Source organism: Ambystoma mexicanum, chromosome 5p, assembly GCF_040938575.1.
Source record: "Ambystoma mexicanum isolate Mex_15411 chromosome 5p, UKY_AmexF1_1, whole genome shotgun sequence".
NCBI classification, from domain to species: domain Eukaryota; kingdom Metazoa; phylum Chordata; class Amphibia; order Caudata; family Ambystomatidae; genus Ambystoma; species Ambystoma mexicanum.
The window spans coordinates 1,264,530,738-1,264,819,095 of NC_090930.1; positions in this window are offsets into that span (position 1 = coordinate 1,264,530,738).

Below are 288,358 nucleotides of genomic sequence, written 5' to 3' on the forward strand. Positions count from 1 at the left end.
ATTGGATTTTATTACGGACTTACCTCCTTGTTCAGGATATAAAACTATTCTTGTTATTGTGGATTTATTTTCCAAAATGGCCCACTTCATTCCATTGAAAGGTTTACCTTCAGCTTCATTTCTAGCTAAAGAATTGCTTGAAAATATTGTTCGTTTACATGGATTCCCGTCTGTACTAATCTCAGACCGGGGAAGCCAATTAATTTCCCACTTTTGGCGTAGATGTTGTCAATTGGCACAAATCGATGTAAGATTATCGACTAGTCACCACCCTCAGACCGATGGTCAAACAGAGAGGACGAATCAGACCCTTGAGCAATATTTACGGTGTATGTTGCAGCAATCTGAAAGTAACTGGAAAGACATTCTTTGGATAGCCGAATATGCATATAATTATTCGATACACTCTGGAACTGGGCAAAGTCCTTTTTATACTTTATATGGGCATCACCCTCGAACCTCAGACCTCGACTCGTCTCAAGGCCTTGGAATGCCCGCAGTGGACCATCTGCATTCTACAATTACCCAAGCCTTCATAGAAGCAACTACACATTTACAACAAGCCAAGAGAAAATACAAGAAGAATGCTGACCTGCACCGGAGTGAAGCATCACAGTACCAGATTGGGGACCAAGTATGGCTGGCTACCAGGCACTTATCGCTCAAGGGACCTAGAACTTTTAATCCAAAATATCTGGGGCCTTACTCCATTACGGCCATAATCAATCCAGCGGCCGTTAAACTTGATTTACCAGCTAACATGCGAATTCACCCTGTTTTTCATGTGTCACTTTTGAAACCAGTGCAACCTGGAACCAGACTAATCAGGCCTCCAGAACCCATTCAAATAGATGGAGAACCTGAATTTGAGGTGAAGAACATTTTAGATTCAAAGATGTTAAGGTCAAAACTTTTCTATCTAATCGATTGGAAGGGATACGGGCCTCAGGAGAGGTTGTGGGAACCCAGTGACCATGTACATGACCTCGATTAATTAAGAAATTCCACCGGATCTTCCCAAACAAACCAAAACCTCCGGAGGGAACAATCTTGGGAGGGGCCTTGGGGGAGAGTGCTGTCATGATGCCTACTCCCTGGAAGCCAGTTCAGGACCAGCGTCCCCGAAAGCAGATATCATGTCCCCAGGGAGGGACCCAGCAACCCCTTATAGGGGCTCTTTGGACATTGTCCTGGCGCCTTTGGCGCCAGGCTCATAGAAGGCATCAGTCCTGGCACCAGAGGCGCCAGGCTCATTATGGGAGTGCTTGGATGGACTTACCTGATGCAGACCATGCTGCCGGATCCAGACCTCCTTGAGGTCTGAAAGGGACTATTTTACCTATGGGACTATTTTACCACTCGGGCGTGGCTGAGGAAGAATACTTACCTGGAACTATTTAAACCACGCCCAGACAGCAGCTCACGCTTCGCGTTGTTCTGCATCTAGCAGCTGGATGCTCACCGTGTCTGCTCCTGCATCCTGGCTCCAGCCACGCCCGCCTGCAACCTGGACACCTGAAAAGGAAGGAAAGGAGAGAAAGGTGAATAATTGAACTTAACCTACCTCCATCCGGAGTCCGGAACCATCACTCCGACGATCCTGAGAAAAGACATTATTTTTAGAAGCGCATCGCTCGCTGCAGCGCCGCGTTCCACTCACCTTCACGAGGCGCCCTCGGGCTCTTCAGCGACCATTGGCACCATCCGTCGCCTTTCAGCGTCTAAGGAGAAAAAGAGACAAAACAAAGGTGAGCAAAGGAACAGATTGAGGAAGGCCTGATTCTTCCACCTTAAGACTTACCTGATTATTGTTGGGACAATCTTTCCTCACCTCGGGTCGGTGCCGCTTCTTTGGCACTTCCGTACCCCGGCCCCTAAGGGGAAAAAGACACACGCATTAGTGGGTGAAAGCAAGATCACTAAGGGAACCATCCATCAAAAACACTCACCAGAGTTTACCTTCTGCGAATCCATTCCTCAACGCGGATTCTTCATCCTGCATCTGAAATAGAGAAAAGGACAACGGACAATTAAGGCTTGAACTTTTGCAACTGAATACTTACGGCCTCATATCGGAATGGTCAAGCGGAGTTGAATACTCACCAAACCCGAGATCCAGTGAAGTAACTGGAAATCAACGCGCCACTGCATCGGAAGCAGGATGGAGAGCTCGTCCTTTCAGACTCTAAGGTGAGACTCTACGGGGAATCGCGGAGGGGGTTCGAGGAGTGTGAGAGGGGGAAGGGGAGAATCAAACACATTATCCAGCAGACAGTTAATCCCCTTTTCCATCTACAGAAGGATTCTTCTACGGGCCAGACAGGCGAGGTTTGGGGGTCCGGTCCAGTCCGTCTTCCGAGTCCTGCGCATCACCTTAGAAGAGGTCATAGCAGTCCAGAACAAGTCGGCACCTCCATGGGAATCAGGTGAGCGTTACAGTACCCCTGTGGAGGTGCCATTTGTCAGAGAATGTGTTATTAGTGCGCACTCTGGCCGTTGGGTCTGTGCATATTAGTTTTTTCCCCTTTAGGAAGGCTGGGCCTATCCCCATTTTTGCCATGGCTGTGTATAACCATCACCATCTAACCGAGTCGAAAGTGTTAGTGGCATCCTTAGATGCCACTGTGCATTTCTCGGGTCTGTCCTTGGTGCTATAGATAACCTGGTGTAATCTACGTAGGTTTTCGGTGATGGATCGCCTGGCCACATATGGTCCTGGTGGATCAGGATGGGGATTACCCTACACAACCTTCTAGCAAGTAGAGCCGTTAGGATTTTGTTATCTGAGTTCAACATGGACAGGGGCCTGTATTAGCCGTACTCATTTTCGTCCTTGCCTGGTTTCAATAGGGGAATGATGATGGCTTCCTTCATGGTGTCTGAAAGGACGCCCACTTCGTACGCCGCATTAAACACTCTGGCCAAGAGGGGTGCCAGTATGGCCTCATATGCTTTATAGAACTCTCCGGGAGCCCATCTGTACCTGGGGCTTTCCAGGAGGGTATAGACCTAATAGTGGCTATTATCTCTTCTGGGAAATTGGTTTGTACAAGGCCTCGGCTAAGTGTACGTCCATGCTGTGTAGTTTGATAATGTCTAGTAAGTCGTTGATTTCGACGGCTGGGGGGGATGGGGTGCTGGTGTACAATTCCTGATAAAATCCGGCAAACACTGAGTTTATGCCTAGCTGCGTATGTGCTGTGGTGCCGTCGGGCCCGCAGACTTGGCAGATAGGCGTCCTGGGGGTTTCCCGTTTGTAGAGGCATGCTAATAACTTCCCAGGTTTGTCTCCGAGGGCATGAGTTCTCTCAATGTATTTTGTGTAGCTGAGCTTCCCCAGCATGTCCCAGCATGTTAGGCAGGTCTGTTTGAGCTCAACCATCTTAAGCATGTGGTCTGGCTCCAGGGTGTCCCTTTTTTCTAATTCGGCTAGCTCTTTTCCCGTGTTTGTAAGTGAGGTTAAGATGGATCTCTGGGCCCCGTCTATGTTTGCTAACATTGCACCCCTCATGACAACTTTGTAGGCCTCCCAAACCGTGCCTATATGCTGCACGCTATTTTCATTCACCTGCCAGAAGTCGATCGTGCTGCTCCTGACTTGTTTGCAAAAGGTTGTGTCAAGCAATGCTTCACTTCTTAACCTCCACATAGGCACGGGGGGTCTGGGCGGGAACACCACCCAGTTGGTCACCAGTGGGGAATGGTCAGATAGAACCCTGGCTAGGTAATGAGCATCTTCAAACAGTGCTAGCCTTTCATCGTTGACAAATAGGTAGTCTAACCTAGTATAGACAGAATGGGGAGTGGAATAGTATAAATACTTGTGCTTTCCGGTTTTCTGTTTACGCCAAAGGTCTGCTAGGCCCAGTTGTTGCATCAGGGTTAGTAGTATTTTTGCAGGTGGGGATGGCGTGTGTGTTTGTCGTCCGATCTGTCCATGCGGGGATCTAGGGTGCAATTGTGGTCTCCCCCCCAAATGAGGGTGCAATCTCTATAAGGGCTGAGTCGCTTTTGTAGTGAGCGGAAGAAAGTCGTGGCATCATGGTTGGGTGCATAAGTGTTGATTAGACATGTCTCCCTACCTTCAATGGAACCATGAGCATAAGTGGAGTAAGTGGAGCCTACCAGGGTCCTTCTCCAGGATTTGGCTAATGCTTCTAACTTGCGTGCATCCAAGTGTGTCTCTTGCAGTAGAGCAATTCCGACCTTGCTTCTTTTAATTAAGGCGTGGACACAACGTTGTTTTACAAAGCTGTTCATTCCTCTAACGTTTCATGACATGATTCTAATCTTGTCAGCCATTTGTTATGGGTGTCCAGATGAACGCGGAGGTGGCTTCTCTGGTGTCCTTTCTGCTGACTTTGGTTCTCTTTGGCGTCCTAAGTGGTCTTGTTTGATCCCCTAAAAAAAACTTCCACAACTATAAACTTAACTTTAATCCCATTGTCCATGTTTCCTCCCCCCTGTAACTGCAAACAATCCAAACTGAAGAACAGTACAGCGAGGTTACCCCCGTTATGACTCCCCCGTTTCCACTTCATTCGACCACACATTGGTTTCCTGGTGCCCTATGGGCGGGTATAATACACCCGAAAAAAAAAAGACTATTCAGGGGGTGGAAGGACAGACATACTATCTCTGGTGCTGCTCTATTAGAGAATCGTTCCTGCTGCATTTCAATCTGGTTGTCATTTGCTTCTGTGCATTTGTAGGTTGCTAGTCCGGTGTGTGGTCACTCATGACACGGTTTGGCGCAACCTACACCCTTTGTTCTCTATGTCTGGGATCTGCTCCCTATCCATCCATTCCCGAACCTCCGTTGGGGTGTCAAATAGATATGCTCTATTATTTTGTATTACTTTTAATCTTGCAGGGTATAGGAGCATGTAGCGCAATCCTGCCTTTTTCAATCTGGCTTTGGAGTAAATGAATTGCGCTCTTTTCATTTGTACCTGGAAGGGATAGTCAGGATAAATAGCTATCTTCACCGAATCTCTTTGAATTTGGCCACCCGACCTAGAGAAAGCCAAAATAGTCTCTCTATCCTTGTAATTTAGCACTTTTGCTATCACTGGTCTGGGCGGGGCCCTGGGGGCGGTCGATTGATAAGTGATCGGTGAGCCCCTTCAATTGTGAAGCCCTTCAAGAGCTTCTCCGCTCCAATCTCCTGGATCAAGAGGTTCTCTACGAAGTTTGTGGGGTCCGATCCTTCAACGCCTTCCGGCAGACCTAAGAGTCTGATGTTATTTTGGCGTGCCTGCCCTTCATTTTAGTACCTCAGTCCTGCCGGATATGGAGCGGACGTCTTGCCACAGGAGGCCCACGTCTATGGCCACTGCATCAATTTTGTTTTCCATTTTTGTTTGAAGCGTCATGATGGCTTCAAGGATCTGGGAATTGGCTGGTTCAGCCATCACCTCGGCAGGATCCAGGAGCGCCTCCATCGCACTTTTATTTACAGTGTCAGGTCCCGTGGACCCTCCGGCGGTGTAGGTTTCCATTGTGGTTTGGCGCTGTTTGGCTTTGGCTCCCTTCGTGGACATCTCTCCAGAGCTGCCGGGGGCTTCAGTTAATCGAATGATAACCTGTATTCGCTGTGACTGCTGATCCGTTATGGAGTGGCGGAGTGGTGGCACCGCGTCGCGGGCACTCAGTGTTTTTGGTGCCGTTTATGTATGTGCTCTCCAGAGCGCGTGGGGTGGGAGCGCGGATCTTTTGTTGGGGCGCTGTTAACCCCTAATGGTCCAGTTGTTGTAGTCTGCAGCACTCAACGGAGTGGCTAGGGAGCAGGCAGGTGGTTGCCTTGTAGCATGCAGGTCGAAACCTGCTCCCAGCTGGGTGCAGACTGGCCCAGCAGGGCACTCAGCGTGTCCGGCGGCCAGGGCCGGCAGGCCACCCAACAGCCAGCTTAGGATATACTTCCCCCACCTGGGGATTGGTCTGGGTGTTGTGGGCAGTGCGTTCCACTATGTGCAGGGGGGACAGGAGCCGCAATATAGGGAGCCAGGTGGGTTCACTCTTCCCAACTCCTCACCTCGTGAGACCGCCCGGAGGGGCAGCATCGATCACTGGCTCTAGGCCCCTTCCTTCGCAGCGGCCCCTTCCTTCGCAGCACCAGCTTCCCTACTCCCACGCCTCTCGAATCCTGGCTCGTCTGGGAGGCTCCCAGCCCCCCACAGTGGCAGCTTCATTTCTGGCTGCTCCCGCATCGTGGCTGGCTTCGCTCCATCCAGCCCAGGCGCCATCCTTCGCACTGTTCTCTGGCTCCTTGCTTGCAGCTGTTATGTGGGTGGGTGACTGAGTCCTCTACCTTTGCCCCACGTCTTGTATAGTCTGGGCTAGGCAGCAACGCCTGCAGGCACCGAGTGTACACGCAGCAGTGCCGCCTGCACTTGTCTCACTTCGCATGTCCTCGCCCTGGATGCGGGCCTCCAGCACTCCGAAGCAGCTGGCTCCTCTCAGCATGGCTTGAACGCCAGTGCGCGCCATGTCCAGCTCCACAGGGGAAGCTCTGTTCATGGGGACTCAAGGTCTATGTGTCCATGCCCTCCGGAGTGCTGCTCTCACACACCGAACGCGGCGGCGTCCACTTTGCACAAGCCGTCAACCATGCGTGGGGGTCTCCGGTCTACCCCCTGGTGTCCGTGGTCTGTTTTGGCACAGTCTTCAGCTCAGCGTCAGCGGCCTCTGTGTAGCGCAGGTCTTCAGGCGGCAGCCGGCATTTTGCCCGGCTCTGCGGCGTATGCCACACAGTGTCCCGGTCTCTGCAGAGCTCTCCACGTCGCCAAGCTCTCCCAGGTGGGTCCTTCAGATGTTCCCAGCGTTGGTTTTGGCGGCGCACAAGGGTATTGAGCTTCAAAAACGCATATTTTGCAGCAAATGATGGTCACATCTTGCGGAGCTCACCAGGGATGCGTCCTCTTCACATGGCAGTTAGCCACGTCCCCACGTAAGTAAAACCTTGTGCACAATAATATGGCCGCTGCCTTCCCCGATGCCAAGATCACCACATCGGTTGACCTGGAGACCACAACACAGGCTGACTCGCTGTTGTACACTGCTTTAGCCAATCATGGGAGCCGGCTCCCAACTCCAAGGCCTACTATAAGGCCGTTGTTTGCTGTCTGGCTGTCCGGTCTGGACTGCATACCATGCAGTTCCTCCACCCTCGAACCTACTTCACCTTCAGCCTGCCTCACTTCTGTCCCATCTGCCAACCTTCCCGCCCGCTAATCTCTTCCCGGGCACCCTTCCAGCACTGCAAGCTGCTCCTCTATCTCCCTCTGCCGGCTACATCTACTTTTCCCTCTGCTTCAAATAACCTGCCTGCATCAAAGGCAGTCAAGGACGACCACGAAATGAAGGCGCCTCTACTGCTATTTCGTATATGCAGAGATCGAGCTTTGAATCATTATCTACTCACTTTGGTCTTGAATGTTTTCAGTGCTCACCATTGACTCTTGAATCATGGCGTGTTCTTGCGGGACTTCCTGATTGATGTATGCTTGCCAGTGACTCTTGAATCACGGCGTGTTCTTGCTGGACTTACTGAATCATGTTTGCTTACCACTTACTCTTGAATGATGGCACGTTCTTGCTTGACTTCGCGACATCTGTCTCACTGCGTGCTCTCAGTGGTCTTTTCTGCAGGTCACGCGCATTTCATTTGTTGTTGCTCCTGTTCATTTTACGTCATCGACATTGCATCCTCTCACCATTCCATCTCTGATCCTTTGTCTTCTCTACCTCTCCCTTCCTTTACCCACCCCTCCCATTTTCCCTCCACTTAACTTATGCACTTGCACTACCAGAGTTGCCCCTAGGCCTAGTATGATAGTCACTGTTTTGTTCCTTGCACTGCTCCCCCTGCCTCACAATTTTGTCTAACCCCTGCACTATCAAAAATCTCAGGCCTAGTACAATAAGTCTTTGATTTTTCCCCTTTCCTTACTCCCGTCCCCCCAAACCCCTGCCTGCCCCCAGTCCCCTCTGTACCTCCTTCCTCCACTCTCGCACCTATTGTCTTATCCTTTGCACTTTCAGAAATGTTGTCAGGCCTAGTACAATAAGTCCTTGTTGGACCCTTCCCCCCCTCCCCTCCCACACCTTTTTGTTGTTATGGTGCGTGCTTCAGAACCCCTGGAACTGATGGGCACAGCCCAGTCACTGGCACCTATAAGGGCTTATCAAGCCCCAAATGAGTGTCCTAGAACATCCTGGACTCAGTCCTGGCACCATTGGCGCCAGGCTCATAATATGTGTTGAACGGCTTGAGACTAATTACTCAGCCTAGTGAGGCTGAGTCTTTCTGCATACCCAGGGTGTGGCCAAGGGACAACTTTACCTAAAAGGCTGGGTGTGGTAAAGGGACTACTTTACCTGGAACTACTTGCAAGGCTATTTAAGCCAAATCCTGCAGGAAGAACACGCTTCGCGTTATTCTGCACTCCTGCAACGTAATGCTCACCGTGTCTGCTCAGTCCTCGAACTTCTACAGCCTAGCCTGTTCTGAGATTCCAATCCATCGGTACCTGAGAGAAGAAAGAGAAGAGAATAGAAGTTAGTACAGCAACAAAGGCCCTACTTGCAGTACTTCATCCAATCGGTCACGCCTTCAGCTTATCTCCGAACCGCCGCCCTTGCAGAGAAGAAGGTATCCGCACAATCATCCAATACTCACCCGGGTTCGGCATTCGTCCGGAATACTTTGGAGCGGTTCTTCCCATCGCCGTCCTGGAGACGCGCCGCGCCTGCAAAGAAGAAAAAGAAACAGCAGGTTAGTCGCCCATGAAAAAGAACAGTTATTCAGACATTCAGCGCCATTCACTCGCGCTAATACTCACCTGAAGGAAATCTGCTCAGCATCTTAGGAAGAGTCATTCTTCATCCGAAATCCGCACGAGACCGTGCCTGAAAGAAAAGACAAAACACGTTTAAAACTTGGGCAATAAGGACTTTAAGCACCTATACCAAGCATCTATTGGCATAGAGATTTACCTGCTTAATCCAGCTATTCCAGACTCAGCAACAGCCACACTGGATCAGTGAAATAACTAGGTCCAAGCAAAGACTGTGCTTTCTGCACCCCTGCTAGAGTTTGCAGGACGGAGAGCCTACCTCACAAAACTCCAAGGTGGGACAGAAGAGGAGCATGGCATCAGGAGGTGAAAGGAGGTGGGACCAATCCAGCCCCACTCAGTAGCTAATATCTTGTTTTGACCTTGCAGACAAATGCCTCCTGGGGTGATATCAAGGGAGAAGACACGAGCAAGCATCATCATTCAAGCAGTGCCACGCCACTGCAGACATCATTTGTGCAGCTACGTGCTACGGCCACATGGAGACCAGGTGAGCGTGACAGAACGTGAATGCTTCTACAAATTCTCTACCTGGACGTCATGCAAACCTCTGAGACAGACCAGCTAGCCCAGCTTTTGGGGGAACTCTGGGCCTTAGTACATTTAGCTCGGCAGGAAACCAATGCCTTGAGGAGGGAACTGATTGTGGCCAAGGATCGTAACGATGAGCTAGCTAGACAACTGCTTCAATCACAGGCGGGGCAAACAGCGTTACCAGGATTGGGGTCAACGGTTCAGACTACACCAAGCAATCCAGTTCAGGTGGTCCTTCCAGGTGCCGTACCTTTGGCACCACCAGAATGCTTAGCAAGAGACTGATAAAGGTATGCAGTTTTTATAAATCAGTGCCGACTACATTTCCTATGTAGACCAAGAGCTTTTCCAAATGACCAATCTAAGGTGGCCTTTATGCTTTCGTATCTCAGTGGCAGTGCTGCGAACTGGTCGGTACCACTAGTCAAACAGGATGATCCCATCTTGCAAGACTTCCGAGGTTCCAATTGGACAAGTTGTTTGCCTGCCACTCTCAGGGTCAGGCATTGGATAATGAACTCTTGTCTCTGCGTCAAGGCAACCAAGATCTGTTAACTTACATTGCAACCTTTAATAGACTGGTAGTGGAAACCGATTGGCCAAACGACAAAAGCACAACCCTGTTTTACCGTGGTTTGAGAGGGGAGTTAAAGGATGTTTTAGCTCAAGTGGTCAACCCTCCCAGAGATTGTGCTGAATACATAGACTTGGTGGTTTAGCTTGATCATAGACTACAGAGCCGTAAGGCAGATTGAGCTAGAATGGACACTCGGGTATTTGTGCGCCCAAAGGAAAATGCATCCAAGACCACTGACTTGGCAGAGCCCATGCAGATTGGAGATGCGAGGGCCATTATCCAAGGCTGAAAGAGAAAGGAGAAGACAACAACAGTTGTGTTTGAATTGCGGATCAGCCGGCCATTTCCTCCGAGAGTGCCCAGTAAAACCACCCCAGAAAGCAGTTGGGGTTGCTGGCAAAGTTGAAGCAGAGCCAGAGTCGGAAAACTTCCCCGCCCGACAAGCGTAGAGGTCCACTTGTCGAGCGAAAAGAAGGACTCCTAGACCTCGCACCTAGCCTTGCCAATGATCCTCATAAGTCACCAACAGCCATCTCAAATGCATGCAGTCGGAGCATATATCGATAGCGGAGCCATTAGAAATTTTATGGATCAAGAATTGGGTACAAGAATGAATCTTCCTCTTTGCGAAAAGGCAACAACAGATTTAGTCACCACTGTCGACGGAACTGAGATCGCTTCGGGTCCGGTAATGCACTCAACGACAGAGATGACACTTTTGTGCCAAGACGGACATCGGGCAGCCATTGTGTTCGATATAATCAAGGCTCCACAATTTCAAATAATTCTGTGAATGCCATGGCTAGAATCACACAATCCTTGCATCGACTGGTGTGCTAAGAGGCTGACCTTCTCAGTCGAATGTGCTCATACTTGTTATCAAACAAAAGAAACTTTGGTCAAGGAACTGACAAAAATCATGAGTCTAACTAACCTGCTACCTCCGGTATATCAAGACTATCAGGATGTCTTCCAGAAGGATCAAGCTAACACTCTTCCTCCTCATAGATCGTGCGACTGTCAGATCGACCTCATACCTGGTGGACAGATTCCATGCGGTCGAATCTATGCACTCACCGAACCTCAAAATCTGCATTTAAAAACGTAACTAGACCAGTACCTGGCTAACGGTTTTATCCGCCCATCCAAGTCCCCAGCAGCCTCATCCTTATTCTTCGTGCCTAAGAAGGAAGGAGACTTTAGGACTTGCATCGATTACCGCGCATTGAACCAAGTCACTGTTGAAAACCGTTACCCTTTGCCGCTAATTCCTGAACTATTGTATCAAGTTAAAGATGCCCAAATTTATACCAAGTAAGATCTCAAAGGAGCATACCACCTGGTATGAATTAAGAAAGGGGACGAATGGAAGACCGCCTTCCGCACCAAATATGGGCTTTTGAATACCAAGTGATGCCCTTTGGCCTTTGTAACGCCCCAGCGGCGTTCCAGTATTTCATGAATGACGTCCTGCGAGAATTGATTGATGTGTTTGTCGTAGTATACATCAACGACATTCCGTTATATTCGCCATCTGAACAAGAACATGTGAAACATGTCCGTGCTGTTCTGGACAAACTTCGACAACACAGACTATTTGCAAAACTGGAAAAATGCTTCTTCCATATTACTGAGGTCGAGTTCCTTGGATTTGTCCTAACCCCTTATGGTGTACGCATGGATTTGCGGAAGGTTGATGCCATCCTCAACTGGCCTTCTCCAACCTCAATTAAAGGAGTCCAGAGTATGCTCGGATTCGCAAACTTCTATCGTAGCTTCACTCCAGGCTTTTCACAGCTAGTACATCCCATTACCTCTCTACTGCGAAAGAACAAATGTTTTCAACGGTCAGAGGAGGCAGAGAAAGCTTTCCAGGACTTAAAACAAAAAATAATCTCAGCTCCAATCCTGAAACACCCTCGTCCTGATCTACCATACGTGGTAGAGACCGATGCTTCCAGTTTGGCAATGGGAGCGGTCCTCTCGCAAAATGATCCTAAAACAGGTCAACTTCATCTGGTGGCCTTTTGGTCACGGAAATTCAATGCACCAGAGCTGAATTATGCCATTACGGACAAGGAACTTTTGGCCATCATAGCGGCCTTCAAGGCTTGGCGGCATTATCTTTTAGGAGCAAGGCATACGATCACAGTAATCACTGATCACCACAATCTACAGTACCTGAAGGTGGCAAAGGCTCAATCATCCCGCCAACTCCGATGAGCATTATTTTTTGCTGAATTCGACTTTGTAATTACTTACCGACCTGGTTGTCGAATGGCAAGGCAGATGCCCTATCTCGTATAGGGGTAGACGAGGAATCCACCAACCCTGACCCAGTGCCCATCATCCCCGGAGAAAAAATCTTAGAAATTACAACGTCTCTAACCTTAGATGACATCCACGAGGAAATCACACATCTCATAGATACCAACACTCTGAGGGATTGGCCACCCCAAAGTGCTCACCACTCAGTCTCAAACCAATTACCATATTTTCAGGGACGTCTCTATCCACCCAGCAAAGAACTTTAGGAAAAGGTCACCTCAAATTACCACGAATCATTGATAGAAGGTCATCCTGGGATCGCTAAGACCGAAGCCAAGATCAAGTGACACTTTTGGTGGCCAACATGGCGTAAGGACATCAAGCAGTTTGTTGCTATCCTGTGGCGTGTGTGCACAAAACAAGGCCCAAAAGAAGAGATCACCAGGTCAACTGCAACCACTGGATATTCCGCCTACACCTTGGCATACATTGTCTCTTGATTTTATAACTGACCTTCCTCCCTGTAATGGGTTCAACACAATTTTGGTGGTGGTGGACTTGTTTTCCAAAATGGCCCATTTCATCCCACTGAAGGGCTTACCCTCAGCTTCAATCCTGGCTAAAGAATTCTTAGAACAGATAGTCCGAATACATGGATTCCCTTCCATCCTGATTTCAGATTGTGGCAGCCAATTTTTCTCACGATTTTGGAAAAAGTGTTGCGAGTTAGCTCAAATCGATGTAAGACTTTCCACCAGCCACCATCCCCAAAATGATGGTCAGACTGAGTGGACCAACCAGTCTTTGGAGCAATACCTCAGATGTATGTTACATCAAATGGAAAGCTGTTGGAAAGATATTTTATGGATAACCGAATACGCCTATAATAATTTCCTACACAATAGCATTGGACAGAGCCCTTTCTATACCATTTACGGGATGCATCCACGAACCACTAATCTTGACCCGACTCAACTTCTGGAAATGCCCACAGTAAAAAGTTTGCACACTACTATTACTTAAGCCTTTAAACAAGCAACAGACCATCTGAGACAAGCTAAAGAAAGATACAAGAAATTGGCAGACATGCATAGAAGTGAAGCTCCAAGGTAACAAATTGGAGATGAAGTCTGGTTGGCGTCAAAGCACATACCAATGAAAGGAACCCGCACCTTCAATCCCAGATATGTAGGTCCATACACCATTAAGGCCATCATCAACCTGATAGCTGTGAAATTGGGCTTACCTCCACACATGAGGATTCATCCCGTGTTTCATGTCTCACTTTTGAAACCAGTGCAACCTGGGACCCGAGTACAGAAACCACTGAAACCGATCACGGTCGAAAGGGAACCTGAATTTGAAGTTAAGGATATCCTGGACTCAAAAATTATCAACTCAAAACTATTTGATCTAATAGACTGGAAAGGATATGGGCCACATGAAAGATTGTGGGAACCTAGTGAACACATTTATGCTCTACGGTTGTTGAAAAGGTTTCATCATAATCACCTGAACAAACCGGGACCAATGGGAGAACCCACCGTTAGGGGGGCCTTGGGGGGGAGTGCTGCCATGGTGCGTGCTTCAAAACCCTTGGAACTGATGGGCCCACCCCAGTCACTGGCATCCATAAGGGCTTAACAAGCCCCAAAGAAGTGTCCTAGAACCTCCTGGACCTAGTCCTGGCGCCGTTGGTGCCAGGCTCATAATATGTGTTGAACTGCTTGGGACTACTTACTCAGCCTAGTGAGGCTGAGCCTTTCTGCATACCCAGGGTGTGGCTGAGCGACTACTTTACCTGAAAGGCAGGGTGTAGTAAAGGGACTACTTTACCTGGAACTACTTGCAAGGCTATTTAAGCCACACCCTGCAGGAAGAAAACGATTCGCATTATTCTGTACTCCTGCAGGGTAACGCTCACCGTGTCTGCTCAGTCGTCGAACTTCTACAGCCACGCCTGTGCTAAGATTCCAATCGATCGGTACCTGAGAGAAGAAAGAGAAGAGAATAGAAGTTAATACAGCAACAAAGGCCTTACCTGGAGTACTTCATTCAATCGGTCGCGCCTTTAGCTGATCTCCGAACTGCCACCCTTGCAGAGAAGAAGGTATCCGCACAAGCACCCAATACTCACCCGTGGTCGGCATTCTTCCGAAATACGTTGGAGCGGTTCTTCCCATTGCCGTCCTGGAGACGCGCCGCGCCTGCAAAGAAGAAAAAGAAACAGCAGGTTAGTCGCGCATGAAAAACAACAGTTATTCAGACATTCAGCGCCATTCACTCGCGCTAATACTCACCTGAAGGAAATCTGCTCAGCATCTTAGGAAGAGTCATTCTTCATCCGAAATCCGCACGAGACCGTGCCTGAAAGAAAAGACAAAACACGTTTAAAACTTGGGCAATAAGGACTTTAAGCACCTATACCAAGCATCCATTGGCATAAAGATTTACCTGCTTAATCCAGCTGTTCCAGACTCAGCAACAGCCACACTGTATCAGTGAAGTAACCAGGTACAGGCAAAGACTGTGCTTACTGCGCCCCTGCTAGAGATTGCAGGACGGAGAGCCTACCTCACAAAACTCTGGGGTGAGACAGAAGAGGAGCAGGGCATCAGGAGGTGAAAGGAGGTGTGACCAATCCAGCCCCACTCAGTAGCTAATATCTTGTTTCCACCTTGCAGACTAATGCCTCCTGGGGTGATATCAAGGGAGAAGATGCAAGCAAGCATCATCATTCAAGCAGTGCCACTCCTGTGCAGACATCACTTGTGCAGCTACGTGCTACACCCCCATGGGGACCAGGTGAGCGTGACATTTGTCTTATTCGTGCAGTATCAGAAATATCGTCAGGCCTACTACAGTAAGTTTTTGTTTGCCCCTTTGTTTCCCCATGGCCCCCCTCCCTCCTTTCCCTCGCTTATTGTCAATGATGTTGCACTATCTGAAATGTTGTCAGGCCTACTATGATAGTAAATTACCAATTTTTGTTGTCTCAAGGCCTTAAAGAATGTTATTGTATTGTTCCCTTCCCCCTCCCCTGCCTTGAAGCACTTTGAAATACACTGTGTATAGGCACTATACATATAAACTATCATTCATTTGTGGGATTATGACTGAATGTCTCTAAATCAGAATCCCTCCTAAACTGTAATGGTATGAAGCACTGTGGGGCCTTGGATGGCCAAATATAGCCAGCCTCTGGGCCTATGCATAGAACTGTTTGCCTCAGGCCTTCAGTGTGTATATAAGGGAGAACCTCTCTTGACTGTAGTGCACCACATGTTGTTTGGGAATGTGGTGCATAATCATTTGTGGAAAATCTGATTCTGGGTCACGATTTCGTAAGTAGCAGAGCAGCTACCTTGCTGCGATCTATTGGAAATCACCATCTGAGCCAAAGTTCTGTCAAAAGTGCTACCGCAGAGCCACAAGCATCTCTATCTTTCCTTCAGCTGCGCCATAGGGTGCATGGGGAAGTCCCACCCCCCCTCTTTGCACCTGCGGGGATGTGGGCTGGGCGAGGAGCACTATTCTCCCTTTCCAGGTACACTAGCAGCCCGGACAGGCCTTGGCCTAGCCATGGCTGGACAGCCATGTGGTATGGTATGACCATCGTGGTCCATCAGATCCTTCGACTGGGCCAACTAGCCATCCAACTGTGGCAGTCAGACCAGATGAACCGGAGTCATGGCTTGCCCGACTGTATCCTACATTTGTCTGCAGCTGGTTTCCATAATAGTCAATGGGAAGTGTCTCCCTGTTCAATGGACGTGTATTGCAGGAGCTGGATGGCCTCCTCCACTATCAAACTGGGTACCCACAACAGTTGGGGACCAACAAGCATGGTTGCAGAAGGAGATGCTAAGCAAGCCTGGCAGCTGAAGGCTCAGGTGGGACATGTGGTCCAGTTGGTGTCCCAAGGAAGTGCTACTGGGGCTGGGCCTGGCGGTAATGAGCCCTGGGCCGCTCTGGTGGGCATAGCTCAAAGGTGTCTGAGCCAGAGCCTTGGACATCCAGGGGTGCTGACCCAGCCATTGTGCACCAGCCTCCAATGCAGGGCGCCGGAAACCTAACTTGGCAGTGGTTCTTGCACTGGAGGGCTAATCTCTAAGTCATCAAGGGCAGGGCCATGGACGGCCAGGGGTACCACCCCACCCTTGGGTGTAGCTGGGTAGACCATAGCTGTCAGGTTTCCTTGTTCCATGTAGGACACCTCAAGGCAGCCCTGTTTTATTTTTTTTATTTCATGAACTAGATGTCTTTGCAAGCAGATGGGGTGATTTTGCAAGCCCTAATGAAGATGACAGTCAGGTGAGGCCATTGTTGATGTTGATGCATGCCACTCAGTGGTGCACACAGTGTGGTGATATTGTTCCTGTGGATGTGTTCACTCTTTTCTGAGATGTGTTGGGTGGAGGTGAGCAGGTCCATCAGCAATGGTGTGGAAGGAGACATCATGTAGACAGCAGTCAGGTGAGACCCTTGTTCAAGATGGTGCATGCCACTCAGCAGAGTAAATGGTGTAGTGACATTGTACCTGGGGATACCTTCACTCTGTTTATGATTTTGTGCCTGTGAGAAGGATACTGTTATTTCTACTTGCTATGACTGTCTAGGTGGTTGGTGCACTTGATGTGATGGATGTGGATGGGGTAACATTGTACTGTTCATATTATGGGGCACACACAGTTTGCCTCTTACAGATGCACATTCTCAGGGTGTTGTTATGGGCAAGCTGCATTAGCCCTATTTCATCATTCAAGGGCATCAGGGTGTGGCTTCACTCTGTGTGCTCCACAGAGGCTGAAATTCAAGTGAAGTATATTTGAACATCCTGATTGTGTGTGGCCTGTCCCCTGCCCTTTCCCGCTAAGGGGATGGGTGGCTCCTGTAAATAAGGGTGCTGTCCCTCCTGAACTCTACTACTATGCCATAATGTGTTGCAATATTGTGCAGGACACAACATGCCATGATGATCTTGCATACTGTTGGTGGTGCATATAGCAATACACCACCTGAGTGGTCAAGGGAGTGGAAGCATGCCTTTAGCACGCTGAATGTGCGCTCCACTCTGCCCCTAGTGGACAGGTCTGCTGTGTTGTAGCTTCCTTCACCTAGGGTGGCTGGATTCCCGAATGGTGTCAGCAGGAATGGCTAGAGGGGATAGGCACTGTCCCCTGCGAAGTTGGAAATGGTTGTTAGCATTGCCATTGCTTGTTTTTCTGTGTATTATCTAACTGCCTGCATGTGTACGATAGTGGGTGTCCACCCAGCAGCCAAGAGTTTCCAAAGGTTCCTGATGCAAGGGCCTGGTATATGCCGGAATGGCTTAAAATATAGCTGTCATGCATGCATCCTGGGAAATGTGCACTGACTTGCATGATGTGGCCTTTGGCATCACAGATCAGATGCACATTAGTGGAATGCTTTGATTCCTGTTTCAGAAGATGTGCTCAATCTCTGGGGGGTTGGGGAGGGGGCTGAAGCACTACATGGGTCCAGTTGATGGCTCCCAGGACCTTTGGGATTGTGCTATTGCATATAATTCCTGGCATACTCTCTGCCTTGCCTGCAATGTGCGTGGCATGCGTATGTGCCTATGCACCCTTGCTAGTATGTAGTGTAATACCTGGTGGAGGCACCTGGATTTTGTGGGCTTTCATATGCCACCAACAATGGCTGTGGTGTGCTGGAACGATCAAGTTGCCAGGAAATATAGGGCTAATAGCACCTTCTTCAGGGGTGTTGATGCATGGGAACACATGGTGGGTGATGCCAGGTAATTTTCCCACTCCCGGACCAGGTATAAGATGACATGGGAAGGGCATCAGTATCTGGCATACACTTCCTCATTTTGCATACAAAATAATGTGATTTGTAGATGGAAGATTATGGCCCTCCTCCATCGTCTTCCATGCGTTAGGATCAGTGTTAGTAAAGCATGGTCCGCCATTGTAGAAGTCCTAAAGTCAATAGTGTTGCATTACACTTTTATACTTGAGCTTTCATTGTGCTTTGCACTTTGCAACATGTATAAGGTGGCGGTAAAATCGCAAGATGCATGTTCTCCTTTGGACTGCAGGCAACTGTGCGATTGATTCTATATATTAGGTTTCCGTTGTGCTTGATAGGGTGTGTTTGTTGTTTTCATGGTGCCCATGTTATTCCTCGTTCTTCCTCATTTTGCACGTGCTATGAGGACTTTGCATGTTATGCCCCCTTATTATTACTTTTCACTGGCCCTTCCCACGCTTTGGGCTATGCGTCTCGCAAAACGCTCCAGAAAAGTGGCAAGTAGAGAGGACCAGTACAAAATCGCTTCCATGTATCAGTAAATAGTTTTTAGCATGGCACAAAGTGTACTTTTACGCTTTGAGCCGCGTTAAAACTTTTGTAAATTAGGCCTTGTATGTCAGCAAGGGAAACGCACCCAGTTTAAAGCTGCAGATAGAAACACCTACATTGTTGTGATAGATAATGCATATCGAAGTTTTGTCCAGTCCTATATCCCTGCAAAATCAAATATCTTTCAGTTAAAGACATTCGGCATGAGAATAGCAGTAAAACACAGTGCGCCTGATTTACAAAAGCGTTTTTACAAGAGAATTTCCCCATTGGAAACACTCTTTGAAAATCAGGCCTAGTGTCCGTGCAAGAGGAAACCATTATTCATTTGGGCAGTAAATATTTTAAAAATAATTTTAAATGTAAAGTTACATAGTACCATTGCTGATGAGGACTTGTAAAGTTAACAGTTCATCATGTTTGAAGAACGACATCAGAATAGTAACCAACATAAAATTGACCAACATAAAAACACTATTTGGCGAGGAGTAAACACTTTCGAATATCATATTTTTAGTTGCATTTTCTTCCTTTTTTAACAAACGATGATAAAATACCCACAAATGGGCTCTAAAATGGGAAAGATGGACTGACGCTGTGAGAGTCAAGCTGTGCCCTTGTGCCGTTCATCTCTCCCCCCCACTGGGCACACGATCAGTAAAGATGTTCGCAAAGCCAGGAATCAAAAAACAATACCAAGTAAAAGAGCACTGCAAAGCGAACATTTTGAAGACAAAAATGGGTGATGTTTATGGAGCTGCACTTGGAACCCTTTGTAAAAATGATATGGGGCTCATTACATCTGGTTTAGGGCCTGAATAGTGGTAACAATGCAGGGACGTGATGTCATTTGAATGCTGCATGGGTTGTTCCACAATTGCATCAGAACAGCCTATGCTCATATAATCATGTATGAGCATGAATTGAACATTTATTTATACAATATATATATATATGTATACCAAAGTGCAGCAAGGTACATTATTATGTTATTTTCCAGCGTCTGCCACTCTCAAGGCTTCTTTTCACGTTGGACCCTTCTGGAAAGAATTTCAGGGTTCTGGATGGGATAATGGGAGCATGCTGCTTTTTCAGTGGGCATTATATGTCCCTTGCTTGCAGGCAAGGGTGTGCTGTGCCTTTGTGTGTTGTGCATTTTAGTTGTCATTGGATTCAATATATTGTTGCCAAATGAACGGTATTGAAAAGTACAGAAATGCAAATCATACTTTAGAACATGTTGTAAACTTCTGTACGAAGGAAACATAGGCATCATTTCTGTTGACATGCTCTTCAGAATACATGAATTGGAAATACATATTCAGACCTTCAGCAAAAGGTCACCAAAGTACGTGAAACGATATGAAAGTGCAGCTTTGGTCACTCTTCAAGTTAAAATCACCACTATTAGGGGACTCATGGAAAAGTGTGCAGAGATCCCCCAAGAATGTCTCTGAATGACTCTGCACACAGAAGTCTACCTGTACATTCTGCGTGTTCATGGAATTGTTTGTGCAAAGTAACCATCTATGCAAGTCGCAACCATAAACGCGCTTGACACGCCCCAACACAAAGCAGAAACACGTAGAAGCAGCTACCTTTGCATGGTCCCCATGCGCGGATATATGCACCCTTCAAACATTGCCTTGGGTCCACCGCAAGCAGGCCTGAATGTCAGGGACCCTGCACGCGGTCCCCTGTAACCCTTGCCGGCACCCCGGCAACATGCGTACGATTCATTGTAACTCAAGTAAAACTCTGAACACCTACATGCGAACCCCGTACCCTGCTCCTGCTCCCCACTACACTGCATATGTGCACCCCTATATTCGTTTGGAACTCTGGCTGCGTCCACGCACCCCTAAATCTGACACCCGCTCTTACCTTTGCGTGGTGATTCCCATACACAAGTGAGTATCTGAACGCCTGCCTTCGGGTGGCTGATCAGATGAGGGCTTTGCGTGGCCATTTCCCTGCCTAGAGGGTCACAGTTGGATCCATGAATGTGTATCATTCCGTGCAATAGTGGTCATGCGATGGACAGCCTGTGGGCCATCCCTCATAATACCCACATTTTCCCTTGTTCTTCCTCATTTTACAAGTTCCGGCCCATTCTCTGCCCTCTGCGCAATACATGCCAGCGCTCTGCTGAATGGTGTCTCCCTCAAGGCACTTGGCTACTCACAGAGATGTGCCGAACCTTCCTTGAAGCAAGATACGAAAAAGTGCTGCACAGTCGATTTCATGAATTGACAAACTGGATTTTGCATGCAGTTTGGTGCACACATTCCCCATTTATCAGGCAAATAGTTCCATGAATCAGGCCCTAGGTCTACTTTGATTGGGCTGCAAAAAAGCCTGATGCAAGGAAACATTTGGAGACAAGCACTCTGCATGTTTCTCTGACTCCGGTCATTTTTAGATCATGGTGTATCAGGTAGAGCGGGGAATGGGGTGGAAAGTCTGTTCCATGCATTTCTCTAGTCCATGCAGGGAAACTGAGAGCATCTTCGCCTGAGTCCAATTGTGATGCAGATAGAGAGCGGAGCGTGGGAACACTGGGGATATTGTCTGTTATTTTATGGCAGCAAAAAAGCTAACAGAATCAATAGGGGTCCTTGTAACGTAGGTCAAAATATTTGAACATGACAGCTGCCAATAACGATAATGTGCACACGGCGTGCTTCAACAAGTTCATTTTCCTAGGGTACCACCTTGACTGCTGTAGCATTGGTGTGCATGGTTTGGGCATTTATACAGGATTTGCTGGTGTCTACAAAATTAAGATTTATGTACGCTGGCAGTGTCAAATATGTTATTTAGAATTTAGAATTCTGATCAGAGGAGCACATTCCCAAATTTTTGTGAGAGCATCAATTTTGTATTTCCACTTCTGAAAATATCCCTGAGCAGGCAAATTGAATGGCACTATCTGATCATAGAGGGAGAACAATGGTGCTAGACATGATCTTGCCTGGGATCCACGGCACCAGCATTACCAGCATTTCACACAAAGTATGAGTGCTTGCATTGCAGACAACACTGATTACTCACCTAGAGACATAACAAAAGGATTGGCAGAATGCAAATAAATTAAGTCATTCAGATTACATAATCTACAATTGTATTGCATCATAAAAAGCAGGGATGGACAAGTTATCGATCAATGTCTACAGTACAAAGGGGACCTTGTCATTTTCACCCCTGTGATTCTGATTGTTATTATTCAGATTCTGATTCTCATTCTGATTATTAGAGTGAACACTCTGTTAAGATGTGGGGCAGGCTCTAACCTTAAGTACACAGACCAGCTGTGGAGCCAGGTAGGTTAAACCAGGATGCTTTGTTATACATAAGTACATCTGTACAAACTCCAGTTACTTGCAGGTATGTACATCACAGAATCAGGTAGACAAAACTAGACATTATAGGAACAGACCCACCGGCCATCCTCTCACTTCCAGCTCAGGCCCCCAACTGACGTTCAAGAACACTCACACACCACACTCACTCAACATTCTCCTGAGCTGTCTATCATGCATGCAATAACATTCCATCAGCATGCACTCCTGGCCAGTGATGCATAACAAGACTGACTCACATTACTACACACTCATATCAAACATGTGGAACATGCAAAGATAGTGCCCTTATTCATAAAGAGGAGATGAGGAGCCCTAAAGTGAAGGTATATCTTTGTCGTAGAGATCGCTGTGCAAAGAAAGGTTTCATGGATATTCAGTGATATAATCGCTGGAACAACATGCAGAATTTGACTCGATATTTTTTGGAAGGCACTATCAAACACTTTTCCCAAATATTCTAGGACTGGAGTTTGTTTATATAATTGCCCCAGTCCTAAAATATGTTAGGACGGGTGTTTAGTGCCTTAAAAAAATATGGAGTCACCCTCGATGTTTGTACCAACAATTATATTACATATAACCAGTTTTGTGTTGTGAGTCCATTTTTAAAATCACACAAAAAACAAGATTTGATACCTTTTATTGGAATATCTGAAAATATTATGCTGAGGTGGTGTCATGCATGCTGGCGGGTCATATGACTTGTTTGCATGAAGGAGTCTTGTTCATTATCAACATTAAAATGCATATGTTACACTGAAATGCTGAGATTGCATTGCATTGTATCTCAGAGATATCATAATGTTGGGATGATACAATGGTTTGCCTTGCATGCGTTATATTATATCAACATAATATTCTCTTCAGTCTGTCCAATTAAAGGCAGCACAACTTGGATTTTGTTCAGGAATTGCAATGTAAAGAGATCTGGTAGACTGCTGTGGAACTTAATATATATGTGAGTATGGCAAAGATATTAGCTATTAGGCTACAACAGGTCATAACATCATTAGTACATCCGGACCAATGTGGGTTCATGCCGAATAGATCAACATGTATGAACATACGTAGATTGCACCGAGCACTTGAAAGAACGAATGACTCCCAAGATTCCTCAGCGCTACTGGCAATTGATTTTGAAAAGGCCTTTGATTTAATATATTGGGAGGCACTCTGGGAAATAATGTGATGGATGGGGTTTGGCGATGAATTCATGGGCTGGATGCAACTGCTTTACAGCTCCCCGGAAGCTGAAACCAGAGTAAATGGCTGGCCGTCTGAACCCTTTAAATTAGGCAAGGGAACATGGCAGGGCTGCCCCCTGTCTGTGTTGCTCGTTGCATTAGCAATGGAGCCCTTAGTCAGATTGTTGAGAGAAACGCAGACCTGGAGTGGATTTTCCAGATCAGCAGACTGGGAGGACAGGATCTCCCTATATGCAGATGATCTGCTGGTCTACCTAAAGAACCCGATCATCTTTTGCCCCATAGTAACTGACCTCCTACAAAGGTACGGTACCTTCAGTGGCCTAAAGGTAAACTGGGCCAAATCTATACTGTTCCCAGTCAGAGGGATGGGAAATGCAATTCCGGAGAACTGTCCATATCGAGTTGAGTGTACCCAGTTTAGATACCTAGGCATATTGGTTACTACAAATCTGAATGAATATATAGATAGAAATCTACTACCAGTTGTTGAATGATTCAAACAGGATGCCCGTCATTGGACCTCCTTGCCTCTGACCCTGTTGGGGAGAGTGGCACTGTTTAAAATTATGGTACGGCCCCATTTTCTATATGTCCTACAGAACGCCCAACTCCATATCACGGCGGATATATTCCGCAGAATCGACTGTATACATCAGAAATTTCTATGGGGAATGGACATCCAAGAGTAGCACTCTGTACACTGCAAAGATCTATTTGGGAGGGTGGTATTGGGCTGCCACACCTACACACCTATTACTGGGTACGCCAGATGGCAGTAGTGAATGATATGCAACAGGGAGACACATCACTTCCACATGTAAAGGACTGTACCCGAAAATAAGCACAGCAACTCCTCAACGGATAGTAGCCCAATCAACACTAATCTGGGCAGAAGTCCACAGGTTTATTGGTTGGGATAAGAAAATGACTCCAGTGCAAACACTATGGGAAAACGGGAACCTACCCGAGGTAGGCAAGCTACCTAGATGGCAGAGCTGGGTGTCTAAAGAAATAACAAAAGTGGTGGATGTGGTTGATGAGGGCAAATTACTACCATTTTGAAGAATTTAGTAGAGAAGTTCAACCTTCATGAAACTGAATGCTACCACCACACACAGTTAAAACATGTGTTGAAAAAACATCTTCCAGCTCTATCCAACATGCCAGATTGTTCACCCATGGAGAGAAATATAGATTGAGATTGTATCATTAATAGGGTTACCTCCACCATGTAAAATGTTGTGACTTCCTTTGCTCCACCTGAACTGATGGGATTGAGGGCTAAATGGGAGAGGTTTGTGGGTGACATCCTGCCAGAGGACAGAGTCATGGCCCTGGTGTACCCCCGTGAAACAGCCATCTCGTCTAGGCTCCGGCTCATTCAGTTCAAGATACTGCACAGAGTGTACTTTCCGAGAGTGGCCCCCGTTTGCTGGGGAAAGAGTGCAGATCCAAACTGTTTAAGATGCCGCCACGAGGAGGGGACCTTTTTCCACATATTATGGTAATGCCCACAGGTTCAACAGTCTGTGATGTGCTTACGAGAGTCCTGGGGCGGACAGTTCCTAGAGAGCCCAAATCATTGCTACTGGGAATAGAGGGTGAGGGGGAAATGTCTAGGTATGAGAAAGCACTCATTTCAACTACAACAGCCCTGAGCAAGCGAAACATAGCGAAACTATGGGGATCTGATGTAGCACCGCAAGTTGAACAATGGATTGCAGATGTAGATGTATGTATTGCAATGAAACAGAGGGTATATAAAGCCAAAGGTTGTCCGGAAAAAGCCGGGAAAATCTGGCAAAGATGGGAGGACGCTCAATGATCTGCCTACTCTGTCAAACCTGTCTAATATATAAACCAAAGAAATGCAATATTGAAGCTGCAAGCAATATGTTGTGTGTAATGTGTAAAGTACATGGATCCAATGACCCCTTTTGTATGTTTGCTATGGCCAGACTCTATAAGAGTCTGTTGTTGTAATGTTTATCATGAAATCCAATAAAATGTGTTACAAAAAAGTATATGTGCGTAGATGATGTGCATATAATCTGTTACACTCATGCTGGATTGCTCAAAGGAACTGAACCCACAGAACAATGCTTTAGAATGTGCATTCCTACTCAACACACGAAGAACAGAGACGTTCTACTGGAATTAGGAGTAGAGCATGATCATTAATGGCAGCTACCATATTTCCAGAATCCTTCAAAGCACCTGACAGTAGCCAAGAACAGAATTGGGTACCAGGAGCACATTTTTCAGAGAAGCCAGCTAGCATTTGATGTTACCTTTCATGATTGTGTATCCTTTACATGTACAGTAGTTTCATTGATCCCTTGAGGATTACTACGTGTATTCATTATGTGTGGGTGTTTATCTCCTGTGATAGATGCATGACACATTCACTTCTGCCTTCAATGATAGGCCACTTTCAGGGTATGTCAGGGGGATGGGAGGTATGGCTTACATTAGAGTTTGAAATTGGACAGTTTAAAGTGGTAGCTAGCAGTGGCGTCGCCAGGAATCAAATTCAGGAGGGGCACAGAGGGGGCCAAAGACAAAAGTAGGGGTGGCACAGACAAAAGTAGGGGGAGAACATGGTCACTGCTCGTCTTAGGTAGGGGGGGCATAACGGGGGGCATAGGGTTTCACAGGGGAGGACCCAGCCCCCACAGGTACCCCCCTAGCGACGCCACTGGTAGCTAGACAGATATATGCCTTTCATTTTGATTGATGCAATGTCATTATGCCTAGACAATGAACTATGATAGTCAAGAAAAAATGCATTTTAATATGAGTAACCAGAAAACAGGACCTGACATCAGAGTACAGAAACACACTCGGTGTCATTCCACCGAGCCCTCAGTGTGAACACACGTTGGTGGTGTTGGTGTGGAAAGGGCATGGTGGGTTGGATCCTGCATCTCCCCACGCTCTTAGGAGGGCCTGTGGGAATTCGCTGATGTTGCAACCAGAAGTGATGTGCAGATAGTGGTGCATGGAATGAGTACCGTGTGCCAGGATATAACATTACCAGGCAGAGATGTCTTTGTGCGGGGACCAGCACCAAATCACTACAGGGAAGTCCTGGAAATAAATACACAGACAGTATGCAAAAGGAACAACCTAACGTCACTCCTGTGGCCCGAGAGACTCCTAAGCTCTCATATTGCAAGGTGAATGGGTGGACCACATGCTGACTCAAACCCCATAGCCTTGCTGACATTCAGCCCCCCAGACATGTTAAGAGATATTCTTCCTTTTAACCAGACTTTAAATATATTTGCCTCCTCGTGCATATTAGTTTGTGTTTCTAGGTAAAAAAGTTGCTGTTTTAAAAAAAAATCTCAACTAATAGTTTTCAGAGGGGTAAAACAGGAACACATATTGATATTAACATACCTATTGATGCACGGTATTGGCTCACTAGATGGGTTATACATTGGAGGGTTGTAAGAGGTGTTGTAAGTAGGGTTTAGCTTAAATGATATATTAAGTCTGATTCATGGAATTATCTGCGTGGTAAATAGGGACTTTGGTCACTAAACCGCGTGCACAATCCCATTTGTCGATTCATGGAATCGACTGCGCAGGACTTTTCCGACTCTGCAGGGACTTTGTGCACGATCGCCACGTCTCTGCAAACGGCCGAGTGCCTTGTGTAAGACACCATGCAGAGAATGGCCGTGGCCCATGCATATACCGGAGAAGGAGGCTGAACTCGCAAAATGGGGAAGAACAACAGAAAATGTGGGTGTTCCGAGGGACGGTCCATGCAAGCCCATTGCACGCCCACAAAAGCGTTGGTAATATCGTATTCATGGATCTGACCGTGCAACCTCACATCGAGGAAATGATCAGGCAAAGCTCTTAATGTAACTGCCACCCAAAGGCAGGCTTACATGCACTTGCACATGGGAATCACCACACAGAAGTAAGATTGCATATTTGATTTATGGGTGGGTGCATGCAGTCAGGAGGTTCCGATAGAAGTTAGGGTTGGACGTAAGCAGTGTAGGCAGTGTAGTGGGGGCACAGATGGTTTTCTTGGGTTCACATAAATATTTACCAGGAAATGTTAACTTTTACGATACATGACACACATGTTGATGGGGTGCTTGGAATAGTTACGGGAGACTGTGTGCATTGACACTACAGGGTGCTTGCAGCTACTGCACTGACTTTGGTGGGACCTCCTTTTGACATGCTATGTTTATAATAAAACCATTGACAAACACGATGTTGTACAAATCTAACAACTGGAACAAATAGATGAATATTAAGCATCCATACATGAGCACAGCCATATATTGCACACCCAACACACCCTATTTATTGTTTACATTTATCTTTTTTCCTTTTAGTCAATCATTTTATTTGCATAGCACAATTTGTTATAAAACATATCAACATAAAACATTTTAACAGATATAAAAAACGAACACAAAACATTAGATACAATAGATACAAACAAAACACAATACTTTTATGAAACTACAAATAAATATCTTAATAATCAAGACAAAGGAGGCCCAGGCATAACCTAGGGTGTGGGGAGCGGGGGGCGTGGGCTACAATTTGAAACTTCTGGCATACTCTTAGCCCCAACCTCTTAGAACACCTCAGAGTTGGAAGTGACCTGGCAATGTTACATGTTTTAGCTTTGACATTCCAACCCCTACTGATGTACTTTGTAACTCCAAGACAACTTCCCGGTACAACGTGCTATTTTCCCATCTTAAAGGTATCTGTCCTCCCTTCAAGTTTGCCTTGTTAAGGGTTGATTAAAGCCATCTATTCATTTTAGCCGAGTACATAGGGAACAGGAGCAGAAAAAAACAAAACTGCCTTCTTGGCCAGATCCTCACATACACAGAGTCAGGCATATAAACGCAGCACCTTCTATCGTCCTACCAACATCCTACCAGGCAATATTTCCATTCTGAAACGCACATACATGTTGCACATGGTTTGCATGGTCATAACATCAAGACAAACCTTTGTTCCCTCATGCCCCTTGAAGTAAAAATAGGAACACAGTGATGGATTGCAGGTTGTGTTGTCTATGCCCATTATCTTTTCCGGCTCTCAATACAAATGGCTTCAATACAGCTACATTCATCCTGTTGGACTTCTCAGGATTGGACCAAACCCGGCCCATAGTGCATTTCACAAGCTGGAAGTGGATAGGTTTGATCAAATCACTATTCACTGTCCAAGCCAAGTGTTACATTTCTCCTAGGTGTTTCCTATGCTTAGTATTCCCAGCCATTGCCCAAATGTGAAGCATGCAGAAAAAATGTCCTCAGACTTGCCTGGATCTGATTAGATGTAATCTTGACCTCAAAGTTTTATTCAAGGGGAGATGCTCCCACCCTCCCCCTGGGATGAGCAAAAGTGCTTTTAAAAACACACTTTCACCTGTGATCAGGGTTACCATCATTAATGTCCCCCCAACCTTGTCTCCCAGATATCCCTTTGACATTCATATATAAATTATGCACCACGCTTTCATCTTGATTCAATAGGTGAGTGTGCATGGCCACCCGGGGGCCCTGCGACCCTGAGACAGAAACATGTATATCCTCTGTAATCAAAGGAGGGCACCGTCTACAGCTCCTTGTCACCTACTACCAAGCAGTGCCCTGTGGATTTCTTATGCCCCATGAGCATTACTTGATTACCTCCCTAACATCATCCTCTGGAAATAGCAAAACTTTAACTTTAGAATCCAAAGTAAGTACCTCATTCTCTATAAGGTTTTAGGGTGAAGAACATTTTCTAACCAAAACCTCTGTCATACATTCTTTGAAACTGTAGTCTTCCAGGAATCTACTTTATTATTTGAGCAATGGTACTTTCAAAAACTATGTCACCAGGGACGTCTGGTGACCTCTACCAATCACTTGCGAACTCTGAGGGGGCATGGTCATCGTAGGGGGCGTAGCCACCACAGCAAGCACGGTGCTGTGGGTTCCTCCATTTTGCCTCGCCTTGAGCCGCACACCACATGTTGTGTGCTTCAGCCTTCACACTGCTGGTGCCTGGTTCTCATCGTCTCTTGTGCTGTGTCCCGTGAAAGACGGTAAGACTGGAGTTAGAGAGGGGAGTTGGTAGTGTGCTCTGCTGGGTGGGGTGGCGGGTCCTCCTCTCGTCGTCGGGTGGCGTTGTGCTGCTGGTCACGGGCCGGTACGCCCTGCAGCCCGCAGGGCCACGGCACCGACCGTGGCCACCCAGACAGGACCCACACCAGCCTTACAGCTCTTTAAAGTCGTATGTTTGTTTGATTGTGTTCAGAGTAGACATGCTTAAATAAAGCCGTGGACATGCCAGGCAACAGGCACTGCTTTGAGTCCGTTTGAAGAAGGTGCTACACCGTGCACAAGGTTGACTTCACTGTACAGTGAAGAGTGAAAAGAGTGAGATTTTGGTATAAATAGTTGCCACTAGCACAGTGCAAGTTCTGCCACTATGGCGGCCTCATGGTGAATAGTTCTGCAAGTGTGAGGCGGTGGAGTCAATGGGAGGGGGAGGGCATGGCAAGATCCAAAACCTGGGGTTTTAATGCGTGCAGATCCAAAGAACACACTGTGTGCTAGTGAAGTTCAAGGTGAGTTGGGTTAGAGCAGTGGGCGTTGCGCTGCCAGATGTAAGCACCTGGTCTTGTTGTTATGTTCTATTGTGTGCTAACAAGTTTTGTGCCTGAGCTTGGGTGGGTATGGTGGGGTTATGATGTATGATATGGCATTTATAACGCACCTATACCCAAGTGTTTCAAGGTGCAAAAATAGCCATAAAATAATCGAGTGAAGTAACAGGTACAAGAGGGGAGGGGGTGCTGAATTCGACCCTTCATGTCAGACCTGAGCACATGAGGATGACGGCCTTGGTTACCCATGTCTGTATGTCTTGCACAACTACATGTGCCGAATCGCAGTCCGTGTATGCTATAGAACACCCATCCTATGCTCAGAATGAGTGTACAGTGATTTGGCATATCATGGCATCAGACATTATGTGAGCCTGCACCTTGCATATTATAATGATATCTGTCATATGATGCTTTAAGTTATGTTATTCTATTAGTAGAGTAATAAGACAGTATACAGCCATTTGAGGCTGCACTTGGCATGTCAGGCTGCACTCGCTTTCATGTGAGGATTTAAGTAGAATAATAAGGCAGTGCGTGGGCATGTAAGGCTGCACTCTTTTTCATGTGAGGGTTTAGTAGAATAATAATGCCGTTTGTGGGTGTTTTAGGCTGCACTTGGGCATGTAACGCTGTACCATCTTCTATGTGAGGCTTTAAGTGCAATAATAAGGCAGTACGTGGGCGTTTGAGGCTGCGCTTAGGCATGCACGGCGTTACCATTTTTCATGTGAGGCTTTAAGTCAACTAATATGTAAGTTATCGTGCGCTTGGGGCTACACTTGGGCATGTAAGGCTGTACCATCTTTCATGTGCGGCTTTAAGTAGAATACTATGGCAGTGATAAGGTGCTTGACGCTGCACTTGGGCATGTAAGGCTGTACCATCTTTCATGTGCAGCTTTAAGTAGAATACTATGGCAGTGATAAGGTGCTTGAGGCTGCACTTGGGCATGTAAGGCTGTGCCATCTTTCATATGGGGCTTTAAGTAGAATAATAAGGTAGTGGTTGAGCATTTGGGGCTGCACTTGGGAATGCAAGGGTTTAAAATCTTTGATGTAAGGCTTTAAGTAGAATACTATGGCAGTGATAAGGTGTTTGAAGCTGCACTTAGACATGTAAGGCTGTACAATCTCTCATGTAAGGCTCGAAGTAGTACAATATGGCACTTTTATCCCGGCTTTCCCCTATCCATATACCTGCCTATCCAGCCCTGTCCCCCCAGAATGTGATTTTGTTCTGTAGACTTGTTTAAATAACAGGGCGGATCGACATAAAGAGGGGATTTGGGTTCATACGCTTCCCATGCCAACATGGGCCTTGATGCACTGCTACATATGATGATCCATTCTTGTATGAAATGTCACAATACATTGATATCATAACCATATTTTTCTTAGTGTACTGAGGGACAATGCCTAATGTTGCCACGTCCTGTGATGTCACGTGAGGTGGGCTCAAATGACACCACTTCCTGTGATGTCACTCCCGGGGGCGTGGCATTGTGATGTCACTTCCGCTACCCCTAGCATTTTGGTGAAATGATGTCCCTGTCTGTCACCTGGGCCTAAATCCCTATTTGATATTATTCTGCATAAGTGTCATAAGGTCTCCCAAATCCTTCTCTTTCATGGTATACTTTTTTGCATATCACTAATGGGTGAAAAGTGTGAAGCACTGCCGTCAACCCATGCCTCAGATCGCCCTGCCCATGTCTTGCACGGCTGATTTCCCTAGATAAGGCGCTTTCTCAACATAATGTGTTCTTACATGGTGATATGCATTTGTACAAAAAAGAGAGAGCAATCCGGTAGGGATAGCCGCGTCCCCTGCACACTGTCTAGCAGGCCGAATGGCCTAATGGAGTTGATAATCCGAAGATAATTTTGAATGTTTATGAATTTCTTTATATTCAAAATACAGAAGATTTAGGAAAAACACATTCAATCGACAATTAGTGATCATCAACAGTAAATTCTGTTATTTATTTGTGTTTTCAAGTGCCCAACGCGTTTCGAGTCGAAAAAACTCTTCATCAGGGACGACATATTCATCAAACAATTTCTTGAGTTATGCTTATAACCAGCAAAGACTCAGAGGGTAGTCGATTGTGTATTGTCCACTAGGCTCACGGAATCTAGTTCTTTTAAGTCTGTTCCCAATGGGGACCGAAGGCAGAAGCGATTCTCTCAAGCTTCGATTCACACCAGCAATGTAGGAGGAGTTCAGGAGCCGTGGGAGCCGGCAGTTGAACTCCCACGGCTGCCTTCGGTCCCCATTGGGAACAGACTTAAAAGAACTAGATTCCGTGAGCCTAGTGGACAATACACAATCGACTACCCTCTGAGTCTTTGCTGGTTATAAGCATAACTCAAGAAATTGTTTGATGAATATGTCGCCCCTGATGAAGAGTTTTTTCGACTCGAAACGCGTTGGGCACTTGAAAACACAAATAAATAACAGAATTTACTGTTGATGATCACTAATTGTCTATTGAATGTGTTTTTCCTAAATCTTCTGTATTTTGAATATAAAGAAATTCATAAACATTCAAAATTATCTTCGGATTATCAACTCCATTAGGCCATTCGGCCTGCTAGACAGTGTGCAGGGGACGCGGCTATCCCTACCGGATTGCTCTCTCTTTTTTGCATATGTTCCCAGCCTAGATACCAAGGCTGTGTATTTTCTCCCCTGCACCTTGAACTCTGTAATCATTATTTTGAACAGTCCTCACTTTACAATTTGAATAGTTATCAACTTGGTGTGCAAGTGTATTTACCAGTTTGTGTTCATTGATATGCATTTGTACAGACAGCAAGATGTTGTTACTGGCGCATGACATCTTTACTGGTGTTAAGTCAAATCAAAGATGAGGTCTGTACTTATATGAGGAGGGGCATTTATTGCAGAAAGCAAGAACGTGCTTTTTAGTGTGGCATGAGATGTTTACTGGCATTAAGGGCAAAACCAAAAGGAATATGTTCGTAAGTCGGGGAAACAGCACACATTGGCAGAATCAGTATGTTGTGTTTTCGTATGGTATCACTACTGGCATTAAGGGGAAAACAAACATGATATGCTCTTACCTGGGAATAGTAACATATACTGGTGCATCCAGCTGCTGCCAGCATGGACATGTTTCGGCACCAACAGCATGTAAAGGCTTTTTTACTGGCATATAGTGGGCAAAGGCATCATGAAAATGCTCCTATGCACTATTTGTGAATTTAATGGATTGTTCATGTCCTTCCCTATAAAATGAATTATATACTGTGAGGCTTTTTTACCTAGTTTTTCACATAAGGTGTCCTGTAAAATGCACCATTTAAACCCGTTATTTAAAACATATATGTTTTAACGGAGCCCCCAAAGCATCCTTGATTTTGGTTGGGCTCACACGTATCCACCGGAGAACAAAGCCCCCTCCACCTGGTGCTCTGGCGGGAGCACATATACATTACCTTTTGTCCCCACTTGTCAAACAATAATGGCTACACATCAGAACCTCTCCCTTGCCCACCACAGTACCCCTCACTTGTTTCACATTTACCCTAACCATACCTCCATTGAGGCCGTTGTCTTCCACCTCTATTTCATCACTACTCCTGAAATCCCCACACCCCAACTGGCCCAGATGCATCACTCAACAGAAGAAATTATTGCTCTCGCACTGCAGGACTTCCAACTGAAAACCATTTCAGCTAAGGATGAAAATGGTGATTATTGATAAGTGCAACCACTACCCAGGCTATGTGGTGTGGATACTGTTGAAGCAGTTGGTCACATTTAAAATGTCTCAGCTCACAAATTGGCAGCAACTTCAGTGATCAATAGTTCAGTGATCACCTGTCAAACAGCCATGCCTGATAAGTCACACCCCAAATAATTCATTTTTCATTACTCCTTATGGCCCCCTTGATTGCTGATCCAACTTAAGACACCGTGGGCACGGTTCATGAAATTATTCTGCACAGTAAATAGGGCCTTTGTGCCCCAAACCGTGTGCAAAATCCTGTTTGTCGGTTCATGGAATCGACTACACAGCATTTTTTCAAACTCTGCGAGCGGCCAAGTGCCTTGCGTGAGACACCTCGCAGAGACGTAGGCCTGGCCTGTGAATGGACCGCAACAAATAGCAGGACTCACAAAATGGGGAAGAATAAGGGAAAATGTGGGCGTTCCAAGGGACGGCCCACACAAGGTGATCGCAAGCCCACAACTGCGCAGGTAAAATCGTATTCATGGATCTGACTGCACTACATGACGTCGGGGAAATGACCACGCAAAGCTCTCGATGTAACTGCCACCCGAAGGCAGGTGTTTAGACACTTGCGCATAGGAATCACAGTGCAGTGGTAAGATTGCATGTTGTATTTAGAGGTGCGAGCATGCAGTCAGTGTTCCAATAGAAGTTAGGGGTGCACGTAAGCAGTGTAGCGGGGTGCAGGAATGGTTTACGTGGGTTTGCATGCAGATTTTCCAGAGTTTTACTAGAGTTACAGTAATCTGTATGCATGCTGTCAGGGTGCCAGGAATAGTTGCGGGGCACCCCTCAAAGTGTCCGTGAGGTGCAGACCTGGTTGACAGGGACTGTACGCACTGTTTCAAGGGTGCATGGGTTTGTGCCTGAGTAGCATGCAGAGATAGCTGTATCTGGCTCTTTTTGCCCTGTGTGGGGGCATGTCGGCCGTGACTTGCGTGTATGATCACTTTGAGCGAATAATTCCATGAATACACAGAGCACGCAGAATAACTTCTGTGCGCAGGCTCGCACAGAGGCGTTCTCAGTGTGCTGCCTTTGCAGGATCTCTCTGCAGTTTTCCATGAATCGGGCCCTGTGTATAATAAGTATCACAGATCTACAGCATCTTCAGTGTTGCACACAATTTAATGCAATAACCTTTGGAAAATCTGGAACATTTGCAAATAAAGCACCAGTGTTTACATCGTCTTAACATCACACACGTTATAATGAGACTGTAGTACAGGTACTTGTACAGCACTTTACATCACATAAGAGACAACAGGCCTCATTACGACCCTGGCGGAAGACCATGGTGCTATTAGCACCATAGTCCATGCCGGTAAGTTACCGACTCTGCCATGGAGGAAGGGGGAATTACCGCCCCGCCAACCTTGTAATGGGGTGGTAATTCCCCCTTCCTCCATGGCCCTCCCCCATTCCCATTTTTGCCCCATAGGACTCAATGGGAATGGGGAAGGCGCTAAGTACGGTGCCGCAAATTGCGGCACCGTAATTAGCACCAAGGTCCCTTTGCGGGTCCCTACTTTAACGGCTGGTCTACACCAGCAGTTAAGGTCGGGTCCCGCAAAGGGACCTCATAATTAGACGCTAATAGGTTAACGGCGCCGCAGCCTTTTACGGCACCATTAACCCATTAGCGCCTGGGTCATAATGAGGCCCAACATCTTTAATCCATTTACATGTTTATTGCTCTACCATTCAACTCAAGCACAATGACAACAACCTTCTTGATGTGAAATTCTGAATTCTGAAATTCTGCAAATCCTGTCAATCATTCCTGCCTTATTGGTTGGTGCTTCACCCCATGAAGAAGTAACAATTAAATACATCAAATTAATTAAATAAATGAGAAGAGTTGAAGAAGACCCACTCGCCTGCTTAAAGTTGGTGGCATTGATATTTGTAATTTTGCCTGATACACTGTGTCCACCTTGACACTGAACTTGTTTGTATTGTGTCTTGGTGCTTGATAAGCACAGGGCAAAATGAAAAAAGAAATATCAATATTTGACTATACTGTATACTGAATGGAGAGAATCAGCTTTGCCCAATACCCAATTTTAGAGTATGTGCCACAGTACACTTTCCAGCAAGGAACAGGCATCTCCTATCACTGATACAGAAGGGCATCATTTTATTCTTGTTTTGGTAGTGATCTATAAAGGGCTATATATGGTCTTTCACCCCTGTGGATTGAATACAGTATGTATAGTGTATCTCATTCGCTTCAGGGACCACACGAGGCAGAGTGGAGAGGTGCACACATGTTCGTAGCATGTCAATCGGTAATAGGAAAACAAGAAATAAATCAGCCAGAGGCCACTCAGTGATACAAGGGATCCTGTCCAGGATCAAGGTGTCCAAAGACATGTCAGTTGAAATTACAAATATCGATGGCACCAACTGTATGTTGCCAGAAATTGGATCAATGGCACCTGACATAGAAGTCCCCCCAAGCCAACCATTGAAGTTAGTAAGAGTTAAAAATAGTACTTAACTTCCTTCTGAGGCAAATCGAGGCACAGCCAGCCTTGATCGATATAGTGCAGATAGCGTGGATATTCCAGCTTGAGGCCAAACCTTGATATACACAGACCTAATTGTACAACTCTACAATGGAAAATATAGTCAAACCACAGCCGAGTCAAGCATAGTGATCATGAATGGAATGGCAAGATTGCCATGAATGACAGTAAATGTGCTGTTGTATAATCATGGAAAATAAGTATTTGCTATACAGGAAGAGGATGTGATCATCCATTAGCATAATGCTGGAGGTAATTCCTCCACCTTACTGCCAAAAAACAGCTACATTTCTGTAATTACCACTCTGTGGTAATTCCTGTGAAATTCCCCTGAAGTCCTATGAACTCCAATGAGAGAGAATATTTTGGCCACAGCCATTAACAATAAAATAGATGTGCTATAAATCCATATGATTCAATAACATACAGAACCTGTCTGAACTGATTAAAATAACATTTTACATAGTTACAACTTGCAAAATGTTCCCATTTCTGCATTTGCGCATCATACATATACATTCATTAAACACACAGTAACGTTGCTGGGATTACCAATCAGTGCGTTTATTTAATTGACATTATGCCACGTTGGGTACTAATGAACAATAGGACTTATAGCGGCTGATTCATGGAATTCGTGCACCAAAAAAAGAGGATTTGTGCGCCATTCTGCCCGCACGTTCTTACCTTTAGATTTCCTGTTCATGTTCTTCATCTTCTGAGCACAAGAGGATTCACACTCCCTAGATTAATGTGTGCCTCATACAGACTGAAATCCCATAGCAGACCCATAGTGATGATTTACATTCTTTAGACTGGATATTTTTGCAGTTTTTAGATTATTCCTTAGCGCGACTCTTCATAGTTTTTGAGGATCTTACAATATCTAGATTCTCCTCAGAGTCTGCTGGGCAACATAAATCAGAAGAGGGGTGAGTGAAATGAACCATTTCAATTGAATTGTTAGAAGACACATCCAGTGCAAAGGGTCCAGTAGCAAGGACATACAGAAAAGCCATAACCAGTGCAGTGGGGTTCAAGTTCCCTAGGTGTTGATACATTTCTGTTAAGAAGAGAGAAGGGTATATTACCTGATTAATTGTGCCTACAGTTTTCAAAAGTAAATGGATCTTGGAGTAATTAGCAGAAGCACAAAGTAGGTGAAAGTAGATATATATTGATTATTTGTTGATTTCACAGTAAAAAGTCTATTAGAATTACTCTTATTCTTTAGGGTGCTTAAACTGACTCTTGTTTTTTGGGGTCCTTTGAGGGCCTTAGTATTACTTCATAGTAAGGTCCTTTACGCTTTGTAGTATCCCTTGGTGCTATTTCCCACAAAGGGAGGGAGTCCTTAATATTGTTGTTGTCTTCAATGAACTTAAATGCTACTCCAAGTTTGGGTCCTTGGTTAATTGGTTATGTTAGTTTGCTTAGTATCCAGTAAGTGGCTTGTTGCTTCCTTTTTTGTTGTTTCTGAAAGGTGAAAGCTGATAGTTGCATTTGGTACGGACATTAGTATTGCTTCATACTAATGTCCTGATTAGCTGTTTTTGCTTCCTTTTTTGTTGTTTTCGAATAATGAAAGCTGCTAGTTGCATTTGCTGCAGACATTAATATTACTTCATATTTATGTCTTAATTAACTGTTTTCTTCTTAACATGCTGATTCCCTCAACATGCTAATTCCCTCTACACATGTTGCTCCAATAGTTTTGTATTGGTTCCTCAGAAGGGTATGAAAGATTGTCTTGTAGATATATGTGAAACTTGGTGTGTGGTCCTAATTCTGTAATGCATAGAACGGTTGGTTGCTTAAGCGTTAATGGCGGCAATTTCCTGAGATGGCTTTTTGTCATTTTAAGGACCCTAAAGAATAAGAGTAATTCTAATAGACGTTTACTGTGAAATCAACAAATAATCAATAAATATCTACTTTCACCTACTTTGTGCTTCTGCTAATTATTCCAAGATCCACTTACTTTTGAAACCTGTAAGCGGAATTAATAAGGTAATATACCCCCTCTCTTCATTTCTTCCAAACATTGGGCAACCCCAATGTCATATTACTGTGCAGCCTCAGATACCCTACCCTTAAACTCCAAATAGTTTACACTAGTGAGTTTGCTTTAAGATTGCGAATAGTTTGCAAACTATCCACATAGATACATTTATGTTAAAGTCAAAGTACTTCAGTGAAAATAGTATCGTATCATTTCACTAGTGATGACAAAACAAAGTTGAGTGCCAAGAACTGGTGATGCTGACCTTGACCGCTATATTGAAAAGGACGATGGGATTGGTCCACGTTAATTCCCAAATGGGAGAGCCAGCGGGGAATATGTAGGAAGAGCTACACGAGGCACACATACCTGGTTTAAAAAAAGCACATAGATGGAGTGGGCTGGCCAACTACAGGTCCTGAAGAAGTCAGATAATTATAATGTTTTTAATGGATGTTCCATCAAAACTAGTTATAGGGAAGATGTTTTACTCATTGTTGGGAACCCAGCAGGAATATATGTTGTTGTGTTTGCCCCCACAACACTTTAGTCAACCCTTTTCCCCTACGAATGGTCTGACTTTAAACTTTAGACTGTAATTGGTAGTGTGTGGCCCATCGTGACCTCTGATATTTGTGTTTGTTAGAAATTAGATGCTTAGTTTTGCACATGAAGAATTACTGTATCTGTTTAATGTGAACCTGTATTTTGCACAAAAATAATGTTTACACATCTAGGGTAAAACATGTTTTCCCTTCGTTTAGCACATAGTCTTGTCTTTGTGTGTTTTTTATTATATGGCATGTATGTTGTATTGATTAATAAATTACATTGGAGCGATTTAATGTGATCCTTTATTTATCACCTATTATTTGCTCCCTTTTCTTCTTAGTAGATAATACATTCAAGTTGGTTTATATTTGTCTTTAAAAAAAATGTCCATACTGGCTATTCCCATGAGAGAGCACCTCGTTGTTTTTGATAATATTGACCCCAGGTGTCTATGAGTTATGGGGTATAGCCACCTTCCTTTCTTGTTGATTTGATTTGTTTAGATTTCACAACGATGGACCCTTTATAAGAGCCCATCACTGTGAAATGTCATACAGCAGTGTCGGGCACATGCACCCAACTGTAATGTATGCAAGGGGACTGGCCATCGCACATTTTGTGCAGCTGTACTGCCCCAAGAAATGTGCAGGTCACCATTGTGAATAAGGTGACCTGCACATTTGTTTCACAAGTTAAAAGTGTATTCTCTGCACTTTGGTTACTTACTCCACTTTATGAAAATCTGCACCTTTGTTTTTATTTGTAATAGTTTCATGTATTTGATGTTATGGTTTTATCATGAGTGTTTTGTAATCAGAACTGGGTAAGTATGCGTATGTGTGGTTTTATGGGTATACAACCCAATAACAAACTGGACTTCTACTACTATATTTTGACCAGATACTAATAAAACATTAAAAAAATACTACTAAAAATGATATGAAAATCTACCCCTTTTGAAACTAGGAGAGGACTCTCCCAAGGCCAACAAGTGAGGCATCAGTTTGTGGGATAAAGATTTTGTTAATATATGGTATTATGAGGAGGGATTGACGGCTTCAAGATTGTAGGTGTGTTCAACTTGTTTTTATTCTGTTGATAATCCAGAATCCTACAAGTAGACAAACTTGGGGTGAATCAGTTGATATTGTCTACCTAATCCTAGGAAGGCTTGCATATCTTACATTGACTTGGGGAATGTGCTGCCATTTACATGGTCGGATAGTATGTGTCTTGATTGGCTCACAGCCCTGTCGTAGACTTTGACAAGCGTGGTAAAAATGGCACATATGTGCACTCCAGTAGTTATTACATGTGGTCCTACCATCAGTCAACCTAAACTGCATTCTCCTCATGTATACAATGTTCACTGCAGCCTACGAACCATTCAATAAGCAAGGCATCTAGCTGTTAAATCTTCTAAAGACAGCCCTCTTTGATGCTCTGGCATGTTCTTCTTCCTTTACTCCTTGTTCCCAGACAATGTGGAAGACTGTGTTGCCTCTCAACCTCACTCATGACTTCTTCAAGAGATCTCTATGCTTTCCTCTCACAAATTACTTCCTTCTCCTCTTCACCAACTACTCCATTCACCTGACCCACTCCTCAACATCACATCCTCCTCTGTTCTTAGTTCTTCCCATTTCTACCGCTTCTCTTCCTCCACCTGCACTTCATTCTTCCCTAACCTCTCTGGCTTCCTGACTTCCTTTTGCACCTTTATGGCCAATTATGTCTCCTGCTTCACCACTTCTACTTCATATACCTTCACTTCCCCATACATCACCTGCTATACTACCTTCTCCTCCCTTACCATCAACTTCCCCAACCTCTCCTGCTTTACTGGCATACAATCTCCTTCTCCTGCCCTTTTAACTTCTCCAACCTCTCTTGCTTCAGCTCCTCCTCCACCTGGCCTTCTGTTTGGTCCATTGTCCTGATCAACATCAATACACTGCACCAAATGTCCACTCTTTCTGTTATGACTTTCATACCCACTTGTTCCCTACCTATGTCCTGGATCTCTCCTAAGGACCTCCAGCTGGCTATTGCGATCAAGTCTCTCAGAGCAGTGCTGGCAGACAGCGGTTTATTTAGTGAATGTGTGTTGGTTTCCTCTGTACTGAGCATGTATGCTGTGGATGTAAGTTAGGTAATGTTGGCACAACCGGCAGGATACATTCGCTTTATTTGTCTCTCAGTGTGTAAATCCAGAAAGAAAAGTCATATTTGTGGAGTGTTTAATAATGGTATGTGCTGCACTGGGGCCTAATAAGCCATACTTATGAGTCTCTTGCCCTAAGAATGGCAGATTCACATTCTGCATGGTGAGCTATATTTATTAATCACTGTGTGATGATCCCCAGTCATATTCCTAATGTTGTAGGGGAGAGCAGAGCATCCTTCCCATACCAACCTCATCCTCCAAATCATGTAGTTATAGCTGGGGTATGACCCCTGATTTCTTCCAGCACACACGTTAAGGGACTGTCAGGGGCAATCTTTAATGCCTTCATTGAAGGGCTGGTAGTATTAGCAGTGTTAATACCACCAAACAGATGTTGTGTTACTACTGCTGGCTGCTGTGGTAAATCTGAAACATAGTACGTTTCAGTTATTCTCTATTCAGAAGTTCCCATGGATTTCATTGGGGTATAGAGGAATTGCCACCAGGTTTAAATCGGCTACCAGTAATTCTGTCAGTTTTTCAGGAGTATGATATTATATGATATGATATAATATGATATGATATTATATTTTATTTATATTGTGCTCATACACAAGTGTTTCAGAGCGTTACAAGGCGAGGGAGGTGAACAGGGGAAAACAAAAACAACAATCTTACTAGGCCCAGTGACATTGAGAACGTGCAAGTGCATGGCAAACAGAAAAAGGGACAAGTGCATGGAAGGGGGGAGAAATGGAAAGTGTGGAATAGAGAAAACAGATAAGGAATAACAAATCAAATTAAACAAATAAATAAGGTGAGACACAAACGGTGGTAGTGCAGCCAGCAAATGGCAAGTGCTGGGTTTATACAACAGGGTATATATGATAAGCTGGGGAGGGGGGACTGTATGGGTACAGATACAGACCCCAGTGCAAGGGGTGTCCCAGAGGCAGTGAAGAAAGGTGGCAGGGTGAGCAGGTACCTGGGCCCGGGAGACGGAGGGTGGCCTGGTGCACAATGCTGAAGAGAGAAAACAGATCAGCATAGGAGAAGGGAGGCAAAAGCAGAGGCAAATAGGAAGGTCTTAAGGTGCTTCCATAACCGGAGATGGTTCTCCTCAAGTTTCAGAGTGGCACGGAGACTGTTTCAAAGGGAGGCCCAAGCCGAAGAGAGAGATATACCCCCAGCTCATTTCTTTGAAACGCGAATGACCCAGAGGGAGTTAGAGGTAGAGTAGCGAAGGGCTGGAGATGGGAGGTATTTTCGGAAGGATGGTTGAAGGTATTTTAGACCCAGGCCCCAGAAAGCCTTGTGGACAATGCAGAGGGTTTTACATCTAATCCTTGCATCCACTGGGAGCCAATGACGAGATTTAAGAACTGGAGAGATATGATACCAGGGCTTGAGTCCAAGGACAAGTCTCACAGTCTTTTTCTGGATTAGTTTTAAAGGGCAGAGAGTGGATGCAGGTAGATTTACAAAGAGGCTGTTACAGTAGTCCAGCCTAGGGAGAACCAGAGCTTGGGAGACAGTGAGCTTCTGGGAGAAGGAGAGGAAAGGCAGAGTACCTACGAGGAGGTGCAGTAGGAAGTTTACTTTTTAGGGACATCAGAGATGTGGGAGGAGAAGGAAAGTGTGTAGTCAAAGATGACCCTGAGGATCTTAGCCTCACAGGTAGGGGAAAGAGGGAGGCCAAGGGAGGCCAGATAGAGAGTGAGGGGAAAGGATGATGATGGTGTACCGATGACAAGGATCTCAGTCTTGTTGGCATTTAGACAAAGATCGTTGGTGGCACACCAATCTTGAATGACAGTTAGGCAATCAGAGATGAGAGAAGGAGAGGAGGTGGCCGAGGGAAGCCTGAAAATGAGTTGAGTGTCATCAGCATAGCAGTGGAAATTTGAGCATAAGATGGCAATGCAGTGGGCGAGAGTTGCCAGGTATTGGTTCAAAAGCCAGGGCGAGAGGTTAGACCCCTGTGGAACACCACAGGTACAGAGGGAGATAGATGATAGGAAGGGCCCAAGTTGGACCTGGAAGGGTCGATCAAAGAGGAAAGAGGTCAGCGAGGCCAGAGCCTATTGGTGATACCCAGGTTATTACAGAGACGGTTGAGCAGGGAGATATGGTTGACTGCGTCGAAGGCAGAAGAGAGATCGTAAAGGTTGAGTACGGAGGGAATGCTGGAGTGAAGGTTGGAGAGCAGGCCTTCACGGATGTTCAGGAGAGCAGTTTACATGCTTCTGGCAGCTGTAAAGCCAGAATGGTGGTCATGGAGAGAGCTAACAGAATTGGAGTGAAGGTTAAGCTGGGAGATGGCCAGCTTTTCCAGGAGTTTACCCAAAAAGGGAGTAATGGAATTGGGCGATAGGTAGCCGGACAAGAAGGGTCAGCTGTGGGTTTCTTGAGTAGAGGATGCACAAAGGAGTGCTTCAGGGGGGAGGGGAAGGATCCTGAAGCAAAGGAAAGGTTGCAGAAATTGGCAAGGGCCGGAGCGAGGGTATCAATGAGGTCTTTGATGGTTTAAGAGGAACAGGGATGAACCAGTTTTGATGAGGCTTTAATAGATCGGACTTGTCTAGTGACCTCATCAGGGGAGAAAAGAGGAAAGGATGAGAACATGGTGGGGGTTTATCTGAAGGAGGGCAGCAAGCAGAGACGGGCGAGAAGAGGAGAAGGTGGACAGGATGTCCTGGGTTTTAGAGATAAAGTGTGAAGCAAGGGCATTGCAAAGAGACTGGGAGACAAGAGGAGGGGTAGAGACTGCAGAAGGAGTGGCCAGCTCCTTGCAGATTTAAAGAGTTTTGCCGAGTTGTTAGATGCTGCAGTGGACTCTCTTATTGGTGCTGACAGAGAGTCGGTATTGCCTTTGGAGCAGGCGACAGGCCACTTTGTCACAGGATGAACAAGAAGCCCTCCATTTCCTCTCAGCCACCCCACACTTACGTTTAAAGGTAGCTAGGTCTGAGTCATAACAAGAATTTCACTTTGCTTTGGACTTCAAAAAGATCGTCATGACAGGGGCAAGAGCATCAAGAGTAGCAGAAATAGAGGAGTAGAACAGGGACAGGGCTGTGTCAGGGTGTGAGTCAGCCAGGGGTGGAGGGAGGGAGAGAAGGTGGCAGCGAAAGCCTTGACTGATACATGCTTCATGGGCCGGATGTCCAAAAAGGTAGGTGCCAGGAAGAGAGGGAAAGTTGAGAGGAGAGGAGGTAGTGATCACTCCAGGAGAGAGGAGTGGTCAGAGGAATAGAGACGGGAGGCCAGAAGAGATCAAGACATCAAATGTGTGACCTGCAGAGTTAGTCGAGCTAGAGGGAGGATAAAGTGGGAGAGGGAGTCGCAGAGGTCACAAAAGAGTGCAGATAAGAAACAGGGAGAATAGAGATGGATATTGAGGTCACCAAGGAGGAGGAGTTGAGTGTTTGAGGCCAGGAAGGCGGAGGAGAGGTCAGCCCACTCAGAGAGAAAAGAAGTGATTTGACGAGGGGGCCGGTAGAGTATAGCAACAGTCAGAGAGTGGCTAGGAGAGAGAGAGAGAGTCTGCAGACAAGGAATTCAAAAGAAGAGTAGGTCTGAGTGGGGATGATAGATGCAGGAATCCACTCAGGAAAGATCAGGGCAACACCCCCTCTCGGCAGGGTGGATCTGGGCGAAGAGAGGATCTTGTAGCTATCAGGGAGGAGAGTGTCAAGGCTTGTGACAGAGCTGACTGTAAATCATGTCTCAGTAATAACAAGCACAGCAAGGTCAAGTTCTTCTAAGAGGTGGCAGATGTCAGAGGAGTGTTTGACAGCAGAGCTAGAGTTGAGGGTGTTAAGATGAAGAAGGTTGCCAGCCTTAAAGACCTTCCGAGGAGTGGTACAAATCAGAGATACACCCTGCGGAGGTGTCGGGGAGCCTGAGGTGGGGCAGAGGAGAAGTGAAGAGAGGGCAAGGTAGCCAGGGGAGGAGATGAGGGGACATCCAGAGATGAAAGGAAGTTGATGAGGTGAGGGAACCACCTATCGAAGAGGAGGCAATTGGCCTGAGGGCCTTGGACCATGACAGTGCCATTTCGGTAGACACTTATGATGACTCTGGAGGAGTTGAAGGAATCCATGAGGACTTCCGAGCGGATGCCACCATTAATGGGAGAAGAGGAGACAGACAGAGCACAGAGATAATATGAGGGTCCATAGATCTGGTGAAGTAACAACTAAGAGGATGTCAGTGAGGGTCTGTCTGGAAAAGGCGCTGGAATAGGAATCAGCGATGGGGAGACCTGGGTTGGAGGCCATGATATCCTTTTTAAACTTCTTCTTACCAGGCAAAGTGAGAAGGGAAGGATAGTTGAGAGAGAAGCAGTTGGAGTAGATAGAAGAAACAGATTATGCCACGAATGAGTAGAGAGAGGAGGCAGTGGGAGAAGTATGCAAGTACACCGGTATGGACAGTCACTGGGCAGGCAGGTTACAGTTAATGGCCAAAGATAAATGAAAAACACACCCAAATTTGACTTTCAAAGTTAAATGAAAAACACACCCACATTTAAAAATACACCCAAATTTGACCGTCAAAGTTGAATGAAAAACACACCCAAATTTGACTTTCAAAGTTAAATGAAAAACACACCCAAATTTGACTCTCAAATTTAAATACTATAAGTAAGCAATGCGACCACACCATTGCCACATGGAACTGTAGCGGTTTTAGTCATCTCCGGTCAGCGGAAGGGTCAGCAGAAATCCTAACTGACCACCTATGTATATGTCTGCAGGAAACGTGGTTGGTTTCTCCGGTGATCCTAAATGGCTATATGCTTTATCAGTCCGCTGCCAAGAAGGGACTTAGGGGCAGACCTTTTGGTGGATTAATTGTACGTGTTAGCACTCTGTACATTCTCGCCGAATCACGTTGACCCAACCGGATAACATAGTAGCTGTGGAAATGACTGTCCCCCATGAAATTACCACCGAAAGAATACTACTGGTAACACTATATAATCCTCCAAGCGCACGCTGTAGAGGTGCAATACAGGAGGAAATCCACAACCTACTTAGCGAATGGACTACGATACCGGGGAACAACTCAGTTATTTTCACTGGTGATTTTAACTGCCACATTGAGGGATCGGAGGGCACCTCTCGCAACCCTTTGCTCCAACCAAAAGGGCTACTGCTACACAACACAGAAGATTCTGAAGGCTCAAATTGGCTATATTTTTTCTCTGATTGGGATTTGGAACTCTTTAACGGCAGAATGCAAAGTGATCATACTGGTAACTTTACATGGCATAACGGCTTCACAACCAGCACTCTAGATTACATATTTTTAAGCCCGAATATTGCTGGTAGAGTCAAAGACATGAAGATCACCCCGAATAAATGGAGCGATCACAGTCTTTTAACTTTTGCAGTCGACTGGGTAATCCCGAGTCCAAGACCCATGGGAAATATGACGACGAATCAAGCTGGCTCACATATTCGTTGGCATGCAAAAAATATCGATAATGCGGCTCGCTCAGCACAATCTGTCCTGCTCTACTATATTCAAGCCTTTGCTAAAGTTTCTGCTAATGACATCGAGGAATGGATCACTTCCTTTGCATCATCACATGCTACCATACCAACTAACACGATGATCCAAGAAGGAAGGAAGATCGCACCCTTTGACAAAAGCATCGGAGATGCCAAACGAGCGTTAAGAGCTGCTATTCGATAAGCAAAAACTGCAACTACCACATATGAATCTTTTGCTATCCAGCAGAGAATGCTTAAGAACAAATACCGTGCTTGGATTAAGGCTAAGAGAAGAGCAGAGAAGATAAGTCGTTGGCAACAAATGGTCAAAGTTGTATGTTCAAAAAACAACAGAAACATCTGTAGTGTGTTTAACGAAGTGAGGGGTCCCATCAACTACACAATGGTTAACCCAATAGGTGCCCAGCAATGGATTGAATTCTTATCTGAACGTAATGCTCCATTAGCATTGGGCGACCATTGTAATGGTGAACCGTTCCCCAATCAGAAACCATTTGCGGTGATCAATGAACAACTCCTTGCTAAAATCAAATCTCTCAAATCATCGAGAGCGCCAGGACCTAATGGCCTAGCCAATGCTTTATTGAAGAGTAATCCTGATTTCTGGGCCAGTTTAATCAATATCTTATTCAACAACATACTGGAGACTGGTAACATCCTAGCCTCATGGCAAACTTCTATACTTATTCCAGTCTTTAAGAGAGGAAATTGACTGGAACCAGGGAATTACAGACTACTATCAATGTTGGAGTGTACAGGGAAGCTATTTGCATCGCTGTTGCTGGACAAATTGGAGGTCTGGGCCGACAAAGCTCGAATATTTAACCAGTACCAAAGTGGATTCAGGAAAGGCTACACTACCACCATGAACCTGATGATCATCGATCTGCTGAGAACGAGTGCCAAGACTCGGGGGAAACCCCCTCTCTACGCCCTTTTCATAGATTTCCGAGCGGCCTTTGATACAGTCCCCCGTAATAAACTTTGCCTGAAACTAAAATGATTAGGCTGTCCTAACAAACTCCTCTATTATCTGAGAGCTTTACATTGAAATACTATGGCTAAACTGAAGTTGGACTCTCAAGGCCATATGACCACCCCGATAATTCAGAATAGAGGAGTAAAACAGGGCTGTGTTACAGCTCCTTTCTTGAACAATGCATTTACACATGACCTGCCCATAGCGGTATCTGCTGTACACAACTGCCCTCCACTGATCGGATCTGAGCACTGTCCAGTGCTCGCATATGCTGATGATCTGATCATCATGGATCGTACATTTAGCGGCCTATCCAGATCCGCTTGTGCACTATGGGATTATGCAGCCAACAATGACCTGATCATTAATAGCGAAAAAAACCAATTAATGGTATTTACTGCTAAAACATTCTCTAGACCTAAATTGGTTATACAGGGAACTGAAATAAAATATACACCCACTTATAAATATCTGGGAGTGGAGGTGGATACCACAGGAAATTATTTTACCTGCATACAAACATGAACTACCAGAGCTGCACAATTAACAGCATTAATACACCGTTACACCATGTGGGGTGTGCACCAGCTCTTTCTGCAGACATTGGTTCCCATGGTTACCTATGGTCTTGATGCATTGCTGAATATCAACTTAAGTTGGCTCCAAGTCATAGAAGGCACATTTTGGAGGAGAATATTGGGCCTCCCCAATGCATCCCCATGGCAATCCTTAGATTGGAACTGGGGCTAACATCTTTAAAAGCAACAGTACTCAAAGGAAGAGCTGAGACATATCTGAAGATGACTAATCAACCTCAGAATCGCCTATTAAGATCTTTGCACCAAGAAATCTCTAGAGAAGTGACTACTTACCATCTAAACGTCCAAATGGAAAACTTGTATAAAGAAATTGGAGGGATTCCCACATTGAGGGGCGACTACAACAAATCAAAGAAAGGCCTGTCTAAATGGATAGACCTATGGGACTGGCTGGAGAACTACGATCATCTGAGTAAACTCACAAAATATCAATTTGTACAATATAGACTATATGTATATCTGAAACCACAGCCGTACATGAACTTGAGTCCCTCTTGCAGGCTTAGACGCTTTCTCCTGTTGCGTCTCGATTGTCTCTCGATGTTAGCCAATAAATGGATTGATAACCACATGGATCCACTCGAGAGATACTGTTGTTTGTGTAAAAACATCTCTACTAATGCAACGGCCATACACTTGCTTACAGCTTGTCCGACTTTGGCCAAAACCTACGAACTCTGCTACGGAAATCTGGTTCACAACATGGAGCACATAGAAGAACCTTGGTTTTGGTATCGTAGTTTCAACTCGACCTGTACAAAAACTCAAATAGCTATGTATAGCATATGGTTGAGTGTCAAAAAATCCCTGAGCATTGCCATCTAGTTTATACAACACCGCAATGCTATAATAATTTACTGGGTCAAGAAGGTTGGGCTCCTTATTATAATATGACTTGTAATTAACAACATCTTGGAGCCCTAGCAGTGCACGATGTTAGACCTTGAGATTTCAATCTAAATGAAACTGAAACTTTGTGGTTGGACAATGGGATGGCTGTGACCCTGAGTAATGAAACGAAATATACCTTTGGTTTATGTACTGTATAGAAATTGTTGACGGATTCCTCTGCTTTCCGCTATAATGAATCTGTATTCTCAAGTTCATTTTCTTGTAAAATTCCATGTGCAGAACAATTAGTTTTAAATGAAGTCACTGCCTTCCCTATTTTCTCTAACCTCACCCTGCCTTATTATATCTTATTTTATCTTATCTTTTTAAATCTCATTTTACCTTAACTTAGCTTTTTTTAACTTTCTCTTTTTCTTTTTTCTCTATGTATATATGAAATATGTGTAAAGTTTATACTTAAACTGTATCACATTATTAAATTAAATTAAAAAAAATGCTAAGGCACTATAGGTAAAGAAATGAGGTATAAATAAGAAGTAAGAGGTGAGTGCTAGAACAAGCGCATTAGAGAGCATAACAGGGAGACCTGTTAGAGCAAGCAGAGAAGAGAGAAAAGTTCCCAGAGTGGGTAGGAAAGGGCAAACAGAAGAAGGGAACTAACCCATGAAGAGGGAAGTAAGAGAGTGTTGGTACTCCATTTTCACAGCAGAGTGAGGTAGCAACCTAAGGGAGTGTCTGGTTTTGGCGGTAGTTTCATGCAGCGTCCTGGTAGCGGACAGGGAGCAGACAGGGGCATTAGATGCGAGCCTTTGGAAACAAGGGCCAGATCCCGCCTCCCCGTGATGTTGGTTGGCTGATGTTGGGAGGCCAGCAAATGGGGGCGGAAGCAGGCTCAGGTCACAGAAGAAAGGTGCTGAGAAAACAAGGTGGCCATGCTAGAAGGACCGTTAGGACTGCAGTAACAGAGACTGCAACACGAGGCAGCAAAATAAAGCGCGATTTTCGGAGCAGATAAACAAATCAGCTGCAATCAGCAAATGTGGATATCCAACATTTCAAATATTTGGAGGCACAGTGCCTCGAGGACCAAGATGGGTCTGGAGCCCACACAAGCAGACAAAAAGCCTTACCTGGCCGCTGATACAGGTAACAGATGGCCGGGTGTGCTCAGGACTTGAGCACTAAACAGCTGATCCTCCCACCTCATGCAGATCCGCTGGCTGCAGAATGGGAATACACATACTGAAGGTATTTACTCCTCCTGGACAATAAACTTATAATTAAGTGGGCTGAAAAACATGGTTGGTTATTCTTTTACAGCCCATTTTCCAGTTACGTGTAGAAATTATATAATAGTTTTGGGATTTTGTACTGAAGAACAATGTATTTCTATTCAATGGCAAACTATATCAACAGACAAAGGGCATAGGGCTGGGCACTTGTTTTTCACCACCCATGACTAATTTATTTGTTGAAGAATTTGAAACAAACCATGCATGTAAACATCCAATCTTGTCTCAGAAAATTGTCAAATGGCTACGTTACGTTGATGACATTTTTATTATATGGAATGGCAATGAAATGGAAATGAATCAATTCTGTAAATACCTGAATGACAACCACTTTGGACTACAATTCACTATTGAGATAAGCTGGACTGAGGTGATGATCCCAATTGGGGAATTCACTGCAGTCAGGACAACACATATGTCACTGAATGTAGATATATCCAGGAGAGATTTAGCTCACGAGGATACCCCAAAGAGTGCACACACAGGGCAAAAATCAAAGTGGATAGCAAACAACAGGGAGAATACCTCAAACCCAGGGACAAAAACATAACAAAGGACACTGACACCATAAGGGTGATCACAGAATGCACAAGGGACAACACAACCATACAAAAATCTTTCAAAAGAACTGGAACTTGCTACAATTTGATCCAGACTTAGAGAGACATAGAGAACTACATATCAGACAAACCAAATATACCAAGGCCCCTACTCTACGCACAGTTGAGCCCTAGCTTTAAGAACAAAAACAACCCACAGTACGAAACCAACATCCTGACTGGTAAACCAATCAAGGGATTTTACAAGTGTACACATTGTAACATGTTTAAATATGCATTGAATAACATCCAGAGCTACAAAACTGCAAATGGAAAAATTAAAGAATTCATTATCAGCAGTACTACATTTGTGATATATGTTATAATATGTGTATGTAACAAAACCTATGTTGGAAGTAATATAAGCAAACTGAGAGTAAGAATCAGAGAGCACCTAGGTAACATCTCCATTCCAGGAAACATCTCTGCACTCAGAACACTGGACCAAAGAACATCAAAAAGATAAAAAGGCGGACATAAAAGTCTTTGGAGCCAAACATCTAGACCTAGATTAAAGATTGGGTGATCGAGAAAAAGCCCTACGTTAACATGGATGTAAACTAATCTGTAATTTGAGGTCAATCACTGAGGGTCTGAACACGGGCACTGAAATGCACCACTTTCTCTGAATGAATCAAATCTAGAAATGCAGAGTGGACGGATTAGCCGTGGGTATCTGATACTATATCTGATATCTTTTCAGACAACCATAGACAGGTTATGCCCCAAACCATGTAATGAGGAAACACTGTTAGCTTTAAAATTCCAGTTCCACAATATCCACGTAAATGTAAACATGTGGAAGAACAAACAACTGACTAGCAAGCCACAATACTCTCCAAGTAGAAATCTAGATCACCGACCTCCCATCTATGACCCAAACTAAATTTCGGTTGAGTGTCATTATAATTCATAGATAGAGAAAATAATGAACAAATAAACACAAAATGCCTGAACCACTCGCAATTACCAATAAGGGATACTTCCCATGGGATTGGTTGAACTTCTGCCCACCATATAATCAGAATACTTGGGGATCCGAGTGAATGAAATAATCAATGATTAGCCAAATTAATGGGAACAGGCACTCCCTAAATAGGGACAGGAGTATGTATAAGGAACCCCATAGGTATAAGGATAATGCCAGAACTATGACATCCTACGAGTAGGATTTTACCTTTCACCCTAATGTAAGCATCATCATAATTGACCAATATATTTAACTAATACACATACCTATGTGACATTAATTCATAACTTCATTCCCATTATCTCCAAATTCTGTTTACTGCCTACAGAACCACAATGAACCCGTCCACTCAGCAACATAGAATGTTAAAACATGGAAAGAATGTATATCTAAAATGAATGCTTTTTACACTAAACGGGAAACCTTTAGAACATTTTAAGAAACAATTGTTCATTGTTGAATGAACTGTAATATTTGTGACTTGAAAAAGCCTGAACAAGGGCGAAACATATGCATGTGCCTCCTAGTGGCGTTTGTTGGCACCACTGTATTAACATATAACTACTGAAATGTTTAAATCAACAGATTTTTTGAATTGTGAATAAATCAAGAATAGTCTGAAATAGTATACTGATTTATTCAGTAGATAATAATAATAAAAACAACAAACTAGGCACAAAGGCTCACATAGAACCCACACTACTGACATACGTTCTCATCGACTGGTTGGTGGGTACCAGTCTCTATGCAGCCATGCACCTATGGGCCCCCACCTGGTTGACCAAAAACTAGCACTAAAACTACCAATTTTATAATCCTTAATTGAATAGAGATGGGAAGAGGGCACTGACTAAATAATTAACCATCCCTGACAAACCCATTTTCCAGTTACCACCTATTTGGTTATGAAGGCCAAAACAAATTAAAAGCAAGGACATATTTCCAGAATTAAGATGGTTGGAGATTGGAAAGGTATGAAACATATGTACATGGAATGATACAGAGGGTTCATGTGTTTAGTACAATTGCGAAAAGTGTATGTAAAAAAATGTAAAAGACTAACACAATAGCTACACGTATACATATATGAAGATTGCTTCCTGATATAGTGTGTTAAAACATTTTCATTTGTAAACTGTGGCCATTTCTACACATTTTCCCAAATTTCTTACACAGATACATATTTAAGAGAGAAGATTTTGTTAACATTTGGAAAAATTCAATTTATACAATGCGGGCAAATCTGCTAAGGAAAAAACTGCATGTCAAACAAATATATGTGAAATAATATGATGAAGATTACAATTAATATGGGCACGACGCAAGCAGTTGACTTTATCCACCTCGACCTTCGTGAAGCATGCAACACAACAACACAAGGTAAATTAAAATGAGAAATGGAAAACATCTGCAAAGCGCCAGAAGCAGAACCCATCTCACATAACGTATTCAATTATAACATCAAGCCAAGTAAACAAACACATTCAGGTTAGATATCTTTTTTTTTTATATTAAACATGCTTGCTTGAAAGTGATGAACACTGCTTTCGCATGTCTCTCACAATGTTGCCAAGCCAGGAAGCATTTCAAAATATCCCAGTAACATCATAGCACAGACTACACAAAGAACATCTAAGTTATTTGCTATATTGCAGGTAGAAAAGTACTTGGCGCCCTAATATGCACACACTTTTCACAGTTAATTGGTTGAGGAGGTGTATGCATATTTTTCAAAATATCTTACTTTTATGGGGACGGGCAGGGCTGTGAATTAGATGTGTACATGCTGATGCTTCATGCAGTCCAATTCGGCTCCTTCGTGCAATTAGGTGTGGAGTCTCCAGCAAAAGAGGTGTTGTTTTCTGGAGACAGAACTTCCTCTGTTGGCTCCCTGTGACAGGGGTGTGGGAGGCAAACAAAATCTGGGAGCTGCACGGGGCACATTGGGGACTTCAAAACAGACACAAATCAGTTCAAACTGCTGCATGGGAAGTTGGAGATTTCTCCTCTGTGGTACAATAATTAAAGCTCACTGTAAAAACCTTTTCATCAACACCGTTAAAAATAAAGCATTTGTGCACTGCTAAACCTACTTTCAAATATTTGACCTCTTACAACAGGAATTTTAAGGAAACAAAGTCCTCTTAATGTCTGTGAAGATCTCAACGTAGTTGTAGTGAGGGTGCTTTGAATGTGTTATATTGTTCAACTGATGTGCTGGACGTGAAGGAAGTTTTATAGAGGGCCACAATTATTGTTTTTTTTATGAAAAAAGTGAAAATCAATATTTACATGAGTTTCCTCCAAATGAGGAAATAGAGTTCAGAGATACGTTTCTTCTCTGCTGGACACCTGTACACTGGATGATGGATGGAGAAGCTATGAGGAAATAGAGTTCAGAGATACGTTTCTGCTCTGATGGACACCTGTACACTGGATGATGGACGGAGAAGCTTACAGTTGCCTCCAAAACCTAGTTTAGGTTCAACAAATGCTCCAATAAAAAAACGACTTTGGATAATAATATAAATGACAATGCATTGTTCGTGTAAGCCACACTTCTGGTGTCTTACAGCACTACGGTGGCATAGCCGGAAAGAACTCAAACTCAGTTATTTTTGTTAGATTGGCATGCCACTGCTGGGGAAAGTTCAGAATCCTAAGGCCCCCTAGTGGGAGTCGGGAGAGTGACAGAATGGGGTGCACAGGAGGAGAGTTGTGGTAAGAGAAGATGATCCAGGTGGAGGAGCACTTGAGTGGGGAGGGTCATATATGTGGTGATAAAGACCACAATAAAGGTCACCAGATGCAATAAATCATTTGTCTATTAGCATACATGCTGTCACACTTTAGACTCCACTTAGAACAAACACTGATGAAGCTAACAGTGTTGGCTCATCTATCAGCACTTTATAGGCATTGTCATCATAACTTTGGGTACTAGTGTTAATTACCAGATGTTCCTATCATTAGTCCAGAGAGTACTACAATGTGGCATGCTTGGGTACTCACCATTTGAAGGTTTTCTAATCAAAATCCAAGCTAATCATATAATTACCAGCTATTGCCTTGAATACACTAAGTTCTTGCACAATTACCATTCAATACCCAGTTACTCACTCCATTGTCAAGTCTATGCAAAATTAGAATAGCTGTGCCAGTATCCATGATGCCCAATTAGGAGGCAGTGGCAGATTTTCATGGTCTAGATAGTAAAGATGTGCACAATTCTATTACATCCAATGCAGATATCAATGGAAGGTACCTTTATGTTGATGTATTACTGAAAGGTCAGATATCAATTTGCCAAGTTATCATAAGCAACATATGCCAAGTTAGCAAAGTAAGGCCACATTACAATATTTGTATTTATTACTGTAAAGCAAGATACCAGAAAGCCCAGAATTCAGTATGCCCAGTTAGTATCGTACAGGCATTATTTAGTGGTGTGTGTGTGTGTGTGTGTGTGTGGTGCAGTGGAATGTATATGTGTGGTACTGGGGGCAATGTGAGGGCGCACTGCTGGAGCAGTATGTGTGTTGTGATGAATCCAGAGAATGTGTCCCTCTCATCAAGGGGACGAAGGAGGTTAGACTGAAAAACTTAACACTCTCTACGGGACAGGACAAGTGAGATCCCACTGCGGATGACCCCCCTCCCCGAGAGGATAGTAGGTCCATAAGAAGGGACAACAGTTACCTTCCCTATCCCCAAGATAATACAATTCTACTTTGGTTGGTGTTAGAATGGATTTCTAAACTCTGCTCTAGTGAACAGAGGTTTAGCAAGTCTCCCTGCTTAGTGAAACAGGGAACACTTCTAGTAAAATAGCCAGACCAATTCACGGTAGCTTGGAGAGCAGTCAACGCTAAGTTACAGGGGAAGTGGGTGTGATCTGAGGCATATACTACTGTCTAAGAATTATCCTTAGACAGTAGTATATGAAAATATATGAATGTATTTATTGGATATTTGTAAGGTTACAATAATTAGGACCAAGAATAAACAGAAGTGAATAATGAAATGCCCAGTAAAATCAGCACTCAAACAACACACTTTGTAAAATATGTACAGACATTGATGTCAATGAGGCAAAGTGCTAAATGCTGCCAGAATCTGTAAGAGGATAAGGCAGGCAAATTTTATAACATAAACAGTCTTCAGAGATGGATGACCCTAAATTTATAAATCCATCCCTACAATGAATAGAGCTTTGTGCTCAATTTTCGATGCGTTGTGAAAGCGCTCAGTTGTGCATAAAGTTACAAAGTACAATATCTAAGGAGCTGATAAAGTTAGAGACAGGATTCTGAAGGGTGAAAACAGGTTCCTTGAGTCTGGGGAGGATCTACTGCTATGAACAAAGCTATTCTCAACTTTCAGCGGACTATAGGAAGCAGAGGCTACCCAAGCCAAAGGGAGGAGCACAAGGGATTATCTGTGCATAAAATACAATGGATAAACCAGGGTCCACCGGTAAGTGGTTTCAGTACTCACCACCCTTAGCTCGGTTTGGGTCTTAGCTTGGCAGGTCTGGAGGGGATCACCAGGGGTGCAATTTCTCATCCTTAATTTGGCTTCAAAGTGCACAGGCACTGTAGGTGCAGATGAGGTTCCAGTTCACACCAGGAGCTGTATCTCTCATCTTGGTTGAAGAACAAAGAAAACACTGATGCAGCTGATCTCAGAGCACAAGAAGAAATGAGTTCAAACCACGTTCAGTGACCTTCATTGTCACACAGTGATGCAGGGGCACCCAACTCTTGCAATCTCACAAATGCTTCTCTCTCATGGCCAAAAGCAGCTGGATTGATGTAATTTGACAAAAAGGTGCTTTGAAGTGCATGCTAGGATTCTGTCTCAAGGCAAAACTCGATACGACAACGCTCCTGCATGGGTGCCAAGGTACAAGCTGGACAGTCCACTGTATGGCCCAGGAACACTTCCAAACAAGCTTTTTTGCAGGGCAACCAAGAGGCGTCGAGAGTGAGTGGGGGCTCCACTCCAAAGGTTTGAAGTACCTTCACAGGCCATTGGAGATTGAGTGCAATGCAGGGCTCTACCAGGAAAACTGTGGGCCCAGGGAGCCAACCTTCTTCTGCGTGTTTCAGGATAGTCCTTGGGTCTGCTCAGCTTATCTGGAAACTTGGCTCCATTTACATGTTCAGTTGCACCTGTTGCTGATCTATGGATCTGCATTCAGGACCCCTCCTCATATCCACACGTCTGGTGAGTGCTCGCACCCAGCCTACCAATGAGGAGAACTGCCCCACTCAGGGACCGCTGCCGCTCATATGTCCTCGTGCACGCCAGATATCCTGGCACCAGTAGTGTGGATTGGTACCAGATTGTCACAGCCCAATTTCTGGGTACCCACACAGGTGACCTGCAGTAGGCCGCAAAAGATATGGATTTTGCAGGCAACTGCATGCCCAAATAAGGAACTGCCAGGTCACAAAGATCAGGGGGAAGGACTGTGGACAAAATGGTTAAAGAAGGACAAGACAAAAGACCTTGTGGAACGGCCATGACGGACACTAGCCACATTCATGCGCCAAATGAGGTAAGCACAGTATGGCTTGGTACAAAATTATAAAATTATATGAAAAAACGTTTGCTGCCAACAGTCCACTCCTATGTACATTGTCCAGTCACCAATAAATCCTTAGTGGATGACTAGCGCTAGAAAAAATTAGGACCCCATTGCGCAGTACAGGAATGACCTTTGCACAATGATACAATGTTACCAAAAGTGGCAAAAAGTTGAAAGTCTAAGAGAAACACAGTTTCTCAGTACTGACAGCCTGAAGGATGTGTCAATGTCCCTGTTATTATGAATGAAAGCCTAGTGGAGTGCAGCTAAGTCTGTGCTTCACTGGCAAAAGTCAGATCAGGATGCTGAAACAAAAGCAAAAGGTTTGCGGGGTCAATTGGCTGATTGGGAGGTGAAGTATCTAATGACTGGAAAATACCTGCAAGGATGGTTGGTGTAGTTTCTGACCCTCTGTATGTTCAGAGTCAACTGGTATTGAGCTAGGCATGGGAAAGTCCACCCTCTGACAAGAGCCCATAAAGGAATATAGAGGGGGAGAGAGAGCGAAACAGGTGCACCATCATCCACCTTTTAGGAGTGGTACGAGGAAGAGAGCTCACACCACTGAATATGGCAGGCCAAAGCTAGGCCAGGCCTGCAGAATGCCTACAAGCCAAATAAGCAAAAAGTCAGAAACACCCAGACAGGAGCAGTGTGGGACTTGAGCCAAGAGACCCCAAGTGAACTGATAATAGGTGATTGCTGAGCCCCAAAAAACCTGAGAGAGAGAAACAAGCTCCACCCATTACAGATGCACCCAAGACGCTGAGTAGCTGGAAATGCCTACAACGGACCACAAAGAAGTTAAATGTATGCAGTGACTCACAGGGATGAGTGAGGCAAAGACCAAACATACCCAAGAGTGGGCAAGATTACCCCAGGGTCGAGTGAGAAAAGCCAGAGCTCAACTCTGGATGCATAAAATCGTACCCCAAAGTGGTTGCATGAAAACACGTTGGTGGGGTTCAGAATCCAATCACCATACCAGGGCAAGGGTCAAGGACCTATGGGCCTCATTACAGGTCCGGCGGTAACCCTGCCGGTGCTACCAGCGGGTTGACGCCAGACCCGTAATATGTTACCAGCATCTGACTTACCAGTGCCACCAGGAGATTACAACTCTGGCAGCCCGGGATATGATATGATATGATATGATATGTTAAGGCTTTTGTAACGAGCCTATACACAAGTGTTTCAAGGCGCGAAAATATCAGGTGCTGGTAAATTGTAAGTCCCCATTACCATAAAATCCCACTGGACTCTTTGGGAATGGGGACACGAAAGCAACAGCACCATTGTTAATGGTGCCAGTGCTTCCGTGGCCGGTCTGCCTATTGTGGCCACTGCACCCGGCAGGGTCAGACCTATCAGGCACAGCAGCCATGACATGCAGACTCAGAGGTTGCAGATCTGGAAACCAGGGTGCCGGTGAGCTTACCTGCACCCTTGTTTCCTGACCAGCAAACTCCTAATGAGGCCTTATGTGTATCTTATATTGAGTTATTTTGTTTCTTTGCAATAGTGGTAGGGACATATTAGTTTTGGAGAGAGACATTTTTTGGTTTTGTATTGACATCCTGACAAACACTGTTTTGGACAACTTTTCTTTTCATTGGGATAGAATCTAAGACATAGGGCCTCATTACGACCCTGGCGGTAGTCGTGCCCTTATTGAGGGCACAGCTGCCGCCGGCAATGATTTTTTACCGGCGCCCAGAATAGGGCAATACCCGGGTCATGCCGAGCTTGGCGGACCCGGTAATTGGCCTTTTCTGGGCACCAGTAAAAATGTATCCCCATTCCCATTTGAGCCCCATAGAGGTTTTACCAGATGTCCTCAGCGGGACCCGCTAGCGGACCTCGAAATAGGGCGGCCCGGAATGTACGGTGCCGGTCCCTTACTGGCACGGTACATTCCGTGGACCCCTGGGCCATAATGAGGCCCATAGGCATACTTTGGGATCTTTTGGTTCGGAAGCAAAATGTTCACAATTCCTCTTTGTCTCTTAATTCTGATATACCACAGTGTGCAGTGCAGGGGCAGTGTAGTCACAGTGCTGGGATTCGTGTGTCTGTGTAAAATAAAATGCAGGGCTTGGGACAATGTGTGTGGTGGTGAGGGTGATTTGTGTGTACAATACAATAATGGGGGATGTGTGTGAACATTTGTACAGTACTAGAGGCTGTGTTTCAGGATATGCAATGCTGGAGGCAGTATGTGAAGAGCAGGCTTAGGGCATCATTTTGGTTTAGATTTCAGTTCGTTCCACCATATTTTTGATCAACCTCATTTTTGTGAATTTGCAAGGTGGGCTTCGGGAGCAATGCAAATATACAGGCTCTGCCCGAATTTCCGGCCCGTCCTCAAAAATGAGAGTGCATTGGCACAGCATGGATTGTCATGCTGGTATTAATGCAACACAGTTCTATCCAATCTGCCTCAAATTGCGACCCGGTGAAATCAAGACGATTCCAGAGGAATCCATTGTAAATGCCACCTGCAATCATTAATTGCAGGAGTCATTTACCCTTTTCCACCATGTAATGGAAATGTTAAGTGTAACGTTGTAAATCACCTTTGTTTTCCTCCTCAATTATCTATGATATCAGAAATTAGGCATATTGCATGCATTGGACCATTTTTCTCAAAAGTACAAATGGAGGTGGTCCACTCCATGCAATAAAGGTGGACAACCAAAACCACTCACATTGGGTTCTGTGGTAGAGGACCAGCTGAAGAGAAGCTGCTTCTACGACTGGTCTGGGTTAGCCTCACGGCAGTTTAGATAGTGCTAAAGGAGCAGAGTGAACGTTTGAGCTAGTGAGGTACCATGTTATATTTTCAGTTAGATATGCGGGAGTCTGACAATATGGCCATTTATAAATGAGGTGTATGATTTGCACATGAATGTGAGCAATGTCAAGAATCCAGAGAAGCATGCAGCAGGCTGGCTTGATGTGTTCCTGTGGTAACAAAGTCCCTACCATTACAATGGCTCTGTTTTAGTGTTTATCGTGGGACGGTCTGCTTCTTTGAAATTAATGTGCCCCCTCATTGAATTCTCCTACCACAGTCTGTGACCACTACACTTACTTCGCCACAGTTTTCTCACTTCTAGCTCTTTCGGCTGCCTTAAAACCTGTGAACTATCTCCACATTCTTTAAAGCACTTCCTTCCTTGGCATTCTTGACTCAGTGTCCTCTTCTCTCTCTTTGGCTGCACCTTCCTCATCTCACAGGATTCCTGCAACACCTACCTACATTAAAGCCCTACTTATGGGTTTTTATCAACAATACATTCTAGGCCCACTCCTTGGCACCCTGTACACCTCCTCCATTGGCAAACTAAATTCCTCCTTTGATTTTTCTATCAACACCAACAGCCCGACCACCATCCGATCACTAGATGGCTCTATGTTTACTCATGCTAACTTTTCAAAGGTGGAGGTAATTTTTTCCTGCCTCCAATGCCAACCCTATTGCCCCCTCTTCATTTCTTCCCGCTTACCTCCTCTCTCCATTACCAATGGCTCACAGTTTTGAGTGTTTATTTGACAGTGACCTTAAATTGTACGAGCTCATCATGGGTACTACTACCACTGCCAGACACAGCCATATTAAAATCCGAAAAAATTAACACCAAAAACTCATTCACCATTCAACAAAAAACGTTATATTGATTCTTGTGCCCTGGAAATTGGACTAGTAGGCTAACCTAAATATTTGACTACTTGTCTACTCGTGTTCTTCTCTTAACAAATTCCTAAACTTTGCAACATGCACCCTTTTCATCCAGAACCCTGATCCTTTGGTGGTAACTCTATGCTCCATCCCCATGCTTTTTTTCTTTAAATTCCTTCTACCCATCTATAAATCCATCCGTGGTCTTTCCCCCAAGAACTCAATGAACACATCAAATGTTCTTCTCCCCCATGAACTCTCTGTTCCACTTGTCTTCACAATTTATCAACCCGAAGCCCATACCTCATCCCATTGTCTCTCATATAAAAGCTTGCCAGTCCAGAGCTTGAGCTTGGGGCTGATAATTCATATTTGCGCTAGCCATGCACCGAGGTTGTACTTGCTGGAATGATGGAGTTGTGTATATGCTTGCACAGCTGATTCAATTGGGAGCTAAGCCTGAGGCACAAAGGGGCTCAATATTATCTTCAACGTATTCCTCATCCTCCTTCCCATTCATTAATTTCTCTCCCAACACTGGGTATAGTGTTGTGGTCAGGCTATTCGAGGGAGACAAATTGCACCTTGCTCCACATTCTTGTCCCTTCCTTTGACATTGTAATTTCTTAATCCCATTACTTAGCTTCACATTTTGTGTTTTCAAAACCCCTTAATTTTGATTTCTCAACTCTCTTTAACCATTCCACAGACAAGTTCAAAATGACTTCTCACTTACGGTTTTATCTTTATATCGTTTTCCTCTAAAGTGAGTCAAAAGTGAAAAAGTGTATTTGCCATGGAGCTTTATTTTTCTAAATACCTACTAGTCTGAGGTCAGTACTTGATTTACATAAAGTATGCAGCTGTGCCCCTATGCAGGACCCTAGGATCCTTTGACTCTATCACATTCTCTGTGCAAAGTGATTATTCTTTTTACGTTTAAGCCCCCCTTTGCAAACCATAATATTTAACATTTAGGATTGCTTCTATTCTGTCAATGTAAGGCAGTTTATGAGTGTACAGAATTTAATTTACTGAAAAGGTTTAATCCCTCTGCAGCTTTCCTTCTCTGGCTCTACCACCAGACCTGTTATGCCGGTTTCCTTGCTTACTTACAACCTCAAATCTCATTATTTTTACATAGTGTTTTTTCTCCGCTCTAATGTATTCCAAACTTCCTTTGTTAATTTGCTTTCAACCAATGTATCCTTCCCTACCCATGCTGCTCATTTCATTATATTTCATTGAATATCGCAGGCTTTTTGTGCAGACTTTTTAAAATAATTGTATGTTTTATTTATTTTATTCCAACATTATAGAGTACATTGTGAAGAAGCAATATAACTGGCAATATATGTGACCAAAACATGATCAACAAGACAAATACCTATTCTTTGTGTGCAAACAGGGAACCAAGGGGAAGTGGTTTGCTACTCCTTTTACCATCTCAGCTGAGCATCGTGAATCCGAGATGTGATGGCACCAAATTGTAGAGGCCCAAATTCATCACCAAATAATCCCATACATAACCTCAAGCAGACAAGATAGAGATGAGATTTATTTGCATACATGTCAGCAGACAAGAACAGGGAAACCGGGAAAGAACCATTTCCTCAAAACTGTGCCCCCTGACCACAGACACCTCTGGATTTTATATGGTTTTACACAAGGAACCTTATTTAGAAGAGCCAGTTTGAAATATTTAGCAGGTTACATTAATACTGAACTTTCTAAAAGAGCATCCTCCAACATTTTAGGGCATAGCTTTATAGTACTATTTGAGACCTGTACAGTCCACTTGGCCTACCCACGTGTTACAGCCCACCTCCTTTAGTGGATCCTTCCATTACATATAACAAGACATGATCTGGTGACCCGCATCCCTGTGATCCTTTTTCTGCTTTACAGGTGCATTATCCTGCCTTTATTTGTATATGCAAATGAGTTTCTGGATGTACCCATGCTACAGCCCGAGGCTTATGTCATGTATGCAGGGCCTTATCATCCTTCAAGTGTGCACCAACCATTCAACTCGATTACCTCTCAGCATCCCTAATCATGGTGCAGTCACTGTGTCATTTTCTAGTTACAAATGTAGTTTTGCTCTACTGGTACATCAAATATGTCTGGGGCTCCTCCAAAATAAAATGCTAGTGGCTTTGACACCCCACTCCACTAGAATGGTCTCTCCTGGCCATACAAGCTATCTCTTCATTAAAACCCTTCAACATCATACTCAAACTTCATCAACCAGCAATGGAAGGGACTTCAAACCCACCCTTCTATCCAAACTGGTTAGAGCATTGTCATATTGAATGTCAACCCAAATTTCCTGCTTTCTACCCTCAGGATTACCCAATGAAATTTGTAAATATGTAAATAATGGTGTGGGGTACTAAATGTGAACAGTTTTGTGAGATCCTCCACACCCTTTCTGTCATATCTGGTCCTACTCTTACCCATTCACTGCCCGCTATTTGACATTTAATCTGACAATGCTCTTTTGTAAAAGTGACTTACCCTAGGACTTACCCTATGACTGCTACTGCTGTCTGTATTTGCCTACTGTTCAAAATGACAACCTGATCCTAAATAAAATAGAAATAATATGATCAGGAAAAAAAATGAAAACCTAACTCATTAGTCCCTTACTTATCAAACATCATGTCCTCCCAATCCTCTTTTGTCCCTCCCTTGGCCTCCTCTAATGAGAAATCCTCCTCTTACTTTAACCTGGCTCTCTGCTCTCCCTCTACCATCTTCTATCCCTCACAAGCCTTTTCACCATCTACTCCTCAACTCTAGCCCTTGATCGCCCTTCAGATGTACATCCACAAAACTGATATGAGGTTCCATCTTTTTGGAAAGACCAGACCTACCTCTTCCCTTGCTTATAAGAAAACACCTCTCTTTCACATGGCGCTGGACTCAACCAAAACATTCTACTTAAAAATTCTAATTACCATTCTTTGCTCCCACCCACTCAAACCCTCGTCCACACCACAACCCACGCTAGCTCACCTCATTCTAATGTCATTGCTTTCCCCTTTTCTGGTAATTTTTGTTCCAACTATGTGTCCTACTGATCTCATTATTATCCCTAAAGGCATTGTGCAGCGTTTTTGCTGCCTCATAGCCCATCTTCACACGTAGACACTGTTTGTTTCTGCATTGTCCATCTATGCACTCTTGTCACTGTTTTGCTAAAAATACCTGTGATAATCCATTTTAAGATATTCCCACCATAGGTCACTGAGACAGCCTCCTTCTTAACCTCCATCTCTACTCTCTTTCCCTCTTAGAAATCGCATTAATCTTTTCCTATTATAACATCTACAATATTTTGCATGCTCCTGCCCCTTCCAAACTTCGCCTCACTGCCAATTGTCTTTCCAGGAAAAAATAAATCCCTCTTGGAATTCCATCTGTACTTTGTATTGGTATTCTATTGAATTTGCATAGCGTGTTTGCCAAAGTGCTAAACAGACATTAAGATAAAAATGGTACAATGAATGAAAATAACATGGTTGTGTGACAGCAGGATGATCAAGAATTGGGTAGTAATGAAAGTAGATTTTTTTATTAAATAGATTTCTTTGGAGTGCAGATCTTCATCACTCCTTTCAGGGATCCGGCTGATTTGACAGGTTCTTCCACACTCCAGGTCCTCTCTATCCTGAACTCCTCTCTTCTGCCTGTTGACAGCCTTTCCACTGGTTCCCTTGATCCGTCCTCCAATGTAATACATTCTATCCTCATATCTGCACTTGATTCTCACTATCTTTCTCGCCCTTTTTATCTTCACGACAACCTTAACAACCTCGGTTATCATCAACACCTCTCTTCTAGAGATCATCACTCTGCAACACTGAACTACTTTGGACACAATCTCACTCTCCTACTGATCTTGCTTCCCTCTCCTCTTGCCACTTTTCCATTGATTCCCTTATACCTGAGGCTAAAAAAAACTACTTTTCCACATGGATTACCTTTTTCTCTTAATAATCCCTTGTCTTGTCACACTTCTATCATTTGTCCTAAACTCTCTGATCCCTCTGTATCATCTCAACCTCTAAGCAACTCAGTTTATTGATGTATTCATCTCTAAAATTGCTAGCCTCTGCTCCACATTCCCAGATTTTACCCCTTCTGCTCCATTGCCCCTATCTTTCTCTATAGTTACTCTTTCCTCCTTCCATCTACTTTCTGATTCCAACACAGTTAGCTTCCTGTGCCACACCTATCCTAGCACTCCCCTTTTTGCTCTCCATTCATACTCCATTCATCTCGTTTACACATCCCTTATGTCACCTGTCTTTTCAATCTCCCTCTCTCCTCTGCCCTTGTATCAATCAATCAGACACCACTGAAATCATTATCTTATTGTATGATCACAATCAGGCAGATATAAATGGGCCAACAGCTTCAGGGTTGGTCCAACCAATATTTAACCATTTTCAAACAATATGCTTGAGCTCCACAATGTACTTGAGGAGGAGATGAACAACTCGAAGGTTTTTACGCAGGCCTGGTTTGCTGGCAATGCAACCAACCTCTGCATTGAACCCCTCCGATACATCCCTATATTAGTACAATAATGAGAGTGACATATTATGGGGCTGAGTAGCACAGATAGACCAGCATGCAATCATGTGCAGTCTCATCACAGTGTACATCTTAATCTCTTTCAGGAACACAACCACCCGATGTGCCATTAGTCTGAACACCTCCTTTAACCCATTGTTGGCTTAATAGAAACGTTGTGCCATGCTCTCTCTATCCAAATTACAAAATATAGTCCTGATAGGTAGCTGACCCACGTAACAAGTTAACAACAGAAAGTGTAACTAAACTAGGATTGCTAGCCACACATTGCCCTACCCACTCACATATCCAGTAACACACAATAATGTAATGCTTTCATCTATCGAGAAAACTTCTGACCTGTTTTACTGGCCATGGCCGAAGCCACTCAATCCAAGAGACCTCCCCCCATAGACAAACCTATACCGAGTACTTATTGAAATCTATGTTTCATAACCCCATCATACGTATCCACAATACACACTCAGTCAAACCTTACCCAGTGCAACTGCTCAGGAATATTTGCTCCATGATCTCTATATTCCTCATACGTTTAGGGTAATCCAGATAAATAAACAAAGACAGCAAACAAATTATCCATCAAGTGGTTCAGTCTAAAGTACATGGCCTTTCAAATATGTGTATACATCCTAGAATGACGATATAAATGAACCTTGGATGAAGCAGATTACAACCTCTATGAAACTATTCCAAAAGGATAGCAAATAGTGGTCTGGAGTGGAATATAATATAACAAGGTAACAATGTAGGTAATCCCCAATTAAATCTTCACACAAGGGGGAATAATAATACTTGAAAAAAAAGAAACGTGTGTGAAAAAATGGGCAGTTTGCTGTAAGATGTCAGCCCTTATCAACTTCATTTAAAAGATCTTAATAAGGGCCTCATTACACGGAAGGCGGTAAGGGTTAACGGTCACCGGTAATGGTACCCTTACCGCCTTACTAGGAGGTCTCTTTGCGGGTAGGTACTTTAACACCTGCTGTTTAGAAATCGCAGACCATTTGCACGTTGATGGAGTGGTATAGCTTGCAGCTGTGGTACACTACCTCCATGGCATGTGGGACCACCAATTCCACATGGGTGCAGTCAAGGGCACCAATGCAATTAGGGATGCCTGCCAGTGAATGGAAGCCAACTTTGGTGTTGGAGATCTCCTGGGCAGTCCGTGGTAGGGATATTTGGTCGCTTGTGTGCTTCAGGAGGGCATCGAGCACTTGGTTCAGCTTGCGTGAGAATAATGTTTGTGATATGCCATGCATCTGTCCTACCGTGTGCTGGTAGGAAGTGGAGCACAGACACCACCTTAAGTAGAGGGGGGACGGCCGTACGGATGTCTATGAGGCTGACGCTGTTGTTGTGTATCATGTCCACAATGGTGGTGATGGTGTCCCAGTCCAGAAGGTACAGGGTGTGGATCTGCTCAGGGGTTAGGTGAATGGACTGGCTCTGATTCGAGGGATTGGGGGCTGCCTCAGTGGTACGACTGCCTGCACTGGTGGGGCATGCTGTGCCTGTCTCACCCTCCTTCTCCTCCTGCATCTCCTCTGTGCTGCCTGTTGTTGTTGTTGCTGGTGTTGCAATGCAAGCATGTCCTCCAGCCCCAGTAATGCTACTAGTATTGGAATCATTTTGGTGTGTGAATGGGTGTGGGAAGGGGTGTGGTGTGCTCCTTTTTTGCTGGCCCAGTGTACATTGCCTTCACCTGTGCTGATTTTGTGCACCTGTGGCAGTTGAGAACACTGCACATAGCCATTTACGGGTGGTTCGCGATGCCGGTATTTTCGCCATGCCAGTATTCACTTTTAGCACCTTGTTCATGCCGCTATTTGCATGTCCGCCTGACTTGTGATGTTCTCCTGTTTACGCCATGCCGCTATTGCCGGAATGTAGGGTCGCGTGCCCGTGCCCATGCCTCTATTGGAGGCACCGTTATTTACGGTGCCGCTAATAGCGGGTTGGCGGTTCGTAAAAGCCTGGACCGGTTAACAATGCCGGTAATCCTTTACCAGCATCGTTTTTCCCTTACCTCCTACCTCGTAATGAGGCCCAATGTCATCACTTGCTCTAGTGGTTTTGAACTTGACGGAGCTCCTACATGGAAAACATTCCAACGGTTGTCCTCAGCTACGAAGCTCCCACATCTCCACGGAGAGTGCAGCGGGACCTCATACGGCGCTCTCGTGCCACTTCAGCGTGATCAATAAACAAGCCTTCAAAGACCTGACCACTGATTAACCCACCACGCCACAACCATTTCTTGACTAATTGCACCAATTATGTATCAGTGGATGCAGTTCATACGGTAATATGGAAAGCTACTCCAGAGCTGAACTTCCTTTCATTTATTTCTTGGGCACTGGGCTTGGGCTTTCCCTCCATCTTTCTTCCCCTTATTTTCAGCGCTGGGGCTTGTTTTCCCCCTGCTTACAACGCTAGGGCTTTTCTTCCCTTTCTTATTGCCCTGGGTGCTGCTTCCACCCCTTTGCCTGGGTGCTGCGCTGGGGTTTCTGTTCTCCTTGTATTCACCCTTATTAGTTTCCTCATCGTCAATGAAATAGAGCTGCTTCTGGGGACTCTTCAGTAGTACTTCAGATAAGCTTTATTGTAAGGTACATTAAGCTGTTTCATAAGGAACTCACTGGGTCCCATCACACAGGCTGGCTTGGCTTCAAATGACACTGGGCGGAACCTTCACATACACTGACACACTAACATTCCACATTAGCACAAGAACATTCTCTCAGCTCATGCATACACTGACACGCATGTTACAACATGTCTCCTTCTCTTACAACAAATACACACACGCACACACAAAGCACATTACAACAAATATACAATGTTATGCATGTTAAAATGCTATTCATAATGTGCAGAGTCGTCACGTTATGGTGACTTACCATTAGTAAATACCATCCAAAATCACTAGTGGGATAAACAACCCATTTGCAGTTTTCATGAAACAAGTCAATGGTATCTTTAAAAAGAAAAAGAAAAAACTCTAATAGGTCACGTCTACTGGAAGAGACAACAGTTTTAATATAGTTGTCATCTGATGGGAGCTCGTTAAGGAGGTGTCAGTCTAATAACCTCTCCTCTAGTTTCAACGTTCAGGCTGTAAGTCCCTTGGTTTTAGGACATTCGACCCATAATTCCCAATTAAATGTGTTTTATTGGAGTATATATAGTACTGAATCTGTGTAATTAATCACAGCTCAGGCATTCAACTGGGCCATCTAATAGATTGTCTCAGTCACATGCATGGATGTATCCATCCCGTCCAGGTTTGCACTGTGCATGATACGTGCAACACACCCTTTGCCTTTGTATTCCTTTTCTGGATCTCGGAATACACCTCACGAGAACCAGGACTTATTACAGTCTTTAAATTGAAGTTTGACATGGACTGACTTCTTAAAGCAAACTGGAGAGGAATATAAGTCAACCACCTGCATCAGTCAGAGAGCAAATCAAACCTGTTGACTGTTTAAGATCTATTGTGTTGTGACTAATACAGAACCAATCAATAACCCTTTGACTCTGGAGTAGGCCAGGTGAGAGTAGAGTAGCCCACCCCCAGCCCCACCACAGCGATTGAGCGAGTGAGCGATTGTCGGAAGCGGCCAGCGTGAAACTCACAGAGAGCGGAGAGCAGAGCGGCTCACTGGTGCGGCTTGACAATCCTCTAAGGTTCTTTCCTCTATCAGGAAGTCAGCACCATACTGAGCGGAGCGGAGGTGAGGCAAGCTGCAGGAGCCGGAGGAGCCGGTAGAGCTGAAGCGGCTGGGCATTGTGGCGTGTGCCGGCCGTCGAGCCGGGTGTTGAGCTGTGGGCTGGGCACTGTGAGCTGTGAGACCAGAGTTGTTGGGGAAAAACCTCAGTGCCCCAGTGCCACAGTGCTCCAGTGCTCCAGTGCTCCATTGCCAGCAGCCCCTAAACAACGCCTGCCGGAGCCTCACACTGTTTTACGCTACGCCTGTGAGAGGAGAGGTGAGAGGTGAGAGACGAGAGGCGAGGCAAGGTGTGGCGAGGTGCGGGGGAGGGGTCCCGTGGTAAATTCGCACATGCGGAGTCGAGCGTAGAGTCAGTCTACGGCAGTCGACTATCTTTTTTTTTTTTTCCTTTTCTTTCCTGAGAGGAGCTGCAGCGACGTGGTTGTGCTGCCGCTTGGAGTCCTCCCACACTGTGCCTTTAAGGAACTTGCTGGTGCTGGTGCCGGTGGGCGTACTCTACTTAAACTCACCCCAAGCGCGGAGCGCGCGCGGAGTCGAGCGTAGAGTCAGTCTACGGCAGTCCGCGGCTGGTCAAGGCTGTGAGGCTCCTAACGAACAGCGCGACCGCAATGACGGTGCAATCAGGCACGAGTGGCCTGGCGGTTCCAGGCACTGGCCCCCGCACCCGACGAAAGACAATCCAACAACGTCGGATGCAAAACCCATGGACCGCCCTGAAAGCCGACTCGTCGCTTGAGTCCTCGAAGGTAAGCACAGTGCCACGGAAACGAGTGCCTGAGAACTGCTTGGACTTACGTTCAGCACAAACGGTATCCTGCCACCGTGACAGTCCTTTACCTGTATTAAAGAATAAGCTTTTTGAATGCTTATCAACCGACCTATTTCCTGCCAGTATAGACACCTCTATTGTTGAGAACGGGGCAGAAATTGCAGGCCCATTGAGAGTGACCATCTCTTTAGACAACTCCGATAGTACAACTTGCCTACTATCATCTGGTCACGTTGACCTAAACGAAACTGTAACTGTTGTCGATGAGTGTCTCACTGAAATGAGACCATCGAGCCCGGCAACAGACTTTGCGGCCACAGGCGTGACCGAGCCTGACCCAGTAAACAAGGTCGAAAACCCAATTGCAATCATGGATGTAAACAAAGAAGATGCTTACCTCCCACAAAGACCTTTACTATCCTTACTTGATCTGCCTTTCCTTCAACGAAATGTTGTGTCACCAGCCGTTGTCACTCAAATTCACTCCGATAAAGGAGATGAGTTTTTTACGGCTTTCGACTTGACCGACGCCGAGTTTATGGAAGCTTCGCAAGACGAGGAGGGCACCTTATCACAAACCGATCTGGACGCACCATCTTCAAAACGTTTGAAAGAACCTGCTACTTGCGTCAACGATCATGACGACACCATTCTGGCCGGCGGCACCACAGCAATCAATTCAAACAATAAGGATCACATTGACCCTAAAAACACAGGACAAAGAGCCTCCCCCTGTCGAGAAACTGAAGTAAAATCTCTCAAAAAAACACTCCCTTGTGCCTCCTTTATTTACCCACGGGCTCAACTTTTTGAGACAGACGATGCCACGTCGCGAACGTGTAGTTTCCCGTTCGCTGGCCAGATCCAACGAGTCCAGGAGACTTTGCACGACCAGGCCCACAAGTCAAGTAACGCGCTGCTAAAACCTCCTTGTGATGCGCAAATTGACCTTTCGTCGGGGCTCGCCCCACACTGTGGAAACCTAGTACACAGCCGCAGTAGCTTTGATGATAGAGAAATCCATGCTTTAAGTCGTCGGTCACACAATTCTTGCATCCAGCAGCACAGGATGTCGCCAGTGCATTCTTCAAGACACAGGAGAACGCTTTTAAATCCACCACATGCCCCAAAGGGTGCCGTTATGAATGTAAATGGAGACTCATCTCTAACATCTGATCCCCAGTCTGACTCAGTAAATAGCTCCCATTCAAATACGGCCGACAAAACTAGTGCCGAGTCTAAGCCTAGCCTCTCGTCGGCAGCTGCCATGCAGCTCTACAACAACGTCTTGGCCACCTCGTCAGCCGCACTTCTGCCCTTCTTGAAGATGTATGAATCACTCCACTAGGCCCACAAAGACCAGTCTTCACTCATCATTTCTCTAAAAGAAAAGATGGATAGCTTCAACTCAGTTACAAACTTTCTACAAAGCCAGCTCATCCAGGAAGCTGAGCGAACCTTGCGCTGGCAAGAGCGCTTAAGCGACCTCGCCGCACGCCATCATTGCCAAAACGACTCTCTTGCAGACGGTCTACTTGAGGCAGTGAAGTGGATGCGGCACTCTACTGCTGAGTTAATATCCAGAGTGGACACCCAAACAACTGGATTATCATCAGTAAGCACAGCTGACGCAAGCTCAATTTCTTCATCAGAGTCCTCGAGCCAAGGCTCTAACAAATTAAAAGAGCGGCCATCTCCCAGCTCTACAGCCAACTTAATACCCAAGGCCATCCCCGCAATAGTGTCTCAACTGAATCAAGCTTCGGTTCCAACCAAGCACAAGTCTGATTCAACTGGCAATGCTGCAGCGAACGCTCAACTTACGTGCCAATCACAGCTTGATTCACCAGTGATACACATTGACACAATGCCAATAGTGTCATTTGGAATCTTCCAAGGACCGTCAAAACAACAAGAAGCTCAACCAATAACCACTGAAAGCTTTTTAAAGGGGCCACCGACACAAACACGACCAAGAAAATCGAGGCAGGCAACCAGGAAAGGTGTACCGTCTCTAAACACACGAAACCTGATTCGCAATGTACCTATAGATGCGAACCCAGGCCTTTTTAAGCGTGCTGATACAACTAAACAGGCTGTGGCTAACACCGCAAAAGATCAAGTCAGATCAACACACGCTGCAGGGCCATCGGATGTCCACTCCAGTAAACGTCAAAGAATGGACTCCGATCCTGAAAGCTCTGCAGGGAATATCTCTAAATCCATGATCGATATTTGCGATCTATCCACATATTCTGACGACACGTCGGACGTTCAACCCACCGCCAATCTTGGCGTGGCTTTGGAAGTTCCACAAGTGGGGCGTTTTTCGAATAGAGTGTCAGCATCAAGCAGCAACGTGAAACCTGATAACAAGTCAAAGATGTCTGAGCAAAACAAGGAACAAAAGTCATCTTGCCTGAATCCAAAATACACCAGCTCTCAAGGAAATTAGTCTGCGCGTTACATCTCAAAGGCTTCCACATCATTGAGTTCTCGAACCAATTTTTCAATTTGCAAATTACGATTGCAATATCTCCATCAAGATGAGGATGACTTGAACTTGAATCGGCGTAATGTGATGAAATTATTCACCTGTATTCCATCACTACGAACAATTACATCTGACGACATAAAAATCGTGGAGTATGCAACTGAACGTAGCTGCGATCAAGTTCTCTTACATATCTCGTCTGCCTTAGTCCGCAACACCATCATGAACGCTGCGGACGCATTACTGAGCTATGGATTCGATATTTCTCTCGAACCAACAAGCACCAGTCATGCCAATCTAAAGTTAAGTCCAGAACAGGCCAATCTCAATCAAAAGGACCAAAGACGTTCGGACCCACGGCAGATTGACCACATTACCGACTGCCAAAGATCGCATACTGATCAGACTACTAAAAGCAATACGAGAAATGGCAAAACAGACTGGCATTAGCCATTAATTCCCGGAAACGAATGTCCGCGTGATTTCATCTCTTGGAACACCAGAGGGTTCTCCCATTTATTTAATCATGTTGATGTGGATGTGGGAAAAGCTTTTGTCATATGTTTGCAAGAGACATGGCTAAGTGTGCCTCCAACAAGAGACGGGTTTATGATCTTATTAAATCCTGCAATCAAAAACAAAACAGGGTGTCCTTCATCAGGCCTTCTAATGATGATTAGGATTAATACATGGTGGCAGCTCAAGGATTTATACATCCCCAATCCGTTTGTACAAAGCGCCTTACTACATTCAAATCATCCAAACATAGGCGCGAGGAAGCATTTGCTCATTTTAAATGGGTACTGGAACCCGGGGAAAATCACTACGAAATCCTTCATCGAGTCTATAATCTACATACTTGATGACGTCATATTGAAGTATAAGAATCTCTCAATAATTTGTGCAGGAGACTTGAACTACAATTGGTTCAAGTACGATGAAGGAACCCAGAGTTACAAGCCAGCTCCTGCTAAAGAAATAGCGTTTCTGGGTCGTCAATGGAGTCAAGCACTCCACATGAGGAATTGCCAAATGGTCAACGGGCATGTAACAGGCGACCGCCCTCCACAGCAAACGTGGTCAAACAATAAGGTTCATTCAATCATTGATTATTTCTGGGTATTGCAAAACCTGTTTGAAAAAGAATTGTCATTAACAATCGTACCCATGACCAACAGTGACCAAAATCTTATGCGGCTCACCTGTCCGGTGGAATGGCCAACAAAAAATCGACGCTACGACATTCCTATCTCAGTGAATGCAGGTGGCAACCGTCTAAGGATCGACAAAGCAAAAATTCAAAAGATCAGCCAAAACTTCAGCAACGAAGAAGCAACAGCGGTCGATTATCTCCCCTTGCTCTCCGATTTCGTAACTGTTCGAGTGGCAAATTCTACCATGGGGCATAAACACAAACATATATCATCGTCAATTCTGACGCAAGCCAAAAAAACGATGCGACATGACGTGAGGAAGCTGAAGAAGTTGCTCAAGATTACCAACGATACGAGCTCCATCATCTCTGCAATCCATAGACGACGTAAAGTATATCGTAACTGGTTAAAATCTCAGAAAATAATAATAGAGCAGGACAACGCTGAGCTACTAATGAAACAACTAGTCCAGAAAAACTCACGGGAAATATGGGCAATCCTCAATTCTGGGAATACCAAACATCAGCCCACGGCGTCAAATGAAATTGACTCAGCGCAATGGATGCGTCACTACGCAAACATTTTCAGTAATCCACAACATGAAGTCGCAAGCGGCTCTAAGCAAAATCCGTCTTCATGGGACTTGCGTATTTCAGCCGAAGACATAAAACTCGCAATTCGGTCTTTGAAGAACTCTAACGCCGCTGGTCCGGACCTCATAACGAATGTAATGTTAAAAAACAATGTGGCGGAATGGGCTATCTTCATAGAATCCCTATTTGCTAGAATATCTTCAACGAAGAAAATAACTGTTTCTTGGCGGGATGCTATAATAGTTCCCATCCATAAGAAGGGCAATCGGGCAGATCCTTCCAACTATCGCCCGATTGCCCTCTCGGACACCATTGGAAAAATGTTTGCCTCTTTTCTACGTCAGCAGCTTTCTCAATGGTCAGTCGTGGAACAAATCCGAGACATGCGACAAACAGGATTCACAAAAGGAGTCGGCGTTGAAGTGAACTTGCTGCTAATGACCATCTTAAAACTTGAAAGTATAAGGGCTAAAACACATCTGTATGTCGCATTTATCGATCTACGTGGCACCTTTGATAGTATCAATCGCTCTAAGCTATGGCAAAAATTGGAAAACTGGAAATGTCCAAGTAACTTGATCGATCCAATAAAAGCGCTTCATTCTGACACAGCCATCAGCATACGCTTAAACAATAAAGGCGCCTTATCTGATCAAATACCTACGAACATGGGCGTGAAACAAGGCTGCCCACTAGCTGTCGAGCTGTTCAAACTCTTCATTGCCGACATCCCAGCCCATCGTACAAATGTGAGATGTTTTCCACCAATTCTAAATAACACCGAAATTGGATGTCTCATTTACGCGGATGACGTGGTCCTTTTAGATAAGACCCAGATAGGCCTACAACGGCAATTGATAAACTTACACGAATATTTCATCAAAAACGATCTGGAGATAAACACTGACAAGACCAAGATCGTTGTCATTGGTAGACCAAACCTTAAAAGACAAAGGGCCTTCACTTGGTACATCGATAAGAATCCGCTTGATGTAGTGGACTCAATAAGATACCTAGGAATCTCTTTTAATAATTCCCTTTGTGAACATCACTGGAAAACCGACCTAATAGCTCGAATGACTCAATTCAGCATACAAGCACAGCTCTTGAACAAATTACATGGGAAATTCACTCTTACACCCATATTGACATTTTATTCTCAAAAAGTAGTTCCGGCCATTACTTTTGGCTCGGAAGCAGGCTGGTGCATAGACGTGGCTTTTTGGCAGAAACTCGAGGGAACTTTTTGGCGGCGAGTCCTGAAGCTACCAACATACATTTCAATGACTCAGCTAAGACATGAGCTTTCTTTAAACTCGTTACACACTACTGTCTTGTGGAAATCTTTAATGGCATTCCGGAAAATGATTGCATCGCCCATGTCTTCTGCTTATCAGATTTTTTCCAAGAGTGCTGGACCTGGTCACTCCAATTTACTTGAAGAATGGAAACAACGTTCGACACAGTTATTAACTGGTGCCGATTTAAATACCGACGAACTAATAATGAGACCACAATCTGCGAAAAAAAAGTTTGAGACTGTGAAGTGGATTCAGAATAACGAACAAAGGAGAAAGATGGCCTCAACATTAGATGCTGGAATAGGTGAACTTAAGCAGGGAGTTCCATGTAACTATCTGACGAACTGCCCGTCGAGACACCATCGTGAGCAGTTCCTGCGAATACGGCTGAACGCCATTGACACAAGAGCCATGTTGTGGCTTCGGCATTCCAAAGAAGTAACTGATGACATATGCCGATTTTGCTTGAAGGAGCCCGAAACCCTTGAACACTTAATAACTAAATGCACGTCAATTACGGCAAAACGTATCCTACATCTTGGGAACTTTTGTCCTGCGAGCCCAGATTCTCGAGATTGGTGGTCTCATGCAATGGCAGGCAATTCGGTGAAACTATGCTGTGCGATAGTTGATTTCATCGCCTCTCTCAATTTGAAGGCTGTGGGTCAATTAACTCAGACTGTGCCGCCCTAATCACGAAGCTAGATGGCACTTGCACGGTGGCTTCGGTTGCTCCTGTGTGTTCTCTTTGCACATATTTTAATTGCATTTTTCTCTCTCGGTTTGATCTAATGGTAGCGTTTTTGGAGGAACACGCAAAAAAAAATGTTTGTAATAAAAGTCTGATGTCACAGTGTTACGCTGAGACATATTAGACTGATGTTGCAAAAAAAAAAAAAAAATAACCCTTTGCATGCCATGAGAAAATACTGCAAACAACTCCATTCATGTGTTAGGTTAAGTGCACAATTAAGAAAATCCCCACCTCAGTCTAGGGCACACCTTTGAAATCATGCTTCACAAACCTTCTCATAACCTGCAGGCCTCTTTAAAGTCCTGTTCGCTAAAGCCCTGCTTAAATGTCATTGTTTGTCCAAATGTTTGAAACAGCCAACCTGCAGATGCAATCAATCTCCACCATATTCAAAGACTGCATGAACGCTCCGTCTCAAACATCGAGGCAACTCAAAAGGACTCTACCAAATAGACACACATTCTAAGGGATCAGAAACACGTGTCCTTATAACACTTTTACTAAAAGCCTCCAAGCAGATCACAAGGAATTTGAAAGAAAATCTTACAATTAATCACTGAGTCATGGTCCTGTAAAGCGGAGGATACCTCGGAAATTTAAATCCATGCGGAAACTAACCACATGTTCCCACTCACCCCAGAGCAGTAACAAAAGAGCTGTTGCTGAGGCTTTGGCTTACTGTGAATCAGTTCCACTGTCATTAACAAAAAACAACATGTCTTAGTGGATCGTGCAGTCTCATCGACCAACACCATATTCTGCAGTATCCTGCAATCTGTCTTTAAGTGGAGATACCACTTACAATATACATGTGAGCACTAGTGCAAGTAATATCACACCACAACCAACAATCACTGGAATCACTCATGGCAACCTTGCATGTCATCATTTTTTTTTGGCCTGTCGGTAAAATTACAGAAGTGGACCAGTCATATTCAAATTAGTTTTGGTCTTGCCATCGCTGGATGCAGCCAGGTCCAAAGCTGATACGTCAGATACCCTCTGCATAGTTACACAAGCAACATAAAGCATGTTTCACTGTGTTGGCCCTCAACATTGAGGTAAAGCTTGGTTCCCTATGTTGCAACACGCAAGGGACCCACGTAGGGGCATACTTATCCCAACATAGGGAGACAAATATAAGCTGAGGAATAGACGGTTTTAATTATCTATAACGACTGGTACTGCTCTGGTTAAACATCCAAGCCATTTATTCTATCACAGAAGTGGACCAGATCTATGTACACTAATCTGGTTCTTTCCACAATTGGCATGAAATCGCAAGTAATATAGGCACGGTTGAGACTTTTTGGGCTTTATTAGTGACATGCAGCTTGTTTATTTACAGAGCTGTAAGCAAGGACCTTCTGACATTCGTCAGGTTAACCTCCCATACCATCTGTGTCTAGTCTGGCTTTGCTCTTTGGTTATCTTGCATGCTATTTTTTAAGGACTGAGTTTGCAAGTTAGATGTTCTTAGAGCACTTTCATTTTAACGCCTGCTGTCATTTTCTTTTTTCTTTTCAGGAAATAGAACGTTTTTTTTTTTTTTTTTTTTGACTTATGCAAACTGAAGCCAGAACCTACTATTTCTCCATACCCCCGACATTTTAAGGCCTACATCAATACAAAACAGGTTACTTCAAACTGCACGTTTGCGGTCAGTGGGGGTTCGTTCAAGGAAAATGTTTTCAATACATCACTTTACCACGGGAAATAATGTGCATACTTAAAACGTGATACTCTGAATTATGCGTATGCAATTCACAGGTCTTTGCTTATCGTGCAATTAAGATAATACAACACAGCGAAATTATGGCATGGGTTCTCACACAGAGTTCACTCCCCCCTCGCCTTGGCAAGAACATGTAGTCGACTCTTGCTTGCATTAGGTACCGTACATTAATTTAAGACCACAATATAATTTTTATGATAAAAAATATACTCAATAAAAAGACAGATTTTATATGCACCTATTGCAGAAACATCGTGATATTGGAAAGGGTATTTTTAAAGTAAAAAACAACTGACAGTTGCTGGATCAATAGCTAGGGAAATACGATCTGGAATCAGGATGCACGCAGATAATTCGGATAAGATAAAAATGTGCCCAGCACACATGATCACACCAGTGTATCTTGTTTGGTGTTCCTTTACACGTCTGTCGCCCCCTGACCTTCAACTGTGTGCTTCCCTTTCTCCAAGGTTTGAATGCGAGGCAACCATGTACATTTCAAGGTCATACAGAGATAATGAGGGAGTGCAAAACATGTTGTATTCTCTGTGATTTTGATACATTGGGCACTGGAAAACTGCTACACATTTATGTGGACAGACACGTGGACGCTGACTGTTTCCAATCAACCTTCCATGTATTTGGCTAAAAATCAGCACTGCACTCTTGGCAGTCACTGATGACATCCGGGCCATGTTAGCCCAGCGAAAGTGTGCACCACTGATATTGTTATTGTTGTAAGCTGAATTGGGCACAGTGGGCATCAAAATATTGCTATGCAACCTCCTCCGGTGGCCATCACAGCAAATCATGAAAATGCATTGGTTCAGTCTTTTTTTGGAGTACTGTTCGTTTGCACTCCCCGCCCTATTTTTGTGAGTTATATGCAGTCACAATGTGGAGTACAGAAAGCCTTTGGTGTGAGATTGAGGTGTTCGCCGATAGTACATAACTGTACTTGACGGCTGTCCTGTCACATGAAAGATAGTCAATCCAGTTTCCCAAGGATATTCAAAAATGGATAAATGAAAGCAATGTATTTATTTATTTTGTCAGTTGTAGAGCGCACAAACCCGGGGGATTAGGCACTGGTTACAGAAATCACAATTGAGTTAAACTTAAGGCACAGTTGATGTTAATATAGTTATAGTAGCAAGTTACACAAACCCAACTAGGCGCTGGTTACAGGGGAGCAGTTGATTTATTGTAAATAAGAGCAGTTTTAGTACAGTTAGATTTATCATTACTTAAAATACGTCAACTAGGTCTACATTGACAAGGCTGAATAGAGGCGGGAGTGGCGTTATGTATCCGGAGAGAAGAGACCGGTTCCGAGGCCTTTATGGAAGGACCACAGTGAGGTTTCAGATCTTAAGTGAAATGGTAGGGCGTTCCAATATTTGGAGGCCACCACTGGGAATCTGCGGCCTCTGGATTTTTGGAGTGTACATCTAGGTATGGATAGACACTGCGAGTGGGAAACTCTGGTTGGTCTGTTAGATTGAGATTTGATGATTTTATTGTACAGGTATTTCGGGGCAGCGTGAGACAGACATTTATGTGTTAGGCTGAGAGTTTTGAATTGAATTCAATCCGTGATGGGGAGCCAGTGAGCATTTTTTCTAGCAGTGGAGATAGGATCTCTTTTTGGGATGTACAGTGCTGCTCTAAGGGCATTATTTTGAATAACCTATACTTTTTTTTTAATATTGCCTATAGTGGTTCCAACGAAGATTAAATTGCAATAGTCTAATCTAGAGACACTGAGGGCCCTGACTAGGGTGAGGCAGCTGTTAGCAGAGAGGAAGGGTCTGCCTGCATTGATGATCCGAGTTGTCTAGGCCGCGGAAAAGCCTATGGCATTGACCTGTCTAGTTAGCATGCAGGTAGAGTCAAGATAGACTACCAATGTTTTGACTTCTTTAGAGACTGTGATGGAGTTGCCGTCGATAGTGAAAGAGGAGTATGTCAAGTGTATTTAGGAGCTTTTGGGATACGATGAGCAACAGCTCAGATTTTTCGTCATTCGGGCATAAGGAGTGCATGGCCATCCAAGCTTGGACGTTCAGTATTCAATAAATTGGAGTTAGTGTCATAATTGCCTGATAAGGCAGGAGTATCTGGGTATCATTCTCGTAGTTGTGACGATATTGAAAAGCATGGGTGAAACACAGGAACTTTGGGGGACTCCGCATATGACTGGGAATGGTGGGGCTGAGGCCGTAGGTGATAAGACCCTCATGGTTCTCTTGGTGAGGAAGGATTCAACCCAGATTATGGCTTTTGGGGAGTAGTGGGCTGTGGAGGCATGTCGATGACAAAGGATTTTGTGATCCACCAGGTCGAAGTCTGCCGAAAGATCGAGCAGCAAGAGGAGGGCTAATTTTCCATGGTCTTTAGTTTCGTACATCTGAATTTTGAGGTTGAGGAGAGCAGATTCCGTTCTGTGGTCTGGACGGAAGCCTGATTTGTGTAATTCTTGAAGCTTATAGGTTTCTAGATGTTTTGGATATGTAAGTACGCTGCTCTATCCAGGTTTTTGAGGACAAAAGGGACGGTAGTGATAGGGCGATTGTTGATATGGTTGCACAGTTCGAGTGTTGGTTTCTTAAGGAGCGGGAGGACCTAGGCATCTTTAAAGTTGGTGGGTACCGTACCAGTGGTAAATGATTTATTGATCAATGAAGCGATGAAGTGGGATAATTTGTTGGTGTAGTCTTTAATGACAGTGGCTGGACAAATGTAACCTTGGAACCTGGATGGTTTTAGACCTCTGATGATTGTAACTATTTTTACATTGGAATTCGAATGGGGGGTGGTATGGTCATGGGGCACTGGTGTTAGTTCTGGGGGTATTCCATTGTTGATGACTTTGGCGTTTTTATTCTAGGATTTTTCTTTGGAGTAATGAGATTTTGTTTAATACTGAGTGTTGGATATTGGCACAGCAGTCGTCTTTTATGTAGGTGGCGGGAGGGGCAAATGGTGAATCGAGTTCATGCAGTATGGCAAATAACTCTCTGGTTCCGGATTGAGCTTTCGAGATCCTCTCATTATAGGTGGCCTTTTTTGTTTCAAGTATATAGCCTGTTTGTATGTTATTGCTGAGTTGGTGTAGAGGGCTTTTTTGAAGTCTGAAGGATATGTTTTCCAATTTGTTTCCGCATCACGTTTGGTGGCACAAATAGATGTAAATTGGCCCAATTGACAAAGAAACATGAAACCATGCACAAAATGCATGCTGCAGAAGGGTGGAGTGAATTGCAAAAAATGTGGTTGAGACAAAAGTAAGGGTTTGCAGACAAGTTCATTGAAAATCACACAAATAATGCAGACACAGTTCTGCGAGTTGGAGTATGAGTGAAGTGTATCTGCTGAAAAAATACAAAACAAACATTGGCAATACCAACAGCTCGGGCTTTCGTGCCGGCAAAGGAAAGGCACTTGCCAGGTTTGGCCATAGTGGTATTAACTGGCCATTGATGGTAGCAGGTGCAAAATGGTGCAAGTACCTGGGTATTTAATAGTTGTGCCTGGCATATGCCTAATACTTATGCACAAGCCAGAATTGTTGGATTTGCCAATGCTTGTTTTTAACAGGACATCATTGAAGGACACTCATAGTGCTTATACATTGGGTGTCTGAAGGCAGACCCGGTTATGTCATGTTTATTACACCAGTAGAGGATTTACAGACTTAATAAAGTCATAAACTCAAAGAAGCGTTGGAAAAACACTGGCAGGCACTTCACGTGCAAGGTTTGATGGTAAGGCTTGATTAAAGAGAGCACAAGGAGTTCCCATGAGGAGGTGCCTTGGGTGGGGAAGGGTGGGGAGGGGTGGAAACTGAGGGTTTGTTTGTAGGAGTGTCTGCGAATGAGTGACAGCCTGGAAACCTGACTGGATTGTACTATTTTCTGGGTCAAGACGCCCAGCCATATCCAATACAGCTTTGCTCCTGAAATGTCAGAATGGGGCCTTGATAAGAATATTTTTGATTAATTGATTACCAATGAAACATAATCTAAAGTGATAGTGCACAACTGATATCCATGCACAACATATGTATGCAGTGAAAGGGACAGGAAAAAAGATTGACAATTATCTGGATGTACGAGCAATTCTTTTTCCTGGCTGGATATCTTTAGTTTGACCCTTCACACAGTTAAAGCCATTCGTACAAAAAAAGGGCACACGGGCAAGTGTGAGCACAATGGTGTGCTAATTTCACTGAGTAAACACCTAATGACTGCATCAAGACTGTCAGCAGGGAAAGGTGATTTCCAAGTGTTTTGTTGGTGACCAGGATAAAAGGAACACACCTTTAATTCAAAATATGCATGCATTCACGGAATACAACAACATGAACAAAAAATAGAGAAGGCAATACATTTGCGGGAAAGAGCAATTATTGCAATCCAGAATATGATCATAAGACTGCATTAAAATATGTTAATCAGAACTTTATCAGAAAACCTGGTGAAAAAGCAATTTAGCACATTTAGGAAAGCCCATTTATCGTATTTAGTGAAGAACATTTAGCACATTTATTAAATCATACATTAGCATTTCTCATACACCAAGACAAGAACACGCTGCAAATTCAACAAAAAACACGTGACACATAATGTCCAGTTATTATAAAGAGCAAGAAACAAAAATAGCAGTTTCGCTGGTAACATTGTTAACTTTAGTCTATGCTCTGGACCTTGGAAAAAGTGGGATTTTGGAAGCAGCTATGATAATTACTCTTTAATCTTAATTTCCGTAAACCTGGGAAGTTTTAGAACTGTACAACGTTCTGCGCATATGTCTTGTGTCTGAAGGGAAAATTATAGTAAAGTGTGTGGCACTGAGGTTCTGTTATGAGTCACATCCTGGAATTTTTTTTAATCATTTCTGTGAACATGCAAAGAAGCACTGTATTCTGACTATGTGCGAGTCAAGCAGAAATTGTTTAATTGGATGTTATTTGATAACATTTCATTTTATTTTGGAGTTTTGCAAATAACAGAATGCATCATTGTTCTTGCTTCAGTGTGCCATGTGTAAAACATTTTGATAGGACCAGTAGCATGTTTGCAACTCCAATTAAATCATTAACTCTCAGAAGACTGCTTAGAAAAAACCCTGGCTGGCAGTTTGAGTGCAAAGTCTGATGGTAACGCTTGATTAAAGCCAGCTCAAAGAGTTCCCACGAGGAGGTGTTTTGGGAAGGGACAGGTCGGAATGGGTGGAAATTGCCATAGGGTTAGCATGGCCAAGGGCAGTCAATGGGTGGGCAGATAACCTAACAAAACCTAAAGACGTAATGTCCCTCCTCAAGTTTCATTCCTCTGTTTCCCTCCTTATATGCCATTCCTCACTATCTGCACTCTATTGTAATAGTTTAGTCTTACCCAATATTTTCAGTGGGGTGTCAATTCATTACATTTGTCTATAATTGGCCTGGCCTCCGTGCCTCTTCTCTTGGCAAGAGGAACAATTTCAGCCACCTTCCATATCTTAAACTCGAAACATATGTCCAGAATTTGGATATAACCTTTGATACCCCAAGATACCAATTGCAAAAATAAACATAAAACTGATGCAGAAGGATTTTTTTTTCTGAATAACATAACAATCAAACCATTTAAACAAATGGTTTGTCTTGGGTGAGCCAGTACTAGACAGGGTGTCAGGGAGAATTCTCAGAAATGTGCTAATTCCCTCTACCTTAGAGCACGCCAGCAAGACTGCTGGATTTTGAGGACTTGATTTTTTAACTTAGAGAGAGTGAGACCCTTTTTCCCACTTTCTGGTGTATTTCTGTATGATTGTGTACACTATACTTCTCTTGGTTATGGAATCTGACAAACTCCATAGGCATCATCTCTTACATTGTGTCACACAGCACCTTCAGTGCTGTGACACAGGGAAGTCTCCTAGATTTCCCAAAGCTTTAAATACCATCTCTGGGATAAACTACCATTTCTCAGAGCAGTAAAGTGAAATTGACTTTACTCACATTTGTAACTTTCTAGACCCAGCACACATGCACAACACTATCTTACAACAGGGTGCTGGAGGGGTTACTTAGTATGCCTTTTGTCTAGCTTCTCATGTAACAATTGTATGTTACCCTTTCTTCACTGAATGGCTGGTGGCAGTGGTTTACTTTTTACTACCATTATGGGATTTTAAAGCGGGCTGCATTCGCAGCCACGGTAAAGCACTCATGGGTGCCATTTTTGACAAAATGACCCGGTCTTCTTTTTTCACCATTTCTTTGTCTAAAGGTCCTTCGTGAGATTTACTCTGCATGCCAAACCAGGTTTGGTCCCATTATTAATTTTGCCTTTGGCGGGATTCACGAGTGAAGCCCGCCTCTGGCTCCAGAGAGTCTGGCAGGTGAAGGAAGTAAGGAAGGTGCCAGAAACTCCCTGTGCTTAGTCTCCTAGGAGACAGGAATGCACTCTTAGGTGATTGGCCAGCTGGCTGTCCCACAAGGACAGCCACCCTTCTCGGTGACTGACAGCTGACCTAGAATGAATGGGAGCAAGCTGCATAAAAGGCGAGGCTTTTTGGCTTGGAAGGCAGAGCTGACCATTGAAAAAAGGAATCCGAAGAAGAACTTGAAGTGGACGCCTGCTGCAAATCCTGGACCGTTGGTTTGCCCGTTGAAGCCCTGCTGCTGTGCTGAAATTCCAAATGTGTATCGACAGAGTAGCCCCTGCAAGAACGATTTCTCCCTTTGAGTCAGTGGGACCAATCAACTCCAAAGTAAGCCACCTGGACATCCTCTCAAAGCTGGTTGAGTATCCACTGCAGTGGCTGCTGGAACGGGATAGCCAGGTAGAGGAACACCAGTTTGTGTGCATTGCTTTTTAAGCTGGCCAAGAGCTCCAGGAAGATCCTCCGGACTCCCAGGAAGCAGGACTGACTGAGCCTGAGCCCCCCTCAACAGACTACGGGACCCCAGAACCAAGGAGAACCCATCTAGACAGCCAAGAACTGCAGTGTTGCTATTTGCGGTAGACACAAGGAGCTGAAACACCAAACAGCCACTTGTTTGAAGTTAGCTGGTTGTGGGCGGTGACCATCCCATTGCAGTGCAGGAGTCCCCAGAAGTCCTCCCTCTTGTCCCCATGATTGAGGCCCAGGAACAGTGAGATCTGTAGAGCTGCACAGGAACAGAAGTCATATGCTGCACTTTTTCTTCAGCCTAAAGGTACTGTAAAGTCTAAGCAAACGTACCTCTTGTTTTGTAACCACGTGTCCTCGTTGGAGACTTGCTTAGTTCCATGTGTAGAGTTACTATCAGCTTCTTCACTTCACAAGCCTAATCAGTTTGTGGGCCTGCTTTGATTTTCTTCTATTCTACAAAGACTTTTTAAACATTGGAAAATACTTTCTACTTACCTGTAAGAAGAGCTTCAGTTCACCTTGACTTTTACTAACTTAACATTGGCTGGCCTGGCTCCCTGAATGACTCTTCTCTCTTCTGCTTATATGTTTTGCTTTCCTTCCAAGAAAGGGTTAATTGACTTTGCATTGGGGGGTTGTTTTGAAAGTACTTACCTACTTAAGAATAAATGTGTGAATACTTGTTTTATTCTGAACTCTCTTCTCTCTAACACTACTCTCAAAAATATTCTAAATGCAACAGTAATATATTAATGCCAACAGCGCCCTAGCTATTGAAGTCACATGTGGTTGTAGGTAGTGGTGACATCCCAAATGGGTATTTGCTGATTTAGATAACTAAGAGTGTGTATTTTTGGAGTGTATGTTTGTGTTGCTTTATATTGCTCACTTCCGAGGAAGGATTAGTATAACTGACTGGTAAATAAATTAATAATTGTTTACTCAAGAAACCTTGTGTGTAAGAGTTTATTTGAATACATGTCACTGTGAATCTCTGTGTAACTCCCCTACAGCTCACATTGACCCCTCTTGTGATAAGCCTAGTTGCTCAACACGCTACCAGCCTGTGTAGTACAGGCTTATTCCAAGGTTTGGGTTTCTATTGCCAGGAGGTCAGGGTTGTTGTAGTGCACCAAAAGGGTACTGTATACAATCTTGCCTAACACAGGAATAAAGGGACTTTTGCATATAATGCCATTCCCCGTTCACCCATCACAAGTTCATACACATATGGTGTAGACTTAGGGCGTGAGCCTACTTGTATGATTATCTTAAAGTGGGTAAAGTCTACCGTGACCTGTACTGCTAATATCATTCTTTAGCTTTCTGATTCCCAATTAAAGAACCCTCCTATTCAATGCCACAACCAAGGGTGAACCAAAACTGTTTATCTCCTTTTTTCTGGCCGCTCCTCCTGCCAGGGTCATCCAGAGAAGACTATGGTCACTCGCAACCCAATCTATTACTTCCAAATAAATAACCAAGGATAGTTGTTATTTTGGACTAAATAATAGTGTTGGGTTGAACGGGCTTGAGAAGATACAAAAGTGTATCAGGCAGGAACGTCTGAAATGGTCCTTCCATGTACATTGCAAAATCCCACTTCTCTATACAACGTCTATGGGGCAGCATCTTTTTTGAATTCAATGTTCTCCAAGGTCATAGTGAGGAATACCATATAGTGCATGTGCTGATTCCTGGTCATAATCCTCATCTTTCAAACAGCCTTTCAGTTGAACTACCATAAACAGAAAACCTCATTAGTTGCACATAGAAACATTTTCACTGTAGAAGGCTGGCATTATGTTTAACATAACATAATCCCCACCCTTATCGAGGGTAGCATAGTATTGTAGATGTTAAGAAGTACATTATCCAATACCCCTGAAAGGAGTGTAGAACTGGCACTCCCCCAACTCTTAGTTGAATTAATTTAGAGAGACTCAACACATAAGGCCTTCTTATCCTGCCCTTTCTTGCCTTATCTGGTGAAATTGAGCATTATAAAAACCCATGGCTAAAGCACTCTATTAGTTAGTTATTCTCTGGGAGGATAGCTCAAATGCAATGTGTTTTTCTTTGAAGCAAGACAGTGCAGAGCAACACAGGTTAGATTCCCAGTCCCGTGCTTAGAGTCATGTCTCCATTGTTAAGCATGTAATACAAAATTCATTAAGTAAATAATGACAAGGTCTACAGAAAAATAACACATTTCAGTTCCTACCACAAAATCATGGCAATATCTGTCCCTCAATTTAGGGCCTAAACCAGCAATATTCCATTAGATGACAGATAAAGGTTTAGTAATCTCAGAAATAGCTCTTTCCCTTGGGGAATTGTTATTCAGATTATAGTTCCACTAACAACTTCTTAGATCACATTTGGCACAGGAGTAGAGACACTGATTTTCAAATCCTTGTTAAGACTGCATTGTTTACCTCAGGAATTTAATGGGATGGGCTCTCCTCTAAACCCATGTTCCTAGGTAGCCAATGCTTAACCCGACAGGCCTTTAGAAAAATGACAAAATGGTACTGAAAGGGTATAACACCTATTTAGATTAATTAAGGAAGCATGGAAACAACATGAAGAGATAACACTAGAGCTCAATGCAGCCTTATCCTTGAATGTTGTTACTCCACTCACGCCCATGAGCACACTTCTTCTCAAGCTACATATTGCAGCAACCCTAGCCTTAATATGTCCCTCTTTGGCCAGTGACAAGAATCCCTGTTGGATATTTAGGGAACCAAAAGCGTGATTGCTGCTAAACATATTTGGGGCCTCACCCAATGATGTATAAAAGAAACCCAATGGAACCACTTCAATTCTGCTCTGCTGCCAGGTAGCCTTGTTCATGGATGCCATTGTCACCCTTGCAATTGAAAGGATACTACTGGTAATGACCACAGTGTCCCATGCCCTAAATGTCAGAGCATGACCAACCCACTCAGCTCTCCTTGTCATCACATTATGTTACCCTTGCTCACATGTCACACCAGTCAGAGTGTTTATAAAATGTATAGACGTTAGGATGAGCAAAACCATAATTTCCACCTGTACGACTTTTAGCACGAGAACCTGGTAGGAAAGAACACCAATGGTGTAGCCTCCGGTCGCAGATGTAAATGTTTCAAATTGGACCTCCAGGTAGGTGATTTTGCACTGATAGGTAGAATAGGGATGTCTGACCTACTGAAAAACCAAAGAAATATCGAGGCTTAGTACCACAAAATGAAATACAGCAATCATGGGTCGAAAAGAGACAAGTATCTTTCTGTACAGACTTCAAAGCAAACAGATATCTATCTGGCTCCCAACACCTCGCAGTGTGTACCAGCAGACACAGTGAGGGGTGAGAGTGCTGGACATCTTAACACAGACACTTTTATACAGTTTTTCGAACATTGTACAGCCCCTCTCTGAACTAATAAGTTACATGCTAGGGTTCGTGCCCAGTTCACACGACAAATATTACAAGATTGTACAACAGATTTAACAAGTTTACATGTCCATGAAATTACAATGGTGGCGTTCGTTCTCTGATCCATAGTAAGCCTAATTTCAAGAAAGAACACAATATATTACAACCAAGCACACGGTTTGAGTTTGCTCTACATTGTTCTGCTGTTTAGATGAGGATGAGGCTTGTGAGTGCAGATAACACTTGGATTGCAGTTCATTCGAGTCACAAGGTTTCTTTGCATAGAACAAACAGTCTTCTCTCGATCAGCCTAAATGTTTACACAACTCAAAGCTTGTTCGGCTTGGCTGCAAGTCGAAAACACAGTCCAACATTTTAGGACACAAAACAAGAGTTGAAATCAAAATGGCGGATGATTCTTAAAATGGTGGCAACACTGATCAAAAATCGAAATATTCCAGATGCGGTTTCGCATACAACGCGAATGGGCTTAGGCCAATATTTATAACAAGGTGGTATTATATGAATACGGTTTAACACTACCGGCTGGCACATGCCCATACATACTTAGGTTTTCAACGGTTCTCTTTAGGTGAGCACTTGATCTGATAAACTTCCTCCACATAATGATCAATCCACTACTGCTCTTCCAGGGACCTTGTTGCCGACAGCAGTAAAGATGTCTCTATTGCTATCAACAGGGGCCACTGGAATCATTGCTGTTACCACATGTAGAGTGCTCATAACGGAGATAGGTTTGATATTGTGCGTCTCCCCTAGTTTCTTACATTTAGCAGTCAGTAAAGCCATATTACAATCGACATTAGCTTTGTTCAAGGCAGTTTTCAGCATATCTATCAGCATACATATGATTGACAGCTGTTTTCGCGTACAGAGGCCAACTTTCTAGAGAGTAGGAATGATCCACCAGCCTTAGAATATGTTTGTCTTGCACTTCACCCCTATCTGCAGAGCTATGCAATTTTGAGGGAGTGGCCTGAGGGGAGAGCACACATTTGTTGTGTTCTCATGGGTTCTATGTGATATTTCCACTTTTAGAAGCCTGCACATCAAAAAGACTGATTTATTTTGGTCATTTGTGTGCAGTCCTCAAAAGCAGAAGTATAACACTACTGGGAGTTTCAGCCCCGCAAAACCCCAGGATGCCATTACCCTGTGCGCCGCAACCCCACACCCCACACGGTAGCGAGCTGAGCAGCCAGGCTTATCTCAAGAGTGAATGTGAGCAGTACAAGTAGTTACACAAAGGACTTTCAATAACAGTGGTTCAAGTCGACAGTTTACTCAAGGTTTCTTGGTAAAACACTTATTAATGTATTTGCACAATCATTTATATAACATTTCACTAGAAGAAGACAACTTAATATTATAGACCAATACACTTCAATACAAACCTCTATGGGCCTCACTACGAGGTTGGTGGAATGGGTTTACCGGCACTGGTAATGGTGCCAGTAAACCCATTCCGCCCTATTACGAGGTTCCCTTGCGGGACCCGCTCAGAAGGTCTGGTCAGACCAGATATCCTTTGTGGGTCCCGCAAGGGGACCAGGGAGCCAATAACAGGCCCGTTATTAACGGGCCTGTTATTTGCTCCATCCCCATTCCCATTGAGCCCTATGGGGACTCAAATGGGAATGGGGATTGGTTTTGTGAATGAGGAATTACCGGGTCCTCCAAGGTTGGAATGACCCAGTAATTCCTCATTCACAGAACCCAGACCCGGACACGATTTTGGAGGCAGCCATGGCGCCAATAGCACCATGGCTACCTCCTAACTCATAATGAGGCCCTATGTTTTTGAGACAGTTTGAGCTCCGTTGAAAAAGGAGCCAAATTGCAATTCAGTTACTTAGCAGTGAGCAAAAAGGACACAAGTAAGTAGAATATATATACTTTCTAGGCAATGCAAATAGTTTCAGTTCACCAGAATAGTTACATTTAAGTCAATAGGCCAGGCCAAAGTCAATGGGCTAGTGTTCTGGATAGGACAGAGCAGTTCTGGTATCAAACAGTAAAGTCTTTGCAAATGTTCTCAGAAGTAGAATAGGTGAAAAAGAATCATTTGTGGGGTCACAAGCTGATTATGCCTGCAAGTTGGGAAAGTTTCACGCAAGAGTGGCGTTCTCTCAATCAGGTTGGCACAGTACCTTTGTATGAAGAAAACACATGTTGGTGAAGTTGTGGTTCCTGGCAGTTCCTGCAGATCTCGCTGTTCCTGAGCCTCAGTCGTAGGGACAAGAGGGAGGACATCAGGGACTCCTGCACTGTACGGGATCGTTGAAGAATGCAAACAAAATGGAGTCACTTCAGTTCCAGTAGCTGTAGATTTAAGAACAGAAACTGGTGTCCCTCTCCCTTGTTAAACCTAAACAGCCTTGAGAATGGTATCCAGGTGTCTTATGAGTTGATTGGTCCCACTAACTCAAAGGAAGAAGCCGTCCTTGAAGGAGCTTGTCTGTCGAATGGGGTTTGGCAATTCAGACCTGCAGCAGGGCTTCACCGGGCGAACCACAGTCCAGTGGTTGCAGCAGCTGTCCTCTTCCAGCTCATCTTTGGTTCTTTCATTCCAGTGGTCTACTCTGCCTTCCAGTCCACAAGACTCACCTTTTAAACAGTTTTCTCCCTTTCATTCCAGCCTAGCTGCCACTCACCCAGCAGGGTGGCTGTCCTTGCTGGACAGTTAGCCAGCCAATCACGGCAGAGTGCATTTGGGTCTCCTAGGAGACTAAGCACAGGGAGTTTCGGGCACCTCCCTCACTTCCTGCCCACCGCAGACACTCAGACGTAAAAGCAGTCTTCAGTCATGAAGCCTGCCAAAGGCTCATGAACAAAGAGACCAAACCTGGTTTGGCATGCAGAGACAAACACTAGAAGGACGTTTTCAAAAAGAAATGCCAAAAAAAAAAGACCGGGGTCCGTATAAACAAAGGGGCTTAAGGCGAAATCTTGAAAAACATGGCTCCCGTGATTTTTAGCTACCGGTGTTCGCGGTCAGGAAAAATCATGGTAGTTTGTTGTAAAACCACTGCCACAAGCCTTTTCAATAGAAAAAGGGTAGCATTTGACTGCTACATGAATGTTTTGACACAGGGGATACTATGTAACCCCTCCAGTTCTCCATTGTAAGACTAGTGTGCGCTGGGCCCATGAATTTGGAAAAGACTAGTAATGTCAATTTCACTTTCATTCTCTCGGAAACGGTAGTTTATCCCAGAGAAGGTATTTAAACCTTTGGGAAGTCTAAAAGACATCCCTGTGTCACTGCACTGAGGGTGCTGTGTAACACACATGTAAAGATGATGCCTTTGGAGTTATTTAAAACTCCATAATCAGAGAACACAAATGTAAAACACACATCAAAACACATGAAATAGTGGGAAAAAAGGCTCACACTCTTTCCAGGTTAAAAAAAATCAAGTCCTCAAAATCCAGCAAAGCTCCTGGGTGTCTCTAAAGTGAAGGGAATTAGCACATTTCTGAGAATTCTCCCTAACCCCCACCCAACCCCATGTTGGTGGGTTTTACTTGAAATTGGGGGATTAAACCCCCCATTCTCCCCTTCCCTCCCCCAACTACCTTCCTCAAAAGCATTCCCACCCAACCCCCACCACAGACACACTGATCCAGACACTAAAACATGCAGAAATGCTTATGTTGACCTGACTCCCTCCCTGCCACTCTGTTCCATGTGTCACAAACATTCCCTGTCCTCCCCCAAAGACGCCGACAAACACTCACTCACTCACACACACACACACAAAAAAAAACCAAAACACTTACCTCAGGCACCCCTTTTCCGGCCCGGCCGTGCATGTCAGTCCGTTCATGCACTTGTGTGCATCCAGAGGCATGACAGTTCTATTTACACTGGAAGCGGTCAGTCTAAATCAGTCTTTTTTATTGTTTTTTTTTAAACTAGTTTTTCACTTAGCACCGTTCTCTTGCTGTGGATGCATATCAAATGCTCTTTCTGATAATTTTGCTGGCACTAAAGGGTCACCTGCTCTCACCAAGGCCCAAAATATCCTTTAATGCTGCAGAAAATATGACAGATAATGCAATGGAGCTGTTTAAATCAGATGGTTCAAAAATGGGGAAATTCAATTCTGGATTAGGCTGATGATGTATAGGAGCAGCCGAATGCCTCTGCAGGAAGTCTCGACCCCTCCCACCTGTATGTTGGAGGCCTGAGATCGTACCATGCTTGACACCAGCAGTTGTGACCATTCCGTGGAGAATATTCAAAAAAAGATACCCTCTGAGAAAACTCTATCAAATTTACTTCCGAACAGATGACTATCTTATTGAGGAAATCCTTGAAGGAGTATGATAAGAGCAAGAAAAGGAGCTGATGACGTCACAAGAAACGAGCGTGATGCACAGAGAAGACTGGCTAAAGAAGATGAATGACCCTTATAGAAAAGGTGAAAAAATAAAGAACTGAGCAAACTTTCAGATGCAGAAGAAAAGAGTACATATGTGAAAACACTAGAGAAAATGCAAGTTGTTTAATAACTGTAAAGATGCAGCAACGCAAGTAGACCAAGTGATCATAGAAGCTGGCTCTATGTAGTGAATAGATTGCAGGCGGTACCGCCATTGTATGGAAGCTGGACATTGGTTTCATAATTTAATAAGCTCAGACCCATGGAGAAAGAGTGTTGAGGACTGTGTCGCAGTAAGAATTAGCGGAGATCATGGACTTGTATGGTGAAGCTGTCTGGCCTGGTATCAAAGCTGAAGGGAACCAAAACTGGTTATCTAATTGTGAAGGCGGCAAACATGAGAAGCTGAATCTTTCTTTGTTAAGGGGCGAAGAAAGAACACCATGATTGCCAAGTTTTATCAATTTTACGAAGAGTCAATTCAACAAAATGGTCTAAATTGTGGTCTCCTGTCATGTGAGCTAAGGATGGAAATAGAGTTGGGCTTGGAGTTCTAGAACAAGTGATAGTGCATGCTCACACTCTCTTGTATTCCCAGAGACAAGAATACACTGCAAGGCCAAGTTCAAAGACACTCTTCTTGCCATAAGGCATGGATGATGAGAGACATTGGGCTAATTGAGTGGGGAGGTAAAGTCGAGTCCACCTCATGGCACCTGGGTACAAGCTTGCGTGCTGCTAATTGAACCAAATGTTCCAGGTATAGCATGAGAATGCCAACCAATTGCATAAAGGCCATATAACGAAGGGCCTTATAGTTTGAGAGCCAATGATATACTGTGTACTTTTTAAAGTTGAGGATGACTTGCACTAGAGGTGGGCACAATATGTCCTCATAACAGTAGGGACCCAATCACAAGCCAAGCCATTATAGAAAATATACTGAGATGTTCCCTTTGACCCTATCACAATCCCTCATAGGTTTTTCTCATATGTGCCACATAGTATGACATTACATATGATTAATTTATATTATATGAATGTGATTTTTTAATGAAATGTATTGAGAGAGACTGTTGATGACTGTTGTAACTCCATGTTTTAGACAACTGATATTAAAACAGAAAACGTTGCCATATTCCTGAGTTGGTTCGATTATTTGGTGTTAGAGATATTCTTCATCCCATCCATTGCATGTCTGTTGCCAAAAGTGCTCTAAGCTCAATGATGTTCAAGAATATCCAGAGCCACAACAACGTTTCACCCCACCTCTTGCTGAATGGCTCTAACCAGCACACTACTAAAACTGTCACGCCTTGGTACCATCCTACAATTCCGTAGGATGCAACAAAACACGTCTTGAAGCAAAGACAATGCTTGTTCGATTACATGGCTGACCATCACAGACACAATCAAGATGGAGATTTACTAGAAGGACCTGATAGAAGCACAGCACCAGAGAAAGTAGGATCAGTCATATTTCCACATTTTCACTGATCGACAAGCTGGGGCTAAGTAATGCTCATCTCCTCTCCGATCTCATCGTTTTTCTTTTCCACGGTAGCTGCTAGCAGCCACATCAGGCTCTTATTCTTAACCATTTACTAACCCCACGGGTGGTGCCCCTTAGCTTCTCAGTCTCATGTTAACGAATCATATTAATGGAGGATAGCACTGGTGCAACGTGCACGTGCTGGTCTTGGAAGCAAGACCATGCAGAGCAACAGAGGTTCAAATCCCGGATCCGTGCTTAGAAACCAAACTCAGGTGTGGTATTAGGTGTGTTATAAAAAAACAATTAAATAAATACATGAATGTACCAACAATCCACTATAGGAAGATAGCTGTCATTATCTGAAATAGTTCAATAAATAAAACCGTTTGCTTCAGTAAGCATACAGGGGTAATGTCGTTTTTTAGCCGCTTTTCTCCTCCCCCAGTTATTATCTCCCGATGTGCAGCATGCATGTGGCAGCAGCACTGCCCCAATGACAAGCTGCGGCAGTGTCCCTCGTAACTGCACATAGCAAGTCTCGGAATCTGTAATAATAGCTTCCTGCTAACCTACCTATAACCATGCTGTAGGAAGTGCTAGGGCGGCCTTAAGCTCAGGTTTGTTCTCGTGCTCCTAGCAACTAGCATGGTAGCAGTCCAGGATAAAGGTCCTGGGGACGGTCCGGAGAAGGTCACCTTACTGTACTGTTGCTCCTCTGATGTCCTCTCCATTGCATATAACACTCTGTTTTTTTAATACTTCTAGCTTACCCGGCTCCCCTCCCCTCCCCGCTCACACACACAGCCAATCTCTTTCTGACTGGCGTGTAGACTTTCCACTACAGCCTGCCAAGTCAATCTATTAATCTTTTCACACAGAGAGCTAATCAGATCAGCACAAATGGCTATGGCTCAGCAAACGTGCCGAAAAGAGTTCAGAGGTGTATGTATTATAGGAGTGTGTAGTGAAACAGAAAACCTTGATCTATGGATCCCAGAAGTCTACATCCGTGTATAATTTGTTGTATGTTAAAAGTTGATGAGGCAAGATGGATAGTGAAGACAGAAAGGGGTCACAACAATCCATTCATGCACACATTCTCACCTTGAGGGGAATAATAATAATGGCATTCTGTACTGAAATATATGTGCAAACCTTGGCACAGGTTTTTGATGCCTCTGCCGAAAGTGCTATACAAACACATCCATATTATATAATGTATAGAGAACTAGTTGTAGAGGGATATCATGCTTTATAGAAATAATTAAGTAATCAATGTGTTTAGTACACTCTTGTAAGGTGAACCATGTAAAATCATTTTCTGATGATAAACATGCCTGAAATATAATTTTAGAATTAGGGTGCCATTAGCTTAATACATTTTCTGTGTCCCATGCCAGATGTGTCTGAAGATATGGATGATTGATTCCGATGCATTGAGAAACATTTATAATACAAAAATGTAGTATGGAAATAAGTCCTATCATTGTCCAACATACACATGTTTTCGAATACAAACATGTCACAGCTACTGAATCCTTCCCAAACCCCTCACCCACACACGCACACACATACACAAATGACAAATCAATGCAACTGCGAGGAATACATGGCACGTATGCAGAATCCAAAGGGAAACAACTCAGGAGAAATGCAAAGTGAACACACCTGGCACATCAACACGCTCCCCAATGGCACAGACAATACACTTAGGGCCTAATTTATGGAATTTTCTGCGTGCTGAAAATTGACTTTGCACACTTTTCAGTGTGCAAAAGTCAGTTTACTGGTTCATGGAATTCACTTTGAGTGCTTTACTGGCTCCTTGCGGGTTTTTCGCGGAGGTCTGTCCCATCTCTGCGTGCAGTCGGGGAGCGACTTGTGCAAGACCCCATACATAGTGTATGAGGGGCCTACACAAAGAAGTAAATAGGGGCAGAACATGCATATTCCCCATTCCCCATCCAGAATAAGGAAGAACAAGGCATTGCGTGGCCGTGTCAAGGGACTGTCTGTGCCAGCACTGCACAAAACCATGCATATTCATGGATCAGACCGTAATATGTCACGTCACGGAAATCAGAATGCAACGCTTGCGATCACACTGCCACAAGAAGGCATGTGCAAAGTCCCAATTGCATAGGAATCAACGTGCAAAGGTGTGGTCTGATTGGGAATATAGGGGTCTGGGCATGCAATTGGGGTTCCGGTTGCAGTTAGTGGTGCACATATGCAGATTAGCGGGTGCAGCCATAGTTTACCGGGGTTAGCACGCATATATAGTGGGGGCAGACTTGAATTGCGAGTCATGCAACACATATTGTTGGGTTGCAGCTATAGGTTATGGGGGCATCAGGATAAACATGTCAAAGGTTTTTATATAATCATTTCATTAATATGGCATATAACTCAGCATTATCTATCTCAATAGAAGTGTGATTTTTCATTTTTAGTTGTTTGAAAGTGTCCCACGAATATGTGGGAGTGAGCCAGTGTAATGAAGGAGCCCAAACCAAAGAATGGGGGTTTGTGTAGGTTCTACCACAGAGAATATTTTTTTGTTGTTAAATGTGGTTAAATAGTGAATTTTCAGCACATTTTCTGTCAAAAATTGTGTAACAAGTTTGCAGTCAATTTTGGGGGGTTACATATGATATGATATTTTATTTATAACGCGCCTTGAAATACTTGTTTATAGGCGCGTTATAAATGCCATATTATATCATAAACAGGTTTTTCTAGGCACCACAAGAAAAGGGAGCGCATGGGGGAGACAAGACAAACAATCCTACTAGGCCTTGTGACATTAGGATTGTGGAAGTGCGACAATGAGAAGTGCAGGGTGAAGGGAGAGGGGGAAGTGCAGGGGAAAGGTAGGGGGAAGTGAGATCAGCGCAGCATGCCTCTGAATAATTGCAGCCAGAGCAGCACAGCTCAGGGTAAGTGCAAGGAGGCAGAGTGCTGCAGGGGTTACAGTTAAAGCCCCTAAATGTGTGGTAGGCCAGGAGGCAGTGCAATGAAGACTGGTCATGGAGGAGCCTGGTACCCAGTAAGGCTGAGGGTACCAGCCACCAGTTGGTGCTGCAGATAGGTAGGGTAGCAAAGAAGTGAGAGAGAGAAGGCAGAGGAGAAAAGGCGGGTCTTGAGCCACTTCCGGAACTTCAGGTGGTCCGGCTCAAGTTTGAGAGGGGCAGGGAGGCTGTTCCAAAGCGAGGCACCTGCAAAAAAGAGAGATCTCCCCCCACTCTCTGCTTGGAGAAGCATCTGATCCTCAGAGGTTAGAGTTACCTGAAGGAAGGGCTCTAGAAGGAAGGTATTTAGGCAGCGAGAGTTGATATAGTGAGGGTCCCAGCACCAGAAAGCCTTGTGGATGTTACTGAGGGTTGTTAACTTGATCCTTGCCATGACTGGGAGCCAGTGGAGAGATTTAAGGGCAGGAGAGATGTGGTCCCTGGGCTTGAGGCCAAAGATAAGTCTCGCAGTCCTGCTCTGGATTAGTTGCATGGGACATAGAGAAGAGTTAGGAAGAGTGAGAAAGAGTCTGGTGCAGTAGTCCAGCAAGGAGAGAACCAGGGCTCTGGAGACAGTGACCTTCTGGGGTAAGGTGAACAAAGATTGAAAGCCTTGAGGAGATGCAGCTGAAAGTGGGCTTTTTGGCAAGGTCTTTGATGTGAGGAGAGAAGGAGAGAGCGGAGCTGAAGATGACACCAATGTTTTTTGACTCACAGGATGGCGAGGGAAGAGGGCCCAAAGAGGTTAGCCAGAGTGACAGAGGGAAAGCGGGAGCAGGGTTTCTAATGAGAAGAATCTCAGTCTTACTGGCATAAAGGCAGAGATTGTTGGAGGCACATCAATCCTGAATTGGGGATAGACAATCAGGAATGATCAAGGAAGGAGACGAGGCTGAGAGAAGCCTGAAAGCGGGCTGTCATTAGCATAGCACTGAATGTTAGAAGAGAAGGTGGAGTTCAGATGGGCCGAAGAAGTCAGATATTGAAGAACCATAGTGAAAGGATAGAGGCCTGGGGGCAACACATATGTAGAAAGAGGTGGTGAAGAGAAAGTACCCAAGTTGGTCCAGGAGGTAGGAGGTCTGCCATGCCAGGGCCGGATCCGTGATGCCCAGGTTCTCATGGAGTTGATTGATCAGGGTTGCATGATTGACCATATCAAATGCAGAGGAAAGGTCAAGGAGAATGAAGACAGAGGGAGAGCTGGAATCAAGTTTAAAGAGCAGATCTTCACAGGTATTCAGTAGAGCAGTTTCCATGCCTCTGGCTGCTCTGAAGCCAGACTGATGGTCATGGAGACAACCAACAGATTCAGTGTGAAGAGTAAGCCGGGAGGTGGCCAGCTTTTCCAGGATTTTGCCCAGGAAAGGAGTGATGGAAATCAAGTGATAGTTTGCCAGACAGGTAAAATCAGCAGAAGGCTTTTTTTTGGAGGAGGTGCACAAGTGAATGCTTGAGGAGATTGGGGAAATATCCAGTGGTGAAAGAATGATTATGAAATTGGCCAAGGCTGGTGCGAGTTTGGAAACGTGGCCCTTAATAGTTCTAGAGGAGCAGGGGAGCACCTGTTTGGATGACACTTGACTTGTCTGGAAACAGTGTCAGGTTTTGTCAGAGAGAAGGAGGAGAAAGGAAGAGGAGAGGGAGAGGCGGCCAAAAGGGGCATGGCAGGGGTAGAGGGAGGGAGGGAGGAGATGGAAAGAGAGGACGGAATGTCCTGTGTGTTAGTGATGAAGTGATATGCCAGGGATGTACAGAGGGCCTGGAAGGGAACTGGAAAGGTGGAGACTGCAGCAGGATTGGCCAGCTCCTTGCAGAGTTCAAGGATTTCCGCTGTGTTGTTGTTTGAGGCCGCTAAGACACGGGCTTGCATATGGACCCTCCTCTTGGAGAAGACAACAAGTCGGTATTGCCTTTGGAGCAGGTGGCAGGCCAATTTATCAGAGGAGGTGCTCAGAGTCCTCCACTTCCTCTCAGCCACCCTGAACTTGTGTTTCAGCACAGCAAGGTCGGATTCATACCAAGAGTTGCACTTGGATGTGAGCTTCAGACGGGTTCTTATGACAGTGGCAAGGATGTCCGAGGTGTTGGAGATGGAAAGAAGCAGGTTAGAGAGGGCTGTGTGACGGTGGAAGTCAGCTGCAGGAACAGGAGGAGCAGAGCAAGTTGAGGCAAAGGCAGCCACTGACACTTGTTTATTTGTCCAAATGACCGAGAAGGATGGTGGCAGTGCTGGGGAGGGCCTTGCCTGGGGGACAAGAGGTTTCAGGTGGGAGGAGAACAGAAAGTGGTCAGTCCAAGAGAGAGGAGTAGTACGAGGGCTAGATAGGGGATGACTGAGGAGATGAGAACATCTAAGGTGTGTCTCCGGCAGTGTGTGTTGGACAAGAGAGTAGAATGGAGTGGGAGAGAGAGTCACAAATGTTGCAGAAGAGCCCGGAGGAGGGATTAGAAACATCTAGGTGGATGTTGAGGTCTCCGAGTAGGAGAAGTTGAGAGGTAGAGGCAAGGAGAGACTAGGTCAGGTTTGCCCAATATGAAAAGAACAGGGTGATCTGGTCAGGTGGCCTGTAGATAGTGGTCACAGTCAGAGAGAGGCCAGGAGAGATAGTGAGCCTGCAGATGAGGCTTTCAAAGGCCTGCGTAGGAATGACAGAGGCAGGCACGCACTCAAGAAATATTAGGGCCACTCCACCTATGGGCCGGTTGGTTCTGGGCTCAGAGAGGATCTTGTAGCCCTCAGGGAGGAGAGTGTCAAAACTCATGACAGAGCTGGCCATGAACCAAGTCTCTGTGAGTGTTTATCTGGGCTGGCACCTCCAATGAACTAGCAATATTTCAACAATGGCTGAACACTAGAGATCCTTACATTCAATTCACCATGCAATACAGCAACCGAGAGGTCAACTTCTTAGACCACAAAATCCAACACAACAATGGAACTCTGAAATGCAAACTTTTCAGAAAACCTAGTGATAGGAATACCCTCCTACACTTCCTTAGTGATCACCCTAAACATACACGTGAAAACCTGCCCTACGGCCAATACCTCAGCATTTGGAGGAACTGCACAGAGATCATGAGACTTTTATGAACATGCCTCTGACCTAGACAATAGACTCTCAGACAGAGCCTACCCACGCCATATCATCTCTAGATCCAAAAAACGAGCAAGATTTAGCAACAGAGAAGCCATGCTCACCGGAGACAGAATAGAACACAGGGCAGGACATGAATCAAGAACTACCTGTGTCATTACGCACGGGTTACACGCTCCCCAAATCCGCAAAAATACTATCCAAACATTGGGCCCTCAGAAGACTGAGTCTACCTGACAAACCTCTACCTCGCATCACCTACAAATGGGCAAAGAATTTGAGAGACCATCTAGTTCATTCCAAATTCATACCATCGCCACCGAGACTTGGTCAATGGAATTTTAGAACTACTGTGGGCTACTTCCCATGTGGCAACTGCACTGCGTGCAGATTCAATAAAAAAATCAAAGACTTTACTATCGGAGATCCAATTTGGACACTACATAACCTTACCAGTTGCAAAATCAAGCAAGCCATTTATGTAATAGAATGCCCATTTGGTTTACGATATGTACGCCAAACCGTCAGACCCATACATGTGAGAATCTGTGAGCACAGATCAAGAATCAGATGTAAAAATGTAGGTGCCCCTCTGGTAAACCACTACATTGAAGCCCACCATACTGTTGATGACCTACAATGGTGGATCATAGACACAGTGAGCAACTCAGCCAACATTACCAGATGTCTATTAACTAAAGAAGCCAGCTGGATCCATAGGATGGATACCTTCAATAATGGTCTCAACAAGGAATTTCTAGTTCCAACACGGACCCAGTGAGCTACTACCCTAGGGTTGTACCTCTCCAGCGATATCACACTCACTACGACCCTATCCCCCATCAGTCCCTCAGACCTGTAACTCTCTCTACCAGTTTGGCTCATCTGGCCCCTCATTTGGACCTCTGGCAGAATGCTAATATGTGCCAATACCCAGTAAGGATACTATTTGAACCATTCACTAGATCAGCCCTCTGATTCCCCCTTGGAATCTAGCCCCATCTAATTACGAACAGTGTTGTTTGTGTACACTACGCTATGACCTTCAGTCTCCATAGCTCCATGCTGGGTTACTTGGCACTAATCGCCTTACCCAACAGCACCCCTTTCGCTAATGCTACCATGCTTGACCTTACCAGCAGTGCACACTATACTAGCTGCGTTGGGTTCCCATGCCAACACAAGTCCAACCCCTGATTCTTCAAATCCCGTTTCTCGTACTGAAGGGCAGCTTCACTATACTTTCTGCTGAGTGGTCCAGCGCGCAAATGTAAACCTAGCAACACTAATCGCTAGATCACAAGTGTCTTCCTTACCAATTCTACAATGTTCGATCATATAACCAGTGTGTCTCGCTTCAGTCGCTCTGGGCTAATATGCCCACTTCACTCAGCATGTAAATCGTATACCCCGATTCCACATATTACTACCAATTTTTCACACCATCGGCTCCACCGAAGCCCCGACGGGCTATACGGGCGTTTCCATGGCAACTAACCCAGCCATTGCATATAGGCACCATCCTGCGCATGCTCCCTACTGAGCAGCTTCTCTCTGCTCACTGGAGAGGACGCTCGCTTACTACAGACACAGCTCCTGGACCGGCTGTTTCAGCTTCCGTACAGGCCGACTTGGCACCTTTGCAAGATTCATAATGTCAGCCCTCAACTAGATTGAGGCTTTGTCTATGCATATATCTATACATATATCTCTCCATATATCTCTCTGAGACACCAAGTATAATTGCCATCCCTCAGTTAGTAACAGATCTGTTTTTCTTTTCCCCAGCGCCTGGCTGTTTCCTATACGTGGTGATTCTGCATGAACATTTAAGAATACTGTATCCCCAAAAGCATTACCAAACTTGTGTAGACTTTTCGTCCATCTTTCTCATCTGAGTTTCACTCTGTGAACAGAGATTTGGTTCCTCCAGAGGTAGGAACCGTTAGTCATTTACAGCACCTTGACTATTCTCTAAAAACAGCCTCTTCTTTCTCAACCTAGACTAAAAAATGTGTTTCACCTTAGTGAGAGTCTGGTTGAGTATTTGGGTTTAAATTGCCCTTTCCAAACTGACCTGATGCACTACTTTTAATTCTACAGGCTGCTGTACTCAACCACCTGCTGGGGTTTCTATCCTGGGCCAAGTTACATACCCCAGGAATCACCAATACTAGCCTAACAGAGACTCCTCCAGCCTCTGTCAACAATATGTGTAGATATCAGCAAGGCCATTCCATAGGAAGTCTGTGATGCCGGAACTAAGACTACACCTCCCTAATACCCCTGTTTGAATTTCAGGGTGAGTATAGAGGTGATCATCTTTCTGTAAATGAATTTTGTAGCAAATCTCTAGAGCTTTCCACAAGGAAAAAGTAATTACAGCCTTGCCCTTCACGCACTACTGATACATCCTTGTATCTGTCTTTTCTTTTTGTCTTCCCCCCCTTACCTCTCCCTTCTTTTAGGAGATTGTGGTCCTTCTTTTTGCCCCGAGGAAGGCTAAACCTTGATGCCGCCAATTCCGGTCAGCCGAAACGTGCCACAGCACTTCACCTAACCACATAATTTCCCTTTTCCTTCTTTGTTTAATAGATTGTGGTTTACTACTTTAGCAAGCTCTATTATTAATACTTTGCAGCACAGGCAAACACGTTGGCAGATTTGGCAAGTTAACAAAATCAGATATGATCAGATCCTGATCATACACACACACACACACACTACTTTTATATCCATATATGCAACCAGCTGGATGATTTAATTCTAACCAATGAAGGATATTGTTGTTGTATATCAGTGGTGGATAAAAAGACCTAACTATCTTTGAACCGCTTTGTATTGTTTTCATCACAAAATCATTATTTCATGTGATTTTCTTAATGTTGTTTTGTTTAACAATGTTTTTATTTCTCATTAACCCATCTCAATTATTTACTTGAATTTTGTTCCTATTTATTAATGTTTGAAAAAATGTTTATGTTGGTAATAAATGTATATAATCTTGAAGACACACCTGTATATTTCTCCTTTTCCTTTTTGATGACTCTTTTTGAGCATTGCTACTGGCATTTTCTAAACCTTTAAGACTAACACCTCCAAATAATTTGGTGTCTATGGGCCTCATTAGGACCCAGGCGTTAAGGGGTTAACAGCGCCGTAAAAGGCTGCGGTGCCGTTAACCCCTTAACGCCTTACTACAAGGTCCCTTTGCGTCTCCCGACCTGAACGGCTGGTCTGGACCAGCCGTTAAAGTAGGGACCCGCAAAGGGACCTTGATCGCAATTACGGTACCGCAATTTGCAGTACCGTAATTGCCGCCTTCCCCATTCCCATTGAGCCCTATGGGGCAAAAATGTGAATGGGGAAGGGCCATGGAGAAAGGGGGAATTACCGCCCCACCAAACTTGGAATGGGGTGGTAATTCCCCCTTTCTCCATGGCGGACTCCGGCATGGACCATGGTGCTAATAGCACCATGGTTTAGTGCCGGAGTCATAATGAGGGCCTATATGTGGTTTTCCTTTTTTCTGTTTGAATAAAAATCTGTGAGTGTGAAGACATCCAGGTCAAGGTTTTTGAGAAGGCGGCAGATGTCAAAAGAGTGTTTGACCGCAGAGTGAAAGTTGAGAGTAGCAACATGAAGCAGGTTGCCACTTTTGAAAGACTTCCGGGTTGGTGTACAGGAGTAAGGTACACACAACAGGAGCGGCAGAGGGGCCTGATAGTGGGCAGAGGCAGTAGGCTGAGGTGGAATAGGGACTGGAGAAGGGGGTTCCAGAGTGACGTCAGAGGAGGTGGATGGAGTTGGCAGAGGAGCCAGTGTGGTGACAGGAGTAGCAGGAGAAGGGAGGAAGTTGATAAAACACAGGAACCACCTATCAAGAAGGAGGAGATTGGGCTGAGGGCCCTGGACCATGACGGTACTATTTAGATAGACATTGCTGATGGTCTTAGAGGATTGGAAGTAGGCCAGAGGGCCTCCCTCTGGGTGCCACCATTAATGGGAGAGGAGGAGAAAGGAAAGAGAACAGAGACCATTTGAGGGGTCCATATGTCTGGAGTGGGAACGACAGAGAGGATGTCGGTGAGAGTCTGTATGGAGGAAGCACTGGTGTAGGTATCAGCGATAGGAAGGCTTCAGTTTGAGACCAGAATATCCCTCTTGAAATGTTTTCTTCCATACTTAGTGGAAGTAATAGGATAGGAGATAGAGTAGCAGTTTGAAAAGATGGGAGAGATATAGAGAGCACCTTAGAAGGTGAGAGGAGGCACCAGGGAAGAGTGAGGGAGGAGAAGAAGCACATCCCAGAGCCACATACCACAGGAAGCACCAACGGGGCGTGGGTTCAAACAGAAGGGGGTTCAGAGGAGGCACAAAAATGGAGCACACCACAGGGGAATGCAGGACCAACGAGGAAGGAGGACGGGGGCGGGACAACACACTCGGATAAACTTGATTCAACCCTCTCAGAAGACAGTGAGGCCTAGAATTAGACACACCAGCAAAGCAACAAAAAAAAGAACAGATTCGACTTTGATAAAAAGTGGGAAAAGGGCATAGGTTTAAACACAGCAGCAATGCTAACAATGCAGCTTTCCTATGGAGATTGAAGGGATAGCTAAACAATACAATGAACTGAGATGTGCATGGGTGTTCAGTAAACAAAAATAGGATTCATTCAAGGGGTGGGTCAGTTGAGTGGAGAACAGTGATTGCTGCCCCCCATGACCGCACCTACCTGGTTGGTCGCAGCAGGTTGACGGCTGCAGGCTTCTTGCTTCCCTTGCTGACACTGGCAGACACCATCTGGAGCTGTCCTTCACCAAGGGGGCTGCCACGGCAGGGTCTGCCTGGCGTGGATGTCTGTAAGGACGTGCTGTCCAATGGGAGCGTAGTAGGCAGGTGCGAGGAGGGGAAGGGGAGCAACCAGGAAAGTGGGGGCAAGGGGAGGGGTAGCAGGAGTGAAGTTAAATTGAAAACGTTAAAATTATGCAGGTCCCCAACAGTGCACAAGAACATTTTTCAACTTCTTTTCATGTTGCCTTTGACCACAATATAAGTCAGTATATAAACATTTTTTATTCTGGCTTTTACCATACATATCCATGGAGACTGTACTGATATATTCCAGCATTACAGTGTAATAACTTAATCATTTTGGCTTTAGCAGCAGAACATGGCAAACCACAATAAGAAAATATATCCAGGTTGGCTGCACAATTATAGACCAGTCTAGCCAAATAATAATACTCTTCACACTTCAATCAATCAATCAATTGTCCATATAGTAATAATGTCATCTTTTGTCTTTTGTTCAGTGCTCTGAGACCTATGGGTATATAGCACTATCTAAGAAATAAATTATTATTATAGGACTGATCATCAGAAGTGCCATCGAAGCACTGAAATGCAGATGGAAAGACTGAAAGCTAAAAAAAGACTGAACGAATAGATGAAAAGATAGGTTATCAGATGTTTATTGTAAAGTTCAAAGTCTTCAATCTTATGAAGAGAGGGGGATAATGAGTTCCATTGCTTTGTCCCAGCCACAGAAAAGCCCTGCCACCGCAATGTTCCACGCAATATTTGGGGACATTCAGTAGGCCCAAGGAAGCAGAGTGCAGGGGTCGGACAGGGCAATAAGGTAAAATGTTCTCCCGCACGACCAAACAGACAGGCACGATGGATAATGCAAAGTTCTTTGAAATGGATAGGACCCTTGACCGGTATCCAATGTAAGTCATGTCAGGCTGATGAAACAGGCATGCCATAAGCAATATTCTTAGCCAAGCGAACCGCAGCATTTTGATGCACCTGTAAATGGTCAAGTAAATAGGCTGGTTGAACAAGCAGTACCGCATTATAATAATCAAGTCTGCCATTAATGATGGCAGCAATGACAGGAATGTAAGGCGGGGAATATAGAAAAGCACCTTTTTCAGGTTATTCAATTTAAGAAAACCTGTACCCCAAATTGAGCTAACCTGGGCCTCCATGGACCCAGAGGCCAAGAATTTGACTGTGAGATTTTTTACAACTCTTGAAGGAGCAGGTAGCAGACCCAGGTCAAATGTCCAATAAATAGAGGACTAAGATGGGGGAGCACAAGGGGCCCCACAACCTGGACCTCCGTCTTGTCACCATTTAGATTCACCCAGTTTGATCCCATCCAGTTAATGAGTGCTGCTAGGCATGACTTCAGACTGTTGGCAGTACCGTCATACTCCAGGTCAAGCCGGAATAATATCTGGGTATCTTCCGCGTAAACAAAAAAGCAGAAACCAAAAGATTAAATCAGATGGGCCCACAGCTGAACATAAATGTGAAAAATAAAAGGGGAAAGCGCTGAACCTTATGGTATCCCTCAGGAAACTGCCACTAGGTGTGATCTAAGGGAAAAGATAGAAACAGATTGTTTACGGATTCAAAGAAGAACTGGAACCACTCATGGACTCTGGCCATTGATGCCAATGTTGTGTATTCGGGTCAGTAAAATAGTGTGATCACTGGTATTAAAGGTTGGTGGATAGGTCTAATAAAATAAGACCTCCCACACTGCCTTGATCTCTTATCCGAGTTAAGTCATTTAGCACAACCATTAATTCTGATTCAGTTCCCATTTGAGGGCGGAAACCAAGCTAGGAGACATCCAATATCTGATGGTCTTCCAAGAAAGACTAGAGCTGAGGGAACACCACAGCTTCCAATAGCTTAAGGAGTCAAGAGATACGGCGATAGTTAGATAACAATTTGTCATAGAGAGAAGGATGTTTTTAACAATGGGATAACTAATGCATGCTTATACACTGGAAGGACAGAGCCATACATGTGGGGTGAATTCAGTGCTTCAGCAAGGATCTTATTTATGTCCTGCACTATCAGTTTAAGGTGAGAGTGCGGAATCCCATCTAACAGAGATGCTGACTTGAGGCCCCTTACTGCTAGAACTGCTTCTGCAGCACTAATTCGCTGGAAAGAATTAAACCTGAAATCCAACAAACATCTGAAGGGCATATGGGTGGTGCAGGGCTGCTAACATAAATTTATGAAGTATTAATGTTGTTTCTAATAGTCACAATATTATTAAGAAAAAAAGTTGATAAATTGTTGCACATTTATTGAGAGGCAGACATATCAGACACATTTCTGGGCGCAAGAAGATCTTTTACAGTCTGGAACAGTTGTGTCTGGATGTTGAAAGCAATCTGAATAGCAGCCTCATAGCAAAACTGTGTTGCTGACTTGATAGCTTTATGGTTAGCTGCACGTTCATTTCTGAAACTGCATTTAAGCTCAGGGTCCCGCGTAGTTTGCCATTTTCGCTCCACCTCGCACACTACACGGAGTGTCCACATTTCTACAGTGAACCATCAGGATATGGGTGGCTGGGTTCCCTAGCCAATTTAAGAGGTGCTAAAACCTCAGCAGCCTCCACGCATGCTAAAACCAGTTGTGTGAAAGGCAATGATTGGGGTAAAAGAGTGGTGACTGAGGACTGGTAGTTCAAAGTAATCGCCGTTGTAAAGATCGAAGGTTCTACTGAGCTCCAGCATTTGCGCAGCGCTTGTTGTTGAACTGGCCTCGTAATGGAAACAGGAAATGCTATTGTAAAGGGGCTCAGATAATGAACTGTCCAAAGTAGGGCCTGCATGGTCGAGATGCTATAAAGCATTAGAGAGAAGTCTAGGATATGACCCTTTTCGTGCATAGGTTTTGTAACCAGATGGGGAAATGGCAAACTATCCATACAAGATAGTATGGAACTGGCCAAAGTGTAACCTATGGAATCTGCCCAAAGTTAAGGTCTCCAAGAATACATGAATTATTACATGACATGTATAAGGCAGATATTATGGGGGAAAACAGCTTTTTCAAATGCAGATAAAGGAAGGAGGGTGATAAACAATCAAAATATGCAGCATAAAAGATGGGGTCACCGAAAGTCTGACCAACACGGACTCCTTCACGATGGCAGATGTCCATGGGAGAAGAGTACACATGAAGTTATGCTTGCAAATAAGGGCACAAGCCATTCTACCAGGGTGTTTAACATCACGGTCAACATGTAAAATAGAGTACCAGCGTGTAATATATGAACAATATCAGATCCAGTCAAGGGTGTAAGCCAAGCCTCAGCCACACAGAACAAGTCAGGAGTGTAGTCCTGTAGAAGTACAACAAATACCATCTGTTTGCTGCGAGAGAACGTGCATTGAGTAAACAAACATAGAGTGTAGAGTTGGTAGGCGCAATGGGAAGGGGGATTGTGTCTGTCGTAAAGCCCTTTGGAAGTACAGTATTGCCAGGTGCCAGTGCTAACAATGTTGGACAAAGAATTTCAGTAGTGGATATAGCAGGGCTACAGATCTTGGACAGGCAAGACTTTGGCTGGTCTTCGGCCTGCTCTCGGGCCATGGGCTCTGGTGAACACTTTTTAAATGGCATACGGATAATATTAATAAGACCAATCCGAGCATAGTCTCAGAATGGGGATGGAAGAAAGACTCATACATTTAAATCACGTGGGTGTCTGAAACAAAACATAGCGTTAGAGCGTAAGCCAGTACCAGACACCAGTATCCATCCGAGCCCAGGCACATTTGGCACCGTTGTAACGGCTACAAGGAAATTAAATGAAAACCCCAAGTAATTAAATGTATGCAAGATAAAATAATTCAAACATGCGTGTGCATCAATGATAATTATGATAATTAGGGTGTCCAGTCAACGACCCGAGTCTGCTAAACAAGCAAACACATTAAAGGAAATTATTATAATCAAAGTAAATAAAACAAAGATTAAAAAAAAACACACACAAATATATGTAAGCCTTGCCGTGGCTCCCTTGATGCCCAGTACAAAACACCACAGGTTCTGATGTATTTGTGCTTCAGGAAACATGGAACATTACCACAAGACTCACTATTGACAGTTAATGGACCACAGACCAATAGATTGGCCTTGAGGGGGAAATCAGGTAGGCCTTGTGGAGGCCTAGCTGTTGATGTTAGGCACACATTTCAATGAATGACTATATATGAGGGGTATCTTTAACCCATATTCTATGTGACACCCGAGACTGGGCATAAGCTCACAAGATTGTTATGTATTGAAGGTCAATGATTATGCACCCCTTTGGCGGGAGAAGGTTACGGAAATTATGGCTCATATAACAAAGGTGTTGCTTGAATTGAATTGGAATAATCTTGATGGAGATGTCATCGTCTGTGGTGACTTCACTGCATATTGTGAAATGATTGGGCCTTAATTATGTCGAAGTTCATGATATGAAGATTTATCCTAAACATCATACATTGAAACAAGTATTATTGGGAGGGAAGTGGCTCAACTATATGCATTCACATGGGCTATACTTTCTGTATGCCCCATAGAATAAGGTTGTTCATAGTAATCACACCTGGACTAATTGCCCAACGAGTAGTAGAATAGATTATATATTGGTCCTTAAAATATTTAAATTGTAAATTCCTATATTTAATCTGAGTGACAATTCAGTTTTACGCTTAAAGATTAAGCATACATCAATTAACAAGGAATCTCACATGAGGGGGTATTTCATATTAATTCCAAAGGGAATAGGATTACATGGACTACAGGCAACATTGACAAATTAAACTGTAGATTGTGATTAGATCCCGGGTTGATCCTTACATTGCTAAATTCTGCCTTTGAACCCATTATTGAGATTTGGTCCAGTTTTGCGTACAAATGTGGCATTTGTATTAATAGACATAAATTAAACACTCATAAAATGTATGATGCAGCAATTGCTGATAATAAAAAAAAGAGAGCTTCATCGTAATATAAGTCTATTAAAAAATGTGTGCACCAAATACAAAAATCGGCGGTGCTCACATAATAATTCCACTAGGACGGTAAATTGGCAACTTATTTATAATGTCCTTACAGGGAATGATAGCAAAAAATGCTGGCAAATATTTAATAAATATAATTGCATGACTCCTAAAAACGTCAATTGTCAAGAAGTAATAGGGGGCCCATGTGATGCAGCTGTGTGGCAGTCACAGAAATGAAATACAAATGGTCCCAAAGCTGCTGGTTAGATATTTTGAAATCTAATTTTCATTATTCAAATGCGTGTATCCGAAAAATAGATATCACTACCAAATGTTCCCATTAGTGGTCTGGTTATATCCCAAAAAATAAATGTTATTTTAGTCAGAAGTTGGATTTCAGTACATGAAAGTGTATGGTGAAAATAAAACTGTATCCGATAAACATAACAACATCGTTTTTAGAAAATGGAGATCAACAAGTGTTCCAGAGATCAAACTGAGTTTTACATTAAAAAAAAAATACATACAAACAGATTTTAGTGCAAAACAATCATAAATTAGCTCAACATTTTTTGAGAACTGTCTCTCATAGCAGGTCTGCCTACATATGCGAAGACATTAGAATTGCTATTGCTGTTTGATTTAGAGGGTATCTTAAACTAGTATGCAGACACCCAAATACATTTTGGCAAAAAAGCCACCTGCTCGGCTTAAATTTCAGCTGCCTTCCACAGGGCGAGTTTATACCACAAAACCCTTGGGGGAAGCAGACAGAGAGTGGAAATGAAAAGTTTAAAGAAAAGTGTGTTTACATTCAGACACCAGGGTGCCTCAAATTTCTAAAACTGACTGTCCTTAGTAATATTGTACAAAAAACACTTACGCAATCATTTTGTTGGTAATCAAAAAGTCGGACAAGCCGGTAGTAACCCTTGTGCCGGTAGTAACCCATGTAGGTGCAAGGTGTGTGGAGCAATAGTTATGGTCATGCGGTCAGTGTTCAATTTTTCTATCTACGTCATGTTGTCATGTTGTTACATGTATTCATATAATCGTACTGTATTGTTTTACTCATACCTGGTGAGAGTGGGAATAGGGAGTCCCATCTTTTATCCAAATATTGCTTAGTTATCCAAAACATTTGAACAAACCTTGCAGTGGGTCAATTTGACGCTCTAGATCTTATTAGTGATGACGGAAATTGTTCTTATTTCATGTTTCGGGTTTGTTCAAAGTGTATCGCTCGGCTCACTAAGGTTTTTTCTTTGAAAGAGAAATGTTGTATATATGTTGCTTATGACCGAGCAATCATAATTTGAATTTCTAAGAGGAGAGGCCATAGATTCAGTCCTGTATGGTCTGAAAATAGCTTTGTGATGCCAATTCTGTGCTTGTCCTTTTCCTCTGTGTTGTTCAGCGTTTCCAGTATAGGAGTGTGTGAGTGTCTAACTCGGCTTCATGGAGCTGTAAATCCAAACTCACTTGCTATTGGTGCGTTCAGGCGTGCCCCCTCTGCCTGACAAGGCAAGCCTTTAGTTGGGCAATACATGCAATACTCTTGTGATCTAAACAGGCGTTCGACTCGTTTTGATCGCTCAAATTAACGTGGTTGCAATTGTTTTGAATGCTGATCTCTGGGTCTATGTTACTTAGCATTTTAAGAGTGGCTTGTCTGCATATTGTTACGGCTGAGTGCCATTTCCATATCAGATCGGATGTGTACTTGTGCACAAGGGTCACATTGGTCCTTTAGGATTTTCTCATACCTACATTTGTGACAACATGTGCAATATTGACAGATGCCCGAAAATCACTGTTTGTGTAGTCTCTGATTTTATATAATCAAAAGCAGAATTGAAGTGCCCAACTCCAGTAGGCGCTAGTCAAGGCACTAGGTGAGGCATTAGGTATCCATGTTGTGAGAGGTTTACCATATACGTCTCAGTCATACTGCCTTCATTGCAGTGGTATATTACTTTCAATCATTGCCATTTTGAGCTCATGTGGATGTCTTCTGTATGAAATTCCCATGGGAGGTGAATGTTGAACCATTAGATCTGAGCGGGGTTCACATGCTGGTCCCTAACTGTTACTATAAAGGTGGTTGGAATTCCGCATTGAGCCCTTTAGTGTGTGTTTCCATTCTGTAGCTCAATTGTGCTTCTTTCTGGAGCAGACATTTAGATGTATTGGCTGAATCTCTAATGACCTCTAGGATCCACCAGAGAATGTCATTGGCAGAATGTTGTAATTCCATATTATGGTTGACCAGAGGATCAGTTGTGATTTTACACCTGATTCGAGAGTGGTGTTCTGAAATTTGGATGTGGGCTGCACGGGTGGTCTGACCTATATAACGTAGACCACACAGGCATTCTATGCAGTAAACAACTTGTTTTGTTTTGCAGTTTGTTAGGGTAGGTAATGTCCATATTCATTCTTCAATTTTGAATTCCTTAATTTTCTTTGTAATCTTACAGACGGTACACCCCAAGCAGGGTTAGTGTCCTGTTACAGATCTCAAATCCCATAAGCCAGTTTTTGGCGGTGGTTTCCAAAAATTTAAATGTACTAGTTTGTCTCATATATTCTGTGCTCTCTTGAAATCAAATTTCGGCAAGGGTTCCTCAGGAAAGCTCAGTTGTGCAATTGACCAATGCTAAGAGATAAGCTTTTTGATTTGAAAGGTGTGGCACCTGTGTGTGATGACACAAGTCATCCTGTTTTTTTCCATAGTTTTGTTTTTGGGTGTCAGTAAAGAGTCCCGATCCATGAAGTTGGCCAGTTACTTTGATCGACTGATGAGTTTTTTGTGATATCCCCTTTCACTGAGTCTGGTCTCCAAGTCATCAGCTTGTTCGTAAAAATTGACACATTTGTATTTCCCAATTTTCATCCCTATATTGTAGCTCGAGAATAATGGTGACACACATATATATTGTTTAAAAAGGTGGCAAACAGAGGGATCATTCCCAACTCATGTAGAAAGTCTTTGCTAATTTCTGAATATAAACAGGGCCATATTGAAGATCCAGCAGTTTATATGTGGATGGCTATGACAGATGCCTCCAGTAAACGTTTTTGCAATATCACCCTATTTCTCACCAAAAGACTGGCTTTCGCAAAGGAATGTGCACCTAACATAATGTTTGGACTTTGCATTATTTTATATGTAATGCCCTTTCTTCAAGTAATTCTCTGTTGTTCCTGGCCTTTATTGATTACTCTAGCGGTTTTGATTGTATTGATTGTAATAGTCGGTTGGGAAAATTTGATGAATGGGGTCTGGACCCTAGTGTTTTAAGTCTTATATTCCAGCTGCTTTTCGCAAACATCAATTGCTTTAAGGCTGGACCAATAAGGATTGCTATCTGCCAACATCCCTACTTGTAACAGTCTCAAACAGGGATGTGCATTGGCTCCCTTATGATATAACCTTTACGTAGCAGATACACACCTGATGCTGGAGGCATGTAACAATTATTCTCCTAAGATTGGGATCACCCCTATTGCTTGTCTAGGCTATGCTGATGGTATGGTCATCTTGGACAAAACCCCCATGGGGCACCAATGATCATTGACTACTCTGGCAAAGTATTGAAGAGAAAATAATTGGAAAATCATCGAGCCAATCCAAGATCTTAACTATTACTAGAAGAAAGCTTTATACAAATGTCATGTGGACAATTCATTCCAAACCTATTAAAGTAATTCATCAATATGTCTACTTTGGTAACCTCCTGACTGATTCTTTGTCACCTTTGATGATAAAAACTGTCATAGCTTCTAAGGCTCTTAAGGAATTCTGTCTTGACAAAAATGTTATTTGCACTAAAGAAGGTTTCTGGGTAGAAGTCCTAGTTAAAGTTTCTAAGACCAGTACATTCCCATGCTCACCTTATGGCCTAGAATCAAAAACGTATAATCAATTAACTTGGTTAAAGACTCTAGAAAACACTAGATGGGAAGCTCTGGAGATTTGCTCTTGGCTTGCTGTAATTGCTTTCTTTGAGGTAATTAGAATGGAGTTGGGCTTAATCGCATTTTCTACGACAGTGGACATTAAGCGTAGTCTACTATATTTTAAGATAAAATGTTGTCAGACAATGAGAACTCCATTTGTAGTTATTTTGAGGACATGATTAAGTCCAACACAAATTGTAACTCGATTTTGAAAGAATTCAGGATCTCATTGACACATTTTCATAAGACTATAGGTTGGACAATTAATCACTCAATGGAACCTGTGCGAAGGGCCTGGGTGTTTGGCCCTGTCTCCCCTGATCCTGGGAGTTTGCAAGGACTGCTAGAGTGCTGCAGACCACGCCCCCGCCATAAAGCTACACCACAGGACCTTCAGGGTGAAACCTGAGGGAAGGTTTCAGGTGATTGGTCCTGTCTCACCTGATCCTGGGAGTTTACAAGGACTGCTGGGGTGCTGCAGGCCGTGCCCCTCCACCATAAAATCACAGGGCCCGCAGTGTGAAGCCTGTGGGTGTTTGGTCCTGTCTCACCTGATCCTAGGAGTTTGTAAGGAGTGCTGCAGGCCACGCCCCCATCATAAAGCCACACAACGGGACCCACATGGTGAAACACACAGGAAGGGGGTGGGTTTTTGGCTCTCACAGTGGGGAGGCACCAAGACTGTGGATCTGTCAAGTAACGCAGAGATGACACATTCAGGAATAGCATTTTCTGAAGCCTGACCAGGTGAGGGTCTACAAGGGTGAGGCTGAGACAGCTGGCTGGGCTGGGGGGGTTAACTACACTACCCACATACTACCCCTGCCTCCCCGCTGCTTTAAATATCAAGAAAATCCCCTCTCCATGCTTACCATCTTACTTTTATACCATGGCAGGTCATGTAATACAGAAGCGAAAAATGCTTGTAGGCAAGCCTAAAATGTCAAAAGAACCCTCTGAGCCCAGTGCAAAAGCCGCTGCTGACACGAAATTACCCCATAGCCCTGCAAGACTCACGGGCAAAGCATATTTCCTGATAAATGAAATCAACCAGTTTCTTGATGTAAGCGAGGTCACTTGGGGGTGGAGGGAGCCTCGGAAAACAGGAAAACAAAAAGGACAATCCACACACTGGCAGTGGAGTGACCACCCATAGATGTAGCCCTGGGTGTGGAATCTCTGCCAATCCTGAAGATAATGACACAGCTGGTTCAATTATACCGAGGATTCGTGTTGGGTTATCCAATCAGCACACCTCCTGAAACCTGACTTGCAATGTGACCCTGACGACCAGCCCTGACAACTTTGGCAGCGCACTGAATAGAACTGGCATAGGAAAAAATGTTGCAATACCATTGTTGGCCAGTACAAGCCAAATGTCAAAGTCCAGTGGATCATTAAATTGCTCAGAGGGGGAGGGGCCATCACCCAGGAAAAGCACTAAGAGGGACTCCAAAAGCAAATTATAAACCGCACAAAGCCTCCAACTCGATCTTAACATCACCCCTGGGCTTCATCAGCCCCACCCGACTGCAGAAAAAGTTGATGTTGGGGGAACTGAGGATAATCTGTGCCATGACAACTATGAGAGTCCCTTTCATATAGGCTCAGACTAAAAAAAATAAGGGGCTGGTCCTGAATGAAAAAGCTGCTCATCTATTATAGTTGGTTCATCCACCCTGCAAAATCCAAACCCGGTTGTCATGGGGGCACCCCTGGATGGTGGCTGTAAATGTAGCCTTGTTTTGTCTGAGCTTGCAGATAGAAAAAGGCTACTCTTGGCACGGCTTGAAGGACATGGAAGATGGGGAGCAACATGAGGCGTACTAACCAGAGGGGAGGATGCACAGAGGACTTCCAAACCACTAGAGAAGATAAATCTCTCCAATCATGATGCCCCCAACAGACAGACTAGGCATGCTTCTCTCTTCATTTGTTAAAAGGAATTCCAGTTTTCCTCAGAGCATTCTCAAGACATTCGGTATTTTCTAAAAAGCAAAACATTCCCACATAATAAGACAGCAAACGTACAGGCCCGTAGAAGGAGCCAATGATTTCTCTTGTTCCTTCCAAAACCAATGTTGTGCCACCTCATTGTACCTCCACCATCACATAGAAAATGACTGGATAGTCTCTATGCCAAGAGGCACTGCTTCTGTCCAACTATAGAATATGACAATGTCATACAGTTGCTCAAGCATGGGTGCTGGACCCCCGCCCCCCACCCCGCCAAACAAAGTGAACCTTTCAGGGTGGGTTTGACAAACCCATGGAATTCGGGTAGGGGTATATTGATGGTCAAACCACACTTCAGTTCTCAGGGTGGGGATTGAGTCCCACCACCCAAATATGAGCACTGAGACTAGAGAGGAGAGCTTGACAGTCCATTCAGGGCTCTTGGTCCATTCTAAAACAGGTTTGAGGACCTTAATGAAACACATCTTTCTTCCTCATTCCTTTGCAGAGAGCTTTGGCTGCTGGTAGTAGTGGAGCGGCAAGCTCCGGAATGTGTTGTTTTAGAGGAGTTGTGGAATGCTTTTGGTGAATTAATGGTAATTATCGAAGGTTTTGCAAGAGTCTTTTAGGTGTTTCTTCTGTTTATGTTTTTGGGGAACTCTGTAGGCACTCATTTAGTTTGTTTGTGGTATTTGCTGATTCCTGATGTATCCCTTTTTTCTGCTTGTGTTTTCGAGCCTTCTTTATTTGACATTTCAACAATGCGTGTCTTCCCTGTATTTGCTAAGACAATAATACTATGTTGGCACACCTGATAAATAGTGTCGTACCAAGATGACTTCATCCAGGCAAAGCGCTCCAACCCCGGAGGAAGTACAAAAAACATGCACTGCACAAGTCCAAAGGCAAAACCCACTTTCAACCACTATCTACACACCTAACTACACAACTACACGCCTATACATTCAGAGAGTAAACTGCGTCTCCAAGATCTCAGGGAAAGAGATAAACACAATCCATGTAGTGGCAAAAGACAAAATAATGACTTGTGCAATTAAACCGTGTGATATTCACACAGCCAGGTGACAACCTCAACCAGAGAATTGACGAATTGGAGGACATGAAAAAATATCAAAGGTACAAATGCACTACACCACCCAATGGAATGATTTCCACATAAATATGCCAGTGCCCAAATTAAAACTCCTACAATTAAACATTCACAAATCACACGTGCATTTGATGCTGACAGACCATGGCCTGCAACACAGGACATGTAGCCAAAAATAATCTTAAACACCTACCAATAGCCACCCCTACCTGAAGGAGCCACGCCTCCCTCTCTGCATACACTTCCCAGAACAAGCAAAATATGCATAATGCTCATTCAGAATATTAATTACAGTCATCATCGGTCTGAAAATAGACATCTTCCTGCAAAGAGCTGGTCTGGTGCATATAGAGACTGACAACTCAGGCATGGACCTTGCACACAACAACAGCACTAGCCGCACACCTCCACCACTGGCATGCTCACGGTGAATGCTTCCTAGTTCACATACAAACATCACTCAAGCCACCACCTAAGGGACCATTTTCCACGTATTTTGAAAAAGGAATACATTCATCTGGCTTTCAGGAGACTCTGGAAAACATATATTATAAAAGAAAGGTAACCGAACTCCCTTTGCACTACCTTCAGACACAGTGAAGTGGGAGAATGGAAGACCAGGCTCCCGCCCTTCCCCTCTCGCGCTTGGCCTAAAGGATCACGGCCCAGGCACCCGCCACGAGAAGAGTTTGCCCATCTACCAGACGACCAAATACCCTGGTACAGGAACATACGGATGTGTCCATCTGCCTGCCCAGCAGCCCGCCCTGTCCATGCCGACACCTGCGGCACGGATCAACTAGACTAAAACCTACACGTCGTTAGAGATGCCATGACGACCTAGCCAACGGTCAGCACACCTGTGCAAATATACACACCGGACACTCCCGCACCAATCTACACGAAGAATATACTCAGTGCTATGACATAGGCGACAGACATACTCACGGACGTGCATCTTTATTATTTTCCACATAGGCTCTCAAAATGCAGAAACGCAAGACGCATCATGAACTCATCTAAAGAGCTTGCTTACGCTTCTCCTAAAACCAGGTGCCATAATGAGAAATATAACGAAGACACGATACTGGGGATAAGACAATATGATACAATAACCTAAAGCGCTTGTGCACCAAACGGTTCCACCTATACACCAGGCCCAAGTAGGCCGCCAGCAAGAGCTTCCATGGACGTTAAAAGAACAAGAGTCAGGTTGCTGATCCTGCAGAATGAGCCCGGCGAAAGCAGACAGCCAAGGTCGCAATGTTGCAAACCCACATTCCGAAAGCAGACAATCAAGGGCACGATGTTGCAACCTTGCACGCCGCACACCAACGTCAAAGTCACACCTGCAAATTAAACCAGGCACACAGTAGAAAAACAATATTAATTGTGCAGAATTCGGCCTCAAACACGGTCCCACCTCACGTGACCAAGCCGAACCTGACAGGATGCCAAGGCCAGAAGAGGCGTCTGGATCCCTCGTTACAAGACACAGGCAGATACAACTAAAAGGCTCAATGGACATCTGCGACAGTGGGAGTAGTCGGCCTTCCAGCTTATGAATAAGTCCTCACATTGTCTGCACGTACTCATAGTGAAACATTGTTGCAAATAACAGGTGCACCGCGAGCTGGGAACAGCGATGGTCCCAGACTGGGAGGCTCGCGAGCGCACCAATCAGAACATGGGGCTCTTATCACTGACGCCATTAACATTAACCAATCATCAGGGGTCTTCATGTAACAATTCTCATGTATCTAATTGTAGGGACAACCCAGGTATATCACCTGACTAACCCTTGACCACTAACACTGTTCAATGCGTATGCTATACTAACCCTACCACTCGAGCAACCAATTAAGAGTGGCGATAGGTTTTTGGCTAACTTTCCAAGGTGACGCAAGTAGCGCGTCATACTAAGGTAAAAAGGGCCTGCGAGCCCCACGATTGTGTGTGTGTCAGGACGGACGCGTACGATCCTTGACCCATCCCTGCCGTTTTGTCTAATAAACAGCAGAGTCACCTTGCTTCTTGCGTGTGTCTCATACTCTATCTCTTTTGGGATATACGGGAGGAGTTGGGGCCTCCCTGCCCGGAGGTCTGCGGACGGGCCGGCCGACCCCAGCAGAATTTCCCCCCGACAAGTTGAAGGCACTGCTGAGATCTGTTTAAGATCTGCTTTTTTATTTTTACTTTTTCCAGGTAATCGCGTTGCGAGGAGGCCCGGCGGCGCGGCCCCCTCTGCCGTTGCCCCCCTCTGAGGACTACAGGACCATTGCGGAGCTGCGAGAAGACCGGACAGCGCAATCCGGATATTGGCCCTCGGGAGCCGGTTGAGAAGTATCCCGCCCGCGGTTGGCGAGTGTCCAGACGTGGTCCAGATGAGGGGAGGTGGCGAGCCGCTTGGAGGGGTGCACGCAGTCGAGCGGCCCCGCATCAAGAGAACTTGGTGAGCATGCCACGCACAACAAGCAATGTGAAATTGTGAGGGAGGGGGGAGGAATTAAATACGGGAGGTGGGAGGTGTTGCACAGGTGCGTGGCGAAGGTTTGGCAATTTAGTGTTGGCAATGGAATGAATGGTAGCCGAACAAGTGCGAGAGCAGTCGGCTACGTTGCGCGAGAGAGGGGGGGTGGAGCACGAAAACATCACGTGCGGCCGCTCGTAGACACTGATTGGCCTAGGTCGCGACTACGTGTAAGGGTGGGTGTGTGTGTGGTTTCCTACAATTTGGCATTTATTGATGAATGAGTAGATGAGGATCCCTATTGTTCGAGCAAGAAACTCGATAGGTAGATGACGTTTCCCTGTAGGCGGTAGCTAGTTAGTTGCCCAATACGGAAGATAATTGGCTGATTAAGCCCTCCTGTCGAGGGGCGTATCACACGCGAGGCGACGCAGCGTGCGCAGTCCGATTATATTATTGATGACCTTGTTCCAGGAGTGACAGGAAGACAGCTGTAAGGTTAACGGGGGTAGATTGCAAGTGTATTTTGAACTTAAAGAATATATGAAGAACTTACCAGTAGCTCGAAGAGATCGGTGACGTCACCAGTAGGGCTTTCATAGGATATCCCGAGCACAAGGCATCTTCCTTTATGAGAGTGGTGGGGAAGAGAACTGTGGTAAGGGAGTGGAAACGGAGATAAACGGTAAATGAGTTGATCGGGGAAAGGTGAAACGGGGGACGTGGCTGCGCACGGAGAACGCCGGCCACGGCAAGTGTAGAAGAAGGAGGAGGAGCAAGTGAAAATAGGACGACTGTATAAGAACATCATAGGGGGTACGCAGCCACAGGGGGCTACGTGCGCCTCGGCCGCAGGGGGCCGTAAGGGTGTCGTGTAAAGAAAGAAAGACAGAAGAAAATATACAAATGTAAAATACTATATTTTTATAATTTTCCTTAGCGGACTATCGCAAGTCCCCAAACTTACGGGGCCAGGTAACGATATAAGGCTGTATATTGTAAACTGCTAGTGAGATAACCGCTACCAGATAGGGGAAGGGTAACAAGTGGAGCGCTACTATGTCATACGGGACAGGATCGGGAGGGTGGGGGAACACCCTCACTACCCCACTACAACACATATGTACAACACTGCCACCCCATAGGGAGAAACTGATTAAGTATAGCATAGAATGGACCCAGGGGACGGATAACAAAATGATAACACTGTGGCCGCCTAATGGTAGCTTCGATCCATATGCCCAACATTCACTATTAAACCATCTGCACAATACATACAAAGGGAAGAAGTTGGCAAACCACGTGGAGGTGTTTAACTTATGGAGGATGTTCCAAGGGTCCCGACCAGGACCAAATGGAATGTTCACTGTGGGGGAAATACCGGAAGAAAAAGAGATTAAGGAGGGAGGAGAGGATGGGAAAAAGGGGAGTGAAGACCCAAAGAACACGGGGAACGGACGAGAGGGAGGAGAAAAGAATAATAAATCAGATGAAATAAAAAAGGAACCGAGCAACGATATACCCTTAGCAAAGGGAGTGAAAACAGAGGGAGGGGGGTTGTACCCTTTAAGAGAATTAGGAGAAATAGAAAGAGGACAGTTAAGGGCGGCTGAGGGGTACTCGAACCCGGCATACAGCCCTCCACCATATGTGGCTCATAGGAAGATGCCAGCAGAGGAGGGGAGGACAGGAGAAGAACAAACTGTGGAAATAGGAAATGATGAGTGGGTAGCTGCACAGATATTATTAAAATTACGAGGTTCATTAACAGGAAAAGAGAAGGAGGTAGTAAAGAAAACAGACGAGGATAATACCAGGGAGAGTGAAATGAGGGGGGGAGAGCTGTTACGACAAAAGGAAGAGATTTTGGAGGAACGACTAGCAGAGTTAAGGGATGAGCAGAATGAATTGATCAAACAGCTCGAGAGGGAGGAAAGAGAGAGAGCGAGGAAAAGGAAAGAAGGTAAGAACGAATTGGAAAAAATAAGGGAACGAACTGAGGAGCAAAGGAGAGAAGCTGAAAGGGTAAAAGCAGCAGCAGAAAGGGTATCAAGAGTAGTGCTGCGAGAAAAGAAAAGGGAAGAAGAAGAGAAAGAAAGAGAAATGGCAATGTGGAAGAGGAGATTACTATCAGAAACGACTAAGAAATACGAAGAAGGGAGGGTGATAGAGAGTATATTAGAAAAGGAAAGGGTGAAACGGGAAAGGAAGAAAGAGGATGAGAGAATACTGGAACAGATGAGTAGTGAAGTAATGGAGGAATTAAAAAGGAAAAGGGAGGAAAATGGTAGGGAGATGGAGGAGAGAAATGAAGGAGAAAGAGAAGATAGGAGAAGGGAGAGTGAAGTATGGGGGGATGTATATAGAGACACAGAAGTAGCAACAACATCAGCACAAAGGGGAGCGGTTGATAAAGGAGAAAAAGGAGAACTGGACCTAATAGACTTACAAACAGTAACAATCAAGGGGAAGAAGACTGAGTGGGGGGTGCCGTTTATGACTGACTTTTGTAGTGAGGAAGAAGAAGGAGTGGAGAAGGAAGGAAGAAACAGTGAAAGGGAAAGCCTAGATAAACTATACATCACCCGGACCAACACAGACTCACCATGGATCCGTAGGAGAAAGGATGAGCTGGAGAGAAGTGAGGAGGGAGAGCAAGGAATAGCGGAAAGACAGACACATGAGGCCGCACCGTCCCCATCACGCCCTCTCCCATCGCACCCTACATGCTCAACCACCTCACGCTCGTTACGCACAATAAAACTTGCGCCCTTCACAGACGAACTGACACCCTATGCATGTCGGCTTAGGGACCTCCCTAGACGCAGGCAGGAAAGACGAATACACATGCCCACATTAAATACAGGAAATGATGGAAGAAGGGGAAAAGATGGAGAAGAAAGAGCTACGAGCAGGGGAAATACGGATGAAATTGACGATGTAGAAGAAAGGGAAGAGGAGGAAGGGTGTGAGGACTCGATCTTATGGAACACAAAGGGTAAAACGAGACATAACTTAATGCCACTTCTGGAGAGAGGAGGGGTTAGACCACAGTATGTCCCTTGGAAGCATACAGACAAAGAAAATATAAAATGCAGGCTCCCATCATTAAGTGGAGGTGCGGGTAAGTGGATATATGAAATGGAAAAACACACCGCAGGACAGAAACTGGCAGTAGGAGATTTAAAGGGCCTTCTAATATCGATATTAGGGGATACAGCGGATGACATTTGGAAGAGAGCGGGATTCCCTGGGGTAACAATAACAAACACATCGCATGATGGGGCACCATTCGCAAACTGCAGACATGCACTATGGCAGGCACTGAGGGTACAGTACCCAGACACATCAGACATAGGAGCAATTACCTCCCGCAAGATGCGTGAGAACGAAGATCCTGTTGATTATATCCAGGAAATCCAAGAGAAGTGGCGCATGGAAACTAGAGAACAATGGGATAAAACACCAGCAATATTTTATCATATACTAGTACAAGGGCTCCCAGAAGGAGTTCAGAAACAACTAAAGAAAGTAGTGGGAATGGAAGCAAAAGCATGGCCAGAAATACAACTGACTATAGTGCATCATTGCAGGACATGGCAAGGAAAAATGAAACAAAAGGAAGAGGACAGGAAAACGGAAGAGGCTAAACTAGTACAGAAAAAGCTTACTAAATACACAATGGAAGGGGCACTAATAACTACGCCTACAACAATGACCCAAAGCCCCACACAAGTAGTGGCTGCACAAGATTCCTCCAAAATACCACCTTCACACACTATAACACAGCAGGTACCGCCACTCCAACCATACACGACCAACATGGGAGGAGGACACCCAATGCCAGGAGCTGGGTATTATAATTATAACAGGGGGAGAGGAGGAATTATGAGAGGGAGAGGATACGGATATAACACCCAACAGCAGGTGGGAGTACTTAGAAATTCCTACCCCACAGGGCAACCAGTATACCAGGACAATACAGGGAGCTTTCCATGGCAGAGTAGGGAACCACCGGTGTGTTGGAGTTGTGGATTATTAGGGCACATGTCACGCACGTGTAGAGTTAGACCAGGAACACCATCATGGAGTGAACAGGGACAACCAAGGCCCTCACAGGAACAGCAGGGCATACAGCAACAGCAGACGTTGCAACAGGGAAATGAACAACAACAACTAATAACACAACAACAGCCACAGACATATTCACTGCCACAACAACAGGTAGCGATAACACAACAACCCCAAGCACAACAAACACAACTGGATAGGGTGACGGTCTTGGGACACAACCCTTACACAGGAAATGGCCAATCGTTGTACCCTCAATAGAACAGCCCACAGACGGCCTTGGTGTGTCCCATCCTGTCAGTAACACCTAATAGTGCGGAGGAACCACGCATAGAGGTAACGATAGGTGACAAAAAATTATCATTCCTTGTTGACACCGGGGCGACCCGGTCTTGCATAAGGGAAGGTAAATTTAAGATGTCAGGCGAAGCCATGAACACCCAAGGATTCTCTGGGGCTAGAGGGTTGGTTCCTTTTACTGATAACATTCCCTTATCTATTGGAGATTATGACCTGTCAGTTCCACTTCTATATTATAGTGCCTCACCAGTAAATATACTGGGGAGAGACATAATGAACAGGTTGAATATGACGATCTCCTTTACTGAGGACGGCATAATTTGCTCTACTCCAGGGATTAACATGCTCACAGCACGACAGATTATGCAAGCATACTGCGGACAGACAGCGATTAGGGCGGAGCCAGTAGATGGCGAACTATTCCAGTACGGGACAGATATGGCATTTGCATGGATGCCAGGGATAGAAGGAAAAATATGGAGGAGGCCAGCCGCCTATCTGTTCAGACCAGAAACACCTGTTAATGAACCAGAAGGAAAGGTGGTTCCAGTGGACATTGAGAGCATTATTGCAACAGCTGATTACATTGCTGTACATGCCCAAGACAGAGAAGGAAGAGCATGGAGGGCAGTGATAGCACTAGCAGAAGGATGTAGGCTCACCCAGGTGTCAGCTGAGGAGCTGTTCTCAGAAGAAAAGGAGGAAGGTGAAATGGTGTTTATGATGAGTGTGGAAATATGGCTAAGAGTGGCTTACAAACAAGTAGCACAGAAAATTGCAATGGCACTTGAGGCACCCGCATGCACCCCAGTCCCCTTCTTTAAGGAGGATATGTCAAAGGTACCCACATCATTGTGGGCCCTATGACGTGGGGTGCATAAAAAGTATAGGGGGAGTAAGGATAAAATTGAAAAAAGGTGCAATACTCCCCAGAGTGAAACAGTACCCACTATCAAAAGGGGCAGATGAGGGCAAATATGAAACCATAACGGCCCTTATAAATAATGGCATATTGGTCCCCTCAGAATCACCATGTAACACGGCTGTATACCCAGTGCGCAAGGCTAAAGGGGGGTCTTGGCGCTTCATACAGAATCTCAGGCCCTTGAACAACATAGTAGAAGCAGAATATCCCATAACAGCAAACCCGGCCACAATTTTGTGTGGCATTCCAGCAGAAGCATCACGATTTACAGTGATCGACCTTAAAAATGCTTTTTTCTCAATACCATTGCACCCAGACTCACAAGATCTGACAAGCTTCACTTACAGAAACACAAGTGGAAGCACACCAGATTGTCACAAGGGTATTGCGAATCACCCTCAATTTTCAACAGAGTAATACAGATGGATTTGGGTAACATTGAAGTGGAAAGCACAGTGTTGCAGTATGTGGATGACATAATAATTTGCAGTACAAACGAAAGAACATGCAGAGAGGACTCCTTAAAGATGTTGACAATATTGGCTGAGAAAGGTTACAAGGTAGACATGGAAAAGCTACAGTACTGTCAAGAACAGGTACTTTACATTGGTCAGCTTATATCCCAACATGGAAGAAAGATTGTACCACAAAGAGCACAGGCCATTTCAAACACTCCAGTGCCACAAACAGTGAGGGAACTGCAGCAGTTCCTGGGGCTGTGCAACTACTGTAGAGCATTTGATTACAGTTCATACATAGGACCCCTGCTTGAGGCGTTAAGGGAAGCTAATAAAGGGGAGAAAAAGCTGGGGTGGACGATGGAAATGAAAGAGGCTTTTGATGAATTGAAAGATGCGATATCAACTGCTCCGGTACTGGCATCCCCAGACTATGAGCGACAATTTTTTATATTTTCACATTGCGACTCAGCAGTAATGAAAGCAGTATTGGCTCAAAAAACAAGCATGGGCTACAAACCAGTAGCATTTTACAGTGGCCACTTAGATCCTGTGATGTTAGGTCATTTCCCTTGCGAACAAGGTCTCGCCGCAGCTGCTTTTGCGGTAGAAAAAGCATCAGCAATAACCATGGGGTGCCCAACTACACTGTTTGTGGAGCATGCACTATTTGCAATATTGAATAAACCTAAGTCCACCCTAACCACGCAGAGGGCATCAGGTTATGAGATCATCCTAACCAGAGCTGAACTATCAATTGTTAGATGTAGCACGGTCAACCCTGCAAGGTTCCTGGCAGAAGTACTTGAGGAAGGAGATTATGCCCACAATTGTACGCAAATAACTGAAATGTACTCATGTACTAGAAAGGTTGAAGAAAACACACTAGAGGGAGGTGAGCTCCTGTTCATTGATGGGTCATCAACTATCGACCAAAGGGATGGTATAAGGAGGACTGGGGCAGCAGTGGTAAAAATGATGGAGGTACCGGTGTGTGTGGCCATGAAATGTGTACAATTACCACAGCATTACTCCGCTCAAGCAGCGGAATTAGTTGCACTGATCTTGGCGTTGAAGGAAAGCTTTGACAAACGAGTGATCATATACTCCGACAGCGCGTATGTTACATCCACTGTCCACTCAGGGCTGTCGAAATGGAGAAGAAGAGGGTTTAGGAGAGCTGATGGAACTCCAGTGCAACATGCCCTCCTATTGGCTGAACTAATTGAAGTAATAAATGACCCCCAAGAATTAGCTTTAGTAAAATGCACCGCACACACCAATGGTGAAGACCACATCTCAAAAGGGAATGCAGCAGCAGACGCACATGCGAAGTATGCTGCATACTTTGGTGAGATATGGAACCCCCCAGAGTCACAGAGAGGGAGAGGGAGGGGAATGGCTAAGGAGATGTTGATAAGAGAAGGGTACACCCATCTCCCAGCCACACAGATTATGGAGCTACAAGCGGCTGCACCAATGGCCGAAAAAGAAATATGGGTAAAAAGAGGATGCACAATGTCACCAACCAACGCACTATGGCGCCAGGGTGACACTGGAAAGGTTGTAATACCATTGGCACTTTTGAACACCGCCCTGAGCCAACTACATTACCCAGCCCACACAGGCAAGGAAGTAATTGCAGCACAAATTAGGGAAGACTGGTTCTGCCCCGAGTTAAATTCTCATGTGTCAAATTTTATCAGCAATTGTCTCACATGTCAACAGTTTACGGCCGGCCACACTCTGAAGGTGGCAAGAGGTACTATACCCCGGCCGGAGGGACCTTTCCGGCATCTCCATATTGACTATGTTGATATGATCAACGTATGTCAAGGAAATAGGTATATGATTGTAGTAGTATGCCCATTCTCGAGGTGGATTGAAGCAGGGCCCTGTTCACACCCAGATGCATTTAGAGCAGCTAAATTCCTAGTGAGGGAGGTCTTCCCCAGGTGGGGAGTGTGCGAGGTGTTAAGGTCAGACAATGGCCCACATTTCGCAAACGAAATGTTCCAGCACATCACATCCTTGCTGAACATCAAGCATAAATTTGCATGTGCATACCACCCACAGGCCAACGGTGTATGTGAACGCCTGAATGGCCTATTACAGGAGGCAATTGCAAAGATACAGCAAACAACAAAGAAGAAATGGTTATATTGCCTTCCATAAGCCCTATTTGAGCTAAGGAATAGACCAGGGTCCGACCACCACCTCACCCCTCACGAGGTGGTTACCGGACGTCAAATGCGCCTTCCCCTAACGCCAACATCAAGAGCATTTACCGACCACGAGAGTACTGCGAGTGTTCTTGGTGATGAAATGTACCAATATGTGTCTTCTTTGATTACTAGCGTAGTGTTTGTGTCTCAACAGCTCGAGCGCACGCGGGGCGGGTCTAACAGCAATCAACAAGAAGACGTGGATAAAGAATTGGAAAAGGAAAGACTGTGTAAAGTTGCTAAAGGTGACCACGTACTACTTCGCAATTTCAACAGGAAGTGGAACAGTCCACGATTCACTGGCCCCCATCTGGTAGAGGAGGTATCAACGAGAGCAGTAAAGCTGCATGACAAGCGTGCCTGGAACCACCTACACGACGTAAAGATCTACAAACTCCAGACCCGCCCCAGCGCCACCGACAGGTCCATTGGGAGAAAAACAACAACATCACCAATGGAGGAAGAGAGTTCTATCACAGCTAACGGCCTAAGTGTTTCCATACCCTGTCACCCCCCAGATTCCCCAGAGACAATAACTGAAGAAGAAAGGGGTGATCCCCATACTGCCCACTCCATGGTCACACGCTCAAAGAGTAATGATACTTCCGCCAGTTGAGCCCCAAACCCCCTGCCCATTGACCCCTACCCCCACTGCAGTAATAACTGAACTGAAGGACATTGTCTTGCACACGTACACATGTAAACACGTGAATGCTCTCTTTTCTTTTCTCTCGCACATGCAGGAACTGCGTATTATTGTACTGCTAAGAAAATAGATAACTAACAAATTCACTGCCCAGGAGTAGATGGTACCCTCAGACGATAACTACCCAGAAGAATTGTCACACCAATTTGTATATGAAATAAAAAGGCCAACGTACCTGAAAAGAAGGAGGGTACGTGTCTACTACACAGCATTCCTCTTTGCCATAAAATATTCAATGCCCCACCTCCACCCATACTTGCCTGTCCTAAGAGATAGATCGCTTAGATTAGCGTGGGGACAGCTCTTCGCCTGGGCACTGAATGACTATTTGATAGGGAGAGCTTAAAAAACAACAACTAACATTAATAACCAGCATATTGAGAATTTTCAGGCGGGCAACTTTAACGTCGCAAGATAACGCTGCCGGACTGCAGCAAGGTAAGAGCAAAATGCCGGTGAAATTAGCATTTGTAATAAAAATGATAGGGATTTTGATGATCACCGGGTTCTTGGCTGCCTCTGTATGGCAGTACAGCTATGCTATCAATCTTATTGCTGTACCCAAACCTAACACACCCCCACCCCCAGCTGCAACAGGTGTTACGTCAGGTGATACTAGTAAAATTGCACACAAGCAAAATAGAGTTCAACGCAGCACATACTCAGATAATAAAGGTATTGACAATTATATACAAGATTCAGCACACATCTCAAACAACATATGGTACCAACACATGACCCGCATCGGTAAGCAGACAACAGAAGACAACTGCTACGTTTGCTCATTAATACCATATGCCATGAGCGCTTCTCGAACATTCGTTGCCACAGAAATAGATGAAAAGACAGCACGATGTATAATATACTTGGCACTGTTCCAAACGAAAGGAAGATTTCAAGGGACAGTGGTGCAACTGGTGTGGAAAACACGAGACACATATCCATATGAAAACAACTTCCTCAAGACTTATTTGAGTTACCACAAGAGCAGTTTACATGCTGAAGCATTCAGATACATAACAAGTGGTCCTGAAAAAGGGGAAACAAAGAAAGTAACACTGCAGTATTTACCATGTGATTGGTACGCCACTGAAGTTCCTGGTAAAACAGGATGTTGGGAGAGGCCACTGGTGACGATAACGGGGAAGGTGTACATGGACACAAATGGGAGATAGGAGTGGTTGGCAGCAACATGGTATCAAAAGAAACTATTTCAACTATCGATGCACACAACCACAGATGTTGGACGACTTGGATCAAGTACGTACCCATGCTCACGTGGATAGAGAAGGATGAAGACCCAATAACAATACTGCCGCTGACTGCGCCTAAGGTATGCTACCAACATAAAGGAGAGGTGGACGTAGGATACAACACCAACTGTGCAAGCGTGATGGAGTTACCTGAGGGGGGAGCGGGAACAGCAGTGATAATGGACCATTACTGGGCCTGTGGAGAAAAGGCATACCACACACTGCCCCCTCTGTGGAATGGTGTATGCACGATGGTGCACGTCAATGTACCATCACTAGTGGTACCCCAGAAACATGTGAATGTGGCGAACTTCCCCAAAATGGATGAAGGGGACAAGAGGAAGAAGAGATCTGCACAACCTCAGAAGGGGCCAGGGAACAGGAACAACGGCAATAATACTGTCCTAAATAGAAGGAAAAGACAAGGAGAACCTCTGACAGGAAATTACCTATGGGGAAGGTCGGAAACGGCACTCACTTCAATTCCGCCAGAACACAGACTATTCAGCAGAGCAGCAATGTTCTTCTCCTCAATAATACATCCGGGACTGCAGGCTTACGCAAACACAAAATGGCTCCAGATAACTAGATGGGAACTAATGATGACCATCAATTCTACAGTAAATGGATTTAACGCAATACAATAGGAGCTGCGAGCTGTAAGGATGGTAGCACTTCAGAACAGATATGTATTGGACCTCCTCACAGCCATGGAAGGAGGAGTCTGCGCAAAGATAGGACAATCATGCTGCACGTTCATTCCTGCCAACGATGCTGACAATGGTACACTGACAGAAGCAGTTTCACAATTGGCCCAGATGCACTCCAAAATGATGGATGAAAGTAAAGGTGTGAAAAAGGATGAGAGCTGGTTTTCAATATTATGGTCATGGATGCCATCTTGGCTGTCAGATGGACTGAAAATTATAGTTGGTTGTACTATTTTGGCTGGAGCTACACTGATCATAATAAGATTTTGGAAGGCCCGGAAGGCACGCACCACAGACGAGTTGCTTGAAATGGCCGGTATGCACCCCTTGATGCTAGCAGATGACGGCCAACACACAGGCACAATCATACAAGAGAGAGAGAAGTTGCGCAACCAGATCATCACCAACCACCTGGACCCACCATCTGTGAAGATCGAGAACCCAAGAAACCCCAGGAGCTACATACGGAAATGGGTATACTGTACTCCTGGAGGAACCTGTGAATATATGTATTGGTCATTTGAAGATCATGTTAACCACTATGGACATTTAGGAGGAATAACTAAGATATGGAGAGTAAGAGGAGATAACGAAAAGGATATGTTTGTGGTCGACAAGTCGACCAGAGGGGGGACTGAAGTGGGAGAATGGAAGACCAGGCTCCCGCCCTTCCCCTCTCGCGCTTGGCCTAAAGGATCACGGCCCAGGCTCCCGCCACGAGAAGAGTTTGCCCATCTACCAGACGACCAAATACCCTGGTACAGGAACATACGGATGTGTCCATTTGCCTGCCCAGCAGCCCGCCCTGTCCATGCCGACACCTGCGGCACGGATCAACTAGACTAAAACCTACACGTCGTTAGAGATGCCATGACGACCTAGCCAACGGTCAGCACACCTGTGCAAATATACACACCGGACACTCCCGCACCAATCTACACGTAGAATATACTCAGTGCTATGACGTAGGCGACAGACATACTCACGGACGTGCATCTTTATTATTTTCCACATAGGCTCTCAAAATGCAGAAACGCAAGACGCATCATGAACTCATCTAAAGAGCTTGCTTACGCTTCTCCTAAAACCAGGTGCCATAATGAGAAATATAACGAAGACACGATACTGGGGATAAGACAATATGATACAATAACCTAAAGCGCCTGTGCACCAAACGGTTCCAGCTATACACCAGGCCCAAGTAGGCCGCCAGCAAGAGCTTCCATGGACGTTAAAAGAACAAGAGTCAGGTTGCTGATCCTGCAGAATGAGCCCGGCGAAAGCAGACAGCCAAGGTCGCAATGTTGCAAACCCACATTCCGAAAGCAGACAATCAAGGGCACGATGTTGCAACCTCGCACGCCGCACACCAACGTCCAAGTCACACCTGCAAATTAAACCAGGCACACAGTGGAAAAACAATATTAATTGTGCAGAATTCTGCCTCAAACACGGTCCCACCTCACGTGACCAAGCCAAACCTGACAGGATGCCAAGGCCAGAAGAGGTGTCTGGATCCCTCGTTACAAGACACAGGCAGATACAACTAAAAGGCTCAATGGACATCTGCGACAGTGGGAGTAGTCGGCCTTCCAGCTTATGAATAAGTCCTCACATTGTCTGCACGTACTCATAGTGAAACATTGTTGCAAATAACAGGTGCACCGCGAGCTGGGAACAGCGATGGTCCCATACTGGGAGGCTCGCGAGCGCACCAATCAGAACATGGGGCTCTTATCACTGACGCCATTAACATTAACCAATCATCAGGGGTCTTCATGTAACAATTCTCATGTATCTAATTGTAGGGACAACCCAGGTATATCACCTGACTAACCCTTGACCACTAACACTGTTCTCTATACGTATGCTATACTAACCCTACCACTCGAGCAACCAATTAAGAGTGGCGATAGGTTTTTGGCTAACTTTCCAAGGTGACGCAAGTAGCGCGTCATACTAAGGTAAAAAGGGCCTGCGAACCCCACGATTGTGTGTGTGTCAGGACGGACGCGTACGATCCTTGACCCATCCTTGCCGTTTTGTCTAATAAACAGCAGAGTCACCTTGCTTCTTGCGTGTGTCTCATACTCTATCTCTTTTGGGATATACGGGAGGAGTTGGGGCCTCCCTGCCCGGAGGTCTGCGGACGGGCCGGCCGACCCCGGCAGAATTTCCCCCCGACAACAGCTTCTAGGTTCTATGGCAGCAGTGTAATGATAATGATAATGATGTGTTATTTATATAGTACCTTAATCCAAAGCGTGGACTATTAAAAAAAAAAAAAAAACGACTTAACGCATCTCCCACACCTGCTGTGTTCCTGATGGAGCTAGCCCCAAAAGCAAACATTCGCTACTTTGGATGGACATGGAACCTTGGACACCTGACACTTTGGGCGGCCCTTCCTGCCAAAGCTACAATCGATGTCATGCAGTACCCAATTCATGAATAACACAGGTGCATGATAATCAGCAGTTGGGTCTGCACAGGAGCATAGACCCACGTGCATTTACACACCTGAGAGGTGATGCGCTCCAACTGCAAAATCTGTCTGCAATCAACAGAACTGCCTAATATCAGCAGAATCATCCCTGTGTGCTTCCTGTGAACACTGCATTCAACAACAGCTGCACAAAATCAAAATGATCTGTAATAACATATATGCACCTTGAACATCCAACATGAGAATGTGTGGAGCAGAACTATTTATCCATCCACAATGTAAATGCACGATTACCATGCAATGCTATCATCATCCCAGTGGAGGATGATCAGTAGAGGCTCTCTGTAGACATGATATTGATGGACGAAAATGCCACTACCAGCTCTGCCACTCCTGCCAAAGTCACTCAACAAATGGGACTTTCAGCCATTCTGAGGTAAACCATGGCTGTCACAGAAGACACATGTCCATAACTCGCATGTACTATAGGAACAACGCACGTATGCTACATACTTCATGGTGTGCAGGGAGAAGCATACCACAAAGACTGCGTGAGACACACATCCAGAGGCAGGCAGAGAAGAGTATGTAAAATGCCATACTGTTGCAAAGCTGAGATTCTGATACTGCCAAAACATGTAGACCCACATGTGACATGTCTGTATCAATGAGGAAATAGCAACTGCGGCCAATAGAAGAAGGCTTGGGAAGACACGTGTAGGGACATCTGCACACAGGAACATGGTTTAAGGGTCAAAAACTGTTTCTGAAACCAGCGTGAGCATTTGAAGGGCCATGAGCAGTCTGTAGCTCTTCGTATAGTTCATTATACACGTGTATTCAATCCATTGTCGGAAAGTTCCAAATTAGAAGAAACCAATCCACCACTTCTTTTCATATATAATGCCCTTACATGCACAACATATTTCAAGAGCACTGAAATTCTTTTCCACATGCTAAGACTTCTTCAGAAGTACTTACCCATTAAGCAGGGTAGGATGCTTATATTAGGTGCCTAGGAGCGTTGCTCATTTTAGGATCAAGTACTCCGTGGTAAGTCTACCCATGAAGCCCAAGATGGTGATGAGGAGCAAACATGTCTCCAGGCAGTGCTGGCAACCAACATTATGTGAGTACTCAATATGGGAAGACATCATTTGAGGTGGACTGACCCCAGAGCAAGTCAAAGGAGTGACACACACTTAATGATAAACATGGTATGTGTCATCACATGCCTCATCAATGGGGATAATATGTAAACCAAATACAAGCCTAAGGACATGAATGTCATTAGCCTTTTTCATAACCATGTGGAGTTGGTGTGTGGAGAGGAGATCATCAACAGTGTGTGTCATCAGGTGCAGCGTGTTACTGGACTTATACCTTGTTGGGCCAGACCCAACATTGTTGTGTCTTAGCCCGAGTAGCACCATATCTCCTTGCCATTTTTACATGCTTCTACTGGCATACATGTTACTGAGATTTTAAATACTCACAGGGACTGAACAATGTTTCTCTGCCTTGCTGATGAGCCCCTTCCTTGTAAAGTGTCACAGTCTCTTACCCACTGTGCCAGGCATTAACTCATCTCCCCTTTACTCTTGACCACATAGAATTGGATGACACAAGTACTCGTCCACTTCCCATCCAATCAGCTGAGTGTTCCTTGAAGGATCAGGGCCTCCTATGAACGGTCTTACAAGCAGCAATAGAGAATCAACAGATGCTGTAGCATCAAAAGGTGAATGGATGATAGCAGCAACGAGTTGGACCAGGAAACTGGGACTACAGTACCAATTGGGTCTTAGTGTTGTCTCTTGTCTCTTCAACTGGGAAAAAAGGGGGACAGACATGAGATGTGGCTATGGCGCCTACAATGGGCAGTGCAGTATTTTAGACCAATGGTGACACAGAACTTTAGGAAAGGCACTAGTGTTGTCCTAATGCTTGAAGTGGCTGACAGGGGCAGCTACATTAAGCTTTTATGGGGAAGATCAGCTGCAATATTGTTTACGAAGCCCCCATGCACTGACTGGAGAATAAAAGGTGTGGAACTAGGGGGAGCAATGGGTGTTCCAGATTTGTTCTAAATGTGATTGTTTTTTTTTGTTTTTTTTAACAACTGATAAAGGTACTCAGAATCTTTAGCAGGAATTTGAATTTGAATTTAATGGCATTCATTTGCAGTCGTGCTTGCCAATAATCATTTTTGTAGCCCTATGATTGAGCCAAGATCCTCATTAGTAAATATTAATGGAATTCTTGGGAGCAACTTACTCCATTGCTTCAAATATGTTTGCAAAACAACTTCAGGCAAAGAATGCCATCTCCCGGTACAGCCTCACTGATTATGCAAGACAGCGTAGAATGCAAGTGGTGTCCGGTTTACTGGAATTAAGCATTAGAACCCATCTGCGCTGGGGTTGGAACGTTCGATGATGAAATGACAAACCTGTGAAAGTGTTTGCTAAATATAAATTGTGAGCATTTCCCTTAACCCCTTGATCTAGTAAATGGCTTGCTATAGGCTCTTTACATAATAGGTCAAGCTATTGTCAATTTCAGCTAGAGGAACTCATTCACTTGCTACTTTTTTAATCTTATGAATCTGTAATTAAATGTTGGCTTAATGAGGAAATGTGTGTTTGATATTCAGCCCTTTTTGTAGTTATACAGTGGACTCCCATTTAATTTCTGGAGAGTCTATGCATCTGTACAGAGCATGGACTTTTTGCAAGAGACCTTTGGAATTGCCTCCTTAGTTACTGTTCACGTGCTAGTTTTTAGACATAAACACTCTCACTGGTTTGCTGAATTGATTAAATATAAACCTTATAATAATGTTTTTGTCATTTAGTCATTATTGATTGTTGGAGATTTGTTTTGCCTACCATGTTAACTTAAACCGCAGAATGTCTAGGAATTATGCAATTGAATCACTCTAATATTATTGATTTAGCTGCTCACACGTGTTGCAAATTATTTGGAACATACTTTACTTAAATTGATATTTCATTCATCAAGTGCCGCGGCCTTTAGTAACATGAACACTTGTGAGTGGAATGTGTTAGAAATGTCATAAAACAGTGCATTGACCCCTTGTTCACAATATTTAATCAGTTTACCTCTGACAGATGATCCCTAACAAAAGCAGAGTCTACTCCAAACCTTTACATGTGCAGCATCTAGTGGGAAAGATTAAAAACTGATGATGAAGTGTACCTGCACGTACAATTCATGTTTTGTACTTGTTTTCTCTCTCTCGCTTGTATACCGGCACTACCTGTTTTATTGCATGTTTATATTTGTAGCGCACATACGTAAGGTTTGTTTAGTTTTTGTCATTTTCTATATATGCCTTTCGAAAAAAATGGTAATTGCATGATGGTTTGTTTTAAAATGTATATCGACTATGATTTGATCAGAATTCTTCAGTAGCCCCTGTGTTTGGGGACAGTAGAGCTCACAATGGCACAACATTGAAAGGGAAGGAATCCATCTACTCTGAATAGCAGGTAAACAAAAGCAGGCGATGTCCATGGCAAATCCATCTTGTCCAGAAAGGACTGCTGTTATGAATATGCAAGCAGTTGCCCCCAAAAATCCCTTTGATATCTACTTATCCACTGATAAAATATGATGCGAAAAGTGGTAGAAAGCTTGTAAACCCCAAATTAATCTCGGGGGGATGGGTCTCTTTCATTTGAACCGTGAATTGCACAGAGTGGACCCTTTCTGTCTTCACTTAAGTGCAAAAGGTCCTCTCTGTATACTTGATATCTCTTCCTTCAGGCAGAGGAAAATAAAGAAAAACATCAAAAGCAAAATCGCCTTTACACTCTACTGTCCCTCTACGTTTCAGGTAAATTGCAAATGCCTCCTGTGATAATTGGTTGTGTGAGGTATTTAAAATGAATTCTCATGGACTCTGCCTAATTTTTTACTGGGTGATAATTTCAAGTGGATTCCATAGGAATCGTTTGCATTATCCCGAGTATTAAAAACAAACATTCTGTTGCGAATGAAGTTGCATGTATAAAGCGGAGTGGGAAAAACAGGACAACTTGTGAAGTCGGGCTTGCGGACCATTGCCACCTGGCAGATTGTAGAAAATGGTGATGATCACTAAAAATGGTTGTAACAGTGAGTTACTTAATTTTTGCTGAACAGGGCGACCTGGAAAATTACTCCCACCGAATTGTCGTAAAAATACAAGGCAATAGCAATAGATGATAAGGATAGATGGGCCCTGACCCACAGGCTGCTTAGGGGAAAGAGACCTATAGTGATATGTGTGATAGCAGTACCTCTATTAGAGGCCTACGTGGGAGAAAGAAAGCTGAACACAAAAAACATCTGTTCAATTTGAGTTATCATGAAGAAGGATTTGATATACAGGATGTATAATTGACAGGAACAACTTCATGATAAGTGCATACAGATATATTCAAAAATACATCTCAAACGTGTTTAGTCTATATGGAAAATCAATCTTCCTGAACAAGATGTTTGAAAAGGAAAACAATTGCGTCTTCGTGGATGCAGTAATTACATCTCATTACATTTCTCATGCTTCCTTCCACGACAGCTAATTTTCATGGCAGGAGGCGTGAGGTGTTATCTGACAGAGAAATTATGTAGTGCTCCCAGCCTTTCCAAGGTAAGGATTTCCAATTGACATCACTAAGCTTACCAACACCCTTCTCACTAGCGTTCTTAAATCGCCTCCACTTACAGGAAGTGCAAGGAAGGCGGACATACACCACTAATTTACTCTAGCTAACATCAGATAAAAAGAGAAGGGAATGTGGTGATTACAGTGGTGCTTCAATATCCTGTCTTTGACTTAGATTTGTCGATTATCACACAGAGACACATTTACGATAAGGCCCACAGATTTCCACAGGAGCAGCATTTCATAGCACCGCATTTGTTCCCATTTTTTTAGTATTCATTTATTTTTGTTTTTCGACTGATCCATCACAATGCAGAATTGATTTTAAGCTGTTAGCAATCATCCTACTTTGAAAGTGTGCTGGACAAATCTATATATATGCTTGATATTTACAAAAGCTGTGTTGTTAGAGCCACTTTTTTCATATTGTTTTTCAACGGAAATGCGTACCAAACGCAGTATGCAATAGATGTTTAGGGCCTGATTCACAGACACGTTATTTATTGGCTAAATCCCATAGGAAAACGCTCTGTGAATCGGGCCCTAAGTGATTCAGCCATACAACGCTCACAGAAATATAAGGCAGTTATAATGCTCTTTGGTCATTCCTATGTCCCCAAAATGCTCTTTATTATACAAAATACCCAGCACCTCATTTTTTTTATTGGTACCACTCCCCATTCTCATTGGAGTTATTTTTAATTAGCACACATGTACACTGTGTTATGCATTCGCTTTTATGTTCAAATGCACATGACATGCATGTTATAAACCATTGACAAAAATAGGGTTTTCGCTCTAGAAAGTAAATGGTGAAAAATTATGCCTCATTATACAACGTTAAATGTATGCCTATGCTTAACTCATGTACAGAGTACCCAGAGTTGGGTACTAAAATGTTGTTCAAATATGCACTGTTTTCCCTCCCTGGTCCTGCATTTCTGAGGTGTCTGGCTGCCCAAAAAGGTCAAGCATGACATAGATTTAACAGAAGTTAAAATGGCAAATAGTAAATCTAAATGTGCAAGTGCATCAAGAAACCTCTGAAAGGATACCCAAAGCCATAGAAGGGTGAGAGAGAACATGAACTGTGTGACAAATGTAAACACTGTTTCACAGCTGTAAAGAAGAAAGGTCACTGGTGTCCCATCAAGATATCTATTCGACCATCTTTGCAGAAGCGACCCAGTGCTAAGCAGGCAAATGGCATCTCATCTGGGTTTATCATGTGTCTATGATTGACAATATTCTGCTTCATGGTGTGAACTACCAGGAGAACCACCTCAAAAGTATGCCATACAATGCATAACAGTCACAATCATTTATAACATGTATATGAATTAGATTTTCAATTTAACTCTTACTGCGATACAGTAGCTCAAACAACAACAGGGAATCTAGATCTATGACCCACACATCTTAAAATGCTTCTATGTATTCTACAGTCCAACCAACTCTAAGGAGTTAAAAAAACAAAATGACCATAACTGCAAGCTGGCAAGATCCATACCCTAAACCACACCAACACAGTTAATGTTGTGCTGGAACGCCCATCCCATTACTCATTTTTCCTTTTAGGAGTGTTGGGTATTTTGGACAATGGCACAAACACAATGATGTAAACAGTATGTACTACTTCATTTGTTATAAAAGATGCCTGCACTGCACACCTACGAGGAATGATGTTGCTTCCTACCTATGCATGTTCAGGGTTGTTGTTGACAATTGCTCCAATGTGGGAATGCACAGCCAAATGTTCCAAGAACCTTTTCCAACGGTTTTTACTCTACTGAGCTGTTCATGCACAGGAAGAGTCTACAAATGTCCCTGGTGCGTTTGTCTTTTAATGGTGTACCAGGTCAGGTGATTGGAGGAACATGGGTTGCAGCATCTGAACTTGCATTATTTCCACTTTACCCCCTGCTAACAATAGAGCTGTATCAATGAGAAGGAGGTTGAGTTATTTGTATTCAACATGTGAATACAATGCACCTTTACCACTTGCATATAGTTCATATATAAATGTTTCCATTTGACAAGGCCGCATGGAGAAATATAGCTATGTTGCCTGAAACATTCATATTACAGATGAGTCTAGGTGTATCTCTTTTAGTGACAGCAGGCAACTCGCGAGAAACCAGATATTAGCATTGAAACCAAATTCCTCTATCCAACCTTCCCTCACTTGTGTCTAGTTGACTGACATCTTACTGCTGATTGCTTCCTCTAAAATATTGTTTTCTGACCTAAACAAAAGTAGGCAGTTGGCCTCGTCAAATACCTCTAGTGCATGTAAAAGTAGAACACACTGCCTTCGCCAAAGTGTGGGCAGCAGGAATCTGAAAACACTTTTTCAACAGATATCTCATAGGAGATAACAAGCTTGAATCATTCGAGTGGAAGCAATCACGTTCCAATCCCTGCAGCCTTCAAAACATCCTTATGTTGTTATGGACTCAAAATGGAGGAGACAATGGGAGTGAAGGGGTGTAGTTTGACCACAACAAACATAGTTTGTTGAAGCGGTGCAATCTGGTGAAGGTGCATAGTCTGGCATAGGTGGAGTAAAGTTGGGGAGCGGGGCAAATGCAATTATTTGGGCCTAAGGCAGCAAAAACCTAAATCCTCCACTACCCACCAGTGCGTCCACCTCAGTGCTTTTCCTGTACGACAATAGGGGCATTGCATATATTTCTTCTCAGTGTTATAAAATGTTGCTTTTGGTTAATAAAGGTTGTTTGCATAATACTGCTTAATGCTTGCCATAACATTGACTTGGTTCAGAGAAAAAACACAAGAAAACTCCCACAATGACACAGTGCTTGCTTGCATTATCTTTACGAGCATGGATGTAGCTGTGGGATGCTTCAACTACATTGTGAATATGGGAAAACACGTTTCTCATTTGTTTTCTATATACAAGATAATTCTAGCTGGCCTGTTAAAAAAAAAATCGTAAGTAGGATTTTTTTGTCTTCTCATCATGTTTTCGGGTGCCTCTTCACAGAAATCTTTGATGAGTCTGTCACTGTGTCTTTAAAACGATTGTTTTGTTCTTTATCATGTTCTTTTCTTTATTTCCTAGGACAGCATTCATTATAGTTATTCAGGGTCATTCGGACTCATAGAACATCTTGGTGTGCGGCCTTGCTCTTTTCTACTTGTGTCAAATCTCTTCTGAATAATACTAACATGGTGTAGCAGAAGCCATTTTTTTCACACAGCCTCTGAGCAATGCATGTTCACTGCAAAAATAATATCAAAGGAGATATATCAATATAAATGAGTTGAATGTCCTAGCACATTTTTTAATGTGAAGTCCTACAATTCATGCATTTGGAAAATTTCAAGAAGACAGAGTAGGAAGGAAATCTATCAAATAGGACAGTTATTTCAATGTCTTAATTAGGAACAAAATGGCAACAATTACAGCATGATACCATCCTTCACTTTACCACTCTCTCCAAATAGTGTGCCATCTATACTGCTTTGTTTGTTTGTTTGTTTGTTTATTTATTTGTAGCGCGCACCAAACCCAAGAGTATCAGGACGCGAGGACAAGGACGTTTTCAGTTTACATAGTTACAAGGTGCGATACAAAATATAGCGTAGCTTACAGGCATACACAGATACAATACAAAAGTACAATGCTAACGGTAAAAAAGATACATTTATGAAATATGAATGTAAGCATGTTGGCTTTTCGTTCCAGTCATCCATTTGTAGTTAAGGTACCGGATAAACATGTTGTGAATTAAGATTCAAATCAAGTACACTTATATATAAAAACACATTTCTTTAAACTTGTGAGCCTCAACTACAGACACAATGTTTAAGCAGTCACATTCATCTACTGAGCAATCGCATACGCGTATATGCCCTATTAATTCGTAACTCTAAATAAGTAGACCCACTCATTGAATTATCTTGAGAATAACGGAAAAGGTTTGCCGATGTGACATTATTAACAACCTTCACAAGGAAAACGTTTTAACAGCAATAATTCAAGTTTGGCTAACAATGCTCTTCTGGTGTTCATTAAAACACTGGTCTACTGGCAATTGGTGACTTCATTGTCAGTGCACTGTGAATATGGATAACTTCTGGGAATGTATAAAATATTAGCGCACATTATTTCACAGCGCAATATAACACATATTGCAGTTGTTAGTTCACGCAATCTGTGTTATTAAAAGGAGAACCTGTTTAATTGGATTGGTATCATTTCGACTACAATGGATACTGGTATTCATGTATTTTGCTAATTCGTGCGATTTTTGACAGGAGTCCCTCCAAAGAGAGGGTAAATGGCTGCACCTATTTCCCTGCTCCAAGTATGGAATCTGCCTACATCTCTGTCTTCATCAAAGATCCATACGCATTCTGCCCTCCTTTCTTGTGTGAAAACGGCAGAGTCCAGCGAGATCAATGGTAAGAGCAGTCACCACCCTGTGTTTCATGAAGGCACCCACTACTTATCACTGATTTCCATGCATGTGTGAGGCACAGTGAGGCACAGTGAGGATAATCTGCGTGGAAATTATGTTTGCACTGAGAGGCAGTGACAGCACCGATTTCCAGTTGACCATCCGCCCCATAGGGATAATATCCACTAACCAATGGAGAGGAAACAGGATGATGTGGTCTGTGTCCGCTCTCCTCATTGCCACTGCCAGCATCAAAATGCCCCCTTTTGAAGACAAATCAAGACATGGGTATAGGACACATCTAGTGATCTCTCGTTGGTACTGTTATGCTACACCTTTAGTGACTGACTGCAGTGTTACTGACTGAGTGTAATAATTGCATATGCCATTAGCATTTGGGCTACTGTGGGTCTCTACATTGGTGCAGCTTTTCATATTTCACAATTCGAATAATGCACATAGGCCATCATCTAAAAGGAAACACAGAGGAAAAGCCAGCAATTTCTTATGTTTGCTCTTAGAACCAAGAGCTGAAAATATGAGATTGATTCGTCTTCTCCAGTCCATGCTGCAGGTGAGCTTGTATTTAATGCATAGACCTTGCTCCTGTACTTTTCCAAAATTGCCAACATCTAAACAGTTGTTTTGAAACATAGGCCATCATTGACAAGACGGACATTTTGCAGAACTAATCACTCGGGATTTTCAGACAGACCCACTACAATATCTGTTGTGTAAGAGCACATCACATCCTCATAGGGTGTTATAGTGTGACTTCTACTTTGGTGAGCTCCGTTAATAATGACATTACATTCCATAATTGTGCATTTAATTTTGACTCCTCCTTCTCATGCTACATTTCCTCTATCGCCCGCTCTTACCAATTTCAACTTTTCATGCTTCTAAACTACTTATTTTGTCCCTATTCTATTATTCCTGCCTTTGACTTTGTCTTCCTGCATATCATCTCGCACATCTTTGCTCGATTTACCATTCTTCGAACCACATCCTCTCCACCCTTTCCCCTTATGAATCTATTTCCTCTGCCCTGCATTCTCTTCGGTGGCTGCATTTGGAGCCCAACTTCTGTTTTCATTTCTCTTGTTGGTATTCAAATGTCTCTAAGGTCTCGCTCCCACATCTCTTCTCCTTGGTCTCTTTCTCCCTCTCGATCCCAATTTCTTTTATCTTTTGGTTGTTCCTCGTCCTCCCAGCGCCTCCTCTCATTCCTGCTCCTTTTCTCTTCTCTCCCATAAGCACTGGAATGCCCTCCGTCTATTCGGTCCTTGACTTCTCGCTCTCTCTCTTTTTAAAACTCCAGTGAAAGAGCACCTGCTTGCTAACTGATCTTGTATTTCATATCCTGTTGTGGTGCTGTTCTGACCATTGTGAAGCACTTAAATAAATGTTAAACCAAACTCCTCCACCATCCAATTAAACTCATATAGAGCACATGTCGGGGACTTGCCCTGTACCCTCGTAGTCCTCCAGCCCAAGAGGCCCCCATAGAAAGTGTAACTGTGCTTGCCTTTTAGAAGCCACTAAAGTCTACAAAGACAAAAACAAGTTTGCAAGGAGCTTTGGTGACCAATTCGCCTGCTGAACGCAACATGCCGGGCGGGTTTAGGCAATGTTATGGCTACTGCCATGTCCCGCGGAATCCCGCTAGAACGCTGAATTGGTTGTAAAAAAGAATCAGTTCTGACTAGTTTCATGTATTAGTACCCAGCGAGGGCACAATCAGAATGAAAGAGCCATTCTGATTGGCCCTCGCCGAGTCGTTACCATGCCGGGAATCCCTCCATCGGGATTCCACGCCCTTTGTCCCCGGCAGGGGGCGTGGCAGCCCCTCAGCCAATGAGGAGGCTCGAAGCGGGGCCATCCCCGCTCTGAGCCTCCCCAAGGCTGAGAGGCTACGCTTGCCCCCCACCGCGGACAGAGGTAAGGCTTTTTTTTTTTTCGTTTTCCCTTTCCATGGTGGCCATTTTCTTTGACGTCTTTTTATTTTTCCCGAAACGCTACAGCGTTTCAGGAAAAAAATAAAGCTTTTAGTGCCTCTGTCACGCAGTTTTTGCGGGCCGGGGTACTAATAGCTATATGCCCCTCGCAGCGGGGGCATTACCGACTCTGGTAATGCCCCGGAGCCTTCGTTAAGGCCCTCGCTTCGCTCGGGACCTATAACTGTGGGCCTCGGGGCATTACCTGAGTCGGTAATGCCCCCGTCGCTCGGGGCATATTGCTTAAATAACCCATTACATAAGCATTAATGAGCTTTCTAGCCAGGCATCTTTATGCAAATGTTATAGTAGCGATTTGTCAGACACGACTGAAACGAATATATCTCTGCTATGAAAAGCATTCCTGCTATCGCCCGTCAGTCGTGGACTGCTTCCATGTGTCTCCTTCTGGAACAAATGTTGCCAAATAGGCCGGTACACCAAAGGGATTTGCCCAAAAATGCAGTATTGGATCATTGGAGCCCACTCCCACAAAACTATCAGAGTAGGCCTGAACAACTTATAACAACGCTTCAGGGTTCCCCATGCCCTGGAATACCACGTGGACAACACATGAAAAATGCTTCCTTTCCCAGATATGGCACAAATACTGCTGCCTTTTCACCACCTCTCACTCAACAAATAAATAAATAAAAAGAGACATCACTAGACACACCCTATTTCCATACCGTTGGTAAAATACCTGCTGAAACAAGAAGAGAAAATAAATATGAACCACACACTTTGAAATTCACTTTAAAAAAACGCCAAACGCATATCAACTTTTCTACATTTTCAAATGTATTTTCCTGAAAGTACATTTGTGATCTTAAATAAGCATTTTTGAATTATCATTGCATTACTATTCAAATAATGCTAGTACTTCTTTGTCATTTCTCCCAAATAACACCCCTGTTGTTTTTGGTAGTGCTCAGGCAGTGCTTAATTTGTAAATAAGTGCCAGGGCCCAAATATGCTCTAGCATGCCTCGAACATGTCGTAGTGACGCCTCGCATGTCCTAGGGAAAGCTCGCACACCACTGCTGCTGCCATTAACTCCTGCTCCCCACATTGTCCATATATTTGGGATTTCTGCTGCTACTCCCACCTGCTGATTGGGGTGGTGTGTGCACGACCCACGCCGGGTGTGTGATTTATAGATACCACTCAAAATAACATAGTATGGTTGCTGTGTTTTAAAATGAGACACCAAGGGGCACATTCTCGAAAGCAAATACAAATCAATGAACACAGATGTTGACCCTTTAGTTTTATAAATGCAAACGTCACGCTGGATAACAGTACAGAAATGTTTGGGATCATGCTCTAATGACACTAATGTGTGACTAAATCCCAGAGCCCACACGGGTGCTGATAGGGTATTTAATAGTGGCAGGGCTCAAAGTAGCTCTCACTGTGAAACGTTAAACAATAATGCAAATGAACACATGTCTGTCACACACAATGGCTGCAAGTGAATGTTAAAACACCCAACATGACATGCATGAAAGCAATGAGATGATACGACACATTGAAGGATGAAAATAAAAATGTATTGAAAATCAACTTGAATGGAAATGAAATGAGAAAAACCACAAAGCAAAACAACCAAAAGAAGATGAATGTCCATGAAAAAAATCAAAAACACACAGCACAATCAAAATGAATGGTATCCAAAGTCACAGTCAGAAAAGTAATCCAAGTGTAAATGATAAACAAAAACCATTGCTCCATGGCGATGAAGAAAAACCAAAAAATAAAAGAATCCATTGAAGAACTATTTACAAGATAATCCCGGGTCCATGAGCCCAACCAAATGAAACCTAACTATGACAACTAACTAAAAACTGAACTATATACAAAAATGTGGCGCATTGTCCAATCGCAACCAAATAAAAAAAAAATTAAAGGAAACCTAACACTAACTATATAACTATATACAAAGGCGGCGGGCAAGTCCAGCGGCTCACTCCGTGGTGTTCCGGGCCAGGGCATCATCAAACTCCTGTTCGATGTCCCGGAGGCGGTCCTGTTCCATGGCCCCGAGGGTCAGCAGGGACGACGCCGTCTCCTCCTCCAACCCCCTGCGGATTGCCTCGAGGCACTCGGCCCGCCTCAGGGCCCTCCGCATGGAGTTCTCAGCCCGCCGCCGCTCCGCACCTATATGCTGGCCCAACCGCTGCCACACAGAAGACACTTCCCGTCCTGTGTCCTCCTGCCCTCCGGCCGATGCCTGCCCCTCCGATGTTGATGGCCCCGAGCCATGATGCTTCCCACGTTGACTCCGCTGCTGCCTCCGACGCCACTGCCTCTGCCAGCACGACGGCATCCAGGCTGATGGAATCCACCGACGCCGTCGTGCACGTGCCCTGCCTGATGATTCCGGCACATCCTCCATCTGCTGGGGTACAGTTGCTGTGGTGTCCACCCCTGCTGGACCTCTGACTCCCGACTGTGGCAGGGATGGGATCCCCACTGAGCTGGCTGCATTGGTCAGGGCAGGTCCACAGGGGGCCCTGGTGGCATCTGAGCCGGAAGACGGCAAGGAGAACGACTGGCGTATAGTCTCCACAGAGGAGGAGAGGGCCGCCAGATTGGCCGACACATGCAGGAAACCCCCGAACATGGACGATCCCAATTGGGCCACGTCGGCACGGTGCTATTCGTGATGACGTGCATGCTCCTCCTGGAAAGCACTCACGGCATCACGAATCACAGCCGTGCGCATCGCGACCCCAATCAGGACCTTCTCCATACGGCCAGGGGTTACCTCGTCCGCAGGTGGAGGGGAGTCAGATGACATGGACATCCCCTCTACCTGCGGACGGGCCTGGGACGGGGCATCCCTGCTGGTGCATGGTGGTGCACCCACAGGGTCAGAGACAGCGACATGCACAGGCCCCTCCACAGTGACCTGTGCTGCCTCCTGCCCCTGCCCCTGGACTGCACCACTTGCACCAGCAGGGATGCCCCCACCAGGCCCCATGTGCACCTCAGTGGCGGCCTCCTCCTCCTCTGTGGAAACCACCAACCTGGATGGCTCCTTACCGTCTTCCGCCGTAGCAGGCCCCTGTGGGGGCTCACCCACCCCTTCCGCTGCAGCCGTGGGGGCATCCCCGCCGCCTTGTTCCACAGCGCCGTCTCCGCCCTCTTTTTCACTAGCCGCTGCGTAGAGGGAGACATAGAACACAAGCATCAGGGTACTGTACAATGGTCCCCTAGACAGGAAGCAATAGCAGATGAGTGCCACTGTCAAAGTACACTTCCATCATGTCCCCCCACAACACATGTGTCAGTCCAGGCAATACACACACAGTGACAGTCATGGTGCATGCCATGGACATTTCCATACATGTCCAATGGACTCTCGAAACATACAATGTAATGGTACTCACATGCATCATGGGTCATGCCTATCACATGCACACACTTCACCTCAGTCACATCCATCTGGCCCCGTACACCCCAATCACAGTGGATACAAGGATGACTAGGCTGCATCAGTGAATCTGTAAATTGTCACAGACATGTGTCATGCATCCATGGCATTCACAAATCACAGACACGCAGGTCAGGCACACAGACATGGATACCATATATGTACCTGGCATCAGCACCCATCCCTCACCCCCACCCATGTCCAGGAACAGAGACTGCCATGCTCTCATGTGTGCAATCTGCATAGGGCTCCCCATGTCACATTTAAACACATGCAACAACCGTGCGGTTCACACATTACTGGTCGCACATGCATTACCATGATGTCCTGCACACATACATGCGTACATGGCCTATGTCACACATACAGGCAAGTATCAGACAACCAGCACACTGCAACATGCCCTGTCTCACACAGCAATGCTTGGCCACTTACCGCTCAACTCCAGACGGGTCTCCCTCTCAAGGACCTGGGCGTGGAGCGCTGGGTGTACGCGTTCCAGGACCCTCATCTGGATGGAACTCATGCGGCCCCGGCCCCCCTCCACGAGGCGCCGGGCCTTTATGAGGGTCCTGGACCTCAAGTCCTCCCAGCGCTTCTTGACCTTCTGGATGGTGCGGGTTGCCACCCCCTCCACGTTGATGGCAACCACACAGTCGGCCCAGATCCTCCTTGTTGGCGCGGGACGATCCGAAGAGGGCATCATACTGCCCCAGGACTTGCTCCGCCAGGACACCAACTTCGGTGGCAGTGAAGCTGGTGCCACTCTGGCTAGGGGTTGCCACTGGTGCCAGATGTTGATGTGCCCGACATGGTAACCCCATGGGGCAGGAGTGGGTGGGCAACTGGGCCCTGGGGCTGGGCTGTGGAGCGATGTTATCCGAGTCGGGAGTCTTCTGTTCCAGCAGGGGTGGACACAGCAACTGGACCCCTGTAGATGGCTGATGTGCAGGCACCAAATGGCAAGACATGGTGGCAGCAGGCAGGCAGGCAGGCAGGCAGCAGCAGATGGCACGTGAGAGGCTGCTGGGACACTGGGGGGCAGTAATTCGGCCTTCTGGGCAGGAGCGTGGTCTTCCCTGTGTTTTCGCGTGGCCAGCTTGATACGGAGTGATTTGGCACATGAAAATACTGCACGTCAGCGTGAAATTCGAGGAAAGGGCCTTAGCGCGTAAGCGCGTCAGCACGCGTACGCGATTTCATTGGACCAAAGGCCCTTACAGCGTAAGCGCATCTGTGGCGTTTCGCGCACGGGCGTTGCCCTGGCAGGGCTTCGAGATCCCGCGTGCCTTTACACTGCTCTGTACGTGCTTTTCGTGCGGTGCGTGTGTTTTCCATCCGTTGGGGTTCACACGCTATTACTTCACAGCGGGTGTTGCCTACGCGTTCTTCTACACGCAAGGCAGACGGTGAGTGGTACCCCGCTCCCCCCCAGGCCCGATCGCGTGAAAAACTTCACGCGAACCCCTGGAATACAGGTACCCCGCTCCCCCAGGCCCGATCGCGTGTGAAAACACCCGCGAGCCCCTGAAATACACGTACCCCGCTCCCCCAGGCCCGATCGCGTGTGAAAACACCCGCGAGCCCCTGAAATACACGCGCCCAGGCCAATCGCGTGTGAGAAACTTCTCGCGCACCCCTGAAATACACACGCCCAGGCCAATCGCGTGTGGAACTTCACGGGCACCCCTGAAATACACGCACACGCTCCCCCAGGCCAGATTGCGTGTAAAACTTTGCGCGCACCCCTGAAATACACGCCCACAGGCCAGATCGCATGTAAAACTTTGCGCGCACCCCTGAAATACCCGCACGCAGCCCAATCGCATGTGAAACTCCACGGGCACCCCTGAAATGCCCGCACGCAGCCCAATCGCATGTGAGAAACTTCACGCGCACCCCTGAAATACACGCACACGCTCCCCCAGGCCCGATCGCATGTGGGCCTTCTCGCGCGTGTAGGACTTTGGCGCACATTTTTTTCCTGCACAGGGACGCTACCGCCTGCTTTTGTGTGGCGGACATGTATGGGCCTGTGCGCGTCTTTGGCCGTGCGGTGTTTTTCCCTATTCGATTCCATGAATACATGTTGTAGGCAAGCGTGTGGGCGTTCTGCGCACTTGCCTCCTGTACTTCCCCCGTGACGCCCACATTTTCACGAGTTGTTCCCCATTCTGCATGTGACCACCCGTGTTACGCCTACTTTTGTTTTGAGCGCCGCGCTATGTGCGAATTCGCTGTGGCCTTATCGCACGGCGTTCGATGACCTGTGCTCCAGCGTGCGCCAGCGTGCGCACTTTCTCAGCGCACATCCCACATTTCGCGCGTGCACGGACTGCCATGAATTGATGTGCGATGTTTTCTGTGCGATAATCGCACTTGCACTGCGATTTTCGCTATTTCTCTGCGAATCGCACGTTTTCGCACACATGCGCCGTTTTTTCGGCGCACATTAATTCCATGAATCGGCCTGTGAGAATATACCACATCCTGTTTTTGGTGGAAATGTGCTCCTAAATGTTTAACTGCCTTTTAAAGTCTTTCTTCTGTAGGTCTTCGCTCAGCACAGGCAATCCACCTTGGCAGTGGCGTTTCACTGGCCTCTGGTCATGCTTTTGACTCGTAACTGTTCTGTTGTTGAGCTCTCGCTGTTGGGTGCTCGTCTTCCCCATAACGACACTGGGGACGGTGGGGCTGGGATTGAAATCATGGGACAGTGTGTGTTAAGGCCTCAGGGAGTTAGCAGCCGTGCACATGCCTGCATATTGGAGCACCCCATGCTTGTTGCATATCAGAATATAAATGGAAAGGGCCTGCTTACCAAGGCCCGGCAACTGGAAGCCCACCTCCTCCCCTCTGAGTTACCCTCTTAGCTAGCAGGCAGATGAGAGGTAGGTTAACATTTTTCCCTCGCTGCTAACCTACCTCTGTCCTTCACTTCCTCTGCATCCACTCTACCAGTTTACCCATCATGCGCACATCCCGAACAAAGCTGGCGGCACTGCCTGCCCGCACTTAAAAATGTCAAATGTTTGTTGTCCTAAATGTATGTCTGTCCACTTATGTATTGTCCCCAGTGACAGTTCCATTTCCTCCCCTACACAACCTGGTCAGAATTTCCCTCAAACCCACCCCATTTGAAAAAGCTCACTGATTCCCGTTAAATCTAATTTCTTATCTATTGTATGTTCTTTTGTGATCAAAAAAATCATTCTTCCTCTTGTATACAAATAAATAAATGTGCCCTGTGAGCACCCCACATGCAGATTGTGCAAAACCAGCATGTTAATGACACTGGCACACAATTATGTGTGTACGATGCTGAGCAAGAAGTTCCCCGGCTACCTGGCTGATTCTCACACCACATGTCTGTGTCACCCACACTGCTGTGGCATTGCTCCTAGATATTACAATAGTGGAGCAGCACAAATTGTGGCTGACTACAGTAGTGTGCCGGCAATGACGAGCATGAACACCCAGAAAGGCCGGACTCATGAAACTAATTGACTAGCACAGCAGGACTGGCAATGGCAGGGTACACACTGTTTTTGCTTGTTGTGTCTGACTAACAGTTAAAAGTTGCTGAGCACCACATAGCAATTGAACTGAACCTGGTAAAGAAGTGCTGGTACTCAGAAATAAGTCCTGTCACTGACCTCTGGCAAACACACCCACAAACAAGCAGTGTTCCACTTTTTTAAAAACACTATCACAAATAAACTCAGGCTTCAGTGACTCAGTGCAGACACTCAGCCCAGTGACTTGCAATACCTTTCTTGCGCATTTCAGTGTACAGCCACATCACGTTCGCACTACATTCTAGTTGTGTTGTCACTATCCATCTGCAGTACGGCAACAGCATTACTAGTCAGCATTAATGGCATATTATCGTTGTATAGTAATGCTGCAACACCTGCTGCTAGAGTCAAACAACAGGGTGAAAGAAAACTCCCTCAACACAACAAATCAGCGGTCACCTGAACATGTATTTAAAGCGGTGGAAGGCTTTACCGGTGAATTTATAATACATTTGCCTCGTATCACAATTTGTAAGCACTGGTTGGTAAAGTGATGCTTATTCAGTAAATAGTTGGCGTTTAGCACACAAGAGCAGTAATATGTCTATGTATCCAGGCGCATAGCTCATGTGGTAAGCAGTTGTTTCTGCGCTAGGGCAATCTTACATATCAGAAGTTAGAATCTCGTTGGGCCAACTGAGACCTTCAACTTTCTGATGTTGGTAGATCGTGATTTAAATCGATGTTTAAGGGCACAGCGTAGAGCCTTAAGACATCAGCCTTGTTTGGACGAGATGCAACCCTGCAGATGTGCTCTATCCCACTCTCATTGATCATTGTTGAAATGGCCAGCAGTGGTAGCTCAGAAGGCATGTTATCCCCAGTATAGATGGCGGTAAATGAGAACCAATTTATTTTGGCGAACAACATCATGGCACTGGCTTACATGCACCCTCTAGTTACTATCTGCTGTTATATAGTATTACTCCTGATGAATCCATTACATTCTAACAAGCCATACTTAAAAGAATTGGAAAAGGACGTTCCTTTTATCCAAAATAATTGTATGAAAGAAGAAATGGATGCATGGCAGTCTTTGTCCACAAATTTGACATCACCATAAAACCTGTGGATAAGGGTGGTGTAACTGTAGTAATGAATACTAAAGATTCTGACATTATGGTTCAAGAACTGTTGGCTGATGGTCTGAGCTACCAAGTTCTGGCTATAGACCCTACACAGACCATTACAGCAACGATTGCTCTCAGCATTGAAGAGGCAGAGTCGGAAGACCACATAGCCATAAAGAGGCTGTGTTCTTAACACCTCCACATCTTCAAAGACCAGCTTTTTATGCCCTACATGAAGTTCATAAAGGGGGTTCCTCTCTCTCAGCCAACCCATTGTTTCAGGAAATGGCTACATTATTGAGCTATTGCCGCAATGTGTCAACTGGTTCATTCGAGATGAGTTCCCGAAGATGGAATTCTACATCAAAGGCTCAACGGAGATGCTTAACCCATCAAGAACTAAATAACCTATTAAGAACTAACACAGTTGTTGCTTCCACCCAGTTCCTTGTGACGTTAGACATTAAATCGCTGTATACGAAGGTCCCATAAGAAGCCACTTTGGTGGTCTTTCAGCATAGTCTGCCGTCTAAAGATAATCTTGGTGATGTGCCAGCAATTTTCATTCTCCAACTAGCAGAGTGCCCTGACAAAAAATATCTTCATATACCAAGATACATTTTTCGCACAAATATCTGGAACAGAGATGGGTGCAAACGTCACCTCTTGTCTAGCCAACATCTATGTTGATCTTTTGGAACAAGTCCACATATACCCGGCAATAACCCCTTTAAAGAGAATATCCTCACATGGAAACATTGCATCAACAAAGGTTTCATGATTTTCCAGGGCAGTTTGGAAGATCTAAATGCATTCTGTTTGTGGTTGAATAAGGGAAACCCCCATCTCAAATGCTTGTTTTAAAGCGACAAGCAAGAGATTTATTTTTTGTAGTGGAGCATTACAAAATGACATCTCTAGAAAAGCCTATGGATCGTAATTCCCTGCTGTTGTTTGACAGCAACCATCCCAGGGCTCTTAGAGAGACTACCCTGAAGAAATCATGAAACGTGCCTTCAAATGGGAACACAATATCCCTTACACTTGTAGAGAGGGATAGGTGTGCTGAATAAGTGAATATGACAGCAGTGTTCAGCTATTCTCCCTTTTCAACACACTCAAATTGGAGATTCTAAACCTCTGATCTATTCTTCAAACTGGTAAAGTGATTCTCAATAAACCTCGGTTTGCCTTTTATTCACAGAGAAAATATTTGTAACCGATTGGTCCACATAAAATACCTGATACAATTAAATATGTGGACAGTTTGGGAGTTCAAAGCACATTGTGCAATCAAAATAGACCTATTGGGCATGCACCATGAGAGTCATGCACGGGATGTGCACAGACATGCAGAAGCATGACGATCGTGATTGGCTGGAAATACCCCTGGACATAGAAAACATTCACAAATTATAACATCACTGGTGTCATCTATTTAATCACCTGCCAATGTCCTCTCATATACGTTGGGATGACTGAACAAGCTATGAAGAAAAGAATAACAGAACACAAATCGTGCATTAGGACTAAAAGCTTGGTGGCTCCATTAGTTGAGCACTTTGTACAACTTGCACTCCAGGCCGATGATTTGAGATGGACAGTCCCTGAGAAGATTAAATAACCCAGGAGGGTAGGATAATTTGGGCAACTGCTGTTCAGAAACACACTAGAAAAACACACCTTGATGGCCTGAATGAGGAAATTCAAAAGCACGAACTTGCAGTGGGAGGCAAATGATTTTGCTGTGAGTAACACTGTCAATTTTCACAGGAGATGGTTCTTTGGTCGATGCACCATCTTCACTAACAAAGGTGGATTTGAACACAAAATAATCTTTGTTGAGAGCAGCAGTCCTAGTGTTGCAGTTTTCCAGTGCATTAATGGGGGCATTAGAGATTGCGGATCAGCAGCCTTTGATCAGTGTTAATTGTTCAGCATTTTGAGGACACCGCCAGTAATATTGCATGTATTTTCCATGTTGAATATGTATTTCACATGGTTACAAAAGATTTTTTTTTTTTAAACATGGGTTGAAAAATATTTTTTGCATGTCCTGCATACCATAATGCTTATTGGGATATGTAGGCTAGCCAGAACGATTTTTAAACTCACATTAATTTACAAATGGTGCTTTTTCCCAAGTGAGACATCACCATAGGAGTATTCTGAGACAGATTGGAGCTGAGTGTTAGCAGTAATCCGTTCCTTTCTTCTAGAATTTCACAATGGAACTGGGAATTGGCGGTTTCAATTGGTTTGTAATGGTGTTCCTTTCCAGCCATGCTAAAATGGCGGTCATCAAGGGAACAAGTAATGATAGAACTATGCAATGGGTCACATGATTTCCCAAAATGCTGTCCATGCCCTAAATACATCAGGATAACCAGCTTTGCACGTTCACGAAAGGCACAGGGGACTTGTGCAGTAGCCACGCAATCATTTCAGCATGCCAGCTTTCACCTTTTTTCTTGAAGGAGATGGAGCAAATCAGGTACTGGGAACATGCCACCGGATATACTTCTATTTATTTTATTTGTAATTCGATCAGTACTGCCGATGGGTTCCCAGCTGTATACATGTGTATTAAAATGAGGGTCCGCCTTGTATTTGATAATAGGTGGCTAACAATGCATGATGAGGCACTGTGATTGAATTTCTGGATGGTTACAAATAAGAATTCCAATAAAGCCATGAAGACCAAGAGCGCTGATGGTCTATCACAGGTATGTGGAGTGTGTTTGGGGCTGGTGCCTTGGAGTAATTTATGAGACTTCAGTGTCTGATGTAATTAAGATAATGGGAAGTGGAGCAGCCGCTCAACATACTGAGTTGGTTTTACTGTCTCTCCTATAGGTTGCTTAATAACCACCTCACCAACACCTTTGAGGACAGGAAAACTGACCCCTAATTAAAATGTATGTGTTCTGTTGGTCCTAAAGAAAGTGATGACTTTTAAGTGACTGCAACCGGTCGACCTACAATTTGGATATCATTTTGACATTTGAGATAGGGATTCTGTGTTGGAGTTTGTGTTTTTATGGGCATTGTCGCGTGTGTCTGTAAGTGAATATATGACTACTTTCTGGAAAATCATATGGTAGCACACTTAAGAGTTACTTGAATAAAGAGAAAAATCCCCTCTTAAATGCTAGATGGGATGGTCCTGTAACAATTTGCCCTGCTTTTTGAATGGTCTGCTCCAATCTGTGCTGGCTGGATAAATGGCTCAGGAAAGGTGTTCCCTCTAACTCTCTGGGGGTCTGTGATATAGGAGACAGGCTGGTTGAATTTAATAATACCACAATGAAGATCGTGCAATTCTTTCCTATTTACTTGAATTCATCTGTGAGTGTAGTGGAGGTGTATACCTCTCTCATCATATCCCTGTTAGACAGGTGGCAAAGAATCACTCCATAGGGTCAGTTTGGGTTCTCAGGGATAGCTTAGTTCTTCCTTCAGGGATAGTGTGAGTTTTCAGATATGATCAAAGCCATAAAATTATTGGTATCTGCTTGTGTCACCCATGTATGTTATAATATAGGATTTTTGGTGAACAAGATGTCAACTGTATGTTGAAAAGGTTCCCTGTTTATGGTTGGGAAGTGAGACAACCCATCCCCAGTCTGGAATGTGAGGAACCTGAGGGCATCCTTACTTCTTCTCCCCATGTATCCTCCCCTACGGCGGCCAGGCAAAGGCTATCTCTTTTGAATTCTGACCCTGTGGGAGGATATGCATAGGATGATCACCTCGGTAGAGGGAACTTGGGGAATGGGGAGAGGATGTCCCTGGGTGAGACATGCATACGCTATTGTCATCCCTTTCGCTGTCTTTCTCCTAAACATTCTCCTAAGAATCAACAGTACTTTACTGAGATGAGGAAGAGAGCAAAAAGAGCAACACATCTTCATTCTAATAATACACACACATATATGCCTCAAATGGGTACTGCGATGAAGAGGAGGACAGCAAGAGTAAGGGAGGACTACTGCTTCAGCAGTGAGTGGTCTAGTCCTTGTTTGTCCAATCATGATGGCAGGAACTTTAAAAGGCGGAAGCCTCATAGAAATGAAGACCGAGTTGGAGTGGCTAAAGCCAGTTGGGAGAGCCAGAGCCACAATCGGTGTAATTTGCATTGTCAAGAGTATTGCAGATGTCTTGAGGAGTGCAGAGCTGGGGTAGCTGAAGGAGGATGCAGAGCAAGATGGAGGTCCAGGCTGTGCTGCTGGAGTGAAGCAGACGAGTGCCAGAGGACCCACAAGGAAGTCTCTGTCCCACTAACAGTCTGCCGGTGGGAAAAGAAAAGTTGTTGAACTCCAGCACACGATAGAGGCGAGCCGCCACGGGGAGCAGCAGAGACTCACAGAACTGCCATATGCAGACCCCAGTGAGTTTGTCTGGAGAAGGGGGCCTGGGCACGGCGAGGGGGCGGTTGAGCCTGTATGAAGTATTAAACACTTTTGAATGCTGAACGAAGCAATTAGAAGTACTTTTGAATGCCGAACAACATGAAAGCCATAGGTATTTTTGAATACTGAACAGAGTGTAAGCAAATTGTGAGTACTTGTGAATATTGAATGGAGTGAAAGGAAAGTGGTGAATTGGGCTGATACCATGAACTGTATTAACTGAGAAACCAAGTATTAGTTAAAGCCAAAAGAGTTCAAGGAACTGTATGTTATGAATAAACCTGCATTGGTGGCCAACCAAGCCAATATACGATGTCAGGAGAGTGGGGCACAGGTGTGTAAAGCAAGCATCACTGTCAAATAGAAGAAGTGGCACATTGTTGATGGACAAAAGTCAAGAAGGGGTACTGGTTGCATGACCTATAATGGGTGGACCATGTGGTCCACCAACTGTGCCTAGACCAAGCTCCCTGTATGGAAAAGGCACTGAAAGTCTCCATAAAGAAGACTGTGTTTCTTTCAACAATCTCTTGATTTTAAAGTAAAGAAACAGAACTGCCTATGTTAATTAATGAAAAAGTGCCAATATTTAAAGAGACAGGAAGTGTCCAAAGGAACTGTGTTGTTTTCATTTGTAGAAAGGCTGGAAGATTTGGACTCTTGGGCAAGGGTACTCCGATGCCTTGTGAACTGTGTTGAACTTGGGGAAGGGAAAGCTGATTACAAGCCACGAGCTGGAAGAACTTTTGAACTTTATTTTGACACTATTCATTTTGATATTGACATCCATACACATTACATTATGCAAAGTTTAGTGAGGTTTGGTCAAGGGGGGGGGGCAAAAGTATAGGGAGGGGTCCCAAAATGTCTTTTTTCCCATAGACTGAATGGAGAAAACATTTCTGCCGCGCCTAAAGCCCAAACCCTTGGACGGATTTTCACCAAATTTGTGGCAGGCGCAGCGGCTTGGTCACAAAAGCGTGCTTCTTTAAATTTGGTGAAAATCCATCCAGTAGTTTTAGGAAATCCAAGATGGCGGGCGCATCAAGAAAATGTGATGCTCATGCTTCACTTCAACCAAACAGCGAGCACATCATCTGTCCTCGGACATGACGTAAGCCAATTGGCCAATTGGTGTCCTGTCCATGGAGCGAACAGAGAAGTTTGTCTGTGGACATAAATATCACTAATTGTTTTGACTTACATTTTGGTCATTTAAAAAAAGAAAACTTCTGGATGGATTTACACCAAAAAAGCATGCTTTCAGGACCGAGCCGCCACTCCCGATGCAAATTTGGTGAAAATCCGTCCAGCTGTTTAGGTTGTAGGCGTGAGCAATGTTTTCTTCCCATTATGTCTATGGAAAAAAAAAATGTGGACTCTCTGGATGAAATCTCACCAAACTTTGCAAAAAATCACAGCTGGCCATATACATTTCTTGCAAAGTTTGGTGAGGATTCGTCCATGGGGAGCAAAGTTATAAACCACCCCAAAAAGTGTTCTTCCACTGGGTTTAGCAATTTAACCAATTTAACCATAACTACATGGCCGCTACCACATTTGTTTGTGGTGGGATTTGTTGTAAAGCAGTGTTCCTTATACAATTCCACACTGTTTCATCAATCTGCACTAAATTTAGCAGAGTTGCATTTTAGAACTCTCTGGACATTACAGGCTACATGACATTTGGACCCCCCAACCCTTTCCCCGGATTTCAGCAAAAGTAAACATTTGTTTGTGGGTTTGTGGCATAGCAATGTTTATTATAAAATTCCACACCATTTCATCAAGATGCACCACATTTTGCATAGTTACATATTAGGACCCTCCTGACATTACTGGCTACATGACATTTGGAAATTCCACCCTGTTTTCTGGATTTCAGCACAAGTTCAAATGTGCTTGTGTGTTTGTGGCTTGGTGAAGAGTTGCTCCTCATACAATTCCACACTGTTTTGCCAATATGCACCACATTCTGTATCGTTACCTGTTAGGAACCTCCGGACATTACTTGCTACAGAACATTTGGACACCCCACCCCTTTCGCTGGATTTCAGCACCTTCACACATCAGACGGTTGCCTGAAATTGATGAATCATCAATGTGGTCATAGAAGGACTGGTTCTGACACAAGGAACAAAACTAGAAGTCCAGGCCCTAGGATGCACGGTTTCTAAGATAATTGCACCCCAATGCACCACAATGAACTGCATCACACCAGGGTGAGGTTACAGGTGGGGAGAGAGCACAGAAAGTCGCAGTATGTAGCACAACACCAACTCTGCCCCCTAAGCAAATTGGAACAGAGACCTGCAGGATCAGTGTCATCATGTCTGCCTACAGAACCTGTTCGGAGAACGGGTACTTCTGCTAGTTTATTATAAAAACTCTTTTCTTTCTTTTATTAACGTATTTCTGTAAATTCAAAAACCTATTTACCTATATTGCTTTATATAATGTTTGTAAACAAAGGACATTTTGACACGTAATGTGTATAGATTTTAGACACATTTATTAACATATTGTCACATATTGACAATTATTCTGTAGAGACAGCACCACAACCAAGGTACAATTAAAGTTTATACCATTCAACTGAATCCTTTAAACCAACTACATGACATTTTGGGGGTAATTCATAGAATCCAGTGCATGCACCAAACAGCATTCTGGCGCACCGCGTATTCATGGATTTCCCAAGCCATTTGCTGCCGTGGCGCAGCGAACATCCAGCAGCGCCAGTTACGCCCCCAAGAATGCCCCTTGCGCAAGAACAAGCCATAGAAATCCCCAATATAGCCCAAAGGGCCGCGCTAACCCTGGACCAGCTTACAGGCCCCCTAGACTGTAATCGCGTGAAAAACTACATGTACCCCACTAGGGGCAGCCAAAACGCATGAAAATGTACTTGCGAACCCCCTTGAATACGCATACCCTGCTCGCGGCAACCAAACGGTGTGAAAATCTCCATGCGCACCCCCTTCAATACGCGTACCCTGCTCACAGCAGCCAAAACACCTGAAAATCTACTTGCGCACCCCCTTCAATATGCGTATCCTGCTCAAGGCAGCCAAAACGTGTGAAAATCTGCCCGCACACCCCCTTCAATATGCATACTCTGCTTGCGGCAGCCAAAACACGTGAAAATATCACATTGCACCGCCTTTAATATGTGTACCCCGCTTGTGGCAGCCAAAACACGTTAAAATCTCCCCATGCACCCCCTTCAATATGCGTACCCCACCTGCGCCAGCCAAATTGTATGGAAAAAATCCCCACTGTGGTGAGGGCTGCATTCGGGTCATGGTCAGGTGTGATGGGCTGCCTGCGGGGCATGGTCAGGGGAGTAGTGTGGTCCCCTGTGGTGTGGGCTGCCTGAGGGGCATGGTCAGGCATGTAGGGGTGTCCCCTGTGGCGAGGGCTGCCTGCGGGTCATGGTAGGTGGTGATGGGCTGCCTCCAGGGCATGGTGAGGGGTGTAGGGTGGTCCCCTCTGGTGTCAGCTGCCTTCGGGGCATGGTCAGGGGAGTAGGGGTGTTCCCTGTGGTGAGGGCTGCCTGAGAGTCATGGTCAGGGGGGATGGGCTGCCTGTGGGGCATGGTCAGAGTTGTAGGGTGGTCCCCTGTGGTGTGGGCTGCCTGCGGGGCATGGTCAAGGGTGTAGAGGTGTCCGCTGTGGTGAGGGCTGCCTGCGGGTCATGGTCAGGGGTGATGGGCTGCCTGCGGGGCATGGTTACGGGTGTAGGGAGGTCCCCTGTGGTGTGGGCTGCCTGCGGGGCATGGTCATGGCTGGAAAAACCATTCCTTTATGGAATTTAAAAAAAATTATGTACAGATCCTGAACTATTTACACTGAAAGTCCGAAGGGTCCATGATCCCATGACAAAATGAAACCTACATAAAACCCTATAAAAACAAAACTCTATACAAAAAGTGGAGCAAAGTCTCTGGACTCCAAAACAGAAACAAACAAAATGAAACCTAACCGTAAATAACTATATGCAAAGGTGGCGGGATAGTCCAACGGCTCACTTCTGATGTTCTAGGCCAGGGTATCATCGAACTCCACGTCGATGTCCCAGATACGGGCATGTTCCCTGGCCTCGAGGGCTTGCAGGGATTCTGCTATGGACTCCTCCAACTCCCTGCGATTTGAAACAAGGCACTGAGCCCGCCTCAACGCCCGGTGCATGGAGTTCTCCACCCTGACCATCGTGAGCCATGCCCTCTCCGCCCGCCACTGCTCTGCATCAATTTCCTAGCCCAACTGCTGCTACACTGAAGACAGTCCCAGTCCTGGGTCCTCCTGCCTATCAACCGATGCCTGCCCCCGGGATGTTGTTATTCCCGAGTCTTGACGCCTCCGACATTGAGCCTGCTGCTGCCTAGATGACACGTGCCTGTGCCATCACGATGGGCCGGGCGCCGTCATGCATGTGCCCTTTTCATAGATGCCTGCACATCCTCCATTGGCTGGAGTCCAGTTGGTGGTGTGTCCACCCCTGATGGACTCCAACTCCCGGCTGTGGCAGGGATGTGGTCTCCACCAGCCTGGCCGCGTGCTGAGGGGCAGGTCCACAGGCTGCCCAGGTGAGACAAGGGCGGTAAGACAGCACAGGGGACGACTGGCGCATAAGGAGGTGCACTTGAGGAGGGGGGTCGCAATAGCATCCTGCACATGGAGGAACACTGTGCCAGTTACATGTCCTAGCAAGTTGAGTCAGGCACACAGGTATTCAAAATGACGTGCATTGTCATGCCTAGAACCCTGCACGTCATCCCGAATAGCATGTGTATGCAACGCAACACTGACTAGGACAGGCTCAATCCGGTCACGGATTGCCACGTCCGCAGGGAGAGGAAGGATAGTTCTTGTAGACACATCCCCTCACTGCAAACGGGTCTGGACAAAGGCATCCCAGCAGGTGCTGGATGATGCAGTCACAGGATCAGGGGCAGGATTACACACAGGCACGTCCATGGCGGCCTGTGCTGCCTCCTGCCCATGCCCCTGGATTGCACCACTTGCACCAGTGGAATCAACCCCTCCAAGCCCCGTGCAAGGAGCTGATCTGATATGGCCTCCTCCTCAACCACACCCCCCACCAACCTGGATGACTCCATGTCGTCTTACTCAGTATGCCCCTGTGGGGGCTGAAGGCTCACTCCCCATCTTACACATGCAAATACAAATGAATGTGAAACACCCCAATGAAAATGAGAACAAGTTGCAAGAGTTAAGTTTTCTCTATAAGGAATTGGCATCCAGAGAACTCTGCTCCCCCCAGAGCGCTCTGGCAAACAATACAAAGATATTGGCTAATGAAGGGACAAAGCATCATCACTGGCATCATACTATATGGGACTACAAATGCTTGGGATTGGGTGAATAACATTGACACATATACAGCTATGGGTGCTGCTTCATCCGGATTGGTTGCTCCATTGGCGGGATGGTGAGCATCACGTGGCTCGGCTGCCAGTGTCCAGGAGGGGTGAGGGTCAGGTCTCGGTGACGCATGGCAGACACTAGCTAAGCTAGGATAAAAAACTAACACTGGACATGTAATAAACAATGACCATCAGTATAAACTTAAGTAAACCTATAAATTGCATGCATAAATTCAGAGCATCATTCATTATTACGTATATGGAGTTATGAGGCTTAGAGGTCTCGGTTAGTGTGATAACATCGATCATGGGGTGAGTCTGAGTGCATCAAAGCAACTATGGGGCACAATGACATTTGTTAGTTCTAGGGTGCAATATACTGTGACAGAGGTCTAGTTTTAGTAGGGGGCACACTGGGGTGGGATTCACTGCGGGGACACACCTCTGGTACATCAAGGGAATACCATAAGAGGCACAGGGTTATAGCGGGTAAAAGGGCACAGGCAGGTTTGTGGAGATGGATGAGTACAAGTCATGGTTCGGGCTGGTTCACACACAGGACAGTGATCTCAGAGGAAGAGTGAGATATTACATTAGTATATTTATTTTAATTGTCCCCGGCGCATCCGTGAGAATTGGAGCTGTGAAGCTTTCAGATAGAGTGAGAAAAGGTGGGGGGCATGAGTGCGGAGTGTGCGGTGCTGCAGAGAGGAGAGAAGCCTTTTCGTATTATTGCAGTGAGGCCTAGTCCAAAGATGGAATCGAGGGCACACAAAGTGGATGCAAAGTGTCCCTCACAACAGCCCCGCTTAAGACACAGGCAATGGAGGTGCCCCCCGCTATTGTGCGAGCAAGTGGTCTATATTGTGCTGAATGCGTGAGGGGGGCCTAAACGACTCTCACTCCCACACATTCCCCCCTTTCGTTCCATCTAAAGTAACAAACTAATCATTTTTATTATTGGCATCCAAGCCCTACAGGCTCCTCTTAGTCTCTGCCCTCTCCTGGCGTATTCATCAGGTGTACAGGTCATGTATATACCCCCTTCCCCATCTAGATCCACCCACACCTCCCTGTACCATTGTAGTTCACCTGGCTCTTTAAATGTGGTGTGGTACAGGATGTCTACCCTGCCCTGATGCTGGTGATAAACAGCTGTCAGGTGATACTTTGGTGGGTTTGACTCCCCAGTTTGTATTTGTGCATCTATCATTGTTGCTACCATTGTCAGTTTGCCCATTGTTACCATCATCAGTGTTGAACTAGGCAGAGATTTTGCACAGCATCGTATGCCCAACTGGCACACACAGAAAAATAGCAAGAGAAAAACGGCAACTGGAACAAAAAAGAATGTTCATCATAATGCTAAACCACAATGGCATCCAGTTGAACATGTTGTCGAACCAGTTGCTCGGCTCTGTTCCTCCTTCCTTCCACATTTTTTCCCCCAGGTTGTGTACTGCCAAGATAACGTGGGAGACGGTCCCATTATCCGCATCTTCAGAAGGTACAAATGTACAGCATGCACTCCTGATTTTTTGGCTAACACCGCCGTCCATTTCTGTGAGAAGGTCTAGGACATACCGGTTCTGCATTGTCACTAGGAGCAAGGCACGGAGTTCCACCTTGATCACATTGAATCCCTCTTCAGTGTCGTTGGCCAGTTGGATCAGTTCCCAGTGGACGATCTGCAGCCATTTGGCGTTTGCTCACACCTGAAGTCCTGGCACCAGGAGGGAGGCAAAGAACATTTCAGCTGAATTAAACAATTTGTTTTTATCAGGAATCTCAGCGAGGAGTTTGGACGATTCACTGGAAATATAGTTTGACCTCTTATTGCGGGACAATTTGTCTTGTAGCTCATCTTTAGACAGAATGTCATATGGGAAAGGCTCTGTTGCTGTTGGTTGGGGTGCTGCCGATGTGCATGCTGAATCCCCTGCTGCCGATATGCCAGCCGACTCTCCTGCTGCCGATATGCTAGCTGAATCTCTCCCCCCTTGGATATGGCTTTCTGTGATTACCATTAGCGCTGAGTGCAGGGTGGCCAGGCTGCATGTACCCTTGCATGATGCCGGTAGATGCAGGTAAGCTTGCTTGCCACACCCCCAATACTTGTCCATGAATGCTGCTGTGCCTTTTTTCATATCTGGGATGATCATCGTTTTGTTGCATTTCCTGTTGGAACCCATTTGTACCTTTCCTTGCCATGGAAACAAAGTTTGTGCAGAATTTTTCTCTGTGTTTTGATGGGTTTCTCAAGTACAATAACCCATGTGAGTTTTGCAATGTGCTGGGACCAGACGGGAGTACACGTGTCCTTGACCCATTGAAAGTTTTCTTCAGTTAAGCCTTGTAATGCCTCTACTTTGCATGTGATTGTCTCATCGTGCCATTTGTTTTCTGTGAACCTTGTCCCTTTGATAACAAAAAATGGTTCTTTTATGCAAATCACTCTTGCAGGTTGCTCATGCGTGTTCTCTCGTTCTGCAGCATTTCTATTGTAACTGTGTGTGACTGGAAAGTGTTCCGAATTCTACATAATACCAGATTAATTAAACATTGGGAATTCGACAAAGGCACTTCTTGAAGTATAAGTATTTTATGTGTGCCTGAAGCGTGTGGTATGAGAGAGCAGACATAGCAGCTCTCATTTGTGGCTTGTTTTGCTGTTGCACTCATGCCCGAGTACCACTTGTTTGACTGATCTGGGCAGTGGAGGTCTTCAATTTCATCTAACTCCAGGCCATGGTAAACATCATATCTTTTTCCTCCCACCCCCCTTTTCCATCTCCTCCTCCCCCCTTTCCTTTTATTTATCATTTTCACCCTCTTATTATTTATGGGAAAGACATCTGCCCATGTCGTGTCACTGAATTCGCTTGCAACTAGCCAAGACTGCATTGCTGGAGTGTCTTGTGTTCCCTACAGTGTCAGCATTAAAGCGCATTACAGTGCCTTGTGAGGTAGGTTCTACGGTTGTGTACACATCAGAATTTGTCAGATCAGGCTCACTACCCCAGGAGTAGTCCCCATCATACTGATTGGTCTTGTTATCTTTACTTAATTTTATAGCGGAAAGAGAGAAAAGTGGAGTTTTGGCAGTTCAATTTTTATGCAACGTGGTAAGATTGTTGTTTACAGAACTATTATGCATCCACATAGTTCTAACTCCAGCCGATATAAGCGTTGAGCCTTCTCGTATCAGCTTTGCCCCACCCCCCTCTTTCATATCCTTAAATATAAAAGACACTGTCCAATCCCAGGCTGCAAAAAATAACATCACAGAAAAAAATATTGCAGAAAAAGTCCACATTCAAAGCTATACCACATATTCATGCTATTATCTACCCTATCACAATCTACATTTGTGTGGTTGTTAGTGAGGCCCCTCCTTTCTGCCATTTTCCACCTGAAGGGGTGATATAATATTGTTAAGTACAATACATACATACTTTTAATAATTTCTTACATTCATTTCTTTTCTATTGACATCACATTCATTTTCTTATTTTTCTGTTATTCAACTCTTTATACATTTATTTTGTACAATCTTATTCTATTTTATAAATTTTCTCCGTAACAGAAGGAAAAATACACTTGTTTATAAACTTTAAAATCTTTGGTAGTGTCAACTATTATATATATTTTGTTTTTTATACAGTGCAGTAAGGGAGAGTTAGAGGGGGAGTGTGAAAATGAGAGAGAAAGAGAGAGAGAGAGAGAGAGAGAGAGAGAGAGAGAGAGAGAGAGAGAGAGCTATATGCTGTTTCTTATATATATAATAATTTATATCTTTTTTCCTTATCATGCACTTTTACTTTTCAACTCTTTTATTTGGTTGACGTTTTTAATCTATTGTATTCTGCACATCTTTATATTAGCCGCTAGCAACTTTGTTGCTCTCATTTTGTTTTCACTTGAGGGGTTGTACTATCATGTGCTCTTCTCACATCTGACAGATGCACCCAATATTTCAACCCCTTCACTTTAACCGCTGTTGGCGTACAATATATGACCTTGTATGTTCCATGAAATCACAGAGAATTGCACCTCCGCACAAATATTTGCACATACACATTTTCCCCTGGCATTAATTGTCCTGTTGGGCTGTCCTGTGCTGGCATTGTAGTATCTGTCTCTGTGTTTTGTTTAAATGGTGGTGTGATCTGTCTTGCTATACTACGTACTGCATTTGTGAGTTGGGTAATGGATTCCTTAAATTAATCCCCCAGCACTGTGGCAGCTCTGTGAGCGTCTGATGCTCTTCTTACTGGGGAGAGTGGCGTATGAATACGCCGTCCCGTCACTATTTCATGCGGGCTCAAATGCTGGACTTTACTTGGCTGAGTTCCTAGTTGGAATAGTGCCTGGGGCAAACAATACACCCAATTATTCTTGAGGGTGTAACACAATTTGGACAGTTTACTTTTGATCAGGCTATTGATTTTTTCTACGACCTTGTTCGCCTGCAGGTGATAAATCGAACATAATTTGTGCTTTACTCCCAACAATGTGGTTACTTCCTTGAAAAAATAATGTACTAAATGTGTGCCGTTATCGGACCTTATTATAACACATATGCCCCACCTTGAGAAAACCTCTTGTACAAAGAATTAGGCAGCACACTTCGCGTCTGGGTGCGGACATGGTCCAGATTCCAACCGTCTTGAGAATGGACAAACTATTACAATCAAATATCTTGCTCCATTGCATATTTCCCCCATATCCGCATAGTCAATGTGGAGCTCTCTGAATTGGCCGACAGGACACGGTAGTGTTCCTCACAGCGTTCTAAGAGTCATTCCTGAACTGTATGTTTGGTATATTGTACATTCTACTGTGAATTTTGATACATTTTCCTGCAAATATGGAGCAAACCATTGTTCCTGTATTTCAGCTGCAATGTGTTGTTATGTTGCATGTGTTGGGAAGTGCAGTTGTTGAAATGCTATTTCTAACAATTCCACTGGCATTACTACCTTCCCTGTGAGCTCCTGCCGCCATATCAAATCTGTTGGTGATTGTTTACATCATCTTCTTTGCCATAATTCTTGCTCCTCCACATGAGCACGTTTTTGGAGCTCTAATATTTGGGCAATTAGTGTGTGGCTGTATCCTTCCTCGGCTGTATCTTTACCGGACATTTTTACAATGCACTCTACTGCTTGTGGGATATAAAAATAAGCTGCTTCTTTTGCGGCGGCGTCCAATACCACGTTCCCCAATGAGATTGCGTCCATGTTATTGGTATGTGCTTGGCACTTCACCAATGTTCCAACTGATGGTTCTGCTAATGCTTCTATTACCTCATTCAACAGGGCTGCATGCTGTACTGGTGAACCATCTGCCCTTCTAAACCCTCTTCGCCGCCAACGTGACAATCCTGAGTGTACTGTTGTTGCATATGCTGAGTCACAGTATATTGTTACAGCACACCCTTTGGCTGTATGTAGCGCTTCAATTAGCGCTATCAGTTCTGCTGCCTGCGCTGAATAATATGAGAGGAGGCGTTTTTGTACAATCATTTCATACACTTCTTCTACCATTTTTACTGCTGCCGCCCCAACATGTTTTTCACCTGTCTCTCTGTCTATTGATGCTGGCCCATCTACAAAGTATATTTCTCCCTCCTCCAGTGCATTCTCGCTTGCTTTAGGAATGTCATCTTCTTCTCCTTCATATGTAGCACAATCGTGTTGCTGTATGTCTTCTACTGTGCATGGTTCAGTAATGAATATGGCTGGATTCACTGTTTTGCACGTTACTACAGTGAACGTTTGGGCTTGAAATTATTATTTCATATGCTGTTGCTCTTTGTGTGATGAGAGTGCTTTTGGATATTTCTAAAATGGCAAACAGTGAGTGTTCTGCGTATAATGTCACTGAGCAACCCATCACAATGGTGGCGCTTTTTTCTATGGTGAAGGCCTCTGTGGCGCAAGCTTGTTCGCTCGCAAAATGGCCCTGCATTACTGAATCCAGAGTACTGCTGTAGTAAGCCAATGGCTTGTGGCCTAATGATGTATTTTGTGTTAACACTGCTGTCATCAAAATTCCATTGCAATGTGAAAACAGGTAGAACTCCTGATCATAATCAGGGTTCGCTAAGACTGGTGCATGTGCAGTGAGGTCCATTAACTTGAAATACTGTGTTATCATCTCTTGTGTCCATTTTAATGGGATGTTGCATTTCTGTGCTTCTTTTAAAGCCTGTAATAGCGGGCGTGTGTATGCTGCATAGTCAAGTATCCATGCAAGACAGCAGTTACAAATCCAGAGGAATTTTTGCATTTCTTTCACTGTTTTAGGCTTTATTAGATGGTGTATCGCTGCTACTCTGTCTGGAATTATTCTTTTGCCATCTTTTGAAATTGGTTGTCCCAAATGGAGTACCTCTGCTAGGCAGTACTGTAACTTACCTTTGTCCACTTTGCACCTTTTTGTGGCTAATAAATTTAACAATGATATCCAATCTGCCCTGCACTGCTCTTCACTATAGCTGCAAATGAGCATGTCATCTACATATTGAATTATCGTACTCTCTACATTTATGTTACCCAGATCTTCATGCAATATTCTGTTAAAGATGCTGGGGCTCTCACAGTACCCTTGTGGTAGTCTACAATACTCATACTGGTTGCCCCCCAATGTAAATGCTGTGAGGCATTGACAACTTGGGTCAAGTGGTATTGAGAAGAAGGCATTCTTCAAGTCCACTACAGTAAAGCAAGTAACATCTTTAGGTATGCTACATAAAATTGACGCAGAATTAGGCACTAGTAGAAATTCTTTCTGTATGACGTCATTAAGTGGGCATAGGTACTGGATCATTCTCCAAGCCCCGCCCCTCACTTTTTTGATTGGAAAAATTGCAGTGTTACATGGTGACTTGGACGGCACTATTATTCCCTGTTGTAATAATGCATTTATTGTTTCTCGTATCCCTTCCTCTGCTTCTCTTGATAATGGGTACTGTTTTACTCTACGCGGTATTGCACCTGGTTTCAATTGTATTTTTATGGGCGTGAGCTTCTGTAATAGCCCTACATCATGGGGGACTATGGTCCATAATTCTGGCAGCACCGTTTCTATATCCTCCTCAGATATGTTGGGTGCCACATTTACACTGGCCACGAGAGGGTTGTGTATTTTTCTGTATTCGATCATGATGTCACATGGTACACTTATTTCCATTATTATTTACCCATCAGTATCATTGTCAGTAAACAATTCTTCATCAGTTAAGTCTCGTAAAGTTATGTTTGGGTCTATACACAGCACTGTGCTCCATTCACAACCATGTGTGTCCAGTCCTATCACTCCAATACATTTGCTTGAGACCTGCACCCCTTCCAGATCAATAGAAAAAATTGTGCCGGGCACAACATCTGTATTTACAATTGGGTGAAAGACAAAATCAGTGGGAACCTTCCACTCTTGTCGTGTTATCTCTGGTAATATCTGGGCAAGCACTCTGATTCCATAAATGAACATGTCCATGTCTATGGGCAACCCCCTTACAGCAACTTCGTTTGTCATGGTGCTTACAATCAACATCGCTCTCACTGGGCACACCCCTGGAGTGGAGCACACTATCCCTAGTTCAGTAAAGGATATGGTCATGTTCAATTTAATTAGGAGGTCTCTTCCCAACAAATTTATTGGCGAGTCTTCATGATATAGTAGGGGTGCTCGCACTGTTTCCCCCCCCTACCGTTATGTCAAGATCTTTTGTATAAGAAACTTTTAAAATAGCCCCAGACAACCCTTGCGTTTCCACATTTATTCCCGAGAGCAGGAACCAGCCTTCATTGAGACATGTTTTTCAGCTCCCGTGTCCGCCATAAAGATGAATCGTTTGTTGCCACTCTCTGCCCCCACTAGTGGTTCCTCTTCTGCACGTAGGGTAGTGGATAGGACTGGAAACACAAGTGCTTTCTGTGGGCTGTCCTAATCTGCATATGGTCCCGTTCCTGGAACAGAGAATACATTGTCCCCTACTACGGCTGCAATGCGAAAAGATGCCAGCGCGCAATTTGAAGACGTTGCAAAAATATCAGTGTTTGCGTTTCCCATAGTGTTCTGCCCTGCCATTTGTGGCTGCATACCTTTCTGCTGTGGTTGTTGTCTTTGTTGCATTTGTGGCTCTCTCTGTTGCGGCTCATTATTGCATTGTTCGTTCTGCCCACTCCCTCCCATTGGTAACCCATAGGGACTGCCTGGGTGTGGGTGGCCATACTGCTGGCCATTTCCCATGTGTTGTGGCCCTTGGTAATACCCCATTGGTCGCATTCTGCACTCTCTCAAAAAATGTCCCCACCTCCTGCAGTTCTACCATGACCCTTGTGGTCCTCCTCTCATTCCTTGCCCTCCAAACCCTCTGTTTCCCATTCCTCCAAATCCCCCTCTCTGTCCTTTGTACCCAACTCATCCTCTTGCCGGCATGCCCTGCCATTGGGGGCTTCCGTACTGCTCCTCTCCATCCCATTGCTCTTGTCTGTTTGTAGAACAAGCTGCTACCATCCTTGTTGTTGTTTTTGCTACCCCTTCCTCTCCTTTTCTCTGCCTGTCTGTGTAAGTTATTGCATTCATCGCCGTGACATTCACTCATTAATTTTGTACTAACTTTGCTTCGTCTGCCAGCCTTCTCTGTGCTATCTCTTTTTCTGTTCTTTGATCCTCCTCCAATGGTGCACAATTATACTCTGAATCTCTGGCCAGCCCTTGGCTTCTATCCCAGCTATTTTATCCAAGGCCTTCTGTACCTCCTTCGGGATCCCTTTTTTAATTATAAAGTAGAACAAGGCAGTGGATTGGACCCGCGCCATGCCCATTTCAAATCTCCACAGATCTTGCACCCAGAGGATAAATTACTTAGGCTCCTCCTCCTCTCCCATAGTGCATGCAATCACTAAGTGTAAATCTGGAGTGTCAGGGAAAGTTCTCCACAATGCATCCCATACTTGTGCACTAACATTATTAAATCATGACCCATCATGGCGGTCACAGTTCATTGTCACTTCTGGGAAGCCCGCCTCCACCCATACTGCGTCTGCCTGGTCACCAACGGCGGACACTAGTAAACTTTGTACATCTCCTATAGCTAATGACACTCCTGCTGTGTTTTTTTCAAAAGCATGTATCCCCTTCCCTCCCCACCCAAAAGTGGAGGGAGAAGTTTCAACAGGTTATTCTTGTCCATCTGTGCCCATGATATATAGTGTGTTCTCCCTGCTCCCTTTTGTATCAGTGACATTTGTAGTTTTGCTTTTCCTCCTTTCTTACTTACCGTTTCCTTCTTTATTTTACTTAACAGCATATTCCCTACTCTTTGGGCCTCATTACGACCCTGGCGCTAAGGGGTCTACGCCAGCGTTAGCTGCACCGACCCCTTACCGCCAACTACGAGTTCCCATAGCGCCATGGTCATTTTTCCGCCCGCTTTTTGCGGGCGTAAAAATCCATGGCGCTATGGGACCTTGGTGTTAATTACGCCACCGTAATGTACGGTGGCGTAATTAACTCCTTCCCCACTCCCATTGAGCCCTATGGGGCCGAAATGGGAATGGGGAAGGGTAAATGGGTCAATGGGGACTTACCGCCCCGCCGACCTCGGAATGGGGCGGTAAGTCCGCCATCCGCCATGGCGTAAAGGGACTTTGCGCCATGGCGGAAAAGTCCGCCGATGGCGGTAAAAATCCGCCAGGGTCGTAATGAGGGCCTTTGTCTTAACCTCCCTTTCCACCTTGGCGCGGCACTCTCATCCTCTTGGTCGAATGGGAACGGCAGCAGAGACCCTGCTGCTGCTGCTCCCTCTTCGTATTCATCTAGGTCACTTCATACTTACTCTATCTCTTCTTCTGACTCACGTTCTCCCTGTCCCTCCCCTCTTTGGCTGTCTGGGGTTCCAGGTCATATTATTCTTAAAGGTTTGTCATTTAAATGGAAAGGGAACTCTCCTGATTGCCACTCCTGCTACTGTCCTTTCAGTATTGGGGCCGGTGGTGCCAGGGACAGTGTAGATGCCCCTGCTACACTTGGTGGAGGTGTGAGATCGACTGCTGCTAATGCTGGTACTTACCCTCCCCGGGCAACATTTGGCCCTTATCGCACAAGGCTCTTAATCGTGTTATCTCCATTTGAGCATGTGCGAGCTGTCTTGTCTAAATTTCCATCAGCTGTGCTAAATTCACTGGAGGGGCACTAGTTGGCCCGTATATCCCTCCTGTTTCATACGGTGGCGGGGCTGTGGCAGCCACTGCTGCCAGGGTATTTGGTGCAGCTAGTGCTGGCACACACATTGCCTCACTGTATCTCACTGCAGGCCTTGTCAACAACAGGTATATTCTTGTGAGTTCCTTCTCCCTCATTGTTACTGTGCATCCCTACATGCAGCACCCTCTTCCCCCTCCGCGGCCTTCTCTTTCTCTATTAATGTGTCGTTACTTACCTCGCCACTCGGGGTTACCTCTTCGAACATTCGCCATAGGTCTAGTTACTCCCTTCTATTTTGCAATTGCTTTCCTTTGTATTTCGCTAGCAAATGTGTTAATACAAGATCTAATACGGATTTCTCAAATGACCCTCCCTCTGGCCATATTGGTGCCACCCCTTCTCCATTTATTTCTGACACCCATTGGCCGTGATACTTTTGTATTTTCTCACTATGCAAAGGGAGGTGTTGACAGATATGTGCTAACGGTGTGTTCGCCTCCATGTTACCGTATTTCGTACTCTCAACAGCGTTCACTCGGTTACCAGACATTTGGTGGAAAAAAATTGGTCGACTGGACAAATGGTCGAACCAATTTGGTCGAAAAACAAATGGTCGAATGTTTTTTTCTTTTTCACGCCTTTTTTTTTTTGGGGGGGGTCCCGCCAATCCCCTTTTTTTTCTAAAAAAAAACTTTTTTTCCCTAAATGAAAACCAAAAAAATAAATATATAAATTAAAAAAAAATTCAACCATTTGGTTTTCGACCAAATTACGTTGATCATTTGTCTTTTGACCAATTTACAGTCGACCACTTGTCTGGACACCCGTTCACTCTTCTCCTGGGTACAGTTACACAATGTCAGTTTACCAAATTAACTCCCTTTTTTGACACCTCTTTTCAACCTATCTCAATGTTAGTTTTACAAAGGTAGCGGGCGCCCCTCTCTCGCAAGAACAGACATGATAACCTGTTCAGTGGTTATTAACCACTTGAGAGTTCGCAGCCACTGCTTTTACTCACTGTGCCTTTCACAGATGGGAAATATCCATTTGCATATCAGTCTTTGTCCTGCCCAGGGGCAGTCCAGCACCGAAATACAATGGCAATTCCAATCTGAACGAGAGTACCACCAGCAACCCCATACACGTGTTTCACCCTTGTTGGGGATCATCAGTGAGGTGAAGCTGATGCCTCTCTAAGCACAGTGAGAGGGAGACCACGTCTGGTTGCCCCCAGGAGACCTAGGGTTACCAATCCCAGGTTCCTTAAAAAATAGTTTTACAAAGGTAGCGGGCGCCCCTCTCTCGCAAGAACAGACATGATAACCTGTTCAGTGGTTATTAACCACTTGAGAGTTCGCAGCCACTGCTTTTACTCACTGTGCCTTTCACAGATGGGAAATATCCATTTGCATATCAGTCTTTGTCCTGCCCAGGGGCAGTCCAGCACCGAAATACAATGGCAATTCCAATCTGAACGAGAGTACCACCAGCAACCCCATACACGTGTTTCACCCTTGTTGGGGATCATCAGTGAGGTGAAGCTGATGCCTCTCTAAGCACAGTGAGAGGGAGACCACGTCTGGTTGCCCCCAGGAGACCTAGGGTTACCAATCCCAGGTTCCTTAAAAAATAGTTTTACAAAGGTAGCGGGCGCCCCTCTCTCGCAAGAACAGACATGATAACCTGTTCAGTGGTTATTAACCACTTGAGAGTTCGCAGCCACTGCTTTTACTCACTGCGAGAGAGGGGCGCCCGCTACCTTTGTAAAACTATTTTTTAAGGAACCTGGGATCGGTAACCCTAGGTCTCCTGGGGGCAACCAGACGTGGTCTCCCTCTCACTGTGCTCAGAGAGGCATCAGCTTCACCTCACTGATGATCCCCAACAAGGGTGAAACACGTGTATGGGGTTGCTGGTGGTACTCTCGTTCAGATTGGAATTGCCATTGTATTTCGGTGCTGGACTGCCCCAGGGCAGGACAAAGACTGATATGCAAATGGATATTACCCGTCTGTGAAAGGCACAGTGAGTAAAAGCAGTGGCTGCGAACTCTCAAGTGGTTAATAACCACTGAACAGGTTATCATGTCTGTTCTTGCGAGAGAGGGGCGCCCGCTACCTTTGTAAAACTATTTTTTAAGGAACCTGGGATCGGTAACCCTAGGTCTCCTGGGGGCAACCAGACGTGGTCTCCCTCTCACTGTGCTCAGAGAGGCATCAGCTTCACCTCACTGATGATCCCCAACAAGGGTGAAACACGTGTATGGGGTTGTTGGTGGTACTCTCGTTCAGATTGGAATTGCCATTGTATTTCGGTGCTGGACTGCCCCAGGGCAGGACAAAGACTGATATGCAAATGGATATTACCCGTCTGTGAAAGGCACAGTGAGTAAAAGCAGTGGCTGAGAACTCTCAAGTGGTTAATAACCACTGAACAGGTTATCATGTCTGTTCTTGCGAGAGAGGGGCGCCCGCTACCTTTGTAAAACTATCTCAATGTTAACATCAACAAACAAAAAAATACCAATAACGTTTCTTTTTTACTTACACCTCTATGCAGGAATCACAATTATTTACCAATATTTCTCCTCAGACACACATGTACTTAGTGACAACACAGATAACTTTAACACATTGAACATGTAACATATACTACCTTTCAGCTTTCTTCCCCCTTTTGAATTACTTTTATTTACTCTCCCTCATTCTTATATTCTCAGGCACTCCCCACCTCTGAGCCCCCTTAGGCTACCTCTCAAAGTATTTTACACACACGGAAAAAGAATATTCTAAATTACTATTCTGAGACTACTAGATATATGAGACTCCTACTTTTTTCTCTTTATCTCCACTTGTTCCCTGCACTGGTCGAGACAATGCTATGCCGTGTCGCCTTCTACCCCCCTTCGGAGCTAGAATCCCATATTCCTCTTTATCTCTTTTTTCCACAACAACCTAATGACCATATAAAGGATAGATAAGAAAAAGCCTCAGTCACATCCACACAGACACTGAACCTCACCCTCAGTTTCTATTCTCCCACTATTTTGTCGCTCTTATTTTTTATACCCCTTTCTCAATTTTTTCTTTTCTCCCCTGAGAGTCTTACAACCAGTACGTGTGTGTTCAGTAGGGTGGTCTGAGAGCCGCCATTCTATCCACAATCTGGTCTGCACCCCAAGCAAGCTGTGACCCGCCTTGGCAAACAGTTAGTTGGGTATTTGCAAAGATGACAGGGACCCTTGGAACCTTTCGTTTTGCGCGCGAACTGGTCCAACGCAGAGGTGATGGTTTTGCTGGGGGCATCCCGGATCTTGCCTCTTGGCACATGGCCTCAGTGCACCTGTCCCAATCACGTCGCAGGGTCACCAAATATGAAGGCTTAATCCCCGTCTTACACATGCAAATACAAATTAATGTGAAACAATCCAATGGGGAATGAGACTAAGAGAACAGATTGCAAGAGTTAAGTTTTCTTTATGAAGAATTGGCAGCCAGAAAACTCTGCTGCCCCCAGAGCGCTCTGGCAAACAATACAAAGATATTGGCTTATGAAGGGACAAAGCATCATCACTGACATCATACTATATGGGACTACAAATGCTTGGGATTGGGCGAATAACATTGACATATATACAGCTATGGGTGCTGCATCATCCGGATTGGTTGCTCCATTGGCGGGAGGGTTCGCATCACGTGGTTCGGCTGCCAGTGTCCAGGAGGGGTGATGGTTAGGTCTTGGTGAGGCAGGGCAGAAACTAACTAAGCTAGCATAAAAAAACTACCACTGGACATATAATAAACAATGACCATCAGTATAAGCTTAAGTAAATCTTCTTTGAACCTATAAATTGCATGCATAAAATCAGAGCATCATTCATTATGACTTATATGGAGATACCAGGCTTAGGGGTCTCAGTCAGTGTGATAACATTGATCATGGGGTGGGTCTGAGCGCATCAAAGCAACTATGGGGCACGCTGACATTTGTTAGTTCTAGGGTGCACTATACTGTGACAGAGGTCTAGTTTTAGTGGGGACACACTGGGGTGGGCTTCACAGCGGGGTCACACCTCTGGTACATCAAGGGAATACCTTAAGGGGCACAGGGTTATAGTGGCAGTAATTTTCCAACAGCGGGGGTAAAATGACACAGGCAGGTTTGTGGAGATGGATGAGCTACAAGTCATGGTTCGGGCCAGTTCACACACAGGACAGTGATCTCAGTGGAAGAGTGAGATGTTACATTAGTATATTTGTTTCAATTGTCCAAGGCACATCCGTGAGAATTGGAGCTGTGAAGCTTTCAGACAGAGTGAGAAAAGGTGGGGGCTATGACCGCGGTGTGCGCGGCGCTGCAGAGGGGAGAGAAGCTTTTTCGTATTATCGCAGTGAGGCCTAGCCCAAAGATGGAGTCGAGGGCACACAAAATGGATGCCAAGTGTCCCTCACAACTGCCCCACTTAAGACGCAGGCAATGGAGGCGTCCCCCGCTATTGTGCAAAAACAATGGTCTGCATTGTGCTTAATGTGTGAGGGGGGCCTAAATGACCCTCACTTCCACACAGGGCTACCAGCCCCTTCTGCTGCCGAGGAGTCCACCTCCAACCTTTGCCTCTTGGACCTCCCCTCGTCATCTGCACGCCATGGACACGGCACCATACTCCTCACTCGCAGAAGATATTACAACCTGGGAGGATAGCTGGGCCTTGCGTCTCCGGCTGGTGGTGGCATACCTGCCGCTGTGCTCCACAGCACCATCTCCGCCCTCTTCATCAGTCGACACTGCGGACAGGGAGAGACAGAACACAGGCATGAGGGCACTGTACAATGGTCTGCTATAACAATTGCGCATGAGTGGCAGTGTCAGGCATCACAGACGCCATCACACTCCCAATACTCAGGTCAATTGAACACACACCCATGCACAAACACGCAGGGAACATGCAACAGGCATCAGCATCCATACAAACTTAACTGCATGCACATCCAAAGGTTTGCATGACGTCACAAGCAACATGGGGAGTGCCGATGACATGCACACATGCCACCAGACAGACATGCATCTGTACATCTCCATCTCCTGTCACTGAGCAATCATCAGCAACTATGTCACATCTGCCTATCAGGTACCAAGATGTCCGCGTCACATGCATCCATGGTGTCCACAGTCACACGCATACCAAACAGACACACGTACATGTACACCGTGCATGTACATGAAGGTGGGACCAGCATCCATGTGTCACACCCCAACCATGGCTTGGCACATACCCAGAAATGCAAACATGTGTGCATCTACACATGCATTGATCATCATGCAATGCAAAACATAAACCATTGATGTGCATCACACATGACTGGACTCACATGCAGCACGGGCATGTCCTTGCACACGCACATCCATACATGAGCCATGTCAGAAATATGTCCAAGCTGCACAATCCAGCCACACCTCAACATGCACTGTGTGGAATGGGATAGCTCAGACATTCACTGCTCGACTCCAGACGGGTCTGCCGCTCTAAGACCTGGTGGTGAAGCACTGGGTGGATGCGTTCCAGGACCATCATCTGGTTGATGGTAAGTTGGACCCCGCAACCCCCTGCATCTGCTGCACACAAGAGGCGCCGGGCCTTCATGGGGGTCCTCGACCTGAAGTTCTCCCAGGGCTCTGGTTTTGTTTCAAGTCACGGGTTGCCACCTCCTCAGCATTGATGGCAACCATAATTCCGACCAGGTCCTCTTCCGTCTTTCCTTGTCGGCGCACAGTCATCTGAAGAGGGGGCATCATGATGCCCCAGGACTTGCTCCACCACAATGCCTCTCTGGCTGGGGGTTGCCAGTGGTCTCAAATGGTGTTTGCCCCGACATGGCAACCCACGAGGCAGGTGTGGGTGGGAAACTGGGTCCTGGGGCTGGGCTGTGTAGCAATGGAACACCAGTCGTGAGTCTTCTGTTCAGGCAGGGGTGGTCAAAGCAAATGGACCCTGGCAATGGCTGATGTGCATGGACCAAATAGCAGGGCACAATGGCAGCAGGCAGACAGCAGCAGATGGCTCGTGGGAGGCTGCTCGGAGCTCTAGGGGGCAGATAAATGGCCTTCTGGGCAGGAGCATTGTCTTCCGTGTGTTGTTGTGTGGGCAGCTTGATGCAGAGTGAAATAACAGCATGTCGGCATGTAATTCGAGGAAAGGGCCTTAGCGCGTAAGCGCATAAGTGCCATGATGCGCACAAGCATTTCCCTCGCACGGGTTAAAGGTGAGCACGGTCCAGCAGTTCACTGTACGTGCTTTTCGTGGAGACCGACGGGTGTGTTGCTACTTCTTGTTGTTTCACACGCCATCACTTCACAGTGGATCGCGGACGTACCTCTTCTTTTGGCGGGGGTGTTGCCTACATGTGTTTTTCTTTTCCACGCTAGTCAGACGGTGAGTTGCGCATGCTATTTTTCCCACTGTGGGTCCCCCTGTGTATCGCGTACCCATTTTCGAGGTCATAGTAGCCTGTGTGTCCCATTTGTATGAATTGTTTGTGTCCCTGGGTGCCACTGCGTACTACCAGAGGATAATTCTACACACTACCGGGGGTTGCATGCACAGTTTTATTGTATATTAGGGGAGACTGAGCAATGCATGACCCGTCATTTTCACCCAGGGGTCACATAAAGCCTTGCAGGAGCACAGGGGTGCTGTGTACATCACATACCCCACCCCCTTCACCCCAATTGCCCAGGACAATTGTTGTGTGCACCTCACATTGGCATTAGTACATCTGTGCCATGGTTGGGGGGTCAAGAAAGGTGAGGGGTGCATCAGTTGGGCATCTTCCATGTGTTGGGCGTGGTCAGGGACATGGCCGGGGTGACCAGGGAGTAGGGTGAGTCCAGGGTGGCCAGGGTGGCTGCAGAGGGGGAAGAGGCAAGGGTGTGCCAAATGGGCAGGATGTCCTGCCACGTGTTGGTGCAGTCATGCCACCACCCCCTGTGTCTCTGGGAGATACAGCTGTTGCATCCGACCTGGCAGTCAGTTTCATCTACCTTCACAGGCCCAACGGTAGTGGTAGCTGCAGGTGACCACCACCCAGGCTCTGAATCGGCCAGCGCATGATGCGTTGGCACCTGAGGACTCCCAGGCTGAATTCCAGGTGGTCAGGAGGCACAAGAAAAGTACGCGCAGGGATGCTCTGACCGAGGCACATGTCCTTGGGGCAGTGTAGTCATGTGCTGCCCCAAGCAGCTGGGTGGTGGCATCTGCATGGGCAGATGCAGCTAATCCCACTCCGGATGTGAGTCTGCCAGCTGGGACTGTGTCAGTCACAGAACTTGGCACTGCAGCAGTTGCAGTGCTTGGTCCTGGCAAAAGCACCAAGCAGCCACTGACGCATGTCAGGTCTTCCCTCCTGGTTCTACCAGCCACTCCCTTGGTCCAGAACTCCAGCACCACTACTGATCAGGGGGCATTTGCCAGTCAGGGTCAATACCACTGCCCAAGAGGAGGAAGGTTGCTCCTGCGCAAGAGGCTGGGACCCCAGACACGGCTCTGGCCTCCGGGACGTCAAGCAAGAAGCCGTTCAACAAGCAGGAACTGGACTTCCTTGTGGGCTACATGTCGGAACATGAACGCAATATACTAGTGGTCCCAAATTGCCATACTACGCCTGCCCAGCGTTGGGTCCACTGGCAGCATATTACGGATGGTGGTAATGCATTTGGATATAAGGTGCGCACAGCTCAGAACTGCAAAAAGCGTTGGGATGACCTCTGACACTGTGCAACGCAAAAGCAGGCCTCCAATTATGCCATGACTCAGGTGACTGGCAGTGGGCCACCAACTGAGGAGGAAGAACTCAATCCGCACGAGCAGATTGCTTTGGAGTTCATCCAGGCAGAATGGATCCAAGTAGTGGGAGAGATGCTGGATAATGATGCATTGTCCGGTGAGTGATGTTGTGTGTTTCTCCAGTCCATGTGTTGTTTGCTTGTGTGATGTGTTGTGCTTGACTGCCACTACATGCTATGTGTACATGGTTCTCATGTACGAGTCATGCAATGCTTCACTGATGCATGCAGGTTGGGATGCATGCTGGACATGTGAAGCAGACGGGGACTGTCCTCATCACCACGCATGCACCCTACTCACACGATGCTAGTCAAATGGCTGCCCCTCCGCTCCATGATCCATCTCACTGACCTGTCTGCATGTAGCCTCTGGTGTCGTTCCACTCAGCACTCAGACTATGTCATTGCATGACTGACGTGCATGTGTGGTCAGCCTGCATGCAGGTACTCCACGCAGACATGCTTCCTTGCCCATTCACCCATCTGCACATCAATTTCACCATGGCATTGGTGTGTAACATGTTGGATTACTGCAATGGCCTGTTCCACGCTCCTGTGTACATGCACACTTCCCTCTGCAAACCTGCCAGACACATACTGTGGGGTACATCCTTTGTTCTTGATGCAGGGTGTCTCACTCAGACTGTGCAGTTGGCAGATGCTCCCCGGGGACATGAGTTTCCATTCATGCTCCATGTGCATTCCATGCACGCCCCTATGTGCCCTTGGCAGGATGATCATTGTAGTACATCTCCGGGATTACATGAGTATTACATAGGTATCAAGGCATTTGGTCATCCATTCCATGCTCACTCTGTCTCAGTCCTGCATCACGCACATGTTTGGGGTGTCATTGTCTGTGTGGGGCACAGGCCTCCCCCTGTTGCAGGGCCCCAGATTCTGTTCAACTGGTATAGTGCCTTCTGCATAAATGAGTGTACTACTGAGGGTTCATCATGTGTCCTGCTTACTGCCCCATTCTCATCTGCTGTGGTGTCAGTTGACTGAGATGATGCAATTGACGCTAGCCAACACTGTCTGCCAATACACAGTTCTCTGGTCAACCTTTCATCGCCATGCAATGCCTCCCTGCATTTTGACAAAGGTGGGGGAGTTAACTGTAGCCATGCAACCCAGTGCATGCACAGTGCACATGATGGCTGAACTTGCCCTTACACTGCCGTCATGTTAACTGATTGACATTAAAACATACTTGTTGATGTAGATTGTTGGGAACGTGCACATGTACTGCACTGCACCCACCCACTTCTGAGCCATGTTACACCGTTCTACGTGCCTACTCACTGCTGCAATGTCAAAGTGACCTGGCATGTATGTTCAGATGTTCATCCCTTCACTGTTATGAAACCAACTAGCACAGGTGCATCCTGTGACACATTTACTCTGTATTCGAACACGCTAGCAAAGTTGATTGGTCATTCGGCGGACTATACTAACTGGTATAGCCCACAGATTGATTACAGCCTGTAAATCGGGTTGTAATTAGCGCGGAGCTGCCTGCACATGTGTATGTGTACACTTTCACATATATCAAAGCAAGCAGCTGAAGGTGTTGAAGGTTGAAAGTTGCAGGTGTTCATATACACCATACGGGTGTATATGAACACGGGTGTATGTGAACACTTTCACATAAACATATGCATTGCAGCTTCAACGTTGTGTTGTGCAACATTGCAGCTACTTACTTTGGTGTGTGTGAAAGTGTTTATTTACACTTGTGTTCTCAGCAGCATTTTTGTTAAATAATGCTGCTGAGATTTCAGCATTGCGTCCATTTGGTTAAACCGGCACAATCCTGAAGGTGCACTGTCGTGCACTACGAATGTGCCCAAGCCTTCTTGAGAATACTGGTGGAGCCTGGGTGTAGTGATTTGACTAACTGAATCATGGTTTTTGGCACATTCACTGCACAAAGTTCTGAATCACCTGAAAGGTGTTCTAAAAGCTTCATGGACCGGCAGCTCGGACCTTACTGGGTGTTATGGTCCCTCATACTTCTTTGAAAGGCCCTTGTTTTTCTCAGGACATTGACTATGTCTCCAGGGACCATGATGCCGGGTACGGGCCGAGCTGCAGATCAATGAAGCTATATTGGTGATGATGATTTAGTGATGCATGTCTACATGTATTTTACGTGTGTCATGGTGTATTTTGATTCTCTTGCAGCTGTGGCCATTTGGCTGTTCAAACATGATTATGCAATGTGCCATCTCTTTGTTGCCATCAGTCATTTCTGCCTGTGATCTGTGCCGGCCAGGGGTTGTGTGGGATGCAGGTGATATACTACATTCAGTATATGTGTAGGCTTCGCAAATTACACGCATCCATTTCTGCTTTCGGGATGCTGTTGCATATCAATGCCACTGGATGCATGCCAGAGTTTGAGTTGTGTTTGACATGTCTGCTTCATGTTTTAGCTGTCGATGTAGTGATGTCTATGTGTGTGTGTGTTATGTGCTGCTGACATGTGTACTCATGTTTGTTTTGATCACGTTACAGGTGATGACGCAATGGAGCCAGAGGATGAGAATGTCATTCCAGACACAGGGTTGATTTTACATGAACAACCCGGCACAAGTGGTGGTCGTGGGGTGGTAGACCATGAGAACCCATTTGTGCTCCAGACCGTCGTGTCCAGGGCTGGCAATCTGTCAAGCTCTGATGAACCCTCTGTGCTCAATGTTGAATTAGATGTGCATCTTGATGATTCGTTGCCGGTGAGTGATCTGGATGTGGATGATCTTCTGGGCACAACACCGGCACTGGGGGTAGTGCTCCCAGGGGCACAGGCAGTGTTGGAAAGTCTGCCTGTGGTGGTTGTGGGTGCACGGTCACACTCCACACCAGTTGCTCATGATCCTGGGGCATCAGGTTGACGGAGGGATGCAGTCCTGCAGGCGCGGGCAGTGCCAATCCAGCAAGGAACACGGCTCCTTGGGTCCCGCAGGTGTAATGTCCGGCAATGCAGTGGCCGTGCACCACCGGGGAGCACTGAGTGGGAGCATGCAATGCATGCCAGATCACAGCCACAGGTGGCAGCTATTGAGATGATTGCTCAAGGCATTGAAAGTGTTGCCCAATCCATGCTCCCACTGATAGGCAGGTGGCACTCCAGCAGCAGGCAACGCAGTCCACATGCCGCTCACTCAGGCTGGGCATGGCGGCCTCAAACAGGGCACGCCAGGCTGAAATGGTGTCTCTGCGCAAAGCACTTGCTGCTCAGGCAGAGGAACACAGGGAGGCCCTGATGGAGGAACACCAATCCCTCCGATCTACTCTTGGTGTGCTCTCGATGTCACAGAGGCAGCGGTCAGAAGTGAGGATGGAGCAGCTTGAAAAGACCATCTCGGCTGAGCTACGTGCAAGCCGGGAGGGGCTCCAAATGTAATGTGAGGCCATGCAGGCAGAACTCTGTCTTACACGTGCAACCTTGCAAGAGGAAGCATGCGTATCACGTGAGGTGCTGCATGCTGACCTATGTGCCATTGCTACACCAGAACGGGCTTACCAGACCTGCATGTTTGCTGCCGTGGAGGGGCAAGCTGCAGATAGGTGTGGTCAGGCAACTGTGCTACGTCCACCTTCTGATTTACATCCAAAGGGTGACGAGGACGACAATTTATCTTCCACAAAGGTCGGGCTGTGCAGGCTTTGAGCCCATGGAGGCTTTTTTTTTAATCTCAACATCATCGCATGTGGGTGTTGAGGGGCACCCTGTACCTCCCCCCTCCTGGGAGCCCCCTGACCCCCCAGTTCGTATGTAGACATTTTTATTTTTGTTTTATATTATTGTCTATTGTGCATTCATGTGACAGTGTGGTGCTTTGTGGCATATGAAAGCATCCACTGTGTGTACCAGCTGGACCCATACAAGCTTGTCTTGTGTATGTGTTTGTGGCTTGGGGTCTTGACACATATGCCACTCCTGCGTCCCCTTTCCATGGGCTTGCAAGGATGGATCGGTGTGACAGCAAATTACACAGGGGCACTGGACTTTCATCATATCTGTGGCCAGTCTGCAGTCCTTTTTGTGTATACACCCCTAGTCGGGATTAGGGATGTTTTCTCCATGGCATGTCTGCAATCCATTTTGTTGAGTATATTTTTGAACTATGCTTTTTATAAAGTTGATTGTGATGTTTTTTCATTACTTGCCTGTATATGTGGTTGATACACGCCATGCTGTAGGTGGTAGCCTGCACCCTTTAGCTGTCAAAGCCCCACTGATGATGGGAGGGGGCAGTGTGGTGACAATGTCAAGTTGGAACACTTGGGCTACAGTGATTGATCACTGTCTGACATTGTCAAAGTGGGGTACTATGTACATGATGTGTTCTGCTGGTCAATGGATGTTCCTGTGTTGGGTTTACTTTTCAGGTGTCAGGGGATTGGTGTGGTTTAACATACTGGGGGGTCCACAGGGGCAATGATCAAATGTGATGTGTACAGGACACTGAGGGTCACATCATTTCAAATGCATGTATTGAGTGCATGTCCCTACTGACACACACACTTACACAACGTACCACCACACATGCAACCATCCATCCATGCCCACATGTGCACACAGATTTCCTTCTCTGCCATGCTGTGTCCCTGCAGCGCATGATCACTTACAATTTTTGGATCGTGTACATGCATCACAGGGTAATTTTTGTTTTTTATATGATGCTCAAGGTGTATCCCCAACACAAAGGACACTCACTGTGCTCCCAGGGGCACAGGCAGTGTTGGAAAGTCTGCCTGTGGTGGTTGTGGGTGCACGGTCACACTCCACACCAGTTGCTCATGATCCTGGGGCATCAGGTTGACGGAGGGATGCAGTCCTGCAGGCGCGGGCAGTGCCAATCCAGCAAGGAACACGGCTCCTTGGGTCCCGCAGGTGTAATGTCCGGCAATGCAGTGGACGTGCACCACCGGGGAGCACTGAGTGGGAGCATGCAATGCATGCCAGATCACAGCCACAGGTGGCAGCTATTGAGATTATTGCTCAAGGCATTGAAAGTGTTGCCCAATCCATGCTCCCACTGATAGGCAGGTGGCACTCCAGCAGCAGGCAACGCAGTCCACATGCCGCTCACTCAGGCTGGGCATGGCAGCCTCAAACAGGGCACGCCAGGCTGAAATGGTGTCTCTGCGCAAAGCACTTGCTGCTCAGGCAGAGGAACACAGGGAGGCCCTGATGGAGGAACACCAATCCCTCAGATCTACTCTTGGTGTGCTCTCGATGTCACAGAGGCAGCGGTCAGAAGTGAGGATGGAGCAGCTTGAAAAGACCATCTCGGCTGAGCTACGTGCAAGCCGGGAGGGGCTCCAAATGTAATGTGAGGCCATGCAGGCAGAACTCTGTCTTACACGTGCAACCTTGCAAGAGGAAGCATGCGTATCACGTGAGGTGCTGCATGCTGACCTATGTGCCATTGCTACACCAGAACGGGCTTACCAGACCTGCATGTTTGCTGCCGTGGAGGGGCAAGCTGCAGATAGGTGTGGTCAGGCAACTGTGCTACGTCCACCTTCTGATTTACATCCAAAGGGTGACGAGGACGACAACTTATCTTTCACAAAGGTCGGGCTGTGCAGGCTTTGAGCCCATGGAGGCTTTTTTTTTAATCTCAACATCATCGCATGTGGGTGTTGAGGGGCACCCTGTACCTCCCCCCTCCTGGGAGCCCCCTGACCCCCCAGTTCGTATGTAGACATTTTTATTTTTGTTTTATATTATTGTCTATTGTGCATTCATGTGACAGTGTGGTGCTTTGTGGCATATGAAAGCATCCACTCTGTGTACCAGCTGGACCCATACAAGCTTGTCTTGTGTATGTGTTTGTGGCTTGGGGTCTTGACACATATGCCACTCCTGCGTCCCCTTTCCATGGGCTTGCAAGGATGGATCGGTGTGACAGCAAATTACACAGGGGCACTGGACTTTCATCATATCTGTGGCCAGTCTGCAGTCCTACTTGTGTATACACCCCTAGTCGGGATTAGGGATGTTTTCTCCATGGCATGTCTGCAATCCATTTTGTTGAGTATATTTTTGAACTGTGCTTTTTATAAAATTGATTGTGATGTTTTTTCATTACTTGCCTGTATATGTGGTTGATACACGTAATGCTGTAGGTGGTAGCCTGCACCCTTTAGCTGTCAAAGCCCCACTGATGATGGGAGGGGGCAGTGTGGTGACAATGTCAAGTTGGAACACTTGGGCTACAGTGATTGATCACTGTCTGACATTGTCAAAGTGGGGTACTATGTACATGATGTGTTCTGCTGGTCAATGGATGTTCCTGTGTTGGGTTTCCTTTTCAGGTGTCAGGGGATTGGTGTGGTTTAACATACTGGGGGGTCCACAGGGGCAATGATCAAATGTGATGTGTACAGGACACTGAGGGTCACATCATTTCAAATGCATGTATTGAGTGCATGTCCCTACTGACACACACACTTACACAATGTACCACCACACATGCAACCACCCATCCATGCCCACATGTGCACACAGATTGCCTTCTCTGCCATGCTGTGTCCCTGCAGCGCATGATCACTTACAATTTTTGGGTCGTGTACATGCATCACAGGGTAATTTTTGTTTTTTATATGATGCTCAAGGTGTATCCCCAACACAAAGGACACTCACTGTGCTGTGTGCTGAGCAGTCGGTTGCAGGAGACACACACACAGCACACAGCTTTGGGATTTGCGGTATTGGATTGCCCAATGTGCATGCCAACAGGCATTCTGTCTTTTGTTGATGGTACTGCTGGTGGGATGCATTTGTTTAAGACTTTGTATGTGTGGGAGGTTGTTGGTCAGTCATTGCATCTGATTCCATGTCAAGTGTAATTGTCTCAGGCCTGTTTCCATTTATCACGTGGCACTTCGTTATGATCTTGGTATGTGGTGTGTATTTGGTTTGCTCTTTTGATGTTGCATGCCATGTCATGGTGTGGCTGACGAGAGTCATGGGGGTTGGGAGGGTTTGGGTGCCATACCAGTGATTTTCATGGCCTGTTTTGCAGGGGGGTGGTGGGATATGCACCTTGCATGTGTTCCTTTTGGTCACACCAGATTGGTTATATTTAAGTAGCTAGGGATGCACAGAATGTAGCACTTCCGTGGAAACATTCTCAGGGTGGTAAGGTTGTGACAGTTGACTGTCCTTTAGTCATCATCGATTGTCATCTGGTATGTGCCAGGCCTGTGTGCACTCCACAGGGGTCGGAGTTTAGGTGAAAAATGTGGCCACAAGCTGGGTACGGGCTGCCTTGCCACGTGCAATTTCCCATCCCATGCACAGCGCATGTGCATGGGGTTGGGGATGTGGGGGCACCACCATGTCCACCGGTACACCCTGCGGTGTTGCAACATTGAGCAGGACATATGCCACCACAATGATCCTGCACACTACTGGGGGTACATATAGTAGCTGCCCTCCAGAGCGGTCAAGGGAGTGGATGCGTGATTTGAGCACTCCGAATGGGCGCTCCACTATGGCCCTGTTTGCAAAATGGGCTGCTTTGTATCTTACCTGTGGTGGTGTGGTGGGGTTCCGTATTGGCGTCATCATGTGGGTGCTCAGAGGGTAGGCACTGTCCCCTGGGGAGGTGATGATGGTTGTCATTAGTTGGGTTTGTGTATTTGTCTGTGTGTGACATGCATGCATGTGCACAGACATTTCTACTCACCAATGAGTCATGTGTTGTCATGCTTCCCAGCTTCCAGGGCCCGGCTCAGGGCGGACATTCTGTATATGAAACTGTCATGGGTACACCCAGGATAATTTGCATACATGGCATCGCATGCAAACTGTACATTGATGGAATGCCAGTGCTTGCGGTAGATGTTCTCAGTGGCCCTCGGTGGACGTAGGGCCACATGTTTGCAATCTATGGCACCAAGCACTTTGGGTAAGTGTGCCAACGTGTAAAATTCCTGGACCACAGCCTGCCTTTCTGCAGGTGTTCTGGGCATGTAGGTGTGCCTGCGGACTGAGGGGCACGCAGTCATGATTGCCAACACCTGGTGTAGGCAATGTGACTGCGTGGCCTGTTAGATGCCCCCAACTATGGCAGTTGTCTGCAGAAATGTCCCAGTGGCCAACAAATGCAGGACATTGAGCACCTTTTAAAGGGGCTAGTGCTTGGGAGCACAAGGTGGGTGATGTGAGGTCATCCTCCCACTCAGTGATCAGGTCTAGGGTGATATGATGTGGAAACCTATACCTGCCATAGTCCTGGTCATTAGGCATCCCAAAAAGGCTGGCCCTGGGCAAATAAATGTGGGGCCTGGCTATTCTCCTCCTCCTGCGGTGTGCCACAATCACTGCTGCGAGAAATGGGACATTCATTGTAGCTGTATATGCGTGTTTGTTGTTTGCGCGCACTTGTATACTGCGTAGGGGCGCTTCCACCTGCTTTCGTGTGGCGGACATGTTTACGCCTGTGCGTGTCTTTTGGTGTGCGCAGGTTTTCCCTATTCGATTACATGAATACGTGTTGGTCGCGAGCGTGTGGGCGTTCCATGTATTTCCCAGCAGTGCTTCCCCAGTTATGCCCTCATTTTCACGTGTTGTTCCCCATTCCACATGTTCCGCGCCCTTTTTGGTGTGTGTGCTACATGTTGTGCGTTTCGACTGTGCACGTCGCGCACAACGTTCAGGATGTCACAGTGACGTGTAAGGTAGGCGCGGATTAGGCACAGCTCCCAGGAAAAACGCGTGCAGAGACTTCCATGAATCGCTTGCGTGCGAATCGCATGCGTGCACTGGACTTTTCACGCTTGCGCCACCGATTTCGTTGCACAATTGTTCCATGAATCGGCCCCTATGTCTGAAAAATTAAATGCTGTTCTGCTTCAATCAGTTTTCTCTTGTCATGTTCTCTGTCATTAGTCCCCTTAATCTTTTGTAGTATTGTCCATGTGAGTTAATCAGATTTACAACCAGTTAATTAATATACAGTGTGATACTAGGGGTATGGCTAGAACCTTATTATGGATGCAGCTCTTATGCTTGCATATCAGAGTCTTAATCTTCCTTTCAGTTTTACATAGACAACCATTATGGAGTTGCAGTTGCTAAATACATTTTGCTGCCACGATTACGAAAGACCATGTTCACTTGTAAACTCATTTATATCTGGGAACAACAGCTACATTTTCCACAGGCTACATGGCCTATAGGGCTATTAATTCCTCATGTTGTGGCGATTGTCTGTTGTCTTTTTGCGAATAAGGAATTATAATTTCTAGTAAGCAAATCTCTAAGATTTTTGCCTCTGCTGTTAGCGAAACATGTATTTTTCAGAGGAAATCTACTTTCCTCTAGGATTCTCTAGTATTTATGATGATCTTATTCACCTGATTAGAGAGATTGGTCCATGTACTAACAAATGCAATATCATCTCCTCTGTGTTGTTTTTTACTATATTCTAGCAAGGCATCCCTGTTATTATTTTTCACCCTTTGGAAATCCCTACACATTGACTTTCTTGAATAAGCCGTTGGTGGCAGTGTTTTGCTCAACATATCAGCTTCTCTCAAAAAATAACACCTGTTTTCTCGGTCAACCCAAACTGTATGGTCCAGAAAGTCAATAGTGCCATTGATAAAGTTCAAAGTACATTTCAAAAAGGGATTTTGATTGTTTAGCCATGTTACAGATTCATTCAGCACGTCCAGTGTGCATCACCAAATAATGAGCATGTTGTTTATAAGGCAAAGGCAATTGTTATATTTTCTCAAAAGGGGTTGTTCTTGTCAATATTACCCAATTCATTACTTTCTATGAATAAATTGGCCAGTGTTGGGGCAAAAGCTGAACCCATATCTGCCGTCAACGAAAAAATACTTTTCAGTTCTGAGCACCATGAGATAAGTGAATTTGAAGTCATACGCTGCTGAAGTTTAAAGTACAGGGGTTCTTCTATCATGCTTGAGGTTTCTGCCTGTGGAATGTTGGTATTTACAGAAATAATATTCATTACCACAAAGAGCTCACTTCTCTCCTTAAAAGGATATTTTTCTATTAGATTAATCACAGAAGTTGTCCTGCAAATAGGATGCCATCTGGGTCACAAAGGGTTTTAGATGGAAATCGGCAGACATAGCTAGTGGCTCCAGAATCCAGTCAGTACTTGACACGATTGGTCGACATGGAGGATTTTGTAGGGTATTGTTGGATATTTTAGGAAGTAAATCAATTTTTGGAACAAAAGGTTTTTCAGTCACCAAAAATGGGCCCTCTTGTTCGGAAATCCAACCTCTGTCAAATGCTTTATCAAATGTAGTGGAAATCAGTTGCTTTAGATGAGTCTGTTGGATCAACTTCTAGCAACTTGCAATACGAGGTGTCTTTAAGTTGTTGGTGACATTCATCAACATAGCCTTGCCTATTTGGAAATACCACAGGGCCTCCCTTATCAGCGTTTCTTATGATGATGGCCTTGTTTTGTGTTAACTTGGTAATCGCTTTTGACCCATTGCCTGCACCATTTTTGAATATTTTATGAGAAACGTTTTCTAGTTTATATAGAGCTTTTGTCATGCATTTCTCAAAAATGATCGCTTCAGCTGTGTTACTACTACTCAGATCACACAAAGTAGAGGGGTCTTTCAGACCTATTTTCATTTTCCATTGGTTCAAAACTATTCTTAGCAAAAAATTGTTTCAAATGAATCTTCCTCACCAGCTGTTGAAATTCAAGACATAATTTAATTTAAAATGATCATGAACAATTGTGGCTACAAACCCCAGACCATTTTCTAGAACCAATACTTCTTCTGAGGAATTAATATACTTAGAGAGGGTCACTAGTAAGCTATTCTGCTCCTCATCAAGCAAGGTTCTTCATCTTGCTCTTTTCTCATTGTCTCTCTCTCTAAAAACATCTCCTCGTCTACATCTGTTGTATTGAGTTCTTCCTCTCCTGTTGTTAGATCTACCTCTTACTTTTGGAGTTCCTCTAGATTGAAAGCCATCCCTCTCATGTAATCTTTCATATGTAGAACTATCATCTCCAGAACTATAGGATGTGTCACTAAACTTGTTTTTTTCTTAGAGTTAGTCCTTTCAAAATGTACAAAGGTAGTATAACCATCCTTCATATATTTTAATGCCTTTTCATTTAAAAAATGTGACTAAACCTTTCTAATCCAAGAGATCTGTTCTCTGGCCATGAACTCTTTGAATTCCTCAAGTTCTTTATTTATTTCTTCTAAAGGTTTTTTGAAGATATCTAATGACATCATTTTCTAAATTCGGTCTTCTAAAGTTTTTAGCTCATTCACTAATTGGTCCATCATTTCCTTAGCAGTGTCGATGATAAAGATTACAAAGTCTCTCCACATTTTTGGCCATATAACCCCTAGTGTCTCTCTCTGTTTCTTTAAACATATGATTATGATTCAACGTTTGGTTGTGGCTCATTGTTCATATTACATTTCACCTTGTTCTTTAATAGTACAATTGTGACAATTGCATGTCTGAATTCAAGCATACTCAAAGGTACATTGACCAGACCTTCACAGGTAGCAGCACAGTCTGTTATTTAAAAGATGCTCAATAACATGCTGTATGCAAAAGATTAAATAGACCTGAGTTTGTAGATATTATTGTAGATATTGCCCTGGTGCAAAGAACAAAGGGTCTCATCGCGAATTTAGCAATAAATTGATGGTAAATCTGTGGATTTACCAGCCAAACCAATAACGTTACCCCTATCTGGTCGCTTGGACTTTGCAAGGTATTATGAAGGCTAGCACAATGGTGGTAGTCCTCATTGTTGGTGTCCTTGGGATGCCTTGGGGGAATTTTGTGAATTATCGTTGCAGTAATTCCAATAATTGTTGCTGGTAAAATCGATATTTTTCCTCCATCTTTTTGCTGGATGTACACCCTCCATCATACTGATAAAATATGTACTGTAGTGGTGCGGATATGTGGCAATAAAGAAGAAGAAACACAATTACAGCCACTTTACCACCACTTCCTGCATCACTGCCATGCATGGAGGCTCACAGTCGTTGAATTAATTATTTCCTCAGGATAATGCTTGTCTTAGGCCTTGTCAATTAACATGTAGCAAAATTACATTTACAATGTTTTTGAACTAGTGTACATTTTATCTAGTGGTAATTCCACTTGTGAAGATGCAACATTTATGTAATATGACCCGCAGTTTAAGACTTGATTGCTTGACCCGGGTTGTTCTTGATTGCAGGAGTCTGTGGGTTAAAGTATTGCCATTCCTTGCTAAGAATTAGCTCCGAATTTTGTGTGCAGAATGTGGGTGTCTGTGGCTATTAGAATGCTGGCTACACTGCACCTTTGCAGCCGAGCAATAGGGATGTGCTAAATAGAAAATTTGGCAGATTTGTGGGTGTTTTCTTGAAAGAAGTAGACAATGCCTTTGAAAATATGACTGTGATTTTGAGAATGAACCTGATTCACTGATGGACTGTTTACATGAATAAGTTATCAGGGAAAGTGAAGGAAATGCCCAAGGAGTTGTTGCATGAACATCTTTCTGAATGTACTTATTATCCCCTATATATTTGCTAGTTTGACATCTTGGTATTTTGTGTGCAAAAAAACTTCTGTATTGCAGTCATTATTGGAGTCATATATAATATTGCACATGAAACTACAGGGAAGGAAAAAATCTCTTGCCATTGATCAGTAGTATTCCGCAAACAGTTAGAGAAGCTGTCATATTAAGCAAGTAGAACCTGCAGGGAGCTTATTATAAATAGGGTGTCCCTTCAGGTGACAATGAAGGACTGATTATCCTCCACAACTTCTGGGCACTATTGATGTTAGCATATGCCTTTTGGGCTTTGTGATGTACACTGATCATTTGCACCATTGCGTTTTTATCTATTTACATTGGTCTTTATCCCAGAAAAGTAGTCATGTTTAGCAGGTTTGGGAATGATTGCAACCATATACACGCGCAGTTAAGTGGTTGAAGTGTAAGTTTGGGAAGGATTTTGTTAGGTGCTTCGTGTTTGTTGTCTTGATAAACAAACTGGCATTGCACTCTAACAAAGCAGCTGGCGGTGCTAATTGCCCTGCACCTGGTTCTGTGAAGCAGATTGACATTGTGCTCAGCTTTCTCATTTATATAGCTTATTCATTCATAAACCTTGTTTTTATTCTGAGATGACTTGGTTGGCAAAAAGGAGATGTTGATGCAAGGGTGGGGGTGGAATAAGAATCCCGAAGAGCATGTTTACTCTCTAACATGGGATTGGCCAGTACTGGGACACCGTGGTGTTCCAAAAATATTTGTAATGGATATGTGCTCTTCTGGCTGAACTACAGGTAGTGCTTTTCTGCAGGTTTGGTACGAAAGTTCTTTACAGCATACACTATTTTCTGTATCTCCTTCGCTTCCTTTGTCCAAATGAAAAAATAAAAAAATACCCCAACATAAAAGGTAGCTGTTGGAGATTAAAGATGCCTATACACAATTGAGGCATTAGTTGTTGGTGGCATTCTTAGAAACGTGTTTTATAGGAGCCATAGAGGTCATCACAATATGAAAGTCGTCCAAAAAAGTACAATTTGGAAAGGGTTGCTACGACTGATTGCCCTGCTTTATTGATTTATTTGATTACTTATGGGGAAAACCTACCTTGAGCGCAGCAAAGGTACAGCAGAGGGTGACAGCACTGCATATTACCATGGTACTGTTGATTGAGGGTCGGCAGGAATTTTAGTTGTACTTGTTTGCTCAGTAGGATTAGTTACATGAACGTTTCCCTACCTTATCCCAGTAATCTTAAACAGCATGTTTGCCATGTCGTTATCCTCATTGAGGTCCCAGGCAGAGCATGCTTTAATTGTAATCCTATCCCAACATATAATGTGGTTTGTCCTCATGTTACGCCCTAGATTGAGCCTAATTTATATGAAGCACTATAGTAGGTACGTTCATAATCTAGAGCACATTAAGTCAAAAGATTTTTGGTATATGTGTATTAATACCTTGAATGTAAGTTTACATCTGGCTCTCTATAGAGTATGGCATATGGATAAGGAAAAACTCGAAGAATAGTTAACCCCCCCAGCTATAGTAAGAAAATAATTATTAGATGAAATTATTTGAAGGTACAGATGATGTTGACGTCGATGAAATTTGAAATATTGAAATTGAATATGATGATTCTGAAAAATGTTATTTATTTAAATTGTGTTATTTATTTAAATTGTGTTAATGGTTTATTATGTTGAATTATGTGTAAAGAGTTTGTTTATAAAACTATATCACATTAAAATAAAATAAAATCAATACATAAATAATGTGGTTTACGTAGTTTTGATTCAGGAAATAGAGCCTTTGTCATCTGTCAAACATGGGATGTTATCACTGTGCCCCTTTAGAGCGGGGAAATTGGATGGATTGTATCTTTTCGGATCAGTGCATTTTGAGCCTAGAGGTATACTACTAGAAAATGAATTAATAATGTGCCATGATAGTTTTCCATCGAAGAGTAAAGCCATCTTTGCAAGGAGCAACATTATAATTCTGGCAATTTAAAGCAATGCGAGATGTATGTTGGTATGTCACAATCGATCTGATATGATTACAGAGTACATCCGTGAGTCTGTCATCAGTGGCATTATAAAGACCTTTTACATTTCCACTTTAGCCATTGTCATTCTGTTTGCATTGTTTTAATTGTTAAGTTACCCTTGCCTGAAAGGTGTACCAAGAAAGAAGCCCAAATCCTAAATGCAAAGACAAGGCATTATGCTGAACGGATCTCGAAAGCGAGCAACACACAGAAAGAGATGTTAAACATCAATAACGAGATCCTGGCATCCTGCGATAATGTCCCCACACCATTGCACAAACTCTGTGACAACCTCAAAAAGCACTTTAAATATAAAATCACAAACATCAAGTCATTAGTGCTATGCCCAAGGACACATGCAATGATATCACCTCAGAGGCATCCCCAGAAGCATCCACATTTCTGATCTATTTCGCAGGGATTTCCACATAAAATGTCACTAAACAGGTGAAGGAAAGCAAAACATGTGGCTTCCTAGCAGACCTCTCCCCAGCAGAAATCTACACAGCCATCCTCACGAAAAGAACACCTGCACCATACCTCCCCAAGCTCATTAACCACTTGCTGGAAACCGGAAGCAGTCCCAACAGGCTTCAAATCCGCCTACATTAAACCCCTTCTCCGACATCCCACAGTAAGCACAGACAAACCCACCAACTAAAGGTCAATATTAAACAGGTATTACCCGGTGAAACACCTAGGAACCTATGTATATGGACAAATCCTAACACACAGGGAAACCAACCATCTACTGTACCATGCACAATTTTGTTTCCAACCTATCATAGAAACTGAATCAGCATCACCCTCCATCTGGGACAACCAGAAAATGACATCTTAATCCAACACCACCTCATCAATGATAATATTAAACCTTTCAGTGGCTTTTGTCCCTGTCAACCCTGTAACCCTCATCTAAAGAAAAGAAGGAACAGGGGGTAAGCGACATCGTGTGCCAATGGATGAAATTCTTTTTTGCAGAACAGAACACATTTCACTACCCACGTTCAGATCAACCTCAAGAATATTCACTCTCATTCAGGCCTCATCCCTCTTACCCCTACTCTTCAACATCTACCATGAAACTCATCAGGGGACACAGGTGTAACTGCTATGACAATACAGATGACACTAAAATCCTCTACAGAATTGCCACGAACAAGGATGTATTTCAAATCCTCATCAGTTGCCTCTCATAAATCAATGCATAAATGAGTCACAAAAACCTTAAGCTCATCCCGGATAAAACTGAAATCATGATCACGCCCAATACTGCTGAACTCCAACCGCCCATATCATGGACTAATAAAATGGGAAGCAGACCATGAGCATCCAAAGTAGCAAAAAAAATCAGAATCGGGATGGACAATGAGATAACACTGGAACCTTAAGTTAATGTAGTAGTATAGAAATGCTTCCTCCACCTATTTCTTATCAGATGGATATTATTCTTTCTAATTGTTCCACACAGAACACTAACCAACAACTCACTTGTCAATTCGGGAATAGCCTATGCCAACAGCTTCTACCTTGGTGTGCATGAATACCTCACCAAAAACCTAGGAAGAATCCATAACACAGCAGCCGTAAGACTCAACAAGAGATAACACATGATGCCCCCCCTAAAATCACTACACTGACTACAGTAAAAAAAAGAGCATCTATTTCAAAACACTCTGTATTTGCCAAGGAGCATGTCACTGACAAGGAGAAGATTTCCTGCATTAACACATCTCCATCTACAGATCAAACGGAATCCTGAGGTCTAGCAATGCCATATGCCTTGAACCCTAACATTATTTGAAAATTAAATATGGTGGATCAACAAAACTCAAACCCCCCCACCAAGGGAATATACGTGCCCTGAAAATCAACGCGCAAGCAGGCGCAAGCAGGCGCAAGCAGGCGCAAGCGGAAAAAAACAGGCGCACGCGCACGCGTGCGATTCATGGAAGTCCCTGCGCGTGTCTTCCTCGGGATGTGCGCCAAACCCGTGCATGGCGCACACGTCACTGCAACATCCCGAAAGACGTGCGCGACACGCACATTGAAAGCGCACAACCTCTGCGCATACACTAGAAAGTGGGCGGAATATGGGGCGTAACGCGCGGAATGGGGAACAACTCGCGAAAACAAGGGCGTAACTGGGGATGTACTGCAGGGAAGCAGACGGCACGCCCACACGCACCCGAACCACACGTATTCATGGAATCGAATAGGGCAAAGCCACGCACAGCGAAAGACACGCACAAGCCCAAACACGTCCGCCACACGAAGGCAGGCGGTAGCCTCCGTGCGCATTACAAAAGTGGCAACATACAGCAATAGTGCCTGTGCGAGCAGGGTACGCGTATCTCAGGGGTGCGCCGGATGTTCCACACGCGATTCCATCAAGGTACGTGTATTTCGGGGTGCGCGTGAAGTTCCACACGCGATTCCATCAGGGTACGTGTATTTCGGGGTGCGCGTGAAGTTCCACACGCGATTCCATCAGGGTACGTGTATTTCGGGGTGCGTGTGAAGTTCCACATGCGATATCAGCAGGGTACGTGTATTTCAGGGTGCAGGGGAAGTCACACACGCGATTCCAGCAGGGTACGTGTATTTCAGGGGTGCGCGGGAATTTCCACACGCGATTGGGCACGTGCGAGCAGGTTACGCGTATCTCAGGGGTGCGCGGGAAGTTCCACACACGATTCCATCAGGGTACGTGTATTTCGGGGAGCGCGTGAAGTTCCACACGCAATTCCAGCAGTTTACGTGTATTTCGGGGTGCGCGTGAAGTTCCACACGCGATATCAGCAGGGTATGTGTATTTCAGGGTGCAGGGGAAGTTACACACGGGATTCCAGCAGGGTACGTGTATTTCAGGGGTGCGCGTGAATTTCCACACGCAATTGGGCCCGTGCAAGCAGGGTACGCATATCTCAGAGGTGCGCGGGAAGATCCACACGCGATTCCATCAGGGTACGTGTATTTCGGGGTGCGCGTGAAGTTCCACACGCGATATCAGCAGGGTACGTGTATTTCAGGGTGCAGGGGAAGTTACACACGCGAAATCAGCAGAGTACGTGTATTCCAGGGGTGCGCGGGAAGTTCCACACGTGATTCCATCAGGGTACGTGTATTTCAGGGTGCAGGTGGAGTTACACACGCGATTTCATCATGGTACGTGTATTTCGGGGTGCGCGGGAATTTCCACACGCGATTGGGCCCGTGCGAGCAGGGTACGCGTATCTCAGGGTTGCGCGGGAAGTTCCACACGCGATTCCATCAGGGTACGTGTATTTCGGGGTGCGCGTGAAGTTCAACACGCGATTCCATCAGGGTACGTGTATTTCGGGGTGCGCGTGAAGTTCCACACGCGATATCAGCAGGGTACGTGTATTTCAGGGTGCAGGGGAAGTCGCACACGCGATTTCTGCAGGGTACGTGTATTTCAGGGGTGCGCGTGAAGTTCCACACGCGATATCAGCAGGGTACGTGTATTTCAGGGTGCAGGGGAAGTTACACACGCGAAATCAGCAGGGTACGTGTAGTCCAGGGGTGCGCGGGAAGATCCACACGCGATTCCATCAGGGTACGTGTATTTCGGGGTGCGGGGGAAGTTACACACGCGAAATCAGCAGGGTACGTGTATTCCAGGGGTGCGCGGGAAGTTCCACACGCAATTCCATCAGGGTACGTGTATTTCAGGGTGCGGGGGAAGTTCGACACTTGATTCCATCAGGGTACGTGTATTACAGGGGTGCGCGGGGAGCACCACACGTGAAGTGCACGTGTGGGCCCTCCCAGGTGTTCCCTCTACACCCTCAACGGCACCTGCAGGTGGCTCACACCACAGGGGCCTACCCTGCACATGTCCTGCAGGCACCCCATCCACCATGGCCATGCCCCCCAGCCAACCCACATGTCAACTTGCACTACTGCCCACCAACGCATGTCCCCCTGCACCCCCAGCAAACAGGGGCACCCTCCACAGGCCCCCACCCATGTCTCCCACCACCCCCACCCCCCAGCCACCAGGGGCAGCCTCCACCAGGCCCCCACCCATGTCTCCCAGCACCCACACCCCCCAGCACTGTGGGGCACCTGCCAGCAGGCCCCCACCCATGTCCAACTCATGTTCCCCACCACCCCCACCCCCCAGCACTGTGGGGCACCTGCCAGCAGGCCCCCACCCATGTCCAACTCATGTTCCCCACCCCCCCACCCCCCAGCACTGTGGGGCACCTGCCAGCAGGCCCCCACCCATGTCAAACTCATGTTCCCCACCACCCCCACCCCCCAGCACTGTGGGGCACCTGCCAGCAGGCCCCCACCCATGTCCAACTCATGTTCCCCACCCCCCCACCCCCCAGCACTGTGGGGCACCTGCCAGCAAGCCCCCACCCATGTCAAACTCATGTTCCCCACCCCCCCACCCCCCAGCACTGTGGGGCACCTGCCAGCAGGCCCCCACCCATGTCAAACTCATGTTCCCCACACCCCCCACCCCCCAGCACTGTGGGGCACCTGCCAGCAGGCCCCCACCCATGCGCAACTCATGTTCTCCACCTCTCCACCCCCAGCACTGTGGGGCACCTGCCAGCAGGCCCCACCCATGTCTCCCACCACCCCCACCCCCACAGTCACCAGGGGCAGCCTCCACCAGGCCCCCACCCATGTCTCCCACCACCCCCACCCCCCCAGTCACCAGGGGCAGCCTCCACCAGGCCCCCACCCATGTCTCCCACCACCCCCACCCCCCAGTCACCAGGGGCAGCCTCCACCAGGCCCCCACCCATGTCTCCCACCACCCCCACCCCCCAGCAGTGCAGGGGCACCCAACACCAGGCCCCCACCCATGTCTCCCAGCACACCCACCCCCCAGCCACCAGGGGCACCAACCACCAGGCCCCCACCCATGTCTCCCACCACCCCCACCCCCCCAGTCACCAGGGGCAGCCTCCACCAGGCCCCCACCCATGTCTCACACCGCCCCCGCCCCCCAGTCACCAGGGGCAGACTCCACCAGGCCCCCACCCATGTCTCCCACCACCCCCACCCCCCAGCAGTGCAGGGGCACCCACCACCAGGCCCCCACCCATGTCTCCCAGCACCCCCACCCCCCAGCCACCAGGGGCACCCTCCACCAGGCCCCCACCCATGTCTCCCGCCACCCCCACCCTCCCCAGTCACCAGGGGCAGCCTCCACCAGGCCCCCACCCATGTCTCCCACCACCCCCACCCCCTCAGTCACCAGGGGCAGCCTCCACCAGGCCCCCACCCATGTCTCCCACCACCCCCACGCCCCAGCAGTGCAGGGGCACCCACCACCAGGCCCCCACCCATGTCTCCCAGCACCCCCACCCCCCAGCCACCAGGGGCACCCTCCACCAGGCCCCCACCCATGTCTCCCACCACCCCCACCCCCCAGCAGTGCAGGGGCACCCACCACCAGGCCCCCACCCATGTCTCCCAGCACCCCCACCCCCCAGCCACCAGGGGCACCACCCACCAGGCCCCCACCCATGTCTACCACCACCCCCACCCCCCCAGTCACTAGGGGCAGCCTCCACCAGGCCCCCACCCGTGTCTCCCACCACCCCCACCCCCCAGTCATCAGGGGCAGCCTCCACCAGGCCCCCACCCATGTCTCCCACCACCCCCACCCCCCAGCAGTGCAGGGGCACCCACCACCAGGCCCCCACCCATGTCTCCCAGCACCCCCACCCCCCAGCCACCAGGGGCACCCTCCACCAGGCCCCCACCCATGTCTCCCACCACCCCCACCCCCCAGTCACCAGGGGCAGCCTCCACCAGGCCCCCACCCATGTCTCCCACCACCCGCACCCCCCAGCAGTGCAGGGGCACCCACCACCAGGCCCCCACCCATGTCTCCCAGCACCCCCACCCCCCAGCCACCAGGGGCACCAACCACCAGGCCCCCACCCATGTCTCCCACCACCCCCACCCCCCAGTCACCAGGGGCAGCCTCCACCAGGCCCCCACCCATGTCTCTTACCACCCCCACCCCCCCAGTCACCAGGGGCAGCCCCCACCAGTCCCCCACCCATGTCTCCCACCACCCCCACCCCCCAGCAGTGCAGGGGCACCCACCACCAGGCCCCCACCCATGTCTCCCAGCACCCCCACCCCCCAGCCACCAGGGGCACCAACCACCAGGCCCCCACCCATGTCTCCCACCACCCCCACCCCCCCAGTCACCAGGGGCAGCCTCCACCAGGCCCCCACCCATGTCTCTTACCACCCCCATCCCCCCAGTCACCAGGGGCAGCCTCCACCAGGCCCCAACCCATGTCTCCCATCACCCCCACCCCCCAGCAGTGCAGGGGCACCCACCACCAGGCCCCCACCCATGTCTCCCAGCACCCCCACCCCCCAGCCACCAGGGGCACCCTCCACCAGGCCCCCACCCATGTCTCCCACCACCCCCACCCCCCCAGTCACCAGGGGCAGCCTCCACCAGGCCCCCACCCATGTCTCTTACCACCCCCACCCCCCCAGTCACCAGGGGCAGCCTCCACCAGGCCCCCACCCATGTCTCCCACCACCCCCACCCCCCAGCAGTGCAGGGGCACCCACCACCAGGCCCCCACCCATGTCTCCCAGCACTCCCACCCCCCAGCCACCAGGGGCACCCTCCACCAGGCCCCCACCCATGTCTCCCACCACCCCCACCCCCCCAGTCACCACATGCAGCCTCCACCAGGCCCCCACCCATGTCTCCCACCACCCCCACCCCCCCAGTCACCAGGGGCAGCCTCCACCAGGCCCCCACCCATGTCTCCCACCACCCCCACCCCCCAGCAGTGCAGGGGCACCCACCACCAGGCCCCAACCCATGTCTCCCAGCACCCCACCCCCCAGGGGCACCCTCCACCAGGCCCCCACCCATGTCTCCCACCACCCCCACACCCCCAGTCACCAGGGGCAGCCTCCACCAGGCCCCCACCCATGTCTCCCACCACCCCCACCCCCCAGCAGTGCAGGGGCACCCACCACCAGGCCCCCACCCATGTCTCCCAGCACCCCCACCCCCCCAGTCATCAGGGGCAGCCTCCACCAGGCCCCCACCCATGTCTCCCACCACCCCCACCCCCCCAGTCACCAGGGGCAGCCTCCACCAGGCCCCACCCATGTCTCCCACCACCCCCACCCCCCAGCAGTGCAGGGGCACCCACCAACAGGCCCCCACCCATGTCTCCCAGCACCCCCACCCCCCAGCCACCAGGGGCACCAACCACCAGGCCCCCACCCATGTCTCCCAGCACCCCCACCCCCCAGCCACCAGGGGCACCCTCCACCAGGCCCCCACCCATGTCTCCCACCACCCCCACCCCCCAGTCACCATGGGCAGCCTCCACCAGGTCCTCACAATCCCCAATCATGTGCGTTATGGTCAGCCTCCACAGCCAAAAAGCCCTACCAAGTAACCCATTCACCCACATGGAAATGGAAATTACATGTTACACCCCCAATGTTCATAAAGCAAATGAACCCATGTCCGTCACACACAATGGTTGCAATTGAATGGGAAAACACCCAACATGACATGCATGAAACCAATGAGATGATACCACACAGTGAAGTATGAAAACAAAATTGTATTAAAAAAAAAGAATGCAAAAGAAATGAAACAAACTACAATGGCAATGAAAAAAAGATAAGCTGCATGTCCGTTTAAAAAAATAAAAACACCAAATCCTTATCCAAAAAAATGTTGTCCAAAGTCAAATGAAAAATAAAATCAATCCAATGAAGAACTATGTACATAACATCCAAGGGTCCATGAGCCCAACTGAACAAAGGAAACCTACAAAAAACCCTAACTAAAATGCAACTATATACAAAAAGTGGAGCAGTGTCCGTCGACTCCAAATCATAAGAACAAACAAAGGAAACCTAAAACTAAAGAACTATATACAAAGGCGGCGGGCAAGTCCAGCGGCTCACTCCGTGGTGTTCCGGGCCAGGGCATCATCGAACTCCTGTTCGATGTCCCGGAGGCGGTCCTGTTCCATGGCCCCAAGGGTCAGCAGGGACGAAGCCGTGTCCTCCTCCGACCCCCTGCGGATTGCCTCGAGGCACTCGGCCCGCCTCAGGGCCCTCCGCATGGAGTTCTCCGCCCTGACCATTGTGAGCCGCGCCTCTTCCGCCCGCCGTCGCTCCGCACCTATCTGCTGGCCCAACCGCTGCCACACAGAAGACACACCCCGTCCTGGGTCAACCTGCCCTCCGGCCGATGCCTTCCCCTCCGATGTTGAAGGCCCCGAGCCTTCATGGCTCCCACCACGTTGCTGCTGCTGCTGTGCCTCTGCCCGTGCACTGCCACCTGCTGCCTGCACATCCTCCGCCGGCTGGGGTGCAGTTGTTGATGTGGCCACCCCTGCTGGACGTCCGACTCCCGACTGTGGCAGGGATGCCTCCTCCACCAGCCTGGCCGCACCGTCAGAGGCAGCTCCACAGGGCACCCAGGTGACTGATGGGTGGGAAGATGGCACAGAGGACGACTGGCGCGTAGGGGGTCCAGTTGAGGAGGGGGTCGGAGCAAGCCCCATCAGACGGAGGAATCCAGCCTGGGTGACCTGTCCCAGCAGGCTGACGTGGTCAACGAGCCATTCAAGATGACGTGCAGTCTCTCCATGAAAAGACTGCAGGTCACCTCGCATGGCCCGTTGACGCAACGCCACACCAGCCAGGATAGGCTCAACCCGGACCTGGATAGCCACGTCCGCAGGCAGAGGAAGGCCAGTTGACGTCAGCTCATCCCCTGCCTGAAAACGGGTCTGGACGTAGGCATCCCTGCTGGTGCAAGATGATGCAGGGACAGGATCGGGGACAGGATTGCACACAGGCACCTCCGCGGCGGCCTGTGCTGCCTCCTGTCCCTGGTCCTGCACTGCACCACTAGCACCAGTGGGATCCCCACCTCCAGACCCCGTCTCTGGTGCTTGCACGGCCTCCTCCTCCACCAAACCCCCCACCAACCTGGATGACTCCGTGCCATCTTCCCCTGTTGGGCCCTGTGGGGTCCCAGCTGCCCCTTCTGCTGCCGAGGAGTCCAACTCCAACCTCCGCCTCATGGACCTCCCCCCGGCAGCTGCGGCCTGGGACGCGGCACCGGACTCCTCACTCCCCGACGAGATGACAACACGGGAGGGGAGCCGGGCCTTGCGTCTCCGGCTGGCGGTGGGATCCCCGCCGCTGTGCTCCACAGCACCTTCTCCGCCCTCTTCATCAGTTGACGCTGCAGACAGGGAGAAACAAAACACAGGCATCAGGGCACTGTACAATGGACACATACACACATGACAGTTGCACATGAGTGGCATTGGCAAACCTCAGACATGTCATCACAATCCCCAACACACATGTCATTACAACTCGCACACATGAGCCATACCACAGCCATATCGCAACTGCCACCACCATCCATACACATACAACAGCATGAGCAGCCAAAGGTGAGCCAGACATCACATGCAACACAGGAAGTGCACCACACATGTACACACACCACCACACTTGCATGCATGTGTACACCTCTGCCAAGTGTCGCACTGTTCAGACGGGCATCCATGTCACATCTGCCAATCAGGCTTCCACATACCGCTGTCACATGCATCCATGTTGCATCACTGTTGCACCCTTGTCAAATACACACACATGCACATGTACACAGTGCTGATACATGCAGCCGAAAACTACATACATGCATGACATCACGGACATGTCTACTTACATACACATTCATCCAAACATGTGTGCCCACACAACTGCATTTGGCATGCAAGCCTACACACACAAGCACCATCCATGTCTCACACATTACAGCCCTCGCATGTGTCAGCCCCACGGCCCTGTACACCCCCACCCATACTCGACCCCATACAAACAGATGTGCAACCTGCACACTACCGAATAATCACCACACACACTGCTCACAATCAGGATGCATGTACACTCACAGCTCGACTCCAGACGGGTCTGCTTCTCTAGGACCTGGACGCGGAGCGCTGGGGATATGCGTTCCAGGACCCTCATCTGTTCTTCCGACAAGTGGCCCCGGCGCCCCTTGGCATCCTCTGCCTTCAAGAGGCGACGGGCCTTGTTCAGGGTCCTGGACCTGAAGTCCTCCCAGCGCTTCCTGACATGTTGTAAATCGCGGACTGCCACCCCCTCCGCGTTGATGGCAGTCACGATGTCAGTCCGGATCCGAGTCCGTCCTTCCTTGTCAGCGCGGGAACTTCCGAAGAGGGCATCATACTGCCCCAGGACTTGCTCCACCAGGACACCAACTTCGGTGGCACTGAAGCTGGTGCCCCTCTGCCTCTCTGGCCGGGGGTTGTCAGTGGTCACAGATGGTGTTTGCCCCGACATGACAACCCCAGAGGCAGGAGTGGGTGGGCTCCCCACGCACCCCTGTAATACACGTACCCTGATGGAATCACGTGTCGAACTTCCCCCGCACCCTGAAATACACGTACCCTGATGGAATCGCGTGTGGAACTTCACGCGCACCCCTGGAATACACGTACCCTGCTGAAATCGCGTCTGGAACTTCCCCTGCACCCTGAAATACACGTACCCTGATGGAATCGCGTGTGGAACTTCCCGCGCACCCCTGGAATACACGTACCCTGCTGAAATCGCGTGTGGAACTTCACGCGCACCCTGAAATACACGTACCCTGCTGATATCGCGTGTGTAACTTCACGCGCACCCCTGAAATACACGTACCCTGCTGAAATCGCGTGTGGAACTTCCCCTGCACCCTGAAATACACGTACCCTGATGGAATCGCGTGTGGAACTTCCCGCTCACCCCTGGAATACACATACCCTGCTGAAATCGCATGTGCAACTTCCCCTGCACCCTGAAATACACGTACCCTGATGGAATCACGTGTGGAACTTCCCGCGCACCCCTGGAATACACGTACCCTGCTGAAATCGCGTGTGCAACTTCCCCTGCACCCTGAAATACACGTACCCTGATGGAATCGCGTCTGGAACTTCCCGCGTACCCCTGAGATACGCGTACCCTGCTCACACCGGCCCAATCGCGTGTGGAAATTCCCGCGCACCCCTGAAATACACGTACCCTGCTGATATCGCGTGAGGAACTTCAAGTGCACCCCGAAATATACGTACCCTGATGGAATCACGTGTGGAACTTCCCACGCACCCCTGAGATACGCGTACCATGCTCGCACGGGCCCAATCGCGTGTGGAAATTCCTGCGCACCCCTGAAATACACTTACCATGATGAAATCACGTGTGTAACTCCACCTGCACCCTGAAATACACGTACCCTGATGGAATCGCGTGTGGTACTTCCCGCGCACCCCTGGAATACACGTACCCTGCTGATATCGCATGTGGAACTTCACGCGCACCCCGAAATACACGTACCCTGATGGAATCGCATGTGGAACTTCACGCGCACCCCGAAATACACGTACCCTGAAGGAATCACGTGTGGTACTTCCCCTGCACCCTGTAATACACGTACCCTGCTGATATCGCGTGTAGAACTTCAGGCGCACCCCGAAATACACGTACCCTGATGGAATCGCGTGTGGAACTTCACACGCACCCCGAAATACACGTACCCTGATAGAATCACGTGTGGAACTTCCTGCGCACCCCTGAGATACGCGTACCCTGCTCGCACGGGCCCAATCGCGTGTGGAAATTCCCGCGCACCCCTGAAATACACGTACCATGATGAAATCGCGTGTGGAACTTCCCGCGCACCCCTGAAATACGCGTACCCTGCTCGCACGGGGCCAATCGCGTGAGGTACTTCCCGCGCACCCCAGTGATACACGTAGCCCGCTTGCTGTGCTGGTACAGGGTTAGCGCAGCCCTTTGCGCTGGATTGGGTATATTGATGGCTTTTCCCTGCGCGAGAGGCGTTCTTGGGGGCGTAACTGGCGCTGCTGCAGGGTCGCTGCGCCACTGTGCACCACGGCTGGTTTTGGTGGCTGGAATCCATGAATACGCTGTGCGCGGAAATGGATTCTTGCGCACGCGGCTGGCGCAGGGATTCGCACGCGCACACTGTGCGCCAGCCGCGTGCGCTACTTGTGCGCTGAATTCTATGAATTACCCCCTAAATGTAGCTGACCATAGCAACCCAACACACTACTTTTTCCCCAGCGACTTAATCCGATGACATGAGGATTGCACTCTTTCCCCACTACACCTGTAGCACCAGCCCCCACACTCAGGTCAAACACTAGAATTCCACACCTCCTCCAATATCTCACACAATCTCAACACGGCCAGTGCATTATTATGCCATGGGAACACAAGGTTTCTCATATGAACGCAAATGCTTTGCATGCCCTCCAACCCAGACAACGTAAAGCAAACCCACACACATATAGCATTTTTTCCAAAGTGAAACTGCCAACAACATTGCAAACGTCTTTGTGGACTCTTCCCCCTTCTCCCACTATCAAATTAACCCTCTCTTATTTACAAATCCGACAGAGCAACCAACGACCTTGCAAATGTTAGCAGCAAGTATACAAATCCACTAACATTACATAACATGATAGAGACAGTGGATTTATTTTCTTTGATAGTTTTTATCCTATGGATGCTAAATCAGCTTATCAAATTTTTAATGTTTTTATCTTAATTGGGCTCTATTTAAAATAAAAATCATATTGCAGATTCCAGTATATTGGGCTGTTTTAGTGAGAATTTAACATAAAAGGGCCTTTTGCTCTAGTTAGGATTTTCTCTTTAAATGGCAAACAATGCAAAATGAAAACGTGCTGTTATGTGCAGGTCTCTGTCGCTAGCATCTACCCACCCATCATGCTTCTGTTGCAGGTAAGGCCATGATATCCAAGGGGTAAACATAATGATTTGCCTGCTCCCACCATGCTTGATTCTTCATCTTCATAAGGAACAACTCCACCTGCAGGGCCTACATCCCAGCAGCTGCCAAAAACCTTCCTGCCCCATTGATTTGAAAAGTCTCTCTTTTGCTCTGAAAAAAAAAAGACACCAGTTGCATTAGCACTGTGTTAACATGGCACCAAACTCCTGCACCGTTAATAAACATGTAGCTCCCATATATGTTGGATCCAGTGCCTAAAGAATTGCAGGAAACTCACTCCTTTAGAGCCTGGGATGCTCAACCGGGCTCTATCACCAAATCGCAGAACACTGTACCATGAATTTCCCAAGATGTCTTCTTTTTTATGTTAGAAAATGATAATGGGATTTGTTAGCAAGTGAAGCATGTTTTGCAAGAGGCCTGAGAAATAAGAGTGAATTGTACTAGAGGTTATAATCTAGAGGATGTAGCCATTATATTCTGTGTGTAGTTTATTTTGGGGGATAGAGTCAGTGGTTAAAGTGGGTGGGAGTGGTCGGGAGCAGTGCTCCTCTACTTCTTTTAATTAAGTTTTAACGTTCCTATACTTTTAATTTTAAAAATAAACCTTTCTGGAATGATTTCGTTTTAAAGTAAAAGTGTAGGAAGCAGTTGAAACTTGCACTTTCAGTGCAGTGCAATGAACATTCCCTTAAACTGCAGGTGCATGCATTTGGGGGTTTCTGTTGTGTATGGGAGCGGGTGTGGCAATGGGGTTTGAGGGGAGCAGTGCAGACCAGTAGGCAACATAGCTCCACTACTTCTTTTCGTACACTTCGACCACTGGATAGAGTCAGTTAGATTTGTTAGGCCACAAAAGCGGCGGTACAGCAGCATGCGCATTGAAAATTGGCTTTAAACAATAAAGCAGAATTCAAAACATTCCATGGAGGAAAGATTCAGAGCATGCGATGTAACAGCATGATGGTCCTGGAAAACAGCATGCTAATTGTTCGCACAAAGGAGAATTCGGGAAGTAAAAATGTTGCACATTCCTCGGGACCGCAAGGTGGGTGATGAAGAAAAATGTTATCCAGATCTCCCCAGTAAAGGCTACAAAATTACAAGGGGTGATGACAGGTGACATCACGAAGTAGGAGGAGAACTTTGTTAAAGAATACATACATAGCCATATGAAGGGTACAATGTTGGTTGAAAAGGGTTTAAAAAGGTGCAGGCAGAAGACAGGAAGACAGGAAGGTAAAGGGATTTTGGCTTTGGTTTAGGCTAAATTGGGTGGGCTTTTTGCTGGAGTTAGTTGAACATCCTTGGTACTAGCTCATTAATTTTGCTACTCACGAATATAAAGTCTTTGGCTTTCTTACTATTCCTGTTTGAAACTGGGAGGTTGCAAAGTACTGGGTCTTTGGGCTGCTGGTGGATTCGACTACTTGCTATCTTTTGGAAGCTAACATAGAGAGCGGCGCAGGGAATTCTTTGAAGGCAATGTCTGAACTCGGTTACGATGACCTAACAAAAACGAGACCTGAAGACTTCACTTGTGACCAATGGCAGAGTTTGGGCAATCTAGCGATGTGTCGTTCATAGCTGATAAGAAGGCAGGTTGTCCCCAGTGAGCTACAGCAGAGTCAGGCCCATATATAACACACTTGTTGCATTTGTGAGTATGGTTTTGCAGCTCAGAGACATCAGTAATTAGGGCTATTCATGTAGGCTGATTGGCTGCGTGTCAAATTGGGCACAACTATTAAATAAATACACTACTTAAAAATCTGCAATGGGAGATTGCCCCCTTAGTGCAGGAGGAGTCATAATTCAATAAAGCATGCAATGAGGAGTGAGAAGGAAGAAGTGTAATATAGACCAGAAAATAACTGAATCCATAATGCTTTTAATTCTTTTTTAATTCTACCACTATTGAGGAAGCCTTGGCTCCCATGCCCTCTAATGTAGGGTCCATATGTGCCTCTAACGACCCAGGCGGTAAGTTACCGCCTGGGCCGTGACTTTACCACCATGGCGTAAACTACGTTTACGCCATGGTGGTTGGCGGACTTACCGCCCCATTCCGACCTTGGCGGAGCGGTAAGTCCCCAATCCCCATTTACCCTTCCCCATTCCCATTTTTGCCCCATAGGGCATAATGGGAGTGGAGAAGGCGTTAATTACGCCACCGTAAATTACGGTGGCGTAATTAACTCCATGGTCCCTTAGCGCCATGGATTTTAACACCTGCTAAAAGCAGGTGTTTAATCCGCCATGGCGCTAAGGGACCTCGTACTCAGGCGGTAAGGGTCGGCGCTGTTTACGCTGCCGTAAACCCCTTACCGCCTGGGTCGTAATGAGGCCCAATAACTCACTATTGGAGCTTTGTCTTAATATTCAAAGGAAAATGACTCCTGCCCCAGGCTCGATACCTACCAACATGGACTGCGCCAATGCAAATAAGCAGAGAAATATTCCATTTGTATCCTTTACTCCAGTTGAATCCATGGGCAGACTAGCAGCATCACCGAACTTGGCGATGGCTTCTATGGAAGATAGCCCCGTAGCTGAAAGTGTATGCCTGGCTGATACTTATCCGGGGGCGACAGAGATTGCTGAGATACAGTCCTCAGTTGCATCACTGCAATTTGCCCTTAAGGCTTTACTGAAAATGACGGGGAAAATACTGGATAATTCAAATGCCCTAACCTCAGAGATGGCCGTGAGAGAGAAAGTAGAGGGAACTGCTGAAGTTGATCAGTCAGCAGAGTCCAATCTCTCAGAAGCAATAAAATTGGCTGATGTAAGTGGAGAACATCATTCTGAAGAGCTACAAAGCCCGGGGGTGGAGACAGACAAAGAAAACGAAGAACCATTCTTTTCACGTAAGCAACGCAGAATGGCTAGGAGGGCGGCTGGGATTAAAAGATCTAAAGAAATGGCCCTCTCCAAGCCTGTGAAGGAATCCGCTGGACACCCCTCAAAGAAAGCCAAAAAACGGACAGCCAGAGCAAAGAAAAGGAAGAACAGTGGTGGCGAGGGCTGCTTGACTAGTTGGCTAATATCTGAAAGAGAAAAGATGATTGAGCCTGAGGAGGTGGAGGATATATGTGAGGGGGAGAATCTGAGTGAAGGGCCGGTGATTGTGGACAAGGACAACCCCGGGAGTCCATTAGAGTTATCAGCAACATCTATCATAACTCGTCCCACCGAATCTACATCTACCACGGAAGGAAATCGTATATGTCTGATAAAGAATTTATATCTAAGTGAAAACTCAAAATGGCTCTCTCGCTCAGAATTACTAATTAGACTGAGCTATGTACCACAACTGAGGGTCCTCAAGTCAGATTCCAATTCGTGGATCCATTAAAAGGCCCTAATCCTCAGGTCTCAGCATTGCATTGTAAGTTCCTATCTACCGCGACATTGTTAAGGAACTATAAGACCGAATTGAAAGCGGTTGATGTGGAGGTTGATGCCGATCTAAATGAACCAGACCTAAGACAACTGCCCGCAAAGATAGATCTGACAGTTGAAACCAACCTCCGCCCCAATTTCTCTGAAGGAAAAAATGTGGACATTTCAGACATACAGTATTAAAATGGCTAGCGGATTCGCTACCTGAAGTGCTGTTAAAGCAATGAGATATGACTATTCTGTCCTGGAACTGTAGGGGTTTTGCTCATTTGTTGTCAACTGAGGGCTCTATTAAGATTCTGGATAAACATAGCTGTTTTTGCCTTCAAGAAACTTGGGCAATGGAGCCATTGATTTTGGATGACTTTGTCATTTATCAAATGGCAGCTAATAAAGGTACAAAGGGAAGACCCTATGGCGGACTTATCACAGGGGTAGCAAATATGTTTGGTTCTAAATTAGTGAAAACCGACTGTCCCAGCAATATGATGGCAGTTGAGGTCGATTATAAAAACCAGACAGGAAAGGATCACTTTCTACTAGTTAGTCTATATAACCCCCCGGGTGCACTAATAAGAGAACAACTCCAGGAGGCCTTACATAATCTACTGGCTACCTGGCTGCTAAAACATGGTAACACTGGGGTAATAGTGGTTGGAGACTTGAACTGCCACATGAGCGGTAATATAGGGAAGTCCTATAACCCTAAGTTAAAAGCTAAAAATGATATGCAACACACCAAAAAAAATGATCCCGAAGGCCGAGGATGGAAACATTTGTTTGATCTATGGGACATTGAAATGCTTAATGGTAAAACCGTGAGCGACTCTCCAGGTAATCATACCTGGTCCAATGGCATTTCGAGTAGTACCATACACTACATTTTTGTTTCCCCTAGATTGTATGAGATAGTGGAGGATATGCAAATAACCCCTAATGAGTGGAGTGATCATGCTACACTCATATGCAAATTGAATATCGGGACAAAAGCCCCTCCTAGTACTAACATGGGTAACATCATGCCAAATAAAGCTGGCACTAGGATCAGTTGGTCGGACAAAAATGTCGCTTTTGCTGTGGCAGCTTTGGCTAATAATGATCTAAATTTGTTATCGAACTTCCAGGAGATGTTGTGTGATGCCATTGAAAACTGGATATGTACTTTTGCTGAGAAACATGCGGTCTGTCGTATGGGGTCTATGATTAGCTGTGGTAGTGAAAAGCCGCCCTTTGATAAAGTTATTAGAAATCTGAAGAGAGAGTGTAGAGCGGAACTCCGGCTGGCCAAGAGACAAGCTTACCCTTCAGACCTATATTTTATTAAGGTTAGGAGCGTCAAAAATAGATATAGAGCTATGATCAAGGCAAAACGGAAATTAGATAAAATTATGTCCTGGCAAAGATTAGTAAACACGATCTGTACAGGCAAAACTCGTAATATCTGGGCATTGTTGGGCGAAGCGCGAGGTACTGTACAAGGTACACTAGTTAACCCTATTAATGCTGAAACATGGATAGCTTTTCTCGAAAATAGGAATTCTAAGGTAGATATAGAGGAACCCTATACATTGATTAATAGGCCGTCAAATCCTCCATTTAATGTGACATATCAAATGGTGCTGAATACAATCTCAGAATTAAAATCCTCCTGAGCCCCGGGCCCGAATGGCCTAGCAAATATTGTGATGAAGTCGCACCCTGAATTCTGGGCATCCCTGTTAGCTATAACGTTTAAAAAGATCTTAAACGAAGGGAAAATACCCTGATCTTGGCAAACAGCAGTGCTTATACCAGTTTTTAAGAAGGGTAATCGAGCGGATCCTAGCAATTATAGACTGCTCTCAATGCTGGATGTCATGGGTAAAATATTTGCCTCTCTCCTTTTAAAGGAGTTGCAGCTCTGGGTAGAGCAATCTGATATACTTTGTAAATTCCAGAGTGGCTTTAGGCAAGGGTATTCCACGGCACACAACATCATTTATTTATTTATTTATTTATTTATTTATATTTATATAGCGCGCAAGCAGCCCAGGGGCATTGAGGCGCTGTTACTTGCAATAACTTAGTTACATGGTACATATGATAGCGATTGTTGACACATTATGAATAGTACAAGAAATCATACTGTTGTTACAAATATTGCATTTGGTCATCTATTACAACATATCTGATAGGTATTCGTGCTGATGTGTGGGTCCTTATGTGAAGAGGGTAGTTTTGAGTGTTTTGCGGAAGGTGGTGAGGGAGTCCTCGCCACGGATAGTGGGAGGTAGGGCATTCCAGTGGGTGGGCGCGAGATAGGGGAAGCTGGATCCACCCGCTTTTACTCTTTTTACTAGTGGCACAGAGAGCATGTTGGTGTACAGGGATCTGGTTGGCCTGGTAGTGGAGACCGGGTGGATCCTTTGAGAAAGGTATGCAGGAGCAGTGAAGTGAATGCACTTGTGGGTCAGTGTCAGGGCTTTGAATCATGGTGCTGGACCTTTTGAGAACACGAGCCAGATCAGGAGGACAACCACCATTTTATGCCCTCTATATAGACTTTTCGGCGGCATTCGACTCTATTCCACGAGAGTCCCTCTGGCGGAAGTTAAAAGCAATGGGATGCCCGGAGAGCCTGACTTATTATCTCAGACTACTCCATCAGAATACATCTGCTAAAGTAAAATTAGATCAGGAAGGACACACTACTAGAAGTGTGTTCCAAAATAGGGGGGTCAAACAAGGTTGTGTTACGGCCCCGCTGATCTACAATATGTACGTACATGACATCCCTGAGGCCATTAGGGATGCGACAAATTGCCCACCGAAAATAGGAGATTCCATCTGTCCTGTCCTTGCCTATGTGGACGACCTGGTTATACTGGACCACACTGTTAGTGGGCTACGAAGGTCGGCCGTCGCTCTGTGGGAATATGCCGAGAGGAATGGCCTTAAAATTAATTTGGAAAAAACTAAGGCAATGAGATTTACCAACAAGAATACCACTCGTGTGCAGCTCAGAGTTGGTTCAGATATCATTGCCTATTCACCTCATTATCGCTACCTAGGTATAGAATTTGAGAGTATCGGTGACTATGGATTCTGCAAACAGTCACGCAATGTAAAGGCAACCCAACTGACTGCACTGTTCCATAGATTTACAGTAAATCAGGGTGGATTCACTATCTGGGGTACGCGACAACTTTACGTGCGAGTATTATCCCCTATGATCACCTATGGTCTGGAAGCCCTCCTCAACTCTGACCTCAAATGGTTGCAGGTGATTGAGGGCAAATTCTGGCGCTCTATCCTGGGCCTACCACCGGGAATCCCAATGGCAATATTAAGATTGGAACTGGGGCTGACCTCATTGAAAGCGATAGTAATAATAAAGCGAGCCCTACTCTACCTGAGAATGAGGGGTGAGACTAAGAATGGGCTACTCAATGCGGTCTACCTAGAGATTTCAAAGGATAAATCCTCGTGCCCCTTGAAGGAGCAAATGTCTAAATTCCTGATGACCATTGGGTGGCAAATTAGGGTGGGCAGTGTCACTGTAGAAATGCAAAGGGCTCTGGTCAAACGCATAGAGCTATGGGATTGGCTGGAGAAGTACGCTCATCTCCAAAAGCTGAAAAGCTATCAGTTTGTCGAGTATAGACTGTATAATTATAAAAATCCGCAGAGCTATCTCAATTTATGCCCGTATAGGAGACTTAGACGTTTTATTTTACTTCTAAGGCTAGAACAACTACCTACTTTAACGATCACGGGCAGAAGAGACATGATCCCCCCAGAATTACGGCTTTGCCGGTTATGTAAAGGAGTGAATCAGCTAGAGACGGCCAGACATGTATTGACTGAATGTCACAAAATGTTAAGTACCATAAACCTAGGCTTGGGTAATCTTGTGCATAACCAAGGTTATATTAAAGAGGATCTATTTTGTCATCACTGTATTAATTCCAACAGTATAAGGCTCCTGATGGCATTGTACAATATTTGGCTGAAGGTGGAAATTAGCCTTAACATAACCATATAGGAGGACATAAAGAGGAGTTGATGTATAGCCATCGTTGAAATCCAAGAGGTGTTGTTGGCCATTATAGGCCCCTATTTATATAGGAATTGTAACAATGCTGTAATTAGATTGATATACCATCTGAAACTCTCATTGGAGAATATGTGGTAGTATGTGGCAAAATCCGGTTCCAGAACTATTGTAAATGTGAATCTAAAATGAAGATGTTTAATATGGTTTTTATGACATGTATATTTAGAGAATTTAATGTTTTGCCTTTCTTGGTAATTTTTTATTCAATGTTTTTGTTAATTGATGTTTTTTTCGTTATAATTTTGTTCTTACGTAAGGTATATTTTATGTGTAAAGTTTCAATGTAAACTAAATCACAATACATTATTATTATAATGCTTTTATAGGTCTTGCATAAGAGCTTCATATTTGGGGTTCTTACAAACTAAGAGAAAGATATGCTTATTCTAAAGTTGTCATTTTAATATAAGGTGTGTTTTGCACATGCGCCCCATGATAAAGGTGTTCTTTCTTTGTGATTATGCTCATTTTGCAAGTTATATAATGACAGTGCTTGTTTCTTGCTGATAAAAATGAATATATAACGTGTTTTACTGTGGACATGTGTAGTGGTTTTCCTTGTGTCTAGAGTATCTAGAGCTTGTCCTTTTTCTTGCATATAGAGATAATTGAGCAATATGAATGAAAGGCACAATATGAAGCCTGGAGATTTTTCTTTTCAATTTTTAGTTCCAGCTAAGCCAGCAAGAATGTGTGTTTGTTCTGGTGAAAATCGTTCCTCAAACAACATATCACTATCTGATGTTAAAGTCAGATGTCATCCAATATTGTGTTGTTGATGAATACGCACTCTGTCTTGTTGTTATGTGTTTTAGGCCTTTGTCTAATGGCACAACAATCTTTTATGTGATTGGAATCCCTGGTCGTTGGTTCGAATCCAAGGAATGGGACTTATTCAGCTATCAAGACTTATAAGAGGACGTGGTGGGATCGTATTGAGTTCTAAGAATCTGCATTCGACATGACGGGGGAGGCTGTTACCAAGGAGATCAATGTGTATCTGAAATAGATGCATCCATGCAAAAGACATATGCAATTGCTGTTACAGAACGCTTCCTGTGTCTGGGTAACTCGGTTTCAAAAAGCAGAACTAAATATGTCAATTCTTTTTTCAACCACCATGCAATGTTGCAGAGAATGATGCGCGGATTCACCATGAAGGGGTTGTTGTATAGGCCAATGGAAGCAAAACTGTACTGGCTGTGGAAAGCAACCCATGTCTCACCGCCTTTCTGTACTCCGTTAATTCCCGGAAGCCAATATTCTTTACAACAACGAGGCTGATCATTGAGAGAGACATATTATGTAAATCAAAGGCAAGAAAATGTGTTGGTTGTCACCTTGTCACCGGTTGAACAGTGCAGTGAGGTTTCTCACTTCCTGGAGAAGTTAGTGTGGCATATGAAAATATGATCTAAAGAGATGCTAACAGTTATTTTTCATTTAAAAGTGTGAACATCCTGTGGGAGATATTCACTGGGAATTTTAGTTTTTGGGATTTTCAGCTTAACACAACGCTGTATGCACTTTGGCTTCTGATGGAGAATATGGGATGGATGCTGACACGCATTGTGGAAAAACCTTTGTACCTGGTATATTCATCAATGGTAATAGGTCTGTTATTGAAAACACGTTATCCTGACCCGTTGCATTACAGACCACTACAGCATCTCACGATTTGTTATGTTTGGAAGGACTATTGCAACAGACATTCTTGATGTGAATGTCAGCTAGGAACTGCATTGTTGTGTGAACGCAAGGGCTTTGAAATTACAAGGCTATTTCCGCGACTGCAATAATTGTGTTCATAGAGTAGGTCCATGTGCAAGCCAACTCGATTGTGCAATATAAGAGGGTCTAGAACTGGCAGTATGCAGTATGCATGAGGTCTTTTGAGGCTTCGAATGTGTGCTTCTTCGTGTGCACGTCACTGGAAAAAAGATAACCTTGGTGGTCAATATTGCTGCTGTCACGTTATATATAATTTGCCCAGTAGAATTTCAACAAGGAAGGAAAACGTGTTATCCCCATAGGGTTTTCCATCAGAGTTAATTAATTTTGCAGGTGCATGCCTGAGATTTCTCTGTTCCACAGACACCATCGAAGAGGAGCCCCCAGGCCAAATTGGACCTATTTGCACAGCCTTATTTAATACCATAGCTGTAGTGTGTCTCCATTTTTGTTTGGCCCCAGAGCACACCTTGATTCCGTACACATATACACACACAGAGGGAGGTTGCACTGCCACGCCCCTGATACCTGCCTTTTGCTTTTTGCATCTTGGCACTGAGGCGAGAGAGGAGGGGCAGACACAGTGTAAAAGAGAAGAGTCTTCAGGGCTCACCGGAAGGCCAGGTGACAGCTAGGCGTGGGGTGAGAGTCGGGACACTGCACTGTGGGCAGAAGTCATGAGTCCTGACCTGCATCTTAGTCCGATGGTCCATCAGCAAAAAGAAGCTCGGTTAGTCTCATAAATGAATCTGGAACATTCATATAGAAACAATGGCAGGTCACAAACGCCTAGTCAGGTAGCATAAAGATTATGCAATTTCTCTGTTTGTATAGATTAGAAATTAGGTTGTGTGATTTTAATTGGTGCCATAGCCTGCCTTCCGTCTGTAGCTTTTAAATCAAGCTAGTCTGCATTCATCTGAAAAAAACTCTTTTGTGCAGTGAGTGATTTTTTTTCAGATGTTTTGGTGCTAATTATTTAGCTGCAGCACTGCACTTTCTGGAAATAGTAAACATGGCAAGGAGTAACACCATAAGAATAATTTTCTGATGCCATGTTTCCGTCAGTGTTCAAAGAGTAAATCGTGCAGGACAGGGAGGGAGGACACTGCTGATCAATAAAAGCAAAGCTGGCTAAACCAGCAGCCCTTACAGTAAAAAGAATACCCCTCTTAAGCCATAAATCTACCTCAAAACTAGGCTAAAACTAGATAGAGGCTCTGCAGAGGGTAGCCTGGGCCTGGCCTGGACCCGAGCAACCACACAGCCCGAGGTAGCACGTGCGGCTACGGCTAGCGGCTGACTAGCGAATTTGCAGAGCTGACAGATAAGGATTGTGTTTTTATCATACTGCAGGGACGGGAAAGATGAGCGCTTCCACGGTGGAAACAGATGAATTTACTTCCTGCAAACCACAATATCGACTAGAAACAGCAACCCTTCTCCAAAGCAAGCACTTTTTTCAAATAATAAATACTTGAGGACGGAACGCATTAGCAGTTTGTAAGTAAGGTTAAGACTTCTAAAGACTATTATGGGCCTCATTACAATTGTGGCAGTAACCTTGCTGGTAAAACTGGCAGACTGCCACCAAACCTCTGAATGTTTCCGGCCCCTGGAAATGGGGAACTACAGGGCCATTACAACCCTGGCGGACCCTGTATTTTGCCATTGCCAGGTCCGGAAACATTTACTCCCCATTCCCATTTAAGCCCCATAGCGCTCAATGGGAATGGGGAGGCCGATAGCACAGGCACCATTTAGAACGGCACTAGTGCTACCGGCAGTGTCTGCTCGCAGGAGCCGGTAAGCCCGCCAGGTCAGAAGTGGCGGGCGGGAAGGCACCCACGCGCAGAACTCGTAGTTTGCCGGTCCGGTAGCAACGGTACAGGCAAGTTTACCGGTACCGTTGTTACCGGACCGGAAAACTTGTAATGAGGCCCTCTCTGTACAAGGGATTGGAGGGAGAGGAGGGAGAGATTGCAGAGGAATCATAACATTGCAAACTATTGCCAAAAGATCTAAACAAACAGCGTAAATTGATGTGCTAAGGTATATTTGGTAAAACATTGTTTGTCCACAGTTCTTTTTTTATCACTTTATTTAAATGATCACAGCACTGAGTTGTGCAGTAATACAGTGTGTAAGATGGACCATACATGCTGCATTCACAACTATACAGCTTCGTAGTAGGAGAAAGAAATTCAACATACAATAGCATTAGCAATTGCCTAAACAAGCGGCTAAAGCCTGCAGGATTCGTGGTGCACAAATTTAAGAGTACTAGTCAGATAATTTTCTAATCAACGATCTGGGATAGGGACTCATAGTGGATTATGAAGGCTGGCCACATGTACTCAGCCGTAAATGTGACGGTATTAAGTTCCAATAGTTTACAGGTGGGGAATGAGTGAGAGCGGCGAGGAGGGAGAGAGAGGCACGAGGACAGTCTCTGATATTTGACATTTATCAACTGCTTTAAAAGTTGTGAAAAGGAGCAAAAAACGGGAGATTTAAAAACAGCATGCTCTTCGCTCACTGAGCTTTTTTATTGAGTGCATCCTGCTACTTCCGGTGGCTGTTTCTCATTCCCCCATTCCATTCTAACATTCCCACCTGTCACTAGACCATCAAAGGCGGAGCCCAGAGCGTTTGATCCTAGAGGGCAGCTGAGGGTTTTAGAAATAGTGTATTGGTCAGTATATGACCACAAACCCGAACTGGTATTCAAATCCATGGACACAGATCTTCTGTGTGTATTCTAGCTCAATGGGTGTTACGAAGGATTAGAAGGGAGAGGGTACAAAGATTGTGTGTACACCACTATGTGTTTCATCCAGGCTCATGATGATACAGTATCCAAAAGAAAAGAATTCACAAAGTATATGAAGAAGCTTGTGTGGGGGTGGGGGAGGGAGAACACCCCAGAGAGTGGGTATGAAAAGGAGACTGCAAGGAGAACCCACAATAGAGCTTAGGTTCGTATGCAGACCAGAGAGGGAGAAGGAGGATTTGGTGAGAAATAAATTTGCAAAAAGGTATGGTAAACATTTAATAAGGTGACCATTAGATTTGTATAGATGGTGAAGAGTGAAGTGCAGCAGGTCAAGCTGGACAAGAACCAGAGCTAATGAAAAGCTAAATAAGATAAAACTTTAAGACCAGGGGAAATGGTAAGGAAAAACAGCAGAGAAAAAGCAAAGATGATCACCATTTTCATTCCAGGCTTAATGAGCTCTTGTGTACCGAAAGTATGTCCCTCGGAAGGGTACACTAGACAATCCGCGAGACTGAATTGCAATTGAAAGCCTCAGTAGCCTGTGTAAGCACACATTCAGAGCTGTTACACTGGTGTCTCATCCTGCATTTTAGGCATTTTTTAAACTACAACATTATAGCACAGACCCACCAGAATGCCTTATAGTCTAAGGGTGTGTTTCAGCTCCTGAAAAAAGTCTAGATATAGCCATAGATAGCAAACCAGAGTCAGCCTCTGTGACAAAGGAGCTGGTAAAACTGACCACTGTGGCCATTTTACTTTATATGTTTTCCGCGTTTTTATTGGAGGCAAGCCCACACGCCTCTCTTTTACACCTTAACATTCTATGGAAAATGAATATGGTGTGGTATTGTACGAATGATTCCTTGATTCTGATACTTTGTTGTCATTTTCAGACCTGCATCTTCTTGTGGGAGTTCCTTTCTGTGTTCTCACACTTCAGTAAACCATACCACAATTGAGCAGCTGACATCCAGCCTTAGCTGTGACCACTGTGGGAAGTAAATGAACATGAAGCAACGTATCGAAACTGAAGAGCATATGTTATCTATCTATCTATCTATCTATCTATCTATCTATCTATCTATCTATCTATCTATCTATCTATCTATCTATCTATCTATCTATCTATCTATCTATCTATCTATCTAAATAATTCTTATATTGCACCACTCACCCATAGGCCTCAAGGCACTCACAAGCCATACAACAGAAAATACACAGTGTTATCCAGGAGAAGGCACACTAAGATGGCAAAGGGTTTAACCTGTTCTTTTATCAAAAAGACGTTTTCTTAAGAGCTTTTTGAAAACGACAATTGAGACGCAATCTCTGAGGTGCAATAGAAGCATATTCCATAAGGCTGGTGTCCAGACATCAACATTCACACCACCAATTTTGGGCAGCTTGTGGTTGATGGAGCTTGAGGGTGTTATCAAAACATATAGTATGTCTGAAGGAAATATTATTAAGTCTAGAGGAATCCTTTCCTCCACTGGGATCCAATGCAATTTGCTCTGTGCCTCAGACACTACGGCTTGACGTTTCATACCACAAACTGCCCGTAGTGTGCCATTTTGTGTGACCTGCAACTTTCTAGAGTTGGTCTGGGAGGTCCCTACCAACAGACTATTGCAGTAACCTAATTGTGTGTTAATGATGGCAGCAGAAATCAGTGCTCGATATGCCTCTCAGAGATATGGGCGAGTTTGCCACAACAAGTGGATATAGTGGGCACAAGAAGATTTAAGGTAAGAGACATTGTTCTTAAACGATAGGTGAGAGTAAAAAATAACTCCCAGTGTTTGACATAGTCAGAGACTCCAATATTGTTGCCAGCAATCTTAAAATATTTATATTGTACGTCAAATTTTCTCATTTTTTGTGGGTTCCCTAAGATGAGCCATCTAAGATTGTATTGCTAAAAAAACTTCATTAATTCTTTCAGAATCCTCTATATAAAATCCATAGAGCTTCAATACAATCTGGGTGTTGTCCACGTAGTTTGCGAGCTGTATCCTTAAGGAGTAAAGAAGATCACATACTGGTCGGGAGTAAATATTAAAAAGCATTGGCGATAGGCAGGAGCCCTGTGGGACTCCACACAAAAGAGAGGTTCTGCGTGATTGAGCATTCTCTATAACCATGTTCGCAGTTCTAGGTCCAAGAAAATATTTGAACCAAGAACGGCAGAGGATGTACATTTGCCAACTTGAGTTAGTCTGTCCGCTAGAAAAGAATGATCGACTAAATCGAATGTGGCAGAGAGATCTAACTGCAGAGGTAGTGCTATATTGATGCTTCTATGATGTTTGCAATATTGGATTTTAGATCTAAAAGAGCAGTCCCTGTCCCATGGTTGGACCAAAAGCAGACTGTTCTGATGCAAGAATATCTTGTTGCTCTAAAAAATGTTGATATTGATTACAAGAAATTCTATCCGAAATTTGTAACACAAACAGGACATTCGTTATGGGTCTATAATTAGCTGCATCCATTGAGTCCAGATTTTCTTTATTTAGCAATGGTGTGATCCATGCCTCTTTAATATTATCAAAAACATAGACTTCCTGGGAAGACAGATTAATACATTTGTTGACCCATGGTACAAGGCCTTGGAAAAGTCCTTGAACATCGAGGACGGAAGGATATCCCCCTAGTATGATGTTGGTTTATAACCTCCTCCTCAGGTACCTCTTTAAAAGTAAACAATGGAGCTTCATACTCGTCAAAGATATTACTTCTATGTTCTGTATTATTTTCACTTGGTTAGAGATGTGGTTAGCAATGTGTTGTTGATGTTTAAGTGTTTTCTGGATAAATCCATTATGAATACTGTGACACTGGTCATTATCAATGGTCGCCAAGGATTTAGTCCTCTTGAGTTCCTGCAAACAGATCTTTAGGTCAGGATTTTGCTAATGTTATCCTGGAATTCAGGTTGGACTATTTTGCTTTAAAAACATTAGACTAAAAAATGTGCCTGCATGTTTGTTAGTTGCATGATTAGTATCTGAGGGAAGTTTTCACCAGATGTGTTCAGCTTACAATTAGCCAGTCTAGCACTCAGTATTTCTGTGTATACCATGAATTTGATACAGCAGACTTGTTTTGCTTTATAGATTTCATAGGTGCAAGTGTATCAAAGGCTTGTGGTGGTTCTAAAAAGATGAATACACTTTTCTAGAGGGATATCATCCTTCAGTGGGGGTAGGAGTGGAATCACTGTGGCCTCAAAAGCTTCAATCATCACTTTCCTACAGTTCCTAGTGAGAACAAGAAGTTTATCTGACTGTGAATGTTTATTAAATGGATGAGTAATGTATATCTCGAAAGATAACGATAAATGATCTGATGAAATACAGTCATTCACTAAAATGGGGGATAACTTTTGATTTTTTGATACAATCCAGTCCAGAGTATTACCGCCTTAATGAGTGGGACGGGTTACGTGCTGAGTGAATCCCACAGATTGAAGTGTTTGCAGTAACAATACTGCATCATAGTCCATGGGATCATTCACCCAGGAATTAAAATCAAATCACAGAGTATAGGAAGGGGTGATTGATGTTTAGAGATACTACCCAAAAAAGCTAGAAGTTGTTCCTCAAATGTTGGTGTCATCATGACTGGTCTATACAGTAGCAATAGGTTAAACGTACTGACAGAGTTAATATTAGCTTTTAAAAGCATAGCCTCACAGTGATAAAGGTGCAGTGCATCTCATATATAAAAGTTAATATTGAGTTTAAAAATGAGGGCCACTCCCCCCTATTCTCCATACAATTGTTATAAAGAGAGGAATAACCAATATGGGTGGCCATTTGCAATGCATGATGGGCAGCCTCGTGGAGCCATGTCTCAGTGATAGCTAATATGTCAAGATTTGATTCCATGAAAAAATCAGCTATTTCAACTGCATGTCACAGCAGCGACCATGTATTTAATAATGCTCATCTTAATAGCTGTGGTACTGGTGAAGTAGTATGAGCTGCGCCCATGCACCCACTATGATCAGTTACAATGTCTAGCGAGACTTGAATGTCTCAAGTACTCATGACATCATAGCTATCAGGTGGGGGTTCTTTAATAGCCTCAGGCATGTTAATAGTAGGGATTATGAAAAGCAAGGTGAGTCAAGGCTATCTCTCCCTTTAGCACTACGTAGACTTGCCATTTTTTGATGTGTGCTATGTACTGATCTATAGCTCATCAAACCTTTTATGTACTAAACATTGTGACAAAGTGTGAATCTAATATGATTATCCACATGCAGATAATTGTTGTTGCTGTGTTTTGATGTCACCATTGTGTTACCCTTTTTTAAGATAAATGTTGTTTTAACCTCATGCGTGCTTTACTAGTGTAATCTAATTATGTTACACTAGATTTTGGTTGTGTGTCAACATCTACCTAGCGCTAAAGGGAGAGGTAGCCTCGACTCACCTTGCTTTTCATAATCTCTGCTATACCCTCATGAGTCAGGCCCCCTGTAACTAAAAAAGAGGGTCTCTAGCCTATTCTTTATAACATGCTAATAGCAGGCATACAATTAGATACCTCTCCACCAGACGTGCCTATGACATGGACAGTGTCTTCAGACATATCCTGGATCCTAGCCCTATGATTCCTCTGATCGCTACTAGTAACTCACAGGGTGAAGACATTATTTTAATAGTGAGAAAAGCAGACAAGTGGAGAATACAAAAAAGTACCTGCGCCACTAACCGTAACAAGAACCACCACAAACCAGCTTAGATGCGCCATCACTGGCATGCCCGACATGTCTAAACAAGCACAACGAACTACAAGAATCCAGGGAAATGCAGTTGCTTCAATTCAATGCAGATTTCAGAATGTTGTGCATTGCATCAAATGCGGGGAGCGGAGCAGAATAATAAAGAAATCATGCAAATTCAATTAATTAAAGTAAGCTATACCTCTAAAAAAGATTTTAAAGTCTGTCTTTATTAATTATAGAATTTAAACAGATTAAAAGCATTCAAATGTAGCAGCAATGAATTTAGCATCCGAAAAGTGCTATTGTGGCAGTAAAAAAGTGTATACAGCGTTCTAAAACTTGCTTGCCATGATCAGTTTGATCAGCCTTGGCCTAGACTAGTTGTTCTAACACTAAGGATTGTTCTGTCTCTTCCAATGATTGGAGAATGCCACAACATGTACTTCAAACTGTATGACACTAAAGACATGCTTCACATTTTCAGGACCTAGGATTGTTCTTCTTTTTAGGGGCAGAGTTTGAACAGGTTACAGCTATGCATCTCTCAAATCTAAACTATAACCCCAACACATAGGACTGGTCTAAAAGTAAGCTACACAAAGACACAAAGAAAAATACTTGAAAACCCTGCTTAGGTATATACTGTTGAAACATATATATGACCTTATGTTTAAAGAATATTTTATACATGCATGAAGCCAGGGAATAAAGCTAATGGCTGGTTTGCAGGCCCGTCCAGAAAACCCTTTTGTTTACCTCCTCTAACAAAACTCACAACTCTGTCACAAGCTGTCTTATCAGTTAGATAATTGATGCTTCCTGTTTACTTATACACCAAAGCAAAACGCAAGAGATGATGGCTGGAAGGTTTAGAATTAATATTGCTCTTGCCAACCCTCTTTTTTTTGTTTAGCTATAACAGACCATCATTGTTCAGATGTGGTTATTGCCATTGATATATAGTAAAGCAAACACATTTGTAAAATGTGCAATTCTCGCAGTAGGAATGTTAGTTCTAAGCCAAAAGAATATATTTCAGATGTGTCTGCTCTTACTTGATATGCAGAAGAAGTGGTCTCCAAAAGAAGAGTGAAGAACAAATTGAGTGAGGAAGACACGCAGGAATCCATCATTTACTTGAATAATAGCTTCGGATTTAGCAGTACTAAAAGTAAAAACATGTTTACACCTACAGGAAAACCCCAAGGATCCAAAACAGAGGTCAATAATCAAGCTATTTGCTCAAAAACCAAAAAGAGCTGATGCTACTACAAGCTTGGATTCAAGCAAGTGAAAGAGGATGTATTCTGATGTTAACTCAAGTGACAGTTCAGGCACTGCTGTACATGTTGTCCAAACATCGGCCAGCACATCCACTCTTGTTGGCAACATCGCTGCTTCTTCAGGTGCAGACACTGCATCAAAATCTACATGTGCTGACATTGGTCTGAGATCTTAAGATGCTGACACTTTGCATGGAGCTCCTCCTTCCTTGGCTGACATAGCTTCTCCTTTATTTGTAGAGGCCACTGAAGTCTCTTGTTCATGTGCAGACATTGGCGTGATGGTTTCACGTGATGCTGATCTAAGCAAAACTTAATCTTTCCTGGATAACTCTGAATGTTCTTTCAATCCTTATATTGAGGATTATTTTTTTCTGTGTTGGCATGTGTGAGGATCTGCTGCCTGACCTACCAACATTTACTTTATCGAGAAGAGCACAGGCAGAGTGATGAGATGCATCAAGCTGAGCAGGGCATTCAGAGAAGATCTCCAGCTCGCAGGTTAAACAACAGTGTGGTGACTGATCTGTCACCAAAAAAATACAGTGACCCTGTACAGCCAAAACTTCCTACATACCCAGTAACTGCTTCCCGTAAGTTTAATGGAGACTACAAAACATATCCTTGGCTGGAATGTTCAGTTCTGACAGATAAAGTATACTGCTTTGCATGCAGACATTTGGGTTCTACTTCCGGATGAGGGGGGGCATGCGCGTGGCATTGTTCCATTTGTTGACATTTACTTCAGTAAATTGAAAAAGACAGGTTGTGCTTTAAAGACACACTCAGATTTGGATTAGCATAATTTGGCTATTGCTGTTTCTAAAATGGTTCTTTATTTCTTTATTTTTCTAAAGAATGTATTTAGTTGAATCTGTTTTAAGAATGTATCCTCTGAGACATGTTTTTGTAAAAGGTTGTTTCAACCAAATAGAAAATAAAATAAACAAATAAATAAATAAATAAATCTTAGGTTGCAGCTTGGGCAGACTTTAAGTGTGTACAACAGAATACAGACCCTCAACAGTCACTTGTTTCCATGCTGGAAAAGGTTGGAGACCAAGAGATTGAAGAAAATCTTCAACATGTGCAGCATTTACTAAAGGTTTTATATCTCTTGGGTCGTCAATGGCTTGCATTCCAAGCAACTGAGGAATCACAACATTCCCACAATAAGGGACACCTTATAGAAATAGTGTGTTTAATGACTGATAGTAATGAACTTCTTAAGTTCTTAAGATATGGGCACTACACTACTCAGGAGTATCAAAATGACATGATCTTAGTTTTGGCAAATCTTATACGTGAGAATATTGTTAGGAAAGTGACAAAGCACTTTGTGTTGTCAGTCGATGAAACCAAAGACATTTCTCCTAAAGAACAGCTGAGCTTTGTGATCTGGTTTGTGGATAAAGATGCGAACATTCAGGAAAAAGCCATAGGATGTTACCACATGGAGTACTTGGTTGCCTCCAGTTTAGCTGCATCCATTTACGATTCTGTACGCACAACTGACCTTCACTGGAAGAACTGTGTGGCACAATGCTATGATGGGGCATAAGTTACGCGTGGCTGTTTCAATGGAGTGCAAGCCAAAATCAAACTAATTGATCCACAGGCTCTTTATATTCACTGGCATGCACATCATCTAAACCTTGCATTAGTGCAAACTATCAGTAACATACAAGCAGTAAAAGATTTGTTCTTAACTTTGCAAGCTGTGCATTTGTTACATTCACAAAGTTCTCCTTCACACAAACTCTTTGTAACAGCTCATAAAAGACAGTGGTCTTGTAGTATATGAATTAGAAAGACTTGCTGGCACTCTATGGTTTTATTGCTACTCTTGTGTTAAAAATAAATACATGCTCGATTTGAGACTGTTGTTGTTCTCAATGCAATTGAATCACAACAATGTCACCAGCATTCTTGCTAAGAAGCCAGAGGACGTCTTCAAAATATTCAGAACTTGGAAGAGAAAGGATATTGACTTGCCAAATGCAAGTGAACTAATTAAACAACAAGAACTGACCATGTCAACATTTGACAAGAATGCCATTGGATGCAAATCGTCAATAGCACAAAAGGGTTGGCAGAAAAATGTGCTATTGAAACAGTTGAAGACCATGGGCCTCATTACGACCCGGGCGGTAAGGGATTACTTGGACCGGTAAGGGCACCGGTGCCGGTAATCCCTTACCGCCCTATTCTGAGGTCCCTTTGTGGGTCCTTCCTTAACGGCTGGTAAAACCAGCCGTTAAGGACGGGACCCGCAAAGGGACTTTAGAGGTAAGAACGGTACCGCAATTTGTGGTACCGTTATTACCGCCTTCCCCATTCCCATTGAGCCCTATGGGGGCTAAAATGGGAATGGGGAAGGGCCATGGTGAATGGGGAACTACCGCCCCCTCCAACCTTGGAATGGGGCGGTAATTGCTCCATTCACCATGGCGGAATCGGTAAGGTTTTGGAGGCAACCATGGCGCTAATCGGGATCAGCCAGAGAAAGGTGGCTAAGCGATGGAAGAAAATGGAGAATCGTCAAAATAAGCACTGTCAAGTAAGCGAGGAGGGTACCCTGACAAGCTGGCTACTCAAAGATGACATGGAGGCCCCAGTTGCACCCAGATATGAAAAGCCTAAAGTTGTGTTCGCCCAGCTGGGGATAGATTCTGGAACCGGGGCTACACAACGGGTAGACCAAGGAGAAAGAGGGGATACCATTCCATCTGCTGGGCAGGAGTTAGATCTCAGAAAATTGACAATCAGGAAACTTGGTGGGAAAGCAAAGTCCCTGCATATTAACAAAAGTGTACTATTTTGAAACTGTGGTAAAATCCCGGCTTTGCGTGTATTTAGCTCATCTGACTTTGATTATGTAGAGCCAATGAAAGATGGGGAGTAGGTGGCTCCAGGGTACATTGCTGCTTGCCTGTCATGGCCTCCTTGGTACGAGCCCAAGTTGAATCATTGGAATTCTTGGGGTTTGAGTTGTATAAGGGGGTTGTTGCCCAAGGAGGGAGGCAACTGCTCCAACTGTTGTGCTAAACCTTCGAGTTCTGCAGGGGAGGACCCCCCCTGCACAAACTAGGAGTACTCCTTCTGTTACAAAAATAGACAACGTCCAAAGCTGGAAATGGCTGAAGTCCATGTTTGCAAGGGTGTACAGCCTGCCAAAATGAAAATTCACCTTGGCTTCTTGGAACACCAGAGGCTACTCCCATTTCCTTCAAAAAGGCTCCTCTTTGGATTTGTTATTAAAACATGTGGTATTTATGCTCCAAGAAACGTGGCTAGTTGATCAGCTCCTGGTAGATATTATTTTTGTTCACCGGTCCCAGGCAAAAAAGGGCCAGGTAAGGCATCCATTTGGTGGGTTGTTAACTGCCGTTTGCCATGAACTAGAGTCAAGATCCATTCTCCCCAGCAAACCCTGATGAAAATGTTGTGGTGGTTGAGGTGCTACTGAAGGGGTCAGCTATCTGAAGCAGGTGTTGCTGATTAATATCTATGACCCTCCCGGTGGCTCCTCGACGGATGACATATTTGCTTATGTGGACACCATGATTTCTAACTGGGGTTTGGTCCGGGGGCAGGATGGTATTATTCTGTGTGGGGATTTGAATGCCAGATGTGGAGACCAATTGGTTGAGGGGAATTTTAGCTCTGTATGTTCTGTTAGTGAAATGGAACAAAAGGAAGCGCATAGGAATGGGAAAAAGTGGCTAGGGTTTATGGCTTAGTGGGAACTGGTAATACTTAATGGCAGAACATCTGGGGATATCCTGGCGAAATGTATCTGGTTGGGTGAGGCTTGTAAGGCAACATTGGATTATGTGACTTGCAATGTCGTATTTGTAGAATTGATTGAAATGCTAGCTGTTGACAACCAAATAGCGAGCGACCATGCAGGGCTAAGTGCTGCATGGTCATGAGGGTGCCAGGGCCCTCTTATTAAGACACAGAAGCAAACTTTTGGTTACTATTTCTCTCATGAGCCCTTATGCTTTGAGAAGAAAAGAAAAAATCCACCAGACTCTCCTTCTCTTGATTTTGTAAAGGATGGATATCTTTAATTGAAACTACTTAATTGTACTCTTTATGTCAATTAAAGATATCTATCCTTTACAAAATCAAGAGAAGGAGAGTCTGGTGGATTTTTTCTTTTCTCTCAAAGCATAAGGGCGCATGAGAGAAATAGTAACCAAAAGTTTGCTTCTGTGTTTTAATCAAAACGGAGTTGAGGAACCGGAACTACGTGGTTATAATCACATGCGACCACGAAAAAGTGAAAAGTCTTAACAAAACAGTGTAGTATCTGGAAATTGTCAGGCCGCTGAGGTTGTTCAAAGGGTAGCCCAAACAAATAAGGTTCCTTGAATAGTATTTCCTCTTATTAAGAGGCCCAACTGACCTTGTGGCTTCCCACGCAGGTAACAGGTTGGCATGGTCAGAAGGTAATGTCTTAAAGGCTTATGAACTGCTGTGCTATGAGCTCAACAAGGCAGAGGTGGACCACTTCTGGAGAAATTGAGTATGAGCTATGATCTCAGCTAGTCTGGTAAAGCCACCCCTCCGCAAGTGAAACATTTTGGCGACCTATCCTCCACGATTAACTGGTTCCCTGATTTTGGTCAATGTTCTGCCTTCCCACCGTCATAAGGGGCATTTACACGAAGGCTGGCAAAATGGGATTGGCTGTGCAGTTATGCAATTATCACCACCTTGCTACACTTAAGGGCTATGTTAGTGTGGCGTCTGTTGTGCACTGCTTCATGAAACCTAAAAGGCATCTACTGCTCTGTCCTGATCCTGCTATTTCCAGCTTTCGATGAAGACTCAAAACAAATCAGTTACCAGTTTTGGTTGTGTGTTGACCGAAATAGAATATAGCACCAGAGGCAAGATTTTGCAGAGTGTGTAGAGTTCAATCTAATCAAGAGTGAGCCAGATATGTGCTTATGGAGTGTCTGGAAATGGGTGCACTATACATGGTGCTGCTTGGCCGGGAATGTCATTTAGGGGTCGCCAGAGGTCACATATGTGACCTCTGAGGTATCCCTTGCGACCTCTGTGGTCTCACATGCGACCTCTTAAAAAAATGAAAAAGTGTTTTTTTTTTTTGTAATGCAAGCTCCTGGGCTGTGTCCAGCACCATGTGCCTCTTTATTTCTGGAGTGGCTGGCTTTCTTGTTCAGGCCCCTTAAAATGAGAAGAAAAATACGAGCAGGAGTGCCACAAGTCTAACACTTTCAGCACTGACCCTAAATAAGAAAGAATAGGAATACCAAATAATGTGTCAAATAATGTGTCTTTCTGGAATCCTATACAATAATTGCTAGACTCATTAAAGGTCATTTCAAGCACTGTTCAGAGAGTGAGTCACTGATTTAGTCTGTTCTTAAACCCCTCAACTCAGCCTTTCATCCTTTTGAGGTCGATAAATGAGTACCAACACAGGTTGGGTGATATTGGGTATATATTATTTCTATCTAAAGCGCTTAAGCGTAAGTGCTTTATGATAACACATCATTATCATTTGGTCATGGACTTCGGCTTGCATTCACACTAATTTGGTAATATGGGCCTATACACACCGATCTTAACAATACATATGGTGATCCATTCTTGTTTGAAATTTACATCACCTTATAGTGATATCGTAATCATATTTTTCATAGTGTACAATGCTATGTGATGACACTTCCTGTTTTGTGAACGGGTTCCATAGCTTCCTGTGATATCACTTCGGGGTAGGGTCAAATGACATTACTTCATGTCATCAGAGGTCAAGGGTCGTGTGATATCACTTCCGCTACCCCTGGCATTTTGGTGAAATGACGTCCCCGTGCTTGGCCCCTTTGTGTATGATTATAACTCTAAAAGATCTGTTGAGTACTGGGTGTTTTGCCTGAACACAGAATCTATGAAAGTCCTCCTGGCTTTATTTAGGGTTTGGCAAAGGATTCTACCGTTTCTGAGCAGTGAGTCCTGGGGTTGGCAAATCACCATTGCTATCTCTATGGTGTTAGTATGAGAAGTGAAGAGGTTGCTTTGGAACAGTTTTGTGAAGGAACAGTAGACTTGTCCCTTCAGATACTAATGAATGTGTGAATGAATTTGGTATGTTATTGTAAATAGGCAAATGTATTGTATTCTTACAAACAAGTGTTTACATTAATTGGAATAGTAAATTGTGATTGTAAACGTTTTCTTAAGAATTGTGTACTATTAAATTAAATAAAGAATTGTTGACACTGGCCCCATTGCTTCTTTTGAAATGTTAGGTTAACGATACAATCAGACTGTAAATATCTCAAACTAGTCCAGTCAGCATCTTGGGAGATCTGTGGACGTTTAAAGCATGCTGTCAGACATTTCTGGAAGTCTTCGAAACAAGTAACCTAACATATCGGCTGGGGAGGATAGCTCAAGGGCAACGTGCTCGCCTTAGAAACAAGATGACGCAAAACAACCCGATCTGCGGGTCCGCGCTTAGAAAACTCTGGGTATTAAACGTGTTATAAATAACATATCTTATCATATACTATACTGGAGCATGGGGAAACGGTGCTCTCTTTAATTCACCTAGCATGCCCTGCAAGGAAGTTGTATCAACCAATAATACATGCGTGTGGTTTGGCAACAGAAGCAGGTAATGCACTAATCGTGTGCTTTGCATTTTAAAATGGTGTCTCTACTCCCGTTGCCTGGATATGTTAGATTGTTAAAGAAGGTGGCAGGTGTAGCTGGGTAGAGTTTGGGAATAGACTGTGCTAAAGGCCCTACAGATCCGAACATATTTATTTTAATGAAAATCAGCAAGCTATATTAATAACAACAATTGGTCAAACTCACGCTTGCAGACTCGTGCATACCCGAATGGCGGAAGCAATCTCAGAAAATACATAAAATATAGAACCCTGCTCTTATCAAAAAAGGATTTTGTTAATTGAGCTAATGGGTCTGTTAAGTAAATCAAGGATTAATGAAGCAAGATGTTTTCCGTCGATGACATTTGTAATGTGTTTTATGAAAATATGATATGTGTGTTCTGCTACGGTGCATGCCATTCTGTACTTTTTCTAAACAGTGTATTATTATTCTTTTCTTACACAGCTTAAGCTTGATTCAGTGATTCCCAGTACTCTGTATGTGATTGCAATATCGTGCAGTGATGTTTGCAAACGTTGATATGAACTTGATTTTAATTACTTTGAAACAGCCAAAATGTAATCATTCCACAATTAAAACACGTTTCATATTAATTAGCATGTTACGTACGTGTTTCTTCATCACATTCTATGTGTGTGATCGGGAGAATTAATTACAGTGATCTTCATATAAAACACACTCTAGTGACTGTAATAATAGCTTTAATGTACAGCTTTACCTAGCCTTGGTCGTGTACCATGCTGCACTCCTGATTTTATATTGTCTGTGAAAGATACATTTTTGACAAGTAAGCTCCCACTGGAATTTCAAACATGTAAATGTCTAGGTTTATTTATTTATTTATATATATATATATATATATTTTGTACCTTTAAAGGCACTGCACATGGTCAGATACAGGGGAGAGAACAACTGATGTAGTTTAAGAATGTCAGTGGTTGATTGGAAATAGCCCACTGTTTAAAATCTAGCAAAAGAGGGAATGGCTGGCTTCAACCCAAATAATGCCAGTGAAAGAGTTTCAATTAATAGGTTAACTTGGAAATGAAAAGGGCTGACAATAGATCGACCAAAAAAAGTCAACTAAATTGAAGACTTTAAGTGGGAGATTGTGTAACCATATTGTGGCTAATTACATTACATTTCCGGGACTCCAGTTACAGTACCCACAATTTTCGACATTTTTCATGGCAGAGCGTAGGGGCTGTATGCTACTTGTGTTTCCGCCACTCCCTTCCTCTCTGCCATACAAATATTTCAGCATTTGTGCCCAAATGCATTTGCACGAGGGTGCACATGCTGGAGATCATATTGGAGCCTGCCGGCTTTTTGCTCCAGCAAAAAGCAGGTGGATGCCAAAGTGATTCATTTTAAACCCTGATGCCATGCATACGTTTACTTAATTGGCACAAAAGTGCTTAAGTGCAGGGCAAAAGGCAGCGTACACGCTTGTACGCCATCTTGTGTCCTCCCTTTTTATACTCTGCCATGCAAATTTCAAAATGAGCTCCATAGAAACATGTAATTGAATAGGAGCTTTGACAGTAACTTGCCAGTCAACGCAGAACTTGCATTGGTATTCTTTGAACTGAGTTGAGTATTGAATCTGAAAATGTTAGGTTCTCGGGTCTGTCAATACCATTTGATGTGATGCACCATGCGAATGTGCTAATGGTGTTACTGTCATATGGGTAATATGGAGAACATTACATTTGAGACATACATCAGTGAGGAGTGCATTTGCCCATATGTTCAAAATCAATTGGACTCGGTTTACAATGATTATACTGTTTCAGTGTTGACTCGTGGTCATGAATCACTACAATAATTTATGAACAGTCTCCTAGATTAGTACGACTCTTCAGTCAATGCCACAGTACATACCAGATTAGTTATAAGCACTGCACGTTTCACTTAGTGCTTTAATTCGTTTCTAATGAGTAATACATGACACAATGCGAACATGGGTCAAGCTTCAAAATCTGGTTTCAACAACATGTACATTTTTCGACCCTTGACGGCCAACCTTAGGTGGATGAAAGAAGTCAACATAAATGAAATTAATGAATAAAACAAACTATGTACAGTAATCAAATCTATACAAAGCTATAAACAATTCTGTATTGCACTAGATCATACCTGTGCAAATCCAACAATATTCAACATACAGTGTATGTAACGTTCTAAATAAACCACAACCTGAATTAATTGCATTCTGTTGGGAGGTATTGTTGGTCTCAAAAACAGAATCACCATTACAAACACATGAGAACTTATGCGTCTTTGTCCCAACACGTTTAGACCATGAAATGTAAATGAGGGTGCTCTGAAAACATAAAGAATGGACTGTGATGCTCAATGTTATGTGTTGACGCTACGGTGAGCGCCATATTGGACGTATTACTGAAGCCTAGCCATGCTGTATTCTAAAATATATGATGCCCTGCAAAACTGTTACATTTCAGGATTGTCCAGCTGCCGCATAATTGAATGAAAACACAGTGGATTAAATCCTACCCCAAAGACTTAACAATGGAACATTTAATGAGAGAACAATTGTGGATGCTTAGGAAACCTAATGCAAACAATTTACCTTTAACATTATAACGGATTCATCAACCTGATTTGTGCAAATATTTTAGCAAAAGTTAAATATTCTAAAACAACCCGTTATCGAAAAAGTGTCCTACATTAGAGGAAGCACCCAAACTTCCACTCTTTTCGTTCATCCCTGAGGGGGGAATACACTGTAATTTCTGAATCCCGAATGATTCTCTTTGCATGAGTCTTTTCTCTCAATCTCCTCCTCATGAATGTTTAGAGATTTATTTTATTTATTTTTACATTTGTTAAGTGCACAAAACCCGACAGACATCATAGCACTAGTTACAATGAAGAGGGAGCTACGAGGGGGACAGGGAGGGTGTTGAAGCAGGTATGGGAGGAAAAGGGAGTGCACAGTATTAGCATAGTCTTATAGTGGGTCCAATCTCAGTTGAAAATACTAGTTTTAGTTATTTCTTGAATGGCCAGTAGAAAGGTTCAGCGCATAGGTGTAGAGGCAATGCGTTCCATAGACAGGTGGCAGTGGCTGGGAAGCTGGAGCCACCGTCACTAGAGCACTTCAAGCGTTGAGTAGCCAGTTAATTGCTATGGATTCATCTAGTGGGACGTGAAGAGGTGCATTTGGTGATCCTTTGCAAGAGATAGGGTGGAGCTGAGTTGGAGAGAGAGCGGTGGGTGATGGAAAGAATCTTGAAGTTGATTTGTTCTTTAACGTGGAGCCAGTTCATTGATTGTCTGTGAGCTGAAATGTGGTCACGTTTTGATAGGTTCAGCGCGGCCTCAATAGCATTGTTCTGGATAGTTTTGAGTTTGGTGAGGTTGCATGCAGATGTGACGGAAAGTAGATTGTTGAAATAGACCGGGAGCTGCTCTGGTACGCGATCTAGTGTGGAGAGGAAAGGTTTGGTTGCATTAATTAGTTTAGAGGTGTAGGCTGCTGCAGAGAGGATCGTGTTGAAGCAGGAGATAATATCAATGATTTGAAATTTTAGTTGGGTTACTGGGGAATTCTTGTTGCAAATCTCCCTTTTATGTTTTCCAGTTTACATTTTGCCACACGCCCATTTCAAACAATACATTGTACATTTCATAAACAAGTAGCAAAATGACTAAATGCGATTTTTTGACCAATGGATAATAAACAATATTTCCTGGAATAACATTATTATTGTGTATACAGTTCAAACAAGGACATGTTCTCGATTTGTACTGTTGCAAATATGTTTAATATCACTTACATGTAAAGGATCCAATAAATGCATTGGTCTTTTGTATGCGATCTTTGGAGAATCTGTAAATCTTAAATACTATCTGTAGACTGGGTTCAGTGTGTAATATTGGCCAATCAGTTTTAATTAGTTCAATAACTTTGTGAGCCACAGGCCCAGAAAAGATGGGAAATACTAGCTGTGATGTTGAATTAGCTGTTTTGGCTTATATTGTTTTACATATCTCCTAGATTTCCCAAAAAGCTTTTGAATGTAATTGTTCATGTACTGAACGGGGATATTCCACATACAACTCATCAAAATAGGAGCAGAGTCTCCATGATTGCAAAAATTGAGAATACAGTAAACTGCTTACCTAGATGTGTAAGATGAAACACATCCCATTTTAACAAGGAATTTCAATCTGTGTTTTGTGATGAATATTGAATAGAATTCATGATCTGATAGTAAGCATAAAGCGATGTCCATAAACGCAACATTGGCTTCAGAAAAATATAGATGTGAATTTGATGGTATTATGGACTTTATTTCAAGTTGCAAACATTATGTAACTTGGAATCAGATCCTGCCCATAACACAAAAACATCCATCATCAATATAGCTCATCCACAAAATCGCTCCTGTTTGCCAGTTGTTCAAAGTTCAGATGTCCTCTTCATCCAGATTTTTCATGAAAGGTTGGCATACATGGGGACAAATCATGCCCCATTGTACATGTGAATTGTTAAAAGAATTGAATGTAAAACCTGAGATTGTTCTTTCTTACAAAAAACCGTAGAATGTCACAAAGGAATCCAGAATGTGCATTAGAGACCTGTTTTTTCTGTAATGTTTGGTGTATCAGCTGGTTACATCAATTGCAGCCTTCCGATAGGATGATTTCTTGAAGTGCATCTTTCCATTTTGGTGATAAAGTCTGCGGTGCATTTAATGTGATGTTGTTGATACCTGAAGGTTGTAAACTTTTATCAATATATAAACACCTATCTTCAAAGATGGAATGTTTTTGTGCCTCGGTTGGTCTACCAGCGGGGTTATCTTGATCTTTATGAATTCATGGCGAACAGTAAAATACAGAGATGCCAGGAATGCATTTGTTTCAGGGTTTGGGCATGTAATAATGTATTTGTATATCATACTTGTAGCTTGCTCTGTGTTTAACAAGGCAATTGAGGATGTATAGAGTTACATTTCATGTAGCAAGATTCAAGTATGGATACAATTATAGAATTAAATCTGTAATGTTGTGCAAACTCCTCCACCTCCCAGAGTGACCAAAAAATATTCATGGATCACTGCTTCAGAATGTATTTGACCTTTGAACGTTTCTGTACTACTTATGCAGTGATTAATTAAGTCTAACCCACACTCAGTGCACTTCTATTGGACCTAGTTCAACCGAAAGCATCCCTTGTCTTCTCTCACACCCACAGCACTCCAACAAATGGAAAAACTAGTTTTCCACTTCCAGTGAAAGTGTGCTGGGAATATAAAAATGCTTAAAAAGTCCCACTGTGTTGCAGCTAGCTAGCTATCAGGCCCAGTATGGCAGTGGAGCATTGTATAGGGCACTGTGGGGAATGGAAGCAGCCAGCTCTCTCTCACAAGGTCCTATTTGTTGACTGATAATTGAACATTACACTTGTCCAGCCCAATTTCCGAAAAAGTTCTAAACTTCACAGGCCCTCAACCGACCAAAATCCTGGGTGATTTGTAAATTGAGAAGTTCAGACTGGGCCTACTAATAAGAGATGGTTTCTGTTAGCATAATATGAAGGGGTAGAGTTTCACGCTTATCGTGTTTACAGGATTTAATTGGTCTCTTAATTTGCCAATTACATGAAAGCTAGATATGAAATATAGCTTTAGGATTTAATATTGACTTGGAAGATGAGCATGATGAATCCAGCTCAAAAAGGAAATTGAATACAGAGTATGTCAGGTGAATGGGACCACACTAGAGATTTTCAATGTGCATGTTTGAAATCTCAGTCTGCTATGGTTATTTCATCATTTAAAAGCAAGAGTTAAGGTGAATGGGAAGGATTCAAGAGTAATGGTGAGACACTATGCATCCTGTGCCTCAATTTCCTACAGTAAACTGCTAGAATTTTTACATCTACAGACAAATTCAACTCCATTTATAAGGACCTAAGGAAATCAGCCAGAGGGAAAATAGAGGTAATGATGATTCAAGACAATATTGAAGAACAATTGGGGATTCTGCCATTAAAGGAGTTGGGGGGGTTGTCAAATGAAATGAGCACCCCCAGTGAAACCAAACTTGTCTTGGCCCTGCTCAAGTAAGACCTTTTGCTCAACGGTGCAAAATGACTATGCCAAGTTGATTGGAAGCAAATTCGCCGAGGTAGCACTTCAGTGCATCACTGACAGTTTATTTAGCCTGACCCCTGGTCTGACCCATGATCAATAGATTTAAAGGGAAAGATCCATCTAAAAAGGGCTGTGCAAATATTGTACAGGCAGAGTATCTATAAACGTTCAATGTGCTTGAAATTCAAGTGTTTCCAGTAATTGGTGGTGAAGGAGGGTCTGGGGTAGTTTTATTTGGCATCAATATATCTTTTTTCTGTTTTAGCTTTCACTGGAAATATAATTTTGAAAATCATTGATATTGCAATGGTAGATTCATCTGGTAAAATAAACTCTACACATTGGATGGACAACCCAGTAGAGAAGTATTCTAATGGAGACTCTTCTTCAAGGCCAGATCTCACATGATCTGTCTAAATGATTGCTTATTGTGGTTGTGATAAAATCAAAAGAATTGTGTGAACTTTGTTTTTCTCTATGGAATTGTCTTCATCCATTTATCACTGTCTCATTCATGCAAGTTATTTGAATCATGGCAAAAATTGGACTTTTCATCTGTCTATATCAGGGTGTTTGAAGTTTTTGGCTAAAATATGTGGTTGGCTTTTGCCTTTCCAATTAAGTTATTTCTTGGTCCATTCATTAAATTAAATCAAATGTACCTTTTATAGCGCTCTTAATACCAGAGACCAGTCACTGAGCAAGGGACCAGAATACAAGCCTGTGCTGCTCTGTATTGTCTTGCTTCCAAGACAAATGTGTTGCCCCTGATCTACCCCGCTGGCCTATTCTCCTGTTCCATCCTTCTGATGTCTACATAGCACAATAATATTCATGAACAGCACATTACAAAATATATCATTAATATTGTTTATAGTTGCAGATTGGACATCATTCTACGTGTATGTCTTAGAATGTGCCATTGGTCTTTTTACCAACATGGCAGTAAGATACACTTCAAGCAGTAGTGCCATTTACTGTCTAGTTGTTGTAGACTACCGAGTAAGGTGAAATACCTGAGTTAGAGCCATCACAAGGTTCAAATAATTGTGCCAGCTAAAAAATTGACATGTAAATGAAAAATACAGCCATCTAACAACAATCATGAGGCCCTATTAGAACACCCAATTAAGAATTAATCTCTTGGCGTTGTGAGAGATGTTTGAGTACATATTGATGTAAACCAAGCATTCAGAATCTATATCTTTCCTACTTCATATTGTGACTAAGACGCCACTTTGTATTTTCAACTAACATCGATCCTAATGCACTGACGCTGTAGGTAGCATATTCATTCCCTAGTTAGGAAGTGGGTTAACCTTTTCAAGAAGTTCAGTTTGGTCTACACCTTGTTCATTCTTGTGGGAATAGTATTGGTGGTCAAAAACATATTATTATTTTTTTTTTGATCCTTATCTATAGTTGAGATGCACTGGAACAGGAGTTAATTTGGGAAACATTATTTTCTACACATTCTACATTGACTTATTTTTAGAAATGACTAAAAGATCATTTTTTTGCCTTTAGCTATAAATGTATACTTTGTTGTGTTTTAAGATTAATCATTTCCTTCTGATCAACACCTTACAGGTTTGTCATCCCTATACGCCACCAATTATTGCTTCTACCCTTGAGAAAGATCCCATAATAATTCAGACATTCAAACATGTCGGGCTGGGTCTGTGTATTGTGACAATGTAAAAGACACATAGGGCCTCATTACAACTTTGGAGGCAGCCATGCCCTTAAAAAGGGCATGACTGCCTCCAAAACCGTGTCCGGGTTCCCTGAATGGGAAATTACCGGGCCATTCCGAGTATGGAGGGCCCGGTAATTCCACCCGGACCTTCCCTATTCCCATTTAAGCCCCCATAGGGCTCAATGGGAATGGGTGCGGGAGCTAACAACGGGGCCGATTACGACCGGCCCATTGTTAGCTCCCTGGTTCCCTTGCGGGACCCGATATGGACGTCTGGATAAACGCATTCCGCAATAGTCATAATGAGGCCCATTGTGTGTTGTTAGGTGTCATAGGCAAGTCACTGGAGCCAGGCTACGTTTCTCCATTATGGCCTTGAAGGTCTTGCCATCTCATCAAAGACTCTCCTGGAGTCAGTCCTGGAACCAAAGGCGCCAGGCTCATACTCAATGTGAGGATGACATGGGACCTGGACTTGTTAATGAGCATTTGTGCAACATGGAGGCGCCCCATAGCTAAGTTCGAAGAACTATGCTATGCGGTCTAGTGTTTTGGGTGTGGTCAGGCCTTGGAATACCTGGGGGCTACATAGGCCATGCCCAGGCATAGGAACATGCTTTGTGTTACTCTGCGGTTAGCAGCGCAATGCTCACCATGTTCAGCTCAGTCTCCTGAGTTCATTACCTGCCTTCCTGGAGCTGTGTACATGAAAGAACAACAAGAACATCTTTAGTACGACACTTATCTGTGAGTAGTATCCTGTTTGCAATCCATTGCTCTCCCGGTCCAGTGAGCACAGCATCTTGGCACTGCATCCATCTCTTGAACGGCGCAACCTGGAAAGAAGGGAGCGAAAACAGCATTAGCAAGCATTTCCATATTTCAATTCAGAAAGCAGCAAGAACCATCAGATGCTTACCTGAATTCAAGCCACTCGTGGTCAGCCCCCGTTCCGGGACCTCACAACGACCTACAAAAGAGAGGAAACACAGGTTAGCACATGAAAAGTCAAGAAGGCGCCGCGCATCGCGCATTCACTCACCTCTTAGTGCTCTCTCATTCTGCATCCATTCTGGGACATTGCAGCAGCCTACAAGAAAGAGGGGAGACACAGGTCAGCACAAGAAAAGACGAATAGCGCTGCGCATCGCGCATTCACTCACTGTCTCGTGCTCAACCCCAATCAGCATGAGAATAACCTCTTCCTGCACCTAGGGGAAGAAACAGAGACATTATCAAGGGACAAGAGAAAGAGATAAGGACAGATTATCAAGACTGAAAAAAAAACAGCACACTTACCTTAACGAACTGGAGTCACAGCAGGTCTGGACTTGAACAGGGCCCGCACCAGTGAAGCAACCAGGTTGCGATGCACCCACACCAGCTACGTGCCCCTGCACAGAGAAGCAGGATGGAGAGCGCATCATACAAAATAGCAAGGTGAGGAGAAGGCTTAAGTGAAAGGTTTGGTCCTCAAGGTAGGTGGGAGCCAAGAAACAAGAGACAATAGGGTTTTAAATCTGATATTCCTGTATTGCAGGCCCAATCCTCGGCTGAACATATTCCAAGGGAGGGGTTCGAGAGTTCGAGTGGTCCAACCAGGGCTGAGTGGCGTCCGTGTGGATATCAGGTGAGCATTACAAAACGCTAAGCCTCATACTACAATCCACCTGGACGTCATGGATACATCAGAAACCGACCAGTTAGCTCAGATCCTGGGGCAGTTACGTGTTGAAGTACAATCAGCCAGGCAGGAGACCAACGCCCTGAGGAGGGAATTGATAGGTGCTAAAGAACGCACTGACGAATTGTCAGGCAACTTCTCCAATCACAGGCAGGACAGGCACCGCTGCCTGGTAGCATTTCATCAGTGCCAACATCATCAGCCAATCCTGTACAGGTAACCCTTCCTGGGGAAGTTCCTTAGGCCCCATCTGAACGATTCACGGGAGATCCCAAGAAGTATGCAACATTTATGAACCAATGTCACCTTCATTTCCTTTGTAGGCCTGGGGCCTTCCCTAATGACCAGTCACGGGAAGCTTTCGTTCTATCTAATTTGAGTGGCAGTGCTGCGGACTGGTCTGTACGATTCGTCAGTCAGGATGATCCCCTGCTACATGACTTCAGAGGTTTCCAGCCAGAGAAAGAGAAGCTCTTTGCTCATCGTACCCATGGACAGGCATTAGACAATGAACTTTTGTCCCTCTGTCAAGGAAACTAAGACATATTAACATATATAGCAACCTTCAACAGGCTTATGGTTGAAGCAGGGTGGCCTGAAGAGAAAGGAACCACGCTATTCCATCGGGGTTTACGGGGGGAGCTAAACGACGTTCTTGTTCAAGTGGTTGATCCACCAAAAGACTGTGTAGAGTTTATTAATCTTGTTGTTCAGCTGGTTCATAAGTTGCAAGACTGAAGAGCAGATTGGATTAGACTGGACACCCGCACTATGTATTTTCGTTTAAAGGACAATGTCCCATGTTCAACAGAAAGTACAGTGCAACCAATGCAGATCGGAGGGGTAAGGGCCCCTTTAACTAAGGCTGAAAGAGACATGAGAAGGCAACAGCAGTTAAGTTTATTCTGCGGAAAATGAGGCCATTTCCTTAAAGAGTGTCCAGTGAAACCACCAAGGAGAACTGTTGGGGCCACAGAGAAAGAAGATACTAACAAAGAGTGGGAAAACTACCAAGCCCGGCAAGTGTAGGGGTCCGTTTTTCGAGTGAAGAAAGTGAACTACAGACTTCCCATTTTGCGTTGCCAGTGATCTTGATCAACCACCAGCAACCGTCTCGGATGCATGCCGTAGAAGCACACATAGACAGCGGAGCAGTTGGAAACTATATGGACCAAAATCTTGCAGCAAAGATGGAGCTTCCCTTATGCCCAAAGTTGACCATTGAAACGGTCACCAGTGTTGATGGTACGGAAATAGCTTCTGGTCCAGTATCCCAATGTACAGCACTCTTAACCCTTCTGTGCCAGGATGGGCACCAGCAATTTATTGCTTTCAACTTCATAAAGGTGCCTCAGTTTAGGTTAATCTTAGGGATGCCGTGGTTGGTAGCAAGTCGTCGTCCCAATCCTCGAATAGATTGGCATGCAAAGAAGTTGAGTTTTTCCGAAAGTTGTGCTCTCACTTGTTACCATGTCAAAAAGCAGTAAACAGATACAAGTACATCTGGTGATGGAACAGCGACAATAATTCCGGGTGTAACCTGTACCCTACCAAGTGAATACCAGGACTTTCAAGATGTACTTCAGAAAGAACAAACTAATACCTTACCGCCGCACAGGCCATATGACTGTCAGATCGACCTGGTACCCGGTGCACAAATTCCTTGTGGTTGAATCTATGCGCTCACCGAACCAGAAAACCAGCATTTGAAGTCTTATTTAGATCAATACCTGGCAAATGGATTTATCCACCCATCTAAGTCACCAGCAGCCTCTCCTCTATTCTTTGTGCTGAATAAGGAAGGAGATTTGAGGACTTGCATCGACTACTGAGCATTAAACCAAATCACTATAAAGACTCATTATCCACTCCCACTTATTCCAGAACTGTTAGATCAAGTCAAAGATGCCCAAATCTATACTAAGCTGGATCTTAGAGGAGCGTACCATCTTGTCCGAGTAAAAAAAGAGGACGAATGGAAAACCGCCTTTCGTACCAAATATGGCCTATACGAATACCAGGTAATGCCCTTTGGGCTTTGCAATGCTCCCACTGCATTCCAGTACTTCATGAACAAAGTCTTAAGAGAATTCATCAACGTTTGTGCCCTAGTCTACATTGATGATATCCTAGTATATTCAGCTTCAAAACAGGACCCCGTCAAGCATGTTCGCTCTGTTCCTCAAAACTCTGGCATCATCAACTATATGTCAAACTCGAAAAATGCTCATTTCATGTCACCGAAGTGGGTTTCCTTGGTTTCATCCTCACCCCAAAAGGAATCCGAATGAACGTGCACAAAGTAGATGCCATTCTTAATTGGCCGTCGCCAAATTAGTTCAAAGGAATCCAGAGCATGCTGGGTTTTGCAAACTTTTACCGCTGATTTATCGGTCAAGTGGCACAGCGAGTAGAGCGCCCGCTTTGACACCCGTGCAGAGCCTGTTAACGCAGGTTCGAATCCCGGCGGGGCCAAACTCAGCCTTTCATCCTTCCGAGGTCGATAAATGAGCACCACACACCGTGGGTAATAATAAGCAGCGCTCAGATACCTGAGGGTTTGTAGCGCTATATAAAAGCCTAATTATTATTATTATTATTTTTATTATCCCAGGGTTTTCTCAGATAGTACATCTGATCACCTCATTATTAAGGAAAAACGATAAGAAATTCCAATGGACAGAAGAAGCAGAGAAGGCCTTTGAAGAACTCAAGGTGAGGTTCACTTCCACCCCAATTCTACGACATCCTCGTCCGGATCTCCCTTACGTGGTGGAAACGGATGCCTCAAGCATGGCAATAGGAGCTGTTCTCTCGCAAAGGGACCCCGAAACTGGTCAATTGCACCCTGTAGCCTTCTGGTCACATTAAGTTCTCACCACCCAAACTCAACTATGCTATCACAGACAAAGAACTTCTAGCCATCAAGTCAGCCTTTTGTCATGACCCTTACCCCTGGCCCTCACTGGCAAGTCAGTCTTCCAGTTAGGGCCAGGTCAAAGGCCTTAAAACCTCATCCAAGACTCTCTTGGAGTCAGTCCTTGCGCCTTTGGCCCCAGGCTCATAACCATCATGAAGGCCAACATTAGAATGGGACTATTTACTTGGGACTATTTAACTTGGGGGTGTTCAACCAACATGGAGGCACACACATAGCTCAGTTACAAGGAACTGAGCTATGCGTTCAAGTCTTTTGGGTGTGGCAGGCCTGGGACTACTTTACCTGGACTACTTTGGGTGTGGCAGGCCTGGGATATTTTACCTGGACTACTTTACCTGAGACTATTTAAACCACATCCAAATAGCAGAACACACTTCGTGTTAATCTGCTGTGCGCAGAGTAATGCTCACTGTGTACACTTCTTTGATGCCAGCTTACCTGAAACCAAGGACCTGCTGAGAGAGAAAGAACACTACAAAACTTACCTGGAATAGTATCCTGTCTTCAATAAATCGCTGAGTGCAGTTCCACTCACCTTAAGGTACAAATTCCATCATCCGGCACTGCATGCATCCTGGAATACCATAACCTGGAATGAGGAGAAAGAAAGACAGCATTAGTAAGCGTTTACTCACGTTTCCTCCCGAACAAAGAAAGCCACACAATTCTTACCTGGGTAGTCATCTCCTGGTCAGTATCATCGGAACTACAAGTTCTGAAGAAAAGTCTGTCTTTTGTGCCGAAAAACAATAGTACTCTACTCCGCGAAAAGATTGACTTCTTTAAACTTATGAGAAAGTTGAAACCGAAGGTGTACTTCGATTCACTGGATGAGGACATTACTACGAAGGAACCCCATAGATTCCTGGAACTTAGTCCCAAGAGTGCATTTAACCGCCGGTGCAGAATCATATCTTATCTACGTTTGAGAAGACGGTACTACAGGACTTCAAGAGACTACAATTTAAGACCAATACTCAAGGCAATTTCTCTATTAGGGAACGGTAGACACTAAAGAACCTCCTTGACAATCAGGATGTTATCTTTAAACCAGCCGATAAAGTTGGGGCATTGGTCCTGATGAATAAACAAGATTATCTTGAGGAAATTGAACGTCAACTTAATGACGGAGAAACCTCTATGGAAGTATCTTTCAATCCAACCGAAGAAGTACGATCTCTCATCAAAAATGTGCTTGATGAGACAGAAGAAAATGAGGTCATCTCTTATAAAACACGAAGTTTCCTCGAGAATAAACATCCAATTATGCCGGTGTTATACATAATTCCGAAAAAAACATATATAATTGATCAAACCACCAGGACGCCCAATTATTGTGGCCACAGGGAGTCTTCTAGAGCCATTGGCCCAATATTTCGATAAGATTTTGCAACCTCTGATTCAAGATACTGAGACTTACATCAAGGACACAATGCATTTCCAGCAGAAATTGAACAGCATTCAATTTGTAAAAGAGCGATACCTGATGTTTACTTTGGGATGTATCATCCCTTTATACCATGGGTGCACAACATATGGCCCGCAGGCCAGTTGCGGCCTGCCATGCTCTTTTATCCGGCCTGCGAGGCACAAAGACTTTCCTAATGGAGGGCGGCCTGCAAGCAGCATCAGCCGCCCTCCATTAGGAAAGTCTTTGTTGTCTTCCGGGCTGGACAAAACACTGGCCCTCATTGGCTCAGCACACACGCACCACGTCACTCCTACGAGCCATGTAGTGCGTGTGTGCTGCACCAATGGAGTGCCAGCACTACGGCTGGTGTGGTCCATAAGGCTTGATGCCAGAAGGCATTTCAGCCTTGGACCACACCAACCGTAGCACGATTCCAGTTACCTCGCCAGCGTTCCAGTTTACCTGCCTTCCAGCACGTCTCCGGTAAGTGTCTGTTTGTGTTTGTGTGTCGGGTCTGTTTCGCGGTATGTTTGTGTTGTGTATGTTGGGGTGGGGGGGTCTCGGGTGTGTATGAATGTTTGGTTTTGAATGTGTTTTTGTGTATGTTGAGATGCCGGGGTGGGTGGGTGTCGGATGTGTATGAATATTTGGTTTTGAATTTGTTTTTGTGTATGTTGAGATGCGGGGGTTGGGGGGTGTCGGATGTGTATGAATGTTTGGTTTTGAATGTGTTTTTGTGTATGTTGAGATGCAGGGGTGGGGGTTGTCGGATGTGTATGAATGTTTGGTTTTGAATGTGTTTTTGTGTATGTTGAGATGCGGGGGTGGGTGGGTGTCGGATGTGTATGAATATTTGGTTTTGAATGTGTTTTTGTGTATGTTGAGATGCGGGGGTTGGGGGGTGTCGGATGTGTATGAATGTTTGGTTTTGAATGTGTTTTTGTGTATGTTGAGATGCAGGGGTGGGGGGTGTCGGATGTGTATGAATGTTTGGTTTTGAATGTGTTTTTGTGTATGTTGAGATGCGGGGGTGGGGGGTGTCGGATGTGTATGAATGTTTGGTTTTGAATGTGCTTTTGTGTATGTTGAGATGCGGGGGTGGGGGGTGTCGGATATGTATGAATGTTTGGTTTTGAATGTGTTTTTGTGTATGTTGAGATACAGGGGTGGGGGTGTCAGATGTGTATGAATGTTTGGTTTTGAATTTTTTTTTGTGTTGTTGAGATGCGGGGGTGGGGGGTGTCGGATGTGTATGAATGTTTGGTTTTGAATGTGTTTTTGTGCATGTTGAGATGCGGGGGTGGAGGGGTGTCGGATGTGTATGAATGTTTGGTTTTCAATGGTTTTTTTGTGTATGTTGAGATGCAGGGGTGGGGCTGTGTCGGATGTGTATGTATGTTTGGTTTTGAATGTTTGTGTTGTGTATGTTGAGATGCGGGGTGGGGGGGTGTCGGATGCGTATGAATGTTTGGTTTGGAATGTTTGTTTTGTGTATGTTGAGATGCGGGGTGGGGGGTGTCGGATGCGTATGAATGTTTGGTTTGGAATGTTTGTTTTGTGTATGTTGCGATGCGGCAGTGGGGGGGTGTCGGATGTGTATGAATGTTTGGTTTTGAATGTGTGTTTTGTGTATGTTGAGATGCGGGCGTGGGGGGTGTCGGATGTGTATGAATGTTTGGTTTTGAATGTTTTTGGGTCTGTATGTTTGCATGTTTGAGAGTGTGCTGATTTGGAGGGTGGGGGGTTCAGAGGAGGGGGGTTTGGGTATGTATGGGTGCTTGTTTGCGAGTGTGCTGATTTGGGGGGTGGGGGTTCGGGTCTGTATGGGTGCATGTTTGAGTGTGTGTGCTGAGTTGCGGGGTGGGGGCTTTGGATCTGTATGTTTGCATGTTTGAGAGTGTGCTGATTTGGGGGGTGGGGTTTTCGGGTCTGTATGGGTGCATGCTTGAGTGTGTGTGCAGAGTTGTGGGGTGGGGGTTCAGGTCTGTATGGGTGCTTGTTTGAGAGTGTGCTCATTTGGGGGGTGGGGGGTTTGGAGTTGGGGTGTGGGGGTCTGGGTCTGTATGGGTGCATGTTTGTGTGTGTGCTGAGTTGGGGGGTGGGGGGTTCGGGTCTGTATGGGTGCTTGTTTGAGAGTGTGCTGAGTTGGGGGTCGGGGGTTCGGGTCTGTATGGGTGCATGCTTGAGTGTGTGTGCTGAGTTGGGGGGGTGGGGGTTCGGGTCTGTATGGGTGCTTGTTTGAGAGTGTGCTGATTTGGGGGGTTCGGGTCTGTATGGGTGCTTGTTTGAGAGTGTGCTGAGTTGGGGGTGGGGGTTCGGGTCTGTATGGGTGCATGCTTGAGTGTGTGTGCTGAGTTGGGGGGTGGGGGTTCGGGTCTGTATGGGTGCTTGTTTGAAAGTGTGCTGATTTGGGGGCTGGGGGGTTTGGAGTTGGGGTGTGGGGGGTTTGGGTCTGTATGGGTGCATGTTTGTGTATGTGCTGAGTTGGGGGGTGGGGGGTTCAGGGCTGTATGGGTGCTTGTTTGAGAGTGTGCTGATTTGGGGGGTTCGGGTCTGTATGGGTGCTTGTTTGAGAGTGTGCTGATTTGGGGGTGGGGTTTCGGAGGTGGGGGGTTGGGGGTTTGGGTCTGTATGGGTGCATGTTTGTGTGTGTGCTGAGTTGGGGAGTGGGGGGTTCGGGTCTGTATGGATGCTTGTTTGAGGGTGTGCTGATTTGGGGGGTGGGGGGTTCGGAGTGGGGGGTTTGGGTCTGTATGGGCGCATGTTTGTGTGTGTGCTTAGTTGGGGGGTGGAGGGTTCAAGTCTGTATGGGTGCTTGTTTGAGAGTGTGCTGATTTGGGGGGTTCGGGTCTGTATGGGTGCGTGTTTGAGAGTGTGCTGAGTTGGGGGTAGGGGGTTCGGGTCTGTATGTGTGCATGCTTGAGTGTGTGTGCTGAGTTGGGGGGTGGGGGTTCGGGTCTGTATGGGTGCTTGTTTGAGAGTGTGCTGAGTTGGGGGTGGGAGTTTGGGTCTGTATGGGTGCTTGCTTGAGTGTGTGCTGATTTGGGGGCTGGGGAGTTCGGAGTTGGTGGGTGGGGGGTTCAGGTCTGTATGGGTGCTTGTTTGTGTGTATGCCTCTATCTATCTATCTATCTATCTATCTATCTATCTATCTATCTATCTATCTATCTATCTATCTATCTATCCATCCATCCATCTATCTATCTATCTATCTCTCTATCTATCTAATCATTTATATTGCGCCTTAGACCCATAGGCAAACGGGCACAGATACAAACAATATTGACCAACAAATAATTGCTTTGGATTAAGGCGCTATATAAATAACACATCATTCAGTTTCTGATGCATGAGCAATTACAAACCAGAGACCATTTAAAACATAAAAACTTAAAACATATACATTGGTCATAACGTCATTTTGTACATAGTAAGATCATGGCCTTAAAATTAAGAAAGCATGCACCCAGTGTGGAATGTTACTGGTTCATTAACTCCTAGCCAACTCCCCCTGTCTTGCCTATGCATCCTCTGAATAGCCGAGCACGGTTTTCAGGTTGGATTGCACATTCAACAAGCTTTTGCATACACTCATTGGGAAAGGTTACTTTTGCCACATCCCACTACTATGCAATCTCTATTACTAAGGGAGCACCAATCAATCCGTACCCTACAAAGGACTCAAGTCATATGATCTTATACATCGAGCCCTACTTTCTGGTGCAGCCAGGAGAGAACTTTATTTCTTGGGGCTTCTCTTGGTTCATTGTCCATTGGCTTCTCCACACGTGTAATGATTATATTCATCTCATCCAGGATTCAGCCGTGTAAGTTTCTGTCTCAAGTTTTTCCTATACTGATGTCCGTTGAAATAGGAGACTAAGTGTTCTGTGTGTTGGGCTTACAAATCTGGTTGGCGATTGATGAAACAATGCAGCTCCACAAGGAGTTTCTGCTAAAGCTGGCCATGTAGTAGGTATGGGGAATGAACATGGATGATTACAGTTCAGTAACATGGATGCTCAGATTTCATTTTTCTGATGGCATTTTCAACCTGAAAAAAACCAAAATGCGTGCATCCCTGTACTCGAGCATTCCCTCATTTTCTGAGCCTCTGCTTTTAATTTGGGTTATTGGGTGTTGGTAAAGCACCACCTGTACCAACACTATTTCATTGGAGTACAGCTAGGTGGAAGATGGGATGTCAGGAGAGAGACAGAGCTTGTGGGTCTTGTTTGACATGTTTGGGCATAGTGTTTGATTGGGGGTGAGGGGGCATGGGGCATAGTGTTTGGTTGGGGGTGAGGGACATGGGGCATAGTGTTTGGTTGGGGGTGGGACCCATGGGGCATAGTGTTTGGTTGGGGGTAAGGGGGCCCTGGGGCATAGTGTTTGGTTGGGGGTAAGTGGCCCTGGGGCATAGTGTTTGGTTGGGGGTGAGGGGGACATGGGTCATAGTGTTTGGTTGGGGGTGAGGGGGACATGGGTCATAGTGTTTGGTTGGGAGTGAGGGACATGGGGCATAGTGTTTGGTTGGGGGTGGGAGCCATGATATATAGTGTTTGGTTGGGGGTGAGGGGGCCATGGGGCATTCTGTTTGGTTGGGGGTGAGGAGGCCATGGGCATAGTGTTTGGTTGGGGGTAGGAGCCATGGGGCATAGTGTTTGGTTGGGGGTGGAAGCCATGGGGCATAGTGTTACACTCCAAGAGTGAACCCAATAATAAAGATCAAACAGGCACAGTTAGGAGATGTACATCCTTTGCTTTTTGAGGAAACCTGACTCAACGAAGGCCATACTCCTCTTGGGCAACCCAAACAGCAAACTATAGCAGTCCAAAATAACAGAATGTCCAATCTAGGGTCAATAAAATGTATATAATTTAAACAGACGAGATACAATAACTAAATAGAAATAAATTATAACAATGGAAAATGTGTAGTACAAAATGTAAGTTTGAAATGCAAATAAAAATCATTACCCCTCAAAAACATATTCTTTTTCCATGTGTTTAATACAAATTGGGGGTCACATTTACTTTTCGGCCCACTATAGCCCTCATGTAAGGTACTTTCGACCCTCTGTCAAAATCAGTTGTGCATCCCTGCTTTATACCAACAATGAACATGAAGCCGGTCTGTAAGCAATTGAATGGCTATTATTAAGATCTGAAAGAGGAGATAGACTTTTTGTCCTCACCTTACTTAAAGTAGTACTTATGATTAATTTCTTTAAGTTTCAGGACCGTTTCTTTTTACAAATATCGGGTACTAGCATGGGAGCCGCTGTGGCACCATGCTATGCAAATGCATATATGTATTATTTGGAGCACAAACACATTTTGTTATCCCCTAGATGGATGAGACATTTGTCTCTATATGTCAGATAAATTGACAACATCTTTGGGATATGGACAGGACCCGAAGATGAACTACAGGAATTCTTCAAAATGATGAATGAGATGCACCCTGGGATTCAATTTACAACTGAAACAAGCAGCACTAGTATTCACTTTTTGGATGTGGAGGTCTATGTTGGTGAGGCTTCACTTGAGACCAGAATGTACACCAAACAGACTGATAGGAACAGTCTATTACTAGCCACCAGTTTCCCTCCTAAGAGAACAGTTGATAGAGTACCACTCAGCCAATTTTTTCGCTATAGAAGGAACATTTCTGACAGTACTGAATATGGACAGCAGTCTTCTTTATTGGAAGCTAAATTTACGTCGAGAGGCTATAATCCTGCAAAGATCACTGATGTGGCAAGGAAAGTTGAAGAGATCCATTGAGTTCACTACTGGTGCCGAAACCTACTAAGTCTGGAGAACCGCTAGTGTATGTTACTACTTATTCCATGCAAAGTATGAGAATTAAGAGAATAATACAAAAGCATTGGCCAATGCTGGGTATGGACCCACAACTACAATAACTTTTTCATAATCTTCCTACGTTCGTTTATAGAAACATTAGGACTTTACGTAAGAGTTTGGTTAAAGCTGAGGTATCATCCCCTCGAACATTGAATCAATTCAAGGGAACTATTCCATGCCATTATTGTCAGCATTGCGGGAACATTATTAAAGGCAATATCATAACTCATCCCCATTCTGTAAAACCGATCATGCTAAAGCACTCCTGTACTTGTGATGCACAGAACGGCCCTCATTACGACCCTGGCGGAAATCGAAAAACGATGGCGGAAATGCAATACCGCCATCGAATAGCGCTCGGTGCGATTATGACCCGTCACCGTAAAGTACGATGCCATTAGCGACACCGTAGTGAACGCCAACGCTAACTGCACCAAGTACGCGCACGCGCACCATGCCAAACCGTAATTACCACCATGGCGCAACGGTACGCGAATTCCGACCCTAGCGGACATGTACCTAACGCCATCAAGCATGGCGGAAAGTACCATTCCGCCATGGTGAGAAGTACGGCATCGCGAATCAACCGTAAACGGCCCTACTGAGTGCCTGTACACCACTCCCTGGCCACATTGCACAACTCCTCGTAGGTGCAATGAAGTCACACAATGCAACCAGTGAAATGTACAAGTCACCCATGCATGCCAACGAACAAATGAATCCAGGGGCTCCAAGTGCCTTGTGAGTGGGCATCCATATCTGCCATGGCACCATTGCCGCACTGATGCAGCACAGACATGTGAAGGTCCAAGTACAGCAACATGAGCAGAAAAATGAGACAAACAAAAACAGAATAGAAATTTACTGCACCACAAAACCACCAAGGGCCATACAGCCATTAGGTCATGACTCCAAAATACATTCCAGTATTGTGGGCTGCATCCGCAATAAATGACCAGCTTCTGCTTGTGTGACGCCCTGTTCCATCATGGTACACAGGGGCTACATTCACGTCCAAAAAGGCAACACGGAAGCGCCTAGAACCGCAGGGCCGTCCCATTAGGTAGGCAGTAGTCCAGCAGAAAGGACGATATGTTGCTCCTAGCCACTAGCACTGCGTAAGGGCATGTGGCCCATTGGCGATCGTCCCATAAGATCGTAATGGTGCTCCACTGATTGACACGAAGCAGCAGGTGTCGGGAGTAAAAGCCATCTGCAGGAGTGTCATACAGATGGCAGCGGCAAAAGGGGAGGAGATACCTGTCACCCAAATGAAATGAAAAAGAATAGTATGGCCATCAGAACTACATTTGTATAACTCACTTCAATGATCACACTAAATCTACAGCCATATGCATGCTAGCCCACTCAAAAGGATTATACCCACCCAAAAATCACTTGCGAATCACAACCATAAAAATCGAGGTGAAAACACCATTACAAACGAGTGTTTGTGTGCATGCGTCTGTGAAGACAGAATCCATTAGATGGGATTAGTAACGTGCATAGACACAAGTGCCTGAAGGGGCGTCGAGACAGGGAGGGTTCAACAAGGGCAGAAAGACGATGGTCCCACTATGGCAGCTCTGCATGACATAGCGCAGGGGAGGTGGATAGATTCCAAAAAGCCCTGTACATGGCAAACTCTCCATCAAATCATCTGTCCATGCATCCATGCATCCATACATCATTCCCTCATCCCGGTATGAAAACGCCTGATTATTTACTCACATCACATTCGAAACTTCCATGGAGTCTGTGCGTAATGCAGTCTGCAAAATCCACTGTTCTCCAGCCCGGAATTCTAGTGTTGTGAAGTAACATGTATTTGGGAACGTCCTGCCTTTTTGTCCACTACGCTATTGCGCATCCCATACTATTCATATCAATCATAGCATTCTCACCATGGCCCCTGTCCCAAGGACATTAAACAATAGAACGTTATATTTGCAGTCAGACCTGTGGGCGTCTCCTCGCCGCTAGCTGAAAACCGAAAGCGCTGTCCTTCGAATTCCACATTTGCAACATCACGTCGAAAAGGCATCTGTGACCGCTTGAAATCACAAAATCATCCATGTAGTGCGGCAGTGTGTGAAAATGGCAACTGGCTTCACTCACAAATGGGACGCCCCGCCCGTCGGTGAACCTCGGTACGGTGCTCGCCCAAAGGGGATTGCAGCTGGCACAGGTGGAATGAATCACCACAGGTGGAGGCTATACAGCCTGAAAACACATAAATTGCACACCCAACCCCCTCCCACAACCACACCCACTCCAAAATGCTACCGGCAGGACTAGCGATGTTGGCCCTGGGGGACCTGATAGCACTGCAAGTACTCCAACTTCAAGAAGAAGACGAACACCAACTACTACAACAACCGGCCGCACAGAGGAGACGCAGGAGGAGGAGGAGGGCAAGGCAGGGCCAGCAAGGCCCACCAGCACAGCCACTACCACCACGCAGGCAGCCCGCAATCCCACGCCTCCGAGCTCATCCGTTCAACCTCACTGATGAGCAGATCCACACCCTCTACCGTTTGGACCGGGACACCATAACCGCCATTGTGGACATGACACAGGCTGACCTTGTCAGCATGATGGATAGCCCAACCACCATCCCACCCCTACTGAAGGTGGTGTCTGTACTCCACTTCCTGGCCACAGGCACCTACCAGCACACAGTCGGACAGTTGCATGGCATTTCACAGCCACTGTTCTCACGGACACTATTGCAAGTGCTCGATGCCCTCCTGAAGCACGCAGACGACTACATCTCTCTACCACGCTCGGAGCAGGAAATTACGAACACAAAAGTGGGATTCCATGCACTTGGCGGCATACCGGGTTGCATTGGTGCCATCGACTGCACCCATGTGGAATTGGTCGTCCCACATGCCATGGAGGCCCAGTACCGCAACCGAAAACAATTTCATTCTCTTAATGTACAAATGGTGTGTGTCTCCAACAGGATCATTACACATTGTTGTGCCCGATTTCCTGGATCAACCCATGATTCTATGGTCTTGAGGAACTCTACAATACCACGCTACATGGAGCGACACGCAGGGAACAGATCCTGGCTACTCGGTGAGTCTCATTTCATGCATGATAATGTGGGGTATGTGATGCGGCAATGACCTGGCAGGAAGGGGGGGGGGGTGCGTACGTAGCAATGTCATTCCACAAACATCCTTTATTGTCCACATACAGGTGATGCCGGGTATCCACTGAAGAGATGGCTCCTTACACCACTCCGGAACCCACAGAACCAGCATGAGGAGGACTACAACCATGCCCACTCACGTACCCGTGTAGTCATAGAACAGGCATTCGGCCTACTGAAGACTCGTTTCCGCTGCCTCAGCAGGTCTGGCGGGGCACTCCTGTACCGCCATGTGAAGGTGGCAAAGATGGTCATGGCATGTGTCATGCTACACAACATGTGCGTACGTAGAAATGTGCCCATGCCCCCTGACGCAGAACTGCAAGCACCTGAAGATGGTCATGATGAGGGTGGGGATGTGGCAGCACCTCAAGGAGTCCGCGAGGCACAGGAGGGCCGTGACATTCGTCAGATTCTCATAGATTCATGCTTCTAGCACTCACGCCTGGTGGCTGATACATGGACACGGGACTTGTGGCACTGTGTGTGTCTGGAACATGCACAATATGGACTGTACGCCTATAAAGGCCTCGTACACAAAGATCAATGTCCACACATCTCATTGGATGATTGTGCAATGTTTATAGCATATGTGAAATTATGTTACACACCCCATCGACCCGCCACCCAAGTGAGCCCAACACCCCCCCTCCACCCTCCTACCTCCCCCCCGAACACCAGTGTCCAAAGATGCTCATTGTCAGTGGGCAGACGCTATTGCAAGCCCCCTCTCTGGGTATCAGGGGCACCCCTGCCTGTGGAGCGCAGGTTCCTCCCAGATCTACGTTGGGGGCTGCCCTGGACGGAACTTGCAACGGATGATGTCTCTGCCTGCTCACGTCCATGCATGTCCCTAAGGGTTTGTGAGAGCTCAGTGAGCACACGGCGCACAGCGGCAAGTTCAGCACATACGTCTTTGGACGTCGCATGCAGTTCCCCCCTCAGGCTCTCGGTGCTTCTCTCCATTTCTGCCCTAAGCGTCTCAGTTGCTGTTTCTATGGCTGCCTTAGTACCCCCACATTCATCAGCATGGTCCTTGAGGAGCGTGGCCAGTTGCTGCTGTTGCACGATCACCTGGTCGAGGGACTGTTGCCTCTGCTGTGCCATGGCCATTTGCGGTGGTGTCACAGAGGGGCTGGTCACCTCATGTTGCCTTGCCACAGGGCTTGTGGGGGATGGCCAGTCGTCGTCTTGTGGGTGCCCCTGCGTGGTATCCTCATGGTGTACGGGATGAAACAAACAGGGGGATTGAGACAGGTCATGGATGGATCTTACTTCGACATCCCCGTCTTCTGTGTCGGAGCATGCTGCCATTAATGGAGTGTCACCTATGGTGCTGCTGCCACCAGAGGCAGTGCCTTCTGTGGCAGCCATTGGGGGGACCTGTGGTGGTGCTGTTGTGGGCATGCTGGCTGCTGGGGTGCCTGTTGATGTTCCCTCCTGTGTGCTGCCACTTGATTTGTGCTGCTGCCGTGTCTTGATGCGTGCAGCTGAGGTGGAGGGTCTTTGGCCGTTGATCTTGGCCCTCTTTGCAGGTGTGCTGGTAGGGGTGTCCTGGAGCTCGTCGTTTGAATCGGACCCTGTGGTGGAGTAAAGGAGGGCGAGCGTTATTAATGGGTCTGTTGAAATTGGAATGGCAATGTATCACATGCATTGGGGTGGTACCTGAGGGTGATTTGGGTCGGGGCCTTGGAGGTGGTTTCATTTTTGTGTGGATTGAGGATGCAGTTGTTTTGCAGCCTGCAGTTAGGGTGTGCCTGCTGCACGTGTAGAGGGTGTTTTTAGGGTTTTTAATTATTTATGTATTTAATGTGAGTTTTAAGGTGCGCTGTCAGGCCAATGTATGTGGACGTTCTCCTGGACATGTGTTACTGTTGCACTATGTGGACACATGGTACTTCACATGATTGGACATTGTGGATTTGGCATTGTATTAGTTGGCCCACCTACCGGATTCTTCGGATGTCTGCACTCCTTTCTCCATCCCTCCGACTCCCTCTATACTCTCCATTCCAATGGTGGAGGCACAGATTTCTTCCCAGGGGGTCAACTTGATGGGTGATTCCGATCCTCCCCCGGTAGCTGTGGCAATGTTGCCATTGGCGGATAGTATGCTCCGTACGCGTATCCGCAGGTCGTCCCATCACTTTCTGCATTGCTGTGGGTTGCGGGGTGCGGTCCCCACCGCACTTACCCGCTGTGCCACCAGGGCCCATATGGCCTTCTTGTTCGCAAGTGCCGTCCTGGTCATTTGCGTGGAGAAGACGACGGCAGCATTCTCCTGGAGGGTCTCTGTAAGCACGGTGAGTTCCTCACGGGAGAAGTGGACCTGCCGCTTGCGGTCGCACGCTTTTTTCGCTACTTTTCCCATTTCTATTGCTTTCACTGGGGTGGATGACGGGTTGGGATGTGTCTCAGGGTAGTATTTTTAATGGTTGTGTGGGAATTCTGATTTTATAGGTGTACGGCGTGCTGTTTCCCGTTCCGGGCCCATGTTTTTACTTCCGTTTCCGTATGTTTACGGTCACCATACTTTCCGGTTGCCGCTCATTACGGTGACCGCTAAGATGGGTGGCGGAATTGCACCTAGGGCGCCGTACGACAGCGGTGAGGGGCGTTTTGGGGACATTTCCGCCATCGCGGACTTTGCACTTCCGCCATGGCGTAGTGCTCGTGCCCGATGGGTCGGAATTGGCCGCACTTTGCTCCGTCGTGCGATGGCGGAAACGCTATTTACGCTATGGCGGTCAGGTCAGTCACTTTCCGCCAGGGTCGTAATGAGGGCCGACGTGATTTATGCTCTTAAATGCTTTAAGACTTTATTACGTAGGGATGACCACCAGGAAAGTGAAAACATGATGGACTGAACATAAGTCCAGCATTCACACAAAAAGTCAGAAATCCCCTGTAGCGGTACACTTTGGTGAAGCATGACACACCATTGCACAATTGAAATGTGTCATTTTAGAGCAAGTTATGCCTGGCAGCAGAGGTGGGGATATGCAGCGTAAATTGCAACAACGTGAAATTCTATGGATTAAACTCTTCCGCGTTTTTTCCCCAACCAAGATGGCTGACCTCCCGGCACCCACCGCGCGTGTGCAGGGTTGTCAGGGTAACTCAAAACACTCTGCTCACACAGACCGCGCCTTCCATGCGGTCAGGCAGTGCTGTGAGCTCCTAGCATCAGGTATTATTCAAGTGCTTTTCGCACTCTTAGAGTATTGATTAGAGGCCCACGTACTATTGGGCACATGTTGCATTGCCATGGATTCTTCCTGGCATGATGTCAGAACTACATTTGAGATCCATGTAGTCTCGTTAAGCTCTGTTACAGCTCTGTTACAGTTTATCCAAAGACTCTCGTGGAGTCAGTCCTGGTGCCTTTTGGCACCAGGCTCACACTCACTGTGAGGATGACATGGGACCTGGACTTGTTAATGAGTTTTTGTGCAACATAGAGGCGCCCCATAGCTCATTTCTAAGAACTGTGCTATGCGGTCTAGTGTTTTGGGTGTGGTCAGGCCGTGGAAATCCTGGGGGCTATATAAGCCACACCCAGGCAGAGGAATACGCTTCGTGTTACTCTGCGGTTAGCAGTGCGACGCTCACCGTTTTCAGTTCGGTCTCCTGAGTTCATTACCTGCCTTCCTGGAGCCGCGTACATGAAAAAGCAACAAGGACATCTTTAGTATGACACTTACCTGTGAGTAGTATCCTGTTTGCAATCCATCGCGCTCCCGGTCCAATGAACACAGCATCTCTGTGCCGCATCCATCTCCGGAACGCCGCAAACTGGAAAGAAGGGAGCGAAAACAGCATTAGTAAGCATTTCCATATTTCAATTCAGAAAGCAGCAAGAACCATCAGACGCTTACCTGAATTCGAGCTGCTCTTGATCAGCACCCGTTCCGGAACCTCACAATGACCTACAAAAGAGAGGAAACACAGGTTAGCACATGAGAAGTCAAGAAGGCGCCGTGCATTGCACATACACACACCGCTTAGTGCTCTCTCAGTCAGCATCCATTCTGGGATATTGCAGCGGCCTACAAGAAAGAGGGGAGACACAGGTCAGACGAGAAAAGACGAATAGCGCTGCGCATCGCATATTCACTCACTGCCTCGTGCTCAACCGCAATCAGCACGACAATAACCTCTTCCTGCTCCTTGGGGAAGAAACAGAGACATTGGGCCTCATTACAACCCTGGCGTTAAGGGGTTAACGGTGCCGTAAAAGGTTGCGGCGCTGTTAAACCCTTAACGCCGGATTCACACTTTAACGCCTGCTTTTTGTAGGCGTTAAAGTCCATCCCGCTAAGGGACCTTGGTGCTAATTACGGCACCATAATTTACGGTGCCGTAATTAGCGCCTTCCCCATTCCCACTGAACCCTATGGGCCAAAAATGGGAATGGGGAAGGGGCCATGGTGAATGGGGATTTACTGCCCCGCCAACCTTGGAATGGGGCGGTAAATCCGCCATCCACCATGGCGGAATCCGGCATGGACCATGGTTCTAATAGCACCATGGTCCAACACCAGGGTTGTAATGAGGCCATTATCAAGGGACAAGAGAAAGAGAGAAGGACAGATTATCAAGACTGTAAAAAAACAGCATACTTACCTTAACGAACTGGAGTCACAGCAGGTCTGCACTCAAACAGGGTCTGCACCAGTGAAGCAACTAGGTTGCAACGCGCCCACACCAGCTACGCGCCTCTGCACAGAGAAGCAGGACGGAGAGCGCATCATACAAAATAGCAAGGTGAGGAGAAGGATTAAAGGGAATGTTTGGTCCTCAAGGGAGGTGGGAGCCAAGCAACAAGAGACAATAGGGTTTTAAATTCGATATTCCTGTATTGCAGGCCCAATCCTCGGCCGAACAAATTTAAGGGAAGGATTTGAGAGTGTGAATGGTCCAACCAGGGCTGAGTGGCATCCCCGTGGATATCAGTTAAGCGTTACATTAGGCCTCAATGAATGTAACAATTACAATTTTGTATCTTTAAGTGATTTTTAGTTGATGTATTTGTAATGTGTTGTTTTGTATTTAACTGTCGCATATTTTGTTTTGTTCTTGTTTTCAGAGCTGTTCTTTAAAGGGTTAATCTACCTAAATGAAAGAACTGACATCAAACACATTTGTTTCTGACAGGGCTTTCATTTCATTATGAATGTAGACATAGCTGAAAATAAATCTGAACAGCTGCAATGAGACTTTGGTACTGATTGTCAAGTTGGGCCTATGTCCCAACATGAACACTTCGCTTTACAATATGTTGTCCCCTAAATTCACTCAAAAGGACTTTGAAGGAAGATATTCCTTCTATGGAGTAGTTTACTGCTACATATGTGTAGTCCCATTGACCTGGCCGCCGTTCGCTCTGCTTTCAAACAATACATCTTTGCCTGATCTGCTTACACTACATATGATGTAGTTTTACCGGCTGTGGTATGGTTGATCCGAACACCATCCCTTTCATTTGGTTACGTCCAAAAAGGCACCTTACAAATAATCTACTCAATGAATTAATTAATTAATTAATTCAAGGTCTTTTATTGATGGTAGCTACTTCTAGAAACATCTTCAGACCGAGAAATCCAACATTTATGTGTTGCCCTCTAAAGCCCACAGTGTAAATGCACATTTGTTAGACACACCACATGACAATGTGATGAATGATTCCATATTTTTACCACATTCCATTTATAGCATTCAAGGTGTCACAAACCCATAACCACCCCCATTTGCAGATGAAATGTGTAATCATCTTTCTTCCAAATAACTGTGGGTTAGGATTGCAATTTGGAAGGTTATAGACTCCATGGCTTTTTCGATTTTTTTTTTACAATAAAATCATGAATGTAATCTATTTCGATTAACATGGTCTGCTAAACAGGCCCTCCTCTCTTGCTGAAAGCTCAATACCGAAGGAATAGAGCACAACTCTGCCCTGCTGCAGCAATCTTCTGATCTGCACTCTCCTGTTCTTCTGTGGAAATGATAAAAGACTACAGCTCTTCAGTAGAACAGATTGTTACTATCCTCATATTCTTCCTATACTTCAATGTTATGTTTACTTCAATCTTGGGCAAAATGTTTACTATTGCACTGCTGTAAAGGTGAACTATTTGATTAAGACTAATTGTAGCAGATACCGAACTAACACATTACATATTTCACAAAAAGTGAATTGAAATATTGAATTTTGCATAGAAGCAAATGTATATATATACAAAACATTTTTGTTTCTAGTGGGATTTGTGGTGAAGAATTTGTTCCACACTGTTTCACCAATCTGCACCAAATTGTGCATAGTTGCCTGTTAGGACCCTGTTGACATTACTGGCTACATGACACCATACCCCTTTCCACGGATTTCAGCAAAATTCCAAATTTGTTTGTGGGTTTGTGGTAAAGTGTTTTTCCTTATACAATTCATCACTGTTTCATCAATCTGCACCAAATTGTGCATAGTTAGCTGCTAAAACCCTCTGGACATTACTGGATACATGACATTGGAACACCCACTCCTTTGCCTGGATTTCAGCACAAGTCAAAATGGGTTTATGGGTTTGTGGCTTGGCAAAGTGTTGTTCCTTATAGAATTCCAGACCGTTTCACCAACCTGCAGCACATTTTGCATAGTTACCTGTTGGGACCCTCCAGACATTACCGGCTAGCTGCCATTTGGAGACTCTGTTCCCTGGATTTCAGCACAAGTCAAAACATTTTCATGGGTATATTGCTTGGCAAAGTGGTGTTCCTTATACAACTCAATTCCATTTCACCAATCTGCACCACATTTTGCATAGTTACCTGCTAGGACCCCCCGAACATTATTGGCTACATGCCATTTGTAAACCCCAACCCTTTCCCTGCATTTCAGCACCTTCACACATGAGATGTTGCCTGAAATCAGCAAAACATTGATGTCGTCGTAGAAGGACCGGTGCCAATACAAGGAAAACCTCTCGAGGTCGAGGCCCTACAATCAGATTCAGGATATACTTGCAGGCACAGTTACTGAGTACAACTTAATCGATTCTGTGGTGGATGCTGACAAAGTTGTAAACTATCCAACAGAATTCCTCAACTCACTCGACCCCCCGGGAATGCCTCCACATAACCATCAACTGAAAGTTATGTCACCCATCATGCGGCTTTGCAATTTCAACCCACATAGGCTGTGTAATGACACAAGGCTATGTGTTTAAGAATTGCTGCCCAATGTAGTTGAAGTGACAGTGTTCACCTGGAAGGAAAACAAAATATGTTGTTTATAAACAAGACGTACAATAAAGATGTACTTTAGTAATATTGAACGTTAGGTTCCAAAGGTGTTGCCACCGTTAGCATCATGTCACCCATCATGCTGCTCAGAAATATCCATGTTGTTCTCAAGTACAGTTATAAGCTTCATAATTAATTTTTAAGAAGAACAATAAATTGTGTTCTGTAGTCTATATGAGAAAACATTTTTAAAATGAAACATAATCAACAAATGTAGTGAATTTTCTTTTTAACTTTCTTATGGAGCATTTCCAAAAAGCCTAACACCACCTTAAGGTATTTCTAACAAATAGATCCTATAAGAAAATAAAATCCAGGGCAATGCCTGGAATATCAGCTAGTGCTTTGTGAATGTTACATTTTTCTTCTTTAAATATTCTAATTTCTGAGCTCGGTCAGCCTGAGTAAATACACAAAGGGGGTCATTCATAGAAATTGGCGCACAAGTGGCGCAGGCGGCTGGCGCAGAGTATGCGCGTGCGGCAGTCTGCGCCAGCTGCGTGCGCCAAAACCCATTTCAGCGCACAGCGTATTCATGGATTTTAACATCCGTAACCAGCCGTGGTGCAGAGTGGCGCAGCGACCCTACAGCAGCGCCAGTTACGCCCCCAACCCCGCCACGTGCGCCATGAACAGCACACAAATCCAGTACATGGCGCAAAGGCCAGTGGACCAGCATACATTCCCTCAACCATGAAATTGCGTGTAAAACTCCCTGCACACCCCTCAGAATACGCGTACCCCTTTCGTGGTAGCGGAATCGCGTGTAAAACTGCCCGTGCACCCCTCAGAATACACGTACCCCTCTCGGCCCAGGTAAATTGTGTGGAAAAGGTCCCCCCTGTGGTGTGAGCTGCCTGTGGGGCATGGCCAGGGTGGATGGTCTGCCTGTGAGGCAAGGGGAGGAAGGATGGGCAGCCTGCGTGAATTTCGGGGTTGCGCGGGAAGTTTCACATGTGATAGGCCTTGGGCGAGCGTGGTACGTGAATTTGTGGGGTATGCAGGAAGTTTCACATGCGATAGGCCTTGGGCGAGCATGGTACGTGTATTTGTGGGATTCGTGGGAAGTTTCACACGCGATAGGCCCTGGGCTGGCGTGGTACATGTATTTTTGGGGTACGTGGGAAGTTTCACATGCGATAGGCCTTAAGTGACCATGGTACGTGTATTGTGGGGTACGCAGGAAGCTTCACACGCGATAGGCCTTGGGCCAGCGTGGTACGTGTATTTCGGGTGTGCGCAGGAAGTTTCACACGCGATAGGCCTTGGGGAGGGGGGTACTTGTATTTTGGGGGTGCGCGGTGAGTTGTACACACGATTTCGCTAGCGCGAGAGGGGTACATGTATTCTGAGGGGTGCGCGCAGAGTTGTACACACGATTTCGCTAGCACAAGAGGGGTACGTGTATTCTGAGGAGTGCATGGGGAGTTTTACACGTGATTTCGCTAGCGCAAGTGGGGTACATGTATTCTGAGGGGTGCACGGGGAGTTTTACATGCAATTTGTCAGTATGGGTCCTCCCTGGTGTGCCTCTTCCCCCCTCCCCAGGCCCTGCAGGCAGCCCACACCACAGGGGACTACCCTACACCCCTGGCCATGCCCTGCAGGCAGCCCATCCACGCAGGGCGTGCCCCGCAGGCAGCCCATATGGCACCATGCACTTGTGAGCCCCAACACATGTCCGACCCAGTATTGACGGGCACCTGCCAGCAGGCCCCGACTCATGTCCCCCTGCACCCCCAGCCACCCAGCATTGACCCTTATGGCCACCCAAATCCCACACCACCCCTGTGCAAACACCCAAACCAAGTATCCCATGCACCCCACATTGAAATCCCCATTACATAATACATCCCAATTGGCAAGTATGCACATCAATACATGTCCGTCACCCACACACAATGGGTGCAAGTCAATGAGAAAACCCACATTGTGACATCCATGAAAAGGTGATATTTGGTTGTATGCCATTTTTGAAATGATGCAGAAGGGTTTTCACAAATGAAATACACACTCACTATGCTGTGCAGTGGGCAGTGTTTGATATGGCCATTTGCTATTGTCCAGTGTGCATGGCGAAAGGTATTCAGACTTTTGTTGCTTGAACGACTGGTGGCATGCATTTGTGGCACATTTTTCATGGTGTGAGGTTTTGGTCACTCCTTTCTTCAGATTCCATGTGAGGTATAATTGTCTGGTGACTACTTACATTTCTCACATGGCACTTCATGACTATTGTGTCATGTGTTGTGCATATGGTTGGATGTTTTCACGTTGCGTGCCATGGTATGGTGTGGTAGTCAGGGTTGAGGAGTGTTGGGAGGGCTTGGGTGGCATGCCAGTCCTTTTATACCCTGTTTAGCAAGGGAGGTGGGGGTACATGCCTTGAATGTGTTCCCTTTGGGGCTGGTTGTGTTTAAGTATCTAGGGATGCAGAGTTTGTGGCACTTCTGTGGACACATTCTCAGGGTGGTAAGGTAGTGACAGTTAACTGTCCCTTTGTTATCATCGATTGTGACCTGTTATGTGTCAGGCCTGTGTGCACTCTGCAGGGGTTGGAGTTTAGGTGAAAAATTTGGCCACATGCTGGGTACGGGCTGCCTCGCCACATGCCCTTTCCCCTCCCATGCACAGCAGCCGTGCGTGTGGTTGGGGATGTGGGGGCACCACCATGTCCACCGGTACGCCATGCCGTTTTGCAACGTTGTGCAGGACACATGCTGCCACAATGATCCTGCACACTACTGGGGGTGCATATAGTAGCTGGCCACTAGAGCGGTCAAGGGAGCGAAAGTGAGCACTCCGAATGTGCACTACACTATGACCCTAGTCGCAATATGGGCTGTGTTGTATTTTACCTGGGGTGGGGTGGTGGGGTTCCGTATTGGGTGTCATCATGTAGGTGCTCAGAGGGTAGGCACTGTCCCCTGGTAAGATGATACTAGTTGTCATTAGTGGGGTTTTTGTATTTGTCTGTGTGTGACATGTATGCATGTGCACAGGCATTTGTACTCACCTAGGAGCCATGTGTCGCCATGCTTCCCAGCTTCCAGGGCCCGGCTCAGGGCGGACATTCTGAATATGAAACTATCATGGGTGGACCCAGGGAAGTTTGCATATACAGAGGTGATGATCCCTTTGGCATCGCATACCACCTGCACATTGATGGAATGCCAGTGCTTGCGGTTTCGATAGATGTGCTCTGTGGCCCTAGGTGGACTTAGGACCACATGGGTGCAATCTATGGCACCAAGCACTTTGGGGAAGTGTGCCACCCTGTAGAAGTCCAGGACCACGGCCTGCCTTTCTGCAGGTGTTCTGGGCATGTATTTGTGCCTGCGGACTGAGGGGCGCACAGTGATGATTGCCAACACCTGGTGTAGGCAGCATGACTGCATGGCCTGTGAGACCCCCCACTATGGCAGTTGTCCGCTGAAATTACCCAGTGGGCCAAACATGCAGTACATTGAGCACCTTCTCCAAGGGGCTCAATGCTTGGGAGCACAGGGTGGGCGATGTGAGGTCATCCTCCCACTCCCTGACCAGCTCTAGGATGATATGAGGTGGAAACCTATACCTACCATAGATCAGGCATCCCAAAAGGGCTGGTCCTGGGCAAAAAAATGTGGGGCCTGGCTATTCTCCTCCTCCTACGGTGTCCCACGATCACTGCTGCGAGGAATGGGTCATGCATCGTAGCTGAATATGCTTGTTTTTTGTTTGCACGCACTTTTATGCTGCGCGAGGGCACTTCCGCCTGCTTTCGTATGGCGGACGTAATTGTGAGTGTGGCTGTGTTTTGACATGCGCAGGTTTTCCCTATTTGATTCCATGAATACGTGTAGTTTGCATGCGTGTGGACGTTCCGTGTACTTCCCAGCGGTACTTCCCCAGTTGCACACTTATTTTCATGCGTTGTTCCCCATTCCGCATGTTCCGCCCCTTGTTCCGCCCCCTTTTTGATGTGTGTGCTGATGTTGTGCGCTTTCGCTGTGCACATTGCGCACGGCGTGCCGGATGTGGAAATTACGCATGCACCGTTGAGCACCACACGCGGATTTGGCGCACAACCCGGAAATTACACGCGCAGGTCCTTCCATGAATCACACATGTGCGATTCGCACGCGTGGGCTGGCTTTTTCACGCTTGCGCCTGCTTGCACCACTGATTTCGGTGCACATTTATTCCATGAATTACCCCCAAAGTGTTTCAAGTACCCTGTTGAGCATACAAAACAGATAACATATGTTACATTTAACAGGGGTTTATGATTTAATCATTATTTCAGCTCCTTTTGGTTCAAATGAAATATCAACATCTCTATTCAGTAAAATTTTAAAAAAAGTTTTTTTTTTTTAAATGTTTTAGTGGTATAGTTTACTAAGGAACTTTTCACTAAAATACTTGCAAATAATTTCCCAATTAATTTCATCTTAAAACATGTATAGCAGCAAAGCCAGCACAATTATGAATTCATCATTTGTTAATACATCAAGAATCCTAACATTAAAATACTAAAATGTAAATAAATACATCTGAAATCCTAAAAGGTCTAAAAATTCTCATTAATCATTAAATTTATGTCCCTTTTTCTACACATCTCTTCATGTATATTTAAGTATTTCTTCATTCCCCCTTCCTCAGTTGGTAGAACCTCTTGTAAGAATGTGAACTGCTGCCAAACTCCATTTAAAGTTTTTTTTTCTGTAAAACTGAATTGCCAAACAAGACCTACATGTAAATACGTAAAATCTTCTGTTACATGTGAAAAATAATACTCACGTTGGGGAACAAGTGTTGAACATTACAACAGAAAATTGTAAATAGTTTCTACTAAACCCTCCTTTTAACAAAACCTACATGTTCTCATTCTGTGCTCTACACCTCCCCTTGTTCCTAAAGTGTCATGTGTCGGTTAAAGATTCATATGCAGGCACAGACATTACCTGTGCCAAAACTCCCTTTATAACTTATATAGATATTGAGGCATTATGCCATATGGTCTTACATTAACCAATAAACCAGAGAAGAGGTGATAACCTCGCTCTAATTCAATTGTGTTAAACCAATGCCTTTCACACAGTCTAAATTTCAACTTACAAGGTTGGGTGAGTAGAAAGTCAATTGCTTACGTCATTGGCACACAGCAGAGCCAAACACTGATCATACCACCTAAGAAAGGGGATGGGCATTTTATTTAGCATTGCAAGTCTTAACAACCACCAGATTGAGGAGACTTCAGCAGATATAATTGTGCTCAAGAAATGTAGGTTTTTCCAGGTTAATATTTTTTCCAAGGAGGTTAACCCTAGCTCATATCATATAGCCTGGAAAGGCACGCCTGGTGCAGCTTTAAAATCCTCCTCCAAAAAATTAATTTCACTAAATGGCCGCTTAAGCCAAGTAGGGCGGTCTCGGTCCCATAGGTCATTACAGGCACAACCTTTTTATAATTTGCTATTTATAACACACTTAATAGCCAGAGATTTCAAAGCACGGACCTGGAGATCAAACCTGTGGTTGTCCACGCCATCTTGCTTCGAAGGCAAGTGCGTTGCCCCTGAGCTAAACGTTCTTACAGTAGAAATCCCTAACTGGAGCCAATCAAAAATACCCACATTTCTTATTCATATATGCCCTTGCATGCTTAGAGCCATCATCCTTTGCTACTTAAAAGAAAAGTGTTCACCCATCTTTTCTTTGTTAAACAGCAAAAAACTGATACATAAAAGTGTCCATCTGCTCGAGAACATTAATGCCCAACACACAGCTGAATTCCCCTGTCACCTTAGGTAGACATGTGAGTATTTAGTTTTTACTACATTAATCTGGAGATTTTTTAACTGTGTGTATCTCTCTAGGTCAGTCAGTTGGCTCTGAATCCCAATGGAGGTGTGGTCCATAAGGACCATATTGTCCACACATAATAAATAATTCACGTGTGTACGATCAATCTTTGGTGGAAAACAGTGGGTGGCAGAAAAAGCATCCACAATATCTGAAATATAAAGCCCTAAAACGCGGGGGGCCATCCAATATCCTTGTTTCAAACGTCTTTCCGTTTTAACTGGGCCCGACAAACACCCCTTTCTGTCCAAACTTACTGGTAAGGAAGAGTTAGAATGCAGACATATGAGGAATGCTAAAAACAATGTAGGGCAACCCCATTTATAAAGCTTGGCCCACAATGTATTCCTATAGACAGTATCAGACACCATGGTGAGGTCAATGAAGGCAACATAGAGGACCTTTCAACTCATTGTGCATCTTTTTTAAGAAGCCCAAGCATGAAACCATTGACCTCAGTACCAACACCTCTACAGAACCCAGTCTGAAGCACATCTAACCTTTTACTGATCTTTGCCCAACTCCTTAGCTCCCGTAACACCAACCCAGCAAATATCTTAGACAGAATATCTAAAAGCGATATGAGTCTGTAATTGGCAGGTGACAGACGGGAGCCTTTCTCATAAATTGCCACCACAATAGACATTGACCAGGAAGCCAGGAATGTTCTCCCCCTGCTCATTACTTTAAAAATGTTGTGCACCCCCAAAATAATGTTTATCATAATGCTTGCATAGTGCTTACAGATTTTTTAACATTTCATTGTGTGCTCAAAAGCCATTACAAAGTCAATCCCTTAATTCACAATACATTCGCCTGGAGATCCACTTTTTCCTTACAAGGCACATTTGCAATTATGAGGAAATGTTAAGGAATCTGTTGTTTGAGACTTTAATTCCATGACAAGCTGTAATGCTTGGGAAGCAAATACTTCAGTTGTGGGCCTATTTTCCTATTGCAACGTGGTTCATTCTTCGGGATTGTCACAGGCTGAAAGAACGATTGTGATTGGATTCCATATGAGCATGGCAATGCGTAAAGTGTGCCGGCTGACAGGGATTATTTTAATGGTGAGAGACATCAAGAAGCAGAAATCTCCAATGAATGACGACATCTGTAAATGGTGTTCCTCTTGCTCCTCTACTGCACAGGCCTTACACATTTAATTTTTATATCAGGCCTCTTTTTGCTCTTAATTATTTTACACCACAAAAGACAATAAAGGTATATCCCTTGAATGTCCCTGTTTCACCATTTTGAATGGGATCACTTATGGTTTTTTTATAGTGGGAGGGCTGAGCAGACGGTTAAGCCACTCCTCCGTGTACTCCTGCAGAGTAGTAGTCAATTTGCCACATTGTTTTTTAAAATTGATATGGGGGTGCAGGGACATACATTCAAATTTCTGATAATTAAATGCCTGCCTTCAAATCACCTATTATGTCTCATTTTCTTTACAGCTGCACTCAGTGTTCCAGTTGTCTGTGCATAATGAATAAGGCGGAGTGTTAGCAGAGTGTTTGGTGCCTGTGCCTGGAAGCTACCCTGCTGGACCTGAGTATCTTTTCTCTTTCCACTGCCTGGAGGTGGTGCCTGGAGGTGGTGCCTGAACATAAGCTCACTCTAGACGCGGAGCGTCCGCGGAGTGTTAGCAGAGTGTTTGGTGCCTGTGCCTGGAAGCTACCCTGCTGGACCTGAGTATCTTTTCTCTTTCCACTGCCTGGAGGTGGTGCCTGGAGGTGGTGCCTGAACATAAGCTCACTCTAGACGCGGAGCGTCCGCGGAGTGTTAGCAGAGTGTTCGCAGAGAGGGCGCAGAAGGCGACATGGACATAAGACAAACAGCGTTAAACCACCCAAAGAAACAAGCACCTCATACACGGAGCCGCTCAAAAATGACCGACGCCTTGTATGAAGTAGATGAGGCGCCTTACCCTGTGCCTTCTGATGAAACGCAGATGGACAAAAACAACACTCGGAATGAACTTGTCAACGGCTTCGGCATGCCAATATGCAATGGACCCCAATGCGCCAGTGTTGAACACAACAGAGAGCCAGTGGATACTATCTCCGCCCCCGCAGCTGGCCTGTCAGAAACAGGTGCCCTGCGGCTGGCGGTTTTTCCAAATACGGAAACTGCGGTCAATGGACCAAAAGGTACGTGTCAAACAATCTGTTCCCCAGTCTCGAAAAACTTTAAGGCCTCCTCCCTAACGGGGTGCCTCCCCTCCCCTGCGGCTGCCGTGCGGCTCGTTGAGTCTGGAGTGGCTTCGCTGGCCCACTGCTCCGGCCGCTCGCTGCGGGGGGCGGGTGGAGGTGTCTCTGGGAGTGTGGCCGGTGTGCCGGGGGGTTTTCTGGAGCCGGTGAGCGGGCCTCCCCTGCCGGGGGTTTGTGGGGAGTACGTCCTCAAGACCCTTGGTTCTAGGGTAGCTGTGTGCGCTCAGACTGGAAGGTCGAATGACCGCCCCCCGATCACCGGAGGTGGCGGTGTGGTGGGGAGAGAGGGTGTGGGTGTGGCTAGAAGGGCTGTGTGTTTGGACGATACACCTACTGACCCGCGGTCCGGAGGTACGGCCCCAACAGTGTCGCAAACGGAAGAGGATGGGATTCAAAACTCCGTAGGAGTCGAAGAGACAGAGAGCGTGGGAAAATTTGTTTTCTGCGCTCCCCGTGAAGAAGCCTTTTTTACGCTTCCACAAACACAGCTAAATAAAGGAACTGAAGAGCTATGTGAAAGCCCAACCTCTCCTGCATATGTGGATGCCATGGGAGACCTCTGGAACGACAATGAACTTTCCCCGAACCCCCGTTTTCCCACTAAAAAGCAAAGTCTGGCTCTCTCTCAAAAAGTCCACGCCCCCCTGACCTTTGAAGAGCCCCCGATTCTAAAAGGACAAAATCAAAACTGCAGTTTAAAGCAACCAGCAAAATCAACCATGTGCAAAAGCACTAAATCAACAAGCCCACCAGCCGCAAAAAAGGACTTACTCAGAGCAAATAAAAGCCATACTCAAAATTTTACCCAAAAGAGTAAAGCAAGAGCAAATTCTCTCACGGACATAAAATCAATTAGATGGCACTTTAATAAAAAAGACCTCGGAACAGCAACAAAAGTAGCCTCCGGTATCAACGGAGAACAATGTTCAATGACAGCTGCACTAGAAGTTACTGATCAAGAATTACTCCAAGCGTCTGGAACCGGAGAACCAGTTGCAAGCGTAACGAACCAGACATTAGCAAAAGATGGAGACCGGAGGAGTCTTCCTTCAGAGAATCACAGTCCATGCAATCCTGCTTGCATAGAGCTACCGCAAACTGTAGCTGGTCCAGTCCCCAGCCAAGACTGTTCCTCGAAGCCACAAGACGCTCAAAATGGACAAACATCAAACATTTCAATTACAGAAGCTGAGGCCCTGGCGGTGCTTACCAGCCCAACAAAAACCTCAACCCCTCACCCAAATAGATCGAAACGAGGCTTGGGAGAAGAAGTAATAACTCCAGCTAACTTCAAAACAGCCCCAGAAATAAAATCTAAATCTGTATTGACGCAGCCAAGTCAAATGAAAGAGTTCTACAATGAATTGCTGTTCTCAGCTACAGCAAATAGCAGTTTGCAGAAACAACCAAGACAAACGAAAAGAAAGGACAGTGACATCGAGCCAACCACAATTGAAAGTACAGATGACGAACACGAGATTCCGCCTGCTAAAGCGTCTTCAAAGCGCAGCCAGGCAGAGATTGCCTACGACAAAATTGCACCAGCAATATTAAAAGCCAATGCAGAAGCCTGCGCTAACATGCAAGCTGCAGTGGGATCTATGATGACAATAACCATGGCACCGTTCCTCAAATTATATGAAGTACTTTATGAAAACTACAAGGATCAATCAACTCTTTTGGCTCTAATTCAATCCAAATTAATATACATAGAATCGTATATTACGACTATTAAAGAAAAGAGAGCAAGAGAGGAAGAAACAGAACATGTCATTTTCAAAACTCTCATCGATCTGATGAAAGATGCCAGAGAAGACAAGAAGGCGTTTCTCCACTGTTTCAGTGATACAATAACAATGATGAAACCGGATATACTCAGGTATCAAGGCCAAACTATGGAAAAATATACGTCCACAGAAAACGCATGGAGTTGCACGAACGAAAGTGATAATATGTCAGATAAAACAGCGGTTATTGACAGTCATCCAGAACTAGTGAGGCCGGAGTCATCAATGGGACAACAAAACACCAGCTGTAAAGAAAGACCCGTGAATGCCCCAGCAACTGGTCCTGCTGCACAATCGGACACACAGGATTTGATAATAAATCCATTGACAGGCCATGTTGACAACTGTCCTAAGGTAGATAAAAATAAAGCCCTATTTCCTTTATTTTCCACAGAAAATCCACTAGCAACAAAGGAAAAGGAAACGGGTGGCCAACCCAAACAAACTGCTGTGAAATTCTCCAAAAAAAAGGAAATTGCTTTGGGGAAAACAGCTAAGAAGTTAAAAAATCTTCCACTGCCAAAACACACCTCGGCAGAAGGAACCCGTTACTTCATTCGTAATTTGAAACCGATTGGAACCTTGCCGCATAATGCCGAAAGAAGTTTTCAAATAAACGGCTCCCAAAAATGCCAAAACTATAAAAATCGAGAATTCGTTCCAAAACCAATAACTGTAGATACAGAGGAAGACGAATCAAACACCAGCGAAGACATAGATGCCCTCCTGCAACTCTCGGTCCACGAGTGCGACAGATCTGTAGACTCTGCCAGTCAAGAAGACCTAGTGAACGCCGACCAACAGGACGACGAGAACGTGGTACTAAACCACAGCGAGACCCAATCACCAACATTCAAAACTTTACAGGAAAAAAGAGATTTGCTGGAACGCAAAAGCATAAACGAAATGAGACAAAAACAATTATTGGATGCTATGTTGGACCATTCAAATCAAGAGAATCAGAAAAAGAAAGATCTGCCTCGACGAGAAACCATAAGGAATGAAACAAAAAAACAATCTGATCGACTCGTGCGGAACGCGTCCATGGAAAAGCGAGCTAAAAAGGAGGAGAAAGGCCATATAATCATAGTAGAACGAGTGTTGAAAGCTAGAGATGGTCTGATCTTAAATAGATCAAATCTTATGAGACTTTTGCATAACGTACCACAACTACGAGTCATTGAGCCTAAAGACATCAAGATAGTGGCTTTTCCTAAAGAAGACGAAACCGATCGAATTTGCCTCCATCTGTTTTCAAAAGCAATCATGAATCTTATTTGGTTAGCTGCCGATGCACTCAGATCCCTTGGCTTTGACATCAAATCGGTTGAATCTAAAAACCAAGACCAAGGATTAAATCAGTTGCATAATTTGCCACGGTCCCCGAGCCACTCTCCATCAAGGGCCGCCTTGACAACAGATGATTTGAATGCAAAACCAATAAGGTTCTCTCCAACAATTTTGCGAGGACCCACCGCTCTCAGAATGAGAATAAAGGGAAACGTAGGATGCAAGGCGTTGTGCCCTTTAGCTGGTAGCGAAGCAGCTCTTGTGACAAAAATCGACACAACTAAACCTTGGAACTGGCTCGCTGGAACATTATCCACAAAAAACAACCTGTAGATCGACTGCGGAGACGTCTCAAATAACCTGCGAATAGTGTCATGGAATACTCGTGGGCATCGACATCTGCTAGATCATCTGAATAAGGAATTACAATCGTCAGACATTATCTGTATCCAAGAATGCTGGCTTCTAGAACCCCCAGTCATGGGGGGGTCCACATGTTTGCTTAACAAAGGATATAAAGGTCGGAAAGGGAGACCTTCCGCAGGACTGTTGACAGTGATAAAAAACGAATACAAAGGAAATATACTCCGGGTTATGACTCCCTCACCACTTATACAAATAACCATAATTCAAGAGTATAATGGAGGTTTTCATCAATCCAAGAAGCACTATCAAATTATTATTAATCTTTACTGGAATCCTAAAGCCAAGGACGGTGAGAAGTTCCTAGGAACTGTGCTTCAACACATTGACGAACTGAGAGCCGAATTTGAGAAACCCACACTAATCATTTGTGGTGATCTCAATATAGACTGTATAAAGAAGTCTCATGTTGAACAAAGAGGAGTCTCACAACAGAGAGCAACGCGTATGAAAAGATGGTTAGCGGAGATGAATAGTCGAGACCTCCTGCAGGTAAATGGAAATGTGAACGGCGACCGACAAGGAGCAGTCACATGGGCTTCAAATAATCAAAACGCAACCCTTGACTATTTCTTTGTGGATAGAGAAACGTTCAAAACAATCTCTTCGCTGAATATAATTCCAACAAGCAAAAGCGACCACAAAATACTTCTCCTTACGTGTGTATCTACAATCAAACCACAGGAAAGTGCATCGGCCTACCAAAAAAACTGGCCTTACAAGGTCGAAACGAACAATGGCCTTAACAGATTACGAATAGCACCAAATATGACATCGAAGCTCAAAAAAACCATAGAACGCTGGAAACTAACAACCAACACGGGAGTTGAATACGAAACATGTCTTTCCACTTTCAGAGTAAAATCGGGCCACAAGATACAGCGAAAAATTCCTCGACTGCATAAATATAACTCTGAACTGGCCGAAAGAAAATCAAAGCTAGCAATAAAGATAAGAGCTCTAAACAAACTGAACACCGAGAGGGCATGTGAAGAAAGGGCAACGTTAAAAAAAGCCTACCGGAATTGGGCCAAATCTCACAGGGCCTTATTGTTTCAAAGAGACTCTGAAGAGATGCTGTCAGCTACCGCCAATAAAAACGCTAAATTCATGTGGGCCCTAATGAATCAAACAAGTGCACCACAAGGAATAGAACAGATAAACCCGATTCACGAAGGAAAATGGATCCAATATTTCCAAAAAGCGTATAGCCAAGAGATGCTAGAAGAGACGCAAATAATTACGGACCAGACTCCGTGGATCATTCCATTCGAGAAATCGGAAATCATTGTACTAATCAACAAGGCAAGCAGTTCGCGGGCACCTGGGCCCGATGGTCTAACAAACGCCATATTAAAACAATCACCTGAAGTGTGGGCCGACATGTGCTACGTACTGTTTGAACGAATCATCAAAACTAAACAAATACCGGAATCTTGGACTAAAGCGATTATTATTCCCATTCACAAAAAGGGAGATAGATGCAAGCCTGAGAACTATCGTCCAATATCTTTGTTGGACGTAATAGGCAAAATATTCGCAGGTATCCTCTTAAAGAGATTAAAGGAATGGATCATAGACTCAAGAAACTACGACCATCGGCAGACAGGGTTCGTTGAAAAAGTTGACTGCGGGCTAAATCTGCTCATACTTAACCTATTAAAGGCTAAAATCATCTGCGAAAAACAGAAACTTTACCTGGCGTGCATAGACATGGCTGCCGCCTTTGATAAAGTGGATAGACAAATCCTGTGGAAAAAGCTAAAGCAAAGGGGATGTCCTGAAGATCTCGTGGCTGCTATTAAAGCCATGCATACTGACACATGTATCCAAGTAAGGTTAAACCAAAAAGGTAACCTAACCAAACCGATCCCGACAACAAGAGGCCTAAAGCAAGGGTGCCCTATGGCAGCGATCCTTTATAACTTTTACATTCTGGAGATAAAGGACAGGCTTGTCATACCGAGAGGCTGTTCGCCTAAAATAGGCACCTCAGCAGTGGGCCATCTGTTGTACGCAGATGATTTGATCATCATAGATAAGACCCCAATCGGTTTGCAGAAAAAACTGGAAGCCCTAGAAACATACGTCAAAGAAAATAACCAAGAAATAAATCCTGAAAAATCTGAAATCCTAATAATGAAAACATCAAGAGCCAGAGAGAAAAAGTCTTTCAAATGGTATGTTGGGAATAAAGTTATTCCAATAACAACGAGCGCAAAATATCTGGGAGCAATAATAAGTGCAGACTGGAATGACCGACCGTGGATAGAGCATATAATGCGTAAAATGAGTCAACTAACGGCACAAGCGCTTATATTGAAACAAAAATTCGGAAAGTTTTCGATCCAACCAACAGTTGACTTTTATAACACAAAAGTTATTCCGTCTGTTGCCTATGCCGGAGACACAGCACTCAGAATACCATCAGAATTTTGGGGTAAGGTAGAAGCTACATTTTGGAGAAGACTAATGAGACTACCTCAATGTGTCCCAATGATTATAATACGACATGAACTGGGCTTGTACTCCTTGCAGGCCTCAATTATATGGAAAGCCCTATTAACATTCAGAAAGACACTGATCAAAGACTGTCCACCTCAATATGAAATCTTAAAGGACGAAAACATAAAAGCGCAATTCTGGCCACTGGCTAGTTGGAAAGAAAAATGTAAAGATCTCTTACAGAACTTAAATATGTCTGAGGACACACTATGCAATAACCCTAAAAGGGTGAAGATTGCGTTACTGTGTGCTGACTGGGATAAAACAGAAACTGCTCGCGCCAATTCCAAATCTCACACTCTTTCAAACAATCTCAGATCAGTACCAAAAACTCTATCTACCTATCTGAAAAAGAGTGGGAATCCTATTCATCGGGATCTAATCTTACGATTTAGATTAAATATCCTAAGAACAAAAACAAATTTGAAGAAATACGGCACAGTAAGTGATAACATGTGCCGGCTCTGTGAGAAGGAAGTGGAATCTCTAAAACACTTAATAATGTTTTGTCCTGAACTAAGATTAGCAAGAGATTCATTCCTACACCCAGCATTAACTCCGACGTGCGGGGTGGATGCTGATTTATGGTGGGAAACCTTGTACGTTAACCCTAATCAGAAGACCACGAGAGCTCTTGGAATTTTTCTCCAAACGATGATGGTCAAATTGGAAAACAAACCGGAATTACACAGTGAAATAGAAAAGGATCTCATGACGAAGGAAAAAGCATAACCTTTGATATATGTCTACACTTAGGCCAAACCAAAGAGGACTTGAATAAACAATTAAAAAGTGGCAAGTATGGGAGGAATTGCGATAGAAATATAAAGAAGACTTCAAGATATGGTTTGGCCTTGTAAGTGAGCGAAATAAGCAAAAGTTTGTATTTATTTACTCTATATGCTTAATAAAAAAAAAAAAAAAAAAAAAATAATGAATAAGGCACACTCATTGTTCTGGTATGTGACGAGAAGTGAATGACTGGTTGTGAATAGATTGTTCAAGTGCACTTTAAAGAAAATGGGGCAATGGTCAATGCTCACAAATACAGCATGAAAGGCAACTGATTCAAGGTGTTGCCTGGCGTGCATGGGCATGTTAGAGCATGCTGATCTAATGTACAGAGCGAGGATCTTTGGGGGGAGTGCTCCCCAACTGCCACAACTTGCTAATGATTTTAGCCAGAGGTTAAGATGGCATCCCCATAGTCATGTGAAAGGTCTAGGTACAGACATCTAAGAATGAGATTAAGCAAAAGGGCACGTCGAGGTTGCTACAGACCCACAAAAGCCCGTCTATGCCATGTGTGACGAATCAAAGACATTATATAATAAGGACAAGGTCACACATGTTGTGTTGAAGTTTGGCTCATCACCAGCACCTGATTTAAAGGAGTCTGTGGACAAAAAATAGCCTAGCATATATACCAAAGAGGGAGGAGAAACCTGATACGCCCATAGCAGCGTCCAGCCTCATGAATAAGCCGCCACAGAAAGAAGGAGGTTTCGTGTGAGAACAAGGTATGTGTTTTCATATGTGTTAGAGGAAACTTCCTGTTTATTTGAAAACCAGATCCTGATTTTTTTTATTTATTATTTTTTTTTCTGCTGCTGCCCACACTTTCAAATTCACATTACATATACCAAAAACGGAGTATGAATGCTGAATTAAACTGACACCGTATGGAAGCAGTAAGAACAAATGTCGCATGCTTTCCCTGACTCTATCAGACATCATCCTTGATACCTCAGGGGCCATGACACTTAATCAATATATGGGATTCCGAGCTTTGAATACTCCCATGTCCAACCATCAGAGACACGTCTCCCACCCCATTCATCTCTGTGACCTGCCTGTCCATGTCACCACGTCTAACACACCGAATCATTAGCGACAGGGGCCAGACACAGTCAACAAGCGGCCAAACCTTCCCGCTTTCTGCTAAACTATGGATCATACAAGGTACGCGTTTTCTTCTTCATGTGTCTTGTCCCAGTGTTTAATAATGTTTTTGAGAAGATGGATAATTACTTCTTCAACCACTGTCTCTTGTATGTCAATCATTTCAAAGGTCCATATTTTAATAAAAGGAGGGCGAAACTGGAAACTATATCAAGAGAGTGTCTTATTCATCTGTATCTTTAATGCCACGGAAGTGACTCTGACTCCCTCGATGTATTTTTCTTTCATCATGAAGGCACTTGGCAATTTACAACGGTTTCATATTCCAATTTGAAAAGCATTTGCTGGATTTCGAGTCATTAGCAGACGCCAAGACGCCAGAGCACCCTTCAGTGAAGCGCTGAGTGAGATGCGAATGGATTTGAAGCAAATTACAGGCTTTGCTGCGGCGCTGTGCATTAGTGGCTTTCACCTGGCCTAGTCATGCCTGACGACAAAAGGTAGCACCAGGTGAGGAAAACGCAGATGTATTACTTCAGATGAAAGTTAACATGCACCCAGTCCCTAAAAGTAACAGTTGTTCAATAGACAATCAACGGTACAGACTATATTTAGTGTTTAGCAATGAGCGCCGTTTGAGAATGTACATAATAGCCGCCCTATCGTTAAGGTGAGTCGGACTCCCATAGGAATCCCTCAAAATTCTATTGCTAGTAAATTTTGATTTGAGTAACAGATTTGACCGAAATTAAGAACTTGCGCCCCCACTCCCCGCGACTGCAAAGTTTCGTAAAGATTTGTTAAAAAATCAAAAAGTAATTAAGACATAAGAAAAAGTTCTCCAGAAGTGTGGCCTACTTCCTATTCATTTTCCCATAGACAAAAAAGGTACATTTTTTTCAAAGTTGCTCAAACCGCTGGACAGATTTGTACCAGATCTGAAATAACTTGGGCATGAAGCATTGATTCGCAATCAATGCATGGTTTGGGGTTATTCCGTGCAGTAGTTTTTAAAATATTTGACAGAGAAGGGGGTGCCCACTTGCCCAAAATAGATAGCTATATCTCATGCATTTACCCTAGACCATTTTTTAAAAAAATGAAACGCCCACCATTTTTTTTCTCTTGATGCGAGAGATAACTGCAGCTATAGCCGAGGATATGGAAAAATGAAACACAGGAAAAAAGCTATTTGCAGGTCAAGAATACCACCAGTGTAGATGTGGCAAGGCAGGGAGGGCGTTAGAGGGCACCAAGTGTAATATGGGAGTTGGAGGAGGTCTAGGGACTGAGTTGAGCCTTGTAGCCTCAGCTACAGCCTCAAATAACCAACATCTCAAGGCAAACTGCATCACAGAAACAGTGTTTGTTGTCAGGGGGAAAGGAGAGGGCAGGGCACGTTAGGATTCCATCTGGGGAGTGGGGTCGCTGGCCCAGTTGAGGGGGCACTTGTTAAGGGCCTGGGGAGCAGGAAAGCCTTTTCTTGGCAATTTTTCCAATATTCGCGGCTATAAATGACTACTGATAGCCGAGCCGAGGGTATGTGTAGTCCATTACCCACAAGTACAGTTTTTCTTTTCTTTTTAAAGATATGTTTACAGCTGTAGTGTCATCAAGGTGAAAAATCACTGACATTGCCAGTGACACGATTCCCATCTAGATCTCCCATCCATGCAGTAACCAGGGCAGACCCTGCTTAGTGTCAATGTGAGGAAGTGGCCAGCCTCCGTAGGCCATGTTGCCCAATAAATGATCCAAAGTTGCAAGACCACTTAGCGAAACGGGCCGGCCCTTTCCTTGGTTTGAAGCTAAGAAATGGTTAATCCCAGTTACTGCATAAATGAGTGACTGAAAGGGCATCCACATCTATATTTTTTTAAACCATACTGTCAGTCCTCAGGAACCATTTTTTGCCTTTTGCTGAATTGCATTCTGGTATTTGTAGGCCTCCCAGTCAATAATACAATAAATAATAGATATTTCTTACAGCAACAGTGGGTTTCCCATCCCAGCAGTAACTGGGACGAACCCTGCTTAGCTTCAAAGCAAAGAAGGGGTCAACCCCCCAAGGCCATGTTGCCTAATGACTACCTTAAAATACCCCTTAGAGAAACGTGGCCTAATATGCTGGATCCTTCTTCACTTTGAAACTAAGCATGGTCGGTCCTGTTTATTGCATGAATGGGAGATAGTCCACAATCTTGAATGCTGTGTGTTTTCTTAATTTGAAATATCTCATAACACACAGCATCCACATTCTTTTTTTAAAACTGTGCTACTGTCCTTGAAAGTCTTGCACTCAGAGACCATTTATTTGCCTTTTGCTAAATTGCATTCTGGTATTTGCAGTTTAACAGGCAAGATGGGGGAATAATGCCCCAATTCTACACTTTTTGCCTAACATATTTCTATAAGGATGTATATATTTGAGTAACACTATGGTATGTGTACCTTTCAAGTTGGCTTTATAAAGAAAAGTATTGATGAAAGCAAGACATGAGGGTGAGGAGGGGAAATGATGAGAGGGCAAATAAGTCATGAGAATTTGCCCATGATGTGGCAAGAGAGTTTGTAATCGTGGACACTGGTGCAATTATTCTCCCCTGATAATGGGTGCTTTTTAGGGCACAAGCAAAGGACACATGTGAGTGAAGAGCATAACCTTTTTTCAGAGGGCGGACACAACACATGGGTTGTATTGAGGTTGGCAAGCTAGCTCAAGTATTTGGCTACCAGGACTTTACTCAGGTCGTCATGTTTCCAGTGTAGATGCTCATCCACAAGAACACACACACTTGTTTCATATTGGGATTTTGATTACCAGGGAATATTTCATGACAGAGTACTGGGTTTAAAAGGTGAGCACCTTTTATACTTTGTCAGCATGTTTATACTCGGGTTACTTTTCAGGTATTCATTGCTTATTTAAAAAATCCAATGCACAATATCTCAATATCTCAAATGACGATTAACTTGAAGGCTAATAGCATATGGGCCATACATGTTCCTACTCAGGCAAATGAGGGTTGTAAGGAGCCCAGTGCTTCTACCAGACGTAGAGCCAAAATGCCCAGGTCTATTGCTCACACTGTTAAGGTTCTGCAGATACAAAGCTTATTCCACGAGGGGCATAACAATCACTTAAACCACTCTTGTTTTTTTTGGATTTACTACCCACAATTGTCCCATTGCGATATATCAACAGTAGTGACATTAGGATTGTGGACATGTGCGAAGGCTCACAGCAGGTAACTTCTTATTGTCTCGGGAGGATAGCTCAGGGGCAACATGCTCACCTTGCAATCAAGAAGACACAGAGCAACACAGGTTCGATCGACGGGTCTTTGCTCAGAAACCTCTGGGTATTAAGAGTGTTATACATAACATATTATATCATATCCACTTTTTTTCTGAAGATACCCTATTATAGATTCTGGAGCTACAAAAGGTAATTTATAAAAAGGGGCATCAATGCTCTGTGATCAAACTGGTCCCCCCCCGTATAAGGGAAGTGTATCCACTCTAAATAAAGAATTGGAGGGAATCCTGAGTGAGTTGAAATGTAAAGGTCCAGTTATTCTCTGTGGGGATTTCAATGCTACAATGCCACTCTATGATATTTTATTGGAGGGTGAACTCCCTGACAGATGTCTGACTGCAATCAGTAGACCCAAATCGAGAACTCATCGTTGGGGGCAGAGATGGGCTTACTTATGATCTATGCATGGCTTTACAGTGATCAATGGTGCTCGCACTTCAATCAACCCGCCCAATTGCAGCCGGGTGGGCAATGGATGGAGTAGCATTTTGGATTACATGTTTGTCACCAATCTGCCCTCTATTGTGGTGGATTTGTGTGTCTACCCGTGCTTGGAGAATGACCATTTCCCAATTGTGGCACATTTGGACCTACCGGTCAGGGGGCAGCGTCCAAGGTCCACAGGTCATCTAAGTGTCAACATGGGTTTAAATCACATTTTTACTGGAACAACCAGAAATTGGTTATGGCTATTCCAGTCACACCAAACACTTTGGCGCCTGTTCATTCTGCAGAGGGGAATGCTTTATTGGTGATACCCCAGTTCAAGAAGGCTATTCATGTTTTCTAAGGGTGCTCCCTCTCAACTATCCAACCTTTGGGGAGGGTGGGGTCCTCCCCAAGGAATCTCCATCATCACCCGTTCGATAGAGAAATACATGATAGAAAGAGGAGGTTGAGGGAAGAATTGCGGGACATAGCTAACGCAAAAGTTACATCAGCTGCGCATAGTGATGGGATAAAGGCTGCCAGACTTAATTATCAAAAAAGTCTGAAGATCCATAAGTATGTTAAGGAATGTCTCCAATGCCAGGAGCTATTACAGTCATCTTTAAAATGACATACACATTTCCGGAGGATGGTAAACATCAAAGAACAGAAAGCTGGAGTTTTGAATAGTATCCCAGAGCAGGGCTGGGTCCAGCACATCCAGCACGTCCTTGGTGGCATGCCCTTAGATGATGAGGGTTGGTGGGCACCCGAGGTAAATTGGACATAGGATGTGGGACTTAATGACATTCTGGGAATAATAAGAATGAGCAAGTCCTCCAGGGCACCTAGCCCTGACCGGATATGCAGAACTATTTTGAAGTCGGATCCATGCCTTTGGTCACATGCTTTGAATCCCCTCTTTTGTTGTATCGAGATGCTAGAGATGATTCCAAATTCCGGGAATGATAGTATAGGGCAAGCAGAATGATCCTAACAACTACCTCCTGCTTGCAATGCTGGACAGGTCTGCAAAGAATTGTGCCCGTGTTCTCTTGAAAGAACTTGAAGGATGGGCTGAAAGACCTAACATCGTTCCCTATAACCAGACTGGTTTCCATAAGAACTCAAACACCTGCATTAATGTCCTTGCAATCTCCATCATAATCCAACAAGCGGGAATTAGGAATCTCCCTATCTATGCTGCATGTGTTGATTTTAGTGCTGCATTTGATACAGATGACCACATTAGGCTGTGGCGGAAGCTGGCTAAACATAACATTCCTCCTGTGCTACTAAAAATGATTACCCTATCATAGTCTCATTGGATCAGCAGGGTGGGACCACTGCTTGGATAGTTACAAACAAAGGCCTTAAATAAGGCTATATGCTGGCTCCCATATTATTCAATCTATACCTGAGAGACTTGGGTGAGACCTTGGGAACCTCGATAACTGATTACGATCAGTATCGATCCAATGGTTGAGATACGTGAATTATCTCGTAAACTTGGATCTAACTCAGGGTGGCCTACAATCCTTGTTGACTAAATTGAAATCTTATGCCAACGAAAACTCCCTTGTGATAAACATCTCGAATACAAAAATCATGGTACAGGGAGAAGGAAAAGAAAAATGTGAACTTGGGCAATTGTGGTGGTGCCTTCTTACAAATATTTGGGTATGTACTTGAATTGCAGGTTAAGCAGTGCAACTCATTTTGAGCAAGTTAGACTAAGAACTAATGTGACCTTGGGGGTATCCGCTCATTCGCTGAGAAGGTGGGGTTCTCAATGAGATCAATGATCCAGCTCCATCAGTCTAAACTAACGGCACTGGTTCTCTATGGTGCAGAAGTTTGGTCTCTCTCTAGTTTAGATGAGTTGGCCAGACTAGAAAGATGCTTGTTAAGAAGTCTATTGCGCTTTCCTCAACGCACAGTAGTAGAGATGATTTACTGGAGTAAAATGTTCTGCCTATTCAATGTAGAGTCATTTTGAGTTATTTGACCACTCTGTGGAAATTTTCCAATGCTCCGGCGGGCACCCTCCTGTCCCAGATATATGATACCTATCTCTCTTGAGCTTCTCTGATCGAGTCTAGCAACATGGGTAAACTATGTAGTATGGATAATAAATGGCTATTACTGGCTCCAGGAAATGTGCTCAATGTGCCCTTTCGTTTATATGAGAAGACTATAAACGTCATTTCAGTTGCCTATGGATATGAACAGTCTGGTGAATCTTAGCACAATAAACTCTGTTACTGAGTTTGTGGCTTATATATTGACTAGACAGGGACATCCCACATATCCTCAACAATCTGTGGGTAATTACCTAGTATGGGATTACCTAAAAATAAAATTTAACATGACCAGAACTAAAGAGATTAAGGGTGCTTGGCCTCAGGTACCTGCAGACAGTAGGGAATGCTGTTTATGTGGGTGAGGGGACCTAGAAACTGTGAGACACTTGCTATGTGAATGTAAGTCCCTGTAAGGGTGGGCACGATGAGCTCAGCAGGGATAATGGGAACGTTATCTGGAAATTTGCTGTGAAGGGAATTTACAAGTGGAAACAATCATGCCTGCATTATTTGTTTTACTATGTTTTGGAGAGAAGTTGTGAATATTTTTTTAACATTTTAAAATGAATAGACTGATAAATTTGTCTTCCTATGATTTGGTTTTTATTTGGGATTTTATTTAGATTCTTGCTGTGAAAAGTTGAATAAACGATATCACAATAAAAAAAGAAAAAAAGTCCAATGCTATTTTGTCTTGTGCACTTTCTTTTAAATGGAGTTTTCAAGTGAAATACATTTGTATATTTCATTTTAAGATATATCTGTCCACTTACTGTGCGTATATTCATGGGTGCTAGCTTTTGATTTTCGGTATGCGTGCAGAAAGAACCTGGGCATATGTTATTCTTGCAGCCATTCATTTTTTTCCTGTTTCAATGCTGCTTTAATGTGGTTAGTTGGGGTTGTGTGATGTATAACATGTTGCTTAACCAAATTGTGTGGCCCATGGAAAATAATGTAATCTCACTGATCATTGCCCAAAACATTGTGAGTTCTCAAAGACTGCAATCATTTATGCATGACAATACCAGTGTTAGAACAGGACAAGATCAGTTTGTGATTGATGAACGTCTTTGAGCGAACTGTTGCAAGTGTTTTATAGTATAGAGTGGCCATGCCCATTGGCCATGGCCGAAGCCAATGGCTAGTGCTTTGGTAGTGTTCGGCCATGCCCACCAGCATTATATGTTAGAATATATCGTGGGCACAGCCAAAGATTGTGGCCACTGGCTAGGCTGGTGCCTGATTATTGTATACAACATACAGTGGACACGGTTGAAAGCTGTATCCATTGGTGAACGCCAAAATGTTTTAAAGGCCATGCTTAATGGCAGTTACTGTTTTAATGTAATTAGTGATGTCATCAGTTATATGATCGGTGATGTCATCATTGTGGTCATATGCTGCGCAACAGGGGGCGTGAAGTTAAGGTGGCTTTAGCTGGATTTCAGGGGTTTTGTTGCGTTAAGTTCTCACCTTAACGTCCCTGCAACTAGAGTTGTTTCTTTGAATGTCAAAGGTTTTGTTACAATGTATTGCTCAACTTAATGTCCCTGCAATTAAAGTTTTTTCCTTGAAAAAAAACAAATATATATATATATATATATATATATATATATATATATATATATATATATATATATGGTAGTGGCTGTGTAGTTATGGTTAAGTTGCTAATCCCATAGGAAGAGCACTTTTTGGGTGGCTTATAACGTCGCTCTCCCTGAACGAATCCTCATCAAACTTTGCAAGAAAAGTATATTGTCCACTCTGATTTGTGTTGCAAAGTTTGGTGAGGTTTGGTCCAGGGGGGGTCAAAGTTATAGGGGGTCCCAAAATTTCTTTTTTTCCCATAGACTGAATGGAGAAAAAACTTTGCTCACGCCTACAGCCGAAACCGCTGGATGGATTTTCACCAAATTTGTGGCAGGAGCAGCGGCTTGGTCCTGAAAGCGTGCTTTTGTAAATTTGTTGAAATCCGTCCAGTAGTTTTTTTTAAAAATGACCAAAAAGTAGGTCACAAAAAATTAGTGTTATCTGTGTCTGCTCCGCGGACACACTTCCCTGTTCACTCCGCGGACAGTGTCCTGATTGGCTAATCATCTTGTGTCATGTCCGCGGACATGCATCGTGTTCGCTGATTGGATGGTGAAGAGCGTGAAGTGTGTCAGATTTCTGGAAACGCCCGCCATCTTGGATTCTGGATCTGCCGGTATTTGCGAACATTGCGGTAAAAACATGTTAAAAAACACAACATTGCACTTGTCAAATTTATCAAATAATCTCTGGGGAGGTGATGGGTGATGAGGATGGGATGGGATATGGTTGCAAGAAGCAAAACAATGGATGTTTTTTGCCACAAAAGTCTGCGAACAGTTCGGATGTTCGCGAACAGTCCTGAAAAGTTTGCGAACACCTCAGCATTACAGGGTTGGTGAAATTAGGTTCTTGGATGGCTTATAACTTTGGCGCCACTTAATGGAACTGCATGACATTTTTGCATGTATATTTCTGAGCTGATTCTGAGTGAGTATGCAATGTTAGGTGGGATTCTGTTATGAGGGGGCAAAATTAGAGGGCGGTCCCAAAATAATGTAAATGCTTATAAATGAGGTGCCATCTGACAAATCTACGCTTAATTTGGGAAACTGATAATACATTTAGATATGAATGTTTTTCTGATGTTTGGTGGGATTTTGTGAAGAGGGGGCAACATTAGAGGGGGGTTCCAAATAATGTAAAGGCTTATAAATGAGGTGCCATTTGACAAATCTACACTTCGTTTTCCAAACTGATAATAGATCAAGATATACATGTTTTTGCGACGTTTGGTGGGATTCTGTCAAGAGGGAGCAAAATTAGAAGGGGGTTCTCAAAATATTGCAAAGGCTTATAAATGTGGTGCCATTTGACAAATCTACACAAAGGTTTGCAAAAAGATTATAGATCTAGATTTAGATGTTTTTGTAAAGTCTGAATGGATTTTGTCAAGTGGGGGCTAGGTTATATGACGATTGTATGTGCATACATTTGACACTTTTGAAAAAATAAAACATGGGTGGATTTCCAACAAACTTGCGTAAGGAGCATTTGCAAGGACCTACAAGCATGGTTTTGCAAAAGTGCCAGTGTTGTATTATTTGACAAGTGTCATAATGTAGCTACAAAAAAATAGCGCTATACCTTTAGTGACTGAGCGGTAGACTGTGGCCATGGGCAGTGGCCAGATTGTCTGGGTCATGAAATAAGGTCATGATCTGGACAATCTGGCTACTGGCCATGACCACAAGGGACAAAACGTAGGATTAAAGTGGCCATGTCCACCTGGGACTGGCTTTGTGGTAAAGTTATTCGAAATTAGGATAGATCTGAAAGGGAAGAAAAATGTGCTTGTGGTAATATGGTCATAGGGTTCTCTTTTTCGCGAACACGGGCCCTGTATGGAACCCTCGCCTTCCCTTTCCATGGTGGCCATCTAGGAAAAGATTTACTTTTTTTTAGCACCTCGGGTTCCCGCTTTGGGAACCTAGGGTGCTAATGGCCTTCATCCCCCATTTCAGGGGCTGGAATGGGGGGATAATGGTCCAGAGACCTTGTTATCCACCCTTGCGTCGCTTGGGCTGATAACTTGGGCTGCTGGGCCGGTATCCACCGTTCCAGTCCCTGCAACCAAAGATGAATGTCACAATATTCCCATTAGCATAACACAAAATTCAAATGGAAGTGTTGGAAAATCTTATAGAGTCTATGTACTTTTTCTGAGAAATATAAAGTAGATGGAGTCTATGCATGTTTTTTTCAGTTCTATCTTTTAACTGTGAAAGGTGGTTCCTAAAGGAATATGTCTTTTGTTGTTTTTGGATGTATTTTTTTTTCGCAGGACATCTGAGATTGAAAGGTGGGGAGGGAAATGAGGGAAGAGGAACCAAACACTAATATGGAGGGGTAGGTGGACAAGGGAAAATGTTGCGCGTGTGTTATTTCTAAGTTAGGAGGCACTGTTTCTCATGCTCCTTGATTACAGCAGTGGTGGTGACTCTTGGGGAGGAGGGATGGCATTAGCTGATGCCATTTTAAGATAAATAGCAGTTTTGCTAAAAGTATGTACTGCGTACTAGATTGTTAATGGATAATGCGTAGGAATAGGTGTTGGAGATGTGCAAAGAAAATTTTGAAGTTGAAAGTTCCTAGATCAGTAGAAAATGCAGTTCTGAACTGTCCGCGAAGCAGAGATCTTATCGTGAAGTGCGGAAAGGGCTCTCGTACACGTCATCATGCTGCACGCCAGCGTATGGTCATGTGGCACTGTCCGGAAGGTCCGCTA